At 41.7% G+C, this 257,185-nt stretch overlaps 9 protein-coding genes and 2 long non-coding RNA genes across 20 annotated transcripts; 7 read left to right on the forward strand and 4 right to left on the reverse strand.

The window, feature by feature from the left end:
- Positions 1-4,906: 4,906 nt before the first annotated feature.
- On the forward strand, positions 4,907-11,730 carry metrnlb (meteorin like, glial cell differentiation regulator b). Its single transcript, XM_037764953.1, has 5 exons — positions 4,907-5,299; positions 6,824-7,007; positions 7,094-7,319; positions 9,644-9,703; positions 10,819-11,730. Exons 1-5 carry the CDS (start codon positions 5,202-5,204, stop codon positions 11,133-11,135), a joined length of 885 nt encoding a protein of 294 aa, XP_037620881.1. The 5' UTR covers positions 4,907-5,201; the 3' UTR covers positions 11,136-11,730.
- Positions 11,731-15,651: 3,921 nt separating this feature from the next.
- LOC119485795 (polymeric immunoglobulin receptor-like) lies at positions 15,652-28,799 on the forward strand. 3 transcript variants are annotated; one of them, XR_005206370.1, is made up of 11 exons: positions 15,652-15,778; positions 16,077-16,403; positions 17,725-18,045; positions 18,258-18,557; positions 19,458-19,763; positions 20,656-20,733; positions 20,963-21,067; positions 21,178-21,248; positions 21,482-22,291; positions 23,653-23,655; positions 28,788-28,799. XR_005206370.1 is itself a non-coding variant. In XM_037765564.1 (9 exons), exons 1-9 carry the CDS (start codon positions 15,736-15,738, stop codon positions 21,653-21,655), a joined length of 1,725 nt encoding a protein of 574 aa, XP_037621492.1. In that variant the 5' UTR covers positions 15,652-15,735; the 3' UTR covers positions 21,656-22,698. The 3 variants fall into 3 exon arrangements, 2 of the variants coding, with proteins under 2 accessions (XP_037621492.1, XP_037621493.1); XM_037765564.1 differs by lacking the exons at positions 23,653-23,655; positions 28,788-28,799 and having other exon boundaries at positions 21,482-22,698; XM_037765565.1 differs by lacking the exons at positions 20,656-20,733; positions 23,653-23,655; positions 28,788-28,799 and having other exon boundaries at positions 21,482-22,698.
- A 3,235-nt stretch (positions 28,800-32,034) lies between these two features.
- Positions 32,035-52,527, forward strand: LOC119485794 (polymeric immunoglobulin receptor-like). 2 transcript variants are annotated; one of them, XM_037765562.1, is made up of 9 exons: positions 32,035-32,135; positions 32,430-32,756; positions 34,160-34,480; positions 35,583-35,882; positions 48,782-49,078; positions 49,968-50,063; positions 50,293-50,397; positions 50,508-50,578; positions 51,574-52,527. In XM_037765562.1, the coding sequence occupies exons 1-9, from the start codon at positions 32,093-32,095 to the stop codon at positions 51,745-51,747; spliced, it is 1,734 nt and encodes a 577-aa protein (XP_037621490.1). In that variant the 5' UTR covers positions 32,035-32,092; the 3' UTR covers positions 51,748-52,527. The 2 variants fall into 2 exon arrangements, with proteins under 2 accessions (XP_037621490.1, XP_037621491.1); XM_037765563.1 differs by lacking the exons at positions 48,782-49,078; positions 49,968-50,063 and adding an exon at positions 42,829-42,924.
- Positions 52,528-52,533: 6 nt separating this feature from the next.
- On the reverse strand, positions 52,534-54,558 carry LOC119485796. The gene is made up of 3 exons (XR_005206371.1): positions 53,886-54,558; positions 53,752-53,799; positions 52,534-52,970 (listed from the first exon to the last, which is right to left on the reverse strand). It is a non-coding gene; the product is annotated as an uncharacterized LOC119485796 (long non-coding RNA).
- Positions 54,559-54,960: 402 nt separating this feature from the next.
- Positions 54,961-59,614, forward strand: tekt4 (tektin 4). The gene is made up of 7 exons (XM_037762356.1): positions 54,961-55,650; positions 57,269-57,339; positions 57,464-57,607; positions 57,732-57,818; positions 58,651-58,786; positions 58,873-59,027; positions 59,147-59,614. Exons 1-7 carry the CDS (start codon positions 55,123-55,125, stop codon positions 59,358-59,360), a joined length of 1,335 nt encoding a protein of 444 aa, XP_037618284.1. The 5' UTR covers positions 54,961-55,122; the 3' UTR covers positions 59,361-59,614.
- Positions 59,615-65,633: 6,019 nt separating this feature from the next.
- On the forward strand, positions 65,634-91,237 carry LOC119485869 (lysyl oxidase homolog 4-like). The gene is made up of 15 exons (XM_037765681.1): positions 65,634-65,712; positions 66,617-66,885; positions 66,978-67,624; positions 68,276-68,487; positions 75,924-75,962; positions 76,057-76,264; positions 77,620-77,800; positions 80,946-81,100; positions 81,191-81,358; positions 83,457-83,619; positions 84,339-84,582; positions 86,086-86,201; positions 86,579-86,715; positions 89,609-89,720; positions 90,240-91,237. The coding sequence occupies exons 2-15, from the start codon at positions 66,618-66,620 to the stop codon at positions 90,308-90,310; spliced, it is 2,721 nt and encodes a 906-aa protein (XP_037621609.1). The 5' UTR covers positions 65,634-65,712; position 66,617; the 3' UTR covers positions 90,311-91,237.
- A 2,819-nt stretch (positions 91,238-94,056) lies between these two features.
- r3hcc1l (R3H domain and coiled-coil containing 1-like) lies at positions 94,057-103,310 on the reverse strand. 2 transcript variants are annotated; one of them, XM_037764328.1, is made up of 7 exons: positions 103,164-103,310; positions 101,722-102,229; positions 100,215-100,402; positions 99,962-100,032; positions 98,852-98,947; positions 98,596-98,736; positions 94,057-97,328 (listed from the first exon to the last, which is right to left on the reverse strand). In XM_037764328.1, exons 2-7 carry the CDS (start codon positions 102,205-102,207, stop codon positions 97,276-97,278), a joined length of 1,035 nt encoding a protein of 344 aa, XP_037620256.1. In that variant the 5' UTR covers positions 102,208-102,229; positions 103,164-103,310; the 3' UTR covers positions 94,057-97,275. The 2 variants fall into 2 exon arrangements, with proteins under 2 accessions (XP_037620256.1, XP_037620257.1); XM_037764329.1 differs by having other exon boundaries at positions 98,560-98,736.
- A 232-nt stretch (positions 103,311-103,542) lies between these two features.
- Positions 103,543-113,128, forward strand: crtac1a (cartilage acidic protein 1a). 2 transcript variants are annotated; one of them, XM_037764326.1, is made up of 14 exons: positions 103,543-103,690; positions 104,884-105,091; positions 105,179-105,375; positions 105,472-105,608; positions 105,720-105,876; positions 106,994-107,128; positions 107,769-107,905; positions 107,988-108,124; positions 108,228-108,310; positions 109,359-109,459; positions 109,543-109,711; positions 110,824-110,969; positions 111,182-111,221; positions 111,986-113,128. In XM_037764326.1, the coding sequence occupies exons 2-14, from the start codon at positions 104,895-104,897 to the stop codon at positions 112,105-112,107; spliced, it is 1,758 nt and encodes a 585-aa protein (XP_037620254.1). In that variant the 5' UTR covers positions 103,543-103,690; positions 104,884-104,894; the 3' UTR covers positions 112,108-113,128. The 2 variants fall into 2 exon arrangements, with proteins under 2 accessions (XP_037620254.1, XP_037620255.1); XM_037764327.1 differs by lacking the exon at positions 111,986-113,128 and adding an exon at positions 111,321-111,556 and having other exon boundaries at positions 103,544-103,690.
- Positions 113,129-113,826: 698 nt separating this feature from the next.
- golga7ba (golgin A7 family, member Ba) lies at positions 113,827-119,314 on the reverse strand. 2 transcript variants are annotated; one of them, XM_037761013.1, is made up of 5 exons: positions 119,204-119,314; positions 116,954-117,079; positions 115,272-115,424; positions 115,076-115,177; positions 113,827-114,967 (listed from the first exon to the last, which is right to left on the reverse strand). In XM_037761013.1, exons 1-5 carry the CDS (start codon positions 119,213-119,215, stop codon positions 114,827-114,829), a joined length of 534 nt encoding a protein of 177 aa, XP_037616941.1. In that variant the 5' UTR covers positions 119,216-119,314; the 3' UTR covers positions 113,827-114,826. The 2 variants fall into 2 exon arrangements, with proteins under 2 accessions (XP_037616941.1, XP_037616950.1); XM_037761022.1 differs by having other exon boundaries at positions 113,827-114,971.
- A 3,044-nt stretch (positions 119,315-122,358) lies between these two features.
- On the reverse strand, positions 122,359-134,245 carry zfyve27 (zinc finger, FYVE domain containing 27). Of its 3 annotated transcripts, XM_037764954.1 has the most exons (14): positions 133,852-134,245; positions 130,983-131,214; positions 130,780-130,850; positions 130,498-130,684; positions 129,485-129,580; positions 128,288-128,400; positions 128,072-128,190; positions 127,755-127,826; positions 126,944-126,964; positions 126,704-126,736; positions 124,357-124,498; positions 124,152-124,198; positions 123,947-124,028; positions 122,359-123,833 (listed from the first exon to the last, which is right to left on the reverse strand). In XM_037764954.1, exons 2-14 carry the CDS (start codon positions 131,210-131,212, stop codon positions 123,763-123,765), a joined length of 1,284 nt encoding a protein of 427 aa, XP_037620882.1. In that variant the 5' UTR covers positions 131,213-131,214; positions 133,852-134,245; the 3' UTR covers positions 122,359-123,762. The 3 variants fall into 3 exon arrangements, with proteins under 3 accessions (XP_037620882.1, XP_037620883.1, XP_037620884.1); XM_037764955.1 differs by lacking the exon at positions 126,944-126,964; XM_037764956.1 differs by lacking the exons at positions 126,704-126,736; positions 126,944-126,964 and having other exon boundaries at positions 133,852-134,239.
- Positions 134,246-136,660: 2,415 nt separating this feature from the next.
- Positions 136,661-227,097, forward strand: LOC119483558. Of its 2 annotated transcripts, XR_005205725.1 has the most exons (3): positions 136,661-136,888; positions 202,326-202,491; positions 226,678-227,097. It is a non-coding gene; the product is annotated as an uncharacterized LOC119483558 (long non-coding RNA). The 2 variants fall into 2 exon arrangements; XR_005205722.1 differs by lacking the exon at positions 202,326-202,491.
- Positions 227,098-257,185: the final 30,088 nt, after the last annotated feature.

Genomic DNA, 257,185 nt, shown 5'->3' on the forward strand with positions numbered 1-257,185 from the left:
AAGGCAATACTTGTTTTTCTCTCTTTAATTGAAAAATATCCTTTTTGATGAATTAAGATTTTGGCAATCGAGGTTTCGGGCCAAGTGTCTTGACTTGGCGGTGGGGGTGGGGGTTGCTGAGCAAAACTCTGAGGAGCGGCTTGGAAGTTGTCTCTAACTTCGGGGCTAACCCTCTTCACGTTAATCAGCAGGTGGCAATCAAGACACGGGAGCACTCGCATGAAACACACAACCTACGCACTGAGTTATTCCTTGAAGTGGTTCGCTACTTGTATAACACATTTTAGATTAAAAAACATCTTATAAATACATATTTTCACGATGCCTAGGCCCGGCGGGGAGGCAACTTAGGCCTGGCAGGCCACCAGGCATGCAATACACTTGGTAATTCAGTTTATCACATAACTAAACAAAGGTTGTGTCTAGAAGCTAACCAACAGTCTGCTCGACGACTTATCCTACCCTTAACCATTCAAGGCAAATGCCTAACCCCGGAGCAGAAACTAAATCAAATCACGATGCTCCTGCTAAAGATGTCTAGCTCAGCCATCTCAGCCTTAAAGTGAAGATCACATGATTTGGTGTAGAAATGCTTTAAATTGTAGATTGATCAATTTTTTTTTATTTCAATATACTGTAAATGTATAAAGTGTATCCAGTGTGTAGGATTTAGGGGGATCTATTAGCAGAAATGGAATGTAATATTCACAACTATGTTTTCATTAGTGTATAATCACTAGAAACTAAGAATCGTTGTGTTTTCGTTAGCTTAGAATGAGCCCTTCGTATCTACATAGGGAGCGGGTCCTCTTCACGGAGCCTACCATGTTTCTACAGTAGCCCAGAACGGACAAACCAAACACTGGCTCTAGAAAGAGCCTTTCGCTTTTTTATGTTACCTGAAGGCCACCGTAGTTCTCCAAAACTGCGAAACTGCATTAAAGTGAGCCGCCGAGTGCAAAACCGTGGTAATGCAAGCCGCCATCCGAATGTTGTTGCTCATAAAGTAGATGAGTAGTAGCACTCAGTTGGTTACAATCACTAAATCTGCAGTGTAGCTTCAGAGTAGACAGGCAGATAGACACGAGCAAACAATCAAAGTAGCAATACAGTAGATGCTGTGTTTCCCCCTGAAGACGGTTGAAAAACAGACTGCATTATCTGTGTTACTTTAGGTCTTATGTAGGTTTTATTGCAGGTATGAAAGTTCTTAATCAGCCTAAACAAGTTTAAATGAAGACATGTTAACCATTTCCCCAGTTTCTCTGCTTCTGTAGTAACTGCTCTCTTCTTTGTATAGGACAGTATGAAGTTGTCAGTGCTGTGAGCTGAATGACTGATGTTCATCCATGGAGTTGCCCAGTTGGTCCGTGTGGTTAAATACATATTTTTAAAAAGAGAGAGGAGTGTGCTGTGAGCGAGTAATGAGTTAATAAAGGTCATGAAGATTGTAATCGGAGATAGAGGAATGTGTGTGTGTGGCTCCGTGAGGAAGCAGTGTGTGGACAGACGGAGCGTTCCTCCTGTCAGGCCGCTTGAGAGGAGCCAGGTGACGGTGGCGGGTGGGGTGGGGGAGGTCAGAGGCTCTGCTGCTCTGTAAATACTTCACATGGTGAAGGAGCACATGAGGTCAAACAGCACATCAGCAGCTCCAACTTCCTCTGCTGTGGTGACAGGATTAGACTCAGGTCAGACTCCCTCTGCAGCGGCTTCAGTCCTGTTTATGGTGAAATTATGTTTTTCAAATCCAGTGACTGGAGGGAATGAGTTAGTGGTGCAGTTATACAGTCGTGCCGTGCTTTATGCAGAGAGACAGAGAGGAAGTGTTGAAAATCACCCTACCTGTCGGCATGGGTGGATTATGACACAATGGGCACAGACATGCATCATAATCATGATACATCGTTCCAATCCATCCATGCCTGTCGGGTCATTCAGGGGTTATTATCGGCACATCTGAGCTAGTAAAGTCATCCTTCAGTCCAATTCTTTTTTTTTTTTTATTTGAGCAGCACTCAAGAACTTGATGTCATCGTTTTAATAGCAGTATGTACCCTGGATACATATGTTAAACAACATTTTGGGTACTATTTTGAAGTCATAGCTTTGCTAATGCTTCATAGATCAGTTATAAGCCATTATTTTGGGTTGTAGGATTGTGACAAATCACTTTTACTGGTGTTCATCCTTTAATTGGTAGTGAAGCAGTTCTAACTGTTGGTAATCCATTCATAAATGCTTAATAAGTTGTTAATTTTGGTTGCATCCTCTCTAGCCCTTAATTTGTAGTGGTCATACGGTTCAAGGTTCCACTTTATTGTCATTATACAATACAGGATTGCACAATGAAATGCAGTTGTAATAGATAAAAGAGATTTTTCCTAACCTGGTAACCCACAATTGTCCTTGTTAATGGCTTACACCTGATCTATAAAGCATTAGCAAATGATTGAATGAATGAAGCTAATTTTAATTCAGTTTCCATTTATTCAGTCCAGGTTGAGTGTTTTTCCAGTTAAAGGTGTTATTGATAACAATGATAATGTTCAGCGACTAGATGTCACAAATTTCCCACCGCCGTTTCATTGCATTTACGTCACAACAAGTCGTTGCCAGGCACTTATCGTCAATCTCAGCCATTTATCCGTTATTTCCACACTAACCGTCGACCCAGAGATACCACGTGATACCAGCGTTGTTATACTATTGGCTCACAAGCCTTGTTAGAAGTGGGAACCAAACGTCAGATATCTTCCACAGAGATAAACTAAACATTGATTTCTGACTAGGGAAGTACACAATCCAACTTTTTCAGTCCCGATACCGATACCGATACCGATACCGATACCGATACCGATACCGATACCTGGGTTTTGGGTATCGGACGATACAGAGTATTTATACCGATACCGAGATTAATAAACTGTATGTCTCACTGTGCGGAAATGACTGGGATAATTTGTTTTATGTGTAAGGCAACAACGAGCTTGACTTAAACATCACTTTCCTAACTTTGTAAAACAAAATGTAACAAATAAATACATAGATACAAATTTACTTTGTACACCAGCAACTTAGTAAAACATCTTCAAAATTAACAGGAACTACAATTCAGGTGTAAACCTTTTTAGTTCTTGTCATCAATAACAATAAAAAATGGGAAGTGGAAAATGAATATTTGATTTACAGTATATTATAAAGTGTAATATATATAAAATAGAATGAATGGCTCCTTGAATGAGTCCTGATTCTTAAACTTATAACAGCACTGTAGCAATATTGGAAATTCCCATTTCCACAGAGACATAATGGCAGAGAGAGAGAGAGTGTGTGTGTGTGTGTGTGCGTGCGTGCGTGCGTGCGTGTGTTTGTGTGTAAGGGAGTCTGTGTTTCGGTATTTCTCGAAATGCATTACATAGCTCTGGCTGTGTGGGGGAATGTGACGAGTCAGTAACATACTGACTGTTTTCTCACGGGAAAACCGCCCGAGAACCAAACAGGCGTTTAGAACACATGTGTGACTTCTTGTTACGTCAGGGTCTTTCTTTTTCCCAAGGAGGTGGACAGGAGGACTATGGTGAAATAACACAAGAATGATACAGCAATAGGCTATACACAATATAAAGTCACACTTAAAAAAAAAATCCCCGTTGAGGATTATGTCAGATAATATGGCAAATTAAACAACATATTCCTACAATTAAACATCTTAACAGTGTTAAAGACTCTGGCACTGACTGCAGAGGGTTTTGGTGAGTGTTTTTGGGGGGGAGTCATGCTGCTGTTCCAGACCTGCATGCTGCTCTAATTTTCACTGCGATAATATGATCCATGTGTTTACAGAGCCAACACGCACACACACACACAACACTCTCACACAGTTTTCTCTCTGGCATCTTAAGACCTGTAGGACTTATACATATAGTCTACACACAAGGAGCCGACACGCTGAATAGAATAGAAATGATCTAAGAAAGCTTGGCAAATAGATGTGAACTTGGCTAAAAGGAATAAAAACTAAAAATGTTTTAAAAGCAGCTCATTGTTTGTTTCTTTTTTAACAGATTTGTTTTTACTTGAATGAGCTTTTTATTTGTGCATTTGTGGGCCATTTTCACTCATAACCAGTATCATGATAGCGATAACATGATCCTATTATTATGATACTAAAATATGGGATTATTACAGCTAATGTAGCTTCTGAATGGAGTCACTTTTAATAGGTAAGCTAAAAGAAAACATGCCGTTCTGTCTTTAGAGAATAAATAGTTTTTGACAATTTCTGTAGAGAATGCATCTGTCACTTTCTTTTCAGCAGCCATTCTGTATGTACATATTAAAAAAACTCTTGTTCCTTGCTGTTTTCCAATTTCAGGAGTTATAACTGGATCTGAAAAATGTACCACCTAAGTAAAGTGTCTTTGTGTTTTTATAAAAGCGCTATAAATAAAATGTATTATTATTATTACTATTATTATGATGCTCTGGTCTGCATCAGTATAGGTCCAGTTTAATGTGCGTAAAAGTTTAGTTCCAGTGAGAGCTCCAGGCCTTTCTCTACACACATCTTACAGGGGGCAAATAGATGTGGGCTTGGCTGAAAGGAATAAAATGTTTTAAAAGCAGCTCATTGTTTGTGTCTTTTTACAGATTTGTTTTGACTTGAATGAGATTTTTGATTTGTGCATTTGGCCATTTGTGGGGCCAAGTTTCTCTTATTTCTTTTTTCTTTTATTCACTCATAATAACCAGCATCATGATGCTCTCTCTGGTCTGCATCAGTAGGTCCAGTTTAATGTGCGTAAAAGTTTGGTTCATGCAGCAGTGAGAGCTCCAGGCCTTTCTCTACTCTGTGTGGGAGTGGTTTGGAGCGAGCGTCTCGCGTGTCACTCAAGCGGAGTTCAGCAGTTGGCACGCGCCCCCGGTGACGTGAAGCGGAGCGCACGGACCAAACGTGTTTTAAACAGTCTGTTGTCCTGCTGCTGCTGCTGCTGCTGCTGAGCTCTTATCTCTATACTGCTTTTACATGTCAACATGTTTTTCCGTCACAGACGCAACTTTTGCCTCAGCTGAACCCGCCATGTAGCGAGCCAGAGCGCGCTGAACGGAGCTCCGGAGGGATATTTTAACGGGATTTTACGCGCGTCTTGCTGGTCCTGCGTGCGGGACTCGGTGACCTGCGGGTCGGACAGCAGACCACCATGCTCCGGCCGTGGACTGCGCACTGGATCACAGCTGTGCTCCTGTGGTGTCGGGCGGTGGCGCAGTACTCCAGCGACCAGTGCAGCTGGAGAGGAAGGTGAGGATGAAAGCTGGACAAAAGAAGGACTATATCCTCCTGAGACCCAGCCCATTGACATGTGTCCTCTGTAGTGGACTTTTTGTCCACATGCATATCCTTTTACTCTTTTGACTTACTCTATCAATCCCTGGTGTATTGTAAAGAGGACATCATGGGCTTTCCAGTGATATGGCATGTGTGTTTTTTTAATCAAGTTGAATGTATTCTTGGTTTAATATCAAGCCATAATCTGTTCATTTTTTTTGTCTGTTCATACTGAAATAGTCCTCTGATCCACTACAGTGGACATGCTGTAAAATAAAAAAATAAAGTTCAAGAAGCCTAAATTGTAAGATTTTCTTCTAACCCTAAATAGGAAGGAAATCACACATAAAAAGTAATTGGAAAACTTTTTTTACTCGGTTCCCAGGACTATATGACCATCTCCATACTCTGCTATAGTACTGTTATCACATGCAACCAAGAAAACACACCTAACTCAGGAATGTTATCAGCATGTTATAGTCATTACTTTCTTTTAAAGAACTCCATAAAGAAATATAATCCTTTTTTTTTGTTTTTGATCTTCCACTTTGGACTTTTAATCCATGGATGTTAAATCCTGGAAATGCAGGGGGGAGTCATGAAAGGAACTTGAGTCCTGTGTGTGAGAGGGAGGTTGTGTCTTTGAAGTGGCTCTGTTGTGCATTAGGCTCCACTCTGGATTTCAGTGGGCTTAAAATGAGTAATTAGACGCATGGATGTTTGATTAAGATTGAATGTAATCTTCAGGAAGGACACTGGAAGGTCAGAGTACAATAAGTGACTCTCTGGTGCATGGAAACTAGTTAAGGATGTTTTTGGCTGCTGTGTGCCATTACTTGTGGTCACAGACACTTTATATGATGTCAGATCTCAGTAATTCATAATATCTTTATTAAAATCTCTTTTCTCAGAGAGGACTAACCAATTCCATGGACAGGAGGTGCTTTTTGAGAGACTATTCAGACAAACTTCTCCATATAGTACATCTAAAATATGATCCCTTTAAGATTTTTGGAAAAGTATAACCAGAGGAATGTCTCTGCTTCAGTTCCTATCTTAAGTAAATACAGCTATATGGCCCCTTTGATCACGCCTTCCAAGTCCCCAAGTCATAAAATATGAAAGCCCATGCTGCTCCGCTCTCTGTGTTGTAAAGTTTACCGGCCTCCAACTTCTAACGACTTAATGGCCCAATCAGTTCCTGGTGTTGAGGTAGCTTATGCACATCAGAGACAAGCGACCACATCCGTCCAAAGTGAAAGATTTGTTGGCTGGACAGCTGCACCAGAGCTGCACCAGAACTGCTCTTAATGAATGTTGCAATATCATTAAATCCCTTCCATGTGCTTCTTTAACTGTAGCGTGTCGTCATAGATTGTTTTTTTATGCATTCACAGGAATATTTTATGTCTTTCTAAGGTCATTTTTTATGATTTTAAGCATTTCCATCTTGTTCCTCATGAGAGTAAACTAGAAAATCTGTCATCTCATCTGCAGTGGTTTGAGTCACGAGTCTCATCGCAGAGATGTGGAGCAGATCTACCTCCGCTGCTCTCAGGGCTCTCTGGAGTGGCTCTACCCCACAGGAGCCATCATCATCAACCTGCGGCCAAACACAGAGCCCTCGTCAGGACACACGGCAGGTCTCCACGTGTGCATCAAACCCCAAACTCACTCCCAGGTAGAGCACGACACCAGAATATTACCATTTTCAGTGTCCGATGGATGGAGCTCATATTTGTGTCCTCCTGGCCCTTCCGTGTTCAGGGTTCTCATGTGTACCTGGAGCATAACGGGGATCTGAGGATGCTGCTGGCAGAGAAGGACCAGGCTCAGGGAACGGTGCACTGTTTCAGCCTGGCAGAGGGAGCTCTCTTTGTGGAGGCCGTCCCTCAGGAAGACATCAGCCGGAGGATCACAGCTTTCCAATACGAGCTGGTGTCCAGTCAGGGGCCCGGGGCACACATGTACCCATACCTGCACCCTGGTTTAGGTAAGAGAATGAATGCACCCATTCTTCAATGTGTGTGTTTTCTTACATGTGGGTTTCAGAGATTTAAGTACATTTACTCAAGTATTGTACTCATACACAACTTTAAGATACTTGTTTTTCCATTTTACGCTACTTTATACTTCTATACCGCTACATTACAGATGGAAATTTTGTAGTTTTTACTCCACTACATTTATCTCACTGTTTTAGTTAGTAATTACTAGGGCTGTCAGTCGATTCAAATATTTAATCACGATTAATCGCACATTTTTTATCTGTTCAAAGTGTACTTTAAAGGGAGATTTTTCAAGTATTTAATACTTTTATCAACATGGGAATGGGCAAATGTGCTGCTTTATGCAAATGTATGTATATATTTATGATTGGAAATCAATTAACAACACAAAACAATGACAAATGTTGTCCAGAAACCCTCACACGTACTGCATTTACTGTAGCATAAAAAATATGCTGAAATCATAACATGGCAAACTGCAGCCCAACAGGCAACAACAGCTGTCAGTGTGTCAGTGTGCTGACTTGACTATGACTTGCCCCAAACTGCATGTGATTATCATAAAGTGGGCATGTCTGTAAAGGGGAGACTCGTGGGTACCCATAGAACCCATTTTCATTCACATATCTTGAGGTCAGAGGTCAAGGGACTCTTTGAAAATGGCCTTTCCTCGCCAAAAGTTAGCGTATGTTTGGAACGTTATTTAACCTCTTTTGCGACAAGCTATTATGACATGGTTGATGCTGATGGATTTCTTAGGTTTTCTAGTTTCATATGATGCCGGTATCTTCACTCAAGCTTTAAAACTGAGGCCGCTACAAACAAAAAATTACAAGTTGGACACGTCATTAATGTAACTTGCAAAACAAAACACCGGTCTCAAACTCCGGTCTCCTGGTTGAAAGTCCTGTGTTTGTTGGACCCATCCAACTCCCCTGTTGCCCGCCATAAGTGGTCTTTCTCACTTTTTGTTCTACGTCACTAGCTCTGAGCATCGCATATTTACAGGGATGGGTTAGTTTACATTGCTGTCAGTACAGACTACATGTCGTACTAATGACACGCCAAAAGCAAGAACGGAGTCATACATACGCTTTGTCGTGCGACCGGGCTGCTTTTAGTGTTATAGATCACACTACCCAAAAGTTTATGAAGTAGTTAAGAGTAGCTCCATTTTGACCAACTACAACATGAAAGTACTGCTTACGTATTAAAACACCAATAATGATCCAATGGTATATTAATATAACATTATTATGGGACATTCTGCGTAATGAGTACTTTTACTTTTGATACTTTAGGTACATTATGTTGCTAATACTTCTATACTTTTTTTACTTGGGTGAAAACTTGAATGCAGGACTGTTACTTGTGGTGGAGTATTTCATTTTATTTTAATACTTCAACCACCACTTGTTGAATGTTTGTCAGCTTTAACACACCAACAAGCAAATGTTTCCAAAACTGTTCATGCTTGCTATTTCATTATCACCAGAAGGACTTAAAAACACGGGAGAAAAGTCTAAATATTAACAGCAATAGATTAACTGTCTCATGTAAGTATCAGTTCTCTTTGGTTCAAATTAATTCTGTTAAACTCCTCATATCTGACACAGGCCATCCTCTCACTGACATAAAGTGAAGGTGACAAAAGACCACGTTAGTGTTTCTTCATCTCACCTCCATGCTGCCCCGCTCTGACACCCTCTCCTCCCCCACTTCCTCACTCCCACACTCCCTTGTCTCAGCCAGACTTATGAAAACAAGCAGGCCAATCAAAAGGTCACGTTAGGGTCAAGCACAAGGGTCAGCCAATCGTCTCTCAACTGTCAATCAAGAACAGACCGCCGCCCCAAAGCAGGGAATTTTTGGCTAGCCCACCCGTGTGAATAAAGCGATGTGGTGGGGAGGGACGGTGGGTGGAGAGGAAGGCTGGACTGCTTTCTTAATGAGACAGAAGAAAGCTTGTCCAAGCCTGTCTGTCTGTCTGTCTGTCTGTCTGTCTGTCTGTCTGTCTGTCTGTCTGGGCGTTTTATAGCTGTTTTTATAGCTGAAAGGGTCAAGGGGTAATTCTGTGATTACGCCTCTTCCCTCACCTGCTGTTCTCATTCACTCTCTTGATGTCTCTTCTGTCTCATAATCACCCGTTAATACAGAGAACAGGAAACAGACAAAAGGGTGAAACAACTCATACGGTGATTCAAAAGCTAATAAGGAAAGAAAATGGATCGTAAAAATAAGAACTTCTGTGGTTTCTTATGTTAAAGTATTAAATGTTTTTCTTTTTTTTTCCTGTTTTCCATTACAGTCTCCTGTAAACCCTGTACAGATGAAGAGGTCCTTATGGCTGTGTGTACCAGTGACTTTGGTAAATACATACACGCAAACACACACATACACATTATAGGAATAGTTTGACGTTTTTGGGAAAAACGCTTATTTCCTTTCTTGTCGAAGAGTTAGACGAGATGATCGATACCACGCTCATGTCTGTGCGGTCATTATGAAGCTACAGCCAATAGCTGGTTAGCTTAGCTTAGCATAAAGACTGGAAACGGGGAAACAGCTAGCCTGGCTCTGTCCAAGGGAAGCAAAACGGACTGTATGTTTAATTTTCAGTCTTTATGCTAAGCTAAGCTAACTGGCTTCAGCTACATATTTACAGACAAGACAGTGTATGTTCTCATCCAACTCTCGACAAGAAAGCAAATAAGCATATTTCCCAGTGGAAACTATTTAATGTTTACTCAACAGATGCCATTTGAGCGACAAGTGGCAACAACAGGATAATGGCACATTGAATTGTCCTACATTTCCCAAGATTCCCTTGAGTCGGTTTCTTTAAAGACATCCTCATGTTATCTGAATGACCTAATGAAGTGTGAGCTGGGGACACACCAAGCCGACATCAAAGAACTAGCGGCGACGAAGGCCGCCTGTTGCGTCGCCTCACGTCGCCTTTGTTTAAGCCAAAAAGTTGCATTCAACACACCGCAAAGACGACACGCCACTCTCGCTCACCACTTAGCTTCACTCCAGAAGGCCATGTTGTTGTGAAAATATCCGTGTATTGGAATGATCAGATGAGATGAAGATGAAATATTATAAAAGCCTTCTGTGTTTTTCCTCTTGACTTTGCTCGTAAGCTTTCCTCACTTTACTCACCGTTTCTGTTCTCGTGCACTGATTCGTTTGAGCTGAACCCCCAATCAGAGTGATTTTTCTCACCGTTGGGCGCCGCACGCCGATTCAACATGCTGAATCTGCCAAAAGAAAACTCAAACACGGGCAGATTGGAGCCGACGGTGCGGGACACACCGAAAAAACTAGGGCGACGAACGCTCACCGACGGCCCCAAACTGTCCGTCGGCTGACCGTCGGCTTGGTGTGTCAGGACCTTAACAGTAACACAAGTAGAGTTTGAAAATCAGCAAACTGACTCAGTTACACTTCTCTTTATCTCTCCTGTTCCTGTCTCTCTAGCTGGCAGTGGCATCTTTCGAGGCGTAGCATCAGGTACGAACGACCACTTCCCTGTTGTGGTGACTCTGAGTCGGCTGTTCCGTCAGAAGAGCAGGGTGTTTGCTTGGAGTGGAGCCAGAGGGCGGGGCTGGAGTGGACGTATCAACGCTCCCGCACGGTGCGTTGTGCATCCCGGAGGGGATGAGTACCTTTTGACTGGCTCTGTCCATTTTGGCGAAGCCTGGCTCGGCTGCGCACCTCGCTACAAGGACTTCCTGAAGCTGTACGTCCGAGCACAGAAAGCAGGAACAAACCCCTGTGAAATAGACACAGGCTGAGCGATCTCTTCTGGGTAAAACAGGGTGGAGCGCTTTTCAGAAAAAGTCAGTGAGGAAGACGCAAAGAGGAACAAGCTGGAGGATGGAGCGACATTATCTTTGAGCCTGTCAGAGATATGAGCAGGGTTACGGACCACGGGCCATCATTAAAGGCTACTTCTGCAGGCTCTTTTCAATGCTGTGCAACTTATTGACGCTTTGCAGTAGAAAAGACACCTGGGCAGTTTGGACATTTTAATAGCAAATGTGCTGCCGAAACTACAATGTCCCCATTTGACTGTGTGTAAATATGTTTGTGCATGAGTGAGACAGTGAATGAATGGATGAATGATGAGCTTAAATTAATTTTGTGCCTAACTGGTAAAGGTTTTTATATTCTCATGACGATACTGCTTGTGTGATCGTTCTCAAAATGATTGTTTGCTTTGTAAAAAGCTTTCTGTAAAATTTAGGAGTCTTCTGACAGAAGTGTTCAGTATGCAGCTCTGTGAGTCTTTATGTACCAAGTGTGTTTTGAGAATGAGTTCAGAGGGTCTATATATTTACAGAAAATAAAAAAGCCACCCTTCAGCTTGTCTTTCTGTGGAAAGGTACACATTTGATCTATCCATTTCTCTGTTTGTGAGTGAGCCTGTATGTCCTAAAATAGGGGCCCTTCATTATTATTAGGCCTTTATTTTATTAACAAACCTGTCCCTATGTGTCTCGTACTGTATGGCACACCGAGGCTGAGTGTGGTTGAGGTGCAGATAATTAAAAACAGACGGCAAGTGAAGTTTATAGTAGGACCAAAAGTTACCAGCTTCTCTGCTGCAAACAAAGCCATATTATTCACCTAACTACCCAAAAGAAAAACCCATTATGAGTGATCAGTGACCATTAGCTGGCAGGAGAGCAGGAGAGCAGCAGTGCGTCAGTGCTGGCGTAGCTGCCCCTGTGGCGCTTTGAGGAGCCACTGTTCTGGTTGGCATCCTCTTTGCCTCTGTGTGTGCGTGTGTGTGTGTGTGTGTTCATGCATTCACAGCTGAGACAATTATATTTTCCAACTCAACCAGGTCCAATTCAATAGCTTGTGCTAATGTTTTTTTCCCCTTGAGTTTCATGAAAGCAGACTCCTGTGGCCTGAATTATTATACAAGTTTAAACTGTGAGCACAAATGCAACTCAGACCAACGTCCATTTTTTTTCACAGAGGCATTTTACAGCAGCTGTCAAAAGGATAACTACTGTCAGATGGATGTTTGAGACTATTAGAGCTTGATGGGTGGAGACCTGAAAGAAGATGCGGAAGTGTGAATGACCTTAGAGGAGTGTATGTGCACCTCTTCCTCCGCCCGCTGTCAGCAGTTGTGTGGGTGTGTGTGGTTGTGTGTGTGTATGTGTGTGTGTGTGTGTGTGTGTGTGTGTGTGTGTGTGTGTGTGCGCGTGTGTGTGTATGTGTGTGTGTGTGTGATGCTTTCCCTCTTTCCTCAGGAAGAGCAAGAATGGATGGAATGTCCACTCCCACACACACACACACACACACACACACACACACACACTTCCTTCTGTGGAGACAAACCATGTGTGCTGTGTACTATACACAGTAAAAACAACCATTCTTAATACCTGACAAGCGTCATTTTCAGCATGCAAGTGTGTGAAACTGGTGTTTTTTTACACCAGTGTAAAGCTGGTAGTAATGCTGCCACTAAAAAACTTAAATAAAGAGTGGTCAAAATCAAAACAGACAGAGTGTTCAGACAGAGAACTTCCCTTAATGCAACTAATTTGCGTATTTTTTCAGACCCCAAACTGCATGTGATTATCATAAAGTGGGCATGTCTGTAAAGGGGAGACTCGTGGGTACCCATAGAACCCATTTACATTCACATATCTTGAGGTCAGAGGTCAGAGGCCTTTGAAAATGGCCATGCCAGATTCTCCCCACCAACAGTTAGCGTAAGTTTGGAGCGTTATTTAGCCTCCTTCACGACAAGCTAGTATGACATGGTTGGTACCAATGGATTCCTTAGGATTTCATAGTTTCATATGATACCAACTTGAGCCCGATACAACCTAAAAATCGCAAGTTGCATTAATGAGTTAAAGAAGTTAGTGGCGTTAAAACGAGTTTGCATTAAGGGTTATTATCTCGTTAACTTTGACAGCCCTAGTAGTGAATTTGGGGAGGTAAAATGATTTTTCTCTAATGTAAATAAAGCTAACACTAAATGAATAAGTGAGAAAGAGAAGGCAGGAGAGTAAGATGTAGAGGGAGACATTAACGCATAGCTTGAAGGTTTAAGATAGACGCTAAAGACTTGAGAGGGTCACCTATATATAACAGTCCCCTCCTCATACTAAGGGATATGTATATGTATATAAGTAAGTATATGTGTGTGTGTGTGTGTGTGTGTGTGTGTGTGTGTGTGTGTGTGTTTGTCTTGGGTAGTTTGAGAAGACCACAACACACGCGTCCTGCACACTGCCGACATGCAAACAGGCCACACGGCGGAAACCCAACCCACTGTAGCAACACCCAACACTCCTTGGCAACCCAACCTGGCAACAGCCCAGCTCGCCTTGGCATCCTCGCTAATTCGGGACACACTTATCCCTCCGCACGGGGGTCTTAATGTTAACCTTTGGGTGTGAGAGTGTGTGAGTATGGAAACAGTTTGTGCTGCAGTATGCGAGAGGCACAGCTGAGCGGTCAGCTGGAGTCGAGGGAATGGCTGAGCTTAGGGAAAATACAGCATGCTTTCACCCATATATACCACCACTGGCATTTCTATAATGCGCTGACCAGGGTGGGGTCAGTAGTTTTAAACGTTGGCACAATATTTTGGGTTGTAAGTATGTCTGGTTTCTACAGGGGGTACAAGGAAGAAAAAAAAAAAATGGCCTCCACGGAGACTGATGCACTCAATAAAGCTCACATTGCATCGCCTATAGACTTAAGAAATAAACAAAAATAGAGATTTTGAGCTATGTGCCATTGTAATATTTATTGACATTTTCAGTGTTTCCATCATTTTATTAAGTGACATAAGTTTAGGTTTTAGTGCTAAAATATTTGCAGAAACACTATTTAAAAAATGATGATAAAATGATAATTAGAGGTGCCAATTAATAATTTTAATAAATGATAGACATACAAATAAATTTGCAAATGGATTTATGAAATTATTTTTAAAAGATTTTTAAAAATAACTTTTTGCTGTCACATTAATAAATTGAATAACACAATTTAAAAAAAAAAGTAATTTCACAAAACCATTGGCTGCATGTTATGAAATATTAAAGAGTGTAGATAAAATTGTTCCTTTGTCTCCTATTGGGTGTTAAAGGTGCACTCCATTGATTTTATACATGAAGATCAGGTTACTCGTCACAAGGACTCCTACTCAACCTGGGAAAACAGTTGTCTTACAGTATGTGGCTCTGATGACGCTGTTGATGTCATGGTGATGTCATCAGGGCTATCTCAGCTTGAGCTACAAATTGTTAAGAGTAAGCCTGCGTCATCAAACTGTGGTTCGGAGTTTGAAAGAGGTGGAAATTTAGCAAGAAGAAAAGGTGTAGATGCTATTGCATTATGGGAAATGCAGGATCTAGCATTTTTGGAGCTTGACTCATACTAGGGTACGTCACATAACTTTATGGAAGTGCAGTTCTAAATCTGGATTGCCCGTTTAATGTAGTTTCAGTTTCCATTAAAATGAAAAGGTTAAATCTATTAAAAGACATATTAGTAATTGAAATGACAAAAACTCAATTCTTTTAATGCACCCTTTTAAAATGAATTCCTATAAAGAAAAAACATTGATTTTAAAGGGATTTAAAACCTATTTATTAAATATGATACAGAAATTATTTACCTGAATAAATCTGTCTTACTAAGAGTCGATGTGATGTAATGTTGGATGTGTTAGTTGTTAGTAGTTAATTTCAGAAATGAAAGGTGTACAACCCTATAGAAGAATGTTCCGGCCACATAGGGAAAATAACAATTACAAGTTTTGATATCGAGTATGTTTTTCTTCTAGGCTACTTTTACATTATGAGTACCTTCTGAAAATTATTTTTACCTTGCTGTGAAAGGCACAGACTGAAGTTATACTGTTTTCCATTAATATTTATCTGAACCTGTGTTATTTGTCAGTAAATTTCTAAAGAATAACTTTCTTTTGTGTGTATTATAATGCACACATATTCATGTGTGTTGAATCTCTTTTATTTTGAAAGTGACATGCCAGTAATAGTTAATAGTTAAATAGTTGTCAGTATATTGAGGTGTAAGTGTGGATAGCATGTCACTTTGTTGTGTCGATGTGAACCGTTCATTGAACTTCATTGAACTTCTTTATTTTTTACAGATTTCTAACAATCATATAAACAAGTCAGTTTTCACAAGACAGGAAATATTTTTTTCTTAACAGCTGTAACTGTGATATTTTGTATGTTGATGGAACATTGGTGATCTAAATGAGGAAGTGAAAGGGTTCAACATTGGGCATTGCATGCTGACACATATGGTGGGTGTAGCATTTTCTATTTAAGACAAACTTTTTTTCTTCCGTTTCTATTTCTTAGAAACTGCGATCGATGCAATACCATGAGGATGTGGAGCCTTCAAAACCTGCTGTTCACCCTGTGCAGTAAGTTTTTAAGATTAAATGAATAAATATATGTTTAATGCAAATTTAATATTGCAGGATACACCTTGATATTTGTCTTGGTAGTTTTTTTATTATTTACTGTAACACAGCTGGCATTGATGCTAGCATTTTATGTCTATATAAAATATAAAAAAATTATATCATAGACATCACAACATATTCAAATGCATACACTCAGTGACACATTGATAAGAAGCTGCATAAACCTAAAAAAGAAAAGTTGTAATGACGACCCATTTCCAGAGTATTTACATTTCATGTTGTGTTCTCTTTACAGTTGTTCTGAGCTGTGTGAGGAGCGCAGCAGGGTTGATCCATGTATCTGGATATGAAGGGGGACAAGTTAAAGTTTCTTGTCCCTATTGGGAGGGTTACGAGTCTTATGAGAAGTACCTGTGCAAGAATGACTGTGGCGACGATGATGTTCTTATAACGACAACGCAAGCAAATAAGAACAAATACTCCATCCATGATGACAAACAGAAACGAATCTTCACAGCGACCATCTCTGATCTGAGTCGTAGGGATGCTGGGAAATACTGGTGTGGGGTGACCAGGAATGGAAAGGATATCTACACTGAAGTAAAGCTGGAAGTAGGCCAAGGTAGGTAAAAAAAAAGTTGCTACGGGTTGTCACCATAATGTATACTGGATATGAGGCCATAGAACATTAAACAATTAGACTCATTTACAGTGGTGAAATTACATTTACACAAGTACCGTACATAAGTACAATTTGAGGTATTTATACTTTCCATTTTCGACTACTTCATACTTGCTTCACAACATTAGAGGCAAATATTGTACTTTTTACTCCACTACATTTGTCTTACAGAAATAGTTACGTTGCAGATTCATTTGTATATACAAAACATATGATCATCATCAAAATTGAGTGTTTTAGATTAAATCGGTGTTTACCAGTAAGTCAAATTGTTTAAAAAAAAATCATCCATATTGGTCGATTTTGCTGCGTGCTTACACGTTAATGAAAGGGGTCGTTCTGCTCGCCATGAGCTTTACTTACTTTCGAGGCTTTCACTACGTTTACTGTAGCTAAAAATATTTCTGTATTTTGCTAAAAGCTGCAGCAGGCAGAACGTTTTTGGCATCATTGGGCAAAAAATCCATAATAACCTTTCAACATATTGTGATTCAAGTGTTCTGAGAGAAAACTAGACTCCTGCACCTCCTCATGGCTCTGTTTTCAGGCTTTAAAAAAATCTAGCCGGTGACAGGAGACTTTGACCAATCACAGGTCATTTCAGAGAGAGAGAGCGTTCCTATTGGCTGTTCATTCAGCGGCGTCAGCTGTAAATCACTCGCGAACTCCGATCAAATGGTCAAACTAGGCAGTGCTGATCAAATATGAACTAATATTCTGTTACGGTCACATATTTCTCGTTTTCAGAAACATCTTGTAGTGTACTGTTTAGCTGTAAAATGAGAGAGTTTGCTCCGGATGGTGGGCGGTGCTTGGTATTTCCTCAACTGATCGCAACATGGCTGCTGGGTCACAAACTTTCTCATTTTACAGCTAAACAGTAACTACAAGATGTTTCTGAAAACATTTGAGGCAAGAAATAGGCATTACAATAACAGAATATTGATTCATATTTGATTAGCGCTGCCTAGTTTGACCATTTGATCGGAGTTCACTAGTGATTGGCAGCTGCTCAGAGACGGCAGCTCGATGACACATGATTTTATTCAGATTACCTGTCTCATGCACTACTGTCAGGATATAATGACCGTTTTATAAAAATAACTTTTTTTAATCATATTTGCTCCATTTCTACCCACTGCTGCTTTAAGTAAAATTTTAAAAGCCAATATTTTTACCTTGAGATATGTTCATGTAAAGAGTCTAAATACTTATAAATATATATGTGCTTAACAATCTATGATGTTTATTTTGCTCTCAGATAGCTGTTGTGATGGATCCACCAAAGTCCAAAGTCATGAGGAGAGTTCGGTGTCCATCAGTTGTCAGTATGAGCCTAAGCACCAGAACGATCTGAAGTACATCTGCAGAGGAAACCATCCCCCCACATGTCTGGAGAAGGCGCTAATCACCTCTGACAACACACAAAACGGACAGTTCAGACTCACAGATGAAAAGATGTTAAGGAAATTCACGGTGACCATTACCAGTTTGACCCAAGATAATTCTGGGCCGTATCTTTGTGGTGTCCATGGAAACACTGGCCTGGATGTTTTCTCTGCTTTTGAGCTGGAAGTCAAAGGTGAGAGATTTACCTCCTCATATTGTGGTAAACCATTATTTTTCACAGTATGTAAATCAGTTTTCTGTAAAATAGATATTGTGGAAAAATGACTAAAGGTTTGATTTTACACTTGTCTGATTTGTCAAAATATATCAAATATTTGAAGGAAAGGTGAATCATGTGCTGAATACAGGCTGCAGTGTTGACCCAAACCTCCTTCTCCTTCACAGAGTGGTGCTGTGTCAAGTCAAACAAACAGAGCGGCATTGTGGGACGCCCAGTAACTCTGCAGTGTCCCTATCCATCACAACACAGGCATAACAGGAAGTTCCTGTGTAAGGGAGACTACCGCAACAACTGCACAGACATGGTGACGAGTCAAAGCAGGTTCATGCTACAAGAAGATTTTTCTTCCGGCTCTTTCTTGGTGACGATCAGAGAGATGAAAGCAGGGGATGCTGGGACGTACTGGTGTGGTTCAGACTCACAATGGAGTACTGGAAACTACACCAAGATTCAGCTGTCAGTAGGTACGAGTATGAAAAGAGCAATAGATATTACACCTGAGTATATGATAGTAAAAATAGCTCTAAGTTACATCCAGGTTTGATCACTGCTGTATAAATTTGGTATCCTGTAGGTTCAGTTAGCTCATGTCTGCATCATATCTCCATGAAATAATGGATTTTAATAGTGCTTTAACTGCATGTGAACATGCTCCACTGGCTAGCTCATGTGGGGGAGACATGGAGACAGATAAGAAGCAAAAACGCTGATGGACTCGAGCTTGTGGATCTGATAGACTTTATTAACACAGAATAAAGCCGAGACAACTCTGCAGAAATGTCTATGTGGCATTCATTATGGCAAACGTTATTTTTATAAAACGGTCACTATATCCTGAGAGTAGTTAATGAGACAGGTAATCTGTGAAAAAAAATAATATGATCGTGAACTCTGATCAAATGTGAATCAATATTCTGTTACTGTAATGCCTATCTACTGTTTAGCTGGTAAATGAGAAAGTTTACTCCGGCCGGTGGGCAGTGTTTGGTTTTGGCTCAACTGTTTTCAACATGGCGGCTTTCTCATTTCACTAAAATATGTTTCTGAAAATGTGTCTCCCTAGTTTGACAGTTTGATCAAAGTTCATGAGTTTTGCAAGCAGTGATTGACAGCTGCCCAGAGACTGCTCGGCTCCAGCTCGGCTCTAATTGGTTGTTTTGGTGCGGGCGTGGTGAAATCTTGCAAATGTCATTAGGAGCACTGGGAGGAGGCAGGGGAACATTAATTTTTTCACAGATTATCTGTCTGGTGCACTACTGTCAGGATGTAGTGACCGTTTTATAAAAATAACTTTTTATCATATTTGCTCAAAGTTACCAACTGAAACTTTAAATATTTAACTCAAATGTGTTTCTCCTTCACAGAGTGGTGCTGTGTGAAGTCAAACAAACAGAGCGGCATTGTGGGACGCCCGGTAACTCTGCAGTGTCCCTATCCACCACAACACAGCCATAACAGGAAGTTCCTCTGTAAGGGAGACCACCGCAACAACTGCACAGACATGGTGACCAGTCAAAGCAGGTTCAAGCTTCAAGATGATGATTCTTCCGGCTCTTTCTTGGTGACGATCAGAGAGATGAAAGCAGGGGATGCTGGGACGTACTGGTGTGGTTCAGACTCACAATGGAGTGCTGGAAACTACACCAAGATTCAACTGTCAGTCGGTACAGGTATGAAAAGAGCAAATAGATATTACACCTGAGTATATGATAGTAAAAATAGCTTTAAGTTACATCCAGGTTTGATCACTGCTGTATGAATTTGGTATCCTGCAGGTTCAGTTAGCTTATGTCTGCATCATATCTCCATAAAATGATCGATTTAATCCCTCCTCCTTCCTTCTGGATTGTTGAAATTATGGACTATCAAATAATAGCAAAACTGCCTTTAAATTCAAGGAAACAAGGAAAGGCTACACAATGTTTTTAACATAATTTGAGAATTTTCTTTCAATCAACAAATTAAAGCTGTGCTAAAAAACGTGATTTGTAGATTGTGCAGTTCGTAGGTGTAATGTTTACATTGTTCACCACCATAGTTTAGCATGTCAGCATGCTAATATTACTTATTCGCTCTAAAAATAAAGTACGCTGGGGGAATGTCATTAGTTTTACAGGTATTTGGTCATAAAGCGAATGACCGGACAAATTGAACCTAATGATGGTGCTGGATGAAAAGTCAGCGGATCATCAGAGTTATTATATTTATTCTCTGGGGAACATCAGTGTCTGTAAAACATTGTATAGTGATCCATCCAACCGATGTTGAGACACCTCAAGGTGGGGTTAGAGGTTAAGTCAGGGGGATCATCGATATTATCAGGATACATCAGGATACAACCATGAATGTCTGTAAAAAAGAATTGTGCCAATCCATGCAGTAGATTTTCATCCCCTGGGGACTGTGAATGCAGATACCAAATTCCACGTCAATCCTTTAAATAGTTGTTGAGATACTCAACAGACCTGACCGAAACTGTCCGACAAACATTGCTGTCCCCGCTGCTAGCATCGCAAAAAATAAGAATGTTTGCTAAGTGTACTAAGAAACTTTCTCTAACAGTCTTACCACAGCAGACCAGCACTGTGGTGGAACCTGTCGGATCACAATCAACACATATCCCTGGAAAACAGATCGATGGTACGTGTGTGCCTGCGTGAACCCACAGTTAAACACAAACTGGCCATTTATAAAAAGGGAGCATGGAAACACCAAATGTTGTGAGGCCACAGTTCTGATTTTCGGTGCCCTTTCTGCTGTTTAGTGCTTGAGATTGTGATAACAGATATGTGAGGAGTGTAGATCTGATGTGTGTTTTCAGGAAGTGTATAAGATATTTTTACTCTGTTCTGTTTTCTCGTCTTCTCAGATGCAGCACCCTTTCATCCTGTGGTTTTCATTGTGCCCGCTGTGCTGCTCATACTGACATTTGCCCTGGTCATGGTTTTTAAATACAAATGTTATAAAGTGCGAGGTACGTTTGACATACAAATGCATGCACAGAACCATGCACACACAGGCAAACACATACACATATGCATGCAAACTAATTGTGTAACTATTTCTTATGCTGTGTGTTTCCAGGAGCTGGAGCCAACGTGAACAGAAACAGAACCAAGGCAGCCCAAACAGAGGAAGTGATAAGTGTAGCAGATGTAAGAAGGCTAAAATCCAAAATTATTAGTAATCATTTCCCTTTGCCAATGAATACTTACACCTGCAATCTGCCCTGTAAATGGAAAAAATGTCTTGCTCTGGACCAAAGTACTGAACAAATGAAATGACCAACCAACTGATTATTTGGCCATTTTAATGTGCATAATAATATGAATTATCATCTGAGTAATGTTGCCCTCTTATGTGTTTATTTTTGTTGATTCTTTTTCAGATTTATGCAAATCAAGACATAGCACTCTCAAAACAGAGGTCCTCCAAACCGCAAAGCGCCTGTCAACACTATGATGATGCAGGTGAAACCCATCAAGACTCTGTCTACCAAAACTACACCACAACAGATGATATCTACTGTAATCAAGTTCCTATTAAAGCCAATAGGAGATGAACAGCATGCACATCTGTGACCAAACCTTGCATTTTTGGGTCACATCTGTACCCAAATGATCCTGTTTGTATTGTCTTAATTAACAGCTGACCAACACATATTCACTTTAACTTTGATTTTACACTTTTTACGCTTTTACCTTTACGCTCATTATGATTGCTTATTGTTAATATAACAAACTGTTTAAAGGTATAATATGACACATTTGTCAGTTGGTTTGTAAAAACACCACATACAAAGTTGGCCCCCTCCTCCTCGGCTCAACGAGCCAAGAGAGAGAGAGAGAGCATTGATGGTGGAGCGAGCTATAGAGTGAATGAAGAGAGGGAACGGCGTTAGTGAGAACAACGCAGAGAATCAGAGAAAAAAAAAGTTATTTTCTGATTGTTTCACAGCGGTTACATTCTAAAGCACACACACAAGCAGCATCCTGTCCTCTGTGCTCGGTCTGTGTGCCTCCGTCAAACTGACACACCGATAGCAGCACACAACAGCCACTGTACACATTAGAGGAGAGACAGAGGAACAGGGGAACTCGCAGCGATGTAAGAAACCCGTTCTCATCCGTCAAATACGGCCAGTTTGTATCTTACAGAGCTAAAGGGGGATTTGTGCCTCGGTATCAGACGTCTAGGGGTGTGACAAAGTGGTGGTATTTGACGACCACACACACCCTGCACGCTGTTATTTGCTGTGGGTTACACCCCAACGTGGGGCCTAAAGGCTGTTTGCAGACGCACAGAAGCGTCCCAAACACAGCAAAAAGAAAAAGAAAAGAGAAAATACAGCCAGAAGGCGGGGTCTCTGACACGACCACGCACTTCTAGTGGGTCATAAGTGATGATTGAGAGGGGTTATTTTGTATCAGTCCATGCATTGTTTTTGAGAAGATGTCTGTATAGTATGCCTTTAACACACCTGCACTCCTTATAAGACATTGTAGATAACCATTTCAGCTAAATACTCTAAATGTAAGTTACTTTCATGTATATATGTACCTTTAGTAAAAGTGAATAAATAAATAAAATAAACTAGAAAAGCCAGTCTATGTTGAAACAACTCATTACTATTTATTTTATTTTTTTTTGCATTATATAAATGGGATATAAAAACAATATTGCCACATTGTCAGTGATTGTCAGTTCCAGACATTTGATCAACTAAATTAAACAACTGATTCATCTTAGTAAATTAGAGCATGACACTATATTCCAGTGATATTCACAGAGAGAAAAACCACACACACGCACACACACGCTCACAATTCAGTGGATTTGTATTCAGTTTTGTTTTGTTGCATTAAACTAAACTAAAGTTTTGTTTTTTTTTAACCGCAGATAGTTTGAGTAAACAGGATTTGACGCTCACTTGATCTGACTGACAGCCTGAGCTGTACTGTAGTTCTCCTCAGATCAAGTCACTTCCTCCTGTCTATAAAACACACTCACACTTGTGGTTAGTGTGTCACAGTGAGCCCTCTGCTGGTGCTGTTTCACTGTTACACTGAATTCACTATGAGACACTGGATCCTACAGATGGAAGAATCAATAGGCAATATTCCAGATTGCATAGCCCATTACTGTAATAACTATTTATCAGTCAATAAATATTGTTGATTTATGTATTAATCTGACAAAGTTTATTTAATTTTTTTAAATATATTTTTTATTGATTTTATTTTGTTTATTCTTGTTTTTTTTATCATTCTAATGATGAGACAGAGGATGCAGCGCACCAAATGATAATCAATAGGCATGTTAGTACGAACAAATGTAAATTGAGGATACATTATTTGCAGTAGTTAGGTTTCGCACTGTGACTGACTGGTGAGTTGTCCAGGGTGTACCCAACCTCTCGCCCAGTGTTATCTGTGATCGACTCTAGCCCCCACGACCCTGTAAAGGATAAGTGGTTACAGATAATGGATGGATGGATAGTCAGGTTTCATCTGCTTTTATGGTCATTTTTGACCTTTTTGTCAAGACTTTGGCTTACAGAAAGTTCCTGTTTTTACATAAATGTTTGCATGAGGTTTTGAATTTAGTTGTATGTTTAACACATTTCTTAATAATATTTAAAAGTAGTTAAAACCGTACCCCAGGAGATGTAAAATATATAAATCATATTTTGAAAAAATCCTATAATTTGTTTATTTAAACCCCAATTTTTGATTTTTTCAATGTTCTTGACCAGTGAAAGGCTAAATAACAGTAGGCACACATGGATTAAGGATTAAATTGAATTAAGCACTGAAAAATCGGCTGGAGCCGATCCCAGTGGGCCCTTTAGAGTCACAAATGAACCTAACCTGTATGTCTTTGGACTGTGAGAGGAGAAAACCCACGCAGGCTAAACATGCAAAACTCCAAACAACAAGGCCCCGGCCGGGCCGGCAGGTTCAAACCCAGAACCTTCTTGCTGTGAGGCGACATAGTATATCTGATGAAGTATTGTTCCCCTATTTGGAGAGACAGAGTTGCAATGTGCAAAGTTTGCTGACACATATTGTTTGCGTAACATTTACCCACATAGTATTCTCAACATGTTCTACATCGGACTGTAGTCTGTGTGAAAGCAACAGTTCACACATTTACACAGTGTGACCCCACCAGCTGGGGTTTCTGTTGCTTTTGCAAAACCTTGAAAATGTAGAAGGTTCAAAACCTGCTGTTCATCCTCTGCAGAAAGTTTATTTCTTTGTATGAAAATCATTTCAATGCAAATTAAAGTGGTCTACCAAAACTGCACCACAACAGATGATATCTACTGTAATCAAGTTTATATTAAAGCTCTATAGGATATGAACAGCATACACATCTGTGATCAAACCTTGCATTTTTGGGTCACATCTGTACCCAAATGATCCTGTTTGTATTGTCTCAATTAACAGCTGACCAACACATATTCACATACCGCTGTGGTCCAGTCATTGTCTGACTGAAAACCACAGTAATATCATTATTTGCACAGATTTGTTCAGATATATGTAGTGCTTGTGTCCACTGCTTAATTAATTACTTTAACTTTGATTTTACACTTTTACACTTTACCTTTACGCTCATTATGATTGCTTATTGTTAATATGACAAACTGTTTAAAGGTATGATATGACACATTTGTCGGTTGGTGTTTGTAAAAACACCACATACAAAGTTGGCCCCCTCCTCCTCGTCTCAACGAGCCAAGAGAGAGAGCAGCGATGGTGGAGCGAGCTGTAGAGTGAATGAAGGGAGGGAACGGTGTTAGTGAGAACAACGCAGAGAATCAGAGAAATAAAACATTATTTTCTGATTGTTTCACAGCGGTTACATTCTAAAGCACACACACAAGCGTCATCCTGTCCTCTGTGCTCGGTATGCTTGGTGTGTGTGCCGCGCACCAAATGATAATGTATAGGTATGTTAGTACGAACAAATGCAAATTGAGGATACGAAGTTAGGTTTTGCCCTGTGACTGAATGGTGACTTGTCCAGGGTGTACCCAACCTCTCGCCCAGTGTTAGCTCGTATCGGCTCCAGCCCCCCATGACCCTGTAAAGGATAAGTGGTTACAGATAATGGATAGATGGATAGTTAGGTTTCACCTGCCTTTATGGCAATTTATGACTTTTTTTGTCAAGATTTTGGCTTAGACAAAGTTCTTGTTTTTAGATAAATGTTTGCATGAGGTTTTGAATTTAGTTGTATGTTTAAGACATGTCTTAATAATATTTAAAAGTAGTTAAAACCGTACCCCAGGAGATTTAAATATATAAATCATATTTTGAATAAATCACATAATTAGTTCATTTAAACCCCAATTTTTGATTTTCAATGTTCTTGCCCAGTGAAAGGCTAAATAACAGTAGGCACACATGGATTAAGGATTAAATTGGATTAGGCCCTGAAAAAAACTGTAATTATTCTGGGGTCATTCTTCAGTTTTCACACTACTTCTTGACAGTAATGGGGCTGGAGCCAATCCCAGTGGGCCATTTAGAGTCACAAATTAACCTAACCTGCATGTCTTTGGACTGTTAGAGGAGAAAGTAGAACTGACGCATATTGTGGGTGTAAGATTTACCCACATGATATGCTCAACATGTTATACACCGGACTGTAGTCTGTGTGAAACCAACAGTCCACACCTTCACACAGTGAGACCAGACTAGCTGTGGTTTCTGTTTCTTTGCAAAACCATGAAGATGCCGAAGGTTCAAAACCTGCTGTTCATCCTCTGCAGTAAGTTTATTTATTTATATGAAAATCATTTCAATGCAAATAAAAGTGGTTTCAATGTCTTTGACTTGGCAATGCTCTATTATGATCACAGCTGGCATTAATGTCCGTTAGTGTCTTAACTCATCTTGTAAATCAAACTCAAAGGGGTGAAAATGATCATGATGTAGACAACAGATGTGCTGGGTGGTAAATGCACATATATGTGCACTCAGTTTAACTTAAAACAACTACAAGTTATATTACATGAAGCCTGTTTCCAACAATGTTTCATTTCATGTTGTCTTCTCTTTGCAGTTATTCTGAGTTGTGTGACGAGTGCAGCAGGGTTGATCCATGCGTCTGGACATGAAGGGGGACAAGTTAAAGTTTCTTGTCCCTATGGATGGGGTTACGAGTCTTATGAGAAGTACCTGTGCAAGAATGACTGTGGCAACGATGATGTTCTTATTAAGACGACAGAAGCAAAGAAGGGCAGATACTCCATCCATGATGACAAACAGAAACGAGTCTTCACAGTGACCATCTCTGATCTGAGTCGTAGAGATGTTGGGATATATTGGTGTGGGATGACCCGAACCGCTTGGGATACTTACCCTGATAAAGTACAACTGGAAGTAGAGCCAGGTAAATAAACAAACATTTTTGCATCACTTCATGATGTTGTTGTATGAAACGTAGCTGCCTAAATGTGGTACACTGGAAGGTTGTTCTGAATTGTTTGTAGTTAGAATTCAAATAATCAAAACATCAGATTGATTTCCATCATAATCTTGACCTCATTAATATTCTGTTAATGCGTATATTCTTGTATCAAAATCTGACTGTGGAATGCCAAACTAAAAACATCTTTGTCACTTGACAAACCTACACTCTATCCCATTTCCAGAGCTGTCATCAGACTAGTTTTTCCATGTTGTTTTTTTGTAGTAATTGTTGTTATATTTATTATAACACTCAACTTTATTACCTCCCTCAGCAACAAGAGGAATTGCACTATGCTGGGAGTTATTCTTGCACATATACTTAATTTCTGCACATTAGAGGTGCTGAATTCGATATCAAGAGCATAAATATAGCTGCAAACAACTATTGTCTATGTAAAGATATAGAGGAGTATTGTCTACCTGAGCAGAGCGTGAAGTCGCTCTCCCTCTGTGTGTGTTGTTGAAAATGTGTCTCCCTAGTTTGACAGTTTGATCAAAGTTCAGGAGTTTTTCAAGCAGTGATTGACAGCTGTCCAGAGACTGCTCAGCTCCAGCTCGGCTCTAATTAGTTGTTTTGGTGCGGGCGTGGTGAAATCTTGCAAATGTCATTAGGAGCACTGGGAGGAGGCAGGGGAAAATGAATTTTTCACAGATTATCTGTCTGGTGCACTACTGTCAAGATGTAGTGGCCGTTTTATAAAAATAACTTTTTATCATATTTGCTCAAAGTTACCAACTGAAACGTTAAATATTTAGCTCAAATGTGTTTCTATTTCACAGAGTGGTGCTGTGTGAAGTCAAACAAACTGAGCGGCATTGTGGGACGCCCGGTAACTCTGCAGTGTCCCTATCCACCACAACACAGGCATAACAGGAAGTTCCTGTTTAAGGGAGACCACCGCAACAACTGCACAGACATGGTGACCAGTCAAAGCCGGTTCAAGGTTCAAGATGATGTTTCTTCCGGCTCTTTCTTGGTGACAATCAGAGAGCTGGAAGCAGGGGATGCTGGGACGTACTGGTGTGGTTCAGACTCACAGTGGAGTCCTGGAAAATACACCAAGATTCAACTGTCAGTAGGTACGAGTATGAAAAGAGCAATAGATATTACACCTGAGTATATGATAGTAGAAATAGCTCTAAGTTACATCCAGGTTTGATCACTGCTGTCTAAACTTGGTGTCCTGCAGGTTCAGTTAGCTCATGTCTGGATCATGAAATCACTATAAAATAATGGATTTAATCCTTCCTCCTTCGTCCTGGATTCCTGAGATTATGGATTATCAAATAATAGCAAAACTGCCTGTAAATTAAAAACAACAAGCTAACTGTTGTGTTGGCTAACACAAGTAGCTCGCTACAGTTCAAGACAAAGGCCTAAATAAAAAGGATTTGTTTTGTTATGTGTTTATAAGTAGTTCACAATTTGCACATTATAAATTATTTCAAATATGCTGCTGTATGATACTTTACTGCCACTTTATCATGTACAATACAGGGGTAGAGATTGAAGATGACATTTGGAAATCATCATAGGACCACCACGATGTCAACATTGTATTCTTCTGGTTGTTGATTGGTAACGATCCATGTCCTCCCTTGGAGCGTCATTTTATGTGTTTGGGCCAATCACAGATTAGCATGAAAAAAATGAAATACATTGAATTGTTAGAAGAGGTCCCGCCTCAAGGGAGGACAGCACCAGCCCGTCCTCGCTTGCCCCAACCACCACTTTCTTGCCTGCCCTGCAGGTGTCGCTGTTTAAGCATTTTAATCAGAATTTCAAGAATGTTTTTTTTCCAAAGAAGAGAGAAAAAATATTTTATAAATAATACTGAGATATTTCACTCTGGACCAAGTTGGTGGACCGGCCAACTGACTGACAAACATTGCTGTCCCCAGATCCCCGCTGCTAGCATCGCAAAAAATAAGAATGTTTGCTAAGTGTACTAAGAAACTTTCTCTAACAGTCTTTCCACAGCAGACTAGCACTGTGATCTCTACCATCACTGTGGTGAAACCTGTCGGATCACAATCAACACATATCCCTGGAAAACAGATCAAAGGTACGTGTGTGCCTGTGTGAACCCACAGTTAAACACAAACTGGCCATTTATAAAAAAGGAGCATGGAAACACCAAATGTTTTCTGATTTTCGGTGCCCCATCTCCTGTTAAGTGCTTGAGATTGTGATAACAGATATGTGAGGAGTGTAGATCTGATGTGTGTTTTCAGGAAGTGTATAAGATATTTTTACTCTGTTCTGTTTTTTCGTCTTCTCAGAATCAGCACCCTTTGATCCTGTGGTTTTCATTGTGCCCGCTGTGATGCTCATACTGACATTTGCCCTGGTCATAGCTTATAAAGTTATAAAGTGCGAGGTACGTTTCACATACAAATGCATGGACAGAACCATGCACACACAGGCAAACACATACAGGTTTGCATGCAAAATTATTTTGTAACTATTTCTTATGCTGTGTGTTTCCAGGAGCCGGAGCCAACGTGAACAGAAACAAAACCAAGGCAGCCGAAACAGAGGAAGTGGAAAGTGTAGCAGATGTAAGAAAACTAAAGTCCAAAGCCTTGCTAATGGGCACAATAGGCTGCAATGTCCATTACAGTCCACATTACAAACATGATTTATAAATGATTTTACTATTAGTGTGGCTGAAAATGAAATGTTTCTTTTGAGGGTGGTAGCCTACTACTGGAAGGGAGTGGCGCCATCAAAATCAAAAGGATTTTTACCCTTGAAACCATGAATGTCACTGCAGTCTGCCTATTAGTCTTCGGTACTATTTAGACACAATTAGCTATAAGTGGTTGAGAAAAGCTCAGGTTTTAAAACTGAAGGGGTTCGTCCTCTTGGGAGCATGAATGTGCTCAAAGAATTTAAGTGTATGCCCATTGGATTTTGACATTTCTTGGGGTCAAGTGGACAATCTGGCCTGATGATGGCATCAGAGGAAAGGTCAGGAGGTCACCAAAAACATGAAAATTATTTCTTTGGTTGATTTGTGTATCTACTGGAAAATTAATGGCAGTTTTTCATTGAAAACATTTTGAACCATGCTGTCTGTCTACCACTTTGGTCAAGACTGAAATATGTCAACAATTATTGGGTGGATTGCCATGAAGTTTTGTACTGACATTCAATGTCTCCAGAGGAATAATCATAATGACTTTGTTGATCATCCAAGTTTTCATCTAGTGCCATCATCTGGTCAAAATTTCAATTTGTCCTATACTTTGGTTCAATACGTAAAAACACATGATATTCCCATCAGCCTCAGCTGTACTTTATGTTTAGTACTAATTAGCTAATTTTAGCATGCTAAGATGCTAAACCAAGATAGTAAATATGGTAAACTCGTTAAACATCAGCATGCTAGCATTGTCATTGTGAGCATGCTGGTGTTAACATTTTGTGCAGCCTCACAAAGCTGCTAGCACAAGTGTCACCAAAATTATTAGTAATCATTTCCCTTGGCCAGTGAATACTTACACCAGCAATTTGACCTGTAAATGGAAAAATGTCCTGTTCTGGACCAAAGTACTGAGCAAATGAAATGAATGGACATTTTAATGTGCATAATAATATGAATTGTCATCTGAGTAATGTTGCCCTCTTATGTGTTTATTTTTTGTTGATTCTTTTTTAGATTTATGAAAATCAAGACGTAGCGCGTTCAATGCAGGGGTCCTCCAAACCGCAAAGCGCCTGTCAACACTATGATGATGCAGGTGAAACCCAACAAGACTCTGTCTACCAAAACTACACCACAACAGATGATATCTACTGTAATCAAGTTCCTATTAAAGCCAATAGGAGATGAACAGCATGCACATCTGTGACCAAACCTTGCATTTTTGGGTCACATCTGTACCCAAATGATTCTGTTTGTATTGTCTTAATTAACAGCTGACCAACACATATTCACTTTAACTTTGATTTTACACTTTTACACTTTTTACGCTTTTACCTTTACGCTCATTATGATTGCTTATTGTTAATATAACAAACTGTTTAAAGGTTTAATATGACACATTTGTCGGCCCAAAGTTGGCCCCCTCATCCTCGGCTCAACAAGCCAAGAGACAGAGAGAGAGCATTGATGGTGGAGCGAGCTATAGAGTGAATGAAGAGAGGGAACGGCGTTAGTGAGAACAACGCAGAGAATCAGAGAAATAAAACGTTATTTTCTGATTGTTTCACAGCGGTTACATTCTAAAGCACACACACAAGCAGCATCCTGTCCTCTGTGCTCGGTGTGTGTGCCTCGGTCAAACTGACAGTTTGAGTAAACAGGATTTGACGCTCACTTGATCTGACTGACAGCCTGAGCTGTACTGTAGTTCTCCTCAGATCAAGTCACTTCCTCCTGTCTATAAAACACACTCACACTTCTGGTTAGTGTGTCACAGTGAGCCCTCTGCTGGTGCTGTTTCACTGTTACACTGAATTCACTATGAGACACTGGATCCTACAGATGGAAGAATCAATAGGCAATATTCCAGATTGCATAGCCCATTACTGTAATAACTATTTATCAGTCAATAAATATTGTTGACTTATGTATTAATCTGACAAAGTTTATTTAATTTTTTAAAATATATTTTTTTTTATTGATTTGATTTTGTTTATTCTTGTTTTGTTTTTTTAATCAGTCTAATGATGAGACAGAGGATGCAGCGCACCAAATGATAATCAATAGGCGTATTAGTACGAACAAAAGCAAATTGAGGATACATTATTTGCAGTAGTTAGGTTTCGCCCTGTGACTTTCTGGTGAGTTGTCCAGGGTGTACCCAACCTCTCGCCCAGTGTTATCTAGGATCGGCTCCAGCCCCACCGGGACCCTGTAAGGATAAGTGGTTACAGATAATGGATAGATGGATAGTTAGGTTTCACCTGCCTGTATGGCAATTTTCGACCTTTTTGTCAAGATTTTGGCTTACACAAAGTTCCTGTTTTTAGATAAATGTTTGCATGAGGTTTTGAATTTAGTTGTATGTTTAAGACCTGTCTTAATAATATTTAAAAGTAGTTAAAACCGTACCCCAGGAGATTTAAATATATAAATCATATTTTGAAAAAAATCACATAATTAGTTCATTTAAACCCCAATTTTTGATACGTTTTCAATGTTCTTGCCCAGTGAAAGGCTAAATAACAGTAGGCACACATGGATTAAGGATTAAATTGGATTAGGCCCTGAAAAAAAACTATAATTATTCTGGGGTCATTCTTCAGTTTTCACACTACTTCTTGACAGTAATGGGGCTGGAGCCGATCCCAGTGGGCCATTTAGAGTCACAAATTAACCTAACTTGCATGTCTTTGGACTGTGAGAGGAGAAAGAAGAACTGACGCATATTGTGGGTTTAACATTTACCCACATGATATGCTCAACATGTTATACACCGGACTGCAGTCTGTGCGAAGCCAACAGTTCACACCTTCGCACAGTGAGACCATACTAGCTGTGGTTTCTGTTTCTTTGAAAACCATGAAGATGCGGAAGGTTCAAAACCTGCTGTTCATCCTCTGCAGTAAGTTTATTTATTTATATGAAAATCATTTCAATGCAAATAAAAGTGTTTTAAATTGCTTTGACTTGGCAATGCTCTATTATGATCACAGCTGGCATTAATGTCCGTTAGTGTCTTAATTCATCTTGTAAATCAAACTCAAAGGGGTGAAAATGATCATGATGTAGACAACAGATGTGCTGGGTGGTAAATGCACATATATGTGCACTCAGTTTAACTTAAAACAACTACAAGTTATATTACATGAAGCCTGTTTCCAACAATGTTTCATTTCATGTTGTCTTCTCTTTGCAGTTATTCTGAGTTGTGTGACAAGTGCAGTAGCGGAGATCCATGCTTCTGGACATGAAGGGGGACAAGTTAAAGTTTCTTGTCCCTATGGAGAGGGTTACGAGTCTTATGAGAAGTACCTGTGCAAGAATGTCTGTGGCAACGATGATGTTCTTATTAAGACGACGGAAGCAAATAAGAACAAATACTCCATCCATGATGACAAACAGAAACGAGTCTTCACAGCGACCATCTCTGATCTGAGTCGTACGGATGCTGGGAAATACTGGTGTGGGGTGACCAGGAATGGAAAGGATATCTACACTGAAGTAAAGCTGGAAGTAGGCCAAGGTAGGATAAAAAAAGTTGATACAGGTTGTCACCATAATGTATAATGGATATGAGGACATAAAACATTAAACAATTAGACTCATTTACAGTGGTGGAATTACATTTACACAAGTACTGTACATAAGTACAATTTGAGGTATTTATACTTTTCTACTACTTCATACTTGTTTCACAACATTAGAGGCAAATATTGTACTTTTTACTCCACTACATTTGTCTTACAGAAATAGTTATGTTGCAGATTCATTTGTATATACAAAACATATGATCATCATCAAAATTGAGTGTTTTAGATTAAATCGGTGTTTACCAGTAAGTAAAATTGTTTTAAAAAAAAATCATCCAAATTGATCGATTTTGCTGCGTGCTTACACGTTAATGAAAGGGGTCGTTCTGCTTGCCATGAGCTTTACTTCCTTTCGAGGCTTTCACTACGTTTACTGTAGCTAAAAATATTTCTGTATTTTGCTAAAAACCTGCAGTAGGCAGAAAGTTTTTGGCATCATTGGGCAAAAATTCCATAATAATCATTCAACATATTGTGATTCAAGTGTTCTGAGAGAAAACTAGACTTCTGCACCTCCTCATGGCTCTGTTTTCAGGCTTTAAAAAATCGAGCCGGTGACAGGAGACTTTGACTAATCACAGGTCATTTCCGAGAGAGAGAACGTTCCTATTGGCTGTTCATTCAGCGGAGTCAGCTGTAAACCACTCGCGAACTCCGATCAAATGGTCAAACTAGGCAGTGCTGATCAAATATGAACTAATATTCTGTTACGGTCACATTTTTCTCGTTTTCAGAAACATCTTGTAGTGTACTGTTTAGCTGTAAAATGAGAAAGTTTGCTCCGGCTGGTGGGCGGTGCTTGGTATTTCCTCAACAGATCTCAACATGGCTGCTGGGTCACAAACTTTCTCATTTTACAGCTAAACAGTACACTACAAGATGTTTCTGAAAACATTTGAGGCAAGAAATAGGCATTACAGTAACAGAATAGTGATTCATATTTGATCAGCGCTGCCTAGTTTGACCGTTTGATCGGAGTTCACGAGTGATTGACAGCTGCTCAGAGACAGTAAGGCTCCAGCTCGGCTCTGATTGGTTGTTTTCCTCCGGTCTGTGAAATCTTGCAGATGCCATTAGGAGCACCCTTGGACACCGAAGGACACAGAGACACATGATTTTATTCAGATTACCTGTCTCATGCACTACTGTCAGGATATAATGACCGTTTTATAAAAATAACTTTTTTTAATCATATTTGCTCCATTTCTACCCACTGCTGCTTTAAGTAAAATTTTAAAAGCCAATATTTTTACCTTGAGATATTTTCATGTAAAGAGTCTAAATACTTATAAATATATATGTGCTTAACAATCTATGATGTTTATTTTGCTCTCAGATAGCTGTTGTGACGGATCCACCAAAGTCCAAAGTCATGAGGAGAGTTCGGTGTCCATCAGTTGTCAGTATGAGTCTAAGCACCAGAACGATCTGAAGTACATCTGCAGAGGAAACCAGCTCTCCACATGTCTGGAGAAGGCGCTAATCACCTCTGACAACACACAAAACGGACAGTTCAGACTCACAGATGAAAAGATGTTAAGGAAATTCACGGTGACCATTACCAGTTTGACCCAAAATAATTCTGGGCCGTATCTTTGTGGTGTCCATGGAAACACTGGCCTGGATGTTTTCTCTGCTTTTGAGCTGGAAGTCAAAGGTGAGAGATTTACCTCCTCATATTGTGGTAAACCATTATTTTTTACAGTATGTAAATCAGTTTTCTGTAAAATAGATATTGTGGAAAAATTACTAAAGATTTGATTTTACTCTTGTCTGATTTGTCAAAATAAACTGGAAAAACAAAGTTCGGAAACTTGTGTTTGGTGGATTATTTCTCTGTTGTTACAATGCTAATTGGCATTGTATTTTACATCGTTGGAAAGCCTGTTTATTTACCTTCGCAATGATGTCCAACTTGTAAGGATCATGCATTTGTGGGATGAGCAGCACAGCTGATTATGTGGGTAGCGCCCAAGAAGAATTTGCCAAAACGCTCCGTCAATGGTAAACAGTGTATTCTCCTGTTGGTGTTGACTCTTGTTTTGAGTTGTTTGGTGGATTGGATGATTGAACTCTCTATCAGTAACAAGGAACAAACAAGACATATTGGCAATTTTACACTTTATTCATTTAATACACCGTCAGGAGCCTCAGTAGCTTCAATGATGACAAGCCTTGTTTTGCCAGTGAGGGAGATGCCGCCCCACACCATGACACTGCCCCCACCAAAAGCTGTTACTCCATCGGTGCAACAATCAGCATAGCGTTGTCCACGTCGTCTCCATACATTGACCCTGCCATCCAACTTTCACAGACAGAACCTGGACTCATCACTGAACATGACATTCCCCCACATGTTCAGGTTCCATTGTCTGTGTTGTTGACACCAGCCCAAACGGGCCTGATGGTGAAGGGCAGTCATTGCAGGCTTCCTGGTAGCCTTATGAGAATACACTGTTTACCATTGGCAGAGCATTTTGGCAAATTTTTCTTGGGCGCTACCCACATAATCAGCTGTGCTGCTCATCCCACAAATGCATGATCCTTACAAGTTGGACATCATTGCGAAGGTAAATAAACAGGCTTTCCAACAATGTATAATACAAGGCCAATTAGCATTGTAACAACAGAGAAATAATCCACCAAACACAAGTTTCCGAACTTTGTTTTTCCAGTATATATCAACTATTTGAAGGAAAGGTGAATCATGTGCTGAATACAGGCTGCAGTGTTGACCCAAACCTCCTTCTCCTTCACAGAGTGGTGCTGTGTCAAGTCAAACAAACAGAGCGGCATTGTGGGACGCCCGGTAACTCTGCAGTGTCCCTATCCATCACAACACAGGCATAACAGGAAGTTCCTGTGTAAGGGAGACCACCGCAACAACTGCACAGACATGGTGACCAGTCAAAGCAGGTTCAAGCTTCAAGATGATGATTCTTCCGGCTCTTTCTTGGTGACGATCAGAGAGATGAAAGCAGGGGATGCTGGGACGTACTGGTGTGGTTCAGACTCACAATGGAGTACTGGAAACTACACCAAGATTCAACTGTCAGTAGGTACGAGTATGAAAAGAGCAATAGATATTACACCTGAGTATATGATAGTAAAAATAGCTCTAAGTTACATCCAGGTTTGATCACTGCTGTATAAATTTGGTATCCTGTAGGTTCAGTTAGCTCATGTCTGCATCATATCTCCATGAAATAATGGATTTTAATAGTGCTTTAACTGCATGTGAACGTGCTCCACTGGCTAGCTCATGTGGGGGAGCTATGGAGACAGATAAGAAGCAAAAACGCTGATGGACTCGAGCTTGTGGATCTGATAGACTTTATTAACACAGTTAATTCAGTAATTCCATGTCAATCCTTTATATAGTTGTTGAGATACTCAGCAGACTTGACCGAAACTGTCCGACAAACATTGCTGTCCCCGCTGCTAGCATCGCAAAAAATAAGAATGTTTGCTAAGTGTATTAAGAAACTTTCTCTAACAGTCTTACCACAGCAGACCAGCACTGTGGTGGAACCTGTCGGATCACAATCAACACATATCCCTGGAAAACAGATCAAAGGTACGTATGTGCCTGCGTGAACCCACAGTTAAACACAAACTGGCCATTTATAAAAAGGGAGCATGGAAACACCAAATGTTGTGAGGCCACAGTTCTGACAATTGGTGCCCTTTCTGCTGTTTAGTGCTTGAGATTGTGATAACAGATATGTGAGGAGTGTAGATCTGATGTGTGTTTCCAGGAAGTGTATAAGATATTTTTACTCTGTTCTGTTTTTTTGTCTTCTCAGATGCAGCACCCTTTCATCCTGTGGTTTTCATTGTGCCCGCTGTGCTGCTCATACTGACATTTGCCCTGGTCATGGTTTTTAAATACAAATGTTATAAAGTGCGAGGTACGTTTCACATACAAATGCATGCACAGAACCATGCACACACAGGCAAACACATACACATATGCATGCAAACTAATTGTGTAACTATTTCTTATGCTGTGTGTTTCCAGGAGCTGGAGCCAACGTGAACAGAAACAAAACCAAGGCAGCCAAAACAGAGGAAGTGATAAGTGTAGCAGATGTAAGAAGGCTAAAATCCAAAATTATTAGTAATCATTTCCCTTTGCCAATGAATACTTACATATGCAATCTGACCTGTAAATGGAAAAAATGTCTTGCTCTGGACCAAAGTACTGAACAAATGAAATGACCAACCAACTGATTATTTGGCAATTTTATTGTGCATAATAATATGAATTATCGTCTGAGTAACGTTGCCCTCTTATGTGTTTATTTTTGTTGATTTTTTTCAGATTTATGTAAATCAAGACATAGCACTCTCAAAGCAAAGGTCCTCCAAACCGCAGAGCGCCTGTCAACACTATGATGATGCAGGTGAAACCCAACAAGACTCTGTCTACCAAAACTACACCACAAAAGATGATATCTACTGTAATCAAATTAATATTACAGCCAATAGGAGATGAACAGCATGCACATCTGTGATCAAATCTTGCATTTTTGGGTCACATCTGTACCCAAATGATCCGGTTTGTATTGTCTTAATTAACAGCTGACCAACACATATTCACATACCGCTGTGGTCCAGTCATTGTCTGACTGAAAACCACAGTAATATTATTATTTGCACAGATTTGTCCAGATATATGTAGTGCTTGTGTCCATTGCTTAATTAATTACTTTAACTTGGATTTTACACTTTTACACTTTTTACGCTTTTACCTTTACGCTCATTATGATTGCTTATTGTTAATATAACAAACTGTTTAAAGGTATAATATGACACATTTGTCGGTTGGTGTTTGTAAAAACACCACATAAAAAGTTGGCCCCCTCCTCCTCGGCTCAACGAGCCAAGAGAGAGAGAGCAGCGATGGTGGAGTGAGCTATAGAGTGAATGAAGAGAGGGAACGGGGTTAGTAAGAACAAAGCAGAGAATCAGAGAAATAAAACGTTATTTTCTGATTGTTTCACAGCGGTTACATTCTAAAGCACACACACAAGCAGCATCCTGTCCTCTGTGCTCTGTGTGTGTGCCTCGGTCAAACTGACACACCGATAGCAGCACACAACAGCCGTTCTCATCCATCAAATACGGACGATTTGTATCTTACAGAGCTAAAGGGGGACTTGTGCCTCGGTATCAGACGTCGAGGGGTGTGACAAAGTGTTGGTATTTGACGACCACACACACCCTGCACGCTGTTATTTGCTGTGGGTTACACCCCAACGTGGGGCCTAAAGGCTGTTTGCAGACGCACAGAAGCGTCCCAAACACAGCAAAAAGAAAAAGAAAAGAGAAAATACAGGCAGAAGGCGGGGTCTCTGACACCACCACACACTTCTAGTGGGTCATAAGTGATGATTGAGAGGGGTTATTTTGTATCAGTCCATGCATTGTTTTTGAGAATATGTCTGTATAGTATGCCTTTAACACACCTGCACTCCTTATAAGACATTGTAGATAACCATTTCGGCTAAATACTCTAAATGTAAGCTACTTTCATGTATATATGTACCTTTAGTAAAAGTGAATAAATAAATAAAATAAACTAGAAAAGCCAATCTATGTTGAAACAACTCATTACTATTTTTCTTTTCTTTTTTGCATTATATAAATGGGATATAAAAACAATATTGCCACATTGTCAGTGATTGTCAGTTCCAGACATTTGATCAACTAAATTAAACAACTGATTCATCTTAGTAAATTAGAGCATGACACTATATTCCAGTGATATTCACAGAGAGAAAAACCACACACACGCACACACATGCTCACAATTCAGTGGATTTGTATTCAGTTTTGTTTTGTTGCATTAAACTAAACTAAAGTTTTGTTTTTTTTTAACCGCAGATAGTTTGAGTAAACATGATTTGACGCTCACTTGATCTGACTGACAGCCTGAGCTGTACTGTAGTTCTCCTCAGATCAAGTCACTTCCTCCTGTCTATAAAACACACTCACACTTGTGGTTAGTGTGTCACAGTGAGCCCTCTGCTGGTGCTGTTTCACTGTTACACTGAATTCACTATGAGACACTGGATCCTACAGATGGAAGAATCAATAGGCAATATTCCAGATTGCATAGCCCATTACTGTAATAACTATTTATCAGTCAATAAATATTGTTGATTTATGTATTAATCTGACAAACTTTATTTAATTTTTTAAAATATATTTTTTTTATTGATTTTATTTTGTTTATTCTTGTTTTTGTTTTTTTATCATTCTAATGATGAGACAGAGGATGCAGCGCACCAAATGATAATCAATAGGCATGTTAGTACGAACAAATGCAAATTGAGGATACATTATTTGCAGTAGTTAGGTTTCGCACTGTGACTGACTGGTGAGTTGTCCAGGGTGTACCCCACCTCTCGCCCAGTGTTATCTGTGATCGACTCCAGCCCGCCGGGACCCTGTAAAGGATAAGTGGTTACAGATAATGGATGGATGGATAGTCAGGTTTCATCTGCTTTTATGGTCATTTTCGACCTTTTTGTCAAGACTTTGGCTTACAGAAAGTTCCTGTTTTTACATAAATGTTTGCATGAGGTTTTGAATTTAGTTGTATGTTTAACACATTTCTTAAAAATATTTAAAAGTAGTTAAAACCGTACCCCAGGAGATGTAAAATATATAAATCATATTTTGAAAAAATCCTATAATTTGTTTATTTAAACCCCAATTTTTGATTTTTTCAATGTTCTTGACCAGTGAAAGGCTAAATAACAGTAGGCACACATGGATTAAGGATTAAATTTAATTAAGCACTGAAAAAAATCGGCTGGAGCCGATCCCAGTGGGCCCTTTAGAGTCACAAATGAACCTAACCTGTATGTCTTTGGACTGTGAGAGGAGAAAACCCACGCAGGCTAAACATGCAAAACTCCAAACAACAAGGCCACGGCCGGGCCGGCAGGTTCAAACCCAGAACCTTCTTGCTGTGAGGCGACATAGTATATCTGATGAAATATTGTTCCCCTATTTGGAGAGACAGAGTTGCAATGTGCAAAGTTTGCTGACACATATTGTTTGCGTAACATTTACCCACATAGTATTCTCAACATGTTCTACATCGGACTGTAGTCTGTGTGAAAGCAACAGTTCACACATTTACACAGTGTGACCCCACCAGCTGGGGTTTCTGTTGCTTTTGCAAAACCTTGAAAATGTAGAAGGTTCAAAACCTGCTGTTCATCCTCTGCAGAAAGTTTATTTCTTTGTATGAAAATCATTTCAATGCAAATTAAAGTGGTCTACCAAAACTGCACCACAACAGATGATATCTACTGTAATCAAGTTTATATTAAAGCTCTATAGGATATGAACAGCATACACATCTGTGATCAAACCTTGCATTTTTGGGTCACATCTGTACCCAAATGATCCTGTTTGTATTGTCTCAATTAACAGCTGACCAACACATATTCACATACCGCTGTGGTCCAGTCATTGTCTGACTGAAAACCACAGTAATATCATTATTTGCACAGATTTGTTCAGATATATGTAGTGCTTGTGTCCACTGCTTAATTAATTACTTTAACTTTGATTTTACACTTTTACACTTTACCTTTACGCTCATTATGATTGCTTATTGTTAATATAACAACCTGTTTAAAGGTATGATATGACACATTTGTCGGTTGGTGTTTGTAAAAACACCACATACAAAGTTGGCCCCCTCCTCCTCGTCTCAACGAGCCAAGAGAGAGAGCAGCGATGGTGGAGCGAGCTATAGAGTGAATGAAGGGAGGGAACGGTGTTAGTGAGAACAACGCAGAGAATCAGAGAAATAAAACGTTATTTTCTGATTGTTTCACAGCGGTTACATTCTAAAGCACACACACAAGCAGCATCCTGTCCTCTGTGCTCGGTATGCTCGGTGTGTGTGCCGCGCACCAAATGATAATGTATAGGTATGTTAGTACGAACAAATGCAAATTGAGGATACGAAGTTAGGTTTTGCCCTGTGACTGAATGGTGACTTGTCCAGGGTGTACCCAACCTCTCGCCCAGTGTTAGCTCGTATCGGCTCCAGCCCCCCATGACACTGTAAAGGATAAGTGGTTACAGATAATGGATAGATGGATAGTTAGGTTTCACCTGCCTGTATGGCAATTTATGACTTTTTTTGTCAAGATTTTGGCTTAGACAAAGTTCTTGTTTTTAGATAAATGTTTGCATGAGGTTTTGAATTTAGTTGTATGTTTAAGACATGTCTTAATAATATTTAAAAGTAGTTAAAACCGTACCCCAGGAGATGTAAAATATATAAATCATATTTTGAATAAATCACATAATTAGTTCATTTAAACCCCAATTTTTGATTTTCAATGTTCTTGCCCAGTGAAAGGCTAAATAACAGTAGGCACACATGGATTAAGGATTAAATTGGATTAGGCCCTGAAAAAAAACTGTAATTATTCTGGGGTCATTCTTCAGTTTTCACACTACTTCTTGACAGTAATGGGGCTGGAGCCAATCCCAGTGGGCCATTTAGAGTCACAAATTAACCTAACCTGCATGTCTTTGGACTGTTAGAGGAGAAAGTAGAACTGACGCATATTGTGGGTGTAAGATTTACCCACATGATATGCTCAACATGTTATACACTGGACTGTAGTCTGTGTGAAACCAACAGTCCACACCTTCACACAGTGAGACCATACTAGCTGTGGTTTCTGTTTCTTTGCAAAACCATGAAGATGCAGAAGGTTCAAAACCTGCTGTTCATCCTCTGCAGTAAGTTTATTTATTTATATGAAAATCATTTCAATGCAAATAAAAGTGGTTTCAATGTCTTTGACTTGGCAATGCTCTATTATGATCACAGCTGGCATTAATGTCCGTTAGTGTCTTAATTCATCTTGTAAATCAAACTCAAAGGGGTGAAAATGATCATGATGTAGACAACAGATGTGCTGGGTGGTAAATGCACATATATGTGCACTCAGTTTAACTTAAAACAACTACAAGTTATATTACATGAAGCCTGTTTCCAACAATGTTTCATTTCATGTTGTCTTCTCTTTGCAGTTATTCTGAGTTGTGTGACGAGTGCAGTAGCGGAGATCCATGCTTCTGGACATGAAGGGGGACAAGTTAAAGTTTCTTGTCCCTATGGATGGGGTTACGAGTCTTATGAGAAGTACCTGTGCAAGAATGACTGTGGCAACGATGATGTTCTTATTAAGACGACAGAAGCAAAGAAGGGCAGATACTCCATCCATGATGACAAACAGAAACGAGTCTTCACAGTGACCATCTCTGATCTGAGTCGTAGAGATGTTGGGATATATTGGTGTGGGATGACCCGAACCGGTTGGGATACTTACCCTGATAAAGTACAACTGGAAGTAGTGCCAGGTAAATAAACAAACATTTTTGCATCACTTCATGATGTTGTTGTATGACACATAGCTGCCTAAATGTGGTACACTGAAAGGTTGTTCTGAATTGTTTGTAGTTAGAATTAAAATAATCAAAACATCAGATTACTTTCCATCATAATCTTGACCTCATTAATATTCTGTCAATGCGTATATTCTTGTATCAAAATCTGACTGTGGAATGCCAAACTAAAAACATCTTTGTCACTTGACAAACCTACACTCTATCCCATTTCCAGAACTGTCATCAGACTAGTTTTTCCATGTTGTTTTTTTGTAGTAATTGTTGTTATATTTATTATAACACTCAACTTTATTACCTCCCTCAGCAACAAGAGGAATTGCACTATGCTGGGAGTTATTCTTGCACATATACTTAATTTTTGCACATTAGAGGTGCTGAATTCGATATCAAGAGCACCAGCCCGTCCTCGCTTGCCCCAACCACCACTATCTTGCCAAGTTGGTGGACCGGCCAACTGACCGACAAACATTGCTGTCCCTAGATCCCCGCTGCTAGCATCGCAAAATATAAGAATGTTTGCTAAGTGTACTAAGAAACTTTCTCTAACAGTCTTTCCACAGCAGACCAGCACTGTGATCTCTACCATCACTGTGGTGGAACCTGTCGGATCACAATCAACACATATCCCTGGAAAACACATCGAAGGTACGTGTGTGCCTGCGTGAACCCACAGTTAAACACAAACTGACCATTTATAAAAGAGGAGCATGGAAACACCAAATGTTGTGAGGCCACAGTTCTGATTTTCGGTGCCCTTTCTGCTGTTTAGTTCTTGAGATTGTGATAACAGATATGTGAGGAGTGTAGATCTGATGTGTGTTTTCAGGAAGTGTATAAGATATTTTTACTCTGTTCTGTTTTTTCGTCTTCTCAGATGCAGCACCCTTTCATCCTGTGGTTTAAATTGTGCCCGCTCTGCTGGTCATACTGACATTTGCCCTGGTCATAGCTTATAAAGACAAATGTTATAAAGTGCAAGGTACGTTTCACATACAAATGCATGGACAGTACCATGCACACACAGGCAAACACATACACATATGCATGCAAAATGATTTTGTCACCATTTCTTATGCTGTGTGTTTCCAGGAGCCGGAGCCAACGTGAACAGAAACAGAACCAAGGCAGCCCAAACAGAGGAAGTGATAAGTGTAGCAGATGTAAGAAGGCTAAAATCCAAAATTATTAGTAATCATTTCCCTTTGCCAATGAATACTTACACCTGCAATCTGCCCTGTAAATGGAAAAAATATCTTGCTCTGGACCAAAGTACTGAACAAATGAAATGACCAACCAACTGATTATTTGGCCATTTTAATGTGCATAATAATATGAATTATCATCTGAGTAATGTTGCCCTCTTATGTGTTTATTTTTGTTGATTCTTTTTCAGATTTATGCAAATCAAGACATAGCACTCTCAAAACAGAGGTGAAAATCCAACAAGAGTCTGTCTACCAAAACTACACCACAACAGATGATATCTACTGTAATCAAGTTAATATTACAGCCAATAGGAGATGAACAGCATGCACATCTGTGATCAAACCTTGCATTTTTGGGTCACATCTGTACCCAAATGATCCGGTTTGTATTGTCTTAATTAACAGCTGACCAACACATATTCACATACCGCTGTGGTCCAGCCATTGTCTGACTGAAAACCACAGTAATATTATTATTTGCACAGATTTGTCCATATATATGTAGTGCTTGTGTCCATTGCTTAATTAATTACTTTAACTTGGATTTTACACTTTTACACTTTTTACGCTTTTACCTTTACGCTCATTATGATTGCTTATTGTTAATATAACAAACTGTTTAAAGGTATGATAAGTTACATTTGTCGGTTGGTGTTTGTAAAAACACCACATACAAAGTTTGCCCCCTCCTCATCGGCTCAACGAGCCAAGAGAGAGAGAGCAGCGATGGTGGAGTGAGCTATAGAGTGAATGAAGGGAGGGAACGACGTTAGTGAGAACAAAGCAGAGAATCAGAGAAATAAAACGTTATTTTCTGATTGTTTCACAGCGGTTACATTCTAAAGCACACACACAAGCAGCATCCTGTCCTCTTTGCTCGGTCTGTGTGCCTCCATCAAACTCACACACCGATAGCAGCACACAACAGCCACTGTACACATTAGAGGAGAGACAGAGGAACAGGGGAACTCGCAGCGGTCTGGGTCTGGGTATCATCGGATAATCCGTTTTTCCTTTTGAATTCAGAAAGGAAAAAACGTTTTTTAATTTTTCGTTTAAACCAAAAACGAGAAAACGGCCGTTTTCTCGTTTTTGGTTTCTGAATCAAAAAATGAAAAACGAACCCAAACCGGGCCGTTTGTTTGTTTTTGCGAATTCCTTTTCTCATTATTCGTTTTTAATTGAAGAACGGAAGTCACGTGGGTTTTTCGTTTTTTCGTTTTAAACCACAAACGAAAAACGGAATCACGTGGTGCTCTGTTTGTTTTTTGTTTCCAAACGAAAAACGAAAAAACCAAATTAAAAAAACGATCCGATTTAGTTTCTTCAAGTTTCTTTCTGTTATTTTCTGTTTTGAATCGAAGAGCGGAGAACGGCAGTCACGTGACCAGGAAGTGAAGGCAAACATGTCAAAATAAAAGCCAAGAAGATAGTTTGGTCATATTATAAAAGTGTAACATTATTTAAGCACATGATCGAGGTAACAGTAGAAGATAAATAGGCTAAATAAATACATACTGTACCTAAAAAAGCCAAATTAATTATATATCCTAGACACCTACACTGTGCCAAAATCATGGAAATTCACAATAATTAGGCCTGTGCTAAAAAAGCCAGGCGCATGTAAGCCAAATGAACTCTAAATGTTAGTTACTTTCATGTATATATGTACCTTTAGTAAAAGTGAATAAATAAATAAAAAAAAACTAGAAAAGCCAATCTATGTTGAAACAACTCATTACTATTTTTTTTTTTGCATTATATAAATGGGATATAAAAACAATATTGCCACAATGTCAGTGATTGTCAGTTCCAGACATTTGATCAACTAAATTAAACAACTGATTCATCTTAGTAAATTAGAGCATGACACTATATTCCAGTGATATTCACAGAGAGAAGAACCACACACACGCACACACATGCTCACAATTCAGTGGATTTGTATTCAGTTTTGTTTTGTTGCATTAAACTAAACTAAAGTTTTGGTTTTTTTTAACCGCAGATAGTTTGAGTAAACATGATTTGACGCTCACTTGATCTGACTGACAGCCTGAGCTGTACTGTAGTTCTCCTCAGATCAAGTCACTTCCTCCTGTCTATAAAACACACTCACACTTGTGGTTAGTGTGTCACAGTGAGCCCTCTGCTGGTGCTGTTTCACTGTTACACTGAATTCACTATGAGACACTGGATCCTACAGATGGAAGAATCAATAGGCAATATTCCAGATTGCATAGCCCATTACTGTAATAACTATTTATCAGTCAATAAATATTGTTGATTTATGTATTAATCTGACAAAGTTTATTTAATTTTTTTAAATATATATTTTTTATTGATTTTATTTTGTTTATTCTTGTTTTGTTTTTTATCATTCTAATGATGAGACAGAGGGATGCAGCGCACCAAATGATAATCAATAGGCGTATTAGTGCGAACAAAAGCAAATTGAGGATACATTATTTGCAGTAGTTAGGTTTCGCCCTGTGACTTTCTGGTGACTTGTCCAGGGTGTACCCAACCTCTCGCCCAGTGTTATCTGGGATCGGCTCCAGCCCCCACGACCCTGTAAGGATAAGTGGTTACAGATATGGATGGATGGATAGTCAGGTTTCATCTGCCTTTATGGCCATTTTCGACTCTTTTGTCAAGATTTTGGCTTAGACAAAGTTCCTGTTTTTAGATAAATGTTTGCATGAGGTTTTGAATTTAGTTGTATGTTTAAGACATGTCTTAATAATATTTAAAAGTAGTTAAAACTGTACCCCAGGAGATTTAAATATATAAATCATATTTTGAATAAATCACATAATTAGTTCATTTAAACCCCAATTTTTGATTTTCAATGTTCTTGCCCAGTGAAAGGCTAAATAACAGTAGGCACACATGGATTAAGGATTAAATTGGATTAGGCCCTGAAAAGAAACTATAATTATTCTGGGGTCATTCTTCAGTTTTCACACTACTTCTTGACAGTAATGGGGCTGGAGCCAATCCCAGTGGGCCATTTAGAGTCACAAATTAACCTAACCTGCATGTCTGGACTGTGAGAGGAGAAAGTAGAACTGACGCATATTGTGGGTTTAACATTTACCCACATGATATGCTCAACATGTTATACAACGGACTGCAGTCTGTGCGAAACCAACAGTTCACACCTTCACACAGTGAGACCAGACTAGCTGTGGTTTCTGTTTCTTTGCAAAACTATGAAGATGCAGAAGGTTCAAAACCTGCTGTTCATCCTCTGCAGTAAGTTTATTTATTTATATGAAAATCATTTCAATGCAAATAAAAGTGGTTTCAATGTCTTTGACTTGGCAATGCTCTATTATGATCACAGCTGGCATTAATGTCCGTTAGTGTCTTAATTCATCTTGTAAATCAAACTCAAAGGGGTGAAAATGATCATGATGTAGACAACAGATGTGCTGGGTGGTAAATGCACATATATGTGCACTCAGTTTAACTTAAAACAACTACAAGTTATATTACATGAAGCCTGTTTCCAACAATGTTTCATTTCATGTTGTCTTCTCTTTGCAGTTATTCTGAGTTGTGTGACAAGTGCAGTAGCGGAGATCCATGCTTCTGGACATGAAGGGGGACAAGTTAAAGTTTCTTGTCCCTATGGATGGGGTTACGAGTCTTATGAGAAGTACCTGTGCAGGAATGATTGTGGCAACGATGATGTTCTTATTAAGACGACAGAAGCAAAGAAGGGCAGATACTCCATCCATGATGACAAACAGAAACGAGTCTTCACAGTGACCATCTCTGATCTGAGTCGTAGAGATGTTGGGATATATTGGTGTGGGATGACCCGAACCGGTTGGGATACTTACCCTGATAAAGTACAACTGGAAGTAAAGCCAAGTAAATACATTTTTTTTTTTACATCACTTCATGATATTGTTGTATGACACATAGCTGCCTAAATGTGATACACTGAAAGGTTGTTCTGAATTGTTTGTAGTTAGAATTCAAATAATCAAAACATCAGATTGATTTCCATCATAATCTTGACCTCATTAATATTCTGTTAATGCGTATATTCTTGTATCAAAATCTGACTGTGGAATGCCAAACTAAAAACATCTTTGTCACTTGACAAACCTACACTCTATCCCATTTCCAGAACTGTCATCAGACTAGTTGTTTGTTGTAGTAATTGTTGTTATATTTAATATAACCCTCCACTTTATTACCTCCCTCAGCAATAAGAGGAATTGCACTATGCTGGGAGTTAGTCCTCCACATATGCTTAATTATTGCACATTAAAGGTGCTGAATTTGATATCCAGAGCATAAATATAGCTGCAAACAACTATTGTCTTTGTAAAGAAACAGAGGAGAATTGTCTACCTGAGCAGAGGGTGAAGTCACTCTCCCTCTGTGTGTGTTGTAATTCGAGCTTCTCCGTGCTTTGTTGACATAGTGCTTTTAGTCTATGTGAACGTGCTCCACTGGCTAGCTCATGTGGTGGAGACAGAGAGACAGATAAGAAGCAAAAACGCTGATGGACTCGAGCTTGTGGATCTGATAGACTTTATTAACACAGAATGAAGCCGAGACAACTCTGCAAGAAAGTCTATGTGGCATTCATTATGGCAAACGTTATTTTTATAAAACGGTCACTATATCCTGAGAGTAGTTAATGAGACAGGTAATCTGTGGAAAATAATAATGTCCCTTTGTGTCCTCCTGTGCTCCCAATGGCATTGGATAGTTTTCCCCAGCCGAAGGAAAGCGACCAATCAGAGCCGAGCAGTCTCTGGGCATCTGTCAATCTCTGCACGTGAAGATCGTGAACTCTGATCAAATGTGAATCAATATTCTGTTACTGTAATGCCTATCTACTGTTTAGCTGGTAAATGAGAAAGTTTACTCCGGCCGGTGGGCGGTGCTTGGTTTTGGCTCAACTGTTTTCAACATGGCGGCTTTCTCATTTTACAATTCACTAAAATATGTTTCTGAAATGTGTCTCCCTAGTTTGACAGTTTGATCAAAGTTCATGAGTTTTTCAAGCAGTGATTGACAGCTGTCCAGAGACTGCTCAGCTCCAGCTCGGCTCTAATTGGTTGTTTTTGTGCGGGAGTGGTGAAATCTTGCAAATATCATTAGGAGCACTGGGAGGAGGCAGGGGAACATTAATTTTTTCACAGATTATCTGTCTGGTGCACTACTGTCAGGATGTAGTGACCGTTTTATAAAAAATAACTTTTTATCATATTTGCTCAAAGTTACCAACTGAAACTTTAAATATTTAACTCAAATGTGTTTCTATTTCACAGAGTGGTGCTGTGTGAAGTCAAACAAACTGAGTGGCATTGTGGGACGCCCGGTAACTCTGCAGTGTCCCTATCCACCACAACACAGCCATAACAGGAAGTTCCTGTGTAAAGGAGACCACCGCCACAACTGCACAGACATGGTGATGAGTCAAAGCAGCAAGCTGCAAGATGATGTTTCTTCCGGCTCTTTCTTGGTGACAATCAGAGAGCTGGAAGCAGGGGATGCTGGGACGTACTGGTGTGGTTCAGACTCACAGTGGAGTGTTGGAAACTACACTAAGATTCAACTGTCTGTAGGTACGGGTATGAAAAGAGCAATGGATATTACACCTGAGTATATGATAGTAAAAATGGATGCAGCTTTAAGTTACATCCAGGTTTGATCACCGGTCTAAACTTGGTGTCCTAGAGGTTCAGTTAGCTCATGTCTGGATCATGAAATCACTATAAAATAATGAATTTAATATCCTTCCTCCTTCCTCCTGGATTTCTGAGATTATGGATTATCAAATAATAGCAAAACTGTCTGTAAATTAAAAACAACAAGCTTTGAGTTGGCTAACGCAAGTAGCTCGCTACAGTTCAAGACAAAGGCCTAAATAAAAAGGATTTGGTTTGTTATGTGTTTATAAGTAGTTCACAATTTGCACATTATAAATTCTTTCAAATATGCTGCTGTATGATACGTTACTGCCAGTTTATCACGTACAATACAGTGGTAGAGATTGAAGATGATATTTGGAAATCATCATTGGACCACCACGATGTCAACATTGTATTCTTCTGGTTGTTGATTGTTAACGATCCATGTCCTCCCTTGGAGCGTCATTTTATGTGTTTGGGCCAATAGCAGATTAGCATGAAAAAAATTAAATACATTGAATTTTTAGAAGCGGTCCCGCCTCAAGGGAGGACAGCACCAGCCCGTCCTCGCTTGCCCCAACCACCACTTTCTTGCCTGCCCTGCAGGTGTCGCTGTTTAAGCATTTTAATCAGAATTTCAAGATTATATTTTTTCCAAAGAAGAGAGAATTTTTTTTATAACTAATACTGAGATATTTCACTCTGGACCAAGTTGGTGGACCGGCCAACTGACCGACAAACATTGCTGTCCCTAGATCCCCGCTGCTAGCATCGCAAAATATAAGAATGTTTGCTAAGTGTACTAAGAAACTTTCTCTAACAGTCTTTCCACAGCAGACCAGCACTGCGATCTCTACCATCACTGTGGTGGAACCTGTCAGAACACAATCAACACCAATCACTGGAAAACAGATTGAAGGTACGTGTGTGCATGCGTGAACCCACAGTTAAACACAAACTGACCATTTATAAAAAAGGGGCATGGAAACACCAAATGTTGTGAGGCCACAGTTCTGATTTTTGGTGCCCCATCTGCTGTTTAGTGCTTGAGATTGTGATAACAGATATGTGACGAGTGTAGGTCTGATATGTGTTTTCAGGAAGTGTATAAGATATTTTTACTCTGTTCTGTTTTTTTGTCTTCTCAGATGCAGCACCCTTTCATCCTGTGGTTTTCATTGTGCCCGCTGTGCTGCTCATACTGACATTTGCCCTGGTCATGGTTTTTAAATACAAATGTTATAAAGTGCGAGGTACGTTTCACATACAAATGCATGGACAGAACCATGCACACACAGGCAAACACATACACATATGCATGCAAAATGATTTTGTAACCATTTCTTATGCTGTGTGTTTCCAGGAGCCGGAGCCAACGTGAACAGAAACAAAACCAAGGCAGCCAAAACAGAGGAAGTGGAAAGTGTAGCAGATGTAAGAAAATTAAAGTCCAAAGCCTTGCTTATGGGCACAATAGGCTGGTAGGGTGGTAGCCTAGTACTGGAAGGGAGTGGCGTCATCAAAATCAAAAGGATTTTTACCCTTGAAACCATGAATGTCACTGCAGTCTGCCTATTAGCACTGGGTACTATTTAGACACAATTAGCTATAATTGGTTGAGAAAAGCACAGGTTCTAAAACTGAAGGGGTTCGTCCTCTTGGGAGCATGAATGTGCTCAAAGAATTTAAGGGTATGCCCATTGGATTTTGACATTTCTTGGGGTCAAGTGGACAATCTGGCCTGAAGATGGCATCAGAGGAAAGGTCAGGAGGTCACCAAAAACATGAGTATCTACTGGAAAATTAATGGCATTTTTTCATTGAAAACATTTTGAACCATGCTGTCTGTCTACCACTTTGGTCAAGACTGAAATATGTCAACAACTATTGGGTGGATTGCTATGAAGTTTTGTACATACATTCAATGTCTCCAGAGGAATAATCATAATGACTTTAGTGATCCCCTGAGTTTTCATCTAGTTCAATCATCAGGTCAAAATTTCAATTTGTCCAATACTTTGGTTTAATAAGTAAAAACGCATGACATGCCCATCAGCCTCAGCTGTACTTTATGTTTAGTACTAATTAGCTAATGTTAGCATGCTAAGATACTAAACCAAGATAGTAAATATGGTAAACTTGTTAAACATCAGCATGTTAGCATTGTCATTGTGAGCATGCCTGGTGTTAGCATTTCGTGCAGCCTCACAAAGCTGCTACCATAAGTGTCAACAAAATTATTAGTAATCATTTCCCTTGGCCAGTGAATACTTACACCAGCAATCTGACCTGTAAATGGAAAAATGTCCTGCTCTGGATCAAAGTACTGAGCAAATGAAATGAATGGACATTTTAATGTGCATAATAATATGAATTGTCATCTGAGTAATGTTGCTCTCTTATGTTTTTTTTTGTTGATTCTTTTTTAGATTTATGAAAATCAAGACGTAGCGCGCTCAATGCAGGGGTCCTCCAAACCACAGAGCGCCTGTCAACACTACGATGATGCAGGTGAAACCCAACAAGAGCCTGTCTACCAAAACTACACCACAACAGATGATATCTACTGTAATCAAGTTACTATTAAAGCCAATAGGAAATGAACAGCATGCACATCTGTGATCAAACCTTGCATTTTTGGGTCACATCTGTACCCAAATGATCCGGTTTGTATTGTCTCAATTAACAGCTGACCAACACATATTTACATACTGCTGTTGTCCAGTCATTGTCTGACTGAAAACTATCCATTGCTTAATTAATTGTTTTAACTTTGATTTTACACTCTTCCTTCTGCTTTTACACCCGTTATGATTGCTAATTGTTAATAACATATTGTGGATAACCATTTCAGCTAAATACCATCACCTATAATAATTTGGAAGGCAAGTCCCCACAATATGACTCACACACACACAGCCGTGTACTTCTATCTTTGTGAGGACACTCGTTGACATGTAATGCATTCCCTAGCCCCTTACCCTAACCTTAACCTAATTCTAACTTGAACCTTAAAACCAAGTCTGAACCCTCAAACAGGACTTTGAAGGTCTGTCCAAAGGTGAAGACCGGCCAAAATGTCCTCACTTTCCAAAAATGTCCTGACTCTGAAGGTCTAAACCTCAAATTGGTCCTCGAAAAGATAGCTGTACAAGCACACACACACACACACACACACATTCTCTCTCTCTCATACCGACTCCCTGGTCCTGCATGGTGGTGGAGCTCTAATGTTTTCTTGGCCTCTCTGTTCATCCTGACACACACAATGACATGCACACAATTCACTGGATTATTATTCAGTTTTTGTAAGTTGTTGCATTAAACTCAAGATTTTTTTTTTTTAACCGCATGTGGTTTGAATAAACAGGATTTGACAATCACTTGATCTGACTGATAACCTGAGCTGTAGTTCTCTTCAGGTCAAGTCACTAATAGAGTCCACTTCCTCCGGTCTAAAACACAGTCACACACTTCTGGTTGGTGTGTATCACAGTGAGCCCTCTGCTGGTGCTGTTGCACTGAATTCACTATTTGACACTTGATCCCAAAGGTGTAATTTACTAGTCAAAAGAACATTTCAGATATCCACTTCCTATCCATAATTGTCATTTCAGATATCCACAACATATTTTTTACCAGGAAACCCAACAGGGATAGCAACACTAACTCTATTCTACAACATGGTTTTTCAACCAGCAGTCATGGCATTATTGACAACTATAGAATAAAGCTCTGTCTGTCATGACGGTTAGTACTACTGACTTTACACTGTCTCTCTTTACAGCCATCTGACGGCAGCAGGTATCCGTTCCGTTATGCAGATCTGCTTAATTTTGTGCCACCAACATCAGACTGTTGTAAAATAACCACAGAACACCGTATGTACATTATGTATACATCAAACTTGCTGTTTTGATTAAATATTCGACACAGTTTCTTCAGCAAATCAAAAGGCGTGTTTTCCAAACAGTCAGTGCCTAATGACGGGGAGAGATCTCATAATTATTAGTTCATTCTGAGCCCACCCCAAGTCATAGTATAGTATATCGAAACAAGCTCACAAGCCCCTGTCTGAGCGCCGCTGTGTTGAAATTTCATTTTCACAACTATTCTTTTTTCTCTTATACCCTCTCAAAAAGATTTGAATGCATACAGTACACCAGACACAAAGCTATATTCAGGGATCTTTATTTCTCAACCACTCACACAATGGGAGATTAGTAATACATTAATTTGGAATGTTCTATTTTAGTTATATTTAACAAAGATTTTCCTCAACAGTCAAATTTACACTTCAGAACCAAAGACTCACTTCAAAATATAACTCACTATTCAAACGTCCAAAAGATTCGACACTCTTGGTTACAAACATATGAAGTGCATGAACCAATCTAATAAAGTGACTTGAATCCTAGACTAACTTAAAGGGCCTTAAAACTGTACAGTATCAGTTCAGTACATAAACAACTGTTGTGCTAGCTCTTCTGTTAATACAAAAATAAAACAAAACAAACAAAACCACATACAGCTAGTTCAGATAGCACATGAAACGTTTGGTACATTAATATCAAGTGAAATGGTGCAGTATGTCTCAATATACTCACTGCATTCTATCTTTGCGCTAAGGTGGCGACCATCAACCCCATACAGCACTACACAATGAAAATAAACATTATTTTTGGTAACATGTACACACATTAAATGTGTACAAAAATATATCTCTGCAAGATGAACTTACGCTTTCAGAAAAGATTAACCTTGCAGTGATCTCATGAATACTCAGCACATGTGGATAAAATATGTAAACAACAATTTACCTGAATTATATACAATTATATTATTAGATAGATAGATAGATAGATAGATAGATAGATAGATAGATAGATAGATGGCAACTTTATTGATCCCGAGGGAAATTCAAGTTTCAAGCATCACAGTTCCATAGTGAAAAACTTGTTAGTAAAAAGTCAGTAAAAAAGTTAGTAGTGCAAAGGAGATGAAGAAAACTGTTAAAACTGAATATAGTGTAGGGTAACAGCTGTGATACACGACTATTAAAAAAGTGAATAAAGTGCAGAAGAGACTGTTAAAAATTAGTATAGTGCAGGGTAACTCCAGTAGCTTAGTCTATGAAAGTGCACTGTGTGCATTATTATCTGCACTGTGTGCACTATTGTACATCTTTCGATCGTTTTGTACAGAAATTACATTTTAAGCGTATTTACCCACACTGAAAACAGCAAACGCCCCACAGGACCACAGATTAACAGGTTGCACCATTGACTGATTTGATAAAACTGTTTTTTTCCCCCAGGCCATCAGACTTTTAAATAGATAATTCATAAGACACCTTCTCACACAAAAATATATCTTATACTGTATATACTGTTTATGTTCTTAATGTATATGTTCTTAATATGCCCTTGTGCAAAGTATTTCCTTTTATAATTGTAATATAACTTATTATTTTAATGGAGCTTCCCAGCAAAAAGCATTTCACACGATTGTACCTGTATAGGACAGATATTGAGAGGACGGATGGTGATTTTGTAATGGGTTATGTATGAATAATTGTGATGTGTGTTGTTTTTTTGTCTGATGGGTCTTACTTGTCTGTCTGTCTCTATGGTAACAGTATATCTATTGTATGTGTACTTTTTCTCAAACTGAGCTGCCTATGGATGCAAAATGAATTTCAGTGCAAACTGACAATAAAGTTGTATCTTATCATATAACATGACAATAAACATCTTGAATCTTGAATCTAAGCAGTCACCTGAGCCACACTGGAGCTGCTCCTGCCAAGATGAGTAACCTGGCAACACCAAACAAACAAACACACAGCCTGCTCTGCTTCAGGACTTTGAAAACGTGCATCTCTGGTGCTACTTTTTATTTACTCCAAAATCTGCTTAAATTGGCTGATGAGTTTTGTTTTTTTTCAGTATAGTAGCCTAATTTAATTGTGAAAAACAATGAGTTCTGAGGTGTTAGTGTCGAGGTACCAGTATGACAGCAGAGTTGTGGCTCAGGGGCTCCAGGAGAAACAGCCGCCTGTCCAGCCGGATGTCCCGCAGCCGTCCTCGGGCTCAGCCACAGCCGGCTACCGCTCCGCTAAATACTCCCCGGATGAATGGTTCTCCAGCTACCACACCATCCTGCAACAGGCCGGCACCGAAAGCCTCCAGGCCCGGAGCATCCAGGCAGACTCCAAGACTCTGTACCAGGACACCGAGGCGGACACTGTGAAGACCCAGGCCGAGGGGACACGTCTCCTGGGACAGAGACTACAAGAGGTCTACTACTGGAAGTTTGAGCTGCAGCGGCACATCGAGCTGCTGCAAGCCGACACCGAGGCTCTGATGGCGCTGAAGAGGAGGCTGGAGAAGGCGCTGGACGCCACCGAGACTCCGTACGCCATCGCCACCGATAACCTCACCTGCAGGGCCCGCAGACTGGGACCAGACCTGGTCCGAGACTCTGTGGAGGAGGAGCTGGTTAAGGTGACCTTTGACTTTATCATAAAGTTGATGTGCTATATATACTTTTGCATGAAAGAAAAAGCATAAAGATAGATATGCAATGTGAAATCCAAGCAATATGGCAATAATATATCAAAGTTAATAATAGGAAAGTGTAGTAATAATAGCTTAATTCCTAGTTAAAGGTCCCATTTTGTGTGAGATTTTCAGGTCTTTCACATTATAAAGCAGGTTTAAGTGTTATATAAATACTGTTAAACTATCAAAACGCTCAATATACAGAGAAATACACACAGCCCGTGTTCAGAAATTGTGCGTTTGAAACAAGCCGTTTGGATTTCTGTCCATTTGTGATGTCACAAATATACAATATTTAGACCATTACATGGTTTTAAATGTAAATATTATATTTATATCTATTTATTTCCTGTTGCTGTGTATGTAAATGACATCAGCTGACAGGAAGTAAACATGGACCCAAACTGTTGCCTAGCAACGCAATTCCGTTGCAATGCCATTGCAATTCTGTTGAAATGCGCTAAAACGGAGCGTCTCAGACAGAGGGTAAATACAGGTATATTCAGGCAGACAGCATGAGGAAAATAAAGTCTTTTTTGAACATTACAACATGTAAACATTTACTAGTAGAAACCCAAAATAAAAGTATGAGCCTGAAAATGAGCATGATATTGGACCTTTAAAAGGACAAATATAGGACATATGCTATAGCAAATAGGCCTATATTCCCAGAATAAATTTAATTTATACTTGGCCTACTGTATGTATGTTAACAATAATGACTACTTGATCCTCTTTAGGCTAATGGGATACTTTGGGAATGTACACTACTTATTGGGATCTAAAATTTTGCATGAAAAAAAAATCTGAAAGATAAATATGCAATGTGAAATCTAAGCAATATGGCAATAATATATCAAAGTTAATAATAGTAAAGTGTAGTAATAATATCATAATTCCTAGTTAAAAGGACAAATATAGGACATAAGCTGTAGCAAATAGGCCTATTTTTCCCAGAATAGATTAAATTGATCCTCTTTGGGCTAATGGGATACTTTGGGAATGAACACTACTTATTGGGACCTACTTTTTCAAATTAAAATAATAGATCTGCAACAATTAGTCAATTAATAGATTGGATGGTCAAGGGAAAATTATTATTTGAACAATTTTGATAATCGATTAATCATTTCAAGTCCATATTCGTGTAAAAATGCAAACTATTTGATAACTCCAGCTTCTAAAACGTGATAATTTGCTGCTTTTCTTTTTCTTAAATTATATTAAATTGAATATATTTGGTTTTTGGCCTGCAGGTTGGACAAAACAAGCCATTTGATGATATCACCTTGGGCTTTTTTCTTTTTTTTTCTGATGTTTTATCAACCAAATTGTTGATGGATTAATCAAGAAAATAATCTGTTCATAAATCGCTGATGAAAATAATCTTTAGCTGCAGTTCTATAAAATAATAATGTAGTCCTTTACATATTTACTTATTCTTTTAATATTACATATTCTTAGGGATCAGTTGTCTCATCAGTGTAACAGTAAAACAGCACCAGCAGAGGGCTCACTGTGACACACACTAACCTGAAGTGTGACTGTGGGTTTTTTGTAGGAAGTGGACTTGATCAGGAGCGTCCAGGCTCTTCTGAAGAGAACTATAGCTCAGGTCGTCAGTCAGATCAAGTGAGTGTCAAAATCCTGAAAACAACCTGACATGCAAACTCATGTACAAAATGTCTTCTTTGATCGTCCTACTTCAGAGAACTGAGTTATCGTCCTTCGGTTTGTGTCTTTGTGTGTGTGTCAGGATGAACAGAGATGCCAAGCAGACGTTAGAGATGGACTGGTCTGATAAGTACCAGGCCTACAACTTTGATGACCACGGCGGAAGACACAGTAACATGAGCCCAGATACGAAGCACTACCCCAGCTCAGCCACCATGCAGGACCAGTGAGTCTTTGCGTGTGTCAGCGTGTAACATCATTTTCAAAACTTTGAAAGACATAAAATGAGAAATAACGTAACATAACTTAACACATAAGTTTTATACAATTTGTCTTCTGGTCTGCTGCAGGGTGTCTAACTGCACATCGTGGACAAAGTTTACACAGGACAACCTGTGCAAGGCCTTGCAGGAAGAACAGGCCACCCACAGTCTCAGGTCAGAGCGCACTGTGTTGACTGTTATCAGGCCATTAAAAGGTACAGTGTGTAGGATATAGGGGCATCTGGTGGTAAGGTTGCAGACTGCAACCGACTTGCAATCCCTTTTAAGACTGCGGTAACATGAGCCGTCAAGTGCACAACCGTGGTAACGACCTTCACCTCGCTCAGAGGCCATCTATACCATAATAACACTACTTTAGGAGTAATGTAAGTCAGACAGCAGCTGGCGGTACCACAGTTTTGCACTCTGTGGCTCACGTTACCGCAGTTTCACAAGTGTGCCGGAGAACTAAAGTGGCCTTCCGGGAACTTAAAAACGTAAAAGACTCTTAAAAGAGCCAGTTTGTCTGGGAACAGTAGAAACATGGCGGAGCAACATGGCGGACTCCATGAAGAAGAACCGCTCACTATGTAGATATGAAGGGCTCATTCTAAGCTAACGAAAACACAACGATTCTTAGTTTCAGGTGATTATACACTAATGAAACATAGTTATGATTATTATATTTTATTTCTGCTAAAAGATCCCCCAAAATGTTACACACTGTTCCTTTAAATAGGCGTTATCAGTCGCTATAAGCACCATAGATGTGGGTCATTAGGGACCTACTGCGTGGTAAAAGTGAAACTTAAAAGCAACGTGTTCTAGCAGTAGGCCCCTATTGATCCACATCTATGGTGCTTATAGCGACCGATAACGCCTATTTAATAGCCTGGTGGTTCAGACGTGTTTAAGCTCTGCGTGATGGAGGCTACTGTAAAGGAGACAATGTGACACATTATTTAAAGTTCTCAGTAAGCATAGCGATGCTGTTTGTGTGCGTCAGACTGCTGGTGGAGCAAGTGCTGCAGGACACCACTGACGATATGAGAGTCCAGTGCTCCAGTGTGGACCGAGCCTTCAGCCAACGCTGCGGGGAGCTGATAGAGGCCAAGGCCCAGCTGGAGATGAAGCACACACAGGTAGACAAGCAGAGCGACAAATAGACCGACAGAGTGGCTGATTGATTGGCTACTTTAATATCTATTGTATGATCGTGTGTGTGTAGATCTTGGAGCAGATTGGGGCCCAGGAGAGGAACATTGTGGCTCTACGGCAGGCCATCCACAACAAAGAGGCTCCACTGAGAGTAGCTCAGTCCAGACTTTACCTCCGCTCCCTCAGGCCCAACATGGAGCTCTGCAGAGATGTGCCCCAGTTCAGGTACACACACACACACACACACACACACACACACACACACTACCTCAACTTATTGTATTGCTCTATCTCCTTATTTACTTAATTACTCTCTTCATTTTGTTTGTTTCCTGCGTGTGCAGTTTGGAAGGGGAGGTGAGGCAGATTGATGCCACTGTGGCGTCTCTGAAGCAGCAGCTGAGTGAGGCCAGAGGCTCTCTGTCCCACCTGGAAGAGTCACGCATCACCCTCGAGAAGGACATTAACTGTAAAACAAACACACTGTTCATCGAGAGAGAAAAGTGCATCACTCACCGTAAACGGTACCCGACGGTCTACACGCTGTCAGGATACTGAAGTCGACAGCTCTGAGTGTTTGTGTGGAATTCGCTTTGATTTTGCTATTTCTCTCCGTTTATATTCCTGGATTGTTTCGTCTCTTTGTTGTGCTGTGTTGTAAGGATCAGTGAGATATTGTGTCGTCAAGAAAGCCTGAAAACTCTTTATGTACTGTATGTATGTGCTGAAATAATTTTCATATACCCCTTCATGTAATGCAGAAACTACTACTGTGTTGCTCAGGTTCATTAAAATAAGAGTTATCCGGAAGACTAATTTGTTTAGTAAATATAATACACGGGAATTTCATTTTAAATACAGATACAGTCCAAATATGCTGTTTATTGTAAATGTAAATGGCAGAAAGATTTTGCTGTCACTTTTTAATTAACAATAAGGTGTAATATACAATATGAACAGGGTTAGAGGCGGTGGTTGAAGCCGCACTCCGAGAAAGAAAAGAAAAATGAAGGAATATTCATGATCAACATCACAAATTTACATCAACATGAGAGTGGGCAAATATGCTTGCTTTATGCAAATGTATGTAAACTGGAAAAACAAAGTTCGGAAACTTGTGTTTGGTCGATTATTTCTCTGTTGTTCCAATGCTAATGGTCATTGTATTTTACATCGCTGGAAAGCCTGTTTATTTACCTTCGCAATGATGTCCAACTTGTAAGGATCATGCATTTGTGGGATGAGCAGCACAGCTGATTATCTGGGTAGTGCCCAAGAAAAATTTGCCAAAATGCTCCGTCAATGGTAAACAGTGTATTTTCCTGTTGGTATTGACTCTTGTTTTGAGTTGTTTGGTGGATTGGATGATTGAACTCTCTATCAGTAACAAGGAACAAACAAGACATATTGGCTATTTTACACTTTATTCATTTAATACACCGTCAGGAGCCTCAGTAGCTTCAATGATGACAAGCCTTGTTTTGCCAGTGAGGGAGATGCCGCCCCACACCATGACACTGCCCCCACCAAAAGCTGTTACTCCATCAGTGCAACAATCAGCATAGCGTTCTCCACGTCGTCTCCATACTTTGACCCTGCCATCCACCTTTCACAGACAGAACCTGGACTCATCACTGAACATGACATTCCCCCACATGTTCGGGTTCCATTGTCTGTGTTGTCGACACCAGCCCAAACGGGCCTGACGGTGAAGGGCAGTCATTGCAGGCTTCCTGGTAGCCTTATGAGAATACACTGTTTACCATTGGCAGAGCATTTTGGCAAATTTTTCTTAGGCGCTACCCACATAATCAGCTGTGCTGCTCATCCCACAAATGCATGATCCTTACAAGTTGGACATCATTGCGAAGGTAAATAAACAGGCTTTCCAACGATGTAAAATACAATGCCAATTAGCATGGTAACAACAGAGAAATAATCCACCAAACACAAGTTTACGAACTTGGTTTTTCCAGTATATATATTTACTTTTGAAAATCTATTAATAAACACAAAACAATGACAAATATTGTCCAGAAACCCTCACAGGTACTGCATTTAGCATAAAATATATACTCAAATCATAACATGGCAAACTGCAGCCCAACAGGCAACAACAGCTGTCAGTGTGTCAGTGTGCTGACTTGACTATGACTTGCCCCAAACTGCATGTGATTATCATAAAGTGGGCATGTCTGTAAAGGGGAGACTCGTGGGTACCCATAGAACCCATTTTCATTCACATATCTTGAGGTCAGAGGTCAAGGAACCCTTTTGAAACAATATATTTTATAATCTAAAAGACAAAGTAACAAAAGCCTATTCTAAATCTAATATGCATACTTTTATGACACTTACTGAGCATTTCATAGTTTCAAGGGATTAGTTGATTTATCGATCACCCATCGACAGAAAATTAAAAGTCAGCTATTTGGATAATTGATTCAATGCAAAAATGCTTGAAAATGTGAGGATTTTCTGCACCTCCTTGTCTAACATGATATTAAATTGAATGTCTTTGACAGTGGTGGAATGTAACTAAGTACATTTACTCAAGTACTGTTATTAAGTACAGTTATGAGGTACTTGTACTTTACTTGAGTATTTATATTTTATGTTACTTTATGCTTTTACTCCACTCCATTTTGAAAGCAAATATTGTACTTTTTACTCCACTGAATTTATTTGACAACTTTAGCTTCTAGTTACTCTGCATATTCAGATTACTAATAGAAAATCCCCAATAAATCAACTAATACTTATGATGTATTATCACAGGTTAAGTTACCCTGCAGTATATAAAGCACTTAAACTTAGCTCCACCTTTTCCAGCTGCAACACTGAGGTGATGTAGGCATCACTAATTATAATTCAATAATATAATATACGTGGGAGCTATTTATTTGTTGTTAGTATTTAGTTGTTGTTCTACTAATAATAAGTAGTATTGTTTGATTTATTATTCTATATGATTACTTTATTTAGATGTGATTTTTGTAAGTTATTTGTTCAGTTTAATTATTTTCTTGTTTAGTATATTTAGTTGTTTTTTTTTATTTTAATAAAGAGTGATGTCTACATACTGACAGAGAAGAGGAATCTAATGTCTGACACCAGAATAACTTCAGATGTTTTCATTGGTTAATTGTCATTATTTTATTGTCGGGGGAAAAAAACTATAAAAATGAAGTAAATTTGATTCAAACTATTTCATTGACACAATGAAAAGAAAGTGAAAATAATTTACTGCTCTCTCTCACAAGTCCCTCGACTTTATGGAAGTGCAATACGACAGTAAACTGCTGGAGTGCTCTTTTAACTTGTGTATACGACATGCAGCCTCTCTGTATTCTGAATAAGTTTCTTAGTCAAACTGGTGAATTTATGTCGTAGTTTGCTAAGTTTGCTCACGTCTTTTGTGACATACATGTCAAAGTTGTGAAGAGGTTTTATTCCTTTGTTTGTGTTTTGCCTCTTTTCTTAAATTATTGAGTGTTGAGCTCGATCCAAGATAGCAGCACCCTTACTAAATAAATGTCATTGTTAAGTTTGTGACCTCCTGGATCACCTGGTGACAGAATGACTGCTTACAGAATTGTCAAAGCAATTTCAAGCTACAGTATCATTATACAGTATATGAGACTCAACTATGATTTACTCCACTAGAGTGAGCTCTTGAGCCTCAATATCTCTGATCTCTCATTACAGTCAGCTGTCTTTCACCACAAAAGCAGCATAAAATTCCAGTGTAGGAATAATTTACTTGTAAATGTAAATTCTAAAATCATTAAGATGTTACAGTAAGTTTTATATTTGTGGTATTGATAGTGATGTGACAGATATTGATATGTATATGAAAAGAGCTTTAAAGACCAGCTATCTGTTCTAATCCTGAAACACATCTGTCATGTCTTGTCACTGCTGAGCTTCTCAGACCTACAAATATAGAAGAGGGTAAAGATTAACACAGTATTCAGACAACACAGAAACACAACCCTACTGTACATACTCAAAAGAAGGAGCTGCTTGACTTTGAAAGACATTTCTGCCATTTCTATAAATTACATAAGTCACTGTTTTAGGTTCAGTTTCATTAAGTGTTAAAGGGACTGTTTGTAACTTTTTAAGCGTATAAATGTAGCGGGTCGTCACACATGCGCGCTCGCATATGCGCGTTCGTGTGTAGTCGCTGTACCCTCCTCCTCTGCCTGCTCGCCTTCACTCAGACAGCTCAGCTCGCTCCACCTCTAGACATGAACGCGCGCTCACTCCACACTGCAGAAGAGTTAGTTTAGCTCTGAGAATATCTAGTGAATGTACAGGGGACGTTTGTGCAGAAATAACTGCTGCAGCTCCTCCAGACCAACAGAGGCTTTCCATGTCTTGTGAAGTGACGGAGCTGTGCAGAGAGTTACGTTGTCTTCTCGTTACCGACCGGGTGCCGGTGTCTCCTCTGCTCTCTCCGGCTGCGGGCGGAGAGAGCAGGGAGACATGCTGGAGAGCCCTGCTGCCTCAACCTGCACTTAGGCAGGAAAAGTCAACACTAGGATCAGATCTAAATCATGTTCATGGAGAGACCTTCGTCTGGTCAGCTAACATTACTGCCAAGCAGCTGAAAGTGATATTGTGGTTTTAGCTGACGTGTGTCGCCTCACTGTTTTGAGCGACGCTCGTTCAGGTATATTGAGAGCGAGCAAGTGCGAGCCCGACACTGACTTTCGTTGATTTCACGGCCACAGGTGTCGCTGTTAAGAAGCATTTCTGAAAGTTACAAATAGTCCCTTTAAAGCTGCAGTCGGTATCTTTGAGCAATATGATAAAAAAGTTATTTTTATAAAACTGTCAAAATATCCTGACCGTAGTGCATGAGACAGATAACCTGTGAAAAAAGCATGTTCCTCTGCCTCCTCCTGTGCTGCTATAATGACATTTGTAAGGTTTCACCGCGCCCCCCAAAAAACAACCAATCAGAGCCAAGTTTCTACGGCTACATCCACACTAATACGTTTTTGTTTTAAAACAGCGTTTTAAAGTGAAAACAATCTCCGTCCAGACGAGCATTTAAGGGCCGTTTCAGAATTAATCTCCGTCCATACTACCACGCTTGAAAAATGCATATCACATAACCACTCACGTACACTGGGCATATGCGTGCCGGCTGTTCAGTTGCAGAAAATACTACGAAGGAAGAAAAGCAATGGCGAAAAGTAAGACTAGAGATTTCTTTGCTTGGACGGATGACGAGGTGGAGCTGTTTCTGAAAGTAACACACGAGTGTAAGGCTGATGTTGTTTGTTTTCTGCTGGAATAGGTTTGGGTGATGGGGCATGACGAATCAGGGAAAGACACGTCATTATTGATAAGACCCAATCAAGAAGTGAACGTGGGTGTCTGCATCATCGTTTTTAAGGGTCTCCGTTTCTGCCCGTCCAGACTAAAACGTAACCCTGGAGTTTTAAAACAAAAACAGGGACTGCAACGTTTCCAAAGGTCTCCATTTCAGGGGCTCGAAAACGCCAGAGTAGTGTGGTCACTTGCCATAAACGTAGCAAAAGTTATGCGTTTTAAAACAATACCGTATCAGTGTGGATGTAGCCTACAGCAGCTGTCAATCACTGCTTGCGAAACTCGCAAATTCCGATCAAACTGTGAAACTAGGCAACGCTAATTAAATATGAATCAAGATTATATCACTGTAAAAAGAGAAAGCCGTCATGTTGAAAACAGTCGAGCCAAAACCAAACACCGCCCACCAGCCGGAGCACACTCTCTCATTTTATAGCTAAGCAGTAAATAGGCATTACAGTAACAGAATATTGATTCATATTTGATCAGCGCTGCCTAGTTTGACTGTTTAAAAGGAGTTCACAAGCTTCACAAGCAGTGATTGACAGCTGCTGTAGAGACTGCTCAGCTCTGATTGGTTGTTTTCACTCAGGAGCGGTGAAATCTCGCAAATGCCATTTGGAGCACAGGAGTACACAGAGGAAAATGATTTTTTTCACAGATTATCTGTCTCATGCACTACTGTCAGGATATAGTGACAGTTTTTATAAAAACAGCTTTTTATTATATTTGCTTAAAAGTTACCGACTGCAGCTTTAAAACATTGCAATCTCAACTTTAGCAGTATCTGCTCCTGTTCATTGAAATACTGAGCAACTGTCCGTCTCTATTCTTAGATAGAGCTTCCTTCATGTGAGGAGGTGCCACGACTGAGGATGTTACAAAACTGAACTTTATGCAACGAGAAAAAGTTCAGACAGGCAGCTCCGTTCTTACTGTGGAGCACATAGCATTTATTTCATGACACCACCAACTGTGGGCACAGCGCTGCATGTGTGTGTGTGTGTGTGTGTGTGTGTGTGCATATGATTTTACCATTGTGTGGGATAAATATGCACGCCCTTTCAGTCTTTCAGACATCAGAGGGGAAAGTGATTTTCCTTTTTTTACAATGAGGTTTCAATGAGGATTGGGTAAAGCTTTGATACTCACATTCAATATACACACACAATAAAACAAGTGTTGACAAGTCTGTGTCGGGATGCACAAACATCACCTAAATGTTGGTATCGTCTGATTTGACAGCAGGAGAGCGAAAAAAAAGAGTTCATTTTATCATGTTTGGATCGTCTTTTCTTTGTGTTTTCATTGATATCCATGATCATAATTTCTTTGATCGTTAAGTGATGAAAGGACAAATGTGACCCGAAAAAACACAGTTGCAAAATGAAAAAAAAATGGGAGGGATGGATGAAGTAGCAGATCTGAGGGAGTGACAGAGAAAGAAAGAGGGAGGGAGGAGAGGAGAATAGAGAGACAGCAGGACCAAACTCACTGCCTTCTTTTCCTCCAGTGCTCTCTCCCTTCTTTCTCCTCGTGACTCCAGGCTGAGATCAACAGATAGGTGAGATGAACTTCAGCATGTTTCTCTTTACTTCACCTTTTGCCTCAGTCTATTTTTCCTCATTATTCAAGATTTCACCCCTGCAGCTGCCTGAATTCATCCACACTCATCTCTCCTTTGTTGCATTTTTAAAGCCTATATTTGTTTGTACTGCTGCATGTACAGTATGTATGTAGTCTTATGGAAAGCAGAATTTGACTGAGTCCTGGCTGCTGGGTGGATAAATTCACTATAAGGTGTCTCTCTCATCTTCCAGATCTCCTCTGCTCTTGCTCCTTATCTCTCCAGTTTCTTCCCCTCTATAAGGGTTTTAGGGGTGGTCCGAGGATGAATTAATCATTGCTCATTAACCAAAACGTCTCACAGACGCAGGACCTGCTGCTTTATTTATGTGTGAGAACATTTTTACGACTGTGTTTATTTGCTTTTGTGTCTGTTGGCTAAATGCATGCAGCTAAGCTTGAGGGTTTGCGGAAAGCCAAAGTTTCCGTTGGCTGGACGGAGAGGCTACTTTTAGCTTTGGTTATTACTCCCTTTGGCCTGACTGGTTCAGACTGAGGGCCACGTTTTCACGATGTTTCTCAAGTCTCTGACTGTCCTTTTAAATGACTGATTATTTTACAGGATAAAAACATCTATCAATCTTTCATTTTTTTTACCGTGGAATGTCCCATTAGGGTTACAAGAGAAGATTCAAATTATATGTTTTGTCGGAGTATGGAATGTGAGTTCCATGGCTTTGCGTGATTTTGGAGATTTTTGTGGTAACATGTGCATATGTATTTAGGGGATCCTACTTTACATGCATCTTCTCTGTTTTCTGTAGTTTTACTCCTCTTTACCTAACGTCACACCGCTTCCATTTCAGCCCTCTCCCCATTCTGCTTTTTTATATTCCCTCCAGGATGCTGCACCTCAGTTCCCTGTCCACACTCCTCCTCCTGCTTCTCCTCTACCCCCCTCCGCTGTCTGCCCAGGAGGTGCATGTACGTCTGGCTGGCGTAGGCCGGCGCAATGCAAACGAGGGACGTGTGGAGGTGTTCTACAATGGCGCATGGGGCACCATTTGTGATGACGAGGTGGATATTAACCTGGCCAATGTGGTGTGCCGACAGATGGGCTTTCAACGCGGCTTGACCTGGGCGCACAGTGCCAAGTTTGGCGAGGGACAAGGTATGTCCACAGCCAATGGCGTTTAGTTTTGAACAACTTCATTCTAAAGTTTTCTTCTGAATCAATAACTTACCGCCCTTTCTTGCTGGTAGGTTTGATCTGGTTGGACAATGTGCGCTGCACGGGCACAGAGTCCTCTATTGGAAACTGTCGCTCCAATGGTTGGGGAATCAATGACTGCACCCACGCTGAGGACCTAGGGGTCGTTTGCAGCAGAGAAAGGAGATCTGGCTCCCCTACTGTCGCTGTGCAGGAGGCTCCTTCATCCTCCGGGCGCCAGCCAAACCAGCCAAGACAGAGAAACCCACCACCACCGTCGCAGCCACAGCCTGCGCCCCCGCCAGCCCACATCTCCTCATCTAGTGCAAGAGGCCACGAGATCGCCCTCCATCGCAACCCAACTTCTTCCCGTCGCGGCATGATCTCGCCGCAGGAGAACGGCCACGAGATCCAGATCTTGCGACGGAATCGAGGCGGGAGCACCAGGGGGAGCACGCAGGCGAGCCCAGCTATGCCGCAAGGGCACCAGCTGCCTTCGCGTCTGGTAAACGGTGCATCGTACAGGCAGAGACAGGAGGCGGCTAGGAACGGTCAACAGGCCGTGAGACGAGAGGCAGACGGACAGGCCAACAGGCAGCCTCAACCCCAGTCTGAGCGGAGGAATGACAGGAATCAGCAGCTCAGTGGGAACCACGTCGAACCAGAGCCTGTTTATGAGACTGATACACACTACACACAGGTAAAACACACACACACACACACACACACAGGCACACACAACCTCTAGCACACACCAAAGCAGTAGGCCACTCTAGCTTTATTCAGACTCCCATACATAAATGTCATTTGTGGAGCCACAGGCCAGTGGACATGTATAATTAGAGACAAACCTAAAACCAGACCATCTCCAGATCCAGCTCTTATGCAGCTCTTAAGTTTAGGACCCAACCACCAGAAGCTCAACAGCCCCTCTCTTCAAACGTGCAAGAAACTCAGAGCAGAGGAAATTGCAAGACATTTATCACTTTGTGTTTGTCTTTCTTTCTTTTCAACTTGCAGAGTTTACACATTCTTCACCATTTTGTACCCATCATGACACGTATCCCGACACATTAAACAATCCTCTGTTTTCTGTTAGTTTCCTTCCTGCTGCCTATGCAATGTGGATGATTAGAGAGTGCGATGATTAGCATGTCATCTTATCGTGTTATTCTTCTCTCGATTGCGTGCTGTCTGCAGATATTTAGTTAAACAAGTGGTTGTTTGAGCAAAGTTGACGTCATGTATAAGAGTGCATGACATAGATCCATTTCTATTCTACGGCAGTCTTTATTTAGGATAAAGCAGTGCCGTGCCATTAACTGTTAATCATCTTTAAAAAAAATTGCAGGGATCTGACAGGGTTCACTTAGAGGAGGCTCGTCTACGGCCTGTGCTGTCCGGCAACCATGGCGGTCTGGTGACAGAAGGGGTGCTGGAAGTGAAGCATGCTGGGAGGTGGCGTCATGTGTGTAACCGGGGCTGGGACTTGAGCAACAGCCGCGTCGTCTGTGGCATGTTAGGATTCCCTGCTACAGAGGCGTTTGACCAAAACGCCTACAGGTGAGTGTGTGAGAGTGTGTGAGAGTGTGAGAGAGTGGGCAGAGTGGAGGAGGGAGATGGAAAAAGTGTGCATGCGTGTGTGTGTGTGTGGTTATTAAAGGGATGGAAAAGCGTGGCGGACTACACATCCCTTCACGGATTAGGAGGCCCCATGCCTGGATTGCTGTTCCATCCCCCCTGTAGTAGAGGTTAACCACAACTGCTGTCATTAGTGAAACCACACTTGGCTTGACATGTCCACTGTGGCATTAGGCGAGCCCCGCTGTCCACTGTCTGCCCCATCGGATGAGTGGGTCTCTACACAGACCTTTAAAATAGTCTTAGATAGTATGTTATTAATGTCAGATCCAGACTACAAGATTATCATCATCATCCTGGTGTGTGTCTTTACATGAAACCTCCCATACATGGTTTCTAATCTCATATAATTAAGAAACCCCCAATGAAAACTGTGTGCAGCAGCACTTTCTAAAGCAGAGCGGCACGTCTGAAAGTCTGAGGACGCACTTCTATTCAACTTAAGTAGATATACCATTGAGGCAATTTGATCTCTCTGTATGTATCAATATCATTAGCTTTAGAGCCAGACATTCCTCTCAGGAGACCAAACCATATTTGAATATTTGCCTGTTATTCATCAAATCAACAACTCCGTATGAATCATGATGTTGAACCGAAACTGCTATGTAAAAATAGGCCACCGTTTGCTAACAGATTTGACAGAAAAGGCGATGATGATGTCGGTGTGTGTGGTCACGGTTTGTTTCGGCCAAGCCCCCAGGAGGAGCGCCGGACTTTGAAGCAAATTTTTCATAGTGGCCAAACGGTGGTACTACAACTTCTGTGTCCGTCGCGTGATGCCATTGGGTCCAAAAATACTTTTTCCCATAGACTTACATTGGGAAAGAGACTTCTGTAAATCAGCTGATCATTTTTCTTAAAGGTAAATCAACTTCCCAGTATGAACACTTGAATAGCCCTTGATTAAATCATTAGGTCCTAAAAGTTGTAAAATGCTCTTATAGCTGAATACAGAGGTATTTCCCTTCCTTCATTCATGTGAATGAGACCCAGACCGCGGCTGGACCGCGGACTGGAAGGCGGGGCTTAAGGAAACGCCACTGCGCCTGCTCTATGGGCCCAATGGATGCAGAAGATCTCCAGAAGTTACAGTTAATTTTATACTTGGAAGTCAAGTTTGTTTTGCTTCATGCGCCACTGTGCAACTTTCATAGAAATGAACGGGGCCCCGAACAGGGGACGCTGTATCCAGTTCTCTTTATACATCCATGGTTTCGGCTGGGATAAAAACATGTTATGCAGGCTAAATCTAACTGAGTATCTATTACTGTAAAATTTGAACACTTCATCTTGTTAACAAAAAGTTAACAAATTGTTAACATATGACTATTTGTTCGTTAGTTAGTTGTTGCAACAGAGCTCGAGCTGCTGAATCCCAACAATGTGCTAATAGTTTAGTAAGTAGTACAGTCATAGATGCACATTTAGTTTAGTAGACAGAAAATCGAGTTACAAAAGCTAGTTCAGAGGCTAGGTAGGAAAAGAAACCGGACTTCAGCTTTCTATTTGTTGCATGTTTTCAATATATAACTCTTTTATTGTCACTCAAACACAAATTGTTTGCTTAATGTCAGGTTGTTATGCTGAATCTGTCTCTGTAAATCCAGCTCATCTCGTCTAACTTTAGCCATAAATACCCGCTTTAGCATCTATACACAAACCTTCAAAGCCCTTACACACACATACCATAGAAAAACACCAACACCTCACTTACACACACATGCTAATACATCCCAGCCCTCCGCCCTCGTCGCACAGCATCTTACAAGACCTTACATAAACTATGTCCAAAATCTACGTGCGCATACAAATAAATACGCAAATACACACACACACACGCTTGTGCACACGAAACACAACCCTCTGTGTGTCCGTCTGTCTGCCCACAGAGGTCTTTTTATGGCTTGGCTAACAGGGCGAGTGTACTGACCGCTGGCCTGCCCTGCACCATCTGTCTCTCCATGTCGCCAATAATTACCCCTTGTGTCCTGCTCTGCTCGGCGGCAGGAAACAGACTGCTTCTCCTCAGCTGCCCTGTTCACCACCACAGTGAACCTCACAATGAATAACTCTCTCTCATGGCGTCTTATCTCTTGAGGGCTTCTTCAGAGCCGTGCACTTCAGATGATGTGAGAAAAGCTAAACTTCCACTTGAATGGGTGCTTCGATCCGATCACGTAGACCTTTCAAAGTCCAAGATGGTGGTTAGCTGGTTGTCCGCCATGCTAACTTTCTAAATTTAATGCTAATGTGGACAACAACACTGAAAAACACCTCAGAGTTCTCTGGAGAAACCACAGATTTCTGAGCCAAGAACCCGACCAGCAGCTTGTGCAAAGACTGGACCAGAGAATGTTGTTTGTTTTTTGTCCACCTCCACCCAGCTACGTGGGAGACGAATGGAGCAGCCATTTTTGTCTGACAGTAAACATCTGAGATGGGGAGAACGTGTTTTTTGAACAAGCAGCAAAATGGATCATTGGCATCTGGTGCCAAGTGTCTCGTGCCAGGCCATTGTTCCGACGGCCTATTATTCCGAAACCACCAATAATCCAAAAAATAGTCCCATTGGACCGAAAGCCCTTTTGTCCGACAGCCTGTTATCTCGAAAACAAACTCCCATTATTCCACTGGCCCATTGCTCTGAAAATACAAACTCTCTGTGCAACGAACAGAAGCACATGGCAAATTATTATGCAAAATGACATCATCAACCCTCCTGGTCGTGATATTTCTTTTTCTTAACATAGAGAAGGCATGACCTGCCCTACTCTGGTTGGCCTACCCTGATATTCCCTAAACCTAACTAATCTCACACCTCATGCCTAAACCTAAACAACCCAACAAACAAAGGCTAGAGTACTCAGAGGCAGAGTGGTGCCTTTAACAGTAGGAAAAGAAATCGGGAAGGTGCGATCACGTCATTCTGCATAATAATTAGCCATGTGCTTCTGTTTGTTGAAGAGTGTGTGTTTGCAATGGGCCTTCGGGAACACTGGAAGTTTGTTTTTCGGGATAACCTGCTGTCGGACAAATGGGCTTTCGGTCCAATGGTACATTTTTCGGACTATTGCGGTTTCAGAATAATGGGCCATCGGAAAAATGGGCAGTCCCGTGTGTCCACATGTTTATAGTCCTTTAAAAAATGTTTCCTGAGGTAGAAATTCGTGAAGTACAACAACAATAGCCATTTTTTTGCCACGCTAGCAGCATGGCTCTAGGGATTGCACAGTCTGTCAGCCTATCCACCACTTTGGTCCAGACTGAGATATCTCCACAAATATTGGATGGATAGCCAGCCATGACATTTGGTATAGACATTCATGGTCCTCAGAGGATGAAGCCTACTTTGTGATTCCTGACTTTTCCTCTAGCACCACCAGCAGGTCAAAGTTTTCACTTATCCAGAGGAATATCTGCACATCTCCTGGATGGAAGGGCTCAACATTTGGTGCAGACATTTATGTTTCACAGTTCAAAGTTTCAAAATTCAGATTATTTCAACTTTGACCTTTGTTGCCGCTGACCTTTCAATGCGCAACCAATAAGAACAGCTGCAACTGTTGTTGTTGCCTAGAAACAGTGAATGGCGTTCCTTGCTCTCTTTTGGGGATATATTTTACCTGCTCCCTCTACAAGTCTCTACGCCTTACCTCGCAGTGAGTGAAGAGCAGATCTCTTATAATTTGAAGGCAGTTTAATGAGTTTAGCTCAACGCACTGCTGTGCCTGGCCTCACAGAGGCACTAGCGTGGCTGTAGACTCGTGTTTAGATTGATACACGCATGACAACAGTCACGTCACAACTTCCTGGTGCGACCCACTGTGCGGGCAATGGTCCGTGCCTGCTCTTCTTTGGGGTTTTGTGTCCAACTGGAACAGCTGTAATTATGGTCTGAGAGATCCAGTAGAATATTCTCTTGACTGAACCTGCTGCACACCCTTTGCTGTGTCAGCACTTCCCTCTCTAGCCATGTGGTTGTCATTTTTTTTTTGGTGTGACTGCCTTTGTCTCTGCCTGTTAAGTTGCGCAGCGCATTTTTACAGCTGTTTAAATACTCCCCCACTTTGCTGTGCTTACAAAAGGCAAGTGCTAAAGCCATTTTCCAGCTCCCTTATTTCATCACATCCACACTCTCTTTGACAGTGACTTCAGTTCTTCTAATTTACTTAAACCCCCTGCTACTTCTCCCCTCCTCAGTTACGTCTTATTTAAAAAATACTTTATATGTCTTTGTGGCAATTATACTAAAACCCACAGTTCATGGAAAGTACATCATTATGACCCCCTTTGATTTTTTGTTCCATGGAGGTTGATGGGATGTCTAGAGGCCGTCGTGGAGCCAACCTGCTGTCTCCTGAGTGAGTGAGCTGATTGTTCCAGCCAGGCAGCTTTGCATTCATGCAGTATAATAACAGGTTATCTCTGCTTTCCTGACAGTCAGATCCTCTCTCCAGTTATGGTATTGTGTGGTCAGAGTTGCATAAAAAACCTGGCATCGAGCTGAAGATCCTGAGAAGTAAGAAAGTCTTCTCCTGGTTAAAAGGATTCAGCGGTGCCGCGGTCGCAACCTGTCTGTTGTGCCTGAGGCTTGATGCTGCGGTTCACTTCCCTCCCTTTAAATCTCCTTATAAGACTGGGAAGAGCCTCAGCTCATCTCCGGCGTGTGTTTCCAAACCTGACAAAGAGCAGCGTCCATCGTGCTTTAAGCTCTCAGCAGGACAAGTGAAATGTGTCTCAGTGAAAACCATAAAGGACATGGCTTTTCCTCGTCCTGTGAAGTTAGGCGATGCTCATAAAAGTTGCCCAGTTCACAGAGACTTACATCACCCGCTGCTTGTTTCCCAGAATGCAGTCATAGCGTTGAGTAACGACGCTGGGGTTTTAAAGAGCTTTGTTTTTACAGAGGCAAGGCAGGGAAAGTTGATATGTACGTGCATATTTCCATGTCTGGTGTGTGTGAACCAACATGCTACTGCTCGACCGCACAGCAGACACTGCCAAGCAGAGCAGGCAATTATATGGGTAGCACCCCCCCCATACCTCCTCTCCCTCCTCCAAACCATGAACTAACACCCCCTTACAGTCTGTCTTTCTCATTTTGATGTTATGAAACGTTTTAAGCAGATAGACACAAGCAAAATACACGCCATCATACACAACTCACACACACATATACTTATTTACAATCTACGCTTCTTGATCCATTCTGTTGTTTACTGTAGATATATGTGTCTTGTTCCCTCGAAGAGGAGGTATCTCTAGTTTTAGGGACGTTCATGCTTTCAGACCAGCTAGGCAAGGAAAAAAGGGGAAGGCAAAAGAAAGAAGGAAGGAAGGAAGGAAGACATGGAAGAAGAAAGAGAAAGAGAGAGAAAATAAAGTCAGGATAGAAAATGAGAAAAGAGGGAATGACAGAAGAAAAATAGAAAGAACAGAAAAAAGGAAGGAAAGATGGGAAGGCAATACAGAACAGAGAAATAAAAAGAGATACTTATGATGATGTTTTATCTCACATTACTAGCAGAAACTCCAGGCAAAGTAAAAAATTACAACATTTTCCTTCAAATAATTTAACTTAAAGGGGAACTACACCCATTTGCCCAGTTGCTAACAAGTGGCTAAATGAGACTACTAAACGTCATCACGCCGACTCATCCGCCTTTACAGCTTCGTTGTGTAGTTCATATAGAGCCAAACGTTAGCTTTTTACATCTGGCGATTGCATTCACGCTTCAAAAATCATAAAGTTGTGTTCATTTGTGGAGGTTATCTTGCTGAACAAAACGTGTAAGTATCATAAACGTGTGGTTGGCCTACAAAAATACGTCATCCCTGGAGCACTCTATAACGATCATTTTGGTATAAAAAAATCACAAAATCAGTCTCCCATTCGTTGTCTATGGAGCAGCTCCAGACTTTATACTTGATGACATCACAAGTTTGAGACTTACTCCTCTGGTTTCTGGCTTTGAGAGAGAGGAGCTCACATTCACAAATATTGATTGAACTTTCCCAGACCATTGAAATAACATATTGGAATTCTTAAGTTAGGCGGTGTTCCCCTTTAAAGCTGAACTGATCAATATTTTCATATTGATATATGACTCAACTCTGCAGGTCTACAGGCTGTTTTATCTTTACTGTTTAGGTTCACTCTCGCCGCTCTCATCAACCTCATTTCCAGCAGCAGAGCAGCTCTGATATACTACTGTACCTGCCCAGCACCAAACAGCAGACAAAGTCAGCGACTAGCTGGTGAACATAATGGAGCATTAAGCAGCTAAAGAGCCAGATATTTTGTTCCATACAGTTGTCTGTCTGGCTCAGGGTTTCTATTGTAGGCCCCTTCAGCCTCAAACCCATTTCTCATCTAATATTGGCGCTGTGTGCATAATAACCTGTGGATTACCAGGATACTGGGGTTCTCCTGGAGAGGAAACAGGTCCCGTTTTAGGTCGCCAAATATTTAATTGCATCATGAATCTCCTCTTGTCTATACTTGGTGTTGTGACTCATTTAATTCAGGCACATTCATGAAGGGCGTCAGTCACGCTGCACCTGTCTGTGGTTACACTGGTTGATGCAAGCGGTCAGCTCTAATGTGTGTGTGTGTGTGTGTCACAGAGGGATACTTCCCAGACTCTGCCTGGTTTGTGAATCATTCTTTTTATTGAATTCACACTTCTTTTTTTCTTCACTTTTTAAGGTTTTAGCATAGTGTGTGTGCAGCCAGGCGTAGGGGGACTCATTTTGTGTATACACACGGTAGAATTTGAGTCTAGTTTAAAGTAATATCCATGAAGCTGGACACCGTTTAGAAATCCCTGTTGGAGTTGGCAGACCTCAATAAGGCTTCTTGAAAGGGATTAATGTATAGTGGCTTGTTCATATTTTTAGTTTTTCCACATGGATGCCCCAAACCAGACATCCACTGGAGACATATAGACAAACACTGAAACAGAAATACCCATGACTGTAGAAATGGAAGATCTAAAAAAGTCATGACAAGAAGGTGGTGGTTTGTGAGGACAGAAAGGAAGAAAGAGGGAGTTATGTGATCCGTTATTGTAAATCTCCCTCTCTCTCTTTCTCCCTCCCTGTCGCTTATACAAGGGCTATGTTTATCCAAAGACATACACGCCCTTCGGCATGTTGTGTTTGTTTATTTAGGGATTGATAGACAGACTGGAAAAGTAGGGATGTAAAGGAAGAGAAGAAAGGATGATTGAGGAGGAAAGATGCAATTGAGTACAGGGGCAGCCTGTGGGAGTGTGTAGGACAGCTGGTTGTTTAGTCTACTGGATGTAAAGATGTACGGTTGTAACTCCAAAGTGATGTTCTCTTTCTTTCAGGAAATTGTGGGACTCCAAGTTAGCTGATGCGTCCTCCAGGTAAAATCTGCTTTTTTTAAAGAATATAACTTCATAGCTTTTGTTTCAAAGATCATAATGACACAAATGTACCTGTCATGTCTCCCCCGGACAGGCTGAGGACGCAGATCAGTAAGAAGGCCTACTGGGTGGAGAAGGTGCAGTGTCAGGGCGTCGAGGCCTCTCTGGCGCAGTGCCAGGCCCAGCTGTCCCTCGGCAGGAGTGAAGTCCCGTGCCGCGATGGCATGCACGCCGTGGTCCGCTGCGTCCCCGGATCCCAGTTCACACGATATGGCAGAGCACCTGCACCACCTGCCGTGACGGTAAGTGTGGAAGTGGAGGATGAAGCAAATATAAATCCTTAACGAATATGCTCAAATGAAAGGAATAGTTGTGATATTATAAAATATAAACAGTTGGTTGTGGCTAGAAGGTAAGATGCAAATTGCGAAAATCTCACGTGATGGTTAAGGTTAAGCAATGACCTCGAATGGTTAGGGTTAGGATAGGTCGTCGGGCAGCGAGTATCGCACGATTTTTTGCAAGTTTCCGAAAGACACGACCGAAACAACTAGCCTTGCTCTGTTCAAAGGTAGCAGAATCTGTCTACCAGCAGAGCACCTCTAAAGCGCTCACTAATTAACAAGTTAGATCTTGTTTGTTTAATCCATACAAAAAGCTAAGTGAAAACACTAAATTGCATCTATTTGTTAGGTGTGTTTTTAACTTCATATAGATCCAAGCTAGCTGTTTCCCCCTGCTTCCAGTCTTTGTGTTAAGGCCGTGACACACCAAGCCGACAGTCGGCCGTCGGACAGTTTGGGGCCGTCGTGAGCATCTGTTGGCCTAGTTTTTACAGTTTGTCCCGCATCGTCAGCTCTAGTCTGCCTGCGTCGGAGGCTCTTCGAGCCTGTTGGTGAGAGAAATCACTCTGATTGGCTGTTCAGCTTCAGCGAATCAGAGCATGAGAGGAGAAACGGAAGTGAGGAAAGCAAGTCAAGAGGACACACCTAGAAGGCTCTTCTCATTTACGATCATTTATGATCATTCCAATACACGGATATTTTCACAACAACATGGCCATCTGAAATGAAGCTAAGTGGTGAGTGGTGAATGGTCTGAAAATGGTCGTCGCTTTGTTTCATGTAGGTATCATAACAACGGTTTGTATATCGGCAGAACTTACGTGGTAGTTGGCCGTCAGCTGTAGTATTTGCGGTGTGTTCGAGTGCAACTTTTTGGCCAAGACAAAGGCGACATGAGGCGACTCAATGGTTGGCCTTCATCACCGCTAGTTCTTTGATATCGTCTTGGTGTGTCGGCTTGGGCCTTTAAGCTAAGCTAACCATCTCCTCGCGGTGGTTTTAATCTTCTCAACTAAATATCAGCAAGTAGGTGAATAAGTGTATTTCTTAAAACTATTCCTTTAAAATAATAATTTCACTAGCTTCTTTTACTCAAGCAGTCCGTTGCACTGTGTTAAGAAAATCATCTTTTGTCTTCAGTCTCGCCAAAGGAACAGCCCAAATATCCTTATCAGGCTGAAATGTAGTTTATTAGGCAGTATAACTGTTCAATCTGAAGATGTGGTTATGAGCATCCAGATCCAGACAGGCTTTAAAACATTTCCAGATCAATTCACACACTTGCACCTAAACTCTTTTCTCTTCCCTTTCAGCCCATGGTGCGTCTGAAGGCGGGGCCCCGGCTCGGGGAGGGCCGTGTTGAGGTGCTGAAGGAGGGGAAGTGGGGCTCCGTGTGTGACCACCTTTGGGACGTCCCTGCAGCCAGCGTGGTCTGCAGAGAGCTGGGCTTTGGGACGGCCAAAGAGGCGCTCAACAAGGCTCAGCTGGGACAGGGTAAGATATACAAAGCCACACACACAGTGTACATAAAGTGCACTTTGAAGTCCTTCTGGTGCTTTCCAGTGATGCATTAACACATGCCTAGTGAGGTCATGGTGGGAAACGTTTGTATGTTTAAACAAAACTATAACTGGGTCTTTTTTTTGTCATCTTGTCTGAGCAGATAACCTCATTCATAAAATCATAAAGAGTCCCAGCGGATCTGATAACCACTTGTGTTGAATGGTACCACCTGCGTTCACCATGCACTCCGAGCACGATCCGTTGAGCTCAGTGATCTTTTAGACTAAACACTCCTCAGCCTAAATGTCTGTTGCTAAACGCAACACTCCAAGCAGACAAATAAACCCAGAGAAAATGTTTACAGCCCGACTTCTACTTCCATCGCAGAAGCTGATTGTTGAGGAACTCTACCCATGACCAATTATACCAGTGTAAACTACGCTAGGAGGTTCCAGCGACCCAAACAATGGCCTGTGTTGTCGTCAAAATAAACCTGTTGTATGTGAAAAGTTAGCGCCGCTTTGAAACCAGGATGTCAGGCAATCAGCACTGAGCAAGACTGTGATTACTTTGGCACCGCTTTTGTTGTGGGCCTGAGAATATAGCCACAAAATTGTCCAGCAATAATAACATTTTCCTAGGAAATAGACCCCACTTTCACACACTCACTTATTGTCCTTTTTTTTTTTTCTTGCCGCACCTCTGCAGTTCTGTAATCACTATCATTTCCTCCCATTATCTTCCTGCCCAAAAGAGCACATACCATGTCCTATAATGACGGGTGCATTTCCGTCTCTCTGCTTTACTTAATGAAGTAATTCATGGAAATTCATTTGAGTGTTACTTTAAGGGCTCTATTAAAGTAGGTACTATGGTGCAGTCATGTCTGAATAATGAACATGGTTAAATTTCGAAATGGAGCACTGTGGCTTTTAATGTCTCAGGCCAGTTTACCAGAGTTGTGTGAAGAGAAGAGTCTGTTGCCGTGTTTTCATTCACATATTTGTACGCCTGGTTGCACACACACTATGCTAAAGGAGGCTATGAAGAAAAGCTGTAGGCTATGGAAGTTATTGGGCTGTCAAAGTTAACACGATAATAACGCGTTAACGCAAATCCGATTTAACGTCGCTAATTTCTTTTAACGCATTAATGCAATCGATCTTTCAGAGGTTGTAGCAGGCTCAGATTTAAAGCTAGAGTGAAGATACTGGCATCATATGAAACTAGAAAAACCTAAGGAATCCATTGGTATCTCATACTAGCTTGTTGCAAAGTAGGCTAAATAACGATCTCCAAACTCCAAACTAAATTTTGGCGAGGTAAAACCGGCATGGCCATTTTAAAAGGGGTCCCATGACCTGTGACCTCAAGATATGTGAATGAAAATGGGTTCTATGGGTACCCACGAGTCTCCCCTTTACAGACATGCCCACTTTATGATAATCACATGCAGTTTGGGGCAAGTCATAGTCAAGTCAGTACACTGACACACTGACAGCTGTTGTTGCCTGTTAGGCTTGAGTTTGCTATGTTATGAATTGAGCATATTTTTTATGTTTAATGCAGTACCTGTGAGGGTTTCTGGACAATATCTGTCATTGTTTTGTGTTGTTAATTGATTTCCCATAATAAATATATTCATATATTTGCATAAAGAAGACATATTTGCCCACTCCCATGTTGATAAGAGTATTAAACAAATCTCCCTTTAAGGTATTTTGAACTGATTCAAAAATGTGCGATTCATTTGCGATTAATCGTAGAAAATCATGCGATTAATCGTGATTGAATATTTTAACCGATTGACAGCCCAAGTTATTATGCTTGCTTGAGGGGATTTTTGCCTCTATCGAAATTGTGTTGATGAGCTAAACGGGATATGAAAACGCCTTTGACGAATAAATTCTGACGTGGCGAACATTTAACTAATACGGCTGATCGACTGTTTCCGCTGTCGGGGTCTTCTCAGGTATTCCCATAACGTGCGAATGCTCGTCTTCGTCTCCGGGCAGCACGAAACATGGCACTTAAAACTTGCCAAATTGAAGCAAATTATAGTTCGGCCAAGCCGGCTTGTTTTGTTTCCGGTTCGCTACCTCTACTTCTTCTACTTCTACTCTGTTTACTGGCGGATTTGAGCCTGTAGCGCCATCTTCTGACCAAACTACGCTGTAGCCGAGTTTATAAGCTCCAAACCAGTTGATGGAAACACGCCCAATTCGCATTTCTTTTTTGCAACAACTTTGCTTAAAATTCGCTTGATAATTGGATGGAAACACGGCTTGTGTGTTGCAATGTGAAGGCTCATGGGTAGCCCAGTTAGAGGATTTATTTATTTTAGAAAATATAAGTCCAATAACAAAACTGCATTAAATAAGTACATTAAAAAAATAAGAAAAAAATACTATATATATATATATATATATATCGAGAGAGAGAGAGAGAGAGAGAGAGAGAGAGAGAGAGAGAGAGAGAGTAAAAAAAAAAGTAAAATCAGAATCCATACACATGTTATTTTGATTGCCTTCTTATTCTAAATGTTTCTTATCGTAATAATCGTGATAAAAATGTTCAAAATTAGGTTTAGAGTTTGCCCATCTCTTCTTGTGACTGTGGAATTTTCCCCAAAATAGATTTAACGGTACAAAGAACATCATTTTTTTTCCTCCTCATTACCTTCAAAACACATAAGTAGCCCAGTTAGAGGAGAGTCACTTGAAGTAAGACATGATGACATCATTAGCTATTTAAAGCCAAATTATAGGGCTTCAGCCTGGGCCTCACACACCTACACCAACATGGATGTGTTCAAAGATTTTCCTCCATTTTGTCATTTTGGTATCTATTTTGGTTTATAAAGCGTGCCTCTGGTGTGCAGTGTGCAGCACTGAGTGTACAGTAATTTAAACAGAAAGCTCTCTGGCTAAGCTCCGTTACAGAGCCACATCAGAGGTCCCGATCATGTCTGGGCTTTTAATCCCACTCTGTGGACATCTGTGGCTGCAGGGCCATCAGGTTCTTTTATGTAGCTACCGTGTGTGTGTGTGTTTGTGTGTGAGCCTGTCTTTTTGCATGTGGCCTATGGTTGGTAAGACACATGTGAATCAATCAACTCCACGCCCTTCTCCTGTAGGTACCGGCCCCATCCACATGAACAGTGTGCAGTGTACAGGCAGGGAGAAGACGATTACAGAGTGCACCTACAGAGAGGTGCCGCTTTACACCTGCAAGCACATCCAGGATGTAGCGGTCCGCTGCAACGTGCCCAACACTGGCGTGCAGGCCACGGTGAGAAACACACAAATATACACAGACAGGCATTTAGCAAATTTTGACGGACTGACAAGAAAAACTCGTTCTCCTCCCACAAACCTTCAGGTGCGTCTGGCAGGAGGCAGAGAGCCAGCAGAGGGCCGCGTGGAGGTTTTGATGGAGGTCGGAGGGGTGAAGCGTTGGGGCTCCATCTGCAGTGAGAACTGGGGCATCAACGAGGCCATGGCGGTCTGTCGACAGCTGGGCTTGGGCTTCGCTTCAAGAGCTCATCAGGTAAACAACAGAATAGAACATGCAGTGGTGGAAGAAGTACTCAAATCTTTTACTTAAGTAGTACGTAAGTAGTAGGGCTGTCCCGAGGGCTGTAACACTTTTTGGGCTTCGAAGCTTCGGTGAGAAATATTCTAAGGTATTCGAAGCTTTGCGGCGCAGCGCAGCAAGCTGCATGTTCTTCTGTCTGTCAGATTTCTGTATATATATATATATATATAAAACAGAAGCATTCAAATACAGATTTGGAGGTCGATTACCATGGCAACGGTCAAAACTTCGAAGAATTTGGGTCAGCCCTAAAACGTAGTATTACCACAGTGTAGAAATACTCTGTCCTGCATTGAAAATGTTGCTTAAGTAAAAGTACAAAAGTATTAGCAGCAAAATAAACTTAAAGTACCATTAGTTTTGCAGAATGGCCCATTTTAGAATTGTATATGGAATTATAGAATATATATATACCTATATATTATTGGAGTATAATTATTGATGCATTGATGTGTTCATCTCTTAAATGTTGTAGCTGGTAAATGTGACGCTTCTTTTATTTATTTATTTTTACCTATACTGCTGGGTAGCTTGATCATTTCCCACTAGGTACCAATAAAGCCTTACTGATATAATATTTATTTCTTTATTATATTTTGTATTTTTAATCTGAATCTGCAAAGTAACTAGTAGGCCTAACTCAGGGGTCGGCAACCTTTACTATCCAAAGAGCCATTTTAGGCGGGAAAAAAAATTAAAAATCTGTCTGGAGCCGTAAAACATTTGCAGTGAGGTATGGGGCCACATTGAGGGAAAACACAATCTGAGATTTCAAGAATAAAAAAGTCATAATATTACAAGAATAAAGTCATAACTTTACAAGAAAAAAAGTCATAATATTACGAGAATAAAGTCATAACTTTACGAGACAAAAAGTTGTAATATAACGAGGATAAAGTCATAACTTTACAAGAAAAAAAGTCGTAATATAACGAGAATAAAGTCATAACTTTACGAGAAAAAAAGTCGGAATATTACAAGAATAAAGTCATAACTTTACGAGACAAAAAGTCGTAATATAACGAGGATAAAGTCATAACTTTATGAGAAAAAAAAAATTCCACGCAAAACGTATATTACTATACATATATATACTAATATTATGACTTTATTCTCATAATATTACGACTTTTTTTCTGGTAATATTATGACTTTATTCTTTTCCTCAATGTGACCCTAATACTCTGTCGTACCGTCGTACCATAGAGCTTCAACAATGATAAATAAAAATGAAAATGTAAACAAAAAAACAGTTATTCATTTCCACTAATTTTTTTAAAAATCCGCGGGGAGCCACTGGAGAGGGGCTAAAGAGTCACATGTGGCTTCGGAGCCGCAGGTTGCCGACCCCTGGCCTAACTGAAGCTGTCAGATAAATGTAGTGGAGTAAAAAGTACAATATTTCCCTCTGAGATGTAATGGAGTATAGATGTATAATAGTAGCAGAAAATAAAAATACTCAACTAAAGTATAACTTCAATTTATAGTACAGCAATTGAGTAAATGTGCTTATTATTTTCCACTTCTCAGAACATGTTGATGTTTTTTTGCAAGTTTCTGCTTCATTCTCTCCTCTTTCGTCTCTAAGCTTTTGTTCTGTGTGCTCCTGTATTTCCTTCTCTCTCTCTCTCTCTCTCTCTCTCTCTCCGTCCTGCTGTTTGTGTGTCTGTGCTGTGTTATTACCGAGGCCTGAGGTAATTACAGGCTTCTCAAACGTCCACTTCCAGCGCACCGAAAATAAAAGAAGGAAAGTGAGGCGAAGAGAAATCGGGAGAAATTCACAGAGCAAACAGACTGAAAATAGAACTGTGCATGGAAAGGGCAGCGTGAGTGTGTCTTGAGGGGGGCTGCCGGGAACATTTAACAGGCAGTTTTAAAATTGTGAAAAAGAGTGGAAAATGTGATAATGTGCACTGATAGTTCCTATAAAAACGGAGTTTCTTTGTTTATAGCAGAGTTTGCCTTCAGCTTCTTGTCGTTATTTCAGAAGTGTTTAACACAATCTGATTTTGTGTGTGAATTTGTTTTCTCTTCTTGTGTCTCTGCGCAGGAGACCTGGTACTGGCCCGGTTCTTCAGATGCTGCCGAGGTGGTTCTGAGTGGAACGCACTGCATCGGTACTGAGATGTCCATCCAGCAGTGTCGCAGAAACACAAATGTCTACTGTCCCAGAGGAGGAGATGGCAGGGCTGCAGGAGTCACATGTGTAGAGAGTGAGTTCTAAACCAGCAAACATGTAGACACAGTTGTATTTGTTGTGATATGTTTGCTAGAAGAAACTCTTGCAAGATTCACTGCCCGACGACCTATCCTAACCTTCGAGGTCAATGCCTAACCTTAACTATTCAAGGTCAATGCCTAACCTTAACTATTCGAGGTCCATGTCTAACCTTAACTATTCAAGGTCAATGCTTAACCTCAACTATTAAAGACCAATGCCTGACCTTAACTATTTCGAGGTCCATGTCTTACCTTAACTATTCAAGGTCAATACCTAACCTTAACTATTCAAGGTCAATGTCTAACCTTAACTATTCAAGATCAATGCCTAACCTTAACTATTTGAGATCAATGCCTAACCTTAACTATTCAAGGTCAGTGCTTAACCTTAACTTTTCAAGGTCAACGCCTAACCTTAACCATTCGAGATCAATGCCTAACCATAACTTTTCAAGGTCAATGCCTAACCTTAACTTTTCAAGGTCAATGCCTAACCTTAACTATCTCTCAAGAGTTTCCAAACCTTACTAGACCTCTGTAGCCCACATGCTCATCTCTGTTCGAGGCTCTGTTTTGACAAGGAAGAAGAATGCATGGAATAAAAAAGATACTATTTTTAAACTGTCCATCATGACTGTCTATCATGATGCTTAATTTGGTAGAGTTCTCTTTTTTAAAAATTAAATTAAACTCTGACCCTTGACCCCTGCAGCTGCTCCTGACCTTGTCCTGGACGCTCAGCTGGTCCAGGAGACGGCCTACCTGGAGGACCGACCCCTCCACCTGCTGTCCTGCGCTAATGAGGAGAACTGCCTGTCCTCCTCTGCTGCCAGGATGAACTGGCCCTACGGACACCGCCGCCTGCTGCGCTTCTCCTCCCGTATCATGAACATGGGCCGTGCCGACTTCACACCCCGAGCCACCAGAGAAAGCTGGACATGGCACCAGTGTCACAGGTAAGACTGTGGGTCCTGAACCAATTTACAGTGAACCAAGAGCTGCTCATTTTACGCCTTCAGCCAGATAGGGAGTGACTATGTGGTGATTTAGCTGCTGCAGGGTTTGGTTGGAAATGAAAACCTCCTCCATGGCACAGGACTGGGCGTCATTATGAGGTGGCACGAGAAAAAAGCAGCATTTTAGAAAGAACGCTGAGGTCCAAAAAATTTAATGACTGCAGCGGAAGATGGATGTAAGATTTGGCGAGTGAAATGGGATCACAGTCATATTTTTTGCGATCTGGACTATAAATAACTAAACACGTATAAAGGTCTGTTATTTAACACAATAAACACAATCTTTCATCCTCCGAAATGATGTTTACAATAAACATCCTCCTCACTGGTCACCCGGTTGTTACAGTCAAGGCCATGACTGCACTTCTTATCTCAGCGGTTGTGGTTCTGCGTCCCAAAACGAGACGCACAGCTCGGTGTCTCTCCCAGCCGCAGCCCAATCACTACCTCCCCGACCAGCAAACACATGGTTTGACTTTTGGTACAGTCTGTTCTAAGAATGGTTCTGTAATTAGAGAAAGAGCAACACCAAACTGATATCTATCTGCCCACTTGTGATTTTTTACAATTGTTGCCCGTGTCTGTTTGACGCCTTCGCGACAACGTAACAGGATTTATTGCTGCTATATTTCAAATAAACCTCAGGGGTTGTTTTTTCACAGGACGATGTACAGTAGGTGTGAACAAAAGCAGCAGCAAATTACATGGAGCTCTTTCTCGGTGTCTTTGATAACTTCTTTACTTCCTTCACATATTAAACCTGCAGTAGGCAGAATATTTTTGGCATCATTGTTCAAAAATTCCATAATAACCTTTCAGCATATTGTAATTCAGAGAGAGATAACTAAACATCTGCACCTCCTCATGGCTCTGTTTTCTGGTTTTAAGAAATCTAGCCCGTGACGGGAGACTTTGGCCAATCACAGGTCATTTCAGAGAGCGAGCATTCCTATTGGCTGTTTATTCAACGGAGGAAGCTGTCAATCACTCGCAAACTGCAATCAAACGGCTTGGTATTACCTCAACTGATCTCAACACGGCCCCCGGGTCACAAACTTTATCATTTTACAGCTAAACAGTACACTACAAGATGTTTCTGAAAACATTTGAGGCGAAAAATAGGTTTTACAGTAACAGAATATTGATTCATATTTGATCAGCGCTGCCTAGTGTGACCGTTTGATCGGAGTTTGTGAGTGATTGACAGCTGCTCAGAGACGGCAAGACTCCAGCTCGGCTCCGATTGATGGTTTTCCTCCGGTCTATGAAATCTTGCAGATGCCATTAGGAGCACCGGAGGACACAGACACATGATTTTTTTCAGATTACCTGTCTACCTGTCAGGATATAGTGACCGTTTTATAAAAAATAACTTTTTTAATCATATCTGCTCCAATCTCGCCTACTGCTGCTTTAATCATGTCATCCTGATCCCATTCTCAGGCACTACCACAGCATCGAGGTGTTCACCCACTACGACCTGCTGACGTTCAACGGGACCAAGGTGGCTGAGGGTCACAAGGCCAGCTTCTGCCTGGAGGACACCTACTGCCCTGAAGGTGAGAAGACATGATAAACAGATTAATGCTGCATAAAACCGCTCCTTGAGGGAGAATCTGGAAACGAGAGCAGAGTCGTGAGAATCAAGAATACATAAAAGTGCAAAGCTGAAATCCCATAATGAGTATTCAAAGTCAGCGGCAGGCTGTAAGATCAGAGGCCAAGCCTAAATTGATCTTGGCTTCACAAAACCCAGACAGCTTTATGCAGCATAGATGCTTTTTATTCTTTTTAAAGTCCCTAAAAAAAGATCTGGTTTTTAAATCATTTTGTTATAATTTCAGGCTGGTGGCAGCGACTGACAGCAAATATTGATTTACACATCCTCTCCTTTTATCTCTCCTCATGTGTTTCCAACTGTTTTTTTTCCTACCAGGTATCCATAAGCGGTACGCCTGCTATAACATGGGACAGCAGGGTATCTCAGTAGGCTGCTGGGACACCTACCGCCACGATATTGACTGCCAGTGGATCGACATTACAGACATACGACCTGGTGAATACATCTTCCAGGTTAGGAATGTTTTTTTAAGTTAAATGTCACCACTTGCACCTATTGTACAACCGTTTATAGAGTTAACTAACTTGAATTGGCAAGTCCAATAAAAATGCAGAGAAAAAAATAATCCACCTTTCAATCTTCATGGTGAAATCGCATCGTTTTAGTAGCTTATACAACCTCTTAGATTAGATCAGGAATGAAAGCGAGGAAAAGAAACAGAGCAGAGTTGGTGTTTCAACATCATGAGATAAAAGCTGTGATAAAAGACTATAATTTGAGCTAAATGACTCTTGGCTGGTGTGCCATTCAGGTGTACAGTATGTATGTAGTTTTAAGGGTGTGTGCGTATTTAAGGAAAGTGAATTTAGTCTGGATTTATATAGAAAGTAGACCTGCTATTAGTCAACCTTCTCAGAAAGTGCAGGCGTATTGGCAGTGGAACGACTCTGTCAGCACTTTACATTTGTACGGGGCGAGTTTTATGTTTAAAAGCGGAGTTTGCGACATGTCTCGTCTGTTTAGACATCCAATCTGCTGTGGTGACCTACTCATCTGTCCTCCCTCTCTGTCATTTGTTCTATTTTCTCAGCTTAGTGGCAGATGATGTTTACTGTTTGTATTATTTATATATATATATGTAAAATCAAGATGTGTACGTGTGACTTGCATGTGCCGACAACGTGTAAGCTACACGATGGAGTGGTCCGTCTGTACACATGTGATGAGCCACGTCTTGAGAGGTAAAAACCACATGCATGTCATAAAGCAAGAGACCCGCTGTTGCCACGACGACGTGACCCGGCAGCACTTTGCGGTCGAGATTGCGGTTCAACAGTAGTTGAGCTGCTCATAAATTTGTGTAAGAAGTGAGAGACGGAGGGAGGGCGCAGATGCTCGCTCGTCTTTCATGCAGCTGGGTGTTTCTTGGCGAGCCTTTACCCAGAATCACCGGGTGGCAGCCATTTTTAGGACCGTACTGTACATTTAAACCGATGAGTCACGTCCACCTCAGCGTGATTGCTCCTGATTGCTCCGTCATTTAAAAATCAGGCTGCACAACCTTACAGTCTTTTACATGACAGTGACTACCTTTCATTGTTCTGTAAAACAGGCTGCGGGCCCTTTGTTTCACATTATTACAAGAGCTTTTAAAAGGGCATCAACTGCCACCCAGTAAATATGCGACTATAAAATATGTGCTGAAATCATTGGCTGCTCTCTACATGCCATATTAAAAAAAATATATGAACTTCTTGACACCAAATTTGGCTGCAAATGTAATTAAAAGGAATCATAATTATGAATATTTTCATCTTAAATCTTTGCCCGTAAATATAATTGGAACCACAAAATGTATACTGTATGTAAAAAAATATATAACTGGGCTGCTTTGTTGAATATGTGGTCATGTTATCTGTTTGATGTGTGCATCAGGAAAATAGATTTGTGTGCTTTTCTTATATATGGTAGGCAGGCAGACAGGGTGGAAAACAACAAACCATGGCAACCAACCATGGCTGCAGCCTAATGATAGACTGCTACTTAAATCCAAACCCAAAACTGTCATCTGCATCTCTGGCACTTTTTCTCCCTGCATGGAGATAACAGTGGAAAGTGATGTCATGCATCACTTGAACCCCTAATTTATACATCATGAGCCATATAGAAAAGGAGAGAACAATAATCCTGTGGCTTCTCAGTTGGCCTTGTGGAAGACCAGTTGTTTCCTAACTGTCTGAAGTAAAGTGTTACCTTCTCACTTGTTCCTTTACTTTATTAAAAGACACTTATTGCAATGTTCCTGATCTCGACAGAAAGGTACTTTGTCAGGCAACCAGCGAAGACTCAAGGCCCCTGGCCAAGAAATAATCCCACACATAACCCCTGTAGAATTTGTTGTTTATACACTTATATTAAACATTTATATACATCAAACAACATATCATTTATTAATTAGTGAGCTTTAGAGCTGTAGGAAGATTTTTGAAACTTTGGACGGATCCATCGCCCTGGGTTCCCTCAACGAAAAGCCAATGGGATTTTTCCATCGGGTTCTGGATTATTGCAGAAAATAAGCCCTGTGGCAAAAAACGTTTATGACACTTACAGGTTTTGTTCAGCAAGATAATCTTCACAAATGATTTTTGAAGTGTGAATGCAATCGCCAGAAGTAAAAAAGCTAACGTTAGGCTATAAATGAACTACACCATGGTCGCATTAGTGCGAGTATACACAACGAGTCTGTAAAGGCGGACGAGTCAGCGTGATGTTTAGTAGTGTCATTTCGACACTTGTTAGCTACCGCCTTTTTTAAGACACATAAAGGCTTCAAAATTCACAAGTGGGGTATTTATTGATGTATTTTATGTCGTAGAACAAAACGTACGGACCCGCAAAGATACCTGTTGATATTAGAGATGGTATTTTCAAAATGGTCCTTGATAGTTTTAAGTACTGTGGGGTGAATTTGTATTCCCTGATTGTTAAAGGAATCATTGACGGTCAATTGAGATGGGGGGTGGATACTTTTGGCTGCTGTATTGAGAGGCATTGTTTGGATTTTGACCTATTAATTTTACATCTAGAGATGTTTTTAAAATCCATAAGTATGTGCTTAACGTTAAAATATAACAACACATCGTCTGCATACAGGAAAATGCACGTGCTATAACTGCTTGTGCGAGCGGTTCAGTTGCCTGGGCGGTATACTGTATAGAAAAAGCACGGCACTAGAGTCGGGATACATTTCCATTACACTTGTTATATTTAGGCTTTGCATGTTGACTGTTGAAAGTTGTCCTTTAATAAATCCTGTCAGATCAGAAAGGTACTGTACTCAACTGTGAGGATGATGACTGACTTGAATCTTGCAGTATCTAATCTCTAGTCTATTTTCTTTTACAGGTGGAGGTCAACCCTTCTTTAGACATGGCTGAGTCGGATTTCCAGAACAACGTCATGCGCTGCCGGTGCAAGTACGATGGGCAACGAGTTTACATGTTTGGATGCCATGCAGGTACAGTCGTTAAGATTTTTTCAATGCATATACATTTTTCAGGCTGGTCTCATACACTGTTCGCAGCTATACCTACGAAAAGTAATGCACTGTAATTTGTGTATATCCCATAAAATCAATTTGGGTGTATTCACGTAATCGTGAACCAGGAAATATAGAGTGCCCAGGAGACTGACGTTCGTGTAACGTCACTTCCAGAGTTTTAAGCCACAATCTTTTCTTAAACCTAACTAAGTAGTTTTCTTGCCTAAGCCTAACCAAATCGATCTTTTCCTAAGCCTAACTAAGTAGCTTACTTGCCGAAACCTAAGGAAGTTTATTCTGAAAAGACTGTATGCATGTAACAAGCGTAAATTGAAACGTGTTGCTGGACATTCGTAGGAAAACAAACGAAAAGGGAGAAATACGTTTTTCGTAAGATATCATACGAACCGTAGAATACATTGCGTTTTTACATCTCAATACTTCAACTATTTATCGCTTTGTATTCCACTTCTCTTCTTTGTCTGTTTTCATCAGGTGATGCTTACAGCGCCGAGGTGGAGGACTTGTTTGACCACCAACGTCAGATCTCCAACAACTTCCTGTGAATTTAGGAACACGCAGATTTAAGGACAGAACAACTCCTCACCACACCTCAACATGTCAGGGGAAGGAGGTTGAATGACAATGACATGCCAGTAAATAGAAAGATGAGGGTCAGAGGGAGGCGGGTGGGAAACTGGGATGGTATGGGAGAAACTTCATGCAAAAATGACTAATTAGGACCCCGTGACTGATTGTCATCAGCAGTGACTGTTCCTGTTAGAAAGTCAAAGAGATTGAAGAAGAAATGTGGGAAGAGGAAAAGACAAAAAAAGTATAAAATGACCAAAGTAGGACGATGCAAGCATCGTGTCACCATGATAAAACGTAGAGTAGTTCACAATTTTAAAAACCTGTCTTGAATTTTGTAACAAATTTAATTCCCTTAATCAAAACTTAACCACAGTTTTAAGAAAGTAATGACATGAAGGTGCATGAGAACAACACATCCTTTACTTTTACAGTACACAATATATCAACCCAGGTAACAGACTGTCTGTACATGCTTCCTCTGCTTTCACTGTTCACATTACTAAAGCAGTATTTACTGTTACAACAGTGTGGTTTTTGGTTTGAATGAGATTTTTTTTTTTTTTATTCATGGTGCTATTTTGCCTTATTTGAATAAATATTGTAATGTATTGCAAATGTATTGTCATGTACAGTTTTATATTACCTCTCTGGAATATTGTTCTTTAGGTCTCTAATTTATGCAGAATTTTAATGTACTTTTGAGTTGAAACTTGTCCCTGTGTGGCTGTGTTTTGTACTGTTGATTTTATTATGACAAATATTTTTCACTTGTTTGTTTTTTACCTGTTTAACATCGGTAACATCAGCTGAGATGTGGTTGTACCACGGCATTGCGCCTTTAACAGTACTTGGTAATGGTAGTGAAAGAATAAACGTCAGATTGACAAACTCTATGGTTATTTGAGGCATGGTTATTTGACTGCAGAGTTTTCTAATGCAGAACAAAGATAATGGTTAATGATACCGTTTCTGCAGAAGATTTGGGGAATGTGCTAACTTGCTAAAATAGATTCCCTTATTTAACTGACTATAAGATAAATGACAAAATGACAAGTTAGGCCTTAACAGCAGTTCAGGCAGGTTATACAGTGCCTTATGCAAGTATGGTAGTATGATCACAGCAGAGTATAAACTTCTCTGCTTTCCGCAGCAGATTTAACAAAAAAAACAAAAAAAATCTAGGCTACAGTAAAAGATTGAGGCTTCAACAATGACCGGGTTTAACATCCTTTCCCAGGGAGCCTGCGCTAACCCGTATTTTATGGTTGTTTCCAACCTCATTCCCACTGATGAACACATACACTGTGGAAACTCTCACTGCTGCCCATTGTCACATTACATGGGCACTTTAAATATGTCACTTACTTTGGTCTTTTTTTCCCCTTTTATGAGTTGGAGTATATTTTCACTTTCTATAATAAGTAAAAGGACAAATTAAAATCAAATGAGTAATTCAAATTACATAAAGAAAGTGATAGAAACCTTTAAAAATTGCCATTTTTAGTGACATTAGCAGCACTAACTGGCTACTATTGTCTTTAAGATGGATTAAAAAAAAAAAAATGTACTCCATCCTAATGTGACAAACAGGTCCCTGAACACATCATATCATGTCCAGGATAATCCATTTTTGTAGGGCAGGACTATTTAACTTTCGCTTAACAGCAGCCTCTGCGGCTTCGAGTTATGGGATAATGCTAATTGCTAAACTACTGACTTGTATTTAGCTAACATGCTATGCTATTGTAATAGCAGCACAAGTGGAGACGAGTCACAAAGTCAGCAAACCGAATCAATGATGTCCATTATACAGCAACGTTTACCCAAAGTTAGCTAACATTAGCTACCGTAAGCTACTGGTCATACCAGACCAAGCAGGCTGTATCGGCAAAGTTTCAAAAAACCCTTAAGTGTTTTGAATTGAGGAACAGTGCGTTTCATTACTTATGAATTCAACTTTTCACTTGTAAGAAGAAGACTGTGTAATTTCTTCTGTCAAATCTCACATATAGTCTCCCTTTAAGTGCGCATTTTCACCTGGACTTCAATACATCTCTTCTCTTTGTATGATATTAATGCAGATAAATGCAATAATAGTAATACTCTTATTACTTAGTCAGGTGGTGAACAATCCATTTGAGTGTCATTAGTCACAACAAGCTGTGAATTTTAAGAAGGGAGAAGGGTGATGTTAGGTGTGATTGCTGACTCACCACCCTACACCACCAGAGCTCTTTATTGTGGTGGGACATTAGATTATTCCTTCATTTAGACCATGCCTCACATTTAATTTGCTCCAACACAGGCAGCACGTCTAGGGCAGAGCTGGCACTTGGAACCACCACTTGCTCAGTAGTGGTTTGTGTTTGTGTAGTTAATCTAATGATTGTGTGCGAGGCACCCAGCAAGCTGCTCTGCGGTACATCACCTCCTCATGAAGCCACAGTAAAGCATGAGATTATAGGCAGGGCTCAGATCTCACACGACGATGGTAAAGAGCAGCTACAATCTGTATGTAGTTCAGCTGCAACAACAACAACAGAGCGCAGGGAGGTCCACTTCTGTTCTGGCAAACGCACTATGTAAATTTGTCCACATTTGTTTTTATTCCACGCTGGAAGTCATGTAAGTCAGTAATGAAAAAGAAAGTCAAGTGTGCACTGAGACCAGCTGAGACCTCTACAGTTTAATTTAAAGGGCCAGTGTGTAGGATCTGGCGGAGATGTTGCAGATTGCAACCAATTGAAACTTCTGAGCTACTGTAGAAACATGGCAGCCGCCTCCGCAAAGAGAGGACCCGCTCCCTACGTAGATATAAACGGCTCATTGTAAGATAACAAAAACACAACGATTCTTATTTTCAGGTGACTACACACTACAGACAACATAGTTCTAATTAGGGCTGTCAAAGTTAATCAAATTAATTTCAACGCCACTAATTTCTTAAATGCATTAATGCAACTCGCGATTTATAGGTTGTAGCGGACTCAGTTTTAAAGTTAGAGTGAAGAAACTGCTATCATGTGAAACTAGAAGACCTAAGGAATCTAATGTCATACTAGCTTGTCGGTAAGGAGGCTAAATAACGCTCCAAACTTACACCAAATTTTGGCGAGGAAAAAATGGCATTGACATTTTCAAAGGGGTCCCTTGACCTCTGACCTCAAGATATGTGGATGTAAATGGGTTCTATGGGTACCCACGAGTCTCCCCTTTACAGACATGCCCACTTTATGATAATCATATGCAGTTTGGGGCAAGTCATAGTCAAGTCAGCACACTGACACACTGACAGCTGTTGTTGCCTGTTGGGCTGCAGTTTGCCATGTTATGATTTGAGCATATTTTCTATGCTAAATGCAGGACCTGTGAGGGTTTCTGGACAATATTTGTCATTGTGTTGTGTTGTTAATTGATTTCCAATAATAAATATATATAAACATTTGCATAAAACAAGCATATTTGCCCACTCCCATGTTGATAAGCGTATTAAATACTTGACAAATCTCCCTTTAAGGTACATTTTGAACAGAAATAACAAACAATTAATTACAAATTAATTGCACGTTTTTTATCTGTTCAAAATGTACCTTATGGACAATCATGCGATTAAATATTTTAATCGATTGACAGCCCTATTATCAATATTATATTGCATTTCTTTCTGCCAATAGATCCCCATAAATGTTACACATTTTTTACAAAAAATGACCAGGAATAACAAGAGAAGGGTTTAATATTTCACAACATGATCTGAACACTAGAAAGAGGGAACACAATCTGCAAAAATTGTAAGCTACTATGAGTGAGTCAAACTATATGACCATTTCAAGTTCAATGTAATGTAGCAAATAATAAGAATCACAAGATTTAAAATAATTTCTTCTTCTTGGCATATTTACCTTTACATCGCATTACGTTGACTTAAATTATTACATAATGGTAGGCATAAATAAAAACTATAACATACTATGCTATCATTGTTTTTTTTAATACCCCATTAAAGAGAATAGTGTTTCTCTAACTGATATTCCCTGCTTTATGTCCTGCCCAAAACACTTAAAACACATGCTGTCAAATGCATTTTCATCAACCTTAAGTATGATGCGTTGACATTATAGAACATAAATCCATCACTCCTGATGCTTCTGCTGTACAAATACATCTTTGGAAACACTTTGGAAAGAGATCAGTACCTGCAGAGGTTGTATTTGAATAGCGTGAATGTTAAATTGCCAAGCTCATTGTGAACTACTGATTTTAAAAGAAATGAACACAAAAAGTGAACATGTAATGATGCCTCCTCTGAGGCTGCAGCACTTTAATCCGCCCACTATGCGCCACGTGGCACTGTGTCACCGTCACCCTCAGCCAATGATCTAAACTGTTATACAAACTGGGTTCCTTACAGCAGTAATGGACTGCACTGATGTATTGATATATATATATATATATATAGTACTGGTAGAGATGAATTCCACACAAATACTTAATTAAATGATGTCTGCAGACTTGTTTGACCATGAATGATAACCTTTACTAATATTTATGTACCCAGCAATCTGTTGTATTACTATGTTAACATGTCCACTAACAGCTAGCTAGTGAGGTCAAAAAGTAACAGCACATTTTATTTTGAAGTGGATATAAAATTGAAATAACTAGCAGTAAAACAAATGATAAATGTGCAGCTCTTTTCTCAAGCAGGAGAATAAGACTGGATAATTAGCTGAGGTGAAGGAGACGCAGTGTCACATGGTCTGTGGTTGCAGCTGGGTGAAGCCTCAGAGGAGGCAGCTGCCTCCAGCCGTCACTTAAGTCTCCTGAGCCTGGATGTTTGTGTGTCACGAAGCTGAATTATAAAAGCGGACTCTGAATTAGGAAACGTTTTCCTCTCTCTAGTGAAAAGTCCAAAATCTCAACATTCCAGGAACAAAGAAGAACAGCATGTTGAGACCGACAACCACACATTTTTATTATTTTTTTTAAATCTAAAGCAATTTGAAAGAGTTGTGATAAACCATAATGTTGCAGAATTTTCTCAACTAATAGATGGTGCAATACTTCAACTGGAGCCGAAACATGTCACCAAAACTGGAGTTGAACTTGCCTTCTTCAGCGGAAATATTTCATCTTGACAAATTGAAATGTATTCAGACAAAATGCGATATCTGCTCATTAGTTTCATTAAAGTTTACTGACCCTAGATCTGTCACTGTACAGCCACTTTAAGGGTGCGTCGATCGCATAGCAGTTCCCTGCGAAGTGGACTGCTCAGGATATTCAGTCATGTTCATTAAGATTCTAAACCGTAGGGAGTTAAAATGCCCAGTTCAAAAGGGAACTGTGAACTGTGTAAGGAAGAGCTGAACAACGGCTCTTCACTTCACAAGTTGACAAGCAAGATTACCCATCAGTCATTGCAACATGCACCACCCATCAGTCATTGCATCATGCAATGCAAACGTGAGCATTGGGCTATGCTAGCCGCTAATGTTAGCTGCCGTAAGCTCTCATGCTGCAGCCGGCGTTGTGCTCTGGAGACATCGCTGTTTGCCAAGTATTGCGGAGTTTAGCAATAATGTTATTGATATCTTACTAATAATTCAGGGTTCTCGCAGGAGATATTTAGTATTTTATTTCCCCAGTAGCAGCAACAGGTATCTGAGGTGTTGACCTTAGCCTACCAACGCACAGAGGACATGATGTCTGCGTTGGTGACGTTGCAGGGTGTTACGGATGGAGGAATTTAGTCGAGTAAAGTTCCCTTAACTGACATTCCCTGAACAGGGAGCAGGGAGTAGAGACTACTGTTTGTGTACACTGTGGATCGGAACGCAGCTTAAGACCCAATACTACTCAGTTCAGGAAGTATTCAAATATACTAGCACCAGATGAGATGTATGTTATTCACAATGTCATGAACAGGTCAATTTGTTAAAAGGACCATTTTCTGCCTCCAAAAATGTTGCCTCAATTATTTGACGGTCACGTTACACATGCACAAACAGGACTGCTCTAAAGTCTTTTCCGAAAACAAACCCTTGAATGGTTTTCTAATTTTTTAACTGGCTAGCGAGATGGAAGACTAAATCAGTCTGTCAACATTTGTTTCTTCAGAATGAATGTCAACCGTATTATCATCATCATCAGTTCAGCTTGGACAACAAGACTGCTCTTGTTGAAACTGTGTACTGACAAGCACAAAAATATGTACGCCTGTAGGATTTAACAGATAGACGAGTCATGAAACTGGAAGAACGATAGCAGCAGCTTCTTTGGAGGCTTTTCACTTCTCAGAAAATGTTTAATAAGACAAGCTAACGGGTCGTCAAACAGAGTCAATAAAGTCTTCATATAGAGTAGAGTATAGTATAGCATATATCGTGACTGAATTTAATATTACGAGAGCTTTAACAGAAAACTTTGATTCCCTCACATTTACAGGTGGATTAACTTGGGTCATCTTTAAAAACATAAAGAAAAACATATAAAAACAAACAAGTTTTTAGATCTATTCAGGTGGGTTAGACAAATGGTGAGACCTGGTACTTCACTACAGACTGTGGTTACAATGTTAAGAAATATGAAAGAAAACCCAGGCGAGTCAGTTGTGTTATCCCCGGCCATGGCACAGAGGCAACAGTCCCTGCATGGGATATAAACGTGAGGGAACAATAGTAGGACACTCATCTGATGTAACACTGCAGGCAAATGGACAGTGGATGATGAGACGTTGACTAACAGTTGGTGAAGGACTGTGGCCGAAAGAAGGAAACAAATTGGTGGGAATCCATTTCTGGGAAGCGCGGTGGTAGGAAGGAGTGGCCAGTTGACAAAAACAGAGCAGGAGAAGAAACAGAGAAGACTTTAGCCTCTGCTGAATCAAGGAATCTTAAAAAACAAAACAAAAATAAAACAGTACTTTTCTGTCCAGTCAGTTTCCCTCCCAAGCATCTTCCTTCTGTTTGGCTGCCAGGCGCTTTTGATCTTAAAGATAAATCACAGAGACACGGTTCAACATACCAATCAGCCAAAGCCCTTAAATAAACAAGACGTAGGTTGATTTGTTGCTCTAAAACTGTATCACTGTCTTCGCCCCATGCAGGGAAGTGAAAAGCTGAGGCATCTCTAGATCTCGCATCTCTAGATACGACCATACGTGGCATCCGTTCCAAGGACACAATGTACAGAACATGATGCACTGACATTCATTGTGTGTGTTGTGATCTTACATAAAGAGCACAGTAGTGCATCCATGCTAAGAACAAAGGAGTTTTTTTTAGTTTTCTATACTCAAAGCCCTGACTGGCTCTTTAGTGGACAGCCATTTGTGGTTTTCTGTGCCTATATACTTATGTTCCATCTGTGAAAGGAAATGACTGCTGTGCTGATTATAGACCTGTTGTGATCTGCACAGCACTGGACAGAGAGCAACTTCTCTTGGCATCAATTTCCATTTTCTTCACTAAGGTAGAAAAACAGCTCCCACTTGTGGTGGAAGCCCTGTGATGCAAAGACTAGGACAGTCAGACAAAGACTGTTATGTGTATTTTAGGGCTGTCAATCGCTTAAAATATTTAATTGCAAATTAATCACACATTTTTCTGTTCACAATATACCTTAAAAAGGGAGATTTGTCAAGTATTTAATACTCGTCTCACATGGGGGTGGGCAAATATGTTTGCTTTATGCAAATGTATATATTTATTATTGTAAATCAATTAACACAAAACAATGACACATTTTGTCGTGAAACCCTCACAGGCACTGCATTTAGCATAAAGAAATATGCTCAAATCATAACATGGCAAACTCAAAACTTAGTGGACGTTTGGAGCGTTATTTAACCTCTTCACAACAAGTTAGTATGGCATGGATGGTACCAAATGGATTCCTTAGGTTTCCTAGTTTCATATAATGCCAGTATCTTCACTGTAGTTTTAAAAATGAGACCGCTACAACCTAAATATAGCAATTTGCATTAATTTGTAGTGTTTTTTAATATTTACTTATTCAGGGTAGGTTGACTGTTCTTTCTTACTGACACCCTGCTTGACACTCACATATATTAAACCCATTTTTCACAATAGCGACAGCCCACTAAAGGTGACAATCTGCAGTATTTCAGTCAAAACTTCTATGTTACTAATAGACAGAACAGGCCCTTCAAAAGAAGACATACTGCTGCTGACCCGCAGAACATTTTCCCATAACAAACCTCATTCATAAGCTGAAAATAACATCTCTGTTGCACCTTTGGCCTCCTGGAGCTTCCTCTTCTCTGCCTCACGCTGCTCCTTCGTCACATTGCTCTTTACACCGAGGGCACCAATCACAAGCTTGTGAGCCAGTGCTGCACTCGTCTGAGGTCTCTCTTTAGCAGGCAGGAGGTAATCTGTGGATGGGAAGAAACAAATAATAATGAGGGATAAACATATTAGTCTCTAAATATATGAGCTACAGAAGACAAACTGACAAAGAACTGGAGAGGCATGCGGCTGTGTTTGTACCTGAGCTGCTACGAGCTTGGGCCTTTATGGCAGCGGAGGATTTGGACAGAGGACGCAACTTCATCAGAGGATGTTTGGACCTTAAAGCTTCACGAGCTGAAAATGGAGAAGAAACAAGTTACACAGGTCTACGTGTTCTTTCATATTTTTTGGAGACAAGTCAAAAGGCTCATTTGTAAGATGACGTCAAAAAGAGATTCAAATGTGTTTCCTCTTACAACTTACAATATCATATAATAGATCAGCAGATAAAGAAACAGTGTGTAGGATCCGGCTGTATCTAGCGGTGAAATTGCAGATTCCAACTTCTCCCATATGCCAAGCATGTAGGAGATCTACGGTGGCTGACGCGAAAACGCGAATGGCCCTTGCTAGAGCCAGTTGTTGTAAGAGTAGAGTGCCTAGAGAGTGTGTCTATGTGGGAATTGAGTGGTGAAGAGCGAGAGAGCGGTGGTGACGGCAGCAAGTAACGATATCGACTCCAGCCCAAGCAGGAAAAGTTAACAGTGTTTGGTTTGTCTGTTCTGGGCTACTGTAGAAACATCGGGACTATGTGAAGAGAAACTAATTTTGGCCGCTTGTATCCACGATATCATTCTTTCGGTCACTACCCAAAGCTCATGACCATAGATGAGGGTTGGAACGTAGATGGACCGGTAAATCGAGAGTTTTGCCTTCCGGCTCAGCTCCCTTTTCCCCACAATGGTCTGGTACAGCGCCCGCATAACTGCTGACGCTGCACCGAACCGTCTGTCCATCTCCCGCTCCATTTTACCCTCACTCTTGAACTCCCTCGCTTGGGGGAGTGATTCACTCCCAACCGCACAATCGCAATCCACCGTTTTCCGGCAGAGAACCATGGCCTCAGACTTGGAGGTACTGACTCTCATCCCGACCGCAAACCGCCCCAGTGCATGCTGAAGGGAATTAATATTAATAATGTCATGTTTTCGCATCAGGGTCTACTCATGTGGCACTGACCCTCTTTATTAAACAAATTTCTTCCCACTGTGGCAGGGAAAGCAACAACAACGATATTTACTGCAGTAGATAATGTATTGTATATTCCCTCCTTCAACTGCCTTTTATGTGACGCAGCACTTCACTAACCTGCTACGGGGCTTGAGAAGAGGCCCAGGGCGTGTGTGTCATCAATCCATTTGATGTCAAAACCTCTCTGTCTGAAAAACACAGTGAGTAAATATTCACACAACAGCAGTGCAGAAACCGTTACAAAAACCAAAGGAAGATAAAGAGTCTTGTGGCTCTCAGATGAAATACATCTACTAAAGTGCTTTAGTCACGATTCTAATGTTCTTAAAATGCAGCAAGGGCTAGCAGTGGTACATTGAATTATACATACTGGTAGCACTGAAATAACTTGAGAAGGTCCTCGGTCTTAAACTCTGCAGGGAACTCGTAGATCTCTACAATGTGGGCAAGTTCGTCCTCTGTGAGGTCGATGTCATCTTCGTCATCTCCATCCATGTTGTAGTAATCAAACCTGGGCTCCTGCATTGACTTCTTCTTTCTACCTTCCTTTATAGCCAGTTGGAGAGGTAAGAAGTGAGAACAGATGAGAACAGTTGGGAGAAGAGGGAAATGACAAGCTTTTCTGCTATATTGTAAGTGTATTACACAGGGTTCCTACACATTTTCCATTTCAGAATTTCATACTTTTCCAGACTCAAATTTCCATTCTTCCCGGTTGATTTTTCACACCATATTTGACTTTGTGACACGGGGTGCAAAGGATGCTGTGACAAGACTACAGTGCTTTTGCCCTTGCATATGGCCTACAATCGCCGCATCCCCCATGGTGGATTTGTTGAACGCTTTCACACAAAGTTTGCATCCAGCTATCTTTTCCCATTTGGAATTGTTAACCAACCAGGCTTTCTCTATTTGGGATTGTCAAGCCAGCCCTTTGAAATCTTGTATTTACCCATTGTGCCCTTTCAGTCTACAGTCCTACGTTAGACGACGTTCCACTATCAAACATCTTGTACTTGGGGCAGAACTGTTTTGCAGGCTGTGACATACAGGCAAAGAGGCAGCTCTGCTTATAAGTGTACATCCAGTCGCACGCCATACTTCTTGACTTGCTTTCAATGACACCAAGCTTGCATTGGCCTGCGCCATCTCATATAGTGGTAAACATTTTGGCTGCACTGCCTGCTCCGAACGCCATGAAAACCCTTCACACTCTACTCTATGCTAGTATGATCAATTTATTTTTAGAAATTCAGAATTTTATATTTTAGAAAACAGAATAGTCTGGAAGCAGAAGTGTTTTCCATACTCTTTTTTTCACACTTATCCAGACCTGAAATTACTAAAATCAAATTCCATACTGCGTAGTAGGGCTGTCCTGAATACCACTTTTTGAGCTTTGAAGCTTCAGTCAGAAATATTCAAAAGGTATTCAAAGCTTCGCAAAGCTGCGCGGCGTGGCGACCGACATATTACTCTGTCTGTCTCCATCTCCCCCGTTTCAGTGCCCGGGACATTGCTTCTGCCGCACTACTGTACATACATGTACCTCTACACATATCAAACAGCAATATCAGTCTGAGAATAACTACTAATAATTAATAATGTTGTGGGATTATTCCTTATTTCATGGGCTGTTTGGGGATTTATACATTATTATTTTTTTATAAAAAAACAAAGCATTCGAATAGTGATTTTGGAGGTTGAATACCATGGCAACGGTCGAAGCATTCGGGTCAGCCCTACTGCGTAGGAACCATGATTACAAGAACACTTATTATTAGACTGCATAAGTTTTACTTAGGTGTACAAATAAACTGGCAAATGAGTGTGTGTGTGAATTTTGGGGAAGACAATCACCCAGACCAATCTCTCACCTCTTCAAGGGCGGGTTCCAGACAGTCTCCATCATCATTGAACAAGGTGTCCCAACTCTCCTCTTCCTCGTCCTCCTCCTCCTCTTCCTGAGCAGCTGTTGCTTCCAGCCTTGAGGCAACATTGGCCTCCCCATCGGTTGGGTCAGGCTGCCCATTATTAACCTGCACATCTGCATCCTGCAACCGCTCTTCCTTCACATCAGGATCACCATTCTGTACCTCACCTCCATCAGCAGCTCCCTTGTCTGCTGCTGCTCCAGCCTTGTCCTTCTTGTTCCTGGCGTTCTTCCTCGCCTTGTCCGTGTAGCGAGGCCTGGGTCTCGGCTTTACTTCTCCCTGAGTCTGAGCTTTGTCTTTGGGGCCCTGGAGTCGTTGCTTGGGGACGTACACAGCCTGAGTTGGCTTCTTTGACTGAGGTTCAGGTGCTGCGGGTGGTGTTGGCTGGGCTGGAGCACCGTCTTCTTTTGGCTGGTCCAACTCCATCATTAGATTACGTTTCAAAACACACCTGGGTACACAACATGGTACAAAAAGACACTAAGATATGATATCACTATGAGTTACATGACTCTCTACCTGTGTAATTTGAATTCTACTGATGGAAACATACGAGTAAATGATAGATATCTGGTTAAGATAGTGTTAATAGCTAGTAAGAAAGCTATCACAAGGAAATGGGGTAGTGGATCCCCCTACACAGGAGCAGTGGGTGGGGGTAGTAGAGGAGATATACATAATGGAAGAAGCTGTCGTTTAAGACTGCAAGAAACACAGATGGAAGACAAATAGGAGAAATGGACATTATTCAAAAACCAAGACGGCAGAAAGGATAACTGATTGAGTTGGAAATGACATGAGATTGTATAGAATAATGGAGGAGTAACTCCCAAACCAAATGAGTCCTGTTTGTATTGTTCCCTTTGTTTGCTTGTGGGTGAGACTTTGTACCAGCCCATATGTTGTTGATATGTGTATAACCTTGAAAAACATCAATAAAACCTAAAGTGGAAAAGCACACACCTGGATCAGAGGAGAGGAAAGGAAGCAGGAGGAAATGCAATGCAGTGAAAACACGTTATATAATGTATGACATCTTTCTTAAAGGATTTCCAAACGAACCTTTAACGAGTTTAATGATAATATGAATCACGTTTTATATTCTTACTACTTGAACTAGTTAATTCCTGCAGGAAAAACAGGAAGAAAACGGACTAAACGCGTTTAACCCACCGCATTGCTGTTAGCGAGTTAGCTTGTTAGCTTAGCAATTTAGCTACCTAACTAAACCTACACTCACTGAGGTTGTAATAATCATATCTATTGAGACACAAACACACAGTTGATACTAACATACATTACAATGCAGATACGTTCATGTATGATCAGTAAAAACACCCCTAAACAGAGTTATATATGTAATAATTGTCGTCCTTTCGGCTTACCGGGGTTTGGTTTGTTTAGCTAGCTACGGATTTTTCGTCGCACTACTGACGCAAACGTAGGACGATGCAAAGCACTCTGGGAGATGGTGTTCTTTTATGCCGCTGCGGCTTCAACACCCTTTGTTTACCGTCGAATTTTTATTTTTCATCAGAGTATTTATTGTCTTTATAGGTCAGAATTTCAACCCCGACAGTAATTTATAGTGTGCTGTCGCTTGAATGTATTATTTCTTCGCCGTCGCAGTGAGGTATTTGTATAACAGCGAACTACAAAATCACGGAGCAGAGACTTCCGCCTCTCACAGCAGCACAGATCAGCCATTGGTTAATATTCTTATTATGCACACAGCTCTTCGCTGATTGGCTGATCTTCAAAGCGTTACACAAGCTTGTTTTGTAAATTTTAAAATGCATAAATTGTGTAAGGTGGAGAATCTTTGCCAAATGATATAATAAACGGCGCTCAGTGCACTCCTATCGCTGCAGCCAAGTCAGATCATCTCCCTCTCTGTGCACTGATAAAGCAGGTAAGTCGGTTTTTGCCACCCAGATATCAAGAATAGTCATCAGTGCTGCAGGATTATATAGTGCATGACAATTTATTTTTAACAATTAACCAAGAAATCATCAGTAATACAGAACATGGCACCAATGACCATGAGTGTTAATATCAGTGTTCTGATACTCTGCTGCAGTTGCAAAAATGTTGATTTTATGGTATGCAAGAATTTAGAAATTATTCATTTTCAAATGTAGGATTACTTTCTGAAAATGTGTAAAAAACATGATGGTGTTCACTGGTGGATTTGCAGAGAAACACCTCCTACTTAAACCTGCAGTAGGCAGAATATGTTTGGCATCATTGGGCAAAAAAATCCATAATAACCTTTCAGCATATTGTAATTCAAGTGTTCTGAAAGAAAACTAGACTCCTGCACCTCCTCATGGCTCTGTTTACAGGCTAGCCTGTGAAGGGAGACTTTGGCCAATCACAGGTCATTTTAGAGAGGGAGAGCGTTCCTATTGGCTGTTCATTCAACAGAGGCAGCTGTCAATCACTCGTGAACTCCGATCAAACGGTCAAACTAGGCAGCGCTGATCAAATATGAATCAATATTCTGTTACTGTAATGTCTATTTCTCATTTCATATTTGATCAGCGCTGCCTAGTTTGACCGTTTGATCGGAGACCGCGAGTGATTGACAGCTGCTCAGAAACAGTAAACTCCAGCTCGGCTCTGATTGGTTGTTTTCCTCCGATCTGAGAAATCTTGCAGATGCCATTAGGAGCACCGGAGGACACAGAGGCACAGATTACCTGTCTCATGCACTACTGTCAGGATATAGTGACCATTTTATAAAAATAACCTTCTTTTAATCATAATTGCTCCATTTCTACCCACTGCAGCTTTACATCCATCTTTTATTGTATCTTTCAACTGTTTTTAACTGTTTTTGGAGACTGTAAACTTCTTTTTATTTACTTAATTTTTATTTGCTTTGATGATTACTTTGAATTCTTTCAAATCATTTTGGCTTTTTACACTTTGATGTGTAAAAATTGATGTATAAAATTGGTGGAGTTCCCCTGTAAATGCATGTGCACAGTATCTCTATACATTATATTTGCTCATCCTTATTATATCTGTCCTGCTTTATACAAAAAACGTGTGCATCATTAATTGAAATGCATAACCCAGCCCTGCTCTGTGTTCCACCAGGTTGTGCAGCGATGTGGGGTTCAGGTGTGTTTCTCCTCCTGATCGGACTCTGGCATCAGTCCCGCGCCCAGAGCTCTGAGCCCATGCTTCAGGTTGTAACACAGACGATGCTCCCCCCTGACAGTCTGCACAACCCCACACAGCTCAACTACGGAATGGCTGTGACAGACGTGGATGGTGACGGCGACCTGGAAGTGGTTGTGGCAGGGTGAGTGTGTAGCTGTTTCATATGTCCATTGCACTGCATAGAAATTCTTATACGGGCAAAACAAACGTGTGTGATGTTCTCCCTCAGGTACGATGGGCCCAACCTGGTGCTGAAGTACGATCGCACTCAAAACAGGCTGATAAACATTGCTATCGATGACAGCAACTCTCCGTACTACGCTCTGAGAGACCGAGCAGGAAACGCTATTGGAGTTACCGCCTGTGATGTGGATGGAGATGGACGTGAGGAGATCTACTTCCTCAACACAAACAATGCCTACTCTGGTAAATAGTGCATTCTTAAGAGAGGTCCTCAACATTTTTTCAGGTAGCTGAATGATTTTTTCTTATGATAACTGACTTTCTTTTTTTTTAATGCAGGACGGGCAACTTATTCAGACAAGCTGTTCAAGTTTCGGAATGGCCGCTTTGAAGATCTTCTGGGGGACGAGCTCAATGTGCGTCGTGGTGTCGCTAATCGCATGGCAGGACGTTCAGTTGCATGTGTTGACAGAAAGGTCAGTAAACCCTTTTTATAAAGTCCCACTATCTGACCTCTATTTCCCTTTTTTTTCTACCAATTTCTCAAAGACCTTGCTCTCACTCTCTTGGTTGCTGTTGCTCTGCAGGGAACAGGCCGCTACTCCATCTACGTGGCCAACTACGCCAGCGGCAACGTCGGTCCCCACGCTCTCCTAGAAATGGACGAGGCTGCAAGTGATGTCGCCAACGGCATCATCGCTCTGTCTGACGTGGCTGCAGAGGCCGGCGTCAACAAGTTCACAGGTCAGGAGGAGTCTGCAAAATTACACTTGAGGAAGTTGGCAACCTATGGATGTATAAAGAGAACTGGATACAGTGCTAGAGGCGGGCTCCCGTTCATTCCTATGAGAGTTCCTCAGTGGCGCGTGAATCCAAAATGGCTCGACTGCTGAGTGATAAAGTACCCGGATCATCCGGCGATCTTCCGCATCCATTGGGCCCATAGAGCAGGCGCAGTAGCGTTTCCTTTAACCCCGCCTCATTCACATGAACGGAGGAAGGGAAAACTTTGGATTTTGCTATTAGTGCATTTTACAACTTTTCTTATTCAGTATTTGGCTTTACTTATGCCGCAATCCATTGTACTTTGAACTCGGAAAAAAATGACCTGTTATAGAAAAGTACAATGGAACGGCCATTCAAGTTGAGATTCCAAGTTGGACACTCATATAGCCCGGGTTCGCCATCATAACACACCTGGTGGCGCACACAGTGAATTACCGTTTCATCATTTTTTACTTTATGTAGTGTTTTATGAAGTGTGTTGTGAAACGTGCTGTAACAACATTGTAGCTACCATTTCCATTTCCATTCACTTGATTTCTGATAGAAGTTTGTGAGAATGCGGTACTTATCTACTCCTCCCGTCTCTTTAACAGGGTTCCCGCTGTCATAAATTAGATAAATTAGATTTTCAGAAATATTTCCCCACAGGATTCTCTAGTTGTTAATGTAAAGATTGTTACTTTATACATGTTTCTCTTCGCTAATGGCGCTGTTTTAATTGACATAGGTCCTCTGTAGATGCTTGTGAAGCTCAGACACTTACATATATACACACATACAAACATCAGTTTGCTGCGGGCGTCCATGTTTTCCTAAGCAGATGCACTGGGATGCATTTAGATTGGAAGTCGGAATTATCAACTTCCGACTTGCAATGAATTGCAGCATTAGCTCCACCCGAAAGGCCAAACTCGAGGCTTCATGCTTCAAAACGGCAGTCCACAAACCAATCGGAGACGTCACAGTGACTTCTTCCACTTCTTTTATACAGTCCATGGGTTGGAGAGGTGAAGTCTGTGATGTTTTTAAAGTGTGCTGAATCAGTTGAAGCGTTCACGGTTTGCTCATTGTGCAGGTGGGCGCGGTGTGGTCGTCGGACCAATCCTGAGCCAGTCGAGGTCAGACGTTTTCTGTGACAACGAGAACGGACCCAACTTCCTGTTCAAGAACAATGGAGATGGGACTTTTGCTGATATGGCGAGACAGGCTGGTGAGTATGAAACAGGAAGGGAAGAAGCAGGTGTAGTAAGAAGTGGACTTTTGTTTCTGACTAAATAAAAAAAATAATTGCAAAATTGATGACATTCCCATCAGCCTCAGCTGTACATTGTGTATACTGCTAATTAGCAAATGTTCTAAGACTAAGACGGTGACCAAGGTAATTGCACCAAAAAGTATAGAAGCAAAGAGATGAAACTTCTGTGTTTTTTTTTTTTTACAACACCCGCTGCTGCCATTTTGAACTGAAAGCGCAAATTATGTTTATAATACAACAGATAACAATAGAATAGAAATCATTTTGTTTTACTTTTGTACTTTGCACTTTGTAGGCCGACTTTTTACTGGAATCAGGTAGTGTCTTTCAGTCCAAAATGGCGGAAGCGTAGCTTTGCTGCTGGGCGCTGATGTTGCAATGGAACAAACAATTGAATTTCACTTCTTGGCAATATATGTTCTTTGACTGTACTGCTAGAGTGACTTTTTAGAAACTACCATTAGGAGACATCAATGTAGTGAATTTTCAAATCCTAAACAAAGGGGCTTTAAAAGGAATTAATATCCAAGTATAGCATGTTATTTTTCCAGCACTAGCAGCGCTAAGGCTTTCAACATTGTGTCAACTTCTGAAGGTGTGGAGGACCGGTACCAGCATGGCAGAGGAGTAGCGCTAGCCGACTTCAATGGCGACGGAAAGACAGACATCGTCTATGGCAACTGGAACGGCCCACACCGACTTTACCTGCAGGGCAGCGACTCTAAATTCCGGGTAAGGAAGGAGAACGGGACAGTGGCGGGAAAAGATGATGCGAGTTTGATAAAGCGAGACTTGACAGTGTTCTCTTGTGCAGGACATAGCCACGGGAGGATTCGCAGCTCCCTCACCTATTCGCACGGTCATCGCTGCCGACTTTGACAACGACAAGGAGCTGGAAGTGTTTTTCAACAACATTGCTTATAGAGGCAACGCCCCTAACAGGCTGTTCAGGTAGCATTTCAATTATTATGTTAATCCAAAGTCTAATAGGAAGCATCAAACTGTTAAAAAATAACAATTATTGTTTACATTATTAGTGTGTGTTTGTTTGCAGGGTGTCAAGAAGAGCTGATGCAGACCCTTTGATCCAGGAGCTTAATGCGGGAGATGCTGCAGAGCCGCAGGGGCGAGGAACAGGTACACATTTTCCATCAGTTTTTTTCTCTTTAGATTAAGGCTGTCAATCGATTAAAATATTGAATCATGATTAACCGCATGATTGTCCATAGTATCACACATTTTTTTATCTGTTCAAAATGTACCTTAAATTGAGATTTGTTAAGTATTTAATACTCTTATCAACATGGGAGTGGGCAAATATGCTTGCTTAATGCAACTTTATGTATATATTTATTAATGGAAATCAATTAACAATACAAAACAATGACAAATATTGTCCAGAAACCCTCACAGGTACTGCATCTAGCATAAAAAAATATGCTCATATCATAACATGGCAAACTGCAGCCCAACAGGCAACAACAGCTGTCAGTGTGTCAGTGTGCTGACTTGACTATGACTTGCTCCAAACTGCATGTGATTATCATAAAGTGGGCATGTCAGTAACGGGGAGACGCGTGGGTACCCATAGAACCCAATATCATTCACATTTCATATCTTGAGGTCAGAGGTCTAGGGACCCTGTTGAAACTGACCATGACAGTTTCTCCTCGCCAACATTTAGTGTAAGTTTAGAGCGTTATATAGCCTCCCCCGTTAGGCTAAATGACGCATGTTTGGTACCAATGGATTCCCTAGTTGCATATGCCAGTGACTTCACTCTAGTTTTAAAACGGACCAACCAAAAAATCGCAAGTTGCATTAATGCGTTAAAAAAATTAGTAGCAGATTTGCGTTGATTATGATGCGTTATTATTGCGTTAACTTTGAGAGCCCTACTTTAAATATTATAACCTCGGACGCCCATGTACTAAGGCTGAGTCCTTACCGCAGCAGCCCAGGTTCGAGTCCAATCCCTCTTCTGCATGTCAACTCCTCTCTCTCTCTCACCCCCGCCCTTTCCTGTCTTCAGCTGCACTGCTGCATTATAACCTGAACTGAATATGTGACACCTCTGATTCCTCTCTGTTTGGATGAGATTTACAGAGACACAGCTGTCAGATAAACACCCCAGTGAAGTTGTTATGTAGGCCAGTGCAGTGAAAGCTCTGTTTGTTTTGGACAGGTGGCACCGTGACAGACTTTGATGGGGACGGACAGCTGGACCTGCTGCTGGCACATGGAGAGAGCGCCCAGCAGCCAATCTCTATCTTCAAGGTCACACAGGTGTGTAAGTGTATTTGTGTGTGTGTTTGTTTCTAGTAACTGAGCCCTAAAGATCCACAACCTGAACTGTCAAACGTCATCAGGGCTCGTCCAACAACTGGCTGCGGGTCATCCCTCGCACCCAGTTTGGCTCTTTTGCTCGGGGAGCCAAGGTGACAGCCTTCACCAGTCAGAGTGGAGCACACACACGCATCATTGACGGAGGCTCGGGGTACCTGTGTGAGATGGAGCCTGTCGCACACTTTGGTTTAGGTAACTTCCTTTTACACTTTGTAATCCATCTCAGTTATTTTTATTGCATGTAATTAACATAGACTGTATATAAGAAGTGGACGCAGTCATCGTTATGTCACCCATTGGTTTGTGGACTGACGTTTTGAAGCCTCGAGTTCGGTATTTTGGTCATCGCCATCTTGGTTTTTTGCAACCAGAAGTGACACAAGAGGGTGGAGCTAAGTGAATAATAAGACATTTTCAGGCCATCAAAATGGTTATAATTAACATTTATGAACTGAAAACACACTTTGAAAGGGTTAAAGTTCTCAGACGAAAACAAAGAGAACTCCCAGACAGACAACGCTGTGGTAGCAACCTGTCAATCACAAGGTAGCCACGCCCTAAAGCATACTCTTTTTTATGGTGTATTTGACTCTAAATGGGACCATAATTTACTAAATGAACATCATGCTGTATTGAAGAAGACTTGAAACTAGCGATTGAGACCATAAACTCATGTTTACAATGTTTACTGAGGTAATAAATCAAGTGAGAAGTAGGGTCATTTTCTTCTTTTTTTTTCAAGACTTCTATACAATCAGACTTCTTTTAGCAACCAGAGGAGTCGCCCCCTGCTGGCTATTAGAAAGAATGCAAGGTTAAGGCACTTGCGCATCGGTTTCACTTCTCAGACCTGGAGGTAGCCAACCTCCAGTTGGTATTAAACCCAATCTACACATTATTTTTATTAGTACAGGCTGATATAAAGGAATAGTTGAGATTTTGACGTCATTTGGAGCCAGAGTCTGTGCAGTAGTGATCGGGTGGTGGAACTGCAGTATCGAGGTCACTCGCCCGAACCAATCGCGAGCCGAGCACGGCCACAGCTTGTCACCGAGAGAAATTTATTTGACGTGTATTTAACTTTTTAGTTTGTCCCATGTCCTATCCACTAACATGGAGGGGGCGGGCTTTGTGACCTATACTGCAGCCAGCCACCAGGGGGCGATCAAGATATTTTGGCTTCATCTTTGGGGAGCTGTCATGTCGTCCATCTTTATATTCAGTCTATGGTTGTAACCTTTTGAAAGGTTTATTTTCCTCTTGTGTGATGCTCAGCGATTTTTTTTTCTACTCATGACTTCCAGGAACCGATGTGGTGACGGTTCTGGAGGTCTCCTGGCCAGACAGCAGCTCCATCATTCGACCCCTTCAGCCTGGTGAAATGAACTCGGTGGTGGAAGTAGCCTATCCTGAACAAGGGGAAACGTCTCCACTTGCCAATGACACGCAGGTACGCAGAACGGATCCACGGCATGAATTATGAACACGGGTAACGTTCCAGGCAGTCTGTGATAGTGGCCTAAAAAACACCACAGTCCGTCTATTGTCCTTTTTCTTTTTTGGCTGACACACAAATTTTAATCCTTTCACTGTCTGCATATTCTAAATGAATCAACATAGTTGTTTTGAATACCAATGAATTTCTTTCTTCTTCTTGTTCAGTGTGGTAATGGCTTTGCTGTCAAGAATGGCCGCTGTGCAGGTAACAATTTAATCAGTTCTTTAAATGAAGTGCCTTAAAGATGTTTAAAATCAAATATTTTTGCTTTTTTAAGTCAATTTTTCTTTAATATTTCTACAGGTCTGTGAGGATAATCACGTGAAATGCAATCAGAAATGACTGGAAAATACAATAATGTCACAGAAAACATAGATTAAAATACATGTCTTTTTGTACTTTAAGACAGGGTCCTTGCTGTTTTCTTTACCCTATGAGTAATTTCATTATGTCTTATTTTTCTATTGAACTGTTAGCTGCTAGATTATGCTTGTTTTTTTGTGTGTCATGGCAAACTCCCTAAATAAACTGCTATGAATAAATATGGTCAGATTGTCATTTCGTAGGTGCTTTGAGGCGCTCTGCATTTAGTCTCACATACACAACCTTGTCACTCCATAAACATTGACCGACAGCAGCAGCGAATGCAAACTAGTTCTGCCTGCATATTTGAAGACGCGCTGAGTTTTCACTGAGACCTACAGCCATCTGAAAATGAACAAACAAGACATAAACCCTGGCTGACACAGACTAGCATGGATAATCACAAAGGTCTAGCTTTCTATATAAAGGAAAGACATTCCTTTATTCTCCTGTGTTTGCACCTCTCTTCTGCCTTTTTCGCATCTTCCTTCCATGTGCCTGCCATCTCTGTCAGTTCGAACCATTTGTACTTTATAATCTGATGACTGCCTCTCCTTGTTTTCCTCCACCTCTCCCCCATTCTGTCCCTCCCTCCATTCATGCAGCCTTGGCTCCATTTTACGATGGCGTCCGCTCCACCTCTGTCTCCACGCTTGAAGCCTCCTGTTTTAAGACCCTTTTGTGTGTCATGGTGCTCTGTGCACTGGCAGATCTCGGGGGACGGTAGTCTTGAGGGTAACAACGATACAGTGAGACAGCCTGGACTAGGCGTTCGCTACAAGACTTGACTTCCTGTGACATGCAGTAGCAGTGAGTCTTTATCAGAATGCACATACTGCAGTCTGGATACTTCCTGTTGGCTCTGGTGAGCTGAGTGCATGCGGTGGTCCCTCCATGTTGTGAGTGAAGACTGAAATACAGGGGGTCAGTTTCGTGCCCTTTACCCAGCTGAAAGTGCTGCAGTGTCATATATCCAGTCAAGCATGCATGCAAACATGAGGGAATTTTCCTGACCAAAGCTTGTTACAACATGAAATTAGCAAGGTTTTTTAAACTGACAATTATCTGATGTTTTTTGTGCATGCAACACGTTAAAATCAGTATCATTAATATGTACTAGAGGCCTTTTCCACAGCGCACAGGTGTTACTAATAAAACTAACGACAAGCAAATCATGACAATGAGCCAACATGCACAATACCAGGACACTGAAACTGAAGCATTTTATTATTACTACAAGTGCTATTGTGACATAAAACAAATACCCTTGTTCCTTTTTTCCAGTAAATATGTCCATATAGGCAATGGTTTAATGAAATCCTGCCCAGCCAAGATGACAAAAAGGGTTGCTTATTTACACATCCAGCAGTCACCAAGCACTATTATCATTCATTTGGAGTTGTGTTTCTGACTCCAATATTTACTCTTCTTTTAGCTCCGTTTTTGGTCCCCTCCAACTCCTGTCAAAAATATCTGTCTCTTAGCCACTGAATGCTCCACAATGTTCGCCAGCTCGTTGCTAACGTTGTGTATCTGCTGTTTGGTGCTAGACAAGTAGCACACAGTGGGATTAACAGAGTTCTTACACTAAAAACAGCTGCTGACACAGATTAGAGCGATAAGACTGAAACAAATCAGTAAAGCTGCGTAAAACCAAAAGCTAAAAGATGCTAAAAGCTATGAAGGGAACTGCAGTGTGATCCATTATTAATATAAAAATGTTGATTAGGGCTGCTTTAAAGGTGCTAAATGCAAGATTAGGAGCATTTCTATTGCCTCCGCACGGCTCTCAACATGGCGACAGCCGAGGCGGCGGCTCGTAACTAACGGTGCTAACAACGCTAACAGTGAAAACAATGGCAAAACTGTGGACAGTGCTAACAGTGTTTATCTGGGGGGAAACTGAGAGGTGGGTGCTAAACTTCCGCGACAGCGCCGTTGGTCGGGACGGCGTTATCAACTGTAACTCTTGTATAAGAGCAGTGCAGAGCGGGTACAGTGAGCTAGCCAGTGGGGCACGCTCACACGTGCTAACATGCACTAAAAGCAAGCACGGCCAGCCCGGCTATGTCAACAAAGCAAGGAGAAGCTCGGATTACAACACACACAGAGGGAAAGCGACTTCATTCTCTGCTCAGGTAGACATTAATCCTCTATACCTTTACATAGTAAATAGTTGTTTGATGTTATTTCAATGCTTTGGATATCATATAGAGCACCTTTAATAATGACTGCTTTCCATTTAGGAGTTCCAGTTACAAAGCCTTGCTACTGTGCTTGCAGGGTTACAGTCACGGGTTACTGGCACACCTGAATGGAACAAGGCCATTATTAATGTGATTGTAAACACCTGTGCTTTTCCTGCTGTGACAAGTCAACATGTCTGCCATAATATAAGGTCTATTTTGTAGATTTGCAATTCAATAACAAAGAAAGATGAGCTCTGTGCAGCTGTGATGAGACAGTATTTATTTGACGCCAGTCATACACACCTCATTGCCACGTGTATCAAACAACAAGCAGTACGAAAGTTTGTTCTTTGCACAAAATGTCACCAAAATAAAAGACACATTCACATTTGTGAGCCAGTTTTTGGCAGTTATTGTTCTTTGGAAGTTTGTTCAGGAATCAAGGAAGGGTTGCTGTACTTTAAAACACTACAGGTAAAAGATTCAGGAAGACTTTTTGACCCATCCGTTGTCTACTTAGTACTGCACTTAATGCACAGTATGTCTTTGCATAATCCAAATTTAGGAATAGTTGGTTTCACTTTTTGAAACCACGAGGTTAGTACTTAGTGCGCGTGTCTAACAAAGAAAATATAGGCTTTGTGTGAGAAATATGGAAGATCTGCTACATGAAATACATGGACAGGCTGAATGACATTCATCTGCTACCAGACATCATGATTTACATCAGAGGTGAAGGGTTTATCTGGGTGGGTGAAACTTTGTGATGCCTTTCAATACTTTCTACATCCTAGTTACATTTGCTAAAGTCTGGAAACTCAGCCGGAGCTACAGATAACGTTTTTTAAAGCCAGCGTCTGGTGTGCAGGGTTGATGGTGGAGTTCAGTCCAGTTTGGTCCGTTGTGGTGCAGCTGAGGTATGAGGTTTGGTGAGGCTTGTGGTCTTCACTCCTGCCTCAACACTTCCTCCCTCCCTCTTCCTCTCACATCCTTCCATCCTTTTCTCACCCACCAGATTACACATAGCTGTGGTAACTTCAAAGAGGACAGGAAGGATGATAACGGTACGATCACACAAAGTATTACTAGCAAAAGAACTGAGACATTGCATCGTACAGTAACATGACTGTGTCGGCGCATGCACAATGCTTTGCAACAAACTTAGCGTGGGTTCGGGCGCAACATAACTTGATAAATGCTAGGGAATCCTTTGTGTGAGTGTAGCTAGAGTGTTGGAGCAGAAGTAGCATCATTGTCCTAAATTCTCCTCCAGGGTTGAGAGTGATCAGGGGGGACGTGGTTTTTAGGAAGAACCCAGTCATCGGGCGGTACTGCCGGACACGGAGCTGCTCCCCGAGCTGGAGCCACTGGAGCCCCGGTCTTCATAGATGGAAATCTCTATCTGGTGGGAGAGTTAGGGACCATTCTCTGTGTGAGTGTGGCTAGTTAAACAGAAAAGATCTATTATAATGCTTCTGTCTACCCAAACACATTGAGTAAGGATACGACACGCATTCCCCTTTCTATGGGATCTGTGATGAGCAGCCCTCTGGGAGCATAGATCTTCTCATTCTGCTCCTGAATGTACTTGGCTATCTTCTTCAACACCTAACCCACCGGACAGAAGAACAAATGGCATCGACATGTTAATCATTGTCCTCGACCAATTAAAATGAATCAGGTTTGAAATCGCCAGTCTGACCTTCTCATAGCGCGTCTCCATGCAGAGGAAGATGAGATATGCTGTAGCGCAGGCCAGACACCCCTCCAGGTAGGACTGGCCACCTATCTTTTCTGCCTCTGCGTAGTAGTTATTCAGCGTCTTCACAGTGTCCTCAAACAGTGTGCGCTCAATCTGGAGAAACACACGCACAGTCATGAGTAGCAGGGTTAGGATTGGTTATTAGATGGTGACAGTGGAGATACAGACAGGAAACACGGGGAGACAAAGAGAGGGATACAACATGCAACAAAGATCCAAATCCAACGAGAACATTTCAGTCGTATGAGATGTGTCTTTACCATCAATCACCCTATTAGCAGTTCTGTTAATGAGGTGACAAATAAAACTAATATACACTTTGTTCTGTGTAGCCATCTCCCCTCCAACATTCATGTTTTTTAACTGTTACCAACTCTAAACACAACACGATTTCTCTGTACAGCGGTAAGGCAGGTGAAACATGCCAATTTGGTTGTCTTTTTGTCATTAATGAGCACATACTGCAAAGTCTACTATAGGTATTCACCAGATAACTTTTTCAATGTATTTATTTGTAATTATTCATGTATCTTTGAAGCTATAGGAGTTGGTGGGGTAATGAGTGTTCAAGTATTAATAAATGATTCTAAGAAATGTTTGGATGGATCTTTGGATATGATTAGAGGTGCTGCAGCCGGTATGAGAAAAGTAAAGCATTTTTTTGAACATTAAAGCATTTAAACATGTTCTAGTAGAAACCCAAAAGACAAGTATGCACCTGAAAATGAGGATAATAGGTCCTCTTTGAATACAATAATTAGCACATATTGCTTTGAGCATGGCAACTGTTATCCCTTATAACATTGAGGACAGAGTAGAGTGCTCCAGGGATGACGTGTTTTTGTAGGCCAACCAGGAAGTAAGCATCGCACTCGGTTCCCTCGACAAAAAACGATGGGATTTTTCCATTGGGTTTTGGATTATTGCAGAAAATAAGCTCGGTGGCAAAGACACGTTTATGATACTTGCACGTTTTGTTCAGCAAGATAATCTTCACAAATAAACACCACTTCTATGATTTTTTAAGTGTGCATGCAGTCACCAGAAGTAAAAAGCTAACGTTAGGCTATAAACAAACTACACCACGGTCGCACGAGCACAAGTATACACAACAAGGCTATAAAGGCGGACGAGTCAGCGTGAAAACATTTAGTGGTCTCACTTAGTCACTTGTTAGCAACCGCCTTTTTTAAGAAACATAAAGGCTTCAAAATTCACGAGTGGTGTATTTACTGATGTATTTTATGTTGTAGAACAAAACGTTAAAAGCTCTTCAGCTTGTGTTAACCACAGACCTTATTTCAGGCATCTAACTAAAAGCCCATTGACTTCCAGACGAGGGAACTGGAAGTGCAAAAATATTAACTGATTTCCGGGTTTTAGGACTCATTCCTGTAGCACTCTGTTGCATTCAAAACATTTTGTAAGAGAAAGGCTGTTTTAATTATCAAATATCTCTGTCAGTTAACACATACACATTAGTGGCATTAAAGAAATGAGTTAGTTAGTTTCAATCTGGTACTATGATGGCTACAAATATACCTTCAAAAGCATATGGTTGGATAGGCAGGCTAGGATAAAAGGACAACACAACATGAAAACGTTTTCTACTGTCTCCTCACCCTGCTCTCCAGCTCAGAGGGGAACTTGGTCTGAAACCTGCAGGTGGTTCCTTCGCTGTAGTCTCTCTGGATGAACACTTTATTAGCCAGAGATGCACTGTGCCTCAACTCCTGCAGGTTGTGGAACTGAGGAGGAGGAGAAATCACACACACACACACACACACACACACACAGTCATATAAGGTTTGATACAGTATGTCTAATGAGTCCCCAGAGAGAGCTCCATCTCTCTTTATGCATCTGTCCACTCGCAATGTGTACAAACAGTGGCCTGGTTTGGAAGTATAGGATGACAGAGGAGAAGCAGACGAGATGTGATCAATCACTGCGTGGCTCAGTGTCTGCACTCATTTCTGCCTTGTTGTCTGTTGGAGCAGAGCCCAGCATTGGACATCCTATCCTCTCCACACACACACACACAAACACACACACACACACTGTCATTCTCTTCCTCCCTTCCTCTCTGGTCTTACAGAGAGAGTAAAGCTCGCAGAAGACGGGACAACATTTCACTACAGCCCACAACAGATCGATCAGCTGGAACAAGATGAGGCAGACTGATAAAAGGCCGTACAAACTCTTGTAATATCTCCTGTTTATGCTGGGAATGTTGATTGCATCTAGGTGAATGTTGTATAAAAATAAATGTTAAACCTGCAGTAGGCAGAATATTTTTGGCATCATTGGGCAACAATCCATAATAACCTTTCAGCATTTTGTAATTCAGATTTTCTGAGAGAAAACTAGATTTTCTGCACCTCCTCGTGACTCTGTTTTCAAGCTTTAAAAAAACCTAGCCCGTTACGGGAGACTTTGGCCAATCACAGTTCATTTTGAGAGAGCATTCCTATTGGCTGTTCACTCAACGGAGGCAGCTGTCAATCACTCGCAAACTCTGATCAAACGGTCAAACTAGGCAGCGTTGATCAATTATGATCAATATTCTGTTACTGTAATGCCTATTTCTCACTCAAATGTTTTCAGAAACATCTTGTAGTGTACTGTTTAGCTGTAAAATGAGAAACTTTGCTCTGGCTGGTGGGCGGTGCTTTGTATTTTCCTCAACTGACCTGGCTTCTGGGTCACAAACTTTCTCACTTTACAGCTAAACAGTACACTAAGATAATATAAGATAAGATAAGATAAGATGAACCTTTATTAATCCCCGGAGGGAAATTCAGGTGTCAAAGCAGCAACATCAGCAAACAGAGTGAAACACAGGAGAGGGAAAGGTATACAAAGATTATAAAAACAATAATAGAGATAGCTATAAAAGATACAGAGTGAATGGGTGAACATAGTGTGTACAGTCCGTCAATAAATAGTGTGTACGGTCCGTCAATAAATAAATGTAGTATGTACTAAAAGATGTTTCTGAAAACATTTTAGGCAAGAAATAGGCATTACAGTAACAGAATATTGATTCATATTTGATCAGCGCTGCCTAGTTTGACCGTTTGATCAGAGTTCGCGAGTGATTGACAGCTGCTCAGAGATGGCAAGGCTCCAGCTCGGCTCTGATTGGTTGGTTTCCTCCGGTCTGTGAAATCTTACAGATGCCATTAGGAGCACCGGAGGACATCGGAGGACACAGAGATGTTTTTCAGATTGTCTGTCTCATTTTCAGTTTTATAAAAATAACTTTTTGTTTAATCATATTTGCTCCAATTCTACCCACTGTTGCTTTAATCAACATTATTATTATTTAGTACATTTCTGAAAGCACAGATGCAGGCTGGGAGAGCACTGAGGAAGGTCAGGACGGCGTGGCTTCTGTCCATGGTGCTGAACGCTGTGTGTGCGTGTGTGTGTGTGTGTGTGTGTGTGGTCACCGGATTAACGGGGCGTCTCAACAGACAAAAACACCAAAACAGCTTAACATCGCGGGGAGGTGATCCTCTGTTTCTGTTTCCATGAAGCTACAGCTGACTTTCACATTTCCTCTTTATGCTTTTTTCCCTTTTTAAAAACGCCAGAACACGTTTTATTACAGGAGGGGAAAAAAACCCGACCAGCCTGTGATCGGACGGAGCTGGCATGATAATGTAGGACACACAGACAGACAGCCGTCAGTAGTGAGTCCAGTGAGAGCCGCACAGAGTGGCACAGTTTCACCGTGTGCAGCACTACAATGTGCCCTCGTTGACCACGTTAACTACACCTGTTTCTATTTGAATGGTAATATAATTGCTGGTAAACGAAACCTCCTGCAGGAAATATATGAAAGAGATAGTATGCCAGTGTCTTACCTCTGTCGCCATGTTGCCATCCGCCGCCGTATAGGGACGAGTCCCTGCATGCGCTGAAATCGCTTTAGTAGGACACAGAGACAGATTGGAGGAGAGAGGAGGGAGGGGATGAGGGAGAGAGGGAGGGAGGAGGGAGGAGGGAGGAGGGGAGAGAGAGAGAGCAGGGGTGGGGCTAACACTAGTACAGTGTTCAGGTCATGTTAATTCAGCTTTTCCATTGTCATCACATGAGTTTAAAGATCATATTTTCTCCTGTCATTGGTGGTACTATTGGGTTATTAACCAGAACTAGCCGTCGGTCTCACATCACCCCTGTTCTGGCATCCCTCCATTGGCTTCAAGGAGAGGAAAACATGCACATTCTCAAAATTGTTTGTGGTGCTGGGAGTAGATCCCCTCCAATATGTACTTTTTCAAAAAAATGGCTTGCTCCCGCACACACTTTTCTCTGCTTTATTACTCAACGTTTCGGTCAACAAGGACCTTCATCAGGACATCCCTCCATTGGCTCCCTGTACAATTCTGAATCAACTTTAAGATCTTGCTAATTACATTTAAGGCACTGCATGATCTCGCCCCCCAGTTACATTGCTGATCTCCTTGTTCCATATTCGACCTGTCGAACACTTCGATCCTCTAATCTCGGCCTTTTATCCATCATCCGCTCAAACTGCAAAACAAAAGGTGATCGGGCCTTTTCTGTCTTAGCCTCAACTCTCTGGAATCACCTCTTCTAATCTATTAGAGCTGCTGAATCTCTGGACTGTTTTAAGCAGCTTCTAAAAAACCCATCTCTATGGGCAAGCCTTTCTATAGACCTCATCCACATGTGTGTTTGTCTGTTTTTGTCTGATCTGTTTCTCATTGTTTCTGTGTCATATTGTAATTTTTCCTTGTTTTCATCATTGATGGATGTTTCATTTGTGTGAAGCACTTTGTAATGGTGTGTTTTAAAAGGTGCTATATAAATAAAGCTTTACTTACTTACTTACTAATTACATTAACAATGGCTCCATTCAAGTGTCCCTGTAAACCATGACACTAGTGTGACAGTGAGCCAGCATGCTCAATACCACTGAAACGGAAGCAGATAAATGGTATTCAGCCATCATTCATTTGTATCATTTACACAGGTGTCTTTTCCTACTGTGTTTCGTTAATTGTATGGGAGCAAAGAAAGGCTTTAAAGCCAGGGTTGGTAAAGATTTTAGAAATTTTTCTTTGTAGGGCTGTCAAGGTTAACGTGATAATAACGCATTAAGGCAAATTCGTTTTAACCACGCTAATTTCTTCAACGCATTAACGCAACTCATATGAAATGATGGCATCATATGAAACTAGAAAACCTAAGGAATTAGGAATCCATTGGTACCAACCATGTTATACTAGCTTGTTGCGATGGAGGCTAAATAACGCTCCAACTGGCATGGCCATTTTCAAAGGGATCCCTTGACCTCTGACCTCAAGATAGTCTCCCCTTTACGGACATGCCCACTTTATGATAATCACATGCAGTTTGGGGCAAGTCATAGTCAAGTCAGCACACTGACACACTGACAGCTGTTGTTGCCTGTTGTGTTTATGCTAGTATCTGTGATGGTTTCTGGACAATATTTGTCATTATTTTGTATTCAATAATTAATATATACATACATTTGCATAAAACAAGCATTTTGCCCACTGCCATGTTGATAAGAGTATTAAATACTTGCCAAATCTCCCTTTTAAGGTACATTTTGAACACATAAAAAAATGTGTGATTTATGTGTGATTAATCCAGATTAACTATGTACAATCATGCGATTAATCACGATTACATACTTTAATCGTTTGACCGCCCTCAGTTTTTATATTTTATTTTCATATTTGTTGAAATTCTCATTACATCTCGACAGCAATCAATAAATCAAATGCTCTGACAAAAAAAGAAAACAATCTGGTATCTGTGGCCGTCACAGGACTAACCCCGTCCAATCATTACATTAAGGGCTACCTGTGTGCACTCCCGCTAGATATAGGAACTTTTGGAGCTAGTGCCGTTAGCTACTTTCTTCGGAAAAGAGTTGGCAACACTGGGCTCAGTTTTTCGGTTGAATCTTTTAAAAATCTGGGGTACTCTTGCTAGTTTCTCAAGATTACCGACCCTGCCTTTAAACCCACATTATCCTATTGATTGACACTGACCAAATTGATTATTACGACCAAATTTGTTAGCAAACAGATGCCTAGTTAGTTACACATCTAACAGACACATCGTTCATTTGGAGTTGTACTTCTGGCCACATGGGGAATGTAAGCCCACTCTCTTTTAGCTTCTACCAACTCCTGAGGGAAATATCTCTTTAGCTGCTAAATGCTCCACTATATTCACCGTTTCCAACCGTGTGTGTCAGATGTTTTGTACCAGTGTGTGTGTGTTTATCAGAGCTTATTGGCTAAAAACAGTTGATGAGAGCGGTTAGAGTGACTGAACCAAAAGAAGTTGTCGACTGTAAAATTAAAACAATGAGCTGAAAGACACTAAAATGCTCTGAAGATCTAAGTGTAACTGCAGAGTCTGGTGATGATTCTCTGTTGATTTAAAAAGACAGGCGCTAAAACGGAGCGTTTCAGACAGAGACTGAATACAGGTATATTCAGACAGACAGTATATGAGAAAATAATGTTTTTTGAACATTAACGCATGTAAACATGTAACTCAAAATACAAGTAGGATTCTGAAAATTAGCATGATATGTCCCCTTTAAGTAGTGGTTAAGTCTTACAATTAGGTATTCAGTTGCTTTTATTATTGCCTTTCTTTGTTTTCATACTTCTGAAGCAAAGACACCAGCAGAGCCTGCCAGAAATCTCAAAGTCAAAAAGATCGTACTTACCACTTTAAAGCTACTACGAGGAACTTTTATTTTGGCGGTCCCTGTTGTCAAAAGTGGTAGTGTTTCCGGGCACCAGAGTCCCTTGAGAAAACCTAATTTTACAGCAGCAGGGTCTGACAGTCTGACCCACGCTGTCCTAGTTCTGGTTCTCCCGTCATGTTCACACATAATCCGACCCAGTGGCACGGTGGATGACAAGCATTAAGAATAACTATATAGAAATAGCCAATCTTCTTGCTGATGGTCTTATGTAGGTCATATAGAGGCATCATTATTAGATTGAGACTGTTTCATAACCAGTTAAATGTTCCTCACAGTAACGTTAAGTTCATGAAATCATCACAGAGTTTATTTCAATAATGGCATATCTCATTCATAAAATAAGGGCAATATATACAGACTTAATCAATAACTTGCACTTTCTGGAGTTTTAAATTAAATATATTAGATATAGCAGAACAATTTATAGCAACAGTTTATATCTGATTACAATAAAAGCAAACTCTTACAATCATCAGTGTCTGAATCATGATTAAAACAACACTTCCACCACGATCCACATTTTGGGTTGTAATGCCTCCTCATCAATTCTTTTAAGTCCCGCTTGCAAGAGTGTGAGGCTCTGATGACGATTTCAGATGGTTGCTCAGTCCCATTTAATCAACTTTAATCCAGTTGGGTCGACTTTGATCCAGTTAGAGGGAAAAGCACAGGCTCCAGAGGACCTCTAGCAGTTTTTTGACTTATAGGCTGCTGCTATACTCCAAAACTCTGACATGTCAACACATACACAAAAAAAGACGACCAAAATGATGCACCAATTTGATCATTACAAAGTAGAACACCATCACTGGTAACTTGTCAAAAAATGTGATGTGACTCATTGCAGGCCATGCATTTTCAGTTTACTGCCATAGAGTTACCATTGTTTTATGGCAGAGGTTTTGTAAGCTCCTCTCGCTGGTGGAGAAAAAAACCCCATTGGCCTCAAAGACAAACCCAGAACTAATCACATGACATTGTAAACCAGCTACAGGTCAAAGTGTATTGGTGGACAGCAAACAGCCTGCGCACAAGGTGGCGATCAAAGCCAAATATGGAGCTTCTTTTGGTCGTGCATCCATTATTTGTTCCATCTGAATAAACCATTGCATTCATCGCGCCGGCCTTAGTCTTGTTCGTGCAGAAAAGTCCTCTCAGCATTACAGTACGGTTAAACTGCTACACAGGGCTGAAGATATCAACATTCAAGTGGAATCAATTTTTGTGGCGAGGCAAAGCATGGAAAAGCAAAAAACCATCGGCAGCTTATAAACCAGACACCACCACCGGCCCGATCCTGGCCTCCACCCTGCATGCTTTGCACCTCCCTCTGCTCAGCAAAGGGAAAAAAAGGTCCCTTGATTTTGGAGCCATTGTGCTCTGTAGCAAGTCTCATTGATTCACAGGGTCCAGTTGAAACAGGAAATATTTAACATAATACAGTAGAAGTCCCATAAGCAACACGAGTAGTTAAGGAGGGATGTGACTGCTAAAGGCATGGGGGGGGGACATAAGCGCCTTAACTTGAAAACCAAGGCATGTGTTAAGGTTTCAGTAACTTTGTAGGAGGGCTTTTGGGGGTCAAACAGTGAGTGGCCTCCAGGTGGCCACCGGGAGACGAGACTGACATACTGTACCATCTCATTGTAACTTGATGAGAGAGGAATTACAGGTAGCACAAACAAACACAGTCTCTCTCTGGGCCTCTGGAGCTGTAGAAGAGAAAACAATGAGAGGATAAGATCATAAGTCATAAAGAACAGATGAGTAAGAGGAACACCATCAGTCTAAAAATAAAATGTCAGAATGAGCCAGTTTTTCTCACCTGTTGCCCCCATGCAAGATCTCAGCACTTTGAAGGAACAGCATCGGGAACAGAAGCTGTTGCCACAGTTACTGCAGCTCCTCTGTAATGCAAAGAGACATGGCGTCGAAGCTCGTGACAATTGAACGGTAAGACAAAATTAAATGTGATGATGACGTGGTTGCCTAAATATATCCTGAGTCATGTTGCAAGTTTTCATTCTCACCCTTTTCTTCAGCACAGAGAAGACGGCGTTGCAGCTAGAACAGTTGCCTTTGGAGAAGACAAAGAGATAAATAGTATTGTGAAAAATACAATAAAAATGTGTTCAGAGCTACGATACGAGACTAACATCAGACAGATTTTAATTTCATCACTGAGGTATAATGAGAGGAAATAAACCAGTGGATGAGTCAGAGCAGCAGACTGACCTGTGCTGGTGGTAGGGTAGCGTTTACGCAGTTTCTCTGTCAGTTTGGACACTTTGCTGCGTATGGGTTCGTTTCGGCTCAGGAGACCATTCTCAGAGATGGTGTCATACTCGGGAGTTCCAAGAGGCCCGTCGTCATCCTCCTGAGGGAGAAGGGGGAGGGGAGAGGATGGACAAAGAAAAACGCAGTCACATACTGTACTGTGTAATCTGGAGTTTTGGAGTATGAAAACCTGGAAGAAGACACCGAGCCAAACTCAGCGGTACGGCTAACATGGATAAAATTCACTGCGATTCATTGTGAATTTCAGCCAGTTTAACTGATGCATGTTTGGCAAATAAATCAAGCATGGTGATGGTAAATACTAGGGCCACTAGGGGATAGACTAAGGTGGTAAATACTTGTATCTAAAGGAAAAATATATGCATGCATGTTTATACAACACCACTTGAGCTATCTGCCAAACATAAAGACACCAAACCTGTGGAGGACGGAACCTGCCAAAATGAAAAATAAATGACTCGATAAAAAAATAAATATATCTTTAAATATAGCAAAAATAATATAAAAAATAAATATAGCCATTAATTATAAAGATAAGAATACAGAAATAAATAAGTTTGAGGAAATAAATAAGGGGTGGAATGCAAAGGGAAAATCATGCATAAATGAATAAATAAATAATTAAAAAAGAAAGAAAAAAAAATATATATGCAAATATAAATAAATAAATAAATAATAAATGAAAAAATAAATACATTTAAAATAATACCAATAAATACATAAATAAATAAATAAATGGAAAATGAAACAGAAAAGTAAATAAATAAGGGAATTAATACAAAGATAAATAAAGAAGCAAATTAAACAGATATAAATTTCTGTTATCAGTTAATTAATGACTACATTTTATTTTAAATATTATTTTTGCTACATTTAATGATATTTATTGAGTCATTTATATATTTGTTCATTTATTTTTCATTTTGGCAGTTTCCGTCCTCCATACCAAAACCATACTTCCAAACCCCTGAAAGAGCTGAGACAAAAAAAACTTTTTGCTGACCTTATAAAGATATAACAAAGGTTGTTTATGTCTATACCTACCAACATTTATAACTCTATCTACCTACATGTTTCCCAAACAAGACTTGTTAAAAAAAGGGTCTGTTCTCCACTTTCTGGAAACCAATGGCTAGGCAATCTGTTTGGTACACAACTACATCCACTGAAAAGCCCAGCTATGACTTTATAAGATCGAATGCCAGAGAATAAGAGAACACACAGTATGACTTGTGTCTGCTTGCTGTGTGTTGAACACATAGACTGTCTATACAAAGATGGATCACGCGTCTACACTTCCTCCCACTGTACAGAAGTAAAGCCAAAATATCCCGAATACAGGCGCTGCCATCTGGAGATTTTGACGTCATTTGGAGCTAGAGTCTACGCAGTAGTGGTCGGGCAGTGGAGTCCGAACCAATCACGAGTGGGCAGCTCGTCAACGAGAGAGACTCACAGCTGACGTCTCGGCCCCTTTTTATAGCATCAAATTACTAATTAAAACCAAACTTATATTAAAAACGAACACTTGAACATACATCAGCGTGATAAGAACTACCTAAAATGACAGAAACCATCTTTGGGAAAAATAAATTTGAGGTGTCCCATCCACTAACATGGAGACGGGCTTTATGACCTATACTGCAGCCAGCCACCAGGAGGCGATCAAGATGTTTTGGCTTCACTTTTGGGGAGCTGTCATGTCGTCCATCTTTATATACGGTCTATGGTTGAACAGCAGAGAGCCAGTTTGAAAATCTGCAGTTATATATATATATATATTTTATATATATATATATAATATATATATAATATATATATATATATATATATATATATATATATATTTTATATATATATATATATATATATATATATATATATATATATATATATATATATATATATATATATATATATCATAAGCAGCAACTCTTTCATGTATCACATGTTGTTATTAAGTAAAGAACATGCCTCTATGCAAAACTCTTGTTCAGAATATGCTTTCAATCCAAAACATAACAAAACACTGCAACACATTAATGAGTCCATCTTAGTGAAATGGCACAAGGAAGGAAAAGCTGATTTCACTAATGCAATATGTCTCATGAACAATGCCATTCATGCAGACTAGAAATGAACGAGCACCCTGTATGATGGGATTATTGGATACAACAATCGTGGGCCTGTTAATTCTAGTGCTACTATCACATAACTCATGCCAAGGGAACAAACACATGAATGTATAGATGGATGGATGGGAGGCACTCATAAATCCACTTACCACTAAGACCAAAGGGGGTTCCTTATCAGGAAGCTGAACAACACATGATAACAATGTTAACCCACAAACACTGATGATATTCAGTGTGATTACACAGGAACATACCCAGATCCATGCTACAAAAAGGCCAAAGCAAGAACTACACCACAAGGTCACAACACATGAAGTCGTCGTTCATGTGTCAAGTTTACTGGGTGGCGGTGCAGTAGCCTCTTCTAAACAGAGGGGGGTGACACTCACCTGCAGGGACACTGCATGTTCCTTAGTTCAGAAGGACAGCAGAGAAAAACAGGAAGTAACAGGACAAACGTCATGAGAGGAGGATTTTTCACACAATCATGGCAAGCTCCAACAATTGTGATTCAAATATGTTTTTTCCTAAATTTATCAGCCACATTTATTATATATATATTTTTTTAAGTGGCTTCAGAACAAATTCAACCCCACTTGCTGTATACTTTATTCTGTAAGAGATTAAATTTATAATGGATTTCATTATATTTTAGGGGACATCAGTCTAAACACAACAACCCACAATGACAAAGCAAAAATAGTAACTTTTGCAACAAAAATCAAAAACTCAAACCTCTACTTTACATTAGTAATCAAACTCGTTGCTATGGCACTCCAGGTGCATCCCGTTTGCTTTAATTATCCTTAAGGTATCTCTAGACCTTGACTGAAGTTCATAGGATAGCAGTATCTTCACTCTTGCTTTAAAACTGAGCCCACTACAACCTAAAAATAGCAAGTCGCGTTAATGCGTTAAAGAAATTAGTGGCGTTAAAACAAATTTGAATGAATGCGTTATTATCCTGTTAACTTTGACAGCCCTTAGTCTTTTATCATCTTTTTTTAAAACAAGATAAGATATCAGACGACTTGTCTTTAATATCACCATTAGATCTGATCTGAGTAGTAAAGGTATCCAGAAAATAAAAAAAACTTCAGTGAATATCAACGGCAAAGCAAGAGTTTACAGATTTAGGGGGGAAAAAATTTACATGAAAAAAACGTGATAGAAAATTGTACTTATTAAGTTTAGAGTTACCTCAATGGCATCCTTAAATTCATCATCAGGCTCTGCCTCCTCAGCTTCCTCCACACTTCCAGGAGACAGGTCCTGTTATCAAACAAACACACATGAATGAATATACAGTATATGAATACTAGGCTGATGGTCCCAGGATCAGCACCTTGGACAGTGGTCGTGCTCTAACGGTGGATTTGCATTACTCATACTGGATAAATACATTGAGTGCATGGGATCAACTGGATAAGAAGCTTACAGCCGTGGTTGATTTTAATGTAAATCACAACCGCTAAATCCTTCAGTATTCAAACCCACATGCACTTCTCTCCTCTCACCTCCGTACTAGTTGGTGTGGGGGTCCTGTCCAACGAGTGGCCGTGTTCCTGATCTTCACACTTTCCCTCTGAGGCGTCGGCCTGGCCCACGTGAAGCAGCTTCCTGAGGTCCAACAAAACTGGAGCCACGAGAGAAACGAACAAACGCATTAGCTTTACCCTCTTAAATGAGAGTTAGTGTTTAGCCTTGTTTTCTTCCAGACAGGATGAACTAACCTCTGCAGAAGTCTCTGTTCCACAGGAAGATGACGCTGTTGAGCCCAGCGAGCACCCAGCCCAGGGGAGCGACGTAGAGCAGGCATGCCAATACCAACATCGCTCCGTAGAACCTAGAAGGAGATATTACAAATGTCAGGGCACATGTAGACAAACCACCATACGGTGTAAGTGACTGATCAGCCAGTACATTCGAGTCTATACAATGAGTAGATTTACATTGAATGCAGTTAATACTGTAAACACTGACCTGGGCTTAAAGAGGACCTATTATGCTTATTTTCAAATGCATGCTTGTATTTTGAGTTTCTCCTAGAACATGTTTACATGCATTAATGTTCAAAAAAACTCTTAATTCTTCTCATACCGGCTGTTCTGCAGCATCTCTTTTCACCCTCTGTCTGAAACATACCCCCCCTCCCGCACCCCATGAAAAGCCGAGTCGGCTCCGATTATGATTTGTCAACCGAACCAAACCCTTCGGACTCTGCTCCAGCTCCGCTCTAACTAGTTTTTGTTTAGGGGCGCACCAAACTAGCCGCTTGGCAAAGTGTGTTACTTGGTGACATCACCACGTCACGGAAGAAGAAGGTGGGACTCCAAGCAAGGCGTTTCAGGCAGTTAAGGAGCTGTGTTTCCGTGGGGGAGAGGAACTACCTTTAATGTGGACTTGGGGGTTTGTAACTTTGCAGATCTTTTATATGCACAAAAAACTACATAACAAACTAAAGGAAAGGGGAAAAGCATAATAGGTCCTCTTTAAAAAAAAGACTTTAAATTAAGATGTTTGCATTGATTTTCTAACAAAAATCACATATTACAGAACAAAGCCCAATAAATACTAGATAATGATAATACAAATAATACTAGAATACTCCATGTCTGTATTTGACGATTATGACTATTATGACTATTACTTATACCGAATATGACCTTATTTGGTTTAAGGTCATCACAAAAAGCAGTTTAAATTTAATTTACTAGTTACTGCTAGTAAGTCCATGTAAATGTGGCCCATGACAACATCAGCACAGAAACAAAGAATAATAGATATACTGTGAAGGAGTGATTGAGCAGGACAGTAGTAATGATCAATCACTCGCCTGATGAGTAATGTCTACTCAACTACAGGTGATACTGCCCATGTGTGTGTGTGTGTGTGTGTGTGTGTGTGTGTGTGTTTATGTAGATGCAGACCTTGATGACTTGGTGTGATTATCCCAGTACAGGACCTTGTAAAAGGTTTCTGCTGACAGGCAGGCAGAGGTCAGCATGTCATCCAGGTGCTTCAACCTGCCAAAGACAGCAAACATGAGAATGTCCACAAACACTGTAAGAACAAAGATAAACTTCAACCCATACATGAACAAACACCGTGAACAAATGTCACATAGACTTATGTCACCAGGGTACAAGCCACAGTTTGTAAACCTGTTCCAGAAAGGCCAACTGAACTGATTGATATTGTCATTATCAGTTAATCTATTCATCATCTTTAATTAAATAATAAAATATTTCTTTATTTATAAACCATTTACTTTTATGATGGTATAAAACAAAGAAAACAAGCAAATGTAAAAGGTATCCTGTGGAGTTTGTGACCACAAGCGGAGCTGCAGGGCAATGTTTTGATGATTGGGGACCCATTTTCTAAACAGCTTTGCAAATGTTTTATGGGGAAGGAAATGAATAAAACAAAGTATGTAAGGCTACAGGGATATGCATTATTATATGTTCCAGAGAGAAACAGTGAATGTGAAAAAAAAAGAAATGTTTTTGTATAATAAAAACGCTTAAGTATTTAAGCATATGTAAAGCTGTAAAAAACAAATGTTTACAAAAGTAAAAGTAACGGCGACATATATATTCTCTCATTGCCTCTCATTGAATGTGTGTCACACACATAAAAAGCACATTAGAGCTGAACCATTTAGTCACTTAGTGGACTGGTTGATCAACAGAAAATAAATTGGCAACTATTTTGAGAATTGATTAATTGTAGTATTGTAATGTTGTTGTTTTTTTTCAAATTCCAGCTTCTCAAATGTGATGATTTGTTATTGTAACTAGCTTTTTTAAATTTTTTTTTTTTTTTACTATTTTCTGACATTTTAGACTTGAGAAAATGATTAGAAGATGAGCCTGTAATGAAAATAATCGTTAGCCAGCCTCGCAACACATAGCCCCATCCCCTGCAGTGTCCGTCTTACAGGTCTTTGACTTCCAGCATGGCCTCCTGTTTGGTGAGATGCACCGTCTGCAGGTCCCTGCGGTGAACGGCGTGAAAGCGCCTCCTGTGGAGCTCAGAATCTGAGGCTCTGCCCCCGCACCTGTCCTGCAGGTAACCCAGGGCAGCAGGTGCTGCCACCGCCACCACACCCACTGTGATCCAACCCACTGATACCAGAGAAACAGACACAACAGTACGTTAGTAAATTACTCAACATTCAACAAAAGCTGGATCAATATTAACGCCTAATTCCTCATTTTACCTTCATTGACAGTGCAGAAGAAGACATTGAGGAACATACAGACGAGCAGAGAGCACAGGGGCATCTTCCATCTGAAGGAGATTTAAAAAAACAAAAACAAAAAAAAAAACATGATATTGAATACTACAATATAAATTTGGCTACACAAAGCCAAAAACAATTCTACCATATGATGCAGGCCACAGACAAACACACATACACACCCGAGCAGGTAGCGGGTCAGCTCCACTGCATCTGTAGCTGGTTCTAGAAACAGAGCCATTCTCTTATAGGACACAACCATGTTGAGGAGGTCAAAGTTTGCTGTACATCGCGGGCTCCCCAACTCAGAGGCATCTGGAGAGCCGGGGGTCTCTTTAGATAATGTGTGTGCCAGCTCCCCTCCTTCCCCCGTGCCATGTGAGGGCTCCTGGGACAAGCCGTGTACCGTCATCCCTGTAAAGAGCAGGGAAAAGAAAGCAGGCAGGATTCAGAGGGTGAATTGACAGTGAAAAGAGAAAAAAAAAAAATCGCCTGACTTGCTAATGTCACAGCCATGTCTGAGCTATACCGTATCCACATCCAGCGGAATAGGTTGAACATTTTAAAGGACTTCTCACACAATAAAAACACTATTCAGTCTTCTACCGGGTAAAAGACTACGCAGTATTAAGACTAAAACATCTCGCTTCCACAATAACACTTATCCTGAAGCAATCCGCATCCTAAATGCTTCACTGGCTGTATAAACAAGCACATGCACTTTAACCTACCACTTTAAGGGCATGAGCCATTTGGTTGCACTCTTGTATTTATTGTATGGTTACTGTATTGTTATTGTGGCAGTATGTTTGTTTTGTTTTGTGTGCTATGTTATTATATGTTTTGTTGTTGAGTGCACCAAAACAAATTCCTAATCAACTGTGGTTGATATGGCAATATTTAATTGAATCTTGAATCTTGTCTCTGTTTTATATCATATTTAACTGAATATCGTTGGGTTTGCACTGACAAAACAAGACATTTAAAGACACCACCTTGGACTTTAAGAAACTGGAATGGACATTTTTCTCTATTTTCTGACATTTTATAGACCAAACGATTAATGTAGAAAATAATCAGAAGATTAATCGCTAATGAAAGTCATCGGTAGTTGTTAACTAATTTCACAATTTGGTCCCAGACTGGCAGGCAGGAAAAGTAGAGATTGAAACAGTCTGTTCAGAAGTTGGGAAGGAGCAGGGGGAGGCTGTAGCTCTCAGTCACACTCACAACTCAAATGAAACGACATGGTAATTCAGTCTATAATCAGGCCGGGGAGACTGACACCTTTGATTGCATCATTTACAAAAAGCAACTTAACAGAATCGTGCTGCAGTGAGGGTAAATTGTACTCCAGGGTGTGTCAGTACACCAGTTAGGTGTGGCTACAGGTGCAACACAGGCTGTATGTTCTACTTAACCATTCTGGCCTGCTGTTTGTTGGACAACAGAAAGGGCGGGGGAACCTGCTCAAATGGAGTGAAAGCAGCATACAAGGCAGCAGGTGGTGGAAATGCGGTGGTGAACTTCTCTCACATCTTTTTACAGCTTTTATGTGTCGGCTGAGAGACGTAGAGCTGACAGTTCGCGTGAGCATACGCGGCATGTGTCTCTTTGTGTACAAAATTGAAATGAAGTGGAAGCCACGGCCAACCAGCAGACCATGCACTGTGCTGGTCAAGTTCTGGAGCCCCCCCCCAGCACACATCTGACCACATCCAACAGAGATTTCAACTTTCAACCAGAAAGGACATTTAACTATATATACTTTATAGCCAAATCAAAATCTGTGCAAAGATCATTGGCCAACCTGTGACAGCCTCCTTTCAAGCAGCTCACAACAAGAGTATGCTCAGACTTGCCAACAGCATCTCTTCAGATCCCTTACATGTTTTAAATGGGGAATATCAACTTCTGCCCTCCGAGAGGAGATTCAGAGTCCCTACATTTAACCGCATCAGGCTAAAGAACACTTTTATCCATCAGTCCATCTTGTTGCTAAATAATAATTAATGTGCTGCTAAAGACATGTAAATCCAGAGGATAGATGGTGATTTTGTAATGGGTTATGCATGAATAATGGTGATGTATTTTGTTTTTTTTTGTCTGATGGGTCTTACTTGTCTGTCTGTCTATGGCAGGGGTCAGCAACCTACGGCTCCGGAGCAACTGTTTTTTGTTTACATTTTTATTTATCATTGTTGTAGGTCTATGGTACGACGGAGTATTGGGGCCCCATTGAGGAAAAACAAATAGAATCACAAGTTCATGAGAAATAAGTTGTAATATTTTGAGAATAAAGTCATACGTTTAAGAGAAAAAAGTCGTTGTATTATGAGAATAAAGTCAATATTATAAAGTAGTAATTTTACGAGTTATTTTCTTTTTTTTCGTAAATTCATGACTTTATTCTCGTAATATTAAGATTTTTATTCTCGTAAAGTTATGACTTTATTCTCATGATATTACGACTTTTTTCTCATACTATTATGACTTTATTCTCTAAATCTCAGATGTTTTTTCCCTCAATGTGGCCCTAATACTCCGTAATACATTTGCTCTTTGGCCCTCACTGCATTAGACTTATATACTATATACTTAGACTATAAACTGTGTTACCTTCATCACAATGATCAAATGTTTTGCGGCTCCAGACAGTGGCTCTTGGCTCAAAGGCTCTTTTGATAGTAAAGGTTGCTGTCCCCTGGTCTGTGGTAACAGTATGTCTATTGTGTACGTTTTCTCAAACTGAGCTGCCTCTGGATGCAAAATGAATTTCAGTGCAAACTGACAATAAAGTTGTATCGTATAATATGTATTTTTAGAGTGACCACTATCCTCTCTTTACAGTAGAGTGTGAAGTTAAAGTCCTCATCGTGGCTGTGCAGAGGAAGCAGCTCCTGAACCATCGCTCAGTGTCTGTGGCCTGTTGACATGTTGACAGACCGGAAAGTTCACTTGGCTCTCTGACAGAAGAACACCTTCAATATATTACTGCTACTTCAGCCCAGACAGCATGATCTGTAAGGTAAGAAGAAGGAGACAACATACCCCGAGCTGAGTGTCCAACAGCAGCAGACTTGTGAAGCAGCAGCAGCCGAGAGCAGCTCAGTAGTTAACTAGTGAGTCCCAGCAGAGACATCAGAGCCTCCTAGTACAACCGGCCGGGTCACCATGACAACAACCTGCCCTCCCCCGTGAACGTTAACCTGTCAACACGAGGCGGGTTGTACTGTCCGGCTGTCTTGCGGAGGAGAGCGACGTGTGCAGCAGATCTTGTGTTTGTCTGCTCCTCCTAGCTGAGCTGAGCTTTGTTAGCTCCGTCCTGCTGGTTCCGGTCTGCTGAACGTCCGCTTCCGCGTCTAATCCAGGCCGTGTAATCGATTGCAGAAAAAGGGGGCATATGTCCGATACAATCGATCACAGAGCATGATGGATTTTGGCTGCGGAGAGTTTGACTGATGTGTTCTTCCTAATAGGGATGGGAATTCCGGCTCTTTTTAGTGAGCCAGATCATTTGGCTCAGCTCACCAAGAAGGATCGGCTCTTTCGGCTCCCAAACAGTTCTTTGTTTTACCACTTCTGCCTTTTATAATTCAGCCAAATTTAGCGCTGTTTTGACCTTTGATTAGTATGTGTGCTCATATATCACTTAAATTATTCAATATAATTATACTAAACCTTATAATTTCCAGAATATCATAATTTTACCTGCTGCAGCGTTTCCGACTGTCACTCATCTTTTCTGCTATTCGCGCACCGCACTCCTCTCTCTCTCTTTCTCTCTTCCTCTCCCTCCTGCTTTGTACAGGACTTTATTCTCGTAATATTACAATTTTTTTCCTCGTTAAGTTATGACTTTATTCTCGTAATATTACGACTTTTTTTCTCGTTAAGTTATGACTTTATTTTCGTAATATTACGACTTTTTTCCTCGTTAAGTTATGACTTTATTCTCGTAATATTACGGCTTTTTTTTTGTTAAGTTATGACTTTATTCTCGTAATATTACGACTTTTTTTTCGTAAAGTTATGACTTTATTCTGGAAATCTCAGATTGTTGTTTTGCGGCTCCAGACAGATTTATTTTTATTTTATTTTTTTTGCCTAAAACAGCTCTTTTGATAGCAAAGGTTGCTGACCCCTGCTCTACACCCTTGTTACTGTAGAGTCTAACAACAAAATTAAATGTGTTATTACCAATAAAGTTCATCAGAATCTCTGTTGTACTGTTACATTTTCTTGAACAATTATACTGTTGTTGTAAAACGTTTGATGGAATTGAAAATTAAACTATGATCCACTGGCAAGGGATGCAGTAACTTTTGCTCTCCGTTTCAGCGGAGGTTTATGAAATGGACTGTTTTGTCCTGATTTTAACATTGTAAAAATGTCTACAACCAGGAGCAATACAACAGTGTCCTGTCTTTTGTTTTCTTCTGTCCTGTGTCTCCTCAGTCTCCGTCTTTCACCGTCTCTACCGTTGTATCTGTGTAACTCAGCCGAGCCAACCAACCTGGTGACGTCACAGACTAGAGTACTGCAACATGACGGCGCTCTCGCCACGAAAGATGGAACAGAGCTTCTTTTTTCTTTTAAATGCTGACATTTGTCATGTTCGTTATTATAATTATTCATTAGAGTGGAAATCCATTTAGTAAACCAGCTTAACATGGTTGACTGTTTCACTTTCACTTAAACAAAGCATAGATCTGTCAGAGCGATCAAGGTTTGTTTCATTAATTGTTGACGAGATAACGATGCTACATCTGTCTGTTGATCGAGGTAGGTGTATACAGTACGCCTTTTAAAGCTGAAGTAGTGCAAGATTGGAGCCAATAGATTAAAAAAAGTAATTTTTATAACACGGTCGCTATGTCCTGATAGTAGTACATGAGACAGGTAATCTACAAAAACAACAACATGTGCCTCTGTGTCCTCCGGTGTCCTCCGGTGTTCCGAATGGCAACTGCAGGATTTCACAGACTGGAGGAAAACAACCAATCAGAGCCGAGCTGGAGTCTGTTGTCCAGCTTCCGTCTCTGATCAGCTGTCAATCACTCGCGAACTCCGACTAAACGGTTCAACTAGGCAGCACTGATCAAATATGAATCAATATTCTGTTACTGTAATGCCTATTTCTCGCCTCAAATGGTATCAGAAACATCTTGTAATGTACTGTTTAGGGATGAGTTATGATTTTTGATTTTTCGAATAGTCGTTATTAATAAAAACTTTGAATAATTAATGCGACTATTCTTCCCATCTTAAGAAATACATATTTCCCTTGCATTAACCATTGCAGGCGCTGCCTGGTAGTAACGTCACTACCGGTAAAGTGTGTGTGGCACGTTCAATTCGGCTCTTTTCTGTTAGCGCAGGGGTGTGTATGTGTGTGAGTGCCACTTCCACAGACCCCTGTACTCTCTCCGATTTGAATGATAATCGAAATAATACCCAGTGATTTTCGATTAGTATTTTTGCTTGGAATGCACATCCCTAGTACTGTTTAGCTGTAAAATGAGAAAGTTTGTGACCCGGCAGCCATGTTGAGATCTCTCGAGGAAATAACAAGCACCGCCCACCAGCCGGAGCTCAGCCAATAGGAACGCTCTCTCTCTGAAATGACCTGTGATTGGTCAAAGTCTCCCGTCACGGGCTAGATTTTTTAAAACCTGAAAACAGAGCCATGAGGAGGTGCAGAAGTCTAGTTTTCTCTCAGAACACTTAAATTACAATATGCTGAAAGGTTAGTATGGATTTTTTTCCCCCAATGATGCCAAAAACATTGTTGCCTACTGAAGCTTTAAATGGTGTGTACTGTGTAGACTCCTCCTACTCGTGGTGCGGTCCTAGTGGACATCCGGCGTCTCTCTGACTGCTCGTTGTGACGGCAAGGGTTAAAAACACGAACAGAAAGCCTTTTAAATAAACACTTCTCTGTGTTTATTATCTACGTAAACCAGTAGGTGAAGTTACTACGAGCACACGACTGGAAGTCACCGGCCACGCGTTAACACCTGCGCGTTGATGAACGGAAGCCCGAGGAGCTCAGTTCAGCCATCATTCTCATCTGGGATCATCAACAGTAAGCTCACAATTACAGTTTTGGACTAGTGGCCTACTTCAATATTATTGTTTATTGGGTAGGCTATAGTTTTTGTTCTGTGCACAGTTGGATCTCATGCAGATGTTGCTGCCAGCTGTGTTAAAGTGTATTTATATTATTTTTTTAAACTTAAATGCTGGTGCTCTATTGCTGTTGGGTCTGTCAGCTGTGTATGTGAATATGTGTCCAACGTGCCATGCTGTGCCATGCTGTGCCAGGCTGTTAATGTTTGTCTTGTTGCATCAGAATCAGCTTGATTGGCCAGATCAGACCTACACATAGAGGCTACCAGCAGTTTCATTCTGGTTATTTTGCTCTCATTGTAGCTACATAAGGAAATATAAATTCAGAATACAAGGAAAACATAAAAAATGATACAGTAGTGCAATGGTGCAGAGTGTTGAAAATGCTGGAATAAATATTGTAATGTAACAGGTTGCTTTATAAACAAGATATAGGTGGATATGTACAGTGTGCATGTCAGGTGCCTCTGATGATGATGAGGTATAAGGCTTGTATGATTAAACTGTGGTGCATTCAGACAAGTATTTGTAATGGCCTATTTCCTTTAACATATGGGTTTCAGAACCTATGAGGTAGATGTTTGGTTGGTTTTGGATAGGCAAGGCCCACCTGGTTTTCACTGATTTCTTCCTACGGCACTGTTTAAAACCATCCTAAATGTCAGTTGAATCATCAAAACTTTGGAAAAGAAATTTTGGCTTTAATATTAAAAGTCAGTGCCAATAATGAATGAGTTAGTTTAGTTCAGAGGTCACACAAAATAATAATATTTGGCTACCAAAACAGCAATTTCAGACAGTAGATATGCCATTTTCACCATGTCATCCTTCTCGCTTCCCCCCGGACATACTGTTGCATGCAGTATGCATTCAATCGGGACATACTACTTCAACATTGCACCTTGAACTTTGACCCTCTGGCTCATGTATCCGCTGCAGAGAATTGTGGGTCAAAATAGCCAGAACAGTATGCTGGCTTGCATACTGCAAAATATGACCAGATGTAGTAGGACATCCTGGTACTTTTGACATACTGCATTTGACATATGTATTGGGACATACTAGATCTTTTTTTCTTTCATACTAAAGAGTATGGTAGTATGGGTATTGGAACACACAGTGGGATTGGGCCTTTGACATTATGGAAAAAGTCTCGTTCTGACATAATGCGAGGTGACGTGTTGCCGTAAGACAACGATGGAATAATGGAATACATCCATGGTGGAAAGGAGTGCCAGCCGGGCAGAGTTTGTTATGTAGGAGTACAGAAAGCGTAGCTTAGTGTTATATAAAAGATTTTTAATGTCATGGCTGGATATTTAGATGATTTCGACTATGTGGATGAGATGTAGGAATTAAATATCTACCTTGGCTTTGGGATCATTATAATGATGCCTCTCACACATTTAGTTTCACTTCATACATAGATCTACTTTATCATAAACATTCAAACCAGCAGTGTCTATTACATTTTTTTTTTTTGCAATTGCAAAGACACAAAAACTGGTACTTGTGGCACAATTATTGAACTTATTGAACTCATGTAGCCTATCTATTGACCAGTGTAATGGCCCAGGTAAAAAGTTTAGAAGAGTTAATACAATTTTGAATGAAGTGTGAAACTGCTTATTAATGACTTATATTAAATACCGCAGTACTGATGGCTTGTTATGAGGTGAGAAACACATGACCTTTTATCATTGACTTAATAACATTTATAACTGCAAATATGATGCAATATAACATATTTGGATGATCCAAAAAAAAAAAAGAATCACAGTAAATCGTATACTAAACCATTAGCACATTGTCTGCTTTACACTAAGTTTGAATAACTGCACGGTTGTCTACATTAGACACATGATTCAAAACTAAAAGCTTGTGTGCTTTGTTTGATAAACACTGCCACTGAAATACCTACACTCAATTATCAATCACCTGCATCCAGAATGCACCTGTGAAAACAGTTGTAACCTATTAAATCACCTAGAAATCAGAGCTTGAACACTATAAATAGGATTCAGGTTTGCTCTTTGGTGTGCACAACAAGGGAGGCCAATTTTGGAGAGAAAGTTAAAAGAAGTAAATGCAATATATTGTATTTTGTTTACAGTAACTATGTTCATGTCATCTTCGGTTAAAGTAATTGTTTCTGACACTGTTATGAGTATTGAGAATAGGCAAATTTGTTTGTTTTCCCATAATTCATAGTTTATATTTACAACATGCTACAAGTTAAAATGCCAAAGACTCTAGATACAGTAATAGTGTTTTATATTTAGTATATCAGTTTGCAGTTGGCATGTGGAAAGAGCTATTTAATTTGGTGTTTGTGTGTCAAGTTGTGATGCAAATATACCATTTTAGAAGAGTTTATATCATTTTAAATGAAGTGTGAAACTGCTTATTAATGACTATATTAAATACCGCAGTACTGATGGCTTGTTATGAGGTGAGAAACACATGACCTTTTATCATTGACTTAATAACATTTATAACTGCAAATATGATGCAATAGAACATATTTGGTTGATCCCAAAAGAAAAATCACAGTAAATCGTATTTTAATATGCCGTACTATTTCTCAGTGGTGGAATATAATTAAGTACATTTACTCAAGTACCGTAATCAAGTACAATTATGAGGTACTTGTACTATACTTGAGTATTTACATTTGATGTTACTTTATACTTTTAATCCACTCCATTTTGGAGGCAAATATTGTACTTTTTACTCCACTACATTTATTTGACAGCTTTAGTTACTAGTTACTTTGCATATTCAGATTATTAATAGACAATCAAAAACAAATCAACTAATACATTATGATGTATTATTGCAGGTTAAGTTACCCAGCAGTATATAAAGTACTTAAACGTAGCTCCACCTTTACCAGATGCAACATTGAAGTGATGAACACATTAATGCATCACTAATTATAATTCAATAATATAATATATATTATCCCAAAATGGGCCATTCTGCAAAATGAGTACTTTTAATTTAGATACTTTAAGTATATTTTGATGCTAATACTTTTGTACTTTTACTTAAGTAAGACTTTGAATGCAGGACTTTTACTTGTAACAGAGTATTTTTACACTGTAGTATTGCTACTTTTACTTAAGTCAAAGGTCTTAATACTTCTTCCACCACTGCCATATCCTAACTTTCAAAGTGTCCCGTGTTGGACATAACCGTCAAAATAATAAAAAAAATCAACCCAAAAATCAAAAATAAAACTGTATTTGACATTATCGCCGTTTTTCTTTTAGTCATTTGGAGATTGCAAACAAATTTAGAAGACCAGTGCCCTCATCAACTTTAGGAAATCCTGCATAATTATGTGTTGTGTCACCAGCAGGTGGCACTGCAGCGACATGATACATTTAAATGACCATAACACACTGATCAGGAGTCACTGGAAATTTGGCACAATTCATTTAAACCCTAATAGTTCCATGCAGGATTTAGATATTCTTCAAAAATAAACATGATGGAGATCAGACACACAAATATCTGATAGTATGTAAGACAGATTATAGATCTACTCTTGAATGAAACCATGAAAAACATATCCGTTCAGTTTAAGTTATTATTCTAAAAGCAGGCTTTGGGCAAGACTTGAGAAGACCCCTGTCAGCACTTTGAGCAATGGACTCAATTCAAAGTCAGAGGTAAGAAACACCTCAGACTAGGAAAACATAATACAATAGTACAATAGTGTCTGAGGTTGAAATACTGTGGGTCAAAAGCTAGGTAAAATTTCTCAATCTAGAGATTTCCTCTAAGATGCAAAGTAAAGTGTCTGTGTTTTCACATGTTCTGCACCGCTGCAGACACAATTTCTCCCAGAAGTTATGATACCTTATTGCTTAGGAAAAGCAATATATTTATACATCCTGTATGAGTGTGGATTGCTCACAGAGCTTTTGCTGAATGTGCAGTAGCTGGTCATTTATTCATACATTTTCTACATACAGTAGTCTATACTGTATATGCAGACCTAACACTATGTTGAATTTCACATATACTTATTCACTCAGTTTCACTTTTTTTAACCATTATATTATATGAGATAAAAAAAAAAATATGTTTGCAATGGACAAAGAGGATGATATAGGGGTTCCAATAGTTATTATTGTACCTGGACCCATAGTGACTTAGCTCCGCTAGAATGTAGTGAGTACAAACTGTTTGTGTGTGTGTCATCGTTTACTCGGGGAGTGTTTATAGTAAATAGCAACAAAATCAGAATCTACAGAATCTATACAGACGTAGGCAAAGTTGTTGGTAACGTTCCGTTAAAGAAAGAAAAACCCACAATGGTCACTGAAATAACTTGAAACTGACAAAAGTAATAATAAATAAAAATTTACTGAAAATGAACTAATGAAAATCAGATATTGTTTTTGAATTGTGGTTCAACAGAATCATTTTAAAAAACAAACTAATGAAACTGGCCAGGACAAAAATGATGGTACCCCTAGAAAAGATGTAAAATAATGTGACCATAGGGACATGTTAAACTAAGGTGTGTCCTGTAATTAGCATCACAGGTATCTTCAAACTTGTAATCAGTCAGTCTGCCTATTTAAGGGGTGAAAAGTAGTCACTGTGCTGTTTGGTGTCATGGTGTGTACCACACTGAACATGGACCACAGAAAGCTAAGGAGAGAGTTGTCTCAGGAGATCAGAAAGAACATTATAGACCTTCATGTTAAAGGTGAAGGCTATAAGACCATCTCCAAGCAGCTTGACATTCCTGTGACTACAGCTGCACATATTATTCAGAAGTTTAAGGTCCATGGGACTGTAGCCAACCTCCCTGGACGTGGCCGCAAGGGGAAAATTGATGACATATTGAAGAGACGGATAATACGAATGGTAACCAAAGAGCCCAGAACAACTTCCAAAGAGATTAGAGGTGAACTCCAAGGTCAAGGTACATCAGTGTCAGATCGCACCATCCGTCACTGTTTGAGCCAAAGTGGACTTAATGGAAGACGACCCAGGAGGACACCAAATCATAAAGAAGAGAGACTGGAATTTTCCAAAATGCATATTGACAAGCCACAAAGCTTCTGGGAGAATGTCCTTTGGACAGATGAGACAAAACTGGAGCTTTTTGGCAAGTCACATCAGCTCTATGTTCACAGACGAAGAGATGAAGCATCCAAAGAAGAGAACACTGTACCTAATGTGAAACATGGAGGAGGCTCGGTTATGTTATGGGGCTGCTTTGCTGCATCTGGCACAGGGTGTCTTGAATCTGTGCAGGGTGCAATGAAATCTCAAGACTATCAAGGCATTCTGGAGCGAAATGTGCTGCCCAGTGTCAGAAAGCTTGGTCTCAGTTGCAGGTCATGGGTCCTCAAACAGGATAATGACCCAAAACACAGCTAAAAACACCCAAGAATGGCTAAGAACAAAACATTGGACTATTCTGAAGTGGCCTTCTATGAGCCCGGATCTAAATCCTATTGAACATCTGTGGAAGGAGCTGAAACATGCAGTCTGGAGAAGGCACCCTTCAAACCTGAGACAGCTGGAGCAGTTTGCTCACGAGGAGTGGGCCAAAATACCTGTCGACAGGTGCAGAAGTCTCATTGAGAGTTACAGAAATCGCTTGTTTGCAGTGATTGCCTCAAAAGGTTGTGCAACAAAATATTAAGTTAAGGGTACCATCATTTTTGTCCTGGCCAGTTTCATCAGTTTGTTTTTTTAAATGATTCTGCTGGACCACAATTCAAAAACAATATCTGATTTTCATTAGTTCATTTTCAGTAAATTTTTATTTATTATTACTTTTGTCAGTTTCAAGTTATTTCAGTGACCATTGTGGGTTTTTCTCTCTTTAACGGAACGTTACCAACAACTTTGCCTACGTCTGTATGTCTATAAATCATTCATTTATACCTGTAGACACAAAATTGTAAAGCTGAATGGTTAAGATTAGGGGGTTTGACACGTTCTGTCCCTGATACATACATGCATTCATATTGATTAATTTATATTAGGGCTGTCAATCGATTACAATATTTAATCGTGATTAATCGCATGATTGTCTATAGTTATTTGCGATGATGACACAATTTTTATTTGTTCAAAATATACCTTAAAGGTAGATTTGTCAAGTTTTTAATAATCTCATCAACACGGGAGTGGACAAATATGCTCGCTTTATGCAAATGTATGCATACATTTATTATTGGAAATCAATTAACAACACAAAACTATGACAAATATTGTCCAGAAAGCCTCAAAGGTACTATAACATCATGCTCAAATGATAACATGACAAATTCAAGCCCAACAGGCAACAACAGCTGTCAGTGTGTCAGTGTGCTGACTTGACTATGACTTGCCCCAAACTGCATGTGATTATCATAAAGTGGGCATGTCTGTAAAGGGGAGACTCGTGGGTACCCATAGAACCCATTTTCATTCACATATATTGAGGTCATGCCAGTTTTTCTTCGCCAAAATTTAGCGTAAGTTTGTAGCGTTATTTAACCTCTGGTTGGTACCAATGGATTCTTTAGGTTTTCTAGTTCCATATGATTCCAGTATCTTCTCTCTTGTTTTAAAACTGAGCCCGCTACAACCTAAAAATTGTAAGTTGCATTAATGCGTTAAAATAAATTAGTCCTTAATACAAATTTGCGTTAACGCGTTATTATTGCTTTAACTTTGACAACCCTAATTTAAATGCATTGTTTATAGTAAAATTATGAATATACTGTAGACTTGGTTTCTTCTCCCTCCAGAGCAGTTGTAGGGTTTCTCACCCAGTGCCATACAGTATATATCTATATTAGTAGGAAAACATTGAGTATGCACTTAAAACATGTTACATGAACATGAATGTGTAAATTCTTTAGTGAGGGTGTTAGGATTAGAAACACAACACTCTAGTCTGGAGCTTTTCCTCTTAAACTGAAGATAATTCAGTTTTAGTCCCAAATATGCAACTATCCCTTGAGTTTGAGTGGCAAATCACAGAATTAAATCATCTAATAATCCAATCCATTTTTGCAGTTCGTTTGATACAAACGAAGCAAGTTCAGGGACAATATTGGAGTGTGTAAAATTACATGAAAAAGCATGTGATATGTGAGATTATTGGTAATAAAACTGTCTGTAACAACAATGTACTGCACTTTCAGCACTCCTACAGCAGAGGGTGGTAAAGCCCTATTGAGAGAGTAAGACCCAGCACAGATACTACTACCTTACTGTAAATACAGACCCGTGACATGTTGAATGAATGACATCACTTTATATGATTGAGCATGATTTTTATTTGCTTGTGTTGCTTTCTGAATTCTGAAAATGTGCAGTAACAAAATCACCTAAATATTTTTCAGTGCAGTCAATGCAGTGCATTTGTGTTTGAAGGTATCCAACTCTCTGCTTTACACTCGGTTATATTCTCTTTTTGTAACAATATACAGCACAAGGACTGCATGATAATTTGAGTATTTGTTGGGTAACAACAAATCATACCACACAATAGCTGAAAATAAGTGAAAAACTACAGTTTAACCTGCATTCATCCACTTGGAAGTCTGCTCTACCCGTGGGATTCAAAGTGGTGCCCACTTTAAGTATATTGTAACTGTCAGACCCCATCACATCAACTTTCCACAATATAACCTATCATCAAGCATATATTATATTACACAGACGCGTAACGCACGCCTCCGTAGTTCAAGCAGCGTCCCCCCCCCCTTCACATACACAAATAAAAATGTAAATGTGCACGGAACAGTGTCAGGCATGCTGACACTGGCACACGCCAACAGAACAATCCTGGCCTGGCTAATGGAGTAAGGGAACCAGCGCTCCCAGTGATGTCAACAGGCCAACACACACACACACACACACACACACACACACACACATACCCCTCCACCCACCCCTTCTCTCTCTCTCTCTCTCTCTCTCTCTCAGTGGGGAATGACTTTCTCTTATTTAATTTCTTTTCCTTTTGACACCTTCCTGCCAGAAGACACTGAGTTTTTCTCTAAAATCATCTTACAAAAGCTGTACGGCTGAACAAATGTGATCAAGCGCCGAATGTGTGTGTGGAATACATGCTGATCATTAAAAACAGGAACAGTTAGTATGATACTGACTGTTTCCTGAGCGGAGCTTGCAGGGCAGGGAGAGAAAGGAGAGAGGGATCATCCCCACTCCTCTCCTATGAGCATCTTTAATTATGGCCTATTAATAACACTAATATGTCTCTCTCCAGCTCACTTACCTTAATTCCAACCAATACTATTGTCTTTAATATTTTACTCTTACTTAAAGCAGCAGTGGGTAGAAATGGAGCAAATATTATTAAAAATATATATTTCTATAAAACAGTCACTAAAGCCTGACAGTAGTGCATGAGACAGGTAATCTGAAAGAAATCATGTGCCTCTGTGTCCTCCGGTGCTCCTAATGACATCTGCAAGATTTCACACACGGGAGGAAAACAACCAATCAGAGCCGAGCTGCCGTTTCTGAGGCAGCTGTCAATCACTGGCGAACTCCAATAAAACGGTCAAACTAGGCAGCGCTGATCAAATATGAATCAATATTCTGTTACTGTAATGCCTATTTCTCGCCTCAAATGTTTTCAGAAACATCTTGTAGTGTACTGTTAAGCTGTAAAATGAGAAAGTTTGTGACCCTGCCGCCATGATGAGATCAGTTGAGGAATAACCAAGCACCGCCCACCAGCCGGAGCACAGCCAAAAGGGATGCTCGATAGGAACACGCTCTCTGAAATGACCTGTGATTGGCCAAAGTCTCCCATCACAGGCTAGATTTTCTAAAGCCTGAAAACAGAGCCTTGAGGAGGTGCAGAAGTCTAGTTTTCTCTCAGAACACTTGAATTAAAATATGCTGAAAGGTTATTATAGAATTTTTGCCCAATGATGCCAAAAATATACTGCCTACCCCCACTTTAATGTTATGCTTAACATTTTGTTTCATTTTTAAGCTAGATCTATTATTTATTTTAATTTTATTTCTTTTCTCTCTTTTATTATTTCATTTTTTTAATTATTTTTTTACTTTTTTATTATTTCTTTTATTTTATAATATTTCTTTTATTTTATTTTATATTTATTTATTATTATTATTTTTATTTTTTTTCTCTTTTGTGTGACCAAGACCAACATGGCTCAGGGGGGGTCCTGTTTCTATGTTTTTATTTCATGTCACAATCACTCAGTTATGTTCTGCATTTGATATGAGTTGAGACTGTTGCCATGTCTACAAAAAAAACAATAAAAAAAATTTGGAAAAGGAAAAAAAAACAAAACAGAAACAGGAAATTACATCATCGCTTCTCGTTGATGATGCTCAGGCAGAGAAGTGTATGGGGGAAGCAGAGGCAGGGTGGTGTGAGTGTGTTTATGTGGAGGGTTGGGGAGGGCAGCGCGGTCACAGGTGACTGTCATGTTTAATAATGATTATCACCACGCACCTGCGCCCCCACGCTAATTAACTGGACGCATATGCAAATGAGTCGGGGGATTTAAAAAAAAAAAAAAAAAACAGCAGCTCGTGGAGTGGCAGTGAGCGGTTGTTCAGCTGCTGATTTGATTAGGGTAATGAACGGTCAGCGGCGGAGGCACCGGTGGTGGTAAAAGGAGGAGAGATAAAGGAAAAGGAGGATATTAGGGTGAGAGGGGAGGAAAGAAGGAGCATTAGAAAGAGAGGGAGGAGGAGGAGGAGAGAGAAAGAGAGATATCACCGAGGTAACATAATGGGAACAGGTGGACGAGTGGCCTGTTGACGGAGGGAAGAAGAGGAGGATGGGGAGAGAGGAGGAGGGGGGTTTGTTTGTGTGTTTTAGTGCAACCAATCCAGGGCTGCGGTCGAAAAGTCTTTTTTTGCTTAGAAAGGTTCCTAACGGCGTGAAATGACCCGGAAGTGTCTAAGTAGGCAGCCATGATAAGAGCTGTTTGAATCCTCTAAATGTTAAGGAAAGGTGCTTCAATGCTTCCTTTATTATCTCCGTTAGCATAGGATACACTGGACCCTCCTTAACCAAAGGAAAGGAGATGACATCCCACAATTCCTTCCTTAAAGGGACGCACCATTTGGCCGTTCATGAAAACAAACGATATGCTTATCTTGCATGTTATTTTCATACAGTTATATACTAATTGGGATTAATGTTGATAAATATGAGTGGACAGTGAAATTTAGTTTCACTTTATTTCTATTATAAGCAAAAAACAAGAATAGCAAATAAAATGAAGAGTAAACATATAGCAAACTGTCAATAAACAAATACTCAACATAAATAAATATTACGTCCGAAAAGGAGTAGGAAGAAGAACACATTTAATGGTTTTACAACTTCTCCACAACTCAAACAATTAACTCAATATTTATCATATCAACTTTTGTGGTAGCCTGTAGGCTATTGCTTTTTTTATTTCAATTCCAACCATGGTAATGAAGTGATATTTTTCACCGGTTGTCCACGTTCGGTCAGATAATCCTTTATTATCTGTTGATATAAAGACTTAAAGCAGCAGACGGACCTGCGGTATCTCTCTTTCACACAATGCGGGCGAAGGAGTCATTGAAAGAGCTCTTTAAGAAGGCAACGGGGTCATTCGCCTTTTGTAGTCCATCCTTAGAACACTGTAGTTTCACCACGGCAGACTTACGTCACTAACATCCGCCGCCGTCGCATCATAATTATGGAGCCTATAGTGTAAGTACAGTCGGGTTCTCTTAACACCACGGTTGTATTTTCCTAAGTCCTCTCTTTCCTTGACCTCATGACGTTTTCCATCAAGGTCAACAAAAAGTGGATAGTAACAGACAATAGGATGTGATTTTTTTTACTTTTCAACCACAGCCCAGGACCACAAAGTCTTGCAGCATGTAAGGAAAGCTCAAGGATTCCACAGTGTAAACACTGAAATTGTTCCTTTATTGAATGCTATCATGTGCAGTTATTCATTCAGATTTTGAGGAAGGGATGTAATGGTGTTCACATGCCGACAGATGCGTTTCCTCCCGTGTTGCATTGTAACTCTGCTACAGCTTCACTGCACTGAGGAGTGCAAAGAAAGAAAGAGAGAGACAGAAAAAAAAGAGTTAATTTACTCCGAATGCATTCCAAACACGCATTCTATATCTCCATACTGCGATCCGGGCCGTGCATGCATATACACCTACCTCTAACAAAGCAAATTGCGGTTCATCCAACTCGATGGCCCCAATCTCAGTCGGGGGAGGCAGGCTCGTCACTCACACAGATAAGGGTGAATTAGGGTCTCGCTCCGGGTTTTACATTTCAATTTAGCCTCCGGCTTCAGAGCCATTAGGGGCCTAATCTAAAGCTCGGTCCGCGGGGTTCTCCTTCCTCACCAATCGCAATATTGTTTTATTAACTTTCCAGTATGCCGGAATGAAACTCCAACAGATTCATTACTTCGCATTAAATTCATATTAGGGTTATTTGTGATAGGAAGGACCTCTTATTTAAGAATGTGCGAGTAGTCAATGTGTTTGTAATGCAGTGTTGCTGTATCACCAGCTGGTTGATTTGGGGGCGAGCAGAACAGAGCGTGCGGGTGTAATTGCAAGTTGATAATGTGCCTGGGCATACAGAATGACCAAGACGGCTCTCGCCAACAAAGCGTGGAGGAGGGAGGGAGGCATTGTGCAGGTGCAAAGTCAAAAGGGGACTGCAACTCTCTTAAGATAACTCTCTGCAGATCAGGCAGCGTTGCAGATTGTGCATAATACCATGATAAACTTTAAGCCTGATTCATGTTTACAGGAATGTTTAAGGGAAGCCTGTAAAATCTTCAATATAAAAGCTAAGAAAGGAGCTGATGGGGTGCGTTATGTGGCAATGTTACATATTACACATTGAAAAAAGTTATTAGAATATGTTATAAATAACTCAACAGCACAGCATCACTCATTACATTACTTGCGTTAATCAGCCCAGCTTCGTTAAAGCCTCCACACGTCACAACAGAAAACAGGACATTGTGGTTTGACACTAGGGATGGGCGGATCGATACTTCGATACTCACAAGCTGCTCATTTTTGGTATTGATTCCTTTAAAACAATATCAGTAAAATCATATAAATACAAACGTGGGTGGCTGCATCACTTCCAAACACTTTCACTACGTTTGTATAATGTTTGTGCCGAAACAGCCCCGACATATTTAGCTGGCCTGCGTCGCATGACAGTGGAAACCATGTGACATCACAACCAAGCTGACACACTTGAAAGGAACGACAGAAAGGAAACATAGCGTGATCTGGTGCTACTTGTCTCCTGTAGATAAAAATACAGCAAGATGCACTAGTTATGACAATAACGTGCCACACAGCAACATGAGTAACCTCTTCATTTATTTAAAAAAACAACACACACTGAAAGTTATATGGAGGCTTATTATTTAATCATATTAATGTAAAATACTGGACTTTTTTACACTTATGACACAAACATTTTATTTCATTGTACTCATATTTGCTTTTGTATTAAATGTGTTATTAATGGCCGGTGTGTGTCATGTGATTTGCATTTGAGTGTTATGATCTTTTATTTTTAAATGGGATCACATACCCATTTAAGAAATGATCGGTATCATTAAGATTGTATCTGTATGGTATCAAATTAAAAAAAGTTTGTTATCACCCGAGGAGGTATTGGAGGTATTTACTGACCATCAACAGCTAGCTTAACGTTAGGACTCCAGAAGTCCAGTCCTCCAACTCTGAACGAAGCTAGATCATGTTTGAATGTAGCCTTTACCAGTGGCTAACAGTAGCAAGCCGCCTGGCAAAGAAGAAACGACATGTAAACAAGACATCTTTGGAGTTTCCAGGAGTCGTATTTCCCCTCTTTTGGTGGAGACTAACCACTTTCTGACCTTTGACCTGCAGAGTTCACCTTTTGTTTAACGTTGACCGGGTCGATGTGCTGGGCCGGACAACAGAGACAATGATGCAATGATGTCTGTGGAAATGGTGAATTTATTATTCTAGTGTGCTTCTTCACATTTGTTGGGACGTTATCACACTACCAGCCTACAAACCATAGTTTACAACTTGTGAACGCATCTGGTCCGTTATGTCCCTTTTTTCAGGGCTGAGTTTCATTGAATGAAAATGTAACGTGACCCGTAGCCCACCCCCAAAGCTGTCCACGTAATGTAGCGTTAGTATTATTCAGACTGATAACAGCCCTGCACTAAAACAACGCAGGGGGCTGCATTGGTGGGAGGGTGTTGTTTAAGGTAATGGGACTAGGGATGCACCGATCCAACTTTTTCAGTCCCGATACCGATAGTGATACCTGGGCTTTGGGCATCGGCCGATACCGAGTACCGATCCGATACCAGTGTTTAATTAATAAGCTGTATGCCTCACTGTGTGGAAGAGACTGGGATCATTCTTTTATGTGTAAGTCAACATCAGGCTGGACTTAAACATAATTTTCCTAATTTTGCAAAACAAAATGTAATAAATAAATACATGGATACAAATTTAGTGAATTGTTATTTATTATTAAAATAAATCATGCACCAACTTGGCAATTTTTTTTAACTTAGACAGGAAATTAAAATTCCAGTCTATAATGTATATAGTATATAAACATAGAAATTGAATTGAATAGATCGGCCCCATTGTCACCAATATCCGATCCAGTATCAGTATTGGTGCATCCCTAAACGGGATATGAAATACAATTCTGGAATGACGTGTTAATGCATTTAAAGGTTTATCAGACGCCAAAAACACTGCACAACTCCGGAAAGTTTTCACATTGGCAACTATTTTATCTTTCGACAATCATGAGGTACATAAACAGTAGAAACACGGATTTCAAATTAAAAAGAATGCGCATTTGTATATATTTGATGGGCCGATGCCTTTTCGTTTGACATCGAGACGATTGTGTTATTTATTAACTGTAATATAATTACTGAATTAAAATCTTAATTCCTTACACGATCCTTACAAAGTAATCAACAATATTGTAACGTGTTACAAAGTAACGCCTTATTGTTCGACACTGGTTAGGCTATACTTTACCCAGTTAGTTGGCAGTTGACAATATTACCCATGATGCAGCTCTCCTCACTGAAGGAAAAGGTGAAACTTCTTCCCTGGGAACTCATATGATGCTCTGCTTTCCTAACCTCCCACCGTGGCCTCTTCTCTTTTTTTCCTCTCCCCTCATCTCATCTCTGCTGTCTGAAGCTGTTACTATTTATCTACCAACTACCATAACTACGCACACTTATACACCTACAGGTCACCCCCCCCACCCACACACACACACACACACAATTTTTTTTTTTTCCTACACAGGTTGGGTCAGTTTACCCCACTCTGGGGTTTTTGGTGTGGCCTGTGTTCCTGAGCCCAGCGAGCAATGGTGGCCGTGGGGGATGCTTGCCAACAACAGAAAGTGTGTGTGCGTGTGTGTGTGTGCGTGTGTGTGTGTGTGTCTGTGTGGTTGTGAGAGAGACACAGAGAGAAATAGGGGGGAACATGTGGTAGTAATCTGGGTGTTTTACTGTCTGGCTCTGGTGGTGAAAGTGTTGGGCAGGGGCTACGAGCGGTCTGGATCGTGTCAGAAGCCGCCGGAGTCAGGTTACCCTGACAGACCAGACTAGAGGAGAGTACAGTGGGGGAGAAAGACAGAGAGTTGAGGGGATAAACAAGTGAGTGAGGGATGGGACTGGAAAGTAAGAGAGTGAGGTGGTGGACTTGCGAGAGCCAACCCTCTGACTTATTCCGTCTTCCCTCAGGACATTTTTATTAATCTCAGTGTGTGCTTGTGTGCAGTAGCCTCTGTGTGTGTGTGTGTGTGTGTGTGTGAACCTGGGCCAGAGGGCTCCAAGAGACGACCACTTGAACTAGCCCCAGCTGAGAAAACAAATGGCCTTGACTCTGTCTCTCCCCTCTCTTCTCTTCTTCTCCCCTCATCCAATTTTCATCTTTTTTTTTTTTTTTCCTCGACGATGGGCATTTAATCAAGTAAGGGAGCTAATCAAAGCCAGAGAAAGGCTCCTGAACCCTCAGCTATCTCCTCCTTAATCCTAAAGCTCTGCTTCTCATTTGCCATTGACCTAGAGGACCAGACTTGTCCACTGAACCCCCTGCCACAGGGACATGGGGGGGGGGGGGGGAGTTGGATTGCTGGAGAGTTTAGCGGTTAGCAAAAGGTTACAGCATGCGTGTGTTCACGTGTGTGCACGTGTATAAATCCATATTCTAAGGCACTGTAAAATGAAATGTCAACACACCTCTTCAACTGCAGTGTATAAAACATGCAGAGGACGAGATGAATAGGGTTCAGGAATGAGGGAGTAGAGGGGAGAAGCGAGGAGGAGAGAGGAGGAGAGGAGCAGAGAGGACGTAGGAGGCACTCGGGGTCACGGGGGTTGAGGTGATAAGTCGCCTGCTGGGGAATTAATAGGGAGCAGATGGCGCTACCTTTACTTAATGCAGGGGTGTGGATACGAGGGGAGAGATTTATCAGTCTGTATGAGAGCGGAGTCTGCCGATGGCTGGCGGGCCGACTCCCCCACCTGAGGAGGATTTAGCACATTCCTGCCTCACTGTGAACCGGGAGGTGTCTGTGGAACGGCAGAAGTTCGCTGTCAGAGACGGGGATTTAAAATAGTGAAATGTGTTTTTTTTCATTTTTTTTCTTGCATGATGAAATGAGCTGAGAGTGCCTGAAGGTGAAGAGGTTTTCCATTGTCACTTTGAATACCCAAGGTTCTCTCTTAATGAAAGTACATGAACACCGTTTTTCAGTAAAATGATGCTTATAAAGTGCACATGGTTACCAATTTCAATCCAGTTTTACATCTCTTATGTTATTTTTCTCTTCATATCATTTCACTTGCCTAAAGTCAGGTTATCTCTGTCTGATATTGATAATTAAACTCTTTCATCCTTCTGAGGGAATGGACTCAAAGTGGGTTCGACAGGAGTTCGCAGGTACAATGTGGTGTAAATAATCTGCTCTAACCTCGAAATGCCACCTTCAAAGGAACACAATGTAACTACTACTGCAATATTCAAAGTTAAAGTTAAGGCTGTCAATTGATTAAGATATTTAATCGTGAATAATCGCACGATTGTCTATAGTTAATTGCGATTAATCACAAATTAATCAAATTTTTTATGTGTGCAAAATGTACCTTCAAGGGAGATTTAGTATTAAATACTCACTTGCTTTATGCAAATGTATGTATAATGTATTATTGGAAATCAATTAACACCACAAAGCAATGACAGATATTATCCAGAAACCCTCACAGGTACTGCATTTAGCATAAAAATATGCTCAAATCATAACATGGCAAACTCAAGCCCAACAGGCAACAACAGCTGTCAGTGTGTCAGTGTGCTGGCTTGACTATGACTTGCCCCAAACTGCATGTGATTATCATAAAGTGGGCATGTCTGTAAAAGGGAGACTCGTGGGTACCCATATATCCCATTTACATTCACATATCTTGAGGTTAGAGGTCAAGGGACCCCTTTGAAAATGGCCATGCCGATTTTTCTTTGCCAAAATGTAGCGTTTACCAATTTAGATTTTCTTGTTTCATATGATGCCAGTATCTTCACTCTAGCTTTAAAACTGAGCCCACTACGATCTCTGAAAAATCGATTGCGTTAATGCGTTATAGAAATTAGTGGAATTAAACCAAAAATGCTTTAATGAGTTATTATCGTGTTAACTTTGACAGCCCTAGTTAAAACGCTGTTGTTGTGAGGATTTTTCAGTTTTATCCCCTTAGTCCATATCTGACCAGAAAATTATTTGTTTGATTAAAATAGTAACATTTTACCCAACTTAAAACAGCCATTTTTGGGCATAAGAGGCTGTATTTTGTGACCCGTACGACTGACTGTAATGTCTTCCTCAACTTGACCCAGTCCCAGATATTTCTATGGATACAGCAAAGGAACCAGCGAGAGCTGAGTGGGCCTATCACTCTTATCACTTTAGTGATAATGGTCGTCGCATAAAAGATGACCCAGTGAACTCCACAAATGCCAGAGTGGCCCAATTAGCCACTATGCATTTCATACAATTTGCAAAGGGCAAATGTTCCCAAGCTGTAATTATGTACTCACATTGCCCACCTTGAGTGACCTGCCAACCAGTCTTGACGTCCATCCGTTGTAGAGGTCGCCATGACAGCGTTGGCAAAAACACAGAGGAAAGAAATGAGCTTCGGGGTCTATCATTGTGTCTGTAATTGGTCAAGTTGCGCTTGTTACCTAGTAGCGAATACATAATGGATAGTGCTGATTGCACTGCGAGATGGATGGGGAAATGTCACTGTGGGGGATGGATGAGTGGGACGCTGTTGGTTATGTGTAACAGTACGGCCTCTTTCATCTGCATCGATTAGTGATGAAATAGAACAAAATGTAATTTTATGATTACTGGAAGAATATGAATGCCTTTTAATTTGCTCCTGGATGCAAAGATCCGCTCTGACCCTGACCATTATGCTGACCCCCCTTCATCTTAAAGATGGTGAGCCTACAACATAAATGCAGTTCAGGGTCGCCCCACTGCCACATACTCCCAAACAAGCTTGGAGTTTGCCTGGCCAGAGGCTACTAGCAACATGGCTCCGAGGCTCACTGAGGCTCACAAACCCATCTGCTATGACAAAGCTGTAAGTTTAGGTGGGAATGATATGCTCATAAAACAGGAGAACTGTAAATTTAGAAAGTTCAATGAAATTTTGCTCAGGAATTTGAACTACCTTAAAAAACATCCTTCCTTTTAAAGGAGTAATTCAACATTTTTGGAAATGTGTTAAGACTGGAAACAGAGGGGAAATAGCTAGGCTTTGAACAGAGGTTTAAAAATATGCCTATTTACACCTCTAAAGTTCTCTAATTAATTCGATTAGATTGTGGGAGATTTGTGGAACCCGGCCAAGAAATCGTTCCAGCACATAACTCCCCGTAAAACCACATGCCGTTTTTTACATTTCAGTTTCTTGTACAGATTAAACCATAGACTGTATATCACGCCGATGTATGTTCAAGTGTTCATTTTCCACTCAAGTTTAGTTTTAATTACTTTTTCGATGCTATAAAAACGTGTGAGACGTCATGATTGACAGCTGTGATTTAGTTGAGCTGCTCTGAGTGCAGTAGTCATGGCTCCGGAGGCTCTGAAAATGTACGAGAGAGGAGATGTAACTTTAACTTTCCATAACAGTCTGTGTAGTAGAACGTGTCAATTTGGTCATAAATGTAGTTATACAGATATTATGGTTAATTGTTGTGTCTTTCTAGCCAAACGGTTACCGTGGTGCTAACGTAGCAGCTAGGTAGCTCACGCTAGCGAGATGTGGCCGTGCTCGGCTTGTGATTGGCTTGGGCTGGTGTGTGGGCGGGACCTCGATACCGTGGCTCTGGCCCCCCCGATACAATATATGGATTAAGCAAACAAGATATAAATGTTTTATTTAGTGAGTTTTAGCGGTGCCTCTACTGCTGGGTCCATTTTGTTACCTTTGGACACAGCCATGCTAGCTGTTTCTCGTCCAGTCTTTACGTGAAGCTAAGCCAACTGGCTGCTGACAGTAGCTTCATATTTAGCGTAAAGACGTGACCGTAATCTCAATCTTCTCATCTCTCGGCAAGAAATCAAATATATATTTCCCCAAAAATGTTTGAACTGTTCCTTTAATGACCACTTACAACCACTGGCCAAACGTCACTGTGGAATCATGTGGGATCACTTATCAAGAGACATCATTGCAGTAGAAGCTGTAACACATGTCTTCTGAACGTTTCTTGGACTTTATTTTGTATTATTTTAAGGGAAATGGTCCTTTTAAAAGTGACAGTCCATTATTATAAACAGTACCTTCGACAATTCAGTGAGATGACCTGTCTTAGCCTATCCCAGGTTCTCCTGGTGCCGAGGTCCAGCAGTGTTCAGGAGATGCTGCTGTGAGGCAGGCCCTCCCTAATGTCTCCATTGCCTGCACCTGACCCCGCTAGCCAGCAGTGGCCAAATTTAGTTTGGAAACGTGCCACCATGGGAGAGCCGACAGACCCATTAATCAGCAGGAGTCTCCCCCCTACTCATCCTGCAGGTCAGAGAAGGAGCAGCACACACACACACACACACACACACACATATAAAGATACACACACCTTCATGTGCAAACACAACGTACAATAACGCACGACGCAGGGACTAAACAAATGATCGCTGAAACTTTAAAAGAACTCTGACAGCAACCCGTTCTCCTTCCCTTTTCCACTACCTATCCTAAATCCTCCATCACCTCCTTTACACACACACACATACACACGCAGACACACACCTGGTCAAGGCCCTCCATCACTCCCAGTCTGATCCGGGCTCATATCCTAGCTCTCTCGGTCTGAGCCAGGTTTTTCCAACAGCCTGGGGCTCCGGTCGTAGGGGTTATCCACACACCGGTACGCCTGGCTCTCACACACGCGCACACAGGACCAACACACACAAACATACACAGTGCACAAACACTCGTCGTGACCCTTAGGAACACAATCACTCAGACACAGAGACCATCTGCAAAATAGGATGGATTGATGTGTTGGATCTGAGCCGGAGAATCCAGTTTTTGGAAGACCTGGATGAATGTGAAGTGGAAAAAAAACGACTTTGAATCCAAAGCCAGGTTGACTGTGACGTTTATTATCATGTCTGAGATGAACTCAAAGTGCTCGGGCCTTTGGGGATACGCAGAGAAATCAGTAAAGATGTCCAACTTTGTGTGCAGAGTTCCTTACATCACCTGTTTTTCGGAGAGTGAAACTGCGGCAGCGTGTTTGAAGCAGCCGCTAATTGACTTGTAATCAGTGTTTACTATCTCGCAATTAACACTCAGAGACAATGAGATCGGGAGGATGTGGCACCAGCAGACGGCATTTATTGGGCAATATCCCCGAGGTGTGGGACGATGCCAGAAAAGTAACCGGAGAGAATGCGTCTGATAACTGGTACGCATTTATATGCAGTGTCACTGGTGCACTTATCCTTTCTAATGTGAAACTCTGCGGGGAGATGAATGGTGGGATTGGGTTAGATTAATGAAGGTTACCAAAGTCCCCAGATGTTTCTGTGGTAATTAGAGGCCTTTGTTTATCAGGAAAACAAGTCACATCAAGAGCAAAGCATTCATTATAATTTTTCATAATCTTAATAATTCAAGTGTAGCTGCTTCATTTTGTTCCCAATTTATCATGCTAATGTTATGAATAAATCTACATAATTTCAACGCTGCCTGTTGGATCGGTAAGCAACAGACTTTGATGGAGCAAAAATATCGAATTTGTGCTTTACATCTATTGATGCGGGATATGAACACCACATCGATAGGTCAAAGTTTGCTGAGTGGTAACATAATGTAAGAACTAGGGCTGTCGAAGTTAACGTGATAATAACACTTTAATGCAAATTTGTTTAAACGCCACTTATTTCTTTAACGCATTAATGCAATTTCCGATTTTGAGGATATAGCGGGCTCAGTTTTAAAGCTAGAGTGAAGATACTGGTATCATATGAAACTAGAAATCCATTGGTACCAACCATGTCATACTAACTTGTCATGAAGGAGGCTAAACACTCCAAATTTACACTAAATTTTGGCGAGGAAAAACTGTCACTGGCCATTTTCAAAGGGGTCCCTTGACCTCTGACCTCAAGATATGTGATGAAAATGGGTTCTATGGGTACCCACTAGTCTCCCCTTTACAGACATGCCCACTTTATGATAATCACATGCAGTTTTGGGCAAGTCATAGTCAAGTCAGCACACTGACACACTGACAGCTGTTGTTGCCTGTTGGGCTTGAGTTTGCCATGTTATGATTTGAGCATATTGTTTATGATAAATGCAGTATCTGTGAGGGTTTCTGGACAATATTTGTCATTGTTTTGTGTTGTTAATTGATTTCCAATAATAAATATATACATACATTTGCATAAGGCAAGCATATTTGCCCACTCCCATGTTGATAAGAGTATTAAATACTTGACAAACATCCATTTAATGTACATTTTGAACAGATAAAAAATGTGCGATTAATTTGTGATTCATTATTTTAATTGATTGACAGCCATTCAAAAAGTGCATTGTTTTATAGCTTTGCCGTCATGCAAATATATTAATAATTAGCTTTTCTCAGCATCCATTCTTGGAACTATTCAGGGATCGTTTCTTTCCTGGTAATTAATCTGCCTGTATCGCAGGCGGGACGCTCAAAGCAGCATTTTAATGTCCACTTGACTGATATTATCACGTTACTAAATTGTTTGCCACCAAATAGCTTCATCCTCACGGAACACTTGGGACCATTGAGAGCTCAGAAGCAGCTGTTTAATTTCAGCCAAAATGATTTAGTTAAAGGTGGATAGCCGTTCTGATTTCCACAAGGTCACTTTGGTACAGTTTGTTGTCGGTGTGGGGGCTTGCGGGTTTAGCCGGACAGTGCTGGCTGCAATTTTGTCTCGCCCCAATTGCCTTGTCAGAAATCAATCGGAGATCACAACGTGGTTTTGCAGCGGGAGGTCAGTCCTCGCTACAGCGTAAATATTTCATCCCGGACTCACGTCAAGGGGCTTTTAAAGATGTGTGCTGGACCATGCTCCCCTCTTGCTGCCCTCTGAAAGTGACAGGGCTCGCGTTTTAGCCCACTTCCAGGACCAGGTTAAATCAATTAAAATCTATTATTCATATGACAGTGCAGTGACCTCACTGAAAGCCCCTGTAATTTCAGAATAGAAAGGAGAAAAGGAACTGGCAGTGAACTTTGGCTTCTCAAGTTTTCAAGAGAATACAGGGAACAATTGACCTTGTTTTAAAAGTCAGGCCTTGAAAATAGAAATGACTGCTTGAAACATGGTGTGTTTCCCCCCCAAGATGCTATTAGCCTTAATATGGCAGATAAATGAATGCAGAGGTGTATAGCGAGGGTTTACGTGATCTGGACCTCATGTGCATGTGCTGCAGTCGTCCCGTGCTTGTTTGCAAGAAAATTGTCTCCACATTTTGGATTGCACATAAATACAGTCTCTCTTAGACTGGAACATATCATCTTTACCACCATGCTTAAAAATCACCCCCACAAGGTCACTCGTAAGAGCTGTAGTTGTGCTCTCAAGGGAAGCATGGCAAGCCTTCACCTATTGTTCGTCAAAGTGCAACTCTATTCTTCTCATTGTGAGGAAGATTCTCAGTGGTATAGCCACCATAGACGGCAGCAGGCTGTTTGATCGGATAATAAGCAGAGAGGAGTCAGAAGGAGAGAAGTCATTAAGACCTGCTCACTTATAATCATCCCGACGCTATCACCATCACCATCTCCATCTCCATCTCTCTATCTCTATTTCTTTTTTCTCTCCCTTTCGGTCTCCTTCTCCCTCTCAGATGAAAGGGTCTTCTCAGGCTGCCTGGCGAATGAAAATGATGGAGGCTGATAAAAAAGAAAGAAGGGAAAAAGATGAAAAGTGGTTTTGAAGTGGTTTGCCACATTAGTTGGCTTCCCCCTACCGACCTTTCAATTTAAGCAAACAATACGTTGACTCGGAGACGTGCCAAGCTTGGGTATTCATGGAGGCGAGAGTGCAGCTCACAGAAAATTGGTAGAAATTAGATGGGTGTACAGAAGGAGCGATACATGGATGGATGGATGGATGGATAGATGGATGGATATATTGATGGATGAAGTCCTGGCTGAAGTCCTGGCTGAAGTCCTACCTTTTCATCCGTAACGTGGTGATGTCACCAAGTAACACATTTGCATAATACATCAGATCAGCAATACGTCATCCAAAGTAGCCTCGCATGACCATGCCCCCATGTGGCGGAAAACATTTCCGTGTCCCTCATAGACGGTAACAGCGTAAACAGGAGAAGTTGAAACATGTCTCCACACTTCTACTTTAGGCCAAAACCGGTAATAGTAATAACGCTATACCCAAGAGTTGCTGTGCAGTTGGCTGCACCAACAATAAATCCTAAAAAAAATATAATAGAGGGGCTTTATGGCTCCAAGCTATAGACCAGACTAGAGTGAGAGGCTGCTGCAGTAATACATTACATCATACATTAACATTATAGCAGCATCAGACTGTCGTCTACAGCTAAATCTCAGCCTGTAGATCAAACAGTTGGTTATTAACATATATATTTACAGACACTTAGCCTAACGTGATTCAATCGAATATGTATAGAAGTCTGGATAAGCAATATCCGGCCAGCGTATTGGACGGGAGAAGACTGAAGGGACATGACGGCGACCAACCTTAATTTATTAAGGTATCGCGAACGCTCAGGTTCAGATCGCAAAAGATTGCAAAATAATTATTAGACATGTGTATAAAACAAATGTTTGTATAACAAGAGATGAATGCATATGAATTTGTCAAAATTCAAACATACGTCAAATTGCATTGACATCTATGGGATTTTCGGGTTTCTTTGCCCCAAAAGGGGGCGTGGCCTTGAGTTTTTGCGAGGTACCTGTATGTGCCGGTCTAATGTATACCATAGCGGCTAATTTGGCACGCCCTCAAACAAAGCTAGTTAGAGCGGAGCTGGAGCAGAGTCCGAAGGGTTTGGTTCGGGGGGCAGGAGCTCAAACAGAGCGTTTCAGCCAGAGGGCGAAAAGAGGTGCAGCAGCACAGCCAGTATGAGAAAAATCAAGCGTTTTTTGAACTTTAAAGCGTATAAACATGTTCCAGTAGAAACCCAAAATACAAGTATGAAGCTGAAAAAAAGCACAATAGGTCCTCTTTAAAAAATGTGAACTGATAGCAGCCACTATGTGCATATTGAGCTCTGAGACAGCCGCAGATTCAAGTCAAGGTCCTTCTCTTCACTCACAAAACCTTTCATGACCAGGCTCTCTCCTCCCTCACCAACCTTCTCCGCCGCCGCTGCACTCCCTCTTTTGACGTTAACCTCCTGTCTGCATCATCCAGCACAAAGCACCGGGAGTGCGCCAATCTGTCTATGAAACTACTCCAATGCTCACCTTTTGAGAACTGCTTTATGTTTGATTTAATGTACTGTGCTACTGTACTTTGTGGATTTTTAGTTCTCAGGATCTTTTTAACTTGTCGTGTAAAGCCGTGGTTCCCAACCTGGGGTCTAGGACCCCCTATAGGGGGGCGCCAAAGATCACAGAGGGTGCACCAGGATTTGTCTGCTCTGAGGTTGTCAAAATTAGATTTACTTATGTACGACTAAAATCATAATAACACACTTTATACAACAGTCTGTTTTTATAACTATTTAAAAAGATATCTAATTTTTTTTAGCTGAATCCAACGAAATATTCTGCTTCAATACATATTTGTTGGCGTTTAGCCTTTCAAAACAACATTTTTATTGCGGTAAAAAACCTATTTGCTCTCCCGCTTATCGCTTAACGGGGCAGCAATCTAACAACACCATAAATTAAATATTTTAACCACAATAACAAAAACTCTATTTCGGCTCTAACACCAATATAGTAAATTAAGTCGTAACAAAAAGAAGATCATATTATGTAATTGCGTTCACTTGGCAAATCTGTCAATACGTCATCACTTTATTTATGTTGACAAAACTCACAAGTTATATTCATTAAAGAAAACTGATTTATTCGAAAAAAGACTAAATCATACACTGAATCACTATATTCAAACTGAGGATTTTGTTTAAGGATTTAATTTTTAAGGTGATGACGTGGGGGAGGCTCAGCTTTTCTTAGATATACAAGTAGGGGGGGGGCTTCAAGGAAAATAGGTTGGAAACCACTGGTGTAAAGCATCCTTGAGTCTCTTGAAAAGCGCTCTATAAATGAAATGTAAATAAATTAAAAAAATGTATCATTGTCTGTATGCATGCATGTACTGCACCTTTAAATACATGCCTTGTTTACATGAAGGTGCCTTGTACCCCTCCGGGGCAGCATCAGTAGGCGACTGCTGTAAATGGACTCTCGCTATCGTTTAAGATGGCGTAACGCATCAACCAATCACATGATCCTCTTCCCCCTCATACCCTCTGGCCTCAGCTGGTACCATGGCATTATCAGAGGAGCAAAGCAGCCATTTATACAAACATACTGTATACGCACACACACACACACGTGCACCACCTCCCTCTTATGGCTTCAGGGCCATTCCAGGAATGTCAGAGATGGTTTCACCCTTTGTATCTCTCCTCTTTTCACCAACGCTGAATGATGGTGGCCTGCATGGTTTGAGATTGTCATGGCCCAGAAACCCATTCTGAGTGACTGAAATGTAATAAGGCCATCTAGCCTCTGAGGGTAGAATATGAAGCCGGGTGCAAAATGGTGGTAAAATAGGTTGATGGCTGGTACTGCCAAGATTTTTAAATTGGTATAAACAAGCTGAAAAATACGGCGATAGAATGTAAAAAACGTGAGCGATGAAGACGCTGTATGCTGGACTGGAAAGTCAGATTCATTTAATTTCTAGTAGTAACCTAGTATTGCTTGGCTTGCTCTACTTAAAAGGTACTATCCACTTACTCCAGAAGAGTAAGCATACTGTTTCTATCTAATTGACACTAAGCTCATGGCTTTTACCATGTCAACACTGGATTACCGCTGCCTTTGAGCCCGTGGAGTGGTTGACTTGGCCCACATTCAGGCCTTGTTTTCCTTTCCACTCTGTCGTCCGCTGCTCGCACACATGCAGTCGGACACGCTTGCACGCTCATAGCGCCACATGTGCACACACACACGGAAGCACTCTCTCCATCTCTCTCTCTCTCCGTGTCTCTCTTGCAATCCCCGTCTCTCTCCCTCTTTTCCCTCTCACACACACACATGTTCCAGCATTAGACGAGTGTTCCAAGGCCAATTTCGCCGCCGCTGAAAGTCCCTCTCTCCCAGAAGCCCCTTTTGGTTCAGAGGCTAGACCGGCTATGCGATTGGCCGGTCAGAGGCTAGTCTAGTTGGTGATTGGCCAGCAAAGGCCCCTGGTGCACGGTGACAGTAATTAGCACACGCCAACCATTAACAAACACAGATTAGGCATGAACCCGCCGTGGCGTGCTGCCATCGCCGCCGTGTGTGTGGATGTGTGTGCGCGTGAAGAGCGGTATTCCCCCGCGAGTGTCTGAGTAGGTCTCATTTTTACGCTTTGTGTTTGGCTGTGTTCAAGACTTGGCACGTGCGAGTGTGTTTGTTGCTGGTGCTCGCATATGTGTATGCATTCTTTTTCTGCCCGTGCATCCATCCAACCTGTCTGTATTCGCGAGTGTGTCAGTGTGTGTGTGTGTGTGTGTGTGCGTGTGTGCGTGTGTGTCTGTGTGTATTTGTGCTCAGCCTCATTTCCTCTGTGCCTGCTGGTCAATTTTGGCATTTGGAGAGAAAGATGCTGTGCATTCCCCACGGCTCCTCCGCTTCTAGCGCTGAATTAGAGATGGCGCTATGATATGTGGAAATGATTTTTTAAACGCCACCAATCTCTGTTTCCCTCCCTCTCTTCCTTTCTCTCTTTCTCAGCCCCCCACCCCCCCTCCTGGGCTGGTGAATCCGCCCTGCTGTGTGCGCTTAATGAAAGATAAGAGGAGTCCTCCACCACTGACACTGAGCCACGGACCCCTCAGAGGACTGCGCTAATCTGCTTGGCCCCTAATGGGGGCCACTTTGTGTCTGCCGAGGATCATTTCATATCAAACAAATTGTGTCCTGTGAAACCCATTACATTTTGGGCCCTTTGGAGATGCTTCGCCCTTAGCTGACACATAGAGGACATCTTCGGCCCGACTTTTGATGCCGTAAATATTTCTTCAGATGGTCTTATATTGGGTGTCTCTTTTTTTTCTATTCAAAGATGGGCTTTGTGCGTCTTTAAAACCTGTCCGCTCTTTTCATTAAACAGAGATCGGGAGGGTGGGGGTTCAGAACGATGAATGAGAGAGAGCCAGCGAGAAGAAAAAAAGAGAGGGATAAGAATGTGTGAAACGGAGGATGGAGGGATAACAGAGGGAGCGATGAAGGGTTAATGAACTCGGACTCTCATCTTACATGTATTCAGTTTCGTAATTTTCTCTCCGCATGCGGTCTCGCAGCATATGCCGTCGACATCAGGAAATTCACATAATGTTTGACACGTGTTTAGAAATGTCTTTATTGACGCGTGATGACGGCCTCGTGATTATGATATGAAAAGGCGCCGGTGATGCAGGGCTCAGAAATCACGCGTTTCCAAAGCCTCGGCGCCGAATGCGAGTTGTTTATTTAAGGTAGAAAATATGGTTAAAGGTGGTGTAAAATAGCCAACGTGAGGAAGGCGTGAAAACACCATCACAGACAACATGTCCCTGATACATCTCCACTCACCCTGCAAGGCACAACTGCCACGGTAAGCAGCAGCAGCTGCAACACATGTATAGTAAATTTCTATTTGTATTGACAATAGTGTAATCTGCTGGGACAGTGTCACCCCTCGTGCAGGTCATCACTCTTAATGTTTACGTTATGTGTCTGCCCATATGCATGTGTGTGTGTGTGTGTGTGTGTTTCTGTGCACATTGTCCGGTGTGTGTTTTTTATGCGTGCTTGTGTCTGTATGTGTATGCGAGGGAGAAAACAGGGAGGAGGGGGTGGGGGGAGAAGAAAATGATCCGGGGCCGATACATATGAAACAGGAGGGCTCATACATAAACATAGCTCCAAGGCCCCGGGGCCAGGCAATCTACGAGGCAAATTGCTCACCAGTCAGCCATGGAGGCCGCGCTGTTTACTATGCATGAGGTCTTGTGACATGCTTTAAAGCCGCCCCTAAAACAGGATGACTGGGCCAGTGGTAGCGAGGAGTTGCCTTTTTCTATTGCTGGGGTATTCTTTCCTGTGAAAAATATGTAGTGGTTGGAGAACGGATCATCGTTTTACTCTGCGGAGCTGTTGTGTGGTGGCACAGTAGATGCTGCATGAAAGGCGGAATATGTGAGTTAGGGTATGACCGCCTGTCTGTGTGTCCGAGTGTGACAGACAGTGTGTTTATTTGTGTATATGGAGGGATTTCAATGCTGTTTTTTCAGGTTATATTTGGGGGTATTACTGACTATTGTAAAGACAGACAGGAAATGTCGGGAAGAGAGAGAAGACATGCAAACATCCCTGGCCAGAATTGAACGGGGGATGTTGTAGTTGCATGGTATGCATCTTAACCATCAGGTCACCATATTCAGTGCCGTTGTTTGTGATGGACAACTTGGAATACCTAATGCAAAGATACAATATCTTTGAGAGTCAATGGTCAGGTTTCCAAATGAAACACAAATTTGAACCACAATTTTCACAAAATCTGCAAAAGAAAATGTGAAGGAACATGCGTTTCCACCCACTACTGTTGTGCGAATATTAGCAGTTGAGCACATCAAGATAGACAGCGGGTGCTGCGATAATTCTCCAGTCGGGGGCAGAAGAAGAGGACACAACGTGATAATTAAAGAGGACCTATTATGCTTATTTTCAGGTGCATACTTGAACATGTTTACATGCTTTAATGTTCTAAAACGTTTTTGTTTTTTCTAATACCGGCTGTGCTACAACACTTGTTTTCACCTTCTGTCTGAAACGCTCTGTTTGAGCTCCTGCCCCCCCTCAAAAAAAAGCTTTGCTCCACTCTGATTGGTCAGATGGCCCACTGTTATGATTGGTCATCCGAACCAAACTCTTTGGACTCTACTCCAGCTCCGCTCCAACTAGCTTTGGCCGCTAGGCTGGTGTTATGCAAATGTGTTACTTGGTGACATCACAACGTTACGGAAGAAAAGGCGGGACTTCAGGAGCAGTGTTTCTGTGGAGAGAGAGTAACTCCCTTTGGCCTGGACCTTGGGATTTGTAACTGTGCAGACCTTTTACATTCACAAAAATCTATAGAACACACTAAAAGAAAGGGAAAAAGCACAACGAAAGAATAGGTCCCCTTTAAAAGAACGTGAGTCAAACATCAAACGATAACGATTAATTCAAGGAACCTTTACAGTCTCCTTGTAAGCTTCACACAGATTTCATGCTTTTCTACACTGGAAGCTCAAGTGACAAATAAGTCACATGCTTCATATATATATACGTAATGATTCATTCACTAAGTCTGTTTCCATTACACATTTTGTTTTTTATCATCCCACCAACTTCACCTCAGCCAAGCGTTAAAACATTATTGCGGTGTTTGGACTTTTCTTTCTGAATTTTAATTGCTCAAATTGAAAATGCCCACAAAAACAAGTGGATGGGAATGCACTTAATATGTGACATCCTTTCACTACGAGTGTTCTTCCAATTTTTTTGTCATGAGGTAATAGAAATCTGATAAAATAAATGGTTTCTTTTCGGGCTGTCAAAGTTAACGCGATAATAACGTATTAGCGGGCTCAGGTTTAAAGCTAGAGAAAAGATCCTGTCTTCCGATCATATGAAACTAGAAAAACCCAAGAAATTCATTGGTACCAACCATGTCATATTAGCTTATCAGAAGGAGGCTAAATAAGGCTCAGAACTTACGCTAAATTTGGTGGAAGGAAAATTGGCATGGCCATATTCAAAGGGGACCCTTGACCTCTGACCTCAAGATATATGAATGAAAATGGGTTCTTGGCTTGAGCTTATTTTTTATGCTAAATGCAGTACCTGTGAGGGTTTCTGGACAATATTTGTCATTTTTTTTGTGCTTTTAATTGATTTCCAATTATAAATAAATACATACATTTGCATAAAGCAGCATATTTGCCCACTCCCATGTTCCCATTAAATACTTGACAAATCTCCCTTTAAGGTACATTTTGAACAGATAAAAAATGTGCAATTCATTTGCGATTAATCGCTATTAAATATTTTAATCGATTGACAACCCTAGTTTCTTTCTAAAGAAGCAGTGCTCTATTTTGGGGAGCAAACAACCAAACAAAAAACAACCCGAACAACAATATTCAGTATTTCAGAAAATCCCACAGAAAATGTATCTCACATGTAAACACCAAACCATAGTATCCTTTAGTTCCATGCAAGCAGTGATTTTGTAAGAATGATAGATGTTTTTGGAATGAAACTCTTTGAGGGTGAACTTTACACCCACCACTACACAGGACTGAATACAACTGAGCAGGAAGGAATAACATAGCCGAATGGGAAGAGATGTTAACATGTAAACAAGCCGGCGGGACCACAGCTGCTCCAGCCTGCATTTACCAGCCCGGTATCCCAGGGGGAGCCCTCCTCAATTCAATTTCAATCTGCTCGACCCCCAGGGTCCAAGTTCAAGTTCAAAGTCAGGCAGCCGTGGCACCAACAGCAGTATTGCCCACCCACGAGTCCCAGCCCAGAGTGGACTATTCCAACCATAGATGAGATCAGGACAAATCCAATACTAGATCTATTCAAATGTCTTCCCATGTGTGTGTGTGTGTGTGGAGGGGTAGGGGGAGACTACTGTCACATTACAAACACCTTTGCTGCCTCTCTCTCTTTATATCTCTGTCTCTCTCTCAGGCTATAATTATGCTAATAGTATGTATATAGCTGTGGCCTTGGAGGCTTGGGGCGTATTGAAGGCTCCCAGGTCTTTCTCTCCTGTAACAGTATTAGGGTGCTATTGAAAAGCGGACGGCGGGTGAGAAGGGGGTGGGGGGGAGGGCAGGATAGAGAGATAGCGCGGGGTGGCAAATGGGACATGACCACCGTGCTCTCTGTCACGACGCCGCCCATTGTCTGGCCAAAGAAAAGGGCCTCCGCCGCCAGTGGGACAATAATAAAGGAGCAAGAATGGGCTGTGCATATTAAACAACACAACGGACCAACCTGCATGGGTACGATGAAGGGGGAAGAGGAGGGATACAGACAGAGAGAGGCGGGTGTAAAAGGAGTGGGAGGGAGTGGTAGAGAGAAAAGGGTGGATGGTGTGAAAAAAAGGCATAAAAAGAGAGAGATAACTGTAAAAACAGAAATGTTGTTTTGTTTCTTTAAAGAGATGACACCTGCTAATGTCATAGGTCTACTTCAGCATACAATAGAGTCGTGACGCCACATTCAGGCTAACCTCTGTTCCGCTAGCTTCTGACTCCGTGCAGTCTGTGATGGAGAGTTTCTGTTCCTAGGTACACTTGACCCTCATGTGGGTCCTGGAGATCCTCTGCTCAAAAGACAGACACAACATGTTTTATTCCCTTGATTCTAAATGACTTTTCCTCATTTATAAGAATTGCATTTAAACATGATTTTGAACTGAAGTCTGTTACAGACAATGACACTTCACCTCAGTTGTAAAGCGGGCTTCAATTAATCCAAAGTTAATAGGATTTCATCGATACCGATACCAGATTGGATAGCGGGCCGATACTCACTCGAATAGCTGGATTGGATATCGGTGACAATGGGGCCGATATCCAATCCGAATTCAATTCTATGTTTATATACTATATACATTATATACTGTAATTTTAATTCCTGTTTAAGTTTTGACCAATTTCTTTCTGCATTAAAAATATTTACACTTGAATTGTAATTTCTGTTAATTTTGAAGATTTTTACCAAGTTGCTGGTGTAAGATGTATTATTTTAATAATAAATAACAATTCGCTCAATTTATATTATTATATTATATTATTTGTTACATTTTGTTTTACCAAGTTAGAAATGTAATGTTTAAGTCAAGCCTGGTGTTTTAAAAGAATGATCCTCTTAAAATGATACCCTTGTCAACATGGGAGTGGGCAAATATGATTTCTTTATGCAAATGTCTGTATATATTTATTATTGGAAATCAATTACCAACACTAAACAATGACAGATATTGTCCAGAAACCCTCACAGGTACTGCATTTAGCATTAAAATATGCTCAAATCATAACATGACAAACTGAAGCCCAACAGACAACAACAGCTGTCAGAGTGTCAGTGTGCTGACTTGACTATGACTTGCCCCAAACTGCATGTGATTATCATAAAGTGGGCATGTCTGTAAAGGGGAGACTCGTGGGTACCCATAGAACCCATTTTCATTCACATATCTTGAGGTCAGAGGTCAAGGGACCCCTTTGAAAATGGCCATGACAGTTTTTCCTTGCCAAAATTTAGCCTAACTTCGTAGCGCTATTTAACGATCTTCTGGACAAGCTAGCATAACAAGGTTTGTACCAATGGATTCTTTAGGCTTTTTAGTTTCATATGATACCAGTATCTTTTAGCTTGAAAACTCAACCCACAACAACCTCTGAAAGACAGAACAGCAGCCAGGCCCACCGCCGGGCCGTCGGCCACCCACACTCACTTCTCACGTCATCTCTCCAACTTTTTACCTGTTGAGCCGTTCGGCCAATCGACTGGCCTCACTATGTCAAGCTGGTAGCGTTGAATCCCTGAAAGTTTTGTACTTGTGGGAAATGGTGTTTGTTAAATGCTGCTAAAGACAGAAATATGAAATAAACAACAATAAAAAATGTACCATCCCTTTCTAGACAAATGGAGTTCCACTTTGCAATTTTTGCATAATGTGCTTTTCTTACTTCTGGAGCAGAACCCCAAAGTTGCACTTCTACAGAAGAGATGCTGCACATCAAATCGTCCAACACCTCAGTCATCCAGCACGCAGTGTATGAACCAGCGTCCTGCCTGTGTGTCTCCCCCCCTCCCTCCGCCCCTCCCTCCCTCCCTCCCTCCCTGAGTATGTTGAGAGGTGTCAACAGTAGAGGCGTGGGTGTGGGAGGCTCCACCATGGTTCACGGCTATCGCATGTGCCTCGGCGGCTATGCAGCGTGGCCACCATCTGTCCGCATGTCACACAGTGCGCTGCTCTCTCGCTTCCTCCCTCTCTCCCTCTCTCTGTCTCCCTCTCTCTTTCTGCACACTCTCTGCCCTTCTCTCATCCTCCCATCCCTTAATCTTCTATCTCGCTTCCTGTCCTCTTGTCATTCCTTCTCATCTTCCGCACGCGTGGTCGCTGCTGCAGCATGAGGCTATCAGTTCATTAAAGAGAGACAGAGATGATACTCTGACCTCTTAGAGCAAGACCAATGAATCCTTTAAACATGGAAAGTCTGCAAACACCTGGCAGGGTTTGTATGACTTCAAATGATTTGTGATGAATGGAAACTTTGACCATGACATTGATGTCTTTTTTTTAATTGATTAAGCAAAGAGAGATGCACAGATAGTGTATGGAATAAACTGTTGTGAGAAGACACAGCAGCACCTCTCACAGACCAGTGAGTGGCAGTGTGCCACAGTTAGAGTACACCCTCTTCAAGTATTGTGTGGTACATGTATGTAGAAGTGAAGGAGTGAGTGTGTTTGTAGCTGCTTGCTTCTTTTTTAATGTGCTGAATGCATGTGTATTTGAGTGTGTGTGTGTGTGTGTGTGTGTGTCCTCAGACAGACAGAGTGAAAGCAGTAGCCAACTAACCATAATATTGTCATTAAGGAATTCAGCAGATTAATAGCCTTAAATACCTGGAAATGTCCTAAGATCTAGTGTCTTTAGCTTGTAATTTCCTCTCCGGGTCCTAAGCACTAAACCCGCTGTGTTGTTCTTGGCATTCCTCGGTCGGACCAGAGAACATCGCACGGACACTGATACCTTCCTCTGGGATCCATTCTCCTCTCCATTTGATGGAAACCAAAAAGAGGGCCTTTGGCCAGGCAGGTCCCATTATGTCTCAATGACAGAGCCCGGGGGTGAAAACCGCTCTGTTCTTTCCTCGACGCACCTTTGGGTCTCAATGAGGAATGACATATGCCCCGATGAACAGAAGAAAAGGGGCTGATTTGCCTGCCAAATTCAGCTCAAGTTGTTTGTTACCGGTCCGAGAGTATTTTTCTTAGATGTGAGTGATGGGAGCTGCTTTCTCGCTTCCATCGCCCACCAACTTTGTTGGACAGAGTGGGCGACCCTTGGACGTAATCAAATCCTCCTCAGATGTAACACACACATTTTGTTTTATTTCTCTTTTTTTCACTATTTAGTTGTGTTTAGCAATCATCACAATAGCCGTCGGCGATAATGATCCCAGAGTCCAGAGCCCTCTTTGCTCCCTGTCACATTCCCACCTCATGACCTCATGACTGGATGTATGCATTAAACAGATGTGGCTGGCTACGAGGGGCCTGAAACAGGATAGGACAGCCTATAGCCTCTAGGCTGGTCTTCTCTGGCCTTGAAGCCAGGGGCCTCTGGGTCCAGAGGACAGGATAAACAGGATAGATGTGTGTGTGTGTGTGTGTGTGTGTGTGTGTGTGTGTGTGTGTGTGTGTGTGTGCGTGAAAGAGAGACAGAAAAAACCCTTTCCCACATGCAACCCATAAATGTTCAGGCAGTTTTGTATGTCAGCGTCATGTGAGAACAGTGAGTCCATTTTCAGTGCGAGATGCTCTGACAATTTGCTAACTCAGGGATAAAAAACACACACAAAGGTTATCATTTTGTGTGTGAAATGTTTACTCACTGCAAAAAAAAAGTCGCAAGAAGTTCAGCCCATTTATTACGGATAGCATACCTGTATACTTGATATTACTTCAGAATATTTTACAATCATGTACCACAGATTTTGTCAGACATTGAAGTGTATTATTCTTACCTTCAAATCGGGATTCCCATTCACACTCCAATCACGCATGAAAATCAACTTGTAGGGACTACTTTTAGATTGGCGATCCACATCAAACAGGATCATGCTCCTGGAGTGGAAGTGCAGCTGATAAGATAGAAAAGTGCTGATGAGTGCATTTTACTTTACGTAGGTTTGCTGTGAGAAGATCAAACTCGGAAGACAATATGAACCTTGTGAAACTGGACTTGGTGGTAGCTTTTTAGCCTTAAAGGGATAGTTTAGGTGTTTTGAAGTGGTGTTCTATGAGGTACTTATCCTTAGTCAGTGTATTACCTACAGTAGATGACGGTCGGCACGCCCCCAGTTTGGAGAAACAGACATGAGTTACCGCACGAGAGCAAAGCAATGTACTGCTGTGGACGGGGCCGACAGCAAAATGTATTTTAGCCACCTAAAAGAAAGGCCCACCTAGATAAATTAACAAAAAAAAAAGTAATTCTAACCAACTGCAACTCAAATTTAAGGTTTGTGCTTTCATCATTGTTACCATGTATGTTTTTGAACACAAAATACAAAAATGTTTTACGTGGATACAGCCTCAATGCACATTTATCCCACATTTGAGACCGTAAACGACAAAAACCTACTTTACCTGATTAACTTAACGCGGCATTATTGAGAAGTTCAGTGTGTACAAAAAACAGTGAAAAATAGACCGTTAATATAAGATGCGGTTCTAAGAAAAACACGTAATATGTTGATGACAACAGATCAGAGCTACGACGCTAAAAGTCCAACAACAGCTTCGATGGTACCAGTGATGAATTTTGTTTGCGATAGCTGCTCCCCTGGAGAGAGGGCCAATGCGGCGCATCACTCATGCGTCTGCCGAGGGATTTACCCACTTGCAGTCATTGTCCTCTGTGCCTCCTTTAATAGACACATTGTTCCACCGATTCAAATAAAAGCAGTAAACATAATCAGCAGCAGAAGATGGATAATGTGGCACAATGAGTGCGTGTAGAGCAGCCACACACTGCGCCCCCGCTGCAGCAAGTTGTGCTGCCGCGCTAGCAAGGAGCGCCGCCATTAGTGAGACTGTCACCGACCCAGGCGGTACGCTCTAACTAGCCCACAGCCTCAGACCCATCTATTCTCAATATGCCACATTTTTATTCATTTTTTTTCCCAAAACCTGACACGCAATCTGATGATGAACCAGCCCCATTATTTTTTTGTACGCCAGCAGGAAGAGATAGATCCCCGAACGCGGTGCCTTCATAGAACCAACATTATCCCTCTATGTCAGAGGTGGGTAATATCCTGGCGGTGTGGGAGTCCAGAGGTGCATACAGAATGATGTCATTAATCCTCCAAGGCAATCTCTCTCTCTCTCTCTCTCTCTCTACCTCCCTCTCTCTCCTTCTACAACTGGCAATGGCGAAAACAGAGACGCATTTGCATGCTGCATATGTTGCCAGGTGGCTCTGTGGGCTGCGGGTACAAATTAGATTTCCTGACAACAAGGTGTAAGAAAGGGGAGAATAGTGGGAGCAAGCAGTTTGGTTGCCTACCGTCCTTTGCTTTCTTTCTTTTTTGTTGTGCTTGTCTGTCGTTGTTGTGCAGTAAAATCATAAATTACCACATAGTGTCCTCTCTGGAAAAATAACACCAACACTGGTCATTTGTTAAAACATCTTTTGGTACAAAAGAAGTAGGTATAGTGCAGCAAAACCAGCAGAGGTGAGGTCGTGGTGGGTGGATTGGTGGACGTTTGACTTTGAGACCAAAAAGCAGGTGGTTATTCTCCTAGCGGTCACCAATGTTTTCCTTTAATGAGCTGTTTTTTTTCTTCTTTCTACAGGGCGTTACGTATCACATGTGGTCCAGACAGGAGAAAAATACTCAGGTCACATTTTCACTAAATGGTGACCTATTGATCGGATCAATGTGGCTATCTAAAATGAGGGGCCCCACACACACACATACATTCCTATATTACCAAGAGTGGACTATTATGCTACTCCAACAAAGTGGGGACTTCTGTTTCTTGTCATTTAAAAAAACAAAAATAGAATAGAAAATTTACTTTTTAAGGTCTTTCCCCAGAAGATTCCTGCAAATGTGCTTTTCATTTATTTATTTTTTAAAGAAATTGCCAATAGGGGTCTTGCATCCTTGAGCGATGTCTATCTATCAGTAGGGGTGGGATTCACGTATGTATCACGATTTTGAAATAGATTTTTTAGTGACAGAATCAATATAGTATTTGCTTCATTTGAGTCTATGTGAAGATGGAAGGAATTTACCGCTTTTATTGTCATATCTGTTCCGTATCCGTCAACCAAAACAAACAGCAGCTGGCCGCAGTGAGCTAAAACAAGAAGGTAGAAAACGGCGAAGGGTCTGCATGGAACCAACCTGCACCCTCTCATTTTAAATCCAAAGAGGTAAACACTACACATACAGTAAAATATGGAAACACTTTGGGTTTCACACATTGCCAGGAAAAACAGAGCTAGACATCACGGCTAAAGCTGCATGCTAACTGTTGTCATGGACCGGGAACATTATCGTATTGCTACAACTGTAGAACACCCATATACTGACATTTATGCTATTGTCAATTTAGATATTTTCCAAAGTAAAAGTCCCTAGAATTGTATGATTCAACTTTTTCCCATGGTCTAGTGTTCAAAAAGTTAACAAAAATCGTAATATCGTATTGCAATACTTAAAAATTGCAATACATATCAAATCGGCACACAAGTATCGAATCGGGAGATAGGTGTATCGTCCCAGCCCTACCTATCAGAGAGGGGACATCCATACACACACACACACACACGCACACACACACACACACACACACACACACATACACACACACAGACAATCCGAGGCCTTCACCTTGACACTGGGTGAAGATGGGGCTCTGAATGGGGGCTTAAACTCTTCAGACTGGACTTGAAAGCTGAGAGCTATGCGTCTGGCCTGTTTCTACCCAAAGGGGGTAGTGTCATTGTCTGTGTCAGACACTCTATAACTATAGCCTGGAGGCTCCAAAATGGCTTTACCCACATTGTTTACCGCCACTTCCTAAACAGAGGACAGGAAGGAGCGTCTATAGGCCGAGGATGACATTAACATTCCTCATATTCTTCTTGTGGCCGAGGCCTCGATCTCTCGGGAGACAAAGAGAAGGGGCATCAAAGCGAAGACGGTGTTCATTTGAGTGTGTCGGCAGCGCCTCGGTCTTGTGTTGTCCACCGGTGTCGAGAAGCGGAGCCTCCTGCCTCGTTTCCCCCAAATTCAACATTACACCATCATTGATCCGTCTCTTCAATTAACGGCCAGGTTTGTCCCCAATCAATTCCTATCTCCCTCTCGATCTGTCTATCTCTCTCTCTCTCTCTGCCTTCCCCTTTCTTCATTTTTCACATTACCCCCTCATGTCCCCCGTTGCCCCCCTCCCCAACTCCCTCACACGCTCCTACCTCACACCCTAAGGTCTCGGGGGTCACTCCCTGCAAGGTGATTCGTAAACAGCAGCTTGCAGAGAAATCAATACTTTATCAACAAGCCACAACGGGCTTTTGCACTTATCCTATATGATCTTTGTGGTAAAGGCCCCCGAGCATCCATCTCCTCTTCTGGCTCGCTCCCTAAGCTCTGTTGCTAAGACAATCAGAAGAAAAGGAGAGGGGGATGAAGAGAGGAGGAGGGGCCAGAGGAGGGAAGGAGAGAGGCAAAGGGAGAGGGGATTGTGCGAGGGTCTGGAGGCTCGCTGTTAGAGGAGGGATTTGCTGCTCCGCTGCTTTTAGCTTGATCTGCATCTGATTAAGGAGAGAGGGCAGAGTGTTGTCCTTCACCCCCGTGCTCCCCTGTCCCACCATTATGTACCCTGGCACCGAGATCCATCATCCACCTACCACAGGCCTGGCTGCCATAGCCTGGGGACTTATTAGACCGGCCCTGCTCCGCTCCAACACAGCCCCACTCTGCATACCACGCAGGGTGAAAAGCCTCTGCTGCCATAACATGTTGTATATTTACCATGCATCCCAACGACTCGGATGAAGTCGAAAGAATACATACATAAAAGTACATACCTGCATGCACTAAATGCATCGGAGTATTAACCTTGATGTTCTGTGTGGGGTCCTTCAGAGCCTTGGCCCTCTTTAACCACATCAAAACATACTTAACATTGTTTTATCACCTTGGTGCTTCATGGCTTTTCGTACTTTTATGAGAATTGTGTATAAATAGTTTACAGTTGTGTATAGATTGATAAGTGCACCTGCAAATTGGCACTTTCTGGCACAATGTGCCTTTGTGGCGTTGGATATTGTTGGCCAGCTACTGCACAGTACAGATTGGCCACTGCCATTATTCTGTGTGTATTTCAACTCTTTATGCCATTATCATATTTGTATTTTCAGATTGCTTTTATGTGTGTAAATTAGGCTTGCCGCGGTGGTCAGTGTTATCAATACATAGTCAGATGATGGACGCTACAATCTGAAAGTGAAAGTGTCTGCTCCGTACAGTCTCAGCACAGAGTAGCAGGGTCAGATTTCACACACACAGGACGAGAGACAGTTGACAGACAAGACGATGGCGGAGGATTTGGGGTCAAAGGGAAAAGCAAAAGCACCTATTTGGCAATACTTTTGGATTTAAACACAATGCTATAAGGGAACCACAAAGTTAATGAGGTAATCGCCATGCAGAGGAAAGGAACGGTTACAGCCGGTGTGCACAGCAGACATAGTTCACATATGTCTTAATGATATATATGACTGGAGTGTGTTCACTGGTCAACATGCTTCACACTGTTGTTATAGAGCCAATAGAGAGAGACCGCCACTGTTAAAAGACTTTCTTTATTCTCTGACACTCAAGTTACGGAGAAAAAAAAAGATCAAGGTGAGCTCTACATATATTCAGCGCCGTCTTATCTTGTTAAATTTCCGGTGTAATCGGTAACACCGGTGTTGTCACAAGTTTATTAACCGGTGAGAACATTTCCTCACCGTCGAATCCATAATGTAAACTAATTTTTTGTTTATGTGTTATACATCGCCTCAATTTGCCCCTTGTTTCAGAGAGAGAGCGTTCCTATTGGCTAAAAATGCAGATGCATGTGCACGTCCCTTTAGATGGTGAAGGCCTGATTCCACGGTGGAACATCCTACAGGAAGAGTTGCTATTCCAGGATTGGCAACAACTGCCTGAACTGCAAAGCAACCCAAAAAAGCAAGACAGACTTTTCAAAAAGAGTCGGACAATATCAGCAAAGCGTTTCAGAGATGGAGAGAAAATGTGGTAATAGTTATATAAACTGCCTCCCCAGCTTTAAATAATAATAAAACAAAGCCGATGTTGAAAACACTTCGGTTAAACAAATGTAATGCGTTCAGATAGGCAGAGGTCATCCACTACCAAATGTGTAAAATATTGCAAGATCTAAAAGGGGATATACTGTGATGAAACAGTGTAGCATAATTTAGTGATTATATTGGATGGGGGCATGTCAGTGCCGCTCAAACTACCATTTCAGAGCAAATCAGAGGCTGTGAACCTTTCCGCAATTATTTTATGTTTGTAAGAACGGACTATGTCCTTCACCCACACACTTTCGTAAAGGTTAAATTATTAATTCAAACTTAAAAAAAAATAAAAAATGGAAAACTTGTCTCTCTCAAATGTATTGATTCATTGCTTTTTTTCTAAGAGCATCAAAATGTTGATAGTTTAGGCCTGCATTCAGCTCTAAATCACAAGGTTGTGGAGGGTAGTCTCCGTTGTCTGTGCTGTCTCGCTCCCAGCAGCTCTTGTCCAATAAGCCTGCGTCAAACCCGTCAGACTGAGAGTGAAAAGTGGAGGAGCTCGGCATGTGCAAACATCAATCCTAAATTTCCAGCCTCAATACCATCATGACCTTGGTTTGGAATGACATCTATTTGCTGGCTGGCTGCACACATCTCTTTGCAAATTGTATGGGCCAGGCTAATTTGTTTTTATGCACGTTTAGTCAAGAATGTGATGCCACGTTAGCTTTTGGGAGCACTGCCAATGTGGTGCGGGGTTTTCCGAGTGACAGACAGAAAAGGGGGTGATTGAGGATGATTGTTCTGCCGGTTGTGTTGATATATGAAAAGAAAGACCCACTGAACGCATCCTGGAATGGGTTCACGGCAGACAGGAGTCCTTCTGGGACCACCTAAAGCTGAATATCATCATCTGCGCATGGAAATAAACAATGACCTTTAAAGCTGAAATCCTACAGTGAAGACAGGTGCTGGGAGGTAGCTTAACAAATCTTAAAGTAGAGAACACTCCACCGTGTCATAAAAAAAGCCTTCTAAAACATTTTTAAGCATGAATCATTCTGAGCAAAGAAAATTTATGGACAATGAATGTGCATTAAAAAGAACAAAACGCATCAAGCCTGTCTGCAGTGCGCTCCCTTGACCTGCCAGCAAAACAATCACCGTGCCCTCGCTAAACTGAAATGTAAACACAGTTCATGCAGGGAAATATTTGCCTTCCTCGTAGCTGAATTGACCTCTCGGCTCTACACAGTCAAGCTGTTGTTTCATTATCTCTTCAGCGCAAAACTGAGTCTCGGGTTCTGCTACCTTCACACACGGCCGCCTCATTACCATCATCACTTCTTCAAAGCGAGGCCTGTACGTACTGAGCAATCAACACAATGAGTTTTCATTCACAGGAAGACATAATGAAACCCTACACATGACCTGACTTCACAGCAGATTGATAATGTACAGTACACCGAGAGCGAGATAAGACTTTATCACACACACACACACACATGTGCCGTATACACTATATCCCCCTCGCCCCACATGCCCTCCCCTGACCAGGGCGCAGTTCACGGCGGCTGACAAGAAGCTGTCTTCATATTACGTGACAGAAATAGTCCCTGCGGCCCTCACACATACATTCTGCAGGGCGCTAGGACATGCATTCAAGTAAATGCTGTCCATAACCTGAGATGTGTTCTTTTCCAAATGCCCTGCACATACTGTACGCACATTGGGCAACGCAGGCAGTTTAGGTGAAAAGGGTCACTCACAGATATGGACCTGTGCTCACACACACACACACACAAGCCTAAAGATAAATGTCCACACCCTAGCACACTGAAACACACACTTCTGTACTGTACTCTGAGGATCAACCTGTCAACGTGTCTGCAAAGGTTACAGTCCACAGACATAGTTCACATATGTCTTTATGATATATATGACTGCAGTGTTGTTCACTGGTCAACATGCTTCACACTGTCGTTATAGAGCCGATAGAAAGAGAATGCCACTGTTAAAAGACTTTCTTTATTCTCTGAAACTCAAGTTATGGAAAAAAACTTAAAGGGTCAGTTCACCCAAATCACATAAAGTCATATTTCCTCACTTATTTCGAGTGGTGGAGGGTGAAAGTTTTGTTTCTTATGCTGATGGCATTGAAAAGCAGTGCATAATCACCTAAAAATAAGAATTATTGTGTTTTTGTTACTTTAGAATGAGTCGTTTATATCTACATAGGCAGCGGGTCCCCTCTCCACGGAGTCCGCCATGTTTCTACAGTGGTTCAGAATGGACAAACCAGACACTGACGGAGTCAATAACGTTACTCGCTCCCGTTGCCGCCATTCTCTCTCTCTTGCTTCACCACTCACTTCCCACGTACACACACTAGGGCTACACGATTATTTTGATCAATATTGAGATCACGATTATTTATCACAATTATTCATTGACTTTATAGACAACATATTTTTACTACACTTTCACATTAATAAATAGAGCGCTGTTTTCACTTCCATGTTGTGCTACATTCCTGCTAATGTACAAATTAGGGCTGCACGATATTGGTAAAAACTGACATTGCAATATTTTTTTTTCTGCTTTATCTATTGCAATATGAAATAATACAGGAATATTCCCCCTACCCCTTTGTTAGCTACATTTTAAAGTTAAATGCTTCAATCTGGGTCATCTCAAGAGCAAAATTAGCAACATAAAGAGCTAGATAAGCAATTTTATGCCCTCAATTTAATCATAATTGGTTATATAGATAATATCTATACCCAAAAGTGAAGCCAAAGCATCTCGATCACCGGCTGGTGGCTGGCTGTTTAGGAAGCGCTTGATTTGATATGCAGCGGAGTTTTCTATGAGCAGAAAACACATTTTAAACGTCAATATTGCAGGTAATCATGCGCCACAATTGTGATCGCGATTAATATTCAATTAATTGTGCAGCCCTAACACACACACACTCTAACGGCCAGGACACACTGCCCGCATGAGCAGTGTATGACGGCTGCCTCTCTGAACTGCTGCGTATCTCACGCATGTGGTGTCCACACTGGCAGAGTTTCTGCTACTGTTCTGCTGTTGCCAGCTCTTTCTTTCTACATAGAGTTTGCCTTTCAAAATGGTCATTTCATTTCATTAGAAATGTCTTTTATATTTGTTTTAGACAGAAAAAGGTTAAGAAGCATAAATATTTCAGAATAAAAGCCTCGTGTTGACAAATGAAGGAATTCTGTTCACAGAAAAAACACTTGAGGGCTTTTATTTTGAAACAGAAGCAGGAAGTGTTGATTTAAAAATAAATCTTTACATAACTTCGTGTCTGTGATATAGTCTACAGATCTAGACATTGAAACTGTAGTAATGTAGCTGGTATGATGTCAATATACACTCAAAAGAACATTTTGACCGTTGCTGTGAACCGCACGCGGCTCGCAATAAAAATAGGCAAGACCTCGAATCTCTAGAAGAGATGCGCCTGAGCCACACTGCTTACGCGTGTGGCTGCTCTAACCTGTTAACATGGACGCCGAAATAAAAATCATCAGGTTTCGCAGCCGCCACACGCTGCTGACGTTCCAACAACTGGCTCTAGAGAGGGCCATTCGCGTTGCCCACCATAGCAATCCTACACGCTTGGCACAAGGGAGAGGTTGTAATCTGCAACCTCACCACTAGATACCACCAGCTCCTACACACTAATCCTTTAAAGGGCTTTCCAGACGGGGTGCGACACTTCACCTGCATACTCGCTTGTATCCGTGGGGTCTGACTGCTGTTGATTTTAAAAGTTGGAAAAACCCCAAAAAACAGGCTGCAAAACAGTGAAAACATATTATAGTGGACTTGAGATGGTCAGATGGGAAAAACGCTGCTGGCTTGTCAAGCAAAAAAGTTAAACCCGGCTGACTTTTACTGCAACACCACATCATCCAGTTGACACACAGCGCTGGCGTATGTGCAAGAGCACTTTTCTGTTAAAATGCCTTTTGTTATGACTGGCATAATTCTACTGTTTTCATTGTGATCGTTGGGACAGAGGTCATTGAAATTTAAAACTCTGTCTCGTAGTAACATGAACTGCTCTGCAGCGTTTTGGCATCTGACAAGTCTTCTAACTCATGTACTCAAAGTGGACTTCCTGGATCATATTTCATCGTCTTAGCGGTACCTGTAGCAACAACACACCCGATTCAGTGCTATTTTTTGTCTCAACGTCAGCCAACTCTGACTACTCATTCTCGCTCCTGCACACGACTGCATCGCACCACCACAGTCCAGCTTTGATCTTGAATGTGGACTGCCACTTCCCGCAACACAATGAAATTTGGTAATATCCGGTTAGGATTGGTTGAACATTGAGTAGTCCACTTGAATGAGTCCTAACTCGCATCCGTTTGTCCTTGTGTATGAGAATTCAACGTGCTCTCAGGTCCACGGATAATAGATGTCCTTTCATGCACGGGAGGCCTCATAGCCACACGCTGGCCTCGCACCCTTCGGCTGCCCAAGGCTACTCCTCCTCGCCCACATCAAGTGAAACGTTCGACCAACATTTTGATTGAAACTGGAATGAAGAGATACAAGAGCATGCGTGATATTGCTTCGGGTGTGGAGTGCAGCTCCGACTGCAATCTCGCAGACAGAGTGGTATCAGAAATATCAGGTGTGCTTGTATAGCCGGAGGTTATTCCACGGGATTAGAAACCAGCATTATCTCTCGGCAGCTTGAATGTGAAAATAGACCATGCTCGGTTTAAGTGTGTGCCAGTCAAAGCACACTCAGGCATGCGATCCAGGGAACTATCAAAGACATCATTTAGTATTCCAGGAGTCTTATGCAAACCATGCATAAATATATATGATTCACTGGTTCGCCTAAATCAATACCACTGATGAAATCAGTTACACAGGTTACATATTTCACAGGTTTGGGAGATGCAGAGATACAATGTGTTTGAGATTGAGGGAAAAAAACCCGTTCACCCTGGTAAACAGCAGGTGACCTAACTGCTGAAGCTGCAGGGCTGATTTACACACGAGCACGAGTAAAAAGCTGTTTCTTCACTGAGGATTAGGAACAGGACCACCTATAGAGTTACCTGTGTGCGGGGCTCATATGGAGAGGACAAATGGAGTCCATATGTTTACCCAAGGACTTCTTTTTGTATGGGTTCAAAAGTCATTTCTGTATCCAAAATCAACAGCGAAGAATATGCACTCCTTTTCTTCTCTGCCTTTCTCTCACAACAGCCCAGTCTCACAGCAGCTTGTGAAATAGTCACAACATTTAATGTATTCAGAAATTTGTGTACATGGATATGAATTTGGCATTTTTTTCTTGATGAAATCCATTTAAATTTCAGCATGAAATCAATTTTTATCTAATCCACGTAACTGTGAACCGGGAAGTATAACGAGCAGCAAAGGGAAGAGGTCGGGGTGGATGGTTGGGTCAAAAACCACCGGACTTTCGCACAGGTGACCAGTGTTTGTGTCCCGCGTGAAACCACAAGTCAAAGTTGATTTATTTGTCACGTAACTTCCGTACTTAAGTTACGGCACTTCCAGTGTTATTTTAAACCAAACCACGATCATTTCCTAAACTTAACTAAGTAGTTTTGTTGCCTAAACCCAAACAAGTCCATCTTTTATTAAGCCTTACCAAGTACTTTTGTTGCCTAAACCTAACCAAGTCGATCTTTTCCTAAACCTAACTAAGTAGTTTATTTTGAAAAGATGAGAACGGAAATTGACACGTGAAAACGCACAAAAATACATTGTTGAAAGTCGTGCTGGAGAAGTAAATTTGTGTCTACAGTATGTACACGAATCAAACAGATTACATTTTGTGATTTCATGAACTGCTGTGAGACTGTGTTGCTAACAACGCACCATTTCCCCCTCTTCTCTTCCCCTTTATCTGTTCCTCCTGATTTCTGTCTCTCTGTCCCCTGATTTTACCTTCCATCTTGACGTCTCTCAGGCTGTCACTGATTCATGCTCACCCCCCCCACGACCCACATCTCCTCCGTCCCTCCATCCGTCACTCCGCTGTCCCGAGGCGAGCAGGGCAGGAGCCGGGCTGACTGTACAAGAGGTCTTGGAAGGGTGACCACTCCCTGCTGTCTGCTCGGCTCGTGTTTTGTTTGATGACATGACTGTCCATTTAAAAGGCAAATTGGTTCTGTGTGTGCATGCGATCTGTCTTTTATGATGTTTGTGCAGATCATTGGAATTCATAAGGAGACATTAGTGAGCATTATAGGCCTAAGGTCTGAATGTACGGTATTATTACAATGACTTTTCCACTGGTTCCTCACTTCTTTTTCCAAATGTCTCACTAGCTGGCCAGATAAAACAGGAAAAATATTTAACACCCATATTTTTTGCTTCTATTCTACATGTGAGGGCCTTTTTGGCGGCAGTGTCCCAAGAAGGTCATCTACATATAAAACTAAGCAGCTCAGTGACTGATGTGGCACTGCAAGCTAGCTGACAACACACACGCAGGAGCACGGATGCCTATACAGGGGTGACTCTCCTTTGTATGGGAGGCCTTCAAGTGACAATGCACTTACTGGTGTTAAATTGATCATTTGGCTTTTGTACTGTATCTACAGCTGTTTGGAAACTACCGTCAGAAAAATATTTGATACCTTTGCAACCATGTATCTAAGTTCATCCAGATGGTTTTAAAGGGTTTCATCAGCCAAACACTTGAAGAACAGGACACGATAGAAAAACAGAAAAATCCCTTGAATATAAAGTTTTAATGAATTACAACAAAAAGTATCTGGAAAAATAACAAACATGGTCTTTGCACTACTATACATCAAGCACCAGATGTTAGTAGCAAGTAGTTGCATGTTATCATTAGCATTGGTTGCTTTGCTATTAGCCAGCTACAGCAGCTACCATATAGACTGTATGACATAGTCACCGTGATGTCAACCATTGATTTGTGGACTGCCGTTTTGAAGCCTCGAGTTCGGCATTTTGGCCGTCGCCATCATGTTTTTTCGCAACCAGAAGTGACATGAGATGGTGGAGCTAAGAATCGAAGAACCAAACGCCGTATGAGGCATTTTTGGGCGAACCAAAATGTTGTAATTAACTTTCATGAACTGAAAACGCACTGTGAAAGGGTTAAAGTTGTAAGATGAAAACACGGAAAACTCCCAGACCAGACAACACCGTGGTAGCGACCTGTCAATCACAAGGTAATCATGCCCTAAAGCTTACCCTGCTTTATGGTCTATTTGACTCTAAATGAGACCATCATTTATTAAATGAACATCATGCTGTATTGAATAAGGCACTGTAATTTGTGTATGTCCCACAAAGTCAATTTGTGTGTAATTCAGGTAATCGTGAACCAGGAAATATAGGAGGTGGGGTGGATGGGACGGTCAAAAAATACTGGACTTTCGCCCAGGAGACCAGCCTTCGTGTGTGAAACCAGAAGTCAATGTTGATGTATTTGTCACGTAACTTCCGTACTTAAGTAACGGCAGTTATTTTAAGCCAAACGATCTTTTCCCTAAACCTAACTAAGTAGTTTTATTGCCTAAACCTAAGTAAGTTGTTTCCTGTGAAGACGGAAGTTTATTTTGAAAAGACTGAATGCATGTAACAAACGAAAATTGACACGTGTTACTGGACATTTCGTAGGAAAACGAACGAAAAAGGAGGAAAAACTTTTTTCGTAAAATATCATATAAACCGTTGTATGAGAATACGTTGAACCAAGAGCTTTGAATTGCCTAAACATAACCATAAAAACATAAATCATGGTTTAGATGTAATGAGCAGATATAGGGAAAGTGTCAGTTTTGCAGATATGCTCAGTATGAACATTTTGCCGCTGTTGATACGTTCCATTATAGTGTTTCATTCATTTTGTTTCTTCCAAAACACATTTGCTGTAGAAATGTAGCTGCATATGAACATCACTTTTATCAGACAGAGTTGATTTGAAGTCAAGCGCACAAAATCCCAATAGGATGCGTGCTGTGTTTGCACATGAAGTTGGCTGCATTACTCTACAGAGTGTTTGCTATTCAGCGTGAGATGTTTGCAGTGAGGCAACTTTTACAAACTTTTTCTACACACACATGAACCAGTTGTTGGGTCAATATAAAACATCAGAGGGTTAATTTAAAAAAAAAATCCGTCACAGCATTTTTTGGACAGAATAGGAAAGACCTGAGGATACATTGTGAATCTGCAAACTGCTCTAAATAATAAATACATACATAAATATTCGCATTAACAAATAGCATGTGTAGATCATAGCCGGCTGCTATAGTAAAACACAGGTGGACGATTTAATTGCTTCTCTGCGCGTGTTGCTTCATGCATATGTTGGCTCGTCTGTGTGTCCATTTGTATTTTAGCCACTGCTGGACACAGCCATGCATGGACTTACACTCATCCCTCTATTCTCCATCAACTACAATCACACACACACACACACACACACATGCATATATCTAGGTCAAGGCAGCCAGGGGTAATGGGAAAAGCCTGAGGCGTATCTGCCAGCCAAATGATCTTATGAAATGATTAAAGAGTGGTTTCTCTCACTGAAGGCGCGGATAAAACAAGACTAGTGGTGCACATGCAGGTTTATGTATATGTGTTCGTGTGCATGCGTTTGTGCGTGCGAGCGGGGCTAATCCAGGCTCAACAGTATCCACCCAAAGGTTCCCTGGGAAGAAGCAGTTAAGAGGCAGTTTGAGGCGGCATGGTGGTGTAGTGGTTGGAGAGAAGATCTTTCAATTGAAAAAGAAAAAAATAGGTTAAAACACCATATGGCTGTTATACTGAAGTCCTTCAGCAAGACAAGAAGCCAAACCACCTCTAGGAGTGCTGTTCTGTACTCTACCTTATACCCTGCACCCCTATATCACTTTCACCATCTACCACTGTACTGTGGAAGGTAGTATTCATGACATGTAGTGACAATGACATGTTTAATACAGATTTTGATGCACATTATATAGGCCAGCCTTAGCCTAAGGGGGGCAGTCTCTCTGCATGTTTTTGAACTCACACAGGGAAAAAGGGAAAGCCGCTTTATAAGAGAGGGTCTGTAATGAAAGAGTGCTGAGGTATGAAGACTAGAAGTGGAAGTGGAGTTGATGACATTTTAACTTAAGGCATGGACTCTTATGGCAACAACAGAGACATGTGAAATAGTTCAAAACAATCTCAAGTGCTCCCTTCACTGATTTGTTTGCTTTGTGTGAGAGAAAAGACGTTTTAGGTCATTCAGATGTTGCACCGGAAGCATTTAAGCGCTGGTTTACCCAAATTACCGAAAGAAATCGAGTACCTCACACATACAGCCATGCAGAAGCTGTATTTTTGCTTTTATCTTTTCAGTTTTGCTAGATCTGCTTCCAACCAAATAATTAAATTAGGGCTGTCAATCGATAAAAATATTGAATCGTGATTAATCGCAAATTGATCACAAATTTTGTATTCAAAATGTACCTTAAAGGGAGATTTGTCAAGTATTTAATACTCTTATCAACATGGGATTGGGCAAATATGCATGCTTTATGCGAATGTATGTATATATTTATCACTGGAAATCAATTAACAACACAAAAAAATGACAATATTGTCCAGAAACCCTCACAGGTACTGCATTTAGCATGAAAAATCTGCTCAAATCATAACATGGACAACTGCAGCCCAACAGGCAGCAACAGCTGTCAGTGTGTCAGTGTGCTGACTTGACTATGACTTGCCCCAAACTGCATGTGATTATCATAAAGTGGGCATGTCTGTAAAGGGGAGACTCGTGGGTACCCATAGAACCCATTTTCATTCACATATCTTGAGGTCAGAGGTCAAGGGACCCCTTTGAAAATGGCCATGCCAGTTTTTCCTCGCCTAAACTTTTGCACGAGTTTGGAGCGTTATTTAACCTCTTTCCTCTGTGGGCAGCTGTGGCTCAGAGGTAGAACAGGTCGTCTGATCCCCGGCTCCTCTGGTCACATGTCAAAATGTCCTTGAGCAAGATACTGAACCCCAGATTCCTCCTGAAGGCTGTGCCATCGTGTGTGAATGAGTATTTAGATTTAGATTAGATCCTGATGGGCAGGTTGGCACCTAGCATGGCAGCTGATGGCAGCCTCTGTCATCAGTGTATGAATGTGTGTGTGAATGGGTGAATGCTGATGTAGTGTAAAGTGCTTTGAGTGGTCGGAAGACTACAAAAGTGCTGTATAAGTGCAAGTCCATTTACCATTCCTGACAAGCTGGTATGCCATGGTTGGTACCAATGGATTCCTAGGTTTTCTAGTTTCATATTATGCCAGCATCTTCACTCTCGCTTTAAAACGTAGCCCGCTACATCCTCCAAAAGATTGATTGCGTTAAAGAAAATAGTGGCGTTAAAATGATTTTGCATTAACACGTTATTATTGCGTTAACTTTGACAGCCCTAAATTCAATTTATGGTGCTCACAGCATTGAAAAAGAAAAAAAATACATTTAAAAAGGTCAACAGCAACATTTTTTTTCTACAAAACCTGCGTTTCAAGGGGGATATTTCTTTACAAGAAAATAGCGTCAATGAAAACTGCTGACAGCACATTCTGTGGTTTATCCAGAGTGACGATGGTCCCTGAAAGACACTTTGATGTTGAATTCAAAAAAATATTTTCTCAATACCGTGAGCACCACAAACTAAATTTTATTCACCCTAACCAAACCTGTGGTTATGGATGGCAGCGCTAAGAACGTCTTGATAATAGAAGAACCAGAGTTCCATTGCCGCTCTGTTAGACATCCGATAGATGGAGACGACGCAAATATGTCTCCTCTTCAAATGTCCCGGGTCGGGCTGCTCTGCTCCTCCATATGAAGTCGTTGCCTGACGTACCAACGCGTTCTGATCCCAACTCGTCATATACTGACGCTTTGTCAGACCTCTCGGCGTCACTTTTCGGTCGCAGTAAACACGTGCTTAATGTTGTCAAGTAAACAAAAACATGTGCTTAGGTTCAGGCAATAAAACCACTAAAGTGAGGTTTAGGGAAAGAACCTCATGATTGGGCTTAAGACTTCTAGTTTGTACAGTGAAAATGACACTGAACAATGTGAACACGGTACATGAACAAACAGCTGATTGTAACGTGATGGGCGCACAGGACACGAACAACAGTCTCCTGGATGAAAGCCTTGTGTTTTTTGGGCCGATCCACCCGCCAGGTGTGTCTCTTTTCGCTCTTAAAGCTACGTCACCACACTCCCGCCGCGCTTTCCCTGAACGTTTAATATTGGATGGGTTTAAATTGTAGTTAAAGGAAAGCTTGGCACGTCTCATACCGACGTTAAAGGGTACTTTGTGCATCGGTATATAACGCCGACAGCCGTGAAAAAGAGTTGGTATTTGACGGCATGAGAATGAGAATGGGCTTGACGTAAACCCATGCGCACAAATTGCGTGCAATGAATGCGTATTTCATTCAGTATGTGCATGTGTTGTTTCCTGTGAATCCCTTGTGCATGCATGTCTTTTAAATACAGCCCAGGAAAGGCGGACTCCGCCACTGATAATGCTAACTAAATGTAAATAATGTGTGTGAATACACTTCATGGCTATAGCAGAATAAATGCTGACCATGCTTAGTATCAAAATTAGGCTTGATATGATTATGTTTTTGTTTTTTTAATTAAAGGTGCTATTGATAACATTCAGCCACTACTTCACAACGAGTGGTTGCCAGGCACTTACCGTCAAGCTCAGCCATTTATCCGTTTTTTCCACACTTACTGACGACCCAGAGATACCATGATACCAACTTCATTTTAATATTGGCTCACAAACCTTGTTAGTAATAAAAATTACAAATTTCAGATACAGTATCTTCCACAGAGATAAACAAAACACTTATTTTGGACCCGCCAAATTTTTAAAGTGTTTACTTGACAATCTTTTTTTTTTTTTTTTTTTTTTTTTTAGGAAAAGCCATATTTGTATTTGGCACCATTCTAAAAGCACCGTGGATGTATTATTATTATTTATTTTTTTATTTGTCTACATTAAAATGTTATCAATATAACCTTTATTTAGTCACCTTCATTGCTCACAAACCGAGAACAACTTCTTTGTGTTTGAAGGCTGACAATGAAACAGATATCTTTGCTTGTGGCAAACCGATAAACAGTATCAGCCCAACATGTTTTTAAGTGCTAAAGGAATCAGCTCTATTGCAAAGTGCTGACAGATATGCAAACAAGCAGACTACGTGTTAATGACTGCTAGCTTAGTGTGTGAATAGCAAGGTGTTGATTAGTGCTGTTGCAAGCTGCCGTAGCCAAGACAAGCCTGGCCCACCGCGGCGCTGAGTTATGGCACACACCCTCTCGGCCAACAATAACTAACTTCTGTCTGTAGCAACAGCTCTCACAGTCACTTCTGCTCTTGTCCTGACAGAGGCGATGCTGTCTTGTTGCAGAGCTGAAGTTTGCCTTCGGGGGGCCATGTGGTGGAAAAGAGGGGGAGGATAAATGAGACCCTTTCGGACAGCGATGAAGTGACCCACATGTTCTCTCTGGTCATCTCTCCGTCTCTCCTCTTGTCTTCTCTCATTTTGTTCTATTTCCCCACCGGCCATCTCTCTCTCTTTCTCTCTCTCTCTCTCTCCTCTTTTGCCTCTGCACTAATACCGACGCCCCACACCATTAGTGTTGCCGCAAAGTGACAGCAGACAGATGTTTGGTGCCACTTTTTTTTTTTTTTTTCAAAGAAGAAACGCAGGACAGGAAGTGGAGTCCACACATGCAAATTTATATACTAACACACCGCACGCTACTGCACGGTGACAGCTGCACCGCGCTGTGTGTGAGGATCTCTCTGTTATATGCAAAGCACTTCAAGTAAATTCTTCGCGCATACACACTCATACATTTTCGGTGCCCACATCAGAAAAAGGGAGACTGTGTAGTTGTTCCCGGTGTCACAGGATCAGCCTCGTCACAGATGACAAACAGATATAATCAGCTCTCCAGAGACCCATCCTGCTGCTGCTGCTGCCACAGTCATTGCAGCTGGATTAATACATACATCAAACAATCAGGGGCCACTGGCCACTACGCCACACCGACACACACACATATGCGCGCACACACAGATATAATACACTGCATGCACTGTCAACACTCATTGTCGTCGCATCAACACATATCTCATATCAAAGGAATTGTCCCTTTGACCCTCAGTGGCACATAGACCAGAATAATCGCATAATCTCCAAACTAAGGAGTGATATACATATCTAAATGACTGGCTGGGCCGTCCTGTCATTCCATCGCTGAGGATTTGCATGCGTCTGATGTATTTAATACGTTCTCATGCCTGATCCATCGCATCATAATAACACAGCATGGGAGTCAAGCCGAGGCAGACCTGGAGCTGATTTATAGTCTCACCCTGGCTGGAGGCTCCGTCTGGGGGTGTTTTTGAAGTGGCGTGAGTGTGTCTGTGGGTATGAATGGATGCACACATAGATAGATAGAGATATAGGTGTTTATGCATGTGTGGGTGGATGAAGGCGTATGCATGTGCGCGTCTGGGGGTCCACCCGTCTGATGCATGTCGTCTAGACAACATTTGTGCCCTGCGTCCGAAAGGGGTGATTGTCTTATGCAAATGAGGCCACGCTAGCCGTGACATGTCGTCCAGCATGTGGGTCATGTGATGATAGAGAGCAAGGCGAGGCAGTGACGGTTGATAGCCTGCTTTTTTTTTTATTAGCATGGCCATTGTTCACCATCACCTCTTCAGGCAGTGAAGACACTGGGTTTTATTCAGGCCAAGAGAAAGAGTACAATGTGTGATTTGAACCTTTATGTTGGGATACAAGCGCAATATAGAAAAACCTTTCTAATTATCTAGATGTTAATGAAAATCCATTATCCAAAGAAGTTTGGTTTTTTTAAAGGGATGGTTCACTCAAATTACAAATGAACATATTTTTTTACTCACTTTTAGTGGTACCTGGCCATTCAGATACATATGTTTAAAGGTGTTATATAAAAAAAAATAGTACATAAACAGAGCTTTTAGAAAGGTGCCGAATAAAAGTTTGGCTTGTCCTGAAAAAAATATTATTACTGTGAATTAATGATTCTAAAAAAATGAATGTTTTGTTTATCTCTGTGGAAGATATCTGACGTTTGGTTCCCACTTCTAACAAGGCTTGTGAGCCAATAGTATAACGACGTTGGTATCATGTGGTATCTCTGGGTCGTCAGTTAGTCAGGAAAAAAATGACAAATGGCTGAGATTGACGGTAAGAGCCTGGCAACGACTTGTTGTGAAGTGAATGCAATGGAACGAGGGAGGGATAGTGTGACATCTAGTAGCTGAATGTTATCAATGTTATCAATAGCACCTTTAAGTTTTTTAGATCTGGGATTTCTTCCACCACCCTGATGCTATGGAGGCGAATACGATTTTGTTTGTGGTGTTCAAATAATTTCAAAATTTTCTCTCAATTATTTCAGCATCTCTTCCCAAAAAGTTTCCCTGTACTGGTCTCGCTGTGAACAACGTTCATGTGTTATATTTCTCTGGTAGAAAGTAGTTCCAATGAAAATAATCTGCAGATTATCCAGAGTAACCAGAACATTGATTCTGGAAAGAAATGTTGATGTTGAACATTAATGTTATTTTTCATTTTTTTTCAATTATGCCTTATGACCAAATGAGTTAGTATGGCCCATTTTATGTCAATAGCTTTTTCACTGTTTTACTGTAGACACTTTAGTCCAACTTAACATTCATCTGGGCTTCCTCCCATTATATACAAAGCAGTTTTTAAAGAAAATTCATGCAATATGGTCCATGCAGTGCTATTCTGACTTATATTTTCCTACTGTTTAAAGGGGAACTACAGTCATTTTCAAAATTCATACATGTTATTCCTATGGTCTAAGATGGTTAAAAAAATATTAGTAAAGGTGAACAACTCTCGGCTAAAACTCAAACTTGAAATGTCATAGGGTATAAAGTGAGGAGCTGCTCCATAGACAATGAGTGTGAATGAATGTTCTAGATGACACTGAGAGCAGCCAGGGGAATGATCTGAGTATATGGGAACATTTTCTGTTTAACAACTAAGAACACTACAATATAATAAAGCTCATTTTGGTATAAAAAAAAGAAAACAAACATCCTGTGGGTCCATATAATCAGTCTCAGTCTATGGAGCAGCTCCAGACTTTATACTTGATGACATCACAAGTCTGAGACTTACTTCTCTGGCTTCTGGCTTTGAGAGAGAGTAGCTCATGTTCACAAATACTGATTGAACTTTATTAGGCCATGGAAACAACATATTGAAATTCTGAATTTAGGTGGTGTTATTATTTAGTTATTCCCCTTTAAACCTCCTGTTGTATTTCCACCATTCGTTTCCAGCCGAACCACTAAAAGTTACACAGCTTTTACTTGTACTCAGTTCAGACTTTTTTTTCTTTTTTGAAAGATTGGGTTCAAATACAAATCATGTTTTAGTAATTAAAGGTATATAGTATAACTATCATAATATTTTGTATATTTTGTTGGCAGCTTAACGTACACATATGAAGTGTATAAATGGCAGTAGAAAACAATTTATTAACAAACAACTTCCGGTATTGGCCCCGTCCGGTATAAATCTGAATGCAGGTACAAATACAGATATTTTTGTGACATAAACCAGCCCATTCTCATTACCAGGGCGTTAAATACCAAGGCGGGAGGGGAGGTAGACGGGTCCAACAAATACAAGGCTTTCATCCAGGAGACCGCTGTTTGTGTCCCGTGGATCACGTTACAATCAGCTGTTTATTCGTGTCCCATGTTCAAAACGTTCAGTGTCATTTTCACTGTACAAACGTAGTAGTTTTAAGCCCAACCATGTAGTTCTTTCCTAAACCTAACTATAAAACCTAGACCCTAAACAAAATTACGCCAAGGGACGTGACAAAGCGGCGATATGTGATGAGTTGAGATGAGAACATGTTGCATAAACAGATGCACATAGCACCTTTGCGTTACACCCCTACTATCTGCATGACTAGAAACTATAGTATGATATGTTGCATTGTAATTTGGGGGAACCGACCCTTGACAACATGAGTTAAAAAAAATAAATCTAAAGGTCATATTCAAAGCCAACACCAACATGTTCTGTTCTGTCCATGGCGAGGCGTTGTGACGGCCCCTCTGTTTGGATCCTCTGCTGGGTTTGGGATTTCTATCTGAAGAGTGTAATCCGCGGCATGCGACCCACCTGTGCCCGGTGTGCTCCATGCATAAAAGCCTGAACATGCAGCAGTCTGTGGTTGGCAGATCTCCTCTCACACCAAACCTCTGTGACGTGGTTTCTCTTCCTTGTTTTTACAGCACAACATCCATGCAGCACATTTTTACGCATCCACTACCTACACTCAAGGCCGGCTCTAGCCCTTTTGGTGCCCTAGGTGAAATTCGTCGTCGGAGGCCAACCTCATACCTCTATGGGCTATCTTTTCCTCCTCCTCTTTTCTCCGTTTTCTTCCTTGCGCATCTGAAGGCTTGGACCTTTTCCATTATGATTAAATAAAATGTGAAAATATAAAATATCTGTCCGTCTAGGTATCTTAAGTCCTGACCCGTACGCGGGCTGTTATGATGCGCATAGCCACAGTGTGAGGTTCAAGTGCGGCCGGGCAGATGAAAAAGTGTGAGAAGATATTTCTTTATTTATTTGTTCATTTTGCCTCAATGTAGAAAATGAGGAAGGGCGCTCACCGGCACCACCGCTGACTTTACAGACTCCTCCCCTTACATTCAGTTGCTTTATTTTGACTGATTTTTGGTGACTAAATCACTTTATTTGAGAAGTGTCTCCCGCTTTTGTCATAGGTTCAGAGCCGGGCTGTGACAGCGTGAGAAGCATTCGTATAGATAATGATGAGGCCTCACGTTGAGCACTGTGGGATACAACTCCTCTTCATCCCATCATACTCTCCTCTTAGCCCTTTCCACCAAATGTGGCAGCCATTTTCTCGTAGCTCCCAGTCAAAATGCCCTCTTTAATTATGGAGAGCCAGAAAGGGTTTTGCGGTGGAGAAGGAAAACACTGTGAGGCTTGGGATATATGAGGGGGGGGGGTGAGGTGGAGCGGAGGGTTCTGGGACGAGCAGTACGGACTTGACAACCCAGGGCATGAATCGTGTAAATGGATTTCAAAACAGATGACCTGCGTGCTGATCTCATGATCTGTGCCTTCCAGTCCTTCCTAAATGCAAGCTCTTTACTTCTCATCTCTCTCTCATCATTCGGTCTGTTTTTCTCTCCGTCTCGTATAGAAATCCCCCCCCCCCCCCCCCTCTCGCCTTCCTCCTTTCACATGACACAGCCCGGGGTATTATCATAGGATATGTCCAGAGGTCCATGCTGACCTTTCACCTCGGTCTCTGGGATAGAAGGGGGCCCCGTTCTCTGCCTGAGCATAAAGAGCGGCGGGGCCAGCGGCGGTATTGTTGGAGGGGGCTGCTGACTGACAGGTCATTTTTCACCCATTGTTTTTTTTTTTCAAACAGCAATTTTATCTTGCAAAGTAACGCCTTGGCAACCATGAAAAGTGTAGCTTCAATGTGCTTGTTATTGTTAAGTGATGATCCGACGGCATTCAGAGTATAAAGGTAGCCAAGGATTTCTCCGGGGTGAGCCTCAGAAAGGTTCATTCTGTGTTTAACATGAGCAGCATTTTCCTAATTTATTACTGTCTGCTCTTCTAATGTAAAGCAGCAGAGTAAAACATAAAAATAAAGGCCGGACCTCTCTGTAATACAATACAATCACAGCAGAAACCCAAGCAGGCGCACCGCGACATATTTTTCATGTGTTTGTTTACTTGAGATGATGGTGTGTTTGCAGCCGCGGACGCACCGACGCCGTGGCTCTCCATCTTCTGCTGGTATCTGGCGCTGTATCAAAGCAGGAGAACGAGACGCGCTCCAAGTTTTAAATTGAATTTCATGCCGGATTAGTGGCACTCCTCTGAAACGCATGTGAGCCTCCCCTAATGACGCGCTCATCTTCGCACTCCAGAGACGCTCTGTGGATGTTTGTGTGTGTGTGTTTCCCCATCAATTAGTACAAACAGGCTAGTGGCACATAACAGATATGTTCGGTGGGAGTAATTGCTTTTGTTAGGATCTGTTATGTACGCAGTCTGTACATATTATTATGATATCATATCAAATGTTCGTTTCTAAGCCGCACTGCTGTTTAGTCTGTACGTCAAGTTTCATAAACTTGGATGCCGATCAGTCGTATTTTAAAAAACGTTGAAACAAATCAATCAAGCACTCTTGCTCGCAAACATGCGTTCAATTCCTTCCTCAGTCTTCTGTCCCTGGCCATGCAGGTCTGATGAGGTCCAGGCAGCCTTGGGTCTATCTGTCCTTTGCCATGTGTCCTCTTTAGCACTGACCCATGCTGGAGGAGCATGGACTGGGGCCTGGGGGTTGAGGTGGTAGAGAGGGGAAGGAGTGTATGTGTGTGTGTGTGTGTGTGTGTGTGTGTGTGTAAGGAGGGGAGGAGAGGGTGGCCTCCGCTAGAGGCAGTGGGTGAGCAGAGGGCAACAGTGTGGGGGTTGAATGTAAGCCATGAAAGCCTCTCCTTCCCTTCCATCCACCACTTCACCCCTCCCTCGTGATCCCGGCCTGAATGACATGGATGAATAACAGAGATGTGCAGCGGTACAGGCTGCCCTGCCGCTGACCCTGGCTGCTCTGGCCAGGCCAGGGACAGAGAGAGTGTGTGTGTGTGTGTGTGTGTGTGCGTGCGTGCGTGCGTGCGTGCGTGCGTGCGTGCGTGCGTGCGTGCGTGCGTGCGTGCGTGCGTTTAGAAAGTTTCAAATTCATGTGAGTGTGCATATACGCTGTCCAATATCCAGGTCTTTGTGTGTGTTCACCATATCCATATTTGTCTGTTCATGCATTAATGTGTGTGTATGGGTGTGTGTGTGTCTGTGCGTGTGCGTGTGGCCAGCAGGGGAAAATAAACAATGTGCTCTCCTTGTCAAAGGCAAGGCCCCAGGGCTGTGGAATATCTCGGACACAGCTCACACAGGGAATGAAATCAAGCAAAGGAAGAGGGAGAAAAAAAAGGGGCTTCGCTCCATATGGCGCATGGCTGAAGCATGTCACCGTTATGTGTGTGTGTGTGTGTGTGTGTGTGTGTGTGTGTGTGTGTGTGTGTGTGTGTGTGTGTGTGTATGTCTGTGTGTGTGTGTGAGTGAGAGAGAGAGAGAGAGCATATAATATAGATAATTATCTGTAAACACTGACTTTGGTAGATGTCTAACTGATCTGATATTTACATCAGCGTATGTACATTTATAGAAACAATTTTAATTGTTGTCCTATGTCAAAAGGCACGTGTATTAAGGCTGTCAATCGATTAAAATATTTAATCACGATTAATTGCAAATGAATCACAAATTTTTTTATCTGTCCAAAATGTACCTTAAAGGGAGATTTGTCAAGTATGTAATACTCAAATATGCTTGCTTTAAGCAAATGTATGTATAATTTTATTATTGGAAATTAATGAAGAACACAAAACAATGACAAATATTGTCCAGAAACCCTCACAGGGTTTAGATAAAATGATGATAAAAAATATGCTCATATCATAACATGGCAAACTGCAGCCCAACAGGCAACAACAGCTGTCAGTGTGTCAGTGTGCTGACTTGACTATGACTTGCCCCAAACTGCATGTGATTATCATAAAGTGGGCATGTCTGTAAAGGGGAGACTTGTGGGTACCCATAGAACCCATTTTCATTCACATACCTTGAGGTCAGAGGTCAAGGGACCCCTTTGAAAATGGTCATGCCAGTTTTTCCTTGCCAAATCCTTAGGTTTTTTAGTTTCATATGATACTAGTATCTTCACTCTAGCTTTAAAACTGAGCCCGCTACAACCTTTGAAAGATCAATCGTGTTAATGCGTTAAAGAAATTAGTAGCGTTAAAACGAAATTGGCGTTAACACGTTATTATCGCGTTAACTTTGACAGCCCTAATGTGTATACACACTCATAAGGCACACAGATACACACAGAGTTCACATCCTTCACTGCGACTGTCTTGTAAAACTTTCTGACAGCTACAATGCTGTGAACTCCTGTGCATGTGTGTCTGTTGGCGTGTGTTGTTCTTTGATCTGCAGATATTGCGCCTGGTCACCATGTCTTCTCCAGCACGGAGGGGAAAATTTGACAAAAGAAAGGAAGAAGGACAGAGTTGTCATATATCACATATCCTTAGATAGGGAACCAAAGCCTCTGGGACCAACTGATGAGTGTGAATGAAGGTGTCAAAGTTGTACAGATGTGTGAATATGCACTGAGATCATATATAAAGATAGAGAGCCATGGAGGGAAATACTGATTTATTTAATAAAAGGAGCAACGTGAGCACTGTGAATATCAGAAGTGAAGGTATTCAGCGCATGTATGTAAAATGTTCATAAGCAGAGTACTCAAGTAATGTACTTAGTTAAGCTCCACCACTGAAGATAAAACAGAACATACAATATGTGTGGCCTCATTCAGCAGGGACAGCTATAGACGGTTGATAGCAAACAGGCAGCAGCTATTTGAAACGCCGTGGCAGGAAGCATTATGGCGCTATGAATGAGAACATGAAGTGCTCCTTATCGTACCTAAGGGGATGAGCAGAAGGCTAAAAGCGCTGATTGAACTTTACGTTTTCACAGTAAAATGCACACTATTCCTTTTTAGATTCTTTATCTTAACGAGGCTTTATTATCTCCTCTATATTGATACAGTGAGAACATGTCATGTATTATTAGTATTTATTAGAGCTGTCAAAGTTAAAGCAAATTTGTTTTAATACCACTCATTTTTTTTACGTATTAACGCAACTTTTAGGTTGTAGTGGGCTCAGTTTTAAAGCTAGAGGGAAGATTCTGGTATCATACGAAACTAAAAAACCTAATGAATCCATTGGTAACAACCATGTCCTTCTCGAGAAGGAGGCTAAATAAATGCTCCACATTTACGCTAAATTTTGGTGACGAAAAACTGGCATGGTCATTTTCAAAGGGGTCCCTTGACCTCTGACCTCTAGATATGTGATTGAAAATGGGTTCTATGGGTACCCACGAGTCTCCCCTTTACAGACATGCCCACTTTATGATAATCACATGCAGTTTGGAGCAAGTCATAGTCAAGTCAGCACACTGACACACTGACAGCTGTTGTTGCCTGTTGGGCTGCAGTTTGCCATGTTATGATTTGAGCATATTTTTTATGCTAAATGTAGTACCTGTGAGGGTTTCTGGACAATATCTGTCATTGTTTTGTGTTAACTGATTTCTAATTATATATACATACATTTGCATAAAGCAAGTATATTTGCTCCCATGTTGATAAGAGTATTAAATTACTTGACAAATCTCCCTTTAAGGTACATTTGAACAGATAAAAGAAATGTGCGATTAATCACGATAAATCATGGACAATCATGCGATTAATCGCGATTAAATATTTGAATGGATTGACAGCCCTAGTATTTATATTATTTTAAGTCTTTCATAATAATATTCCATTATACTGTGCTCTGTTTTGTCTATTCCTTGCTACTGTACAACCAGCTTACTGTGTGGTCTGGTGATTAATGGCACAATAAAGACGGACATTTCCGACACGTGCGGCGGTAACGATGCTATGCAAATTCACGGCAATCAATCTTGGCACAGAAGTGGTTAAGTTTCAGAGGGAGGTGGAACAAAAAGCCAGCCATATTGGCGGTGCCGTGTGCCAAGTGCTAGTCATGGCCCCTGCCCAGCCCTCCTATTACGAGGCTGGCAATAAGTTGGCCTGCCCGCTGGGGAAAAACAGGGAGCTGACACCAGGAACATATGCGGCAACACCTGATTGCTGTGCCGTCGCCGCCGCCACCGTGGACCCGGCTGCCAGAGAGCACAAACGCGGCACATGTAGACGCAGCACACATACAAACAATGCTGGCTACTGTAGCATAATGACATGCATACAATCTGAATAACTGCAGACCTGTGTACACAATATAGAAAAGGCTAACGTACTAACATTTTTACTCATCATCACTCATGCCACACAAATATTACGCCCAATGGAGCACACGCAAACACACACACACACACACACACTCACTCACGCGCTCTGACTTCCAGAGCAAACCCACTGGGGATTAATTTCCTTATTCAGAGGAGTGTGTATGCCAGGCTTGGCTTGGTGTGCCAGTCGCCCGCGGTGCACCACACGCTGCCATGCTGTGCCAGCAAACAGCACTGATGCCCTCCATTTGCAGTGTCACATATATCAAATGCACGCTGCTATCACTTAGCCCTCAGTAGTCTGAGCCCTGCCCCGCCTGCCTGACTGCCTGCCTGCCTTCGCTGTGCAAGTGTGTGTGTGTGTTTGTGTTTGTGTTTAGCATCTGGCTTCATCCGCCGCTATGTACCCCGATGGATATTTGATTGACGACGGTCCAGCATAATGCCATGATTGATTGTGTGAAAATCAGAGTGAATGAAAGTGTTTTCCGGGATTATCTGTGACCAGACACTCACCCCGCTCTGCCTCAACGCAAACTGACATTTCTTGGGATTTTATTTCCCGCCGTTTTATAGAACTTATTCGCAAACCCGTGACCTTCTTAATAATCTCACACACATGCAAACACACACACACACATAAGTGCATGTACACATTTTTAAAATTGCATACAGATTTTTCTACCTCTCTGGCCGGTAAACCGCAGCCATGTGTGGTAGAAGGAAGAAAGCTTGAGAGGAGGAGGAGGAGGAAGGTGGGGGGGGAGTTGTTAGAGACTCGGCCTGCATTGTGTGCTCCCTCTCAAAAGGTTTTACTGTTGTTCATGGTCACGTTCTGAACTGGATACGACCCTACAGGTGTCCCCGCTCTCTAAATGTGTTCCCCAACCCTTCACCGGGCCCCCTCAAGCCGCCCGTCTGTGACCCCTGACCCCGCAGACCCCGGGAAGCATGGGTAATGGCAGGCTTGTCAATAAAGTTCAGGGTCACTAATAGACTAGCTTTGTTCTGCGATGTCAGCTACCGAAAAGGAAAAGACGAGGTGGAAAAAAATATTCTCCCTCTCTCTAGCCCACCGTTCCTATCTGGGTCTATTCAAATTAAAAAATGGGTGCTTTTGATTGTAAACCCACAACCTTCTCTCCCCCCTTTCTCCCGCCCGCCTGCCTCTCCTCATCTTCCTCCATCTTCTTGCCCGGCTCCTCTCGTCTTTAACTCCAAAGAGGTGCTTGTGCGCTGGGCTAAAAGGTCTTAATGTGTCTGCATTCATAGAGCCAGACCATAGAAGGCTGTTTTTAACCCTGTTTACGGCCTTGCATCCATTTGGCCAGGAGTCCTTCACTCCGCGCACCCCCCCTCCTCTCCATATCTCTCTCCATTTTTCAACCTCCTTCACTCTCCCTTGCTCTCTTTCTCTCTTCCACCCACATCCCAGTCCTTTTGTGATAGGATATGAATGCACTTTGCTAGTTGATAATTACACTCTCCTTCTCTGCCCTTCTCTCTCTTTCTGACAGTGGGATCCACAGGCAGTCCTTATTCAGCCAGTAATTTGCCTGTCCTCCTCATTCATTGAGAAGGTACAAATTATCCCTCACACGGGCACTGGCTATTCTCCCTCTCAGCCAGTGTGATGAGGACCGCACTAAAGAGAAAATAGCCAAGAATATGCACTTTGTATCTGCTCTAAGTGTAATTTAAAAGAAGAGATCCGCGCTTCATTCAGAAAGTACAGATTTTCTAGTTAATACGGTAGGCAAATGGAGAGAAAGTGATAATGAACGCCCCTAATTGTGCGGCATTTTGCGGTAAAAGTTAGATCATGATGATACCAGGCATCGTCGAATGGATTCCAAGCAATTAGTTTTGAATGTTTTGACCGTATCAAGTAGAAAATGTTTAGCTTAAGCACAATAATTACAGTCAGCCATCTTGACATAATTCACCGAGATGATTCCTGGCATTACGGTGTCCGCGCTCGGGCACATTTGGACATTTGCTCCTCATTGCCTTCTCATCAACACCCATAGCTGAGGTCTCACCGCCGACCCAACTGCGTCTAAGCTTCGTCCAAAATAGTCCGAGGGACAAACAGATAGTTAGCAAATGAAAGGATTCCACGACAAATTACTTACAGGACTCTTGGCTTCTTGCGAGCATATGTGTCTGCAGCCATTTATACCGCCGCCTTTATGAGTGTATAGTTTTGTCAAGATTTATGACTGGATATGAATTGCGTACAGTATAACACCCTTCAAGGCTGGAGTGTTTTGAGTCCTCAGACGGGGGTTTTGGTTTGCTTCGGCATATCTGTGTGAATTTAATTACAAGTGCTTTGCTCAGCTAAGAAGCATGACAGCGCCACGGGCCATTTTGGTTATTTATTTATGGGCTGCGTTGGCAGGGTAGAGGAACCTCATTGGCTGAGAGCGGGGTTCGAGCAGCCAGTGGCGATTACAGGGCAAACCTGACCACTGGACAGACACAAACTGGCCCCGGGAAGTCAACAGGAAATGCTTTTTTTAAACGACCATAATCATGTTTTGTCAAGTAATTACAGAACGAGAGGGGAAAAAAATACGACAACACATGGTGATAACGGGACAAAGCATTGATCATAACCCTACAGGACGACGCCTGATAGTCATGGAGGGACAATGGAGTACAGAGGCATCCATTGTTCCTTGACTCAATGAACTATGTAGCTCATTAGGTGGAGCTTCCCAAGATTAAAGAGATGGATATGAGCGGTGGAGTCAAGGCCCCGAGGTTAGAACTGGGGGGCGAAAATCGACACTCTGCCACTGCAGAGATGATCCAGCTCCCGAGACCCTGACCCCACAGCGGGCTGCAGCCTTTGATTCCTCTCCTCCTTTCTTCATCCCCGCATCAAGAACACACATCGTTTCATCTCTTTGCATATTATCAGACTCCACCCTGTTCCCCTCATCTCTAATAAGGAGTATCTGTCTCCTCTTCCTCTTTCCCCTTCCCTTTCTTGCTCTCTTACGACTGTCGTCTCCCTGTAAGGGGTCCGTAATTGATGGATTTCATTGAAGGGTGTAGGTGTTGTATGTATATCTGCCAAAAGCACTACGGCATTGATATTCTCCCCCAGGCAAAGGGAGAGCGAGGGAGAGAGAGAGGTGACCCTGCTGGCTGAGTGGCAGTGGCCGTCATGCATAGCATCTCTAAAATGGAGGGAGCGGGGTGGGGGTGGAGGGAGGGTGAATGTCACTTTCAAGTGTCTCCTCGGCACTCTCCCTTAATGAGAGATGGGTTCTGCTCCACAGACAGCCAAGGGGACCAAGGAAGGGCCCTCCCCGCCTCCGCCTCATTCCTCCCCTCCACCCCTCAGATCTCCAATCCTCCAAGGAGCTGACAGCTCGAAAGATCCGCGAGCCTGCGTCTCCTCCACCTGCACAACCTCATTTCCCCATCATAACAACAACAACAAAGGTAGGAGGATTCTTGTTTACCGGTACTGTCCCCGCGCCTCGCAACACGCACATCCTCCACGCATCACTCTTAATCAAAATGACCCGCACTTATATTTTCCTGCTGCATTGGCTCACATCTTTCCTATCTCACTCTTTTCTTAAGTGAGGGACGCGCACTAATGCTATTTAGCTATAGCCCGGCTAGCGATTCATCCATTCCAGCTGAAGGGAAAGGTGAGAGGAGAGATCTCCCAGGACTCCTCGCAGCCCCCATCTGTCAGACGCACCCGGCCCACTGATTTACATTTACCGCAAGGATTTATGGGATGCCCGCCACAAAAACGAGTCGAAGCAGCAAGAATCATGGGGCGAGAGACAGAGCGGGGAAATTATTCAAAGCAGTGATTATTTTGGGACGGCCATTACGCATGCACACCTGATCAGGGGGTGTCACCCGTGACTCCCCCCATCCACCATGATGGAGAGGGGCCTCATCCGTGCTGCGCTCTCATTTTACCTGGCTTGCATAAAGGAGAATTCTCTTAGGCACCAGGAGAGCCTACTAAGGCTAAATTAGGCCCCCGGACAGGCAGAGGAGAAGGGAGAGAAGAGCAGATGAGGCAGTTATGTATGCACAGGGGATTGAGATGAGGGATACTGGTCAAATTCACGATCAATCTTGAGCCAACGTATCGCGGCTATATATTCGCAAATGAATATTCCATGCTTCCCTTGTAGTTATTCCTGTACGGGGATACCTCGGCATACTAGGCCAGATTCAAAATACATTTAACTTTAAAATCCACAGCAAATGAGTAGAAACCAAGTGATCATAAATGTGTGAATTTCTGTATGTTTAACAGATGACATTTGCTAGTCCACCTGCTCTCTCTGTAATTCAGAAGCCCAGAAAATGTCACAGTGACAGCCCTCCTTTCAACATGGCTCTTAAAGCTCTGTTCGCTCGCCGCCGTCAGCGAGGATCATCACTTATAGTCATTACTTACAGCACTTTGCAGTCGGCGGCTGGAAAAAAGGTTAGCGTAGCCAAGTTTGAGCACATGCTCCTCCGCTGTGGCGTTACAACCGAGGTCAGCTCAACTGCAACTCTCGGGCCCTCCTCCTCCTCGTCTCCGCTCCCCGTATCCCACCGCCAAGTTCATTACCAGTGGCCCCCAGGAACGACCTGATTTCAATTCAGACGCACTTTGTTCAATTGCCCTACATGGGAGAAGTTGCCGGAATGGGGCCAGTTGATTATGCTCTACCACCACCACCATGCTTACTTTATTTAATGCCCAAAACAGCAGATCATTTTAAAAATCTAGGGCAACTAATCATGAGGCTTTTTTTTTTTTTTCCCTCTTCTTTCATTCGCCGCCTTATGTATCCGTTTCTTCCACGTGTTATTTTAAACACTCTGAGGCAACATGCTGAAAATATTTCATGGTACACTTAGCGAGTGTCTGAGCGGTGTCAAAGAGCAGTGGAGAATTGGTGATTAGTCGTTAGCAATTAGCTGACCTTAAGATGAAAGGAGCAAGGATGAGATCTCCGCTGTAGTGATGAGGTCAACACAAGTGACCTCTCCGCGTACGTTATGACCTCACGATGACAAAGAGATGACTTCAAATCTACGCTGAATGATAAGCAGCCGGGCTCAACTGTATAAGTGCCAAGTTAGCAGACGTGGTGTTTTAGAGAGTGGTTGTTATTGAGTCTGCCACAGGCATTTTCCTTCTCCTTTCATGTTCGCTCAGTGTCGGCAACGTGGTCTCGTGAAATTTTGTGAGCCTGATGTCTTTGAGGACAGCTCTAGCTTGATTTATGTTTTTGCACATGTTTTTCCATCCCTTTTATCATACTGTACATTTTGAAAATTTTGCATTGCTTTGCTAAGACATTTTTATTTTATCCACTGCCCCCATTTACACCCTGTCAAGTGAAAAAGACATACAAAGCAACTTTTGCACAACTAAAGCAAAGCATTTAGTCCATAAATAAAGTGGAAAATAAAGCTTTATTCTCTACATTGTTTATTTTAGAATATTTATTTTGCAGCACAATAAAGTTGCAATCCTTAACCATCAAACCCCACTTCGAGTGCTATTATCTGCATTTTTTATCAATAGCCAGCCAATGTGTTAACATTATGTAATTACCTCTCTATATAGAAGTTTTCACAATTAGTGGCGGGGTCCGCCATTCTGGCACTAGATTCAAAATGCCTGCCATTACACGAACAACCCTGTCTCCCACAAAATTACATTCCCATACATTCTCAATTACTGTTCGAAGGAAACATATTTTCTCCGAGATTACAGTCATGGTTATAAACTGTTTTAAACATGCAGTTAACATTGTGAATTTAAAAAAAAAGAAAAAAAGAAAAAATACAACAAAAAAAAGACAAGATACAAAAACATAATAATTTGGCTTAAAATGACTACGGTTGTTACTTTATTGATAGGGATGTTAAAGTTAACGCGATACTAACGCGTTAACGGAAATTCGTTTTAACATCACTAATTTCTCGCAACTTGCGATTTTTAGGATGTAGTGGGCTCAGTTTTAAAGCTAGAGTGAAGCTACTGGCATCATATGAAACTAGATGGTACCAACCATGTCATACTAGCTTGTCCCAAAGGAGGTTAAATAATGCTCCAAACTTACACTAAATGTTTGCGAAGAAAAACTGGCATGGCCATTTTCAAAGGGGTCCCTTGACCTCTGACCTCAAGATATGTGAATATAAATGGGTTCTCTGGGTACCCACGAGTCTCCCCTTTACAGACATGCCCACTTTATGATAATCACATGCAGTTTGGGGCAAGTCATAGTCAAGTCAGCACACTGACACACTGACAGCTGTTGTTGCCTGTTGGGCTGCAGTTTGCCATGTTATGATTTGAGCATATTTGTTATGCTAAATGCAGTACCTGTGAGGGTTTCTGGACAATATCTGTCAATATCAAAATATGTTTCCCTCGAAACATAATTGCACAATGCAGTTTAGTTTTATGGGAATAACAAAGTAGTGTTTGCTGCACCCAGCATTCTGGGATATGTAGTCAGAAATGAGAAGATGCTGATTTCAACCATGACCAAAGCTTTACCCTAACCTCAATCAAATTATTTTCCTACCATAACCCTACAAGTTTTTTTATTCACCTCACTTTCAACCTTTACCAAAATTGCTTTAGACTTTTTTCAAAAACATTCCTCTTGGCTCTACCTCTTTAATGTGTAGAACTACAGTGTTTTTCTGCAGCAGTTTGGGGAAGAAGGAAACAGTCCTTGCTGCAGAGTCTGCGTGTCAGAGGAATTGGGGTGTTTTATTGCGCCTCTCTCTGGCCAAGGCTGTGATCCCCTTACCTCTGAGACACATTTACAGGCATTACAGGACTGGATGAAGTTCAACGCCGAGCAGTGCAATATCTCTGTTTTACTACGCACTCTTTTCCCTACTCATCCACTGCCTGACTGCTATATAAGGCTCTTTATTGAGATGAAAAGCAGACTGAGAGTCACTATTTGAATCGGATTCAAATAGAGTTCTTATTCGTTCTATGATAGTCTTTTTCCTGGCGGTGAATGATCGGCTCGCTGAAAATGGCCTGCTCTTTGTGCCAGCTGATGCCGAGATGATGAGTCGTTTCGGCGGGCTCAAAGGAAAGTTGATTTGCCCCCAAAACACAGAATCCTTATTTTGTCTGTTTGAAAGTAGAACACAGAACGGAGGATTGACTGTAGTCCATTTGTGCCACGCTAAGTCTCACAGAGAAAGAGGTGTGAGCAAAGCCTACTGTACGGCTTAAAGAGGCGACGGGAGGGGGGAGAGAGAGAAAAGCAGCTTGGACGGGAGAAGCACTGGACTAGGTGGGCAGATTAGTATCACAAGGATTCCTCAGAGGGATGAAGTGATGATGGGAAGTCTGCTTTGCATTATATCCTCAAATGTTGCTGCTGATTTATACTGAAAATCATCACATTGACAGATTAAAGCAGCAGTAGGCAGATTGGAACAACTATGATTAGTTATTTTTATAAAAACGGTCACTATATCCTCCTGACAGTAGTGCATGAGACCGGTAATCTGAAAAATGTGCCTCTGTGTCCTCTGGTGGCAAATGTAAGAATTCACACACCGGAGGAAAACAACCAATTAGAGCTGATCTGGAGCCTTGCCGTCTCTGAGCAGCTGTCAATCACTCACAAACTCCGATCAAACGGTCAAACTAAGCAGCACTGATCAAATATGAATCAATATTTTGTTACTGTAATGCCTATTTCTTGCGTAAAATGTTTTCAGAAACATCTTGTAGTGTACTGTTTAGCTGTGAAATGAGAAAGTTAGCTCTGGCTGGTGGGCGGTGCTTGGTATTTCCTCAACTGATCTCAACATGGCAGCCGGGTCACAAACTTTACAGTAACAGAATATTGATTAATATTTGATCATCACTTCCTAGTTTGACCGTTTGATCGGAGTTTGCAAGTGATTGATAGCTGCCTCTGTTGAATGAACAGCCAACAGGAACGCTCTTTCTCTCTGAAATGTCCTGTGATTTGTCAAAATCTTCCGTCACTGGCTAGATTTTTTAAAGCCTGAAAACAGAGCCATAAGGAGCTGCAGGAGTCTAGTTTTCTCTCAGAACACTTGAATTACAATATGCTGAAAGGTTGTTATGGATTTTTTGCCCAATGATGACAAAAACATCCTCCCTACTGAAGCTTTAAAGCAACGTAACGCATTAACCCCAGCACAGTACGCTGAAGATAGCGAGGTTCAAATTGCTAAGGACACTTTACTGGCACCATCCGACGAATGAACAATAACGAACGTAATGGCTATTAATCGCAATTAGCATATTCCCCAGCGCCCAGACCCCTCACGCCATTGTCTTTGTCACGCATTCATACAAACTGGTGGACATGGGGATGGTGGATATGTGGCATAACATATGTGGGAAATATTCTAAGGCCTTTGTGGCCCGACAGAGGAACCACCTAATCTGTGGGATAGCTTTCCCTCATGATAGCAGGTCTGAAAGGCTGTTAAGCGAAATAGGACAAAGGGACTCTTAATTTCCAATACGGCTTCGTCGGTTGTCAAACCAATTAAAGTATCAGGAGGGATCAGTCTGTGACAACTGTCAGAGCACAACCTCAAGACAAAACCACCATTGTGCCTGAAGGAAATCTACATGCCCTGGTCAGATATATACGGGTGGGGAATAGGTGGGTTAGAAGTGTGCATGTGTGGCTGTAAGCGTACAGGTGCAAATCTGCTCAAAATATGTCCGCAAACATTGTGTCTGTGATCATGTACAAATGTCTCTCCTCACTCATCTCTGCAGCAGAGGCCAGCGTGCCAGCCGCACCGACGGTATTTGCGGGCCGTGTTGAGGCTAAGTGCTGGTGACAAAGAGAGATGCCTGGAGGACTCTTCAAGCGTCCATCCTCACACGACATGAAGCGGACAAGACCCGCAGCGGCTCTGAGACGGGATGCCAGTCTAAGCATATGTTACGCGGGGACAAAGCACCAGGCGGCGAGAGGGGGGACAGGGAAGCAAAGGGGTTAAAGCAAGGCATGATAAGAGAGACAAGCAGGCAGACAGACAGACAGAGAAGTGCGGAGGGTGAGAGAAATAAGAAACAGAGGGGGGAGTGGATGTTGAAAGGCTGCGCATGAAAGGAAGGAGGGAACGAGGGGGGGGGGTGACGAGAGGGGAGGAAGTTTGAAGTAAAACTGTTGGGACGTGTGTGACATTAGGACATTAGGGCGCTGGCAGGAGTTGTGTCATTGGTCCGTATGACTTGTGTGTAGCCTGGGTGAAGTAACGCGTTGTAACAGTGGTGGAATGGTCACTGTATGTCACTGCCCTTTCCATCAGAAGCCCTGTAATGACTTGTCAAAACATTTAGAGGGACGGCGCGCTAAAATGTTGCTGATGACTAAATGTCCCTTGGCTGACAGGAATCGCTGGTCAAAAATTAATCATTTAAATAATGATAAATGTATCAGGAAAAAGTGTCCGTGTCAGTATCCCACTGAAATAAAAATAAATAAATCTTTGTCTCTGCGGGGCCTTTGTGATGGAGGCATATGTGTTTAGTTGCTGTGGGCTGATGAGACTGAGCAGAGTCCTTCGGCCATATAAACAAAAGGCCTCAGAAGAGAAAATGCCAGGGTGTCCCAGACCCCCCTACCAAGAAATCTGACTTGACAAGAAGCAGACACAGGTTCAAGCCTTGGCCTCCAGGCCTCGCTGCATTCTTCGCCATCCCACAAAACACAAAGTGGTGCGCAAATGTTGACATTTTTCCTGTATTGCACCGCAAATTAGTCACACAAATAAAAAACGAGGTTGTCTCAAATTCAAGTATTCACATCGTGGACTAGGACATGAACCTCTCTCTGACAAATCACTTTCATATGCATTAGCAATTAAGTTTTGTATAGGTAACATGCAGGTCGTACTCACTAACAGTAGTTTAGTGGCTTATTATTGTTTGCACAAAATTTCAGTCCATTATAAATCTGCATTTTTTTACGAGCCTGGGCTGGTTTATGGCAATACAACATAATACCACTATAAACACTTCAGTAGATTTAAAGGGGCACTTCACAGATTCCACACACGAAGTTCAGTCACTCATCACGGCGAGTACTACTCAGCCTGTGAAAACAGATGATTAATTTATAATGTGGCTTCGGAAAGAGCTCTCCAAAGTCACACTGCCATCAGGGTTATCTCGGGTTGGGCTCGGGGATTCAAAATGTCAAACAGAAAGCTTGTGTTATAAACTGGGGGGTTAGGAGTTTGCATTTACCAGGTCGGGAAAATCTAACAACAGATGCTCTTGGTTTGCATCATGGGAAATGTAGGAATGCAGTGTTTATGGAGCTTAAAGCTTCACTAGGCAGAACGTTTTTGGCATCATTGGGCACAAATTGATGGGAGACTTTGGCTAATTACAGGTCATTTCAGAGAGAGCGTTCCTATTGGCTGTGCTCCGGCTGGTGGGCGGTGCTTGGTATTTCCTCAACAGATCTCAACATGAGTGCCAGATCACACACTTTTCTCATTTTACAGCTAAACAGTACACTACAAGATGTTTCTGAAAACATCTGAGGTGAGAAATAGGCATTACAGTAACAGAATATTGATTCATATTTGATCAGCGCTGCCTAGTTTGACTGTTTGATTGGAGTTTGTGAGTGATTGACAGCTGCTCAGAGACGGCAAGGCTCCAGATTGGTTGTTTTCCTCCGGTGTGTGAAATCTTGCAGATGCCATTAGGAGCACCGAAGGACACAGAGGCACATGATTTTTTTCAGATTACCTGTCTCATGCACTACTGTCAGGATATAGTGACAATTTTTTTTAATCATGCTCCAGTTCTACCTACTGCAGCTTTAATCAATACTGGGCACTAAAAGCCAAAACATCTCAGGCTCTTCTTAAATGTGTCTCTTGCAAACCTATGCCAACTTTGTGGAAGTGTTGTACTGAGCAGATACAATATAGTTGTATCTGATAACGTCAGTCAGGAGGGCGTTATCAGCTGTAACCGCTGTATGAGAGCAGTGCAGTGGGGCACTCTCACATGCACGAACATTTACTAACCCTGTCTCCCACAAAATTACGTTCCAATACAACTAAACTGCATAATCAACATATACGGTTTGAGGGAAACATATTTTCTCCCGGATTATGGTCGCGGTTTTATACATTTTTAAACACGGGATTAATGTTGTAAATGGAAACAAAAAGAAAATGCAAAAAAAACAACATATTTAGGGTCAAGCAACAAAAATACTGCGTTAGGCTTAGTTAAAACAAAATGGTTTGGCTTAAAATTACATAAAAACATGGGCAAGAAATGACTCTGTTTCACACAGGACACAAAGTACAGTGTTTGTTTGACTGTTGGACCCATCCACCTCCCCTCCTGCCCAACAGTAGTGGACTTTCTTGCTTGTTATAACCGTTATTATTCAATGTATTTTCATTCTTGGTCGCTCGATATACTACGTCACCTGCTCTGTGCGTCACTCGTTTTACTACGTCACTCGCTTTGGCCATCCGCAGTCTTACGGAGGTATTTGTGATTCTTTAAAGACAAACGTAATCTGTGACAAAATATGTTTCCTTCCGAACATAATTGAGAATGCAATTTAGTTGTATGGGAACGTAATTTTTAGGAAACAGGGCTGCAAATTTAGAATCTTTAATGATTTAACTATGATCACAATCTCCACTCACAGATAATAAAGGAATATTACGTGAACTTAGTCGTTTTGCTGTGCTTTTGGGGGGCATTTTTATGCCTTTATTGAGAGATGACAGGAAATGAGGGAGAGAGAGATGCAACAAAGGTCCCTTGCCTGATTCAAACCGGGCCGCCTCCATGAATGCTTTAAATATGAATATTACATCTAATGCTGTTGACATATAAACAATAATTATCAGTTCCTAAAGTGTTGTTGCACTGAAATGACCACATGGATATATCCAGGCATTCAGTTTTGCTCAGGGTGAGGCTGCTGTTTTGCATCTGGAAAACCTCAGTCTCTTGTCATTACTAATGCTTTTATTATTCCTCTCTGGATGCACCAATCAAAGTCTGTTGATTTGGGAATGTTGAAAGTCATTCTGGGAAATGTAGGAAAGCACCTACTCATGTAGACAGCACAGGTTGAGGGAAAGGTACAGAAAATATACGCTAAACACTACAGATTGATGATAATCATATTAACCTTATTTATTACAAAGCTTTGTTGAATACTCGATTCTGATTGGTCAATCACGGCGTCCTACGGTCTGTTATTTCTTCACAGCAGACCGTTGCTACAGTATGTATAACAGACCGTTGCTATGGGCGCAATTCTGATGTATGACTCTGGCGGACTGTTTTTGTGTCATATTATTGATTTCTTAATTAAGTAGCCATTTAATAAGCGGGATAATGTACAGCTAACAGGTCATTGTTGTGAAAAAAAAACAGACAGTCTGGGTTTATTTCACAACAATGACCGGATTGCTGTACATTATCTCTTAATTATATTTTTCCATGTTATGAATGAAAGTTAATTAATCATATTTATTAAGATTTTTCAACTAATCCCAACATGTAAGCCAGCAGCCAAAGGCCAGCAAACACAACCCTCTTTGATCACTTCAAGGAAAACTGAGCACATTAAAAAGAGAAGATAAGTTGGTAACAACATTTTGGTTGTGAAAAGTAAAAACTTTTTGAATGTGAGGGCATTGCAGTTTAAACCCAATTACAAATAACTGTATTTCCTAAAGTGCATGCTGCAGTTGTACAGGATTAAATACTTTATTGAATAGATTTCACTTAAAAAACTCTTCTGGCCAGTATCAAAGCCTGAGCGTCCTTCACCGTGCACTGTTCACAAACCAACAGCCGCTAATAATAGAGAGTGACCATCCCAATGTCAGATAAACGAGACTCCGGTTGTGAATTGCAGATCGGCCTTGGGTCACACAGTCAGCTAAACTGGGTATTCATCCTTCAGGGTTAAATATGACAAAAAATGGACTGAGCGTTAGCGAGGGAAACGCGGATAAAAGAAGACATTTTTTAAAAACTTTAATAACTTAAGAGAGCACTCACTGTGGGCCTTCGCAAGGATTAACTCTTTGTTCTCCAAATGCTCGCTGATCAATAACCAACAGGCCCTGACATCTTTATTCGCAGACAGCTCAAATGCTGCTCAAAGGGAGGAAAAAAGAACAAGAGCCCCCCATTCTGCCCTCTCCGCGTGTTTCAAGGCGCAGACATATTCCTGTCTCCCCTTCCTTAATCTGGCCTGCATTCAACTTGGCCTTCTTTATGTGCAGCATTTCTGTGTGTGTGTTTTTATGAACATATTATGCCGCATCGGGTGAGCGGAGATCATGACACCGAATGGATTAGAGGTAATTCTAATGTGTTTTAAAAGACACACATAAAGACAAATATTCACTATCAAGATATACTCTCAGAAATGACTCTCTTTTATTAGGAGCTGGACAAAATGATTAAACTATAACCGACCCTGAAAGGAGCATTTGGAAATTGCAGATAAGGGATGAGAATAACAACAGTGATGTTCAGCAAAACATGTGTTTGCCTACGTAATCCCAGGGCCTCACTCCCACATCCTGGCTCCTTAAGGCTAATCCAACTGTAAACAAGCAACAATCTTTGCAACACATCTAATTATTAGAAATATGACAGAATGAGAGAAACCACACGAGAGGAGGAAGGGGGGGGGGGAGAAAAAAAAAAACAGTTTTCCTCTTAAAAATGTGTGCCCTCATTCCTCCCTCCCCGGTGGTGGACTCCCACAGTCCTTGGGCCTTTGTGTCTGTCTCCTCTTTATGAATAGAGGCTTAACCATGGCCTGAAGCAATGCGTCTTCTGCTCCCTCATTGATGGCCAATGCATTATTCATTTATTTTCATCATATCATCAGATGTGCATAAGCTTCACCCAGTTATTTTTGGGGAGCGGCGTTTATTATTGTTTTTTTCCTCCGCTACTTCTCGGGGTCTCGCGGAGCACATCGGCGCTATTCAATCATTCATGGCCTCTCAACTTTATCAAGACCCCGGCTGAGATGAAAGCTCGTCCATATTATTGATTATCAGAGGGATTAGCTCCCAGTGAAAGTTAAGGTTAGCCCCCCGATGCCGCTGGTCAATGGACAGGAGCCAGGCCCTTTTGTCAGGAGAGTGTCACCGCACGCCACCCTCTTATGATGCTTTGTGTTAACGCACAGACGTGAAAAATAACGTCCAAATCATACATGCGTTCTTAATAGGGTTGTCAATCGATTGAATATATTAAGGATTCAGGATTCAGGATTAATCACATGATTGTCCATGATTAATTGCGATCAATCGCAAATGAATCACCCATTTTTTTATCTGTTCAAAATGTACCTTAAAGGGAGATTTGTCAGGTATTTAATACGCTTATCAACATGGGAGTGGGCAAATATGCTGCTTTATGCAAATGTATGTATATATTTACTATGGCAAAATCAATTAACAGAAAACAATGACAAATATTGTCCAGGATCCCTCACTGGTACCGCATTTAGCATAAAAAAATATATGTAGTCAAATCATAACATAACACAGAATGAAAATAGCAAAATAATAAGTACACTGCGACAGTATTTTTATGTTAAAACTTAAGACTTCTCAGGAAAGAATACAGAATAATTGTATCCCTCTGGTGTGAACTTGTGTGAATCTAGGCATAAACTAACAGGCTATTCATCAGTTTTCATTCATCCATTTAATTCATTAATTTTTGCACCTGCTTGAGTATTTCTTTCTCTTAGCACTCTCAATTTCTCTTTCTGTCTCACTCACTGAAGGCCCTTTCAGACACAACGCGACAACGGCACCACTGCGCTCCGAAACCCGTTATTTCCAATAGCTTGTACCGCGCCGTGCACGATGGCTTTTCTCTGCGTCGAGCAAAGCCCAACTTTGGGCGCTGCACGCTGTGACGTGCGCTGAACCCAGCGGCAAGTGCAGGTCAATGTGTCGCAAGCAGCTCTCTTCCGCCAGGGAAAAAACATTAGGTGTAGCTGTATTGTTGTCTGGGTGGAAACAGTAGGACTTATACATGCGGTACAGTGCCAGAAACAGGTTGAGATAACAAAAAGGAAAAAAAGATGTGGAAAAATGTACATAAATCGGGAGAAATACGGGAGAATTGTGACCCCGGGAGGAAACTGGGAGAGAGCAATAAAAAACCTGAGTCTCCTGGGATAATCGCGAGGGTTGGCAAGTATGGTGTGTCAGTGTGCTGACTTGACTATGACTTGCCCCAAAACTGCATGTGATTATCATAAAGAGGGCATGTCTGTAAAGGGGAGACTCGTGGGTACCCATAGAACCCATTTTCATTCACATATCCTGAGGTCAGAGGTCAAGGGGGCCGCTTCGAAAATGACCATGACAGTTTTTCCTCGCCACAATTTAATAACAAGTTAACTATGACAGCTCTAGTTCTTAATGGTGTTATTTTTCCTTCAGTTCATTCAAACTTAATGCTCCCAAGGCAAGCGGTGAAATTTTTTTTTTTCCGTCTTCAGCAGACAAAACAGGAACGGGCCAATAGGTAAGATGAGGAACAAAGAGTTTGAAACTCTATATCCTGTGTCCACAGCCCTGTGTGTAAGTCAGCGCCCCGGACCAATTATCCATAGCTCTTTCCCCTACCTTTCTTTACTCCCAATGAAAGACAAACAAAAAAAACCAAAAGCAGCTGGCTTGCTCGGTGCTCCTGTATGAAAGCGCTGCTTCTCTCTCGACCCTCTCTTCATCCAGTGCCCACAAGTTTCCAGCCTTGACCATACATTATCTTCCAGGCTCAATGCTCCTCTTCCTCCTCTCCTTTTTTTCCTCCCCTCTCCTTTTCTCTACCTCTACAAGAATAAAGCGCTCCTAATGACCGTGGGCTCTCAAGGGCCTGCTGGTGCCCGGGTACTCGAAAGTGCATGTGCAGTGGAAAAAGGGGGGCACCTCCTCCTTCTCTTCCTCCTCTTTTATCACAGGTGAGAATAGAGGGTCAAGAGGGGTTAATGTGCTGCTGTTGCACAGAGGTTTGGGCTATCACCATGGCAGCGAACATGTCGAATACCAAGGTGCATTTCCTTCCTCCTAAAAGAGAGGTTTGTTTGTGACTTGTTTTTTTGGCCTTTGGGTTCAACTTCATTTTCAAATTGTAGGTTGAAAAGGTTTGGCTTTGACACTTCCAAGTAAAGTTGAGGGCGAAGAGACAATGTTTTACTCCTGTTGAGCCAGTGTTAAGGAAACCTTGTACAGCAGAGAGCACTAAATCACCCCAAAGATCCATAAGTTCCTCTTTAAACACCAGCACATCGGTTCCCCCTGCAGTCGTACGAGGCCTGCGGCACATGGACAAAAGGTCAAGGGGTCAAGGGCTGGGGTCACTGGATGGGTTCAGGGAAGATAACAACTGTCGTTCAGCGGTACAGCAGTCATGTACACACACACTGTACATGTGGAAAAAAATACTTTTACCTTGACACGTGTGGCACACTTGGCTTCAATTGTGGGAAGCAGAGAAATTGTTTTGCACGGTGCAGACCTGAGAAAATTAATCACTAAAGCCCTGCAAGGCTCCACGTGCTAATTTAAATTCTACTTCTGCAATAAATTAGCTCGCTCCTTTATTCTTTCCCCCTCAAACTTGAAACAAATGCAGGCAAATCTGAAATAATTAATTTCAAAGGGTGTGAATTAAAGAACATTTCCATCTAACCATTCCGGTGCAATTTGCATTTTGATTTCTGCGATTTCTGCACTTTTTTTTTTTACTATTATTATTTTTCTCCCTTACACTCTGCTCTCTCTAAAGGTTTAATATCAGTGTGGATCAAAAGCCTTTCATTAAGGGTTTCTGCGCTCCTTCCAGCATTGTTTGGCTCCTAGGATAACAACAAAGTGCTTTCCCCTACTCCAGGGCCAGGTTAGCAGAGAAGAAAGGAACGGTTATTCCTGGGCTAAGTTCACATCAAACACAAGGGACTCCAAGTGAGAGAAGATGAAAGCGCCAGGCCTGACCCGGAAGATTAGACCAACACTGCTGCCAGCTCTGTAGCACCCAGGGGCCATTCTCACTCTGGGATCCTATACCCCTCCTCTTCATACAGCACAATGGACTTTAGCACAGAACAAGCCTAGAAGAAGAAGAGAGTAAAATATGAGCAGAGAAGGAGATGAAGAAGCAGACGGAGGAAACAAAGCTACAAAGGAGCAGAGCGAGGCAGACAGAGGGAAATGGATGAGAGGGGAGAAAAAGAAAGAAAGAAAAATGTAATATAATTTCAAGAGTGTGAAACTGCAGACTATCCCAACCTACTTTTCTCGCCTCTGCTGCCGCCTCCTCTGACAGATAGCGGTGAGGCAAGGAATAATGCCGATTATCATAATTGCTTAAAGTGTGTGTGAATATTCATGATTTCTCCAGCCTTATTATAGCAACAAATCCACACCGCAATGAATGTAAATGCATTGTGATTATTTTACATAGCGCAATGCCCTCAATCCTTCTGCCCCTCTATGTGTGTGTGTGTGTGTATGTGTGTGTGTGTGTGTGTGTGTGTGTGTGTGTGTGTGTGTGTGGACAGTGCTGCAGCTGCGGGTGTCAAGGTTGGGTGCTATCTCTAACTGGCCCTCATCAGCTGGCCGAGCTGTTGCCACGCATCACATGCAGAGGAGAGAAAAAGTGGGATGTGGAAGAAAGGGGTAAGATGGAGGGAAGTAAGACGTGGGAAATGAGGAGGGGATGCAGAGGCAACAAGAACACTAACTACGTTTACGTGCATTTTTTTGCCCTTATTCCGAAAAACACAATATTCCTACTAAGCTGTTTACATGGCTAATGAAAATAAATATTCCACTAATATTCCTGCTTATATGCAGCGTGCATACTCTGATTAACGTAACCGGTGGCGGACTTGTTTGACCGTGCGAACACAGCCTCCCTCTTTCATTCCTTCAACCACCTTCTTGAAAAGGTTGGTGTTGCAATATCCTTCTTGAAAAGGTTGGTGTTGCAATATCCTTCTTGAAAAGGTCGGATATTTGCAAAACCTGTTGTTGTCCAAGTCTTTCATAACGTTTAAAAGTAGGTGTGTTTCTCCTTCTGACCAGAAATGTGGGCTTTTCTTTAGGGCATGCATTTCTGCAAACTGTCTGCTAGTTGGTTTGTGTTCAACGCACAGAGCTGGCCGTAAACAGGCAAGAGGCCGTGTGTCGCAAACTGTTGTAAAAAACCCAATTGAGATGCATATTCTGAATGCACTGTAGGCTAAATGTCATATCCCACATCTTAAAGGATAACTTTGTTATTTTTCAACCTGGACCCTATTTTCCCATGTTTTTGTGTCTCAGTGACTAATGGGGACAACAATTTTTGAAATTGGTCCAGTATTGAGGGAGAACGCTGCAGCCACCAGCTGCTAAACGAGCTGTAATGTAATCATTTGGGAACCTGGCACCGTCATTTTACGTCCACTAAAAGTGCTGTTTTTTGCCACTGACAGGCTCAGATTGGTATTATAAGTGTCTGACAAAATTATAGAAAGGACCCTACAGAGAAATATAACCTACCTTTCACTTGATCCGGTCTGTTTGTTGTTGTGTGTCTCACTCGGAGAAGTCTTGTTGTGAAATCTCGCATCGCCTCCACTTTGTTGAAATCAGCTAAATATTCAGCCATGACATTGAAAATCTTTTAAGCTGGGGACACACCAAGCCGACATCAAACAACTAGTGGCGACGAAGGCCACCAGTTGCGTCGCCTCACGTCGCCTGTGTCGCCAAAAAGTTGCAGTTGAACACACCGCAGAGACGACACCCGACGGGCGGTTACCACGTACGTTCTGCACCTGCGTGAGATGGAATAACTCCCCATAGCAGCAGGTCACGGTAGTCTGTGTTCATCATTCAAAAAGGGAAACCGGAAGACCGAGGACTGCGGATATACAAGCCATTGTTATGATACGTACATGAAATAAAGCTGCGTTTGCCGACCATTTTCACACCACTCTCACTCACCACGTAGCTTCATTCCAGATGGCTACTGTATGTCGTTGTGTAAATATCCGTGTTGGAATGATCAGATGAGATGAGGATGAAAAAGAAGAGCCTTCTGTGTTTTTCCTCTTGACTTTACTCGTTGGCTTGCTTTCCTCACGTCCGTTTCTCTTTACTGATTCGTTTAAGATGAACCGCCAGTCAGAGTGATTTCTCTCACTGACTGGCGCCGCCACCGATTCAACATGCTGAATCGGCCGAAAAACCTCCAACGCGGGCAGACTAGAGCCGATGGTGACGGCCGACCGTCAGCTTTGGTGTGTCAGGGCCTGTAGATAACACTAAGCTACTCTTTCTGTACTCCAACACAACAAACTCTGACAACACCGCTGTCCCGTGGCACTCCTCTCTCCACTCTCACTCACGTTTCCATCGCCGCCTTTTCCGGCAACAAGTCACATGACACAATGACAAACAGGAAGCGAAAAGTAAAAAAAAGTTTAATTTCTCTGTAGGCTCATTTCCATAATGTTGTCAGACACTTATAATAACACTCTGAGCCCGTCAGTGGCAAAAACAAAAAAAAACTTTTAGTGGACGTAAAATGACTGTGCTAGGTTGCCCCAAATGATTACATTACAGCGTGTTTAGCGGCTGCAGCGTTCTCCCTCAATACTGGACCAATTTCAAAATTGTCAAAATGTTGTCCCCATTAGTCACTTGGACACAAAAACATGGAAAAATAGGGTCCAGGTTGAAAAATACCCAAGTTATGCTTTATCAGAAAATGCTCCATTCATAATAAGGCCTAATTCAGAATATCCAAACAGAATATGCTGTTATCAAATTCAGAATACTGTCATATTCGTAATAATAGAGGAATATTAGCATGCATGTAAACGTAGTGTGAAAGTAAAGAATGTGGGGGAAAGCGATAGGAGAGAACAAAAAGCAGGAGAGGAAGGAGGGGTCATCCACGAACAAACAAATGCACTTTCCCATCCTGGTTTTTGAATTTGTAGAAAGGGGAGAGAGCTAAAGAAAGAGAGACAAAGAAAAGAAGAACATGGGTGAAAGAAAACATGGGATGTTGAGGTGTTGAAATTTGGGGTACGGAGGAGTGCGGTTGGGGCACATGGGACATACAAGGCACATAGCGTCGTAATATCAACACACACACACACACACGCACGCACACACACACACACACACACAGGCCCCCTCCTGCTCCTGTGCCCATGCTTCTGAGGTGCCAGATGGCACAGGACAAACCCTCCTTAGGGGAAACAGCGTGGTGACCCCTCCCTCTCTCACCCATACTTTCTCACACATTGAAGACACATGGAAACAAAGATGGAGGGGGGTGGGGGTGAGGTTATCAGTGATGCCCATCAAAGCACACACACACACACACACACACACGCACACACACACACACACACACACACACACACACACACAAGCTATGCACGGACTTACTCCCGAGATGCAGCGATATCAAGGCATGCCATGACATATTCTGACGCGGGCGAAGACTTTGAATAGCCCCTCAAATATGTGGCTAGCCTGTGGGCCTGCCTCACGGACAGTGCCCTGCATCAAACAGGAGCTGCCTTCACTTTGTCTGCCATCCATGCCCTGCTACCTGAAGATGCTATCTCACCTCCGCCCGCATGGTTCACAGTGACCCGCCCAACAGACCTCTGCAGCAACAGGACCTGTGAATCCTGTCCAAAAGCTTTCGTAAGGAGTGGTGGTTATGGGTGAACGGTCCAGAGACAGAGAGAGAGAGAGATAGAGGAGATAGGAAGTTCAGGAATGAATGTGGGTGAAATTAGAAGAGCTGAAGCACATTGTTGCTGCTGGTGGTGGTCATATTAATCAAAGTACCCCCTGGCTTATGTCATATACAGTAAGTGGTGGCTGGGAAACAGTTTCAAAATGTTCTATATGTTAAAGGGATAGTTTGGGTGTTTTGAATTGGGGTTGTATGAAGTACTTATCCATAGTAGTACAGTAGCTTATTACCTACAGTAGATGGCGGTCGGCACGCCCAGAAGCAGACAGGAGTTACTGCACAGAAGCAAAGCAATATACTGCTGTGGATGGGTCAAACAAACACAGGACTTTCAACCAGGAGACCACTGTTTGTGACCCGTGTGAAACTAAAAGTAACGTTGACTTATTTTGTCACGTTAGTCACATGACTCGTCGGTATCGTCAGTCCTGTGAGTCACATGAGTCTTTAGTCAGTGAAGTTAACGTCAACTACGACCGTTTCTTAACCCTACCTAAGTGGTTTTGTTGCCTAAACCTAACTTCCTGTGAAAATTGAAGTTTATTTTGAAAGGACACTATGCATGTAACGAGTGTATATTGACACGCCGTCCCTGGTCCGTCCAAAAGTAACGCAAGAGGGGTACCTCGTGCGTCAGTCTCCGATTCCGAGGGGCACTGACCAAGCGGCGGTATTTGACGACTTGGGAGCGAGAATGTTTTGGAAATGTATAGCTCAAATTTAGATCTCCACTGAGCCATTCAATGATATTTGGCCACATCGAAAAATACCTCTGTCTTTCTGCGGCTAAATAGTGACCTATTTGATTTCGTCTCACTCCTCTCTCTGCGCGCCGGCTTGGAAGGAAAGACTGCACTGGGAGGACAGGCCGAGGCGTCCCAACGGGCTCCACCACTTATCACCAGCCTTCTGAGATTCCACCAAGATTCACCCCCTTATGAATAATCTCACCCACGGGCACAATGGTGCATTGGAAGGGAGGGTGGTGGTGGTGGGGAGGAGGGGGGGAGAAAGCGACAGATTATTTAGAAAGACACAGGGAGGGTTAGGGATAGTTTGAGGGGGAGTGAGAAAGGAAAAAGGAGAGAGGAAAAGGGGGAGACGAGAGAGAGAGAGAGAGAGTGAAGCGGGATGGAGAGAATAAAGGGAGAGGGAAGGAGGAGGGTGGGAGGGGATGAAGGGCAGAGAGAGAGCGAGGCGAGAGGAAGTCTTTTGATGTGTTTCCCTCTCCAGAGCGGGCATCAGGGCGGATGGTGGATCCGAAGCTGGCCCCGCTGCTCGAAGGGACTGACTGGTTTATTAAACGCTCCCACCGCCCCCATGCCTCCGAGCATGATGGGATTAATGCTGGCATAACCCTTTACTTAATTCATTACAGGGGGACGCTGGCTAATTTGATTTGATATTATTTTAATAAAGTTCTGTGATGATTTGGAAGATTGTTTCAGGCTATCAGAAATAATTTTCCAGTTATTACCGCCGTTCAGGCAAGTCCTTTGATAGTGGCAGTCAGTCTTGGTGTGCGCAGAATACATTAGCCGTAAGTGCAAGTGCTTTAGCTACAAAGCTACCGAAGAAACACTAATAATGAGACCACTCTGAATTGCTGAGTGTTGTGAAATGGTGTTCAGATGTGCTGTGGGCAGGCGCCATGTAAGGCAAACATGACAGAGGAAGAAGAAGAAAGGGAGGAAGAGACAGAGGAGAGATATTCTGTATGCACTGAGCTTACACATGTCACCATTGTTAAATCTCCTAGGGATACATGGTTGCCTTTCAGAGGAGCACCAGTGCTTTGTGTTATTCATGTGGTTAGTAAAGAGTCTACTGCTAGCGTGGGTGTCTCAGAACAAAAACATGGACCATTTTCTTTTTTCATTGCTGTGGATTTTGTTTGTCAGTGCACAAATGATCAGATGTAGAGCAGGAAAAATGGCATGGTCCAGTGTTATTCTTTATGATTTACTTTTTTAGTAAGGCTGTCAATCAATTTGAATAATTAATCACGATTAATCGCATGATAGTTAATCCCAATTAATCTCGCATTTTTTTATCTGTTCAAAATGTACCTTAAAGGGAGATTTGTCAAGTATTTAATACTCTTATCAACATGGGAGTGGGCAAATATGCTTGATTTATGCAAATGTATGTATATATTTATTATTGGAAATCAATTAACAACACAAAACAATGACAAATATTGTCTAGAAACCCTCACAGGTACTGCATTTAGCATACAAAAATGCTCAAATCATAACATGGCAAACTGCAGCCCAACAGGCAACAACAGCTGTCAGTGTGTCAGTGTGCTGACTTGACTATAACTTCCCCAAACTGCATGTGATTATCATAAAGTGGGCATGTCTGTAAAGGGGAGACTCGTGGGTACCCATAGACCCCATTTTCAATCACATATCTTGAGGTCAGAGGTCAAGGGACCCCTTTGAAAATGGCCATGCCAGTTTTTTCTCGCCAAAATGTAGCGCAAGTTTGGAGCCTCCTTTGAAGCTAGTATGACATGTAATGGTTGGTATCAATGGACTCCTTTGTTTTTTTCTAGTTTCATATGATAGCAGTATCTTCACACCAGCTTTAAAACTACAATCTACAATCTCAGAAAGATCGATTGCATTAATGTGTTAAAGAAATTAGTGCCGTTAAAACAAATTTGTGTTATCGTGTTAACTTTGACAGCCCTACTTTTTAGCAGTACTTGGTACATGTTTCTGACATACTAAGCGTATTTTACTTCTAATGTGTTTTGCTTAGTTTGCACAGTTTTACAGAATAATTAGGTTCAGTGTCCGTCTCAGTGATGTATTGGCCCCTCTGTGTTGGAATAATCCTGTTTTCCACCGAGCCTTTTGTCCACCTCATGTCATGAACCGTTGCCAGTTGCATATAATCCCGCCACTGTCTCTTCACCTATTTACATATTCCTCAAGATAATTGGAGACGTTGTAGATGTCTCACACTATTTCATTAAGCCTGCGTCCAGACCCTGAAAGTTTGTGGAAGAGAAGGGAAAGAAGTGGGGTTTCGGGGAGGAGGGGGGGGGTTGAACTATACGGTAGTGACAATGTTTTTGTTTTTGTTTTTCCTTAAACCCCAAATGACACACATTTCCCTCTGAAAAGATAAGCCCTCAGTCAAAGGCCGCGGGAGATGTCTGGGACCCTGTGAAAGAAGTGGGAGAATTACCTACCAGGGGTCTGGCATGAAGAGAGGAGGGGGGGCTGTGGAGAAAGAGATGGTGGTGGTGGTTGGGGGGGGGGGGGGGGGGGCGGGGTTACCCTTATTCATTAGTCCGTCTGGGGTCCAAGGCGGGGTCACACAATGTGACGGTTGTTCTCCAGACCCCCAGACCCCAGCAGACACGTTTAATGGCCACCGTTTCCTCTCCAGACAGAGAGCGAAAGAGAGGGAGGGGGACGGAGGTTGGAGTGAAGGTGACAGAGAGGGGATGGACTTTAAGAGACTAAAAAGAGAGGAGAGGGATGAATAAAACGTAAAGAGAAAAAGTGAAGAAAGAGAGAAAGGGACAAAACAAGATATAGGAAGGGGAAATGAAGAGGGGGTGGGGGTTTAGGTGGACCAGCAGTCGGAGAGAGGAGACGCATTTTTGGGTCATTGAGGTTCTCACTCGGAGCAAGTTAGTACCTGCCCTGGGAGAAAAACGGCACAGCATTCCACCTCTGGATGCCTCCCTCTCTGTTGTTTCACGAGCTCAAAGGTTCACAGGTCACAATTTAGAACAATTATTGGGGTCAGAGTTCATGGTTATCGTGGGTAAGTGGAATCACACAAATGTAGAATTTCACGGTCCACAACAACAAAAAAAACTCTTGAAAGTGGATGGTTTCCACTTTACATAAATACTTCAACAGCACTTGACTTAGCCGTCTATAAAATCCAATTAAAACGTTTATGTGATCAACACCTGCCAAATCAAACGGGATCACTCGCAACTTCCCATCGCTTATGGAAATGGCATGCAAATCGCATGTATATCACGTTGTGTTTTTGTTCCATTTGTGCGTTTCTTAACCAAGGCATTTGATAATGTCAAAGTGTCAGAGGTTTCTGTAATAGCTAGCTTTCTTTAAGTTCATTATATCCGCGGAGATACGCTGCTCCAGGTTCAGTAGCATGGCCTCGGGCAGAAATCAATGTCCGCAAAAAAGGTTTTCTGATACCACAGCAAGTAATCAAGGTTACGGCAAAGGGCACGCATTAACACAATCTCACTGAAATATGCAGAGTTCATGTGCATATGTTGCTAGATTAAATCTAAAACTCAAATGTCAAGTGTAAATGCATGCAGATCCAAGCAAATAGGGCAGAGATGCCGCTATTGATACTATGGCTGCAAGGCTCAGCGAGGAATATGCATTCGGTTAGTGATGCTTATTCATATTTAGCCTCTACCAAGAATCAATTATTGTTTTAATCATCTGTTATGAAGACATGAATGTAATATAAATCAATGTCGATGTTAGAAAGATCATTTGCTTGTATTTGTAACCCAAAACCATAGACACAACTAAACTCTAATCTATAGAAATATGTATATGTATATGTATATACTAGGGCTGTCAATCGATTAAAATATTTAACCACGATTAATCATGGACAATCACAAGTTATCGCACATTTTTTATCTGTTCAAAATGTACCTTAAAGGGAGATTTGTCAAGTATTCAATACTCTTATCAACATGGGAGTGGACAAATATACTGCTTTTTGCAAATGTATGTATATATTTATTATTGGAAATCAATTAACAAAACAAAACAATGACAAATATGAACTGCAGCCCAACAGGCAACAACAGCTGTCAGTGTGTCAGTGTGCTGACTTGACTATGACTTGCCCCAAACTGCATGTGATTATCATAAAGTGGGCATGTCTGTAAAGGGGACACTCGTGGGTACCCATAGAACCCATTTTCATTCACATATCTTGAGGTCAGAGGTCAAGGGACCCCTTTGAAAAATGGCCATGACAGTTTTTCCTCGCCAAAATTTTGCATAAGTTTGGAGTGTGATTTAACCTCCTCCTTCCCTAGTATGACATGGCTGGTACCAATTGTTTCCTTAGGTTTTTTTTGTTTCATATGATATCAGTATCTTCACTCTAGCTTTAAAACTGAGCCCAATACAACCTCCGAAAGATAGACTGCGTTAATGTATTAGATATTAGTGGCGAATTGCGTAAACGCGTTATTAATGCGTTAACTTTGAAAGTCCTAGTATATACTGTACATGTACAGTATATCATATGTCATCAAAGTTAACTTATGCTCTGAACAAAGCGTAATGGCAAATGATTTTTATCTAATGGACTAATTTTTCTGCCATTTACAAAAGGGTTTAAGATGGAATTAAAAGATTTAACATTAACTACCTAGGTATCCGTTCCTACATCCATCTCCAGAGGTTCCCTCTTAGTCCCCAGTGTGAAAGGTAGTAATTTGTCACTTTACGCCGGCTCCAATTAGATTAATTGCATTAGACAGGCTAGTTTAGTGAAACCCCCTCCTCTGGAGCTGAGAGACGTGGGTTTTCTGTCTTCTTTTCTTCTCCCCGTCCTTTATACGCTGTTTCTATCCCCAAAGGTTTTAGTCATGATCTTGAAAGATTTTGTGATCCGCTGTTGAATCATGTAGAGCGAGCGAGTTGGATTATTTTAAGAAATCACCTTTATTTCTGCATAAAATATAGTTTTTCCAAGTGTAGTTAAACATCCAGGACACTAATTATTTCCTCTGAGTAAATACAATATTATTATTTATCCAAACAGCAGTAAAACATCACCAACAGAAACCCACCTACATGTCTAAACCATAAATTCCTCCGTGCCTGCACCTTCCTCTTAAAAAGTCTGGTGGCCAAAACACGTGTTGATGCTGCCAAAGCCTTAGTTAGCACCGGTCGCCCCCGCTGACTAGAGCAAGAAGATTAGGGGTCATGTCAGCTCCAGATTATTGGAGGATTTTACATTTATAAACCTGTGCTGGCTCTAATTTAACTGCACCTTCAGGGACCTTAAAGCGCGGCTGGAATGAGAGAAACAGATGTGGGGCCCTGTTAATGGGGGAATAGCAGCGCTGGGATGGCCCCGCAGTCACTTGAAAGCAGCCAAAAGAAAAGCTGCGGACACAAAGACAAGGCCAGACACGCTCGCTCATGCCCTCGTATTCTTTCTCTTTCGGATTTTCCCCCTTTTCCTCTCCATCACTTCCACACGGTTTCTCCTCGTTCCTCTCTTGCCACTTCCTCTCCCCTTTCCCTCTCTCTTCTCCCCCGTCTCCTCTTCTCAGGTGGAGCTTTGCTAAACCCGGCTGGGTTTCATGCCATGTACTGTTGGGTGGGTTTCCCTGCCAAGCGTTCGGCGTCCAGGGATACTCGCCTGGCGCTGGCACACTGGCCGCGGCCCAGGCCTCTGTAGCTTGTGCTCTGGTCAGCTGGCAGAGCAGTTGAAAGTTAAACACCTTGGACTGTGAAATCAAAAGGCACTGCAGTGATTTGTCTTGTACGATCTTTGCAGTATATTATGTCACCGAGTCCTGAGGGGGAAGAAGGATGAAGAGATTGTGGGATGTGAGATATTGTGTCATGCTTGCTGATGTATGTTTCTGACGGTTTTAGGGTTGTTGGGCAAATAATGCTGACCGGATAGAAAGCGAGGGCTGAGATAAGGCAGAATATTCGAGCTAACATGCTGGTTAATATTTCTGTGAATACTGATCTCTTGTTTTCTCGTCCTCTCAACCTTTGTCCATCTGTATCCGTCTCCCTCCTTAGGGTTTTCAGCCTGAAGTGGGTCAGCGTTTAAATGGATCTGCTTCCCATTTGAGGGCCCTCAGCCGTCGCCATGCCTAATGACAGAGGGCACGGGATTCCTCTCCCTTTCTAAGTCTGAGAAATCTCACCATGGAAGGACCAGCTACCACAGACAGGGCTGTGCAACTGCAGATTGCGGGGTTACAGGGCTTGCCTTTACATCCATGCAAACTAATGAGCAGTATGTCTTGATATGCTGGAAGAGATACCCCGTGGAGTTTTTCTTGTAAACAAGGACAGTTATGTTTAGTCGGTGTTTCTCACCAAAGCGTATAGTGTTGTATCATGAGGCCCTAACGAACCTGTTCAATGCATTTCTTTCCACATTTAACATTTGAAAAGCCAATAACCTTGAATATTAAAATGTACATTGCCAAGTGAGTCATTGAAGTATGTGTTGAATAACTAAGAAAACCAGTTCAAGGCAGAGTCAGAGATCTCTGTTCAGTGCTTCAAACTATCAATGAGAATGGAACAGTCAACTAACTAAAGCTGTGGGGCAATTGTTTGTTCACCTTTTTGTCACTCTAATCTAACTAATGCAGAATAAACTCCAAAGTGTACTTTTAACCCTCTGACACCCACAATAGACCTGTTTTTGTCTTTTTTAGGGGGGTGCAGGGGGTCTTTAGGGGGAGATAGCAGGTGAACAGTAGATGTCACATAGAAGTGGTGTACATCATCTGAAAGCTGGGAACCTGAAGATTAATTTGAGATGCAGCTCACACTATGTGTGTCAAGTTGTTCTAGTCATAAATCAGAAATAAACGTGAATTAATTAATTAGTTTAAATAAATTGTAAAAGTGTATAATGTTTACAACATTATGATAGAAGTGTATGGTGGTCATTCATGCTCTGTTATGTCTCATAAGTTGTTGCAGCAATTTTTGGGTTGATACCATTTTTTACTATTACTATAATTGATCAAAATGACCAATAATCCTCTGAATGCTCTAGGTCTCTAGTTTGTGGTTGTAAAGTTTCATGAGGCTGTGATTATCCTAGAGGTCACCACAGGTCACTTTATAAAGAGAGGTCAAATTTAAAAAAAAGCAGAAATATTCAAACACATCATTTTAGAATAGGCGAAAATAACACATTTATACTGCATGAAAACAACTGCATTGTTTTTGCCCCAAACTGCATGTGATTATCATAAAGTGGGCATGTCTGTAAAGGGGAGACTGGTGGGTACCCATACAACCCATTTTTATTCACATATCTTGAGGTCAGAGGTCAAGGAGACCTCTTTGAAAATGGCCAAAATTTAGCCAAAATTTGGAGCGTTATTTAGTGTTCTTCCTGACATGGTAGGTACCAATGGATTCCTTAAGTTTTCTAGTTTCATATGATATCTGTGTCTTCACTCTAGCACTAAAACTAAACCTACTAGAGCCTCTGAAAGACAGTAAAGTCAGGGTCTCAGAGGGTTAACCATGTTATTGTCAAGCTCAGAATGGAATTCATACCATATAAATAATTAAAAAAGGGGCTGTCGATAATAACGCAAAATTGTTTTAACGCCACTAAGTTGTTTAACGCATTAATGAAATTTTGCTAAAATGCAGTACCTGTGAGGGTTTCTGGACAATATCTGTCATTTTTTTTTTTTTTTTTATTGATTTCCAGTAATATATAATATAAACACTTGCATAAAACAGCATATTTGCCCACTCCCATGTTGATAAGAGTATTAAATATTGACAAATTTCCCTTTTAAGGTTCATTTTGAACAGATAAAAAATGTGTGATTAATAAGCAATTAATCAATATTAAATATTTGTATCGATTGACAGCCCTATTTTAGTTATAGTGCACAACCTCAAGAAATTATATTGTGTAAATTTAGTTTTTTTTGCTTCTATATTATTGTGTGTCAGTGAGACCATCAGCCTGAGCGAGTGTCATACCGTGTGTGACTGACTGCAGAAAGTTGATAATCATAAACTGTCCCTTTAGATCACCTTACTCATAATGCTTCTGGCAAGTTCTCTCGTCCCAAAACTGCAAAACTGAATCAGCCTCATGCACATAAAATTACTGCCATCAGACACACATACACACAGGGACACACACTCACCCTTGTTATACAGTGGCTTGGTGTGAGAGGGGCAAAGCGGTGCCTCATCAGTGGCCAATCAGTGGTTCTGTTCCATATGGCACAGATCGGGAGGCATCACATGCTCGCCGGCTTCCCAGTCCTACTGCCAGACAGGCCTGTTAATTGGGCGACAAGATCAGAGGCAATATTACAAGCCAATTAAAGCGATCGGGACAGATTGCCAAGTGATGAGCTCCACTGCGTAATTGAGAGTGTGAAGTGCTTGTCGCCTCTCTCTCCCTCGCCCTCTCTCTCTCTATATCTGTCTCTTTCTCTCTCTGGGTTCATCTGAATAAGTGATGAGACTGCGGAGGACTGAAACTAGTTAGCGCATTAGAGATGTCACTCGAGACCCCTTCATCATTACTCTTAGAGCAGGACGCAGTGGATTTGGGTTAGAGGATTTGCTGCGCCGCCTCACTTTAGCCGTTGTACTGTATAGTGAGTGGGCCCGTGGTGCTGATGTACCGACATCAGAGCAGACAGCAAACATTTCACAATACAGGGAAACTAAAGCTCTCTCTAGACCCATCCATTCAAGTTTGAGAGATTTGTTGTTTCATGAATCTCTGTTTGTTTGATTTATGCCGTTCTCCTGTGATTTGAGATCGGCTGTGTCATTAGTTTGTTTTTGGGTTGGTTTTGTGTGTGTGTGAGAGAGAAAGAGAGAGGGAGAAACAGAGAGAGAGAGAGAAAGAGAGGGGGAGAGAGAGAGAGAGTGATCCATACGACAGCTACTTTAATTTGTTCTGGGAATATTGTTGTACTGGTGCAGTCCACTGGGTAGCACCTGCATGTCAAGTTTGCTTAATCATGCAAAAAGAACAGAAAAATGCATTACAGATGTCAGACCGCGTCCCGATAGAGACAGAGATTTGACAAACACCTTGAACCCTGAGAGGAAAGTGGTGCAAAATTCATTTTTGTAGCGTTCAGGTAGATCTGCTTGTCACCAGAATATGAGTTCTGCACCTGATGTTTAGTACATTAGCCGAGCGTATAGCAATTCATCATTATCTCTGTCTTCCCTTTTTGTATGCATGAGCAGAAAAAAATGTATTAATAAATATAATATAAAAAAACATTTGAAACATCAACTATGTAAACTATTAAGGTGTTTGAAATGTATCACATCATGACTATACAATATATTCCATTTAATAAAGTTTTTTTTTGTTTTTCGCTTACAAGAATCAATAAAAATAATAATGGGAATAATGTAAATATTGTAAATTAGGGCTGTCAAAGTTAACAACGCGTTAACGCAAATTCGTTTCATCATCATGTTATGATTTGAGCATATTTTTATGGTAAATGCAGTACCTGTGAGGGTTTCAGGATAATATATTTGTCATTGTTTTGTGTTGTTAATTGATTTCAAATAATAAATATATACATACATTTGCATAAAGCAGCATATTTGTCCACTCCCATATTGATAAGAGTATTTAAATACTTGACAAATCTCCCTTTAAGGTACATTTTAGATCACATTAGATATATTAAGTGATTGACAGCCCTATTGTCAAGAGTTACATTTCATTTCATATATTTCAGGGAGGAATTGAAGAAATTAGTTAAATTTTGTGAGAAGCTGTTGAATTATGATCCTTATGCAAGATTCACAGTATTTTTTTTGATGCAGTCTGATTTTCATAACTTACAATAGACAATGCATGTAATACATTTGTAATTTGGCCAATAAAACCACAGCATTAGTTAGACTTCATTACACTCAATTACGCAAAGGTCTTTCCTAACGCCCTTACAATGCTGTCAATCCCATCTTGACAGCACCTATGAGGTTTTGTCAGCGAAACAATATAACCATAAGAAAACAAATAGTTAAGAAATGTAGGTTACTTTCATCAGTATATCTACAGACAGCACAGAGTCGTCACTCATGACAAAACCACATTTCTGTGTGCTGCCGTTAGTTGAACAGTTCTACAGAGGCTGTCTGGATCCAGTCCAAACCTTCCTGCCACAACAGATCAATAGGCCTACAGACAAATAACGACAGGACACTGCACAAAATATGACAGGAAACAATCTGGAAAGCTGGAACCGGAAGAGGGGGGGTGTAACGTGACAAAAATAAAACAGTACACATGTACCTCAACACATAGGTGCCGCAATAGGGGGAACAATGAGACTTTTTGTCCCCCACTTTTAGGTGTTATGATGATAAAGTTGTAACGTCTAAGCCAGGTATTAAGGTCATAGGACGTTGGCGATAATGTCTATATGGCGTAACATGCTGGACCTTTATCGAATCATGAGCAACTATTTTGTAGCCTAATTCAAATGAAATCAAAATGATCTGACATCCAGCCCACCCGCCACAGTTTCATAATGAGCCAAAACTATTTTTACACTTCTCAACGGGTGGGGTCTGTGCAGTCTGCCGCGGGGATTCAACTCGGCGGGTCGTCCCCGGCGCTGGCTGGCAATCGCATTGCACTTCCTCTGCTGCACCAGCTTGGAAAGACCCAGAGTGAAGGCAGCTCCAGCTCCAACCGTGAGTTCCCTCGCCCAGACCTCGACGCTTCCCGGGGCTGTGGAGTGCTCGTTGCACAGTGCGTCCTCTCTGGATGGGGCTCCCGGTTCGACTGTCATCCGGGGAGAACTGTCCTTAGTGCTGTCCTCAGGGATGTCGGCAACCCACCCGTCTTGAAACACGGACCCGTCTCGTTTACCATGCTTTGTGGGTGGGACTTTTTGCCATGTCATCACTATACATATCCAACTAATGTGTTCATGATAAAATTGTTTACTAGAGCACGAAGTTCTTCATAGATCTAGCCTCTTAACTTTGCTCTCAAAGTGCACCAGATTGATGCATTTAACCTTAAAATGTGCAAAGTCTTCTCCCAGAGCCCCCTAGAGGGTCCGAATTGCTGCATCATCCTCAGCATACATTTTGCTACGGTTTCTGAGTTGAATGACATGTTTCCACAAAACGGTGTGCAACATGCTTTTAAGTACATTTTCTCTCGTTTGGTGGGTGTGTCAGAGGTGTTGCCGAATCAGCAGCGATGTGTATGTAAACCTGCCGTATTAAAAAGGCAATGAGCTTGCGTAACACAATGCGGTGATACCCCTCTTGCGTTATTATACAGTTGTTACATGCATACATGCATACTGTCCTTTCAAAATAAACTTCCGTTTTCACAGGAAGTTTGATTCAGGCAACACAACCACAGTTGGAAACGGTCGTGGTTGACATTATATTCACTGACTAACGACTCATGTGACTAACGACTCACGCAACTCACGGGACTGACGATACAAAAGAGTCACGTGACTAAAGACTGACGTGACAAAATAAATCAACGTTACTTGTAGTTTCACACGGGACACAAACAGCGTTGCTCCTGGTTAGAAGTTTTGCTTGTTTGACCCATCCACCACCGTTCCCGCCCGCCCTTAGCAGACTCTCGCGCTATTAATACTACGTCACTTGCTCCGACCGTCGAATAACGCCGGGGGTGGGTTTACATTGGAGTTAGTTGAAAGCACAGTTCGTCACATACTGTTGCTAAAGGGTGTCTTCATGCGTCAGTTTCCAATGCTGAGGGGCGCTGCCCAATCGGTGGTTTTTGACTAGTTGGGAGTGAGACCGGGTTGTGTAAATAAATACAAAATCAGCCCCTGCATGAACTAAATTGCCTTCCAGGTTGCTGTTTTCCTCAGCTGGTTATTTATTTATTTGTTACTAATGTCCAATTCGCCAGGACAGTTTTGTCAGCTTTTATTGTGCCAATATTCTGAAAGAATCTGCAGGACAGAAGCAGGAAAGATCACGATAACAACCTCTCGTGGAACAAGAAGAGATTCCATCGAAACCAAGTCGAGTTATAAACCTCAGCTTGGATGGGAAAATCTCACAAACCTCAGAAAAAATCACAGCTTTTTAATGTCAATGTCGGGAGACCTCCCGAATACAGCTGATGAAACACAGTAGCTACTGGGATATGTTTTCATAAACCGATGGCAACGGAGCTCATTTACTGTAAGCTCCTTGTGATTATGTTATGACAGTTATGACACTGAAGACTTATCTTTGGCGATAGCTCCATGTCACGTGTGGTTTGGAGGTAGCTGCTATTTAGCGTAGCTCAAAACCAAAGTCTGTGCCCTTTGCTATCTGTCTCTCTCTCCCTCTGCCTCTCTATCTCTCTCCACCACTATCTGCGTCTCCCATAGCCTCTCCCACATCCCTCCACAATACCACGGTAGCCCTTTAATAACCAACGGCTGTGATTATCCAGTCAAGTCAGAGATTTTCTCTGATATTTTCCATCTGATTTTTTTTAAAACTAATGGAGTGTTGCTGCGTGTTCTGTGTATGATACACTTTTTAAAGGATTGCAGGGGCTCCCTTTGAGGGCTCGGAGCCATTTCAAATAGCAGCTAATGCTAGACTCAACTGGCTTTGTTTGTTTTAAAGAGGGGAGCGTGACATTTAGTGGCTAACCGAGGGGCGAGGGAGGGAACATGAAAGTGAAAGTTTCGTTTTCAAAAAGAAAATGCCAGCCTATAAGGTTTCTGTTACAGGCAGGTTGTCGTACCACACACACCCTCCTAAACCGCACACACACACACACACACGACTGGAGCTCCAAACGTAACGACCATTTTCAGTCCTCGCCATCAATCTTAAATGTCCTGCAAGGTGCATCCTCGTCGCGTTTAAGCACACTTCTCTTTAAATGGGCCATAACTTTAAAGGGAGTTGACACCAACTTCCCATTACAAAACAGTAACAACTTTCACAACCTTTTTTATGAGCTTTATTGACAACCCTCCCTGCAACGCGGAGCAGCAGCAGTTCAATAGTTGAATTGTCCCTCTTTTCCTCTTTTCCCCCCGCTTGTCCTGCTGATGTTGTTCTACTGCTACTCTGGGAATAAGAGACCTCACACTATGGGGACTTGTAAAACCACTGTCATGTTGATGGGGAGACTCAGCAGTGTGTATGTTTGCGTGCACGCGTGTGTGTGTGTGTGTGTGTGTGTGTGTGTGTGTGTGTGTGTGTGTGTGTGTGTGTGTTCAGACTGTGTGTGCGTCTTTGGATGCGGTGTATGAGCACACTGCAGAGACCAGTAAAATGCTGTCTGAATGAAGTCCCAGTGCAGCAGTGGTGAGTAGTGTTTGATGGCCATGTGATTTGTTTGTTCAGCCCCAATGGCCTTTTCTCCTGGCTGAGGGAGGGAGAGAGAGAGAAACCAGGAGAGAGGGAGGGCTGATCGCTTCACACCTTCTCCCCTCCTAGCCCCGCCAATGAGCCATTTAATCCTCCTTCCTACAGCTAAATCAACACCTCTCACACACTCCGAGCTGGTTCGGACCACCGCTGCCGCTCTATCTGACTGTCAGTCTTGGTGGGATTTCAGTTCTCGACAGTATTCAGTATAGGGAGGCAGTAATGCCTTATACATAAAATCACTTCGAGGTACAATATGCAGCGAGTTCTCATCTCACCTCAAGCATTGTGATGGAGAAAAAGAGCGAGACAGAGAGCGACGTTAAGCCCCGGACACACCAACCCGACATCAAAGAAGTAGAGGTGATGAAGGCCGACTGTTGCGTCGCCTCACGTCGCCTTTTTCTCGGCTGACAAGTTGCACTTGAACAAAGACTGCAGCCGACGGCCGGTTAGCACCATGGATGTATAAAGAGAACTGGATACAGCATTGTAGGCGGGCTCCTGTTCATTCCTATGAGAGTTCCTCAGTGGCGCATGAAGCCAAAATGACTCGGCTGCAGAGTGATAAAGTACCCGGATCATCCGGTGAACTTCCGCATCCATTAGGCCCACAGAGCTGGCGCAGTAGCGTTTCCTTTAACTCCGCCTCCCAGCCCGCAATCCAGCCTCGGTCTGGGTCTCATTCACATGAACAGAGGAAGGGAAATAACTCTGGATTCGGCTATTAGTGCATTATACAACTTTTAAACCTAATGATTTAAATAAGGGCTATTCAAGTGTTCATATTGGGAAGTTGATTTACCTAAAAAAAAATGATCCCCTGATTTATGGACGTCTTTCTCCCAATGTAAGTCTATGGGAAAAAGTCTTTTTGGGCCCGATGGCATCATGTGACGGACACAGAAGTTGTAGTACCGCTGTTTTGCCACTACGAAAATTTGCTTCAAAGCTCGGAGCACTTCCTGGGGTCTTGGTTAGCACGTACGTTCTGCGCCTGCATGAGAGGAAATAACTCTCCACACCAGCATGCGGCGGTAGTTTGTATTCATCATTCAAAAAGGGAAACCGGAAGACCGAGGACTGCGATACACAAGCCGTTGTTATGATACGTGCATAAAACAAAGCAGCGTTTACCAACCATTTTCACACCACTCTCACTCCCCACTTAGCTTCATTCCAGATGGCCATGTCGTTGTGAAAATATCCGTGTATTGGAATGATCAGATGAGATGAAGATGAAAAATGAGAAGAGCCTTCTGTGTGTGCCCTCTTGACTTTACTCATTTGCTTGCTTCAATCAAACTACAATTTCTCTTCCTGTGCACTGATTCGTTTAAGCTGAACAGCCAATCAGAGTGATTTCTCTCACCGACAAGCTCCACCGCCGAAAAACCTCTGACACGGGTAGACTAGAACCGACACACCACAAAAACTAGGCCGACAGATGCCTGACCGTCGGCTTGGTGTGTCAGGGCCTTCAGGAATTGAAGAAGAGCAAGCAGGCAGAGTGTGAGAGTGAGATATACAGTACTAATAATGCAGAGAGAACGGACCGAAAGCATCAGAGGAAACGAGGGTTGGAGAGAGTAAGAACGGCCTTTGATGGCTACGGTAGCTGGTGGGCGGCACATTTAGCCCGGTGTGGTAATTGTGTCTCTGGGGTGAGATCCTTGGACCTGATCCCGGCTGAGATCAGAGAGGTAAGCAGATCACTGCAAAGCAGAAGAAGAACGAGAAAGAATTAGACACAGAGAGAGCAAGGGAATGCTGTATGTGCTTGCACTCATATGTCGGTTGATGTGATTGTTAAAGTGACTCAATGCATGCACACCTTAATTACCATTATTCCATGTTTTACAGTAGGTGTTAACGGTAACAGTGAGTCAGTTTAGTTAAATAAGCTAAGTGGATAGATCAGATTAGATAGCATCCCACACATTAAACATACAGTGTGAGCCACAGAAGCAACAGGCCTTTTTCTCTGAAGACATTTGATCATATCTCTGCAGGCAAAATGCAAGTGCACGTAAGAAAAACTAATAATGGCTTATTACTGGTTTATTACAGCTTGGGTCTTATTTTCGCAGGTGTTGGCCGTCATTCCTCTCAGTCATGGTAGTGTAAAATGCGATAATTAAAATAAATGCGAAATATTTATTTTGCAGATTACCGTCTCAGGTATATTGAAATAATTTGCACTATTTAATCAATGGTAATTACATACATTTATATTTTGTATTCTGTTCCTTAAATTAGATTGCAAACTACATAACTTGGTGCTATATGTGAATGAAAATGGGTTCCCACGAGTCTCCCCTTTACAGACATGCCCATTTTATGATAATCACATGCAGTTTGGGGCAAGTCATAGTCAAGTCAGCACACTGACACACGGACAGCTGTTGTTGTCTGTTGGGCTGCAGTTTGCCTGTTATGATTTGAGCATATTTGTTATGCTAAATGCAGTACCTGTGAGGGTTTCTGGACAATATCTGTCATTGTTTTGTGTTGCAAATTGATTTCCAATAATATATTTATATATGTACATTTGCATAAAGCAAGCATTTGTCCACTCCCATGTTGATAAGAGTGTAACACTTGATAAATTTCCCTTCAAGGTACATTTTGAACGGATTAAAAATGTGTGATTCATTTGCGATAACTATGGACAAGCATGCGATTAATCGCGATTACATGTTTTAATCGATTGACAGCCCTAATGTGTTTCTCAGACCCTCTGGGAAGGCTTAACCTAATATGATGCTCAAAATAGCCTTATCTTGCTGAAAGGACTCCAAAGGTTACAAACGCTTTTTTTTTCTGGTCATCAGGCTATGTTTCTTTCCCAGTCAAACTTTGTTGTTGATGTGACCCTGTTTTCAGATTTCAACAGTTACTTTGATGAGCAGAAATGATGCCCAACACTGCAAAAAGGAAGACGTAAGAAATGATCCTCTAACAGTAACAAAGAGTACACAGATAAACATGAGCTAGATCAGATTAGACACCACACACCGAGGATGCAGAGTGTTATACGCCACAATATCAACAGATTAATTACCTGTGAATGTAACATGTAAAATAAACAATAGTCCATTTTAGTGCACTTCCACACACTTTGTGCACAGCTAATGTGTGAAAAGCTGTTCTGGGCTATTTTGTTGCGAGCCAGTGTACAGAGGGGCCACTACTTTGCTCCCTGCTGAAAGACCAACATACTCTCGTGTGAAACACCTCCTTATCTCCCTCTCCCAGAATGACCAGGTTTGTTTCCCTGCAGGCCCACCGACACACACACACTCACACACTCACACACACACGCACACACACACACTCACACACACCACCCAGGAAGGTAGCAAGACTGTTCACAGACACATGCTGATGCACACATAAAAATGTAGTCAGACAAATTCAGACGCACAAACGTATATGCTCTCCTCTCCCCCCCCTCCTCTCTCTATCTCTATCTGGTGACAGCAAGAGAGCGAGGGGGAAACGTGAGCGTTGGCGGTCCAAGTGCCTTGGTGTCGACTGACAGATATAATTACAGGAGCGGTCTCTATAACCCCCCCCTCCCTCACCTCTCCCTCCTCCTCCCCCTCCCCTCCTTTTTCCTCTTGCTACCCCTCTACCCCCCACTCTCCAACGCCACTCTTACCCCCTCGGCCCTAACCATTATTTATTTTAGCAGCTCCAGCCCGCTTCAGAGGGCTCAGCAGCACTCACAGGGCCCCTGCCAAAAAGTGGCTTTCTGACTGAAAGCTTTCCAAACAAGCTCCGCTGGTCCATTTGGCCGAGATCCAATGCTGTGCGGTCTCCCTACTACCGCTCCCTCTCCCTCTCTCTCTCTAAGAAAAGAGGGAGAGAGGGAGTCTGGTTTGCATTAGGATGAATATGTGTGTGTAGCCACATGTGCGCCCATACTTCTACAAGTCTGTGTGTGTGTGTGTCTCTGGCGATCTGACCCAGACCCAGAGTGATGGTCCCTGGAACCTGAAGCCACACCGCGCTGTATAAACAATGAGCGGTGTATTTACACAGAGCTAAGAGAGCAGGAGACTGCGGCTCCTCCGGTGCATCACAGCAAAGCCACGTCTCTGATACTATGCAGACAACCTGTTTATGGCCGTGTGTGTTCGTGTGCGTATGAGAGGGTGAGGGAGACCCTGCCAGGACCCTTCTCTGGTCTACCTCCCTCCCAGGTATCTTATCACTGTCGGTGAAGATAGAGAGTATATGGAGAAGCTGCTATAATGGCCCCTCAGATAAGTCTGTGTACAGGAGAGCGAGGTGGACAGATAACACATGATTAGATTAAAAAAGGTGGTCAGACACCGGATATAATGTGTTCCATATTGCTGCCAGTCAGCACATAGAAGTGTCTTACGAGTATAGGGCTGGGTATTGTTTTACATTTTTTCATAGTTGTGCTGATACGGTGCATTATTCAATACATACTTTTAGAAATCTGAATACTTTTTTTATCATGCTTTTTTTCATTCAAAGGTACTACATGCACCAATTTACATGTGTTAATTGCTTTGTATTGCTAATGTGTGAACAGATTGTGATGTAACTTAAAAACTGTGACCTTACTCGACCTTAATCAGCCTGTGGACTGATTTCTATGTAAAGGACCCGGGACTGTTTTGCTTCGTAACGTTAGTTGATGAAGGAATTTGCAACACAGACAACCTGTGGCAAGCTTGTTAGTATCATGGACATTGGACATTACAGATAGTAACGGTGATATAAGATTGTAATGTAATGTCACTGTTTTGGCCACTCTCGCACGTACGGAGTGTGAGCAACAGGATGCAGACTGCAGTTCACTTAACGACCACCGATGTCATTAATAACAATGATTTTCTGAAAGTTACATATAGTACCTTTAACTAAAGACGCAAACGTTTTCTGATGTTAACTTTTAAAGCAGCCATACAAGCACTTTGCGTAAATAAAATCATCTAAAATTTGCAAAGCCGATGAAATGTGAGCCACGCTGCTCACGCGGGTGGTCTGGTCCGGCCTTTATACTTCCTGGTTCACAATTACATGGACTACATACATATTACATATAACTGATTTCGTGGGATGTTTACAAATTACAGTGCATTACTTTTCGTTGGTATAGCTACGAACAACCTGATTTACTACACTTAACAGTTGTGGATACTCGGTGATACATGTCAGTTGGTACCAAAACAGTGTCGAGGATCGACACTCCACTTACGAGACAAGGCTTACAAAAGAGAAAGAGAGACAGTCAGAGAAAAAAAAAGATGACGAGGATGTGTTTGAGCTCTGTTTGTGTGTCTTATGTCATGGCATTTGTGTGAGACGTTGCAGCTGTCCACTCTTCCAGGAATCAGGAACCAGACCCAATCTCACCTGACCTCCCGTGAGTGGCGGAGTGTGACCGAAAACACGCACATATACATGTATACACACACACACACACACACACACATGCATGCACAAGCCCCCAGAGGAACAGAGCAACAGGACACACACTCTTCCCCAGGCCAGCAGAGAGGAAGGATGTAAGGGCTGGTGGTCACACAGCACGCCAACGGTAACCTGCCTGTCACACACTAGAACTCGCTGTCGGCTTTCACCAGCGTAACCTCCAACATGAATAGACGGCCTAATGAAATATGTGGAGTTATTCATTTTTCATTCCTTTTTTTAATCAATCAGGAACTAGTTGTATTCAATCATGAAAGATATTCACATCAACAATGCAGCTTGGCTTTTAAACTTTGACACTTGACGTGGAATCTTTAAATCTCTTAGTAACAAACTATTCGATACACTTCTTTTTTGTGTTGTTGTTGCACAGCATGTATGTACACTGAACACTTTGCTTTCCAAAAGACATTATTTGACAATAACTATACAATTCTTAGGGATTTTTGTTTTTTGTAATTTGAGTTCTGAAAGTGCGGAACAAACTTTTTAGTACTTTAGACATTTCAGAGTTTTGGAAGGTTAAGGTTACTTTATATTCCTTATTCCAGGTCCTGAAAAGCCACAGTCCATTGATAAGAAGTATGTAAGCTTTAAATTTTAAAATGTTCTGTACAAACAGTCTAAAAGTCAATACTGCAAATGCTCCCCTTAAAAAAATACTATTATAAGAAGAAGGTATTAAAAGAAGTAAGACAAAATTGACTTTTGGGACTGTAACACTGGAATATATACCTGAATACAAATATTTGGGATTTACACTTGATGAATTTATGACCTATGAAGTTGGAATTAAAATCTTGGCAGGTTCAGCTGAGAGAGCATTAGGGTCTGTTGCCAAAAAATTCAAAATATGTAAAGATCTTGGGTACTTAACTTATGCACAACTTTATGATGCATGTGTCTCCCCCATATTAATTTATGCTTTAGGCATATGGGACTTCAAAGATTGTAAAATAGCTGCACGCTGTTTTTTAGGTGTTCTTAAGTTTGCTCTTACTTTCACTGTTCATGGTGATTATGGGATGGATTCCTGGTTCAATAATGAGAAAATGTGAAATGATAAGACTGTGGAATTGTTTGCTTAATATGTCAGAATACAGGATCAGTAAGGAGGTTTTTCTTTGGAATAAATCACATAATGCTTCATGGGCTACAGAACTTCATGCTTTGAGGCATCAGCTTTGAGGAAGCTGAATTACAATACATGTATCGTAATAATCTATCATGTAGCATGAACACAATTAGAAGAGTTACTTGCTAGATTTGAAGAAAAATGGTCAAAAGATATATCGTTAAAGCCAAAATTACGAATATATATTCAAATCAATTGTGGCACTGAATCTTATGTTCTAGCAAACTTATGAAGGAATCAGAGGTCTTTAGTTGCACAGTTAAGAACAGGAATCCTTCCTCTGGCCTTTGAAGTCGGTAGATTTAAAAACATCCAGGAGGACAACAGGTCGTGCAAAGTATGCGAGTTAGGAGAAGTTGAAAAAAATGAATCACATTTTGTTTTGTATTGTCCATACTATGATGAGTTACAAACTTCTATTTCAAATTAAATGTCTGTTCAAAATCTCAAAATGTGTTGGTGCTTGGATGATGACAAAATGGAACGGCTATTAAATTTGAATGCTTATAAGTTGGCTACTTTTGTTTCTCAAGCTTGGAAAAAACGTTTATTTGTAATTTATACTGCTACTCTGATTTCTGCCTTTGTCTTTTCTTTATATTCTAAATAATGGTGTCTTGTAAGCCCGTTACATTTGTGTAGACAATAAGTCACACAATGGTGAGATTTGTGCCTGAACAGAAGTGTCTTCTATTAGTTTTGGTTTTCCTCCTCCGATGAAGAGCAGCGCACGGCCGCTTCTCAAGTCTATGGGTCCTATTTCAACGATTATATGCTATTTTAGCATATAATCCTTAAATAATGTTCGATACAGTTTAAGGTAAATATTGGGGTAATTTGGCAGTAATTCCAAAGACATTTCAAATAGGTTACTTGCTAATTATCACCTAATTACCATAACTTTTGCAGACGTGTAAAATTAAGTGTTACCAAAAAAAACTTGAGTTGTGTTTTAGGAACATCTGTTGCTTTTTCTAGATTTTATTTGTAGAGTTGTCTTTGTTTATCAATGTTATATGTAAGATGTTATGTTGTATTTTGGGTGTCTTATAAGTCACAAATAAGTGTGGATTGGGCACTTATAAACAAAATAACTGAATTATAAAAGAAGTGTAGCAGTTTTTGATTATTTAATTAAATCATTATTTTTTTTTATTTTAATTTCATATTTGCATTTTAATATATGCATATATTTTTTATATTTTTCTTTCTTTCTTTCTTTTTTTTTTTTTTTTTTTTAAATTTTTTTAAATTTTTAGCATTTGAAAAGGGCTTTATTAGTTACAGGGCACAGCCGGATGAAATATGGCCAACGCGATTGTTTACTCTGCTGAGTCACAGCAAACAATACCAGCCGTTCGAATGACTTACTAGTTTTACGACACCAGCAAAAATGTACAAAACTAGAACAGCTGGTTTCATGCGTGTGAATACAATGTCCATGTTAACGACCAGCGTTTACAGGAGCACAGACTGCAGAACAGAGAAGTGATTGTTCAGCGAGTTAGTTTGCAGTTGCGGTTTATCAGAGGGGTCAAGGCTGCCGGTTATTGTTTGAGTGCAGCCACTGGGTCCTCCGCTGCACGTAGATGACTGTAATGAGCAAAAGGTTGCCCTCCCTGATAACTGTCAGCGAACCGAAGTGTCACCGCTTACATCAATCATTTCTCTGGCTGATCAATTCACCCCTTTGTGTCCGTTCTGTCCTCCTTCGTTTTCTTTCTTTTTTCCTCCAATCTTTTTATTACCCTGCAATTACAGCTTATCTGCAGCGGTAAACTTGGCCCCTCCACTTCCTTATCTCTCTGGCTGGGCAGAGCAAGGGTCTCTTGAGTAAGAAGACAGGGAGGACAGAAGGAGGAGGAAGAGAGAGAGAGTTGAAAATAAGAAAAGAAAAAAAAACGAGCACAGATGAAGGAGACCTCAAGCAAATGAATGGGCAAGTTGCTGAAAGGAAACAGGCTTTACTTATGACTTCCTACACTCCCTTCTCTTCTCTAACAGCCAGCGCCATGCATTTTCTTTTTATTTTCACCCTTTCACACTGCCACGCTTCTAAAGGAAAACAGCTGAATTATATGGATTAATTCACATTTACTGAATAATGATAGTTCAAGATTGAGGAACTTCTTTTTTTACATGCACTGATATGACAGAAATGCTGCTCTTTATTAACTAAACTGCCAAGTTAATAAATATTTGCTAGGGCTGTCAAAGTAAACGCTATAATAATGTGTTAACACAAATTAGTTTTAAAGCCACTAATTTCTTTAACTCATTAACGCAACTTGCGATTTTTAGGTTGTAACGGGTTCGGTTTTAGGGCTAGAGTGAAGATACTGGCATCATATAAAACTAAAAACCTAAGGAATCCATCGGTACCAACCATGTCATACGAGCTTGTCGGGAAGGAGGCTAAAGAACGCTCCAAACTTAAACTCAATTTTGGCGAGGAAAAACTGTTATGGCCATTTCCAAAAGGGATCCTTTGACCTCTGACCTCAAGAGGTGAATGTAAACGGGTTCTATGGGTACCCACGAGTCTCCCTTTTACAGACATGCTCACTTTATGATAATCACATGCAGTTTGGGGCAAGTCATAGTCAAGTCAGCACACTGACACACTGACAGCTGTTGTTGCCTGTTGGGCTGCAGTTTGCCATGTTATGATTTGAGCATATTTTTTATGCTAAATGCAGTACCTGTGAGGGTTTCTGCACAATATCTGTCATTGTTTAGTGTTGTTAATTGATTTCCAATTATAAATATATACATACATTTGCATAAAGCAGCACATTTGTCCACTCCCATGTTGATAAGAGTATTAAAAACTTGACAAATCTCCCTTTAAGGTACATTAACTTGCGTTTAATCGCGATTAATTATAGACAATCATGCGATTAATGGCGATTAAATATTTGAATCGATTGACAGCCCTAATATTTGCATATTCAAATATTAACCCACGTTTTACCACCAATGCTTGTATTCAAACCCATTCCTTTTTCCTTGAACCATCCCCCCATCACTCCCTTCTTTCACTCCCTATCACCCCTCCTCAGTGCCCCCTCTCTGTTGCCCCGGCTGGTCAGTGCGTTTGTGTGTGTGTGTGTGTGTGTGTCTGAAGGGCCATTGGGGTTAGGGAGAAGACCTTGGCCTTGTGGTCTGACCCCAGAGAAGAGACTGGTGTCTGGGTCTGAATGCCCTGTCTGACCTCGCTGTCACAGCCTGTGTGTGTGTGTGTGTGTGTGTGTGTGTGTGTGCTCGTCCATCTGACAAGATGCTTTGTGTGTACGTATGTTCTATATATTTGCCTTCCTGTGCATGTTTACATGCACACACCCTCTTCATGTTCATGTGTGTAGGGCATCTATTTATATTTAACTATTTGCATGAGCATATCTGTGCTTGTCTATGTCTTCATGTGTGTGTATGTGTGCATCATCAAGCTCTCCCACTGTGTGTTGGTGGGAGGGTGGGGGGAGGGCAGGGCTCTGGCCAGACGAGACAGAAGTGACAGGTATTGATCATCGTCGTTCCAGTCAAGCAAAGACCCTCTCAAGCCTGTGTGCTTTGGGGAGAGTCCTGTCTGCATCCAGGGGGAGACGGGGAGAGAGGGACAACCACAATCAATGTCTGATCCTCCGCTCAGAGCGGCGGGGTCAGTCTGGATTCACCTCTCTTTTTTTGTTCCTGACTGACAGCGGTAAAATAAGATGTGTCAGTAAATGAACATCCAAATAACAAAAACATCAAAACGTCAATATTCATGTTTTTTTTCCCTTTTTGGTTTTAGTCTAAAAAGGATGGGAACAATGTTGACAAAATGCAGTGAGCTCTGCAAAAAATCTTCCATATAAAAAACAAAAGTCTTGCACATTATGTACGTATTTTGACTTTGGTGACGCTCAAACTATGATAGCACAAAATCACATCTCTAATGTGGCTAATTGACCTTATTGAAAGCCTCCACATTTGCAACTTGGGATGCACCGATACTGGATCGGATATCGGGCCAATACTGACTCAAATAGCTGTATCGGATATCGGTGACAATTGGGCCGATCTACTCAATTCAATCTATGTTTATATACCATATACATAATATACTGGAATTTTAATTCCTATTTAAGTTTTGAGCAATTTGTTGCTGCATTAAATTTGTTATTTATTTATTTATTTTATTTATTTTATTTATTTTATTTATTTTATTTATTTTATTTATTTTATTTATTATTATTAATGTATTTATTTGTTACATGTTGTTTTACAAAGTTAGGAAAGCAATGTTTAAGTCAAGCCTGATGTTTCTTACACATAAAAGAATGATCCCAGTCACTTCCACACAGTGAGGCAAACAGCCTAGTAATTAAGCACTGGTATCGGATCGGTATTTGGTATCGGCCGATACCCAAAGCCCAGGTATCGCTATCGGTATCGGGACTGAAAAAGTTAGATCAGTGCATCCCTATTTGCAACAAACAATGCAAAGGAGCACAGACTATGACATTGTTTTCGGGAGGCAGAGTTGCATACCTCAGGCTTTTCACCGAGTCGTCCTCTGCGCCCCCCCATTCCACCTCCTTGCCCTCGCCCCTTCCACAGACAAATTGATTTGCAAGGGTCCGGAGCTGGCGAGCCCTCAGAGCGCCACCTTTTTTGCATACAGAGCGCTGCGGGGATAGCACAATGACTCGGCCCAACAAAAGACGAGAGGAGAGAGGGATGAGGAGAGAGGGAAAGAGGGAGAGAGGGGGGGAGGTTTGTTGGGGTGGTGTGTATTTGCGGGTGGGGGGTTGGTTGCACCAGGCCAGACTCAGCAGGACGGGGAGAACTGACTGGTTCAGAGGTCCACGATATCAACTAACACGCACACACACACATGGATCTAGCTGTGGACTCTCACACACACACATGGATGTAGCCGTGGTCTCACTCTCACACACACACACACACACACATGTACACACTCCAGTGCCCTCATGCCCTCAGCCCTCCCTCCTTGTCCCTTTATCCCTGTCTGGTTGGAAAGGTCAGTGCATGTCTGGGAAAGGGGGTCCCAGGATCCCCAAACCCCTCCACTCCACACATACACACACACACACACACACACACACACACACACACAAACACACAGACCACAGTCCATTCATTTTTACGTAACTGTGCCATAATTCACCAATACTGTACATACTTACAGATAAAATACACACACAGCAAAGTGCTTTAGGTCGTGATGAGAGGGGAAATTTATGGGCGCTGGTCAGCATCAGCTGAGCCCCCCCCGCCCCCAGACAGTGTACCTCCCTATTACCCCAGTCGCCCCCGACCTCGGTGAAAGAAGAGAGTGAGCACATTCAAATGGAAAACATAGTCCATTGTGTTTTGTCTCCTCACGATGTAAATAGCTACACTGGCCAGCAAACAGAAATGTGCAATTGTAGCAACGGCAGATAACAACGCCGCCACGGTCAGCAGTGATGTCATATCCGTTGTCATGTGACCAATATATCTTACCTACACTTTTGCAACATTGCTTTATTTAAAGCAAACAAAAAGTGTGTATGTGCTGGTGCAGTTAGTGTGTTTCTGCTTTCTGTCAACTCAGTACTATAATAGAGTTGTAAAGCTTATATATATATAGAATGAAGTACTACATGCACACTCACTCACATGTCAGCATGTATGTGTGTATGTTTGGGTGTGTAGTGAGATGATCTGCTGTCTGGCTCTCTTCCTTTTCCCCCGATGCCCCTGAGACACTGCCCCAATGCACACACACATACACACACACACACACACAGGATCATAGACACACACAGGATACGATGGAGAGGGAAACCCTCCTTCATGAACCTCCCGACCTGAAGCCCTATACAGCCTACCAGGACAAGGAGGGAGAGCGGGGGTGATGGGGGGAGGGAAGGTTGTGAGGAGTGGAGAGACCGCAGGCCCAGCTGGGGTGGGGGGAGGAGAATGAAAAAGCCTCCCCTCCTCCCTTTTCTCCCTCACCTCACCCTCTGCTCTCTGACCTGCTGCGAGGAGGAGGACTTGCTGTGTCTGGTCCACTACACGGCTGGCGATGAAGTCCCAAAGTTTATTGCGAGAGTGACACATCCCATGTGTGCAGTTCAGTTTCAGGGGGGGGTTGAAACCAAAGGGAGAAATGGCGAGTGGTGCATCTTAATAGCACAACTGTGGAAGAATGTTGAGAACTTGGATGTGATAAACAAATACTTTAATGTTGCATTAAGAAGGCTTTTCAACCCCACCTCAACTCCAGACAGCATATCTGCCAATATTTATAGGTGCTGTATATGATATCCAGAGCATTAATACAGCAGCAAACAACTGTTTGTTATGTAAAGATATAGAGGAGTAACCTGAGCAGAGAATGAAGTCACTCTCGCTCAGTGTGTGTTGTAATCTGAGCTTCTCCTTGCTTTATTGGCATAGCCGGGCCAGCCGCTCATGCTTTTAGTGCATGTGAGCGTGCCCCACTGGCTCGCTCATGGCCGCCGTTCTGCACTGCTCTCATGCGGCGGTTACAGGCGATAACGCCATCCCGACCGACGTCGTTGTTGCGAAAGCGTAACACCCTCTGTTCCCCCTCAGGTTAACACTGTTAGCTCTGTCAGCACTGTTGCCCGTAGTTTAAGTTAAGTTTTTAAACTTTAAACTTTAAGTTTAAGTTTTTTACTGTTACCACCGTTAGCTACGAGCCACCGACTCAACCGACGACATGTTGAGAGCCGTGCGGAGGCAATAGAAATGCTCCCAATCTTGCATTTAGCACCTTTAATGTTGATCTGGCACGTGTCATTTTATGGTGACACTGACACTGACACTGTTTTCATACATTTGTACATTTTGCATTCTTCCCTGTGTTTAGTGGTGTTTGCTTTTATTTAAACACATAATAACACATCCTTTTGATGTTGTAAGCAGAGAGGACACAAGGGGAATGAGAACGCTTTGCTTTTGCTATGCTTTTCTGCATCACTGCAACCAAAACTGCAGCTAAGCAATCTAATGCGTTGGTCAAAAAGGCTCTACTTACTACTTACCTTCTTCCAGTTTGCGTCTCCTATTAAAGAACCGCTAATAATGTGTGTCTGAGTGCACACCTTTGCTTTCCAGTACAAGCAAACTCCTAACTGATTTTTGAAGTATTTGTTGTTAGGAATTGTCTTCGAAATAATAATAAATTACAGTAATGAGCAAGGTGTCAAATTAAGAAGCATTGCTGAGTGATGATATGTAAGGAGCATAAATTAACTTTACATTATATCACTTTACTGTCAGGCACATATGATGAAAAAATAGGAGATGTTTTATATGTCACACTTTACTGTTATCATACAGGAAATGATCGGAGTGAGAAAGTCAAAATCAGCTGAAGGAATTTACTTGTTCATAACATCCATCAGACGGTCAGGCTTGTCAAAAGAATGTTGCACAGGTGGCAACCAGGTGATGCACAGGCACTATATGCTATGCTACCAATACTTCCTGGTTCTGCTTTGATATGCAATACTACACTACACTTAATGACATAATAAGACATAATAGATTTACAGTATCTCTACTATTGACAGTGACCTCCTCCTTCTTCTTCTTCTTCTGTGTGATCTCCACTCTGAGAGCAGCTGCCTGGAGGGAGAGACGTTCAGACAAAACAACGACATGGACGCATGTCGAGGACAGATAAGTCACAAAGGGAGAAAACGAGAGCAGGAGAGAAGGTGAAGGCTATATTGTGTCTGAATACGTTGTTTGTCTGTGACACTGACGGAGTACCAGTCGCTTTGTCTGGGTGTTTGTACGTGCGAGTGTCTGTGCAAGAATTTGTATGCGTGTTTAACTGTGTTTACATCACATCAGTGCTGATGGGACACAGGGTCAGTGTTCATCTGGTCTCTGGTCCACTAGGTGGTTCAAGCACACCATGAAGGGTTTCTGCTGGTCCTGCCCCACGATCTGGGTCAGGGGAGAGCCCCATTCAGGTCCATTCCATCCCCCAGAACCCCCTGCTGCTTCTGCGCTCCATCCCCATCTCAGCAGCCTCTCACTCCTCCATGCCAGGGATTGTTTCCAAAGATTAGACTTAATATGAATATCCATAAACAGAATGGGACTCCCAGACTGTGAAAGCTATCAAAGACATATTTGCATCTAATCCTCAAAGAACCCCCCTCCCACCCCTTACAGAGAGCTCGCCACCCCCTTTCGGCCCCCCAAAAAATCCTACTAAACCTCCCCCGAAAAAAAAAACCCTAAAACCTGCCATCCCCCCCAGCCCCAGAAACCCTCCCCTCTTGCCCCCCGGACCATCCCATCCATTCCCCAACCGTTGGGCCAGACAAGACCAGACCAATTCTGTTGGGGATTATTTGGCTTAGTGATGAATAATGGATGACCATCTCCCCTCTGGCTCTCCACCACAGCAGCACCTCTCAATTGGCCTTGGCATCGAGCCATTCACTGGCCTGTCTGGATGGCTGCTTGGCCGGCCGGCTGGCTGGCTGGCTACCCGACCCAAGAGATCTACACGATGATTGCAATATTGGGAAAGTATGGACAGAATATTAGTTCTGAACATTGAGGGGAATGTTTATATTCATTTAGTTATGTGGTGGCAAATGAGTAACATCCGGGTTAAGGCATTACGGAGGCAACAATTGCAAGATTGTGCCTTTCATTCAAAATATCGTATTTATTTTGGTACGTTTATTTTGGTGGCCAAGTTTGCATTTGATTTAATTCTCACTTCACACGTATTTTAAAGTGTACCTCTGTCCTTGAAATATTTACTACAAAGGTGCTCACTACATGAAATTTCTGAATGCCTTTCAAAAAATTCAAATATAAACTGCTGATCGTGGACACTCAGTATAGACCAGGGCAGAGAGAGTGTTGAACAGAGCGTGGGAGAAAGGCCTGAACATTGTCCTTGCCCTGAAAAGCAAGGAAGCCACTCTTCTTTTATTCCTCCTCTCATCCTTGTTTTGCACTTTATCTCTTTTCATTCGCTCCGCTCTCCGTCTTATTTTCAATGGAGCACTTGGGGCCAAAGACATGTCAGTGCTGTGGATACACACACACACACACACACACACACACACACACACACAAGGACACACCTGGGCATAAGAGCGCCAGCTGAAAGGAGACAAGTTCATCCAAAGGGCCTGGCTAACAGTAACACAGGAGGGGCCAAGTCCCATTGTGCCCCGGGTCCGCTCAGAAGCTTCTTACCCCTCACTCTTCCTGAAGACAGGCTCCCAAGGTGCAATTCGACAAGATGTTTTTTGTACACTCATTATTTGTGACCCTTTTTTGTCTTTCATTTTCTTGTTTTACGGCTTTGTTTGTTTGTTTCTTTCAGGCGAGGGTAGAGTAGCCTTGGGTCTTTTGACGACAGCTGTGCTGCCGAGCGCTGCATAGAAACAACACAAGTTCAGCACAATGACTGACAAGCGCTTTGTAGGACAGGAGGCCCACAATGAATGTGTCCCCACTAAAGACCACCGGTTGGCCCCATAAAGACCAGAATATTAGAGGCTGCCTGGTCCAAGAGAGTCGACCGCGCTCCTGCGACCCCCTGGAGTAGTTTGGACAACTGCGACCTCCATCCTGAGGGACGGCGATATGTGGGCAAAAGTTCTTAGTATGTCTATGTGAAGTGTTAACTGGACAGACTAATTGAAGAACAAAAAAGGAAAGGAAAGGTGTGAATATAAAAGTGTATTTTTGTGTGTGTCTGAAAGAGAGTGTTGAAGGATTAGAGAGAGCAGGGGCGATTCTAGGATCAGACCTTTAGGGGGGCTAAGCCCCTAATGAGAATTTGATGTGTACAGTCCTGGGCGTAGGTTTCGTTTCAACATTCGGGGGGGACACATATTAAGTGGGTCTGGAGTTCCTCCCCTGAGGACATTTTGAAAATCACTTCATTTCCTGCAGTCTGGTGAATTTTTATTCACCAATTTCTGCCTTTTCTGCATCAAGTTATGGTGGACATATATTGTGAGGTCAGAGGTCAAGGGACCCCTTTGAAAATCGTCATGCCAGTTTTCCCTTACCAAAATCTAGCCTAATGTTGGAGCATTATTTAGCCTAATTTCCGACAAGCTAGCATGACATGGTTGATACAAATTGATGTATTGGGTTTTCTAGTTTCATATGATACCAATATCTTCGCTCTAGCTTTAAGACTGAGCCCGCTACAGCCTCTTAAAGATAGTAATGTCGGCCGGGATCAACGGTGATCCCGCGGGTCTCAGAGGGATACTGAGATGAAATTTAGGTGTCTAAAAAAAAGGCTAAAATTGAGAGAAAGGCTATAAAATATCAAAATATGGATGTGACACAGACTCTCCAACTCTCCCTCTCTCTGTGACAAACACACGCTTAGATCCTGACTTCTCAGAGGTAAGTAAAACTTCCAAAACATACAAGCCCATACACAAAAAAAACTGTAAATACTGCAGGCAGAAGTAAGTATGTGCAGGGTGTAATAAGGTCAGTCTGGCAGGTCAAGCATGTGACCGTGGCCCTGCAGCCCCTCTTCCCTTCCCCCCCTTGTCCCGCTCTCTTTGACCCCTGGGCCTCAGGAATGAACCAGGAGTGAACCAGGAGTGGCGCGGCAATTCTCAGAAACTTCCAGAAACTTCCAGAGCCCTCTCACCCCTCGGCCTCGGCCAGTCTTAGCCTCTGTCACCCCTGCAGCAGCTGGAGCGGCTCAGAGAGCTCTGCTGGCCCCCGACAGGGAAGGTCCGTACCACCACATACACTTTTAACACACAAACACATAAAGGGACACACACAAGGATATATATATTTGTATATATACAGTATATATTAGGTAAATATAGATAAGAAAGGATGGGGAAAGTAAACATAAAAGAACTATACATGTGAACAGGATACAACTAGGGCTGTAGCTGAGCTCAACGCAAGATATCAATGTTCGACAATTCTATAGAAACCATGGAATACTAACAATTTTTACACCCAATTCCATTGTTTTTAAAATTCTCCCCCTCTACAATATGTAAGGATAATTCACAGCGAGCCGGTCGTTGTGAAAGAACCCCGACAGGGCGATGTCTGACGCAAAGCCCTGAAGGAGTTTCTTTCACAACAATAACCCGGTAGTTGTACATTATCCTGCTTATTACACAGCTACTTACTTAATAAATCTTAATAAACTAAATAATTTGACACAAAAACAGTCCGCCAGAGCTAGACTTCAGAACTGCGCCCATAGCAACGGTCTATTATACATAGCAACGGTCTGTTATACATAGCAACCGTCTGCTATAAAGAAATAACAGACCGCAGAACGCCGTGCTTGACCAATCAGAATTGAGTCTTCAACAACTAGACAGTCTTTAGCCCACTAACGTTAGCTAGCTATAAGCAGAGTTAAGTCAGCTGACGTTATTCATGTTAGGCTACCTACCGTCAGGCAGCTGAGAACTGCTCAGGTTCTTCCCAAACTCCTAGACATCGTTGTCAAAAGTAACTTTACATAGAAAGTAAAGGTAAAAGTAGAAAATTGTTCACTTCTAAGGTCAGCTTGCATTCAAACGAGTGCGTATTGTAGGGGGATGCCACCACAGTAATGGCGACTTGGTTATTTGTGTGTAAGAATGAGCCTTTAAGACATCACAATGTACAGGTGACATGACCACAGTGGTGCCTACTAGTCCGCGACGCAGAAAGTCAAAGACAGAAGAAAAATAGCACATAGCATAGAAAGACACAATTCCTATATGCTTTAGTTAAATGTCAGCCAAAATCAATCACTCTGAAAATCCCAACTGTCATGGGCGACATAGTTTACAGGCTACAAATGATGTGTTTGCTGAGTTACTGTCATGTCCAGCCTTACCTGACACTGAAATATAGTGGCATAAAGAGGCCAGAGGATGAACTTTGCCTCTTCATTCACAGGACTGTAAACAGGCGCCCTACTGTCTCCCACTGCACACACAGCTAACACACACACACATAGACACAAATGCAGGTGCACTGGAAAGCACACACAAGTCAGAGGGTACTGATAATATGACCCTGTTTAACTGGTCATATAAATTCTGCCAGCGGCGTTGCACCTGGAGAACACACACACGACTGCAAAGATATGACCATAAGCATGCCCTAACCCAGCCATTACGCAGACACGTGTATGTGTGCAACACACCCACATGTATACATCAGTCTGTGCAACACCTACACATGTAATAAAGCATGACAACACGCGCGTAAACATACAGTTTTTTGGCGGCACACAGCGGCTTTTAACAGTTAGAACACGGTGCCACGGGAGCTCCACACCCCCGCGGTTCAAGGTCAGATCAGTCGGTCTCTGGAATCTCCTGCCCTGCCCCAGCTACCTCACCCCCCCGACCCTCCCTGCTCCTCCAACCACCCATGCTCTGGAATGAGCCACCCCTGCGGTGTGCCAAAGGAAACCCCTTCAGCGATAGACCAACCACATACTGATACCGTACAGTGCAGCTTTCATTGAAATAGTGCTGACCTGCACAAGGCTGGCCCTTATGTTATTGCGCGCACACACACACAAAGCAGCAGAAACACTTGTGTCACTGGAAAATGAGTCGACTTTTTAGGAATGTCCCAAAGGTCAGTAATAAAGGCAATACCTTAAGGCCCATATCTGATTGCGCACCACCAAACCAAAAGAGTCCACTCAATTATGGTCAGCGCAGTATTCAAGGCATTCCTCCCCCCCCCCTCACCCCTTGGCCCCTGTCCTTCTTTTTCACTCCAGGGTCAAAGTTTTCACCTTATCTGGAAGCCATCAGCAGTACCAGTCCCACCTCTGTGACTCATTTAGTTGAAACTGTTGCACGTCGTTAAAATCCTTCTCCCTCGGTCTGAGAAGTAGGAAAAGGAAAAAAAAAAAAATCACACACACACACACGGACATTTAAAGCAATACTTCACAAGCGAGGTAATCCGGGTCTCTGCCAAGATTTTCACTGCCAGTTACAGCACATATTGTCTAGCGGGCAGACTACGACTCAGATGTTGTGAAGGCGAAGGAGGAGGAGGAGGCGGAGGAGGAGGAAGGGGGATTCTGCTGTGATCCAGTTTACTATTTTGGCTGGGGCTTTCTTCTCGCTGTGTGGTCATGGGGGAGATCGGCGCAGCCAGCAGGCACTGAGGACACTGGCTGGCCGCGGCCCGACACAGAAGCCACATGGCCAGAGAAAGAAAGAGACAGAGTTATAAGAGAGGGAGAGGTGCAAGGAGAGAGCCAAGCAGAGCCATAGGGTGAGGAATGTGGGTGAGGTTATTCTGGTTTTCCCTTTTATGTTCTCACATTTTCTCACCCTCCGTCCCCCCGTCTCTTCTTCCTCTCCCTCGTGCTCTTTCCCCCTCGCTCTTGCACTTCAACTTCAGCCGGACCAAACTTCAACTTAAACCTCCATCCATCCCTCTGTCCCTCCTTTCTCCCTTCCCCCTCTCTCTCTTTCCTCAGACAGACACAGCTACCCTCCTGGACGTTTCCTTTCTGCCGGCCTGCCCCAACAAAGGTGCTCAGTCATGTGAAACCTAATCTCCAGCCCCCCAAAACCTGACCCTTGACCCCTTCAGTCTTCACTCAGCCAGAGGGGGAGGGGAGCCGGGGCAGGAAAGGGAGGCTTTTGGGAAAAGGTCACATTCCCGAAGACACTTTTGTGTACGCACGTGTGTGTGTGTCTATGTGTGTGTGTGAGCGTGCATGCACCCGGTCCATTATGTGGTTTGTTTTCCAGCATCAGCATGTGTGTTTGATTCTGCGTACAAAAGTGCATGAGGGGGAAGTTTGCCTATATACTCCTGGGCACTTAACTGCATCTGTTGTACAGTAGGTATGAGTGTGCATCGGCGCACTCTATGGGGCGTATGTTTGTGAGAGAGCACTTTCGGCCCCCGAGCGTTGCTGCCCATAGACAAAACACAGACTTTGTTTTCTAGCTGAGCCAGACCTGCAAGTCTTGTCTGGGCAGAGCTCCTCTCCTTCCACCCTATAGTACTGGCAATCCTCAGATCTTTGTGTGTGTGTGTGTGTGTGTGTGTGTGAGAAGCACAGTGTGTGTGTATGTGTGAGGCACTGGGTGTCAGCTGTCCTGGGTGATTAGTGCTTTTATATTGTTCCAAGGAGCCCGGACGAGGCCCCCTCTTCACCGCACCACAGCACAGCTGCAGTCTGCCTCTCCATCTCTGCTCTTCAGCCTTCCTCCACTCACTGACACTCAGGAGACGGGGCTCGGGCCCAAGAAAAAATGAACCCGAAAACACAGAGGCGAGAACTAGAGGAAGAGGAATGGACAAAGAAACGGAGCATGACAGAGTGCGTGTACAATATAGGGAATGAAGAAAAGGAGGGATGGGATAGACAAAGAGGGACGATCCACTGACAGTTGAGAAGCGACAGAGAGACGGAGGAAGGCGGAGAGATAGAGGGGAGAGCAGCGAACAGGGAGAAGTGGCACATTAGGAGGATTAGAGAGTCGATTCAACGCGCCGACTCTCCTGGACAGGATTTCCCCAGCTATGCCTGGGAGGCCTCCCCTGCTTTTAAACACACAGGCAAGTCAGGACAGAGAGAGAGGTGAAGTAGGGGAAGAAGAGTGAAAGAAGGGGGGGGATCTTTATCTTTTCAAGAGTGTTTGTGAACTAGTTTTGATTAGCATAATGAACTAATAAATCCTTGTCCTTCAACACAGAGCCAGTGTATCCCCATAAGACTTGCCAGAAATGAGAGTAGCAACACTTTTTAATTTTTCTTGTTTTACAAATGAAAATAAAAAAAAACAAGTTTGATGAAGAAAACTATTCAAACAGGACTGTGGGCATTATTCCCTGCATGGCAGCCTTTTTGAAAACTCCCCCTTTCAGTCTTGCGACTGTTGCCTTTACGAGTTAAGGACATATGTCTACACAAGGAGGAAGAGGAGGGGGGTGGGCTGGTAGGCAAGGGCCAACAGTCTGCTATGGGAAAAGTATGTCTGCTATGCATGGGCTGTTTGGTGGCGGGGTTTGTGGGCCAGAGCATTGTTGCTCTCTTGACATTGAACTTGGGAGATCGGGAGACAAAAGGGGAGGGGGGGGTAACCACCACTCCTGAACATTATAAATGTGTATATGTGCAAGAACACACACGGGCTAACAATTCCTCGCTCCCAACACCCAACCCCCCACCGCCCTCCACTTCCTTGCGACTCTGCTTTATCTTAACTGTCAACACCTGGCCCAAGCAGGAACCTCTCTCTATCTGTGAACTTTAATCTGGCCCTGCTAGGCAAACAGCTCCGGGCTCGGACAAGGAGAGCGATTAGTCTGTCACGTTGCCCTCCAGTGCTTCAGCGGGGAGAGGAGGAGGAAACAGGGGAAGGGAGAGGTCGGAAGAAAAGAGAGAGATTGGGACATATGAGGATATATAAAGTTAGATACAGCATAATGAAAAAAACATGAAGGAGGAAAAAAAAGAGTGGTGTGGTTGGAAAAAAAAAAAAGATGAGGGGGGGAAGAGACAGGAGGAGATGGGAGGGTTGCTGGAGATATAACACAGACGCTTCGCTGACCTGACAAGGCCACGGACCAGAGATATGCTGTTGAACTTCCACCCCCTATGACGGGTGATTCAAGCTGAGCCATGCAGACACACCTGGGTGCAATACAACCAAACACATCTACTTACACTAAAACCTGCAGTAGGCAGAATGTTTTTGGCGTCATTGGGCAAAAATTCCATAATAATCTTTCAGCATATTGTAATTCAAGTGTTCTGAGAGAAAACTAGACTTCTGCACCTCCTCATGGCTCTGTTTTCAGGCTTTAAACAATCTAGCCTGTGACGGGAGACTTTGGCCAATCACAGGTCACTTCAAAGAGAGAGACAGAGAGAGCGTTCCTATTGGCTGTGCTCCGGCTGGTGGGCGGTGCTTGGTATTTCCTCAACTGATCTCAACATGGCTGTCGGGTCACAAACTTTCTAATTTTACAGCTAAACAGTACACTACAAGATGTTTCTGAAAACATTTGTGACGAGAAATAGGCATTACAGTAACAAAATATTGATTCATATTTGATCAGCGCTGCCTAGTTTGACCGTTTGATCGGAGTTCACGAGTGATTGACAGCTGCTCATAGACGGCAAGGCTCCAGGTTGGCTCTGATTGGTTGTTTTCCTCCGGTCTGTGAAATCTTGTAGATGCCATTAGGAGCACCAGAGCACACAGAGGCACATGATTTTTTTTTCAGATTACCTGTCTCATGTACTACTGTCAGGATAAAGTGACCCTTTTATAAAAATAACTTTTTTTAATCATATTTGCTCCAATTCTACCCACTGCAGCAAGTACTGCGTAGCATATGTTAAATTGTTGGTGTGTGTACTCGTGAGTGTGCAAACCACAATTAAATAAAAAATCAAAAGCACCAAATTCAGATATGTATGTAATACTTTTTATTTTTTTCAAGACAAAATGGCTGAGTGAAGAGAATAATGCAGACAACAGCTGAAAATAG

Source organism: Sebastes umbrosus, chromosome 3, assembly GCF_015220745.1.
Source record: "Sebastes umbrosus isolate fSebUmb1 chromosome 3, fSebUmb1.pri, whole genome shotgun sequence".
Classification (NCBI taxonomy): Eukaryota; Metazoa; Chordata; class Actinopteri; order Perciformes; family Sebastidae; genus Sebastes; species Sebastes umbrosus.

Coding starts and splice junctions, on each gene's coding strand:
- metrnlb (XM_037764953.1), top strand. CDS start 5,202: ATGCTCCGGCCGTGGACTGCGCACTGGATCACAGCTGTGCTCCTGTGG. Junction 7,320..9,643: donor ATACCTGCACCCTGGTTTAG/GTAAGAGAATGA, acceptor TTTCCATTACAG/TCTCCTGTAAACCCTGTACA. Junction 9,704..10,818: donor TGTGTGTACCAGTGACTTTG/GTAAATACATAC, acceptor CTGTCTCTCTAG/CTGGCAGTGGCATCTTTCGA.
- LOC119485795 (XM_037765564.1), top strand. CDS start 15,736: ATGAGGATGTGGAGCCTTCAAAACCTGCTGTTCACCCTGTGCA. Junction 18,046..18,257: donor TTTTGAGCTGGAAGTCAAAG/GTGAGAGATTTA, acceptor TCTCCTTCACAG/AGTGGTGCTGTGTCAAGTCA. Junction 19,764..20,655: donor TCAACTGTCAGTCGGTACAG/GTATGAAAAGAG, acceptor TTTCTCTAACAG/TCTTACCACAGCAGACCAGC.
- LOC119485794 (XM_037765562.1), top strand. CDS start 32,093: ATGAAGATGCGGAAGGTTCAAAACCTGCTGTTCATCCTCTGCA. Junction 35,883..48,781: donor CAAGATTCAACTGTCAGTAG/GTACGAGTATGA, acceptor TCTATTTCACAG/AGTGGTGCTGTGTGAAGTCA. Junction 50,398..50,507: donor CAAATGTTATAAAGTGCGAG/GTACGTTTCACA, acceptor GTGTGTTTCCAG/GAGCCGGAGCCAACGTGAAC.
- tekt4 (XM_037762356.1), top strand. CDS start 55,123: ATGAGTTCTGAGGTGTTAGTGTCGAGGTACCAGTATGACAGCAGAGTT. Junction 55,651..57,268: donor TGGAGGAGGAGCTGGTTAAG/GTGACCTTTGAC, acceptor GGTTTTTTGTAG/GAAGTGGACTTGATCAGGAG. Junction 57,819..58,650: donor CAGGCCACCCACAGTCTCAG/GTCAGAGCGCAC, acceptor TGTGTGCGTCAG/ACTGCTGGTGGAGCAAGTGC.
- LOC119485869 (XM_037765681.1), top strand. CDS start 66,618: ATGCTGCACCTCAGTTCCCTGTCCACACTCCTCCTCCTGCTTCTCCTC. Junction 81,101..81,190: donor ACACTGGCGTGCAGGCCACG/GTGAGAAACACA, acceptor ACAAACCTTCAG/GTGCGTCTGGCAGGAGGCAG. Junction 86,202..86,578: donor GGACACCTACTGCCCTGAAG/GTGAGAAGACAT, acceptor TTTTCCTACCAG/GTATCCATAAGCGGTACGCC.
- r3hcc1l (XM_037764328.1), bottom strand. CDS start 102,207: ATGATGGAGTTGGACCAGCCAAAAGAAGACGGTGCTCCAGCCCAGCCA. Junction 100,033..100,214: donor AAGTTATTTCAGTGCTACCA/GTATGTATAATT, acceptor TGTGTTTTTCAG/ACAGAGAGGTTTTGACATCA. Junction 98,948..99,961: donor CTTCTCAAGCCCCGTAGCAG/GTTAGTGAAGTG, acceptor CTCCATTTTCAG/CTCGTGAAGCTTTAAGGTCC.
- crtac1a (XM_037764326.1), top strand. CDS start 104,895: ATGTGGGGTTCAGGTGTGTTTCTCCTCCTGATCGGACTCTGGCATCAG. Junction 107,906..107,987: donor GCAGCGACTCTAAATTCCGG/GTAAGGAAGGAG, acceptor TCTCTTGTGCAG/GACATAGCCACGGGAGGATT. Junction 109,460..109,542: donor CTATCTTCAAGGTCACACAG/GTGTGTAAGTGT, acceptor AAACGTCATCAG/GGCTCGTCCAACAACTGGCT.
- golga7ba (XM_037761013.1), bottom strand. Junction 115,425..116,953: donor CCTCTGAGCTGGAGAGCAGG/GTGAGGAGACAG, acceptor GTGTTTCTCCAG/ATTGAGCGCACACTGTTTGA. Junction 114,968..115,075: donor TAGAAAGGGGAATGCGTGTC/GTATCCTTACTC, acceptor CCCACCAGATAG/AGATTTCCATCTATGAAGAC.
- zfyve27 (XM_037764954.1), bottom strand. CDS start 131,212: ATGACGGTACACGGCTTGTCCCAGGAGCCCTCACATGGCACGGGGGAA. Junction 130,685..130,779: donor CTTCTGCACTGTCAATGAAG/GTAAAATGAGGA, acceptor CTCTGGTATCAG/TGGGTTGGATCACAGTGGGT. Junction 124,499..126,703: donor AACCCCCTTTGGTCTTAGTG/GTAAGTGGATTT, acceptor CTTCTCCCTCAG/GAGGATGACGACGGGCCTCT.